This window comes from Mesoplodon bidens (genome assembly GCF_964165515.1).
Source record: "Mesoplodon bidens genome assembly, chromosome: 6".
Taxonomy (NCBI): domain Eukaryota; kingdom Metazoa; phylum Chordata; class Mammalia; order Artiodactyla; family Ziphiidae; genus Mesoplodon; species Mesoplodon bidens.
The window spans coordinates 37,454,345-37,729,445 of NC_138162.1; the positions used below are offsets into that span (position 1 = coordinate 37,454,345).

Consider the following 275,101-nt stretch of genomic DNA (forward strand, 5'->3'; position numbering starts at 1 on the left):
GGGATTTTTGTGAGACTTCATCATGTAGGCAGGATGGATCATGAGCTCCATTTCCAGCCCCTTTCCCCTCTCTGGAGACTGGGGAATGGGGCTGAAAATTCTAAGCTTTTCATCATGACTTGGTCTCACTGGTGGTGATTAGCTGCCACCCAGGAGCCCACCCAGAATCACCTCATTAGAACAAAAACTACTCCTGCTACCCAGGAAGTTCCAGTGGATTTAGGAACCCTGTTTCAGAAGCCAGGGTCAAAGGCCAACTATTAGAACAGAAGAGGTTCCTAATGTTCTTTTTTCTTTCTTTTAAATATTTACTTATTTGGTTGCACTGGGTCTTAGTTGCAGCAGGCGGGCTCCTTAGTTGTGGCATGTGAACTTAGTTGCGGCATGCGTGTGGGATCTAGTTCCCTGACCAGGAATCGAAGCCGGGCCCCCTGTGTTGGGAGCATGGAGTCTTAGCCACTGCACCACCAGGGAAGTCCCCTAATGTTCTTAACACTTAGGAATTCACGACAGTTTCAGGGGCTCTGTGCCAGGAATGAGGTGGGGAATGGAAGGCAGAAACCAACATATATTTTTCCTATTTTCTCACAAGGTCAAAAATGGACACTGCTTTTTAGTGCAAGGAAGAGTTGAGCAGCAGAAGTACTTAGGTAAGAGAAAAAACTAATTATTCTAAATGCTTCCTCTCAGATCAGATGAATTCAATAAATTCTTGGAACAACCAACAATTTTTCGCTTTAGTGCTGAAACTCCATTTTCTTGCTTTTCTTCTTCTTATCATTTGTGATTCTGGAATTGCTCATGAATTAGTACATTTGGACTGGTGACTGAGGAACATTTCTGCAATATTAAATAATTGATTTTCCTTTCGTTTGTATATATGTCTGTTTATATGTACCATGAGTGAAGCATAATACTGATTCTTTACTGTATGACTCTAGATATTGCTTTAAGAAATGGTAAAAATTGCAATATAAGTGATAATTTATGATGAAATTAAAATATATTCTAATATTCTATGATAATAATTTATCATATGTATCCCTATTTCAGTGTTTTAATATGATATATAAAATTTGTGATTTATTTCTGAATCTAAATATTACTTTAAGAATTTAATTGGCAATTTCAGTTGTTGTTTACTTACCAAAGAACAAATTTTCTCTAAATTAAAAGTAATAAAAAACTACCTAAGAAGTACAGTCACTTAAGAAACTTTGTCCAATTTGACATTACTGTTGTTTAATTAATCAAGGAAGCTATTAGACTGAGGTGGCTCTAATGCTGTGACAAACCCAAATCTAAGCCTGTAAATAACTCAAGGTTATGAAATTGAATAACCAGTCACTAACAGCCAAGTAGGCTTTATGCTATAGACAATCCATCATTTCTTTACTTTACTTCCACCCTTTCTCTACAAAAGTCTCTCCCCAGCTCCTGTCCGTGGAGCGCGCCTAACCACTTCTGGTTTGTCACTGCCTGCTTCAAATTGATTTTTCCTCAGATAAGCTCTTACAATTTTTAATATGCCTTAGTTTATCTTTGAACACACCATTTATGTGAAAAATCTTATAATCTTATTATGTAAATAATTATTTTGCTGCTATCAAGGCAAGAAAAATAAATTTTATGAACTGTTTATGTGTCAATATTTTTTTATCACTCATACCAAATGTCAACAGACCACCCAGACATGAAAAATAAAGTTAGTTGCCTTTGATATTTAGCCAGCTTTCAGTCATTTCAAAGCCATAGCTTTACACATATTTGTTAGCTGGATGTATAACTTTTAAATATTTAGACATATGGAATGTAAGCCCGCGTCTGTACTCTGGTTCAGGCCCTACAGATGCTCAGATGGGCCTGAATGGGCACAAGTTTCCATGTATTAAGACTGTTGCTATTCATTTGTCATTAATGTAAGGAAATTGATGTTGAAATATTTGATAGTTTCTTGATCTTAAACAAATGTAAATATAGGGAACTGATATCTATTTCATTAGTCAATTAAATGGTGGTCATCCAGACAACTCAGAATATGCTATGTTTTATATTCAGAATGTATTCAGAATATTAAAAAAACTTAAGATCATCATCAAAATGAAGATGCTGGGAACATATAAGTTCCAGTAAAAATACACATTATATATACAGTTATTAGCAAAGGACACATAATTCTGAAGTGTAAAAAAAAAAATTCTAATAAGAAGTAATATTGAAAGTTTTTCTAAAATTGTAAATGCTTCTGTAGTGTGCCTCAAAATATATGACATGAATTCAACTTTGCTTGTTAACACGTGTCTCAAGACACATCTGACAAAAGTGAAGCTAGGACAAAAAGGAGTGGGGGGAGCATGACGTCTAGGATTGTGCCTGAAAAATGTCTTTGTTGCTGTTGTGTAGCAGATAAATATAATTTGAAATAGAAAGTGATACGTGATAAAGTCTTTTTTTTTTAAGTGCTAAGGCCTGTTAATTGGGGTATAATGGAGGTTTTTTTTTTAATGTTTATTTATTTATTTGGTTGCACCAGGTCTTAGTTGCAGCACGTGGGCTCCTTAGTTTCGGCTCACAGGCTCTAGTTTCCTGACCAGATATTGAACCCGGGCCCCCTGCACTGGGAGTGCAGAGTCTTAACCACTGCGCCACCAGGGAAGTCCCATAATGGAGATTTCTTAAAATTCTTCTTGTAATTGTATCACTTTAGGAGTGGAGAAAGATAAGCAAAACATTGGCTTATAACAGAATGTTGCTTAGTCTTGGAAAAGAAGTAGGAAACATTGTAAATATATTTAACTCAGATGTTTCATGTGTTTTGATTTAAAATTTTTCCTTGTTAGAATTTTTAAATTACAAAAGAAATAAATGCTCACTGTAATGTGTGAAAGGAAACAAATGAAGTTGTAGGAAGATGATGTTAATCTGGCCTGCCCTTGCCCTGCTGTCCCATCACCCCAAGATATAAACCTGAATAGTCTGGTTCATATACTATCATGCATTTTCCTCCTCTCATAGAAACATATACACATATACATTTACACATATATATGTTCATATGTAGTGATCCCACTATACAGATTACTTTACCACTTGCCTTTTTTATTTTTAAAATTTATTTTATTGAAGTATAGTTGATTTACAATGTTATGTTAATTTCTGATGTATACAACTTGCCTTTTTAAATTTAATGTACCATAGACCTCCCAACATATAGAGCTCTAATTCATTTGTTATTGCTGGATAATATAGTGTGGATGTACTATAATTTGTTCAACCTTTTCCTTTGTGATGTACACGTATGTTTCCACTTTCCTTTTTTTATACAAACAAGGTTGCAATGAACATCTTTGCACATATATCCTTAGATAGGAGCGCTTTTATTTTGACAGCACCGTATGTTTCTGCCCACACTCTTTGAGAGCGTCCTCTCCTTAAGTCCTCAGTATCAGTGGATACAGAGGCCAATTTCCTGCGAAGGGATGAAGTTTCAGTTTCAGAGTCCTTTACTTGAACATATATCTCTTTCCCCCAAAACCCTTACCTCCCAAGGCCCAGGGAGAAGCCTTAGCAATTTGCTCACAGGGTCATGTATAATATTCTTGTAATATTTTAAAAAGTAAGTCATTTTATTGGCAAAAAGTTAAGACAATTGTGCCTTTCTGCTCCACTCACACTTCCCCTTGGGTTGGATGACCTTAGAGTGTCTGCAGGCATTTTTGAAAGTTGAGTTGGGGGTGCATCTGTTTGAGTTTAGTGGGATGTATTTATGAGGTTCACTGTCACTACTGTAAGCCACATATTTTATGCCTGCTAATGTATCAGATTGGATCTTAGCACATTACCAACAACAAATATAAAGCTGAAAGAAACACTTTAAACTATCAATAATAAAAAAGCAAATTTCGGGGGGGGTTTCATAAATTAGGAGTTTGGGATTAAAATATACATATTACTATATATAAAATAGATAAACAACAAAGACCTACTATATAGCACAGGGAACTATATTCAATATCTTATAATAACCTATAATGGAAAAGAATCTGAAAAAGAATATATATATATATATATATATATATATATATACATAACTGAATCATTTTGCTGTATACCTGAAACTAACACAACATTGTAAATCAACTATACTTCAATTAAAAAAAATTTTTAAAGCAAATTTCAATCAACCATTCTAGAAGACTTCATTATCTTTCTACTCTCTCTATAGAAAATATTATAAAATATTATAGAAGAAGGTATTAAAGAACTTGCATCCAAAGACTATGGAAAATAATATTGTAGAGGTTTGTCAGGCAGAAAATAAATAATTAAAAAAATTTTTGTGAGGCTTGGGATATTTATCAGTTTTATAAAACTTATAATTGTGGTGTTTTACATTATCATCCTAAATAAATATTCACCTTTGTACAAGATTTTGTATTTGAAATTTTGAATTCTTTTTCTTGAAAAGGGTCCCCTAAATTGTTTAAATTTCAGGCCCTGTAACACATGATCTTCACCTGATTATAATTTATTGATCTTGAAATGTTTGCCAGTAGGTTGAGCAAAGATTGCATCTTTTTGTTTTTGTTCACATTTCATATATCTCTAGTGAGACTGGACTTTTTTTTTTTTTTTTTTTTTTTTGCGGTACGCGGGCCTCTCACTGTCGTTGCGGAGCGCAGGCTCCGAACGCGCAGGCTCAGCGGCCATGGTTCACGGGCCTAGCCGCATGTGGGATCTTCCCGGACCGGGGCACGAACCCGTGTCCCCTGCATCGGCAGGCGGACTCTCAACCACTGCGCCACCAGGGAAGCCTGGGATGTGTATTTTTTATTTAAGAAATCTGGAGTCAGGTGTAGTGGCTCAATGACGCCATCAGTGACATGGTCACATTCCATTTATGCGCTCAGCTATACTCAGGGAGTTGGGAATGTCTCGCTTGTGGCCACAAGATGGCTGTAGCAGCCCCAGGCATCAGGGCCTCGCAAAGCTGCATTTGAAGGGTGAGGGAGGAAGAGAGACGGGACAACTAGCAGTCATGAGGGGCAAAGGACTGGTGGCAGCTAACAGTTGCTCACACATCTTTCTCTCTCTCTTGATTATTTAATCACTTCTTTACCTTTTGGCTTCCCCCAGACCAGCGTTCCCCAAACCCACATTGCATCAGTACGCATCCAAGTGGGAGGGAGCACAAGCATTAGAACTGACTGGCCGACCTCGAGCAAGTTACTTAACACAGCTGGGCCTCAGCTTCCTCACTTATGAAGTGAGGGTTGCAGACTAGATGCCTTATGTACGTAAACTTCTTATTGAAGTATCACATAAAGGCTCACAGATCAGAAATGTACTGCTTGCTGAATTTTTACAAAGAACCAGCCCCACATTAAGAAACAGAATATTATCAGTACCCTAGAAACGCCCACAAAGGTGACATTAGTCGACTTTTAGCTCAATATATTAGTTTTGCCTGTTTTTGAATTTTATACAAATGGAATCAGCGGGAGACATTCTTTTGTCGTATCTAGGTTTTTTCACTCAACACTATTTGTGTAATTCATTCACCACGTTTTGGTTTTATTTTGTTTTGTTTTGGCGGCAACACGCAGCTTGTGGGATCTCAGTTCCCCAACTAGGGAATGAACCGGGGTCACAGCCGTGAAAACCCGGAATCCTAACCACTGGACCACCAGGGAACTCCCCAGCACGTTGTTTCTTCATTCGTCTTGTGGTATAATGTTCTATTGTGTGACTACACCACTGTTGACAGTCGTGTGAGTTTTTTCTAGTTTTGGTTACTACAAATCTCTGCTGCTGTGGAGATTTTTTTTTAAATTTATTTCATTTATTTTTGGCTGTGTTGGGTCTTCGTTGCTGCATGCAGGCTTTCTCTAGTCATGGCGAGCAGGGGCTACTCTTCGTTGTGGTGCGCGGGCTTCTCATCACAGTGGCTTCTCTTGTTGCAGAGCATGGGCTCTAGGCACACAGGCTTCAGTAGCTGTGGCACGTGGGCCCAGTAGTTGTGGCTCATGGGCTCTAGAGCACAGGCTCAGTAGTTGTGGCTCCTGGGCTTAGTTGCTGTGCGGCATATGGGATCTTCCTGGACCAGGGCTCCAACCCGGTGCCCCCTGCATTGGCAGGCAGATTCTTAACCACTGCGCCACCAGGGAAGCCCACTGTGGAGATTCTTGAATCCATCTTTTGATGAATATACATATGCATTTCTGTTGTGTTCTGGGAGTGGGAACTGTTGGGTCATATGATGTCTGAATGTTCATCTTCTAGATGCCTTTAAAGATCATTCCTAGTGATGGAACCAAACACGCTCATGGGGCACATAGCCAATAAACAGGCTTTCCATCCTATCCAAAGGTTCACTAATAAGACTCAGTGCCAAGGCTTCCAGTACTTGTCAGCTCAGTACTTTCTCCAGCCCAACCTCTGTAATGGATAGTGACCACAAAGGAGTATACACACAGCCACACACTCCAGAGCTGGCTTGTGAAGAAAGCCAGGTTAACAGGTAGCCCTCTGTGCTGGCAGTAAATTATATTTCTGTGGCCAGGTGAGGCCCAGCTCCTAGGAGCCTGCAGGGCCAGCCAAAGAAGTTTGGGGGACTTTGGAAAATATCTACTCCACTGTGAGGCTCTTTACAGCCAGACCTATGACATGAATCTGTCAACAGATAGTTTAGGTCATCTGAGATCTTCTCCCAAATTTTAAGCACCTGGTAACTGTTCAATAAAAATAACACTAAAAGTTTCGAGCAAAAGGACCCAGTAATAGAATTTTGTAAGAGAAATCTGCCTATCTAAGCAACTTTTCAGCAAACAGGAAAATTTTCCAAAGTAAGAACTTAAAAGTGCTATTGACAATAAGGGGCATGTCAATTTATGATTTAGAGAAATGGGTGGAGGTATGAGTACAGTATTTCTTTTTTTTTTAAGGTTTGTTTAGTCCTTTTTTAAACATTTTTATTGCAGTATAATTGCTTTACAATGGTGTGTTAGTTTCTGCTTTATAACAAAGTGCATCAGTTATACATATACATATGTTCCCATATCGCTTCCCCCTTTAGTCTCCCTCCCACCCTCCCTATCCCACCCTTCTAGCTGGTCACAAAGCACCGAGCTGATCTCCCTGTGCTATACGACTGCTTCCCACTAGCTATCTATTTTACATTTGGTAGTGTATATGTGTTCATATATACACCACCACTCTCTCACTTTGTCCCAGCTTACCCTTCCCCCTCCCCATGTCCTCAAGTCCATTCTCTAGTAGGTCTGCATCTTTATTCCTGTCTTGCCCCTAGGTTCTTCATTTTTTTTTTTTTTAGATTGCATATATGTATTAGCATACGGCATTTGTTTTTCTCTTTCTGACTTCATTTTGTATGACAGACTCTAGGTCTATCCACCTCACTACAAATAACTCAATTTCGTTTCTTCTTATGGCCGAGTAATATTCCATTGTATATATGTGCCACATCTTCGTTATCCATTCATCGGTCGATGGACACTTAGGTTGCTTCCATGTCCTGGCTATTGTAAATAGAGCTGCAATGAACATTGTGGTACATGACTCTTTTTGAATTACGGTTTTCTCAGGGTATATGCCCAGTAGTGGGATTGCTGGGTTGTGTGGTAGTTGTTTTTAGTTTTTTAAGGAACCTCCATACTGTTCTCCATAGTGGCTGTATCAGTTTACATTCCCACCAGCAGTGCAGGAGGGTTCCCTCTTCTCCCCACCCTCTCCAGCATTTATTGTTTGTAGATTTTTTGATGCTGGCCATTCTGACCGGTGTGAGATGATATCGCATTGTAGTTTTGATTTGCATTTCTCTAATGATTAGTGATGCTGAGCATCCTTTCATGTGTTTGTTGGCAATCTGTATATCTTCTTTGGAGAAATGTCTATTTAGGTCTTCTGCCCATTTTTGAATTGGGTTGTTTGTTTTTTTGATATTGAGCTGCATGAGCTGCTTGTAAATTTTGGAGATTAATCCTTTGTCAGTTGCTTCATTTGCAAATATTTTCTCCCATTCTGAGGGTTGTCTTTTGGTCTTGTTTATGGTTTCCTTTGCTGTGCAAAAGCTTTGAAGTTTCATTAGGTCCCATTTGTTTATTTTTGTTTTTATTTCCATTTCTCTAGGAGCTGGGTCAAAAAGGATCTTGCTGTCATTTATGTCGTACGTAGAGTGGAGAACAGTATTTCTTATAGTCTGTAGACCAGAATCATCATGAGCATCAGCTAGGACATTGTTTAAGAAGAGGCAGATTCCAGATTCCCATCCCTGAATCAGAATCTCTTAGGTGGGCCTAGAAATTTGCATTTTAACAAGCACACAGGTGGTTCTTAGGCACCGACTCTATGATCTGTATTGCATTCCCCGCCTTAGAGGGTCTCTATGCTTTCAGGGGAGGAGCTTCTACATGGAAAGGTAAAACGATCCTATCGCTTACCCACAAGCTGCTCTGCCGGTTCTGGGGCAAATTCTAATTTCTTGCTTGCAAAACTCCTCAGATCCTGGCCTCAAGTGGAACTGCTGGCTTTTGCTTTTTCCTGGAATATCACTGGCTGAATTAAACTGTGCATACAATTTTGCCTCTGTTGGCGATAGTGCCATCTCAGTTGCCCCTCCTGTTTGAGGCAGCCCTCTGTGGCCTTCTACACGTCACTCTGAATGCTCTTTGAAAACCTCCTTTGTCCTCATCAGCCGTCCACTTCAGAAGTGGTGGTGTTATTTTGAGGCAGGGGTTGGGATGCCACATAAAATAAAGCTATGATTGTATTAAAAACCAGAAGAGGATAAGCAGCTAACACAAACATGAATAAGGCCTAGACACATGCTGTACCAGGAGAGAGAAAGAAAGAATGCTTCGTTGTGACTGTGCTTTGTTTTTAAGGTCTGGGTCTCATGTAAAGCCCTGATAGACTCGCTGTGAGGCTTTGGGATTCTGGCTTGGCATACTTACTGAATTCTGGGGCCCAAGGCCCTGTCTTCTGAAAGGTTCCAGCCTAAGTGCCTAAGGTTCCTTGTGGACAGCAATGGGGGGTTGGGAGGTGGGGGAAGGGCCCATGCTGTGTTCCTGGGTTCTGGTGGCATCTCCCCGTACCCCATGCACACACATCCAGCGCGTTTTCCTCAGAGCTGAGCCCTAGAAACCCAAGCTTCCCTCCATACATTCCAATAAACACTACAACCTTTTGCTCTGATACAGAAACTTCACGTTTCCTCCTCACCACCGTGTTGCTTTGAAAACTTTTAGTAAAAGCACAGTCACATAGTCTGGGACACTTGCTCTGTTTCAGTGACAATTTCCCACCACAAGGAACACTGAAATACAACAGGAAATAGTGAATATGAATAGTCAGTCCTGGGCTAAATTTGACTGGTGGAAACTTTATCCCAAAAATGTTTTCCATAGAAATTCACTTTCTTTAGTTTTGATGACTACCCACTGGATCGTTGTGGCTACATGCCATTGACCAACGAGGAAACTGGAAAATAAACTGTTTCATATGGCCTTTCAGGAACTCTGTTTTGTTTTTGTTTTTTAAACGGTGGGAGCATAGAAAAATGATACTCTGACCCAAAATGAGCAAATAGAGGAGTTTGGAGACAGCATGTTTATTTATGAAAACTTTATGATTATCATTTCATAAGAATAGTAGAGAAAGCATGAGAGAGAGGGAAAGGAAGGGAATTAACATTCAGGGAGCATCTATTCCATGGCAGCATTTGGCTGGGAATATTACATACCGAAGGCTGTTTCGTGCTCACAACCACCAAGTAAGGTAAATATTATTACCCGCTCTCTGTCCTTCTTTTTGGGTCAGGAAGCAGGTTCGTTTAGGTAACTTGCTCATGATCACCCACTTATAGTTAACAATCAGGAATTCAAATGTGGCTCTTTTCACTCTTCCCTGGCATCTTGAGGAGAAAGCTGTGTGGAGTCTTAATAAAATGAGATCTCAATTGTGGGAAGGTGGCCTGGCTGTTAAACAACATCATTCAATAAAAAAAATACCTGTTATACATCTATAGAACACTCATTTCTAGTTATATTCATGCTATTTGTTTTAATCAGAAGAACAGATAATAGGGTCTGTTGTAGTTGTAAGCAGCCCTTGAATTTAAAAGTATTAATTTTACTCAACTCCAAGAGGACCGGACACTGGCATTCCTGTGAGGTAGATGCAGCATTTAAAAAATTGTTCCCAGTGTCCTCTGAGTTCTATTTTCCCCAACCAGGGCAGACCCACATGGGGGAGAGAAAAGATAACTTGAGGACTGAGGCCGGATGACTTAGACCAGGGGAAATAAGGGAAGGTCTCTGAAGCTCAGTGAATCCCTGGATGATATTTTGGGTCAGCTTCAACTCTCGGCATTCTCCTCCTGCTGAAGTATCACTTGTTTCTTTAGAAGAAAAAGGTGGTGGAGACCACAGTGAATCCCGACTTCAAGATTAGTCAGGTAAAACTGGACGAACCTAAAGAGTTTGGGAATGGATCGGGAAAATGTGCTCCCTTACAGCGGGCCTCCTCCCCATTACTCTTCTAGTATCAACTTGTTCTTACATGGGCTGATGGCCTCTACTGACTTGGCCCTGAGCACAGAAGCCGTGAAGCCAGGTAAGGTGGAAAAGAGAGGTGAACTTCCACCGTCAAATAGCCAAGTAACGCCTTGACTATCTCCATTCTGCTAGCAAATAAAGCTCAGAATCCAGCCCAGCCAAAGACCTGGAAAGGAAGCACAGAAGCATGAAAAATAAAAACGGGAACCTCACGATTCTTCCAAACGGCAGTTTGGTCAAGGTGTGAGTTAAAGAGTCTTAGATCATGTGTAGCACTCCCTCTTTATTTACTGATGCTCACTCTTCTGAGGTTTAACCTTACATAAACCCGGTGAACTGCAGAAGCAAGATGGCATGGGATCTCAGCGGGCATTTGAAGAAACTCCACACTGCGTCTTTGAATTTCCTTCTAGGTTCCCCGCCTGATGTCTCTATCTCCTGGGAGCCTCATAACCTTTTACGCCAGTCTTATAAAATGTGTCATAATTCCTCCTATCCTGGGTTATTTCAGAGGCCAGAAGATCCCGACTCACGTGCGTGTACTAAAGCCCCCAGCCCCAAGCGTGGCTGCCCCTGGGCGCAGCAGTAAACGCGGGTGGAATGGAACAGGATCCTCCAACATCTTTTTCCACCTCTGATTTCCATTAAACATTAGCTCCGGGGTCTGCGCGCACCCCCCCAACGGGCCAGGAGGTGAGCTTAGACTCTCGGTGGGTAGCGGCGGAGGGCCCAGGGCGCACTTCCTGAGGGACGGCGGGAGAGGGCGGAGCTGCCCGCCTCGCCCTCCCCCTCCCCCGCTCTCCCCGCCCCCTCCCCCTCCGTGGGCTGGCGGGGGCCGCGGGGGCGGGGCGGCGAACGGGCTGGGCGGCGTGGCGGGGCGGGGCGGGGCGGGGCGGGCTGGGCGCCCTGGCTAAGGTGCGAGCGGGTCCGCCACGGGCTCCGGCGCGGAGTGGAGTGGAGCGGAGCGGAGCGGAGCAGTCCGGCCCAGCCCAGCGCAGCGCGGCGCGGGCAGACGCGAGCCGGCGGGTGGCGGTGGCGGTGGCGGTGGCGGTGGCGGTGGCTCCCAGCCCGGCTGGTGCTGGGCCTCCGACCGAGCCGCGGCCGAGCGGGGCCTCGGCCCGGGCTCTGGGGAAGCCCGCGGCGGCGGGCTGCAGGAGGAAGCGGCGGCGGCGCGTCCCGAGCCGTGCGCGCCATGTCGGCCGGGCCCCCCAAGGCCCTGCCGTCCACTGGGCCCCACTCCCTGCGCGACATGCCGCACCCGCTGGCCGGCTCCAGCAGCGAGGAGGCCGTGGGCGGCGACAGCACGCCCAGCCCGGACCTGCTGACGGCCCGCAGCTTCGGCGACAAGGTGGGTGCGCGGGGCTGGGGACTGGGAGGCTCGTTTCGCTCCCGAGCGGGATGAGGGATCTGGAGCCCCGCTGGGCACCGGGCCGCGCCCACCCTGGCGCCCCTTTCCGGGGGACAGGCGTGCCCTCGCCCCAGAGCCTTGGAAAAAAGCGTCTCCTCCCTGCCTCCCCCGCGGGGTCCCAGCCTCTGGCGGAGCGGCCAGAGGGGACGGGCTTGCCCGACTATGACTGGTCGCGAGGCCAGTGACAGCTGGTGGGGAGGGGTCCCGCCTGCCCGTTGTGGCTGGAGGCGTGCGTGCAGTGCTCAGAGCCTGTGTTCTGGGATGGGGTCCCGGTTCCTCCAGATGCATCTCTGAAGGCTGAGCTGCCGAGTCACTTGTAGCTCCTCTAGTTTGCTGCGACTGCAAAGAAGCAAGAGTTAATGGTTTTCCGTGGTCTTACTGCCAGAGGCTTCTTACCCCTGTCTGTCATGGGGGCAGTGATCTTTGTTTAGGTTTGCTTTGTGCCCTGAGGAGTCACCTGACTCCGACCCCAGCCGGCAGCGGGAGGAGAGTGGCCCTGGGGTTTTCTGTCTGGGGCTCTATTTACCTCTCACTGTCTCCCACGCTGTTTAGGTTTGGCAGAGGCTGGTTTTGTGGCTGAAGGGAAGAAAGGTCGCCCTTTGACCTTTTTTGCGTAGAGGGGGGCTCCTCATTTTCTTAGAGCAGCATATGACCCTCCTGCTGCTTTGAGAGACAGTGAGGGGTTAGGGGCGGCACCTCCCTTCCCCCCGTTGCCACTTCAGCTGTGATCAGGACTTGAGCTGTGATTGTATCAACGCTGCTGTTGCCACTTAGTCACTAATTGCAGAAATTAGTATTTACACCTGATCACAGGTGTGAAGAACAATTCTAAGTGAATGCCTCTTAGTAAAATACTAAGTGAAGGCCTCCTTGTCCCAATACTGAATGGAATCAGGGGATCCAAATTTCTTTCCCCTTAGATGGGAGGGCATGTGGTACAGTAAAAATGAGTGTGAGTGCACTGAGCAGTCAAGTTAGCCAGGAAGTGGGACTTGATGTACCTTGCCAAGAGGGTTTTTGAAAGCAAAGAGTGGGGCAAGTTGGGGGGTGAGGAGGCAAAGCATTAGTAGCAAGTAAACTTTAAAAAGCTAATAAAACCAATGGATTGAGCAGCTGGATGTGTGTATGTGTGTGTGTGTGTGTCTTTGTAAGTATTTCTCTTTATTTTATAGAAGATTATGGACTATATGAAGGCTTGAGTCGCTTGGAAATACCTTGCCCATATTTGCCACTCAATAAGTAATTGTTGAACGAATAATTTGCTTTCTTATGTACAGAGAACTTGGTCCTATGTGCATGTAGGATAGGAATTGAGGTTAAACTTACGATTTTTTCCTCAGGTCTGTGTAGGATAGTGAATTAATTATATATGGCTGTGTAACCAATTACTGCAACATTTAGCATCTGAAAATCGTGCCTGTGGGCCAGAAATCTGCAAGCAGCTTAAATCTGGGTGGTTCTGACTCAGGTGTTTCATGAGTTTGCATTCAAACTTTGACTAGGGCTGCAGTCACTGAAGACTGGATTGGGGGTAGGTCCTCTTCCAAGCTCACTCTCTTGGCTGTTGGCAGGCCTTAGTTCCTCTCCATAGGGCTTCTTGAGGTGGCACCTGCTTTCCCCCAGAGCAAGTGATCCAAGAGATTGAGAGATCCCAAGACTCAAACCACAGTCCTGTGTAATCTGGTCTCGGAAGCGACATATCTCTGCCTTCTTCTATTGGTCACACTGGCCATCACTGGTACAACCTGGGAAGAAGGTATGAATACCAGGAAGTGGGAATCATTAGGGTATCTTGGAAGCTGCCTGCTCCAGGTGGCTCTTTTAAATATCTGCTTAATGATCCATTCTTGGAGGACACCTGATGCAGAAGTGTGGGCATTTTGCTACTAAGTACTGGGAAGACAAATGCCCTGTATCCCTGAGATCTAGTTGGTGGACAGGAAGTCAAGCCTAAGTCTAATTACTTCTGGCTTCCTTTACAGGGACAGTTCCATGAGAGAGATGGTCTTGAAGGCATTATTATTAATTATTGAATATTTAATAAGTCTCCTTAGAGCTGCGAGGAGCATCAAAATGACATCACTCCCAAAGGCCTGATTTATAGTTAGCCACTTTTCCTTAGCAGTATAATTTCTTCCTCTGACTGGGAGTAACATTTTCCTTGAATCTTGGCATACACATATGTTCTCATAACTCTGGAGAAATTTCTGCAGAGAGAAGCTACCAAGCAACAGAGGTGAGTCAGGACCAGTGGAAGGAAGCCTTCCCTTTGCTCTGCTTTCTCTTGCCTAGGAAGTGCGGGGTTCACCAGAGGGGAGGTAGGTCTGAGTTGAGTGCTATGGTCTGTCTTTGAAAAGAAGCCTGTGTCTTCTTGCCTTTTATAATGGACCTTGGGGTTGTGATCCTGGATGCCTGATTCAGAGTCAGTTCTGGAGAATGAGGGTTTGACAGGCTGCTCATAGTGCAGGGTTATTCTATTATGCAGAGGGGAATTGCTGAGGTGCCACGAACAGGAAAACCTTTCTTCTCGGCCAGCGGACACTTCTCAGTGGCCTCTGGGGTTCTGGGAAGGAGGAAAAGACCAAATGTGATGGCCTCTTCATCCACAAAATTGAAAATCATTCAAACCATGGTGCGAAGGGAAGAATCTTTTCCATCTACCAGGGGTTGCTAGGAATTCTTTTGATGCTGGCTAAACTCCCCAGACCTTCTAGCCCTGTATCTTTCATCTCCACCTGAAATGTAAATAAACCACTTGGCCCTTTCTGTCTCTTTTACTTTCATCTGCAAACCACTTTGGGCTTGCTTCTCCCCTGACTCAACCTCTAACACCTGTGTACCTCCCAAAACTTAACACCAAGCCCTCTCAAGCCCCACCTGTGGTTAACACCTCTACCCACATCCTCAGTCTCTTCACTGAACTCTTCCACCTACTTCCAGCCCCCGTAAGTCACTGCTTCCCCTGAAGTCTTCAAAATGGAGGTGTCTTTTCCTCCTACACTCCACTTATTTCAGGTTCAGGAGATGCGGGTCAGTAGTGTCCTTTCCACTGCCTTTATTTTTGGCCGTGTTAGGTCTGTTGCTGTGCGCGGGCTTTCTCTGTTTGCATTTGCGGCAAGTGGGGGCTACTCTTCGTTGTGGTGCACGTGCTTCTCATTCCGGTGGTTTCTCTTGTTGCAGAGCATGGGCTCTAGGCGCACAGGCTTCAGTAGTTGTGGCACGTGGGCTCTAGAGCACAGGCTCAGTAGTTGTGGCGCATGGGCTTAGTTGCTTTGTGGCATGTGGGATCTTCCCGGACCAGGGCTCGAACCCGTGTCCCCTGCATTGGCAGGCGGATTCTGAACCACTGCACCACCAGGGAAGTCCTCTCCACTGCCTTTTAACAATCAAGTACTGCCCCTTTGATGCTCATGTCATTGTATTTGCTCACTCAGCAAATATTTGAGGGCGTCCTACGAGCCAGGCACTGTTTTAGGAACTCAAATCCACCAGTTGAAAACCCCTGCCCTCATTGGGTATAATTTAGTGAGTACGTACTATTTTATGAATAAATGCTGCGAAAGGAAGAAAAAGTTGGGGGTGGGGAGGGAGTGTTCAGGATCACTGGCTGAAGGGAGGCGGCTTCAGTTAGACCCTACTGAGAACTTGAGATTTGAGCAAAGACTTGAAGGAGGTGAGGCAGTTGGTGAGTGGATGTCTGGAGGAGTGTCCTGGTGGAAGAAATGGCCAAAGCAGAGGCCTGGCAGCTCCTGCCCGCTGTGATGGGGACTACCCTAGAAGCCAGTGTGGTTGGAGCAGAGTGAGCAATGGGGAGTCCTTGGCCAGGGGCAGGGAGGAAGGGGGCCAGATGGTCTAGGGCCCAGTAGGCCACTCTGGGAACTTTGGCCTTGACTTTGAGTGCCATTGCAGGGACTTGAGCAGAAGGAGGGTGTGATTTGATTTATGTGTTGAAAGGATCACACAGGCTGTTGAATTGAGAATCCTTTATTTGACTATTCCACTGAATTAGGTTTCTTTTCCGTCAAAAGGACATAAACCAAATACAACCTGGCTGAAGAAAAGAAAAAAATCTATTGGCTCATGTTGAAAAGCCCCAGGTATTTTGGTTTCCGGAATGGCTGGAACTAGGTGTTCAAATGATGTTGGGAGGCCGTCACTTTTCACCTCTTGGCTCTGCCTTCTCCTTTCTGTGTTAGCTCTGTTCTCAAGCCGGTGAAGGGATATAGCTTTGCAACTGCAGCAGAAAGAGAGCACCTCTTTCTTGATAATTCCAGCAAAAGCTCTGGGCTAGTGTCTCCTGGGCCTAAATTGGGTCAGGTGCTGAAGCCAGTCTTTGTAACTCTGACCCAAGGCCTGGACCAGGTCCTTGTCTTTGGAGGGTGGAGAAGGGAAGTTTTTGTGTGTATGTTTTAACTGTGAAATATAAATATGTGAAGTATAGAAATGCATCTGTATTAATAAAATGTATCTATACAGTTTAAAGAATAATAAAATGAACACAGACATAAAGTTAAGGCATAGACTCTTACCAGTACTTTGGAAGCCCTCTCTGTGCCTGGGGAGGAAGGAGGTGGTTTCCAAAGCAAAGTCAGGCTGCTCCTCCTAGGAGGAGGAGGAACGAATGAATGTTGGACCAGCGTCTGTTGTTTCACAGATGTCCACTGCAGACCTTCCACTGCCTTCTTTGCTGTCACTTTGTAACTTCCCTGTTTCTCTTGTTCATTAATATCTTGAAACCCCCCAACTAACTGTCTTCTCAAATCATGCCTTTACTTCAGGGGGCTCTGTCCAGATATCTAAAACTATCAGTTTCTTGACCTTTTATCTAGTCACCTTCCCCTTTTTTCCAGTTCATTTGCCTTCTCCCCCGGCCACATCCCTGCATTATAATACCTACAACTGTTCCTGCCCTGAAATAATGCCGTTACAAAGCTCTTATCTTGCCGTGCCCTCCTCCCAGTCAGTGAGAACTGCCTACACCTGTTGCCCGACCCCTTGATTTCACCTGCCTCCTTTAGATTCCACGGCTTAACTTGTCAGTTGCTCCTGCCACTGTCCTTAACGCAGTTCCTTTGCTCTCCTTTTACATCCAACTTGGGTCATTCCATTTGTTCCTGTCTTTTGCCTGCACCTCAGGTGCGGAGGTACCTTGAGAGTTGCTGCCAGTGTAACCTCACAGCTTCCAAGCACAGTTGGGGCCTCGGTGGTGCTGAGCCATCCTTTCTTTCTTTCTTTTCTTTTTTTTTTTTTTAATGTGGGATTCTAGTTCCCCGACCAGTTGCCCGCGCCCCCTGCATTGGAAGTGCAGAGTCTTAACCACTGGACTGCCAGGGAGGTCCCATGGGCCATCCTTCCTTTCCACAGAGGCTCCCACTCTGTACTGTGGCTGATCTGAAGCTTTTCTCTGCTCCTTACACCTTCCACGCCCCTACCCCACCCTCCTGTTCTGCTGATAGCCTCACTTTCTACCTTAGAGAAGACAGAAGCCACTGTAAAAGAACTTCCTTTCACCAAACTCAAAATGATCAGAATCTGTGGCCGCCCTTTCTTTGCCCCCAGTTGCTAAGGCTGATGCTGGAGTGTATGGCCGCCCCCTCTGGCCTCTTAGAGACCCTGCTGTTACTCCTGTGTCTTCAGACTATCAACTGGCTCATTCCCATCAAAAAAATTTTTTTTTAATTTTTAAATTGAAGTATAGTTGATTAACAATGTGTTAGTTTCAGGTGTACAGCAAAGTGATTCAGTTATATATATGTATCAGTATAAAACTGAATCACTTTGCTGTACACCTGATATATATATATATATGATATATATAAATATTTCAGATTCTTTTCCCTTGTAAGTTATTACAAAATACTCAGTATAGTCACCTGTGCTATACAGTAGGTCCTTGTTGGTTATCTACTTTATATATATACTAGTGTGTATTTCGATCCCAACCTCATTTATCCCTCCCCCTGCCCCTTTCCCCTTTGGTAACCATAAGTTTGTTTTCTATGTCTGTGGGTCTGTTTCTGCGTTCCCATTAATGTTTCAACATGCTCAAGTTGCTCTCATTTCTAAAACAAACCAAGTAAAGAAAACTGTTGTGATGCTTCCTTCTCCTCCATCTCATGTCCTAGAGATTTGCTCCTCTTGTCTCTAGGTTTGCTCCTCTTGTCTCTACTTCCTAACCTCTGGCTTACTTCTCAGCCGACTGCTGTCTGGTTTCTGGCTTTACTACTCAAGGTCCCTCGTGACTTCCTTATTGCTAAATCCAGTAGACGCTTCACATCCTTGTCTTCCCTGACCTCTTGGTAGGTAGCACTTGATCCTGTTGAGTAACCCGCTGCTTGAAACTCTCCTCACTGGGATTTGTGTTTTAGAGCGTGTGCACTCTGGAGCCAGGTTGTCTGGATTTTAATCCCAGCTCCACTACTTACAGTCTTTGTGACAGTAAATTATTTAACCTCTCTGAGCCTCAGTTTCCTCCTCTGAAAGGGGATAACAAGTACCTGCATCACAGGGTTGATATGAAGATCCATTGCGTTCATACTTAGAGGAGTGCCTGATGCATAGTGAGCCTTTAGTAACTGTGAGACGGTGGTGGTGGTGGTGATTCCCCGATACTGACCTCTCCACATTTTCTTTGTACATTTTTGCCTATTCTTTGTCAGTTTCAGTATCGGTTGTGGTCTGGTCAGGAAATAAAAACCACTGTAGGTTTTTCAAACTGAGAGACTTAATACAGGGAATTAGCTACATAGGTGTTGGGAAACATGTGAAGTCAAGCAGAGGACAGGGAGGTAACCCAGAGAGTAGCGATAGCAGGAAACAGCAGTCACCCTCAGGGCTGGGGGGGAGTCAATGGGAGGAGGTGACATTAGAAGAATCCTGGAGCTTCTGTGGGAACTAGACCATGGCAGGGCTGCTCAACAAGAGCAGGGACCGCAGGCGGAGGGAGCCCTGGAGAGGAAGCAGCTAAGGCCAGGGATGCTGTCTGAACCAGAGAGGAGGGGTTGGCGTAGGGGAGAAGCTCCCTGGCTTCTCTCCTCCTCCTGCTTTTGGTCTTTCACCTATATCATCCATGGCCCAGATAGCTTCCTTGGTGGACATGTGACCCTAGCAGAGTCAAATAGCCAAACAGAGATTTGCTCAGATGGCTGCTGGGGGAAAGAATCTCTCTTTTTGTTGGATTGTGAGCCTTTGTTTCTTGTGATGTGGAGAGTGCCTGCTTAAGAATGAAGCCAGAGAGGAATGTGGAGCTGGAGAAAAACAGGGCAACAGGCCCTGAAGCTCCCTTGAATCCCGGATCCACCTGTGCCAGCTGTGCCTGAAGCTGGCACTGCTCCGCAGGCATCCTGGTTACAGGAGGTCATGAATGCCCTTTTGTTTATACTATTCAATTTGATTTGATTTGTCACTTGAAACTTAAAAAAAAAAAAGACCAAATACGTCGACCTTAAAATGTTAAGTGAAAATTAAGTTTTACTTTGGGATCGTTAAGAGGAGGTTGCTTAGTTCCTATTGGTCAGCCCCACTCTCAGAGTGTATTATCTGCAGATCAGCTTTGGTGGCAGAGGTGTGTTTTCACCAGGTCCTTGAAGTTTGAGGAGGCTTTTGGGTGCAGAAGGCGTCATGGGCCAGGGGAGCAGCTTGAGCAAAGCTCCTGAGATGGAAAAGACTTGTGCCTGCTGGGGTTGCACTGTGTCGGGTCATGTGTTGGGAGTGGGTTTGGAGAGTCTAGAGGTGGGGATTAGTGAGAGGAGGAGGTGGGAAGACACAGCAGGAGGAGGCTGTGACTGCTCCAAATGCTCTGATGTGGAGGTTAGCTTTTACTCTTTAGGCAGGAGCCAGCCGTAGAGGGTTTTTGAGCAGGGGAATGTGTGATCAGTGCTTGGGATGGGGAGAGACTGGCAGTGAAAGAGGTAAGTTAGAAATGTGTCCGTTTGGTTTAGGTTGGAGTTGTCGCCTGGAAGAACAAAGAACAGAAAATGTAAAGATGACTAGTTACGGTACAGTGGGGATGACTGGTTGTTTTCTAGTCTAGGAGACTGGTGCTGACTGGTGCCCCCACTGAGAGGGGGAACACAGATTGCGAAGCAAGTGTGAGCAAGTGTAAAGATGACTAGAATGCAGTGTGAAGTCAGGAGCTGGGTCAGAGTTTGTCTGAACAGTGCCTTTGAAAGCCCACTCAGACTTCAAGGCTTAGCGCACATGGTGCCTCCGGGCAGCTCTTCTGTATTATATAAATGTGTAACCCCAGCAGATCCAAAGAGAGATGGGAGTGGAAGATGTAGAGGTTGAGGTCAGAATTTAAACAAAGTGAATATTAGCAATCAAATGTGAGGCGGGAGGTCGTAGCAGTTTGTAGTAAGAAGGGTGGTAGCTTGGGGAAAAAGCAGGGTTGAGGGAAGGTCTTTAGGACAGGGGAGAGTTGGGGGTTAGTGGAGGTTACGGGGAAGAAGGCAGATAAGAGTCTCTCAAAATAAATACATAAATAACAGCTTGGCGAAGGTGCAGTAGTTCATGTATGAGCAATTGGGTTTGTTTACTAGATTCTAGAGGGGGTCATATGCTCCCTCCTGTTTGCCTTGCCCAGCAGAATTCCTCATTTTGGCTGCCACAGAGCAGGGATCAGGAATTATTGTCGTGTGTGAGTGTGTGTGTGTGTGTGTGTGTTGGGGGTAGGAGGAGACAAGGGCAAGAGGCACATGCAGAAAAGATGTCTCAGGGGTCCTGTTTGAGAAAAAGCACAGAGGCGAGAAAAGCACACGGCATGTTTGGGCGGCAGAGTGCAGGCACTTTCCAAAACTTGAATCTCTTGAGTGTCTGCTGCATGCCTGGCTCTGTGCTGGATGTTGGGGACGTTGAGAAAGATAAAAAAAAGTACTCTCTCTTGAGCGGGTCATCGTCCAGTGCAGAAGAGAGACATATATCCAGATGGTTGCAATAGAATATGAAAAATGCTAGATATATTTACTAGTTCTGAGGCCTTGGGCAAGTTTCTTGACCTGGTAACGCCTCAGTGTCTCCCTAGTTAAATTTTGGATTATTTTGTGGTGGTGTTCTGAAGATTAAATGAGTGGGGTTTTTTTTGTGGTTTTTTTTTTAATGTTTATTTATTTGGCTGCGCCGGATCTTAGTTGTGGCACATGGGATCTTCATTGCCATGTGTGGGATCTTTCAGTTGTGGCATGCGGGATCTAGTTCCTTGACCAGGGATTGAACCTGGGCCCCCTGCATTGGGAGCATGGAGTCTTAGCCCCTGGACCACCAGGGAAGTCCCTTAAATGAGTGTTGAGAATAGTGTCTGACACACAGTAAGTACTATGAAAACGCTAGGTGTTGTTACTGCCTTAGAAGCAATAACTGGGACCTCTGGGAGCCTGTACAGAACACGTACCTCGGTCATCCCCACCCCAGTGAGGGACCTGGGGTCTTCAAACAGCAGCCCTTGTCAGTCATTGGTTGAGCGCCCCATGGATGGGGTGTTTGGGCATTAATGCCCAAGCACTTTCCAGCCTGCCCCATGGGTGGGCGAAGCAGGTTGGGCAGCCGGGGGAGCAGTCGGGCCAAGAAGTGTGGGCGCTGGCGTGGAAGTCAGGCCAGTGGGCACTGAACTGGCCAGTGAGAGGGGATAGGTGGACACCCATGACATGTGCACGGTTATTATGGAAATAACATGTAGGGAGTGGGGCAAGGAGTGACTGTGCTCAGGAGGGTGGTGGCTTTTCCAAAGGAGATGGTATTTGAGCTGGAGAGTGAAGAAGTAGATATTTCCCAAATGGACAGAGGCAGGAGGAGTAACTGGAGCAGAAGACCCAGCCTGGGCCAGAGCTCGGCATGTCAGTCTGCAGGTGTGGAGGGCGAGGGAGGCAGTTTCACAGGGGCTGCGACCTCCTGGATTCAGGGGTGTACTGGTCAGGAGTCTTGTTTGCAAACAATAGGAATCTTACTCACGCTATTTTAAGCAATACTATACGCACATACCATAAAATCCACCTTTTAAAAATATACAATGTAGTGATTTTTAGTATATTCACAAGATTTTACAACTGCCACCATTATCTAATTCCAGAGGGTTTTTGTCAGCCCAAAAAGACACTTCATACTCAGTAGCAGACGCTCCATTTTCCCCACTCTCAACCCCTGGCAGTCACTAATCTGCTTTTGCTCTCTATGAATTTGCCTATTCTGGATATTTCATAAAAATGGGATCATAGAATATGTGGCCTTTTGTGTCTGGCTCCTTGCACTTAGCCTAATTTTTTAAATTAATTAATTTATTTTTGGCTGTGTTGGGTTTTCGTTGCTGCACATGGGCTTTCTCTAGTTGTGGCGAGCGGGGGCTACTCTTCATTGTGGTGCTCTGGCTTCTCATTGCGGTGGCTTCTCTTGTTGCAGAGCACGGGCTCTAGGCACGCAGGCTTCAATAGTTGTGGCTCGTGCGCTCTCAAGTGTAGGCTCAGTAGTTGTGGCGCACGGGCTTAGTTGCTCTGCAGCACGTGGGATCTTCCTGGACCTGGGACTGAACCCGTGTCCCCTGCCTTGGCAGGCTGATTCTTAACCACTGTGCCACCAGGGAAGTCCCAGGATATTCTTTTTTTTTTTAATTTTATTGATTTATTTATGGCTGTGTTGGGTCTTCGTTCCTGTGCGAGGGCTTTCTCTAGTTGCGGCGAGCGGGGGCCTCTCTTCATCGTGGTGTGTGGGCCTCTCACTATCGCAGCCTCTCTTGTTGCAGAGCACAGGCTCCAGACGTGCAGGCTCAGTAGTTGTGGCTCACGGGCCCAGTTGCTCCGTGGCATGTGGGATCTTCCCAGACCAGGGCTCGAACCTGCGTCCCCTGCATTGGCAGGCAGATTCTCAACCACTGCGCCACCAGGGAAGCCCCCCAGGATATTCTTTTTTTTTTTTTTTTGTGGTACGCAGGCCTCTCACTGTTGTGGCCTCTCCCACTGCGGAGCACAGGCTCCGGACGCGCAGGCTCAGCGGCCATGGCTCACGGGCCCAGCCGCTCCGCGGCATGTGGGATCTTCCCGGACAGGGGCACGAACCAGTGTCCCCTGCATCGGCAGGCGGACTCTCAACCACTGCGCCACCAGGGAAGCCCATGGATAATTCTTTTTTAAAACTGAAAAATATTCCGTTTTATGTATATACCATTTTTTTTTTAATCAGTTATCTATTGATGGACATTTAGGTTGCTTCTACCTCTTGGCTCTTGTGACTAATGCTGCAGTGGACATGGATGTGCAAATATCTCTCTGAGATCCTGTTTTCAATTCTTTTGGACATATAAACTCAAATGTTTATATATAAAAACTGGACCATATGGTAATTCTATTTTTAAATTTTGAGGAACTTCCATACTGTTTTCTATAGTGACTGCACCATTTTACAGTTGCACTAACAGCGCACAAGGATTCCAGTTTCTCTGCCTCCTCACCAACGCTTGTTATTTTCTATTCTTTTGATAGTGGCCATCCTAATGGGTAGGAGGTTATATCTCACTGTGGTTTTGATTTGTGTTTCTCTGATGATTAGGGATGCTGAGCATCTTTTCATATGCTTGTTGGCTATTTGTATATCGTCTTTGGAGAAATGTCTATTCAAGTCCTTTGCTCATTTTAAAATCAGATTATTTGATTTTTTTATTGTTGAGTTGTAGGAGTTCTTTTTATATTCTGGATATTAAACCCTTATCAGATATATGATTTGCAAATGTTTTGTCCTATTCCATAGTTTACCTTTTAACTCTCTCTTTTTTTTTTATTAGTTTCTGCTTTTTATTTTTATTTTTATTTTTTTTTGCGGTATGCGGGCCTCTCACTGTTGTGGCCTCTCCCGTTGCGGAGCACAGGCTGCGGATGCGCAGGCTCAGCGGCCATGGCTCACGGGCCCAGCCGCTCCGCGGCATATGGGATCCTCCCGGACCGGGGCACGAACCCGTATCCCCTGCATCGGCAGGCGGACTCTCAACCACTGCGCCACCAGGGAGGCCCCTCTGCTTTATAACAAAGTGAATCAGTCATACGTATACATCTGTTCCCACATCCCTTCCCTCATGCATCTCCCTCCCTCCCACCCTCCCCATCCCACCCCTCCAGGCAGTCACAAAGCACCGAGCTGATCTCCCTGTGCTCTGCGGCTGCTTCCCACTATCTATCTACCTTACGTTTGGTAGTGTATATATATGTCCATGCCTCTCTTTCGCTTTGTCACAGCTTACCCTTCCCCCTCCCCATATCCTCAAGTCCATTCTCAAGTAGGTCTGTGTCTTTATTCCCATTTTACCCCTAGGTTCTTCATGACATAACTCTCTTGATTGTGTCCTTTGCACAAAAGTTTTTAAGTTTGATATAGTCCCATTTGTCTATTTTTGCTTTCGTTGCCTGTTTCTAGTGTCATATCCAAGAAATCACTGCCAAGTCCAGTGTCATGAAGCTTTTCGCCCTATGTTTTCTTCTAGAAGTTTTATAGTTTTGGGTCTTAGGTTTAGGTCTTTAATCCATTTTGAGTTAATTTTTGTATATGGTGTAAGATGAGGGTCCAGTTTCATTCTTTTGTGTGTGGATATCCAATTTTCCCAGTATTACTTGCTGAAAAGACTGTTCTTTACCCTTTGAGGGTGTATATACTTTTAAATCTAATTTCTAACTAGAATCGATAAACCATATTAATACTTGAAGTGCTAACATGAATTTTGTACATGTGTTTGAGTGACTTCTCTGTACTATGTGCTGTGTGAGGCATTATGTTCCTTGGGAGTTAAGATATCTACATTTTGGAAATAACATTAGCCTGGGACAGGTCAGGTCTCAGACATTCCAGGTGAAAGATGTCCTACTGTAATTAGAATAAAAATGGTTGTGGAATAGTTGTTTTATTGCAAAAATGGAAACCTAGACCTTCTTTTTTTTTTTTTTTTTTTTTTTGCGGTACGCGGGCCTCTCACTGTTGTGGCCTCTCCCGTTGCGGAGCACAGGCTCCGGACGCGCAGGCCCAGCCGCCATGGCTCACGGGCCCAGCCGCTCCACGGCATGTGGGATCTTCCCGGACCGGGGCACGAACCCGTGTCCCCTGCATCGGCAGGCGGACTCTTAACCACTGTGCCACCAGGGAAGCCCCTAGACCTTCTTTTGGGCTATTTAATTCGAGCAGAGGTATGTTCTAAGGAACTGGGCTTATTATCATCTTGCTGTATCAGCATCTGTGCTGCAAAAATGTAATATAGCAGGCTTTTTCTGCACTGTCCGGTCCAGTAAATCTTGTTTATTTCATGACTTGCATCAGCAATTGTGAAGGACACTTGGACTTTTTTTTTTCGTTTCTCAAAGATTTATATAAGCCTCTCTGTGCCATGCTCAGGAGATACACAGATGAACAGATGGCCTTACCTTTTAGCTACCCAAGGTCCAGGAAGGGAGACAAAGAAATATAAGTGAGTCATTGCTGTTTAACATGATGACAGGGGTATGTGCAGAATGCCATGGTGGTAATCTGAGTGATTTATTAGTGTTAAAGACATTTTTGAGTGAAGCACGTTGGAAGGAGGTCTTGGGTTACCTGTTACAGGTAACAGTGGTCAATGTTGGGATATGAGTGAGACTTTGAATTTGAATCCAAGATTGGCCATGTAATTTGTGGGACCCAGTGCAAAATTAAAATTCTTATCCCCCTGTTAAAAAACATGATTAAGAATTTCATGATAGTGACAGCAGAGCATTAAACCCAGTATGGAACCCTTCTGAGTATAGGATCCTCGTGAAGCTGTCCCTGAGTATATCCTTTGGAGGTACTGGTTTCCAGGTCCTGTTAAAATCACCTCTTACCCATCTTGGTGTTCTGGGTCAGGACTGCTACCATCCTGAGGGTGTGTTGCAGTGAGTTGGGGTCCCCAGGGCTTGCTTCTCCAGTCTGGGTTGACTGTGGAGCTTGCCTGGAACACTCCATCCCCTGTCAGCATTCTAGCATCTTAACACGGTCTCCTGCATGCCCAGCCTTTCATGTTTAACATACACTTGGGGCTGTTGTCATTTCCCTAACTGTTGCTTCTCTTCTCTTTTCCTTTTGTTCTGATTTCTTCCCCATCGAGGGGGTCCAGCATATGCCCCCTCAGTTATCCTCACCTTTACCCAGAGATAATAGTAACGTGTGTTCACAAGGTCCTTGTGAACCTTTGGGGAGCACTTCCTTTGGTTGGGAGCTGTACTGCATCATCTTGAAGCACTCCCCAAGTTACTGTCTCCTTCCCCTTTGACAGCTGGGGAAATGTAGGCTTTGAAAGGTGAAGTAACTTGTTCAAAGTCACAGAGCTAGATGAGCGTGGGGCTTGGATTTGAACTTGGGTTTGTTCAACTTTAGAGCCCACTCTCTTCACCACCACCACTGCTACAAATTGGCATCCTTTTCCAAACCTGCTTCCCACTCTTTCGAGTGCTTACATGCATTAGACACTGTAGGTTGCATTTCTTATGCAAAGCACAGTTTCAGGCCAAGGGAAATGAAACCAGCCCCTTCTGTATCTTAGGCTGTGTTTCTTCCCTCCTCTCAGTTTCTGGTTTTTTCAGCCTCTTACTCCTCACTGTAAGCAGTCTCCCTTGTGAGAGAAGTTTCCCAAGGCTTGCTGCCTTCTGCCTGCTCACTCTCCCGTCACTGCCAGGCTCCTTGGATGAGCGGTCTTTGTGCACCGCTTCCATCTGCCTCGCCATCTGCCTCCTCTTGCCTCAGCCTCGAGCCCCGTGGGCCAGGTCCTGCCTCTACCACTCACAGCTCACGGAGAACTGCAGTGGCTGTTTTTATGCTGTAGCATCCCAGGCCTTTAGAGCTGCAGAGGGCTTGGTGGTCACTCCCTCCAATACCCTCTTTTTACAACAGAGGAAACTGTGGCCCAGGGAGAGAAGTGATTTATCAGATCAGGGTAACCAAGCTAGTTTGTGGCAGAGCTGAGGTTAGGACCCAGGTTTCCAGACCTTTGGTTCAGTGCTCATTTTCCTTGACTGACATCATTAGCCAATTTCCCCTCAATGCTTTTTTCCCCATCTTTTTTCTCAGGGTCTTACTCTGTTCACTGCTATATTCCCCAGCCCAGTGCCTGGCACATAGCAGATGCTTCATTCACTGAATGAATTGATTCTCTCCTCTCTTGGCCCTCCCCTGGTCTGCCCCTGCTTCTCTGGACCCTCCTCTTTTTTTTTTTTTTTTTCCTGATCTCTAACTGTGAGCCCACCCAGCCATGGTTCCTGGCCTCTGCTAGTTTCTTATGTACCATCTCTAGATGGACTTACTGCTGCAGCAGGGCTTAGGATTCCCACATCTTCATTTCTAGCTTTAAACCCATCTTTCCAAGTATTTCTGTGATTCTTGTTTTTAGCACCTTATAATCACTCCATGGTGAGAGTATTTAAAAACCATGCCTTTCTTCACCTCCCCTTTTAAATATCCCACTTTTGTATATAACATCACTGTTCTTTAATGTCTGTCTTCATTTCCATTGTCATTGTGAATATCCTAATCAAGATGTATGATTATCTAACTGGTTTTCCTGCTTTGAGTCAGTCAGGTCCCTCCTCCCCAATCTATTTTATTCTGAACACTGTAGCCAGAATTCACCTTCCTAAAATATTGTATGTGTCATTCCCCTCTTTGGAGACCTTTCCACTGCTTACACAGTAATGGTCTGAGTCCTTAGTCTGGCCTTCTGTGATCAGGTACCTATTTACCTCTCTGATCCTCTCCTAGGAAGTTATGTCCCTGCCAAAGGATTTTACTCATGAGCTGCCTGGCATGTCATGTGAATTCTTGCTTGCCCACCTTTGCTGAGCTTTTGTCCTCTGTGTGCCTTTCCAGCTGCCCCCTGCTATTGCCATAGACCTTTGCTATTCAAGGTGTGGTCCATGGACCAGTGGCATTAGCATCACCTGGGAGCTTGTTGGAAATACAGAATCTCAGGCCTAATTCCAGACCTACTGAATCAGAATATGCATTTTGACGTGATCCCTAAGTCATTGTATGCACATTAAAAATAGAGAAGCACTGTTTTAGAACAAGGTTATTGAGCTTAGCTAGGCACTCACATCATCTGAGGACCTATTAGAGGATGCTGATGCCTGGGCCCACCTCAAGAAGTTTGGATATAATGAATCTAGGATGGCCCAGGGAGCAGTATTTTGTAAAAAGTCTTTTCCAGGTAATTCTAATGTGCAGCCAAGGTTGAGATCAATTGCCTTAGAAATATGTTCTGATTCACTCAGGGGGAATGTGCCATCAGACATGTATATCTCCTACACTGTGCTATAAACTCCTTGTGGGCAGGGGCTCTATCTGATTGCTTATTGCTGTAACGTCAGTGTACGAACAAAGCCTAGGATGGGGTGAGTACCCAAATATTTGCTGAGTCAGTAAATGGACATGAGCTAAATGACATGTACAAGAGTATTTGTTGCAATATTAGTTTTAATGGCAAAAGATAAGAAGGAGCCTAAATATCTACCAGTGGGGAGCTAGTTTTATAACTAGGGTCATTTAAAAAATGTAGCATTAAAAAGAATATGGCGGGGCTTCCCTGGTGGCGCAGTGGTTGAGAGTCCGCCTGCCGATGCAGGGGACATGGGTTCGTGCCCCGGTCCGGGAAGATCCCACATGCCGCGGAGCAGCTGGGCCCGTGAGCCATGGCCGCTGGGCCTGCGCGTCTGGAGCCTGTGCTCTGCAACAGGAGAGGCCACATCAGTGAGAGGCCCGCGTACCACAAAAAAAAAAAAAAAAAAAAAAAAAGAATATGGCAGGGGCTTCCCTGGTGGCGTAGTGTTTGAGAGTCCGCCTGCCGATGCAGGGGACACGGGTTCGAGCGCTGGTCTGGGAGGATCCCACATGCCGCGGAGCAACTAGGCCCGTGAGCCACAACTACTGAGCCTGCGCGTCTGGAGCCTGTTCCACAACAAGAGAGGCCGCGAAAGTGAGAGGCCCGCACACTGCGATGAAGAGTGGCCCCCGCTTGTCACAATTAGAGAAAGCCCTCGCACAGAAACGAAGACCCAACACAGCAAAAATAAATATAAATAAATTAATAAACTCCTACCCCCAACATCTTCTTAAAAAAAAAAAAGAATATGGAGCCCCTATATATACTGATACGAAATAATGGAGAGATATAGTAAGTAAAAAAAGAAAAAGTACAAGCCATGTGTAGTCTGCTATCATTTGTAAGTGTATGTGTGTAAGAGTACAGGTGTGAATGTGTACACTAGCCTTGGAAGGATGAACCATTTCCTCTCAAAAGGGTAATTTTCTGACCCTTTGAGAATGTAGTCTTCCTTCCTTGGAGACTCTGACCAAATTAGAGAGAAAGAGCCCTCCTCCTCTCTCCCTAATTTGGTTAGTAATAGTTGATATTGATTAAAAAGGAAAAAGTTGACTAACTAACCCCTAACTCCAGTTAACTTTCAAATAGGCAAACAAGAAAAATGGGGCTGTCACTTGTAGTCCTGTGGGGTGGGATGTGTATGTTGTCCCTGCCTAGAAACTGAGTCATAACCACTCAAAACCGAAAGAGGACAGAGCTAAACTGTTACTGAGGGGCTAGAAGAGAGAATGCTCTTCTGTAGTCTTTAATCTACTCTGATCAAATACAGGTGAATACTGGCTCAGAGGGAGCTTTTACCCTTTTCTCCTGATGGTCAGTCAATATTTTGAACTATCTGTTTTTCCCCTGAGTTAAGGATTAAGAAATTCGTTTCTTTCCTGGTTCGAGTCACTGAGGAGGGGCAAGACCTTCCCTTGTTTGACCAGTTGGCCAGACTTCGTCCAACCCTCATTTCATGCTCTTGCCTCTGCCCTCCCTGACCAAAGGGCTGCCGTGGACCTTGCCTGTCTCCATGAAAGAGAATGAGGTGTTTTCAGCCTAGTGACATCAGCTCTTCTTCCTCCCAGTCTTCTTCATGGCAATCCTTATCCTGGTGAGGGGTTCTGGGCTTCATTGCAGCTTCTTAGAGAGGTGGCCAACTTTCAAACACGTGGACATGGAAGACGTGGTGTTAGGAGGTGGTTTTGTTAGGGATAGACTGACACCTCTTTCTAAGACGGTGCAGTTGACTTGAGTCTTTCGATGTAAACAACTTCTCCTCCCCTGGTCTACTGGGAGGCTTGGCACATTATTGTAGGTATCTGTGGAGCTTTTTGAGTAACCTAGGTAGTCTTTTATATAGTATTTTAGACCAGACTGTTCAGACTTTTAGATTGAATGAGATCCAAATTTGGGGCTAACATGTGCATCTATAGATTTCTAAGCAAATCTCAAGTGCCAAGGTTTGAGCAAAATGGTCACCTCTCCACTTTCAACTTGACTCTGAAGAAGAAGGTAGCCACTGTTTTTTGTTTTTCCTCAAATCATTCTTCTCTTGGACATGTGAGTGGAAAAGGGTAACATTTATTAAAGACACTTCGCAGTGTTCCAAGATTATAAGTTGTAGAAGCAGTGGTTGCATTTTACACAAAGCAGTTTTGGTATCACACAGGTGAGTATGTTTTCAAGTGTTGACCTTGGCAGGTTGGCTACTTATTTAAAGCAAACAAAATTATGACACTGTCCATTTTAACTTTCTTTGTGGTTAAATTATGATGAAACTTATAGAAAAGTCTTGCTGTTGACTTATTCATGAATCAAGGAAACTTCATGTATTATATAGGTTTATGATATTGCAGGAAATGGGTAGAGGATCTGTCCATCATGAGAAACAATGTTGCCAGCAGCAGAAGGAATAAAGTTTATTTGCTCCCTCTGGTTCCAAATCAAGGAAGTATACTATGTAAAGTAATTTAGAACTGCTACCTTAGAGAGGTTAATGTTGTAGGTTTGAAGCAGACACAGCTGAGTAGGAAAAAATGGAGCTCTCAGACTCAGCCAAGGGAGTCCTAATACAGTCACTTACTGGCTGGGCAGTCACTTACCTGCCCTGAACCTCTGTTATCCTGTCAATAAAATGGGAATTCTAGTAGTACCTACCTAATAAGGTTGTTCTGATAACTTAATGAGATTATGCATAGTAGGCCCCAAAAGCTGTTCTCATAACTGATTCTCATAACTGATCTGAACAGCATATTTTAGATGACTACGAAGGTTCCTTGCCTGTTTTTGATAGGTACCCATGGTAGGCATAGCTGCATCATGTGGTGTGTTAACATTCAGAACATAGTAGATGAAAGAAAGGAAAAAATGCTTCCTAGAATATAGCAAGGTTGTATAGTTAAGGATTTTTATAAGACTGAACAGAAAAAGGAAGAGGAAACAGACTCAGTTCTGCAGAAAGAATCCATAAATTGTGGGAAAGAAAATCTTGAGTCAGCTCTAGGCTTATTTTCTACAGTTCAAGGCCAGATTATGGATAGCTTTAACAAAAATAAACAGGCCACAATAAACATTCACAATCATGTTAAATTTACGTTACCGTTGATCTGATTATTACTATGATTTGATTATGGTAGATATTTTCACTTCCTCTCCTTTATTGGATTTTCATTTTATTTGAGTAAGAGTAAATTACCCTTGGCTCATTCAACATGATGCTAAAAAAGGAAAAGAGGAATCTTTCTGATATGTGAGCTATATACCTTGAAAACAAAGGTCTGTTTCAACTGGCAAGAAAATAGAATTCCCTCCCAAAGGAAGTAGATAAGAGGAACCAGACCTAATCAGGAAGCTCATATTCCACTCATTTATTCATCAAATATTTATCAAGTGCCCGGCACTGTTCTAGGTGCTTCTAGCTAAATCCCCTTTGGACAGACCATTGCATTTCGGGACTTTTCAGGTTCCAGTTTCTCTTCCTCTGCCCCAAGATTAAAAGATAAAGTTCTAAAATAAAAACTACTGTTGTTTGCAGTTTCTTACTGCCAGTATATAGGGAAGCTATTTATTTTTGTAATGTTATCATGCATTAGCCACCTTACTGAATTCCTAACACGTTTTGAATAATTTTTCAGTTATTTTCTACTTAGAAATCCAGAGAGTCATATATTTTGCAACTCACTGCTTCTTTTCAAAAATGTATGTTTTTCTTCATTTTATTGCATCGGCCAAGACCTATGGAAATTCTTAAAATACTGAGAGCATTCTTGTTCCTTGTAGAAGGGAATATATTGAATATTTCCTTATTAGATATGTTTGCTGTTGTTTTCTTGTCAAGAAAGTTTTTTTTTTATTTATAGCTTACTAATTTAAAAAATTTAGGAATGGAGTTCAGGTTTAATAAAATGCCTTCTCAGCATCTATGGAAATTATCATTTAATTAAATTAATTTCTTAATATTGAAATTACTTACATTTATACTTAGGATAAGTCCTACTTAGTCTTGGGTTCAGTTTGCTGATGTTTTTTGTGGAATTTTAGTTTTAGTGTTTATTTTCTGTTTATTATGCTTTTTTTTTTTTTTTTCCTCATTTTCTCCATTTCCTGACTGGTTACGTTGATCAGGTGTGCTTTGTTCAATTTTATTTTCCTCCAATTTCTATTTCTTGTTTCTATTTGACTAATGTTTATAATTATATTTTTCTACCATAGTCAAGATTTAATTAGTATCTGTAACTTTCTCCAGAACCAGGAGAGACCTTGGGCTTGCTTTTACTTCCCCTTCTAGGTTTTAGTGAAATTATTGAGTTTTGAGTTCTTGATTTTGATCAGTCTTTTTTTTTTTTAAATTAATGCCCCTTCTATTTTATGAATTCTTTTTTTTAAACAGTTGAGTCAAATTTCACAGTAACATCAACTGTCCCTTAAACTAATGTTTTCTTTCTTGAACAAATCTTTATTCTGATTTATTTTTCAGCGTGCTGCATTATGTCTGAGAGTAACTTAAGGAAAAAAAACACAACCACCCTGGCTGATACACATTATATAACAACACCTGAGTGTATATATTATTGTGTGAGTGTATAAAGTATATATTATTCTTTTCTTGTCTGGTAATTTGGCTGAGGTATTTCCCCTTGAGACATATATGGAGATTGCCCCATTGCCTTCTTTTCCACTTTAAAAACATTTAAGAAGTTTAAAGCATTGTTGAAAATTAACTTATTGGGGTGTAATTTATATAAAATAACAGTGTCATTTAAGTGTGTGATTCAGTGAATTTCGGCAACAAGAGAGAGGTTGTATACACCTGTGAAACCACTCTCACAATCCAGATACAGAGCATCACCTGCAAAAGTCTTCATGCACTTTTGTAGTCCATACTTTCCTCCACCGTTGGCCTAGGCAATCACTAATCTACTTTCTGTCACTATGTTAGTTTGCATTTTCTAGAATTTTGTAGAATCGGAATCATAAAATATATATTCTTTGTGTCTAGTTTCTTTCACTCAACATTTTTATTGTTGTTATATCCATAGTTTGTTCTTTTTAAAAAAATATTGAATATATTCATTCATTCATTGAATGAATATATCACTATTTGTTTGTCTGTTCACTCATTAATGAGCATGTAGGTTGTTCCCAGCTTTGAGCTATTACAAATTAAGCTACTACACTGAACAAAGGAGAGTACACTAAACTTAAAGTGAGCAGAAGGAAGGAACTAAAGATTAGAGTGGAAATTAATGGAATAGAGGATAGAAAAACAATAGAGAAAATTAATAGGACCAAAATATCGTTCTTTGGAAAAAATCAAAATTGACAGACCTTTAGCTGAATCGACCAAGAAAAGAGAAGATTGGAATTACTAAAATCAGAAATGAAAGAGTAGACATTACTGACCTTACAGAAATAATGAAGGGTTATAAAGGAATACTGCAAACAATTCTGTCAGTAAATTGTATGACTTAGATGGAATGGACAAATTCTTAGACACGAATAAAGCTGCTGTGAGCATTCATGTACATGTCTTTAGTTGACATGTTTTCATTTCTCTTGGGTAAATACCTAATAGTGGAGTTGCAGTATACGAGCGTTCTAGTAGCTCCATATCTTTGCCAAGACTTGGTATTGTTTGATCAATTCTAGTGGATGTGTAGTAGTATCTCATTGTGGTTTTAATTTTCTTTTACATGGTTACTAATGATGTTGAACCTATATTCACATGCTAATTGCCCATTTCTGTATCTTTTGTGAAGTATCTTCAAATCGTTTGCCTATTTTTATTGGGTTGTTTTTCTTACTGAGATATATACATATCTATCTATATATTGAATGTAATATCTATACTGAATTACTTAAATATTCTTCATTAAGGTGAAAAAAATCACTTTAGGTATGATTGACATACAAAAAGCTGTATATGTTTAATGTATACAATTTGATGAGTTTGGAGATAAGTATACATCTGTTGAAACCATCACCACAGTCTGTGCCATAAACATATCCATCACGTCCCAAAGTTTCCCCCTACCTTCTTTATATTATTATTACTAATATCGTTACAATTTGTGATAAGATGTACCCTCTTAGCAAAACTTAAAGTACTGTATACGATACAGTATTGTTAACTATGGACCCCGTGCTAAATACATTAGATCTCTAGGACCTACTCATTTTGCACAGTTGAAACTTTGTACCCTTTGACTAATACCCCTGCCCCCAAACCATCTTCCCCTTCCCCATCCCCTGGCAATCACCTTTGTATGCTTTGCTTCTATGAAATGGACTATTTTAGATTCTTCAGATAAGTGGAATCATGCAGTATTTGTCCTTTTGTGACTGGCTTATTTCACTTCGCATAATGTCCTCCACGTTCATCCATGTTGTTGCAAACGGCATAATTTTCTATTTTAAGGCCGAATAACATTCCACTGTATGTATATACCACATATATCCTTATTAAGAGTTTTTGATATATTCTGGATACAAGTGCTCATCAGATATATGTATTGTATTTTCTCCCATTCTGTGGCTTGTCTTTTTTACTTAAATTTGTGTGTGTGTGTGTGTGTGCGCGCACGAGAGAGAGAGAGAGAGAGAGAGAGAGATTGAAAATTTTTTGGTGTTTGGTGTGGCCAGTGCATTCACATGGCACAAAATTCAGAAGATACAAAATTTTATCTGGTGAAAAGTCTCCCATTTGCCCAGACCCCATCATTTCCCTTCCTCTGGCAGCAGGTTTCCCTCCCCAGAAGCAACCAGTGTTACCAGTTTCTGGAGAAACTTTCTAGAGGTAGATGTTATGCATAAATATGAAAGTGCATACATGTAATTCTTTTAAAAGTCAAATGTCAGCATACCGTACACAGAGTCTTGTACCTTGCTGTACACTTAGTCATAGATCTTGGAGATCATTCCATATGGTACATAAAGCTCTTCCTCCCTCTCCCCTCCCTTTCCCTCCACTCCCTTCCTTTTTTTTAATGACCCTCTAGTATTCCTTTGTTTCTGTTAGTTCAGTGCCTACAGTCCCAGATAAGTCTGTGCCAGTGATTCTTTTTCTTTTATACCCAATCTTCCACATATCCCTAGAGTTTTCTTTTTAAATTGAGAAATTTACCAGCCTGCTTGTATTTAGGTATATATTTTTCTTAGGTATTTCTGCTTTAAACCCTTTCAATTTTACCGCTTTGTCTACATCCTTTTTTATTCTTTATTCTCTTTTTTAGGAGAAGGACTTGTGGATATTTGGATTTTAATCTCCCCTTTTTGGGTCTTCACTTTTTCTGGGCTCATTTTATCAGGTTATATTTTCATTCTTTATGTTGAGGGAATTCCTTGATTTGATCTTCTGAATGATGGATTTATTTTAAATTTCATTCCATTCCACTATTTCTACTTTTCTATTCAATTTAAATTTAATCTCACTTACGTTTGTTTTAGCAATCATGTTTTTGGACCTGCTTTCAGATTGTGATGTCCAAGATGGTGATCCTGGCTTAGGGCAGGAGCTGACCACCTTCAGATGGGAGTGCACTGACCTTCTGGTCTGCACAAGTGGGCTGCTGCTTCTGCCCTCTTGGGGAGGCACATGCTGTTGCCCACCCCCAAGTAATGAGACTTGCTCTTTGGCTTCCTCTGGGACATGTATTTGCCTGGCCATGCGTACCTGTGTTTGCGTATAAACATGTACATATGTGCACATAAGCAGCGCACAGACTCTGCAGTCAGCCTTTGCCTGGCTGAGTGGTTAGGGTTGGAATGGGATGCAGTAAGAAGAGAATGGAGAGTAGATCCTTGGAATTGCTCTTGGGCAGGCTTCCTGTGTGTGTGCTTGGCTGATAACAGGACAATAGGCTGGGTGGACCCTTCTTAATTGAGGAAGTGGGGAAAGAGTTGCCCTGCAGTTGGAGAACTTCACAGCTGATCCCAAAATACCCTTCCTCTTTTCTTTCTTCAAGCTGCACTAGAAACTCAGCATTCCACAACCCTTTCCTCACCTGACCCGCCAGCTCAGTCAGTGCCTGCTTCTGTTTTCAGTCACTCACTTCTGAATTGGGGGTTTTGCCAGACCCTTCCCGTGTCCAGCATTTCCCACTTGGTTTGTCAACTCTGGCTAAGTTTGATTTTTCTGTAAATTTGATCCTGTCACATCTCTTCCAGAAATTCTGCAAAAAAAAAAAAAATTTTTTTTGACTGATGACATCCATCCCCATTTTCCAGATTTTAAAAATAGATTATCATTTAAAAAAATATATATATATATTTGGCTGCGCTGGGTCTTACTTGTGGCACTCAGGATCTTCATTGTCACCTGCGGGATCTTTAGTGGCGACACGCAGGATCTTTAATGTGGCATGTAGAGTCTAGTTTCCTGACCAGGGATCGAACCCGGGCCCCCTGCATTGGGAACACGGAGTCTTAGCCACTGGACCACCAGGGAGGTCCCTAAAAATAGATTTATTCTTAATTTTATGTTTCCTTTGTCATTTCTGTGGAATTTGGAGGGACATGAGAGTCAAGCCCAGGGCTCAGCCCATGCCCACTGTGGACGTAGTGGATTTCATTATTTTTCACTGGCAAGGATGTAACGGCCTCTTCCACCAGTTTCTTTGTTCCCCTTCCATATAATTTCAATAAGAGCAGCAGCTATTAAATTGAGTGCTATGTGCCGATCTCATGTCAGAGCTGATTTAATTGTTCTTTCTCTTTGTACCTGCTGTGTACCAGGTGGACATTGTTTTGGTTATGCACTGCTGCTTAACAAACCACCCCAAAGTGAAGTAGGTTAAAATACACATTTATTCTTATCCCTCGTGGCTCTATGAGTTGCCTGGCCTCAGCTATATGGTTCTTGCTTGGAGTCTCTCATGTGGTCATCTAAAGGCTCAACTGCACTGAGTGCCTAAGTTGACTTGTGGCTGGCAGTTGACTCGAGTGACATCTCCATGTGGCTTGGGCTGCTCAAGGCAAGCTGGATGGGCTCCTGGAGGACGCATCCCAATAATGCGTATCCCAAGAGACAGGAAGTGGAAGCTACTGGGCCATGTGAGGGCTGAGCTCAGAAAAGGCACAGCATCAGTTCTGCCATATTCTTTTTTTTTTTTTTTTGCGGTACGCGGGCCTCTCACTGTTGTGGCCTCTCCTGTTGCAGAGCACAGGCTCCGGACACGCAGGCCCAGCAGCCATGGCTCACGGGCCGAGCTGCTCCGCGGCATGTGGGATCTTCCCAGACTAGGGCACGAATCCGTGTCCCCTGCATCGGCAGGTGGACTCTCAACCACTGCGCCACCAGGGAAGCCCTGCCATATTCTTTTGTTCAAAGCATTCATAGGGCCTGCCCAGATTCAAAAGGGGGGACTGATAGACTCCATCTCCTGATGGCGGAAGCAGCCAGGGCACATTTCAGATAAACATGTGGGATGGGAGTTGCCGTTATGGCCATCCTTTAAAATATATGAACTGACACAGATGCCATGCTGCAGATACAACGATAACCAATCCCAGAACCACAGATCCTCAGATCTTACGGGGCAGAGGCAGGTACATAAACAGACAGTAACAGCGCAGATGATGAGTGTTTTGAGAGGACCAGGCACGGGGGCATGATAAGAACAGGGTGGGGGATATCTAACCCAGACTGGGCAAGTGCTGGCATGGATGGGAAGTCAGTGGAGAAAGAAGGCATCTTAGCGGGGATATCTTTGGAGCTGAGTCTTGGAGCACAAGGGGACATTAGCTAGGTGAACAAGGAGGCATCCCGGGGAGAGGAAGCATCCCTCTTTGAGATGTGGTAGGGTGTGTGAGAGCTCATGGCACTCTGGGGGAATTGCTGGTAGACTGAGGATTGACTAGTAATTGGGTGCTGCTGGCACATGTGATGGGAGGTGAAACTGTAGCAAAAGTAGGTATGTTCTACCTTCAGATTCTGTGCATCCTCGGCCTGGCCTATGAGCCCTCGGTTGGTTCTGTATCCAAAGTATATTAGGGGTGATGGATGGGCTGCTGAGGATGGTGGAAGAGCAAGCCTCATCAGCTCCACTTTGGGGATCCTCCCTTGGATCCTCTCCATTCTTCATCATTCAGTTCCCCTTGTTCCTTACACTGTGCTTCCCTTCTCAATCTGTAGCTTAAGTGAGCATGTAGATAAGGACTATGTTTGCTGTTGAAGGCTAAGGGCAGACATGGGAAGAGGAGGATGGGAGCTGGAGCTGGAGCACCTAGGTGCTTGGCTGAGCATTTTATTTTATTTTATTTTTTTGGCCGTGAGGCAAGTGGGATCTTAGTTCCCCGACCAGGGATTGAACCCACACCCCCTGCATTGGAAGCACAGAGTCTTATGCTTCCAATAAGTGGACTGCCGGGTAAGTCCCTTGGCTGAGTATTTTAGATTCTCTCTCATTTGATGCTCTCCAAGACAGGCAAATAATAAAAATATTATCTCTGTTTTAAGGCTGGACTCTCAGCTTGTGAGGAGTGGACATGGGACAGGGTTACTTGTCACTGTACCCCCAGTGCCTTCAGACGTGCTTATCTCCAGCCTGGGTGTCCAAGATGGTGATCCTGGCTTAGGGCAGGAGCTGGCCACCTTTAGACGGGAGTGCACTGACCTTCTGGTCTGCACCTGTGGGCTGCTGCTTCTCCCTTCTTGGGGAGGCACATGCTGTTGCCCCCAGGCAGTGAGACTTGTTCTTGTGCCACCTGGGGGGGTGTATAAACATGTGCACGTGTGCACAAGCAGGCAGACTTGGGCGAGGGGGCACGTCCAATCATAACCCCAAACTCCTTTGGTTAGAAAGAGAAGGTTCTGAAAAGAGTTCTGGAGAGCAATTGGACAGCCGTATGAATGGACTTATTTGAACTGTATACTTAAAGATCACTAAGACAGTAAGTTTTATGTTATGTGTATTTTACCACAGTCAAAAAAAAAAAAAGAGCAAATGTGGTAATACCCGTTTGGCACAGCCTAAGGAAATCATTCTAGAGTCCTGAAAACACTTGACGTGTGGGCTTGCTGATGGCAGCTGGAAGGAGGTGAGATCTCTAAGCCTTTCACGTGTACTTTTGGAAACTTGTCTTTGCACCAGAACCCAAAAAGAATGGGTTTCCTGCCTTCTTTACGTGGACTCCTCCCTTGGTGAGTAACACCGTCGTGCATAGAATCAAACATGTTCCTTACATTGAGTTTTAGCACAGTATTTGGCTGGCTGCTGTTTGTGTCCTTTGCTTCTTTGGGTGATTTTGAGGACTGTCTGCTTTCCTGGGGCTTGAATTTCATAGGAAGATGAAATTCACTGGATATAAATATTACCATCTGCCATTAGTCCCAACTGACAGAGGACAAGCACTTGATCACTGAAGACAAATACTTGGCGGGTCATGTCTCCTGCATTTTTGTTCTTGCCAGAGGCATTGATGGCACCTAGGCGTGGCTGAAGATGGAGGAGGGGACACCACTTCTATCACCAACATTTTCTCGAAGCTGATAAAGGTAGTTCAGCCAGTCACAGAGTCCCTGAACCATAGTATTGTCCCACAGTCTCTCTTCTTGTTTACAGAGTCCTTCCTTGCTGTTCTGGCTCTGAACAGAGCTTTGAAAAAGCCATTTTATTTTGTTGTTGTCCTAAAATTTTTTTAGTGTGATGTAGTAGAAACTGTGTGGCTTTAGAACCAGAGGTAATGTTTTTAATCTTTACCAGTTTGATAGGAGAAATATCTTGTTTTCATTTTCATTTTGTTGTTTGCTATTGAAGTTGAACAATTATTATTTTTTATTGAAATAGTTGATTTACAGTGTTGTCTTAGTTTCAGGTTTACAGCAAAGTGATTCAGTCATAAATATATATATATATTATATACATAATATATATATCCTTTTTCAGATTCTATTCCCTTATAGGTTATTACAAAATATTGAGTGTAGTTCCATGTGCTATACAATAGGTCTTTGTTATTCATTTTTTTAAATTAAAAAAAATTTTTTTTGCTGTGCCATGTGGCTTGTGGTATCCTAGTTCCCCAACCAGGGATCAAACCTGGGCCCACAGCAGTGAAAGTGCCAAATCCTAACCACTGGATCTCCAGGGAATTCCCCTGTTATCTATTTTAGATAAAGTAGTGTGTATATGTTTTTAGTTAATTAATTAATTTATTTATTTATTTATGGCCGTGTTGGGTCTTCGTTGCCGTGTGTGGGCTTTCTCTAGTTGCGGCAAGCGGGGCTACTCTTCGTTGCAGTGTGTGGGCTTCTCATTGTGGTGGCTTCTCTTGCTGCAGAGCATGGGCTCAAGAGTGCAGGCTCAGTAGTTGTGGTGCATGGGCTTAGTTGCTCCGCGGCATGTGGGATCTTCCCAGACCAGGGCTCGAACCTGTGTCCCCTGTATTGGCAGGCTGATTCTTAAACACTGCACCACCAGGGAAGTCCAGTAATATGTACAGTTAATCCCAAACTCCTAATTTATCCCTCCCCCCAGTTTCCCCTTTGGTAACCATAAGTGTGTTTTCTATGTCTGTGAGTCTATTTTTGTTTTGTATATAAGTTCATCTGTATCATTTTTTTTTTAGATTCTACATATAAGTGATATCATATGATATTTGTTTTTGTCTGGCTTACTTCACATCGTATGATAATCTCTAGGTAGATCCATGTTGCTGCAAATGACATTATTTCATTCTTTATTTATGGCTGAGTAATATTCCAGAACAATTAATATTTATTGGCCATATTTACTATATTTGTCCATTTTTATATCCAGCTCTGTTTGTCTTTAATGTTTTTTTAATTAATTTTTATTGGAGTACAGTTGCTTTACAGTGTTGTGTTAGCCTCCACTGCACAACAAAATGAATCAGCCATACACATACAGACGTCCCCTGCCTTTTTTTTTTTAATTTATTTATTTTTGGCTGCATTGGGTCTTCATTGCTGAGCGTGGGCTTTCTCTAGTTGCGGCGAGCAGAGGCTGCTCTTTGTTGCGGTGTGCGGGCTTCTCATTGCAGTGGCTTCTTCTGTTGCTGAGCATGGGCTCTAGGCGTGTGGACTTCAGTAGTTGTGGCACTTGGGCTCAGTAGTTGTGGTGGACAGGCTTATTTGCTCTGAAGAATATGGGATCTTCCTGGACCAGGGCTCGAACCCGTGTCCCCTGCATTGGCAGGCAGATTCTTAACCACTGTGCCACCAGGGAAGTCCCTCCCCCCACTTTTGGACTTCCCTCCCATTTAGGTTACCTCAATGCATAAGGTAGGGTTCCCTGTGCTATACAATATGTTCCCATTAGTTGTCTATTTTTTACATAGTATGTCTTTTTTTTTTTTTTTTTTTGTGGTACACGGGCCTCTCACTGTTCTGGTCTCTCCCGTTGCGGAGCACAGGCTCCGGAAGCGCAGGCTCAGCGGCCATGGCTCACAGGCCTAACCACTCCGTGGCATGTGGGATCTTCCCGGAGCGGGGCACAAACCCGTGTCCCCTGCATCGGCAGGTGGACTCTCAACCACTGCGCCACCAGGGAAACCCACATAGTATGTCTTTAATGCTGATTTTCAAAATCCTTAATACGTTGAAGCAAACAACCTATGGTCATAGATGTTCAAATCCTTTTCCCAGTTTGCTGTTTATCTTTTCCCATTTATTGTTTCCTTGACATAGAGGAAAATTTGTTAAATCTGTTACTCTTCCTTTATGGATTCTGCTTTTGGTTTTTAAAATTTATTTTATTTATTTTACATTTGGCTGCGTTGGGTCTTCGTTGCTGTGTGTGGCTTTCTCTAGTTGCAGCGAGTGGGGGCTACTCTTGGTTGCGGTGCACGGGCTTCTCATTGCGGTGGCTTCTCTTGTTGCTGAGCACGGGCTCTAGGTGCGTGGGTTTCAGTAGCTGTGGCATGTGGGCTCAGTAGTTGTGGCACGCAGGCTCAGTAGTTGTGGCTTGCAGGCTGCAGAGCTCAGGCTCAGTAGTTGTGCCACGCGGGCTTAGTTGCTCCGCGGCATGTGGGATCTTCCCGGACCAGGGCTCAAACCCTTGTCCCCTGAATTGGCAGGTAGATTCTTAACCACTGTACCACCAGGGAAGCCCCCAATAATTATAGATTAACAGGGAGTTACCAAAGATGTGTATAGCAAGGTCCCAGGCGCTCTTTATCCAGTTTCCTCCAATGATAACATCTTGCATAACAATACCAGCAAATTGACATTGGTAAAATCTACAGAACTCATGCAGATTTCACCCATTTTACAAGCACGCATTTGTGAGTGCGTGCATGTGTGTAGTTTGTTCTGTGCAGTTCTATCAGGTGTATAAATTTCTGTAACCAGCACCACCACAGTCAACATACAGACAGTTCCACCACAGCAAGGCTCCTTCCTGCTGCCCTTTTATAGCTATGCCAATCCCGTCCTCCATCCCCAACCCGTGGACACCTTCAGTCCTAAGAGGTTTTTTTTTTTTTTTTTTTTTTGCGGTACGCGGGCCTCTCACTGTTGTGGCCTCTCCCGTTTCGGAGCATAGGCTCCGGACGCGCAGGCTCAGCGGCCATGGCTCATGGGCCCAGCCGCTCCGCAGCATGTGGGATCTTCCCGGACCAGGCCACGAACCCGTGTCTCCTGCATCGGCAGGCAGACTGTCAACCACTGCGCCACCAGGGAAGCCCCTAAGAGTTTTTTAATGGCATTTTTAAATGACTGGAAAAAAGAAAGATGTTTATTTCATGCCATGTGAAAATTAGCGAAATTCAGACTTCTGTGTCCATAACAGTTATGTCCATAATTCAGACATAACTGTGTCCATTCCATAATTTTATTGGAATGTAACCACACCCATTTGTCCACCTACTGTATGAGGCTGCTTCTGCACCACAACAGCAGACTGGAGTTGTTGCAACAGAGACTGTGACCTGAAAAGCCAGAAATATTTACTATATGGTCCTTTACCAGAAAAGCTTGCCGACCCCTGATATAAATCATCATCTAGTTTTCTTTTTTAATCTTGCATTTCATTCTTTTTTTTTAAATCGAGGTATAGTTGATGTATTGCATTTATTTCTTTACATGACCTGATATTTATTTTTGCATTTGGCATTAGAAAAGGATATAACTTAACTGTTCCCTAACTGGTTAACCAAGTTCTCCATCAGCATTTATTGACTAATCTCCTCTCCTCACTATTTGAAGTTCCACAGTTATCGTATACTAAATCTGTCCTATCAGTTTAGGGAATAACAGGGTGAATCATCAAGCTATGTGAGAGGATATATATTACCCAAGAGTTCTCTGGGGATGAGAAGCCCTCACCCCCTGCATTAACACTGAGTGTTCAAGCCAGATGTGCCCGTGCACCATGGTGTCTAACCACTCACGTGTATTTCCTTGTGCAGACACTGTGGTGGGGTCTAGCTTTATTTTTCTGGAGTCCATGGGGGATTGCTGATGGGCAAATGGAGCTGTTTGTTAATGGTTTCTGCTCCTTTATGTTGGATCTTCTCTGGAGCTGGCTGGCTCTTAAAAATCCTTTGAGAGGCCAGGTCACTTGGTTTATTTCTCTGGCACTGGTGGATCAGGAATTTAATTGTTTGAAGGGACACATGTGAAGGATTGCTCACCACCAGGCCCTACTGCAGATGCAAAGGTGAATGTGGTGGCAGTGAGTACGGGGTCTCTTGTCAGGTAGGTGCTTGTTCCACGAAGTCTCTTGCGACCAGGGGGCAGGCGGTGGCCAGCCACCAGCCTCTGCTCTGGCCTCTCAGGGCTGGGCTCCAGTTGTGCCTCTGCTTGTTACTGACTGAGTGACCTTGGGCCCGTCCTCTAACCTCCCTGGACCTGCTCTCCTAGTAGGAACACGGATAATAAAGCCCACCCTCCACCCCCACCCCCATCCCCACCCTTGTGTTATTTGAAGGGTTGAGAATACTGTGTAAAGCTTGCACCGTGCTCAGAAGATAGTATGAACTTACAATATTTAATTTCTTTATTTTCCCTTGACTTAGAGGTGTGGTGTGTAGGTCACTGTGAAAAAGTATGGATTTTTGTCTGCAAGTCCTGTCATCTTTCTGAGCCCCAAGAGTTTGCTTTCTGTTTTGGAATTTTGTTGTGTCGTGTGTCACTTCAGAGCCCAGGCTCCCAGAGTGCTCAGCTGGCCACCTTCTGCTCTCTGCCAAAGCTGGGTTCAGGTGACAGAGAGAACCCTCTGGCCAGGTGTTGGAGCCAGGCGGCGCTAACAGCCTGTGAGCTGTTTGTTCATCTGGCCTTAAGTGGATGGCGGTGAGAGATTCCCCGCGTGAGTTCCTGCCGTGGGCGTGCTGGCTGTGACAGTGGAAAAGTGGCTTGAGTCAGGTATCCCTGAAGCAGGTGATGGAAGGTGAGTGGGAGGAGTCTCCTCTGGGAGGCAGCTCCCACCTAGGTAAGAATGTCAAGTGCCTGGTGACCTTGGTGGACCTTGGTGTAAGCCTTTGCTGAGCACGGTCATTTTGGCAGGACTTGCCCTCTTGTCCTAAGGATGGGCTTTGTGGATTTAACCACAGCACAAAGGGTAGTTGAACTTGGTTTACTCGATTTTGCTAGAACTGCAGGAATTTCTAATCCTCTGTAATTTACCTGTGTTTGAAACATGATCCCCCTGGTGTGGCCAGACTCTGTTTTTTTCTGCTGAGGAGACATTCATCAGAGTCTCCCCCAGCGCACCCGACCTTATTGTTGAGGACACTTCTCACCTGTCCTTTCCTCTCCATGGCATCTACCACCTGGCTCAGGTACCATTTGGGGCGGGGGGAGGTGTGCCTGGACAATTACAAGAGCTCCCTAAGTGAGCCCTCTCTTGTCTCCTATTTCTTCCCCTTTCTATCTGATCTGTGTGTTTTTTCTGAAGTCTTTTTGAAAAAGTTACGTACGAGTGCCACTTTCCTGCTTAAAAGCTTAGCCACTGCCTGTGGGGTGCGCCTCAAATTCTTAAGCCTGTTATTTAAGATCCCTCAGAGTCTGGAGCTCATTGGACCTCCAGGCCTTGCTTCCAGCCACCGCCCATGGGCGGCTCATGTTCTGTCCACAGTGATGGTCCCCAGCTGTGCCCTCTGCACCTCACCCTGTGGCAGTTCTGCTGAGGCCGCACTCCACGTCAGGAACACCTTATCCCTGCCGAGTGGCTAGTCGCTGTGTACAGGGGCTTTCACAGACATTCTCCATACTCTCCGTGCGGCCTGGCCCCCTGGGTGGGGTGACCTTGCCATTTTCCAGCGAGCGTTGGTGAATTTAAGTGGTTTTCTTACTGCCGCATAGCTGGTAGGAGAGCTGGAATGTGAGGTCAGGCTGCCTCTCTGGAGCCCTTCTCGGAGGGCAGAGTTACTCTTGGCTGCTCTGGACTCCAGCACAGCAGTTTTTCCTTATTCACGTATTTATCTCGTCACATCACGTTGCTGTTTGTCCTGGGTCTGTGCCACACCCCATACTCCACCCCAAAACTTGATTCCTCAAATAAATCCCTTATCAGCTTGCTTTCCCGTGCATCTGGAATAGTACCTGGTACTCAGTGGGAACTCGATAAATGTTTTTTTTGGATGAATACATGGATGAGTAGCTTTTTCTTTCCATATCCTCTAATTTGTGGTTTGAGGGAGGATAGTACCCTGGTAATTAGGCTACTTAAAACTCCCGTGTGTTGGAAAACATCTCTCTTTTGGTCTATAGAAGAAATAGAAAGTGATCATTATTTTGTCCCATTCCCTCTGCCATCTCACACAGATTCCTTGGAGAAAGATGCTGAAAACATATTTAATTATATATATTGTAGGAATGTAATCTTTTAGCGAAATTTTGTCAAACAATCTATACCTAGGAGTGGCTTTGAGGAAAGCTGACTCTCCTTTAATCTATCAGCCTCCACCCACCCCACGGCAACAACCTTAACTGAAAAATAATAGTCATCTTCACTTTGGACAGTTGACGTTTCTCCCTGTCGTATGTAAAGTGTAAATGAAAGCATCTTGAGAAATCCTTGCTGTTTATTGATCTCTCGTGTATTGGCTTCAAGACAAGCCTCCCTGCCTCCCCATGTGGGAGCTGCCTCCTTTCTGACTTTGTTTTATCCTCATGGTTTATAGGAAAATAAGGTTGTAGTTTTTTCCCTCCTTCATTCCTTGACTTCCTTTATCTGTTTCTGCCCCCTTGCCATTTGTACCCTGCTTCAACTGACCCTTATTCACAGGGCTCGTTTCTGCCTCTGAGCTCAGAATGCCCATATGAGAGGGCCACACTGACCAGTATGAAGTGTAGGGCCCTTTTCTTGCATGTCCTTCCTTCCTGCCTTTTCCCCACTTTTCTTGTCTGGTTACTTAGTTGTGAAACTCTTTTGAGCTGTTTTGGTTTAGAATGTCCTATTCCCGCTTTTTCTTTCACTCCTTATTGTTTAGACTATGATCAGACTCTTGGTTGTTGAGTTCCTTCTTCTTTCCCAATAAATCTATTCACCGTGGAAATAAAAAGAAATCCCCTATGTCCAGTCTGAGTCATGTCAGTAGGAATGTGGGAATTAGAGCTGGAGCAGCCAGGTAGCCAGGTGAATCTCAAGCCTGGAAATCCATCTGCACTTTTTGGGGGAGGCGGGCATGCTTCAGCCTTCTAAAAAGGATGCTATGGGGGGACCCGTGTCTCAGGCTTTGAAGAGTTTCACAGAAAAACATCTCTTTTAGCTCCTGAATCAACACAACAGTGTTTAATGCCACAAGACCAGTATTGAGAGAATCCTTTTAGGTGAAAACTTGTTTCAAGCTAGTGTGACCTATTTGAGTATAGTCACATATTTCCTTCTAATTTAACAAGTTCTCATCTCAGGTTAGTTTCAGGTTTGGGTTGAGGGTTTAAGGACTTCCCTACCCCTAATGGTAGGGTCTGAGCGTCACAAATCATTAAACGTGAGAGTACTCTGCTGAGGGGCAGTTTGAACTTGGAGAGCTCGTGGAAGTTCAAATATACTTCTACTTCCTTTTTTGAGAGAGACAGTTTAGAATCAGGAGTGCTTAACTTTTTTCCCCCATAGGTATTTTTGGGACTCTAAAAATGATAGGTTCTCCCCAAAGGAAAATTCAAATTCACAAGTGCACGTGCAAAATCTTGCACATAATTTTTGGCATGAGGTGTCTTTAGATTCTAGAGAAAGAGTCCCTATTATAGAGAAATGGTGAGCTTCAGGTAGTTTTTGAGTCAAGGACACTTTTAGTCTTGCTCAGTGCTCAAGGCTTTTTAAACCACAGCTGAGTGGTGTGGCTGTAAGTGTGGACTTAACAGTAACCACTTCACGTGAATTGGTAGTGGAGTCCTGCCCCGGTCTGTTCCTCACTTGAATGGTTTTTGCCCTTGAAAAGGTTTGGTCTGAGGTGATGATTAATCAACAAGTATTTGATCACCTAGTAGATGTTCAGCTCTGTACAGTATATTGTTTCATCCTGGTCCCTGTTTTGAAAATGCTCTTTCCTTTAACTTCCCATAGGCATCGGACTTGTTTCATCAGACACTGAGGGCATTCCACGTATGCAGGGCTGTGTCAGATGGGAGCACAAAAACATGTCAATTAGGACCAGCTTTGAAAGATGAACAGATGGTTCAGTTAAGGAGTGTTGTATGAAGGGTGGGAAAGAACTAACATATATTAAGGGATTAAGTAGCACAGTATTTGTGTTTTCTTTAATCCTTACACCCTCCATATCATAGATGGAGAAACTGGGTCTCAGAGAGATTGAGTACCTTACTCCAGGCCTCTGAGGAGCAAAGCCAGAATTCAAGCCCAGTCATGTGGACTCTAAGCCCAGATCTATCTATCTATCTTCTTTCCTCCCTCCCTCCCTCCCTTCCTTCCATGCCTCTTCTGTTAAAGACCAGAGGTGGATGGAGTGGGTTAGTGTTGGGAGAGCGTAGAAATGAGACCCTTAGACTGAGTATCCCCAGTAGGTTAACTTCATGGCCTTTATGAAACATTATTTCTCCTCTGTTAATTACCACCCATCATGTAACTGTTTCTCACTTGGTCTTTAGAGCTGTTTATCTGCTTGTGTGCATCACTCTCCTTCTTCTGTGGAGCATCCAGTTTGTGTGGTACCACAGCCCTAGGTGAGTGACCAAAGACCTGGTGGTCACGTTACCACCTGAGTGGCCTCATGCATGCTACTTCCAAGTCTTTTCTTATAAGTGACATAGACAACTTGGATGATCTGAGGGGTTCTCCGCCCCAGGCCCTTGCGTGATTTTGGTGCAGAAATGTCAGAGGGGAGTGCCTTTATCACTTAGCTTTCAGTTGGCAGAATTCATCAAGGTGGGAAGGAAAGAGAGCAGGTGTTTAGTTAGAGTCACGTTCTCTTTGTTGTGTACTTTCGGGGGAGGTTTAATTCATGTCTTTAGGAAGCTGTCTGCTTGGGCGTTTGAGTCCTCCGGATCATGCACGTGCTTGACCGGCAACAGAGGCAGAACCTTTGTGTGGTGGGTCCTAGTTATCATTCAGTTAGGGACAAGCTTTTGGAAATACCTCTCCTCCTTCAGAGGTCGTGATTTCTCAGCACGGAATGTCCATGCCAAACTCTCCCACCATCTTGTTTTTCCATTTGGCGAATTTTCTTGTTCTTCTCCAGTTGCCCCAGTATCCTTTGTGCCCCTCCTTCCTTTTGCATGAACCTCCGTTATAACCCATATTGCGTTGCATCATAAGTAGAGGTTTTTGTGTACACATGCCCAGCCAGACTGAGTCATTGAAACACAGCCTGGCAGCTCTGTGTCAGCACTTTGTCCAGTGTGTGTTAGGTGTTTCACTCTGTGGTTGAAACAGTGTATCCTCTTTAGAAGGAATGAAAAGAGATCATGTTTAAATTCATCTGAGAGTGGGATAAAAATCTTTGCTCCCAACCATCACAAGAATATCTGGAGAGCTGATTGCTAGTCTGGAGATCCTTAGAAAAAGCTAGTAATAGACATTGGAAACTGAGCCAAGGAATGTGGACCTGGGCTTTTGCATTTTGACTTCGTTCGTGATCTTGTTGGAGGTCGTCTTTTGCATCAGGCCAATGGGTGGATTTTACTTGAAGGGAGAGTTTCTAATAGAAAAGCTGGGGAAACATTTTCAGTTTTGAAATGACTTTATTAACCTACAAATAATTAAAGGTGATCTCTTAACCTATGTCTAAAGAAGAAGAGTCTTTCCCTCGTATGTGATGATCCAGAATCCAAAGTGGGAAAATGTAAGACTGTTCAGAGAAGATGCTAACCTAGAAACCACAGACTGCTGGGCCTTGGGAACTTGGAGAAACTTGTGCAAGCAACCTTGGAGGTTTTGGAGAATATTGGAGATGGGATTCTGGGGCAGGGGTGGGAAAGAAGGAAGACTGAACTTCTACTGATAATCAAGTAGGGTCCTAGGACTTAAGTCATATGGTTAAGATGCATTTTGAATAATTCCACAGTTACTAAAAAAAAAAAAAGATAAATCCCTACATCTTAAAATTCCATATTGTTTACACACTATCTCTTACCTAGATTTTTTAAATTACATAGACATTTTAATAATTATATGTATTAGTCTTGCTGTGGTTAATAAACCACAAATTCCAAAAATACAGAGGTTTGCAGCAAACATTAATTTCTAGATCGAGTTATGTGTCGGTGGCTGGGAGTCCATTGCTATGGCTCTTTTCCACAAGTCTTCCCTTCTGAAGGCACAGCCCCTGTTTGGGGCGTGCTAGTTTCAGGGCAGAGGAGAGAGCACATGAGAGCTGATGGAAACATGCAGTGGCTCTTAAAGTGTCTGCTCCAATCTGGTGTAGGTCACATTTGCTCATGTGCCATTGGCCAGAGCCCGTTACGTAGCCAAGCCAACAGTCACTGGACTCGAGTGGAGATGTGCCCTTCGGTCGGCAGTCACTTGGCAATAGTGAGTGTGTATAATCCTCTTAAAGGTACAGAGTTAATAATTGCAAACGATACTACAATCTACCTTGTGGTTTGTGTCTTCTCCTTTTGTCACTGAATGTTATTTAGTAAATACCTGACATCAGTTTAGATTTATCACTTTAAAAAGTTTTAAATACATTTTCTCCCTATTATGTGTATTATAGTTTTAGATTAATTTTCGAAGAAACCAACCTTTTGCAAAAGGAAGTGATGTGGTAGATCACTGCGTGTTTCTTCTTGAATGATTGCAGTGCGTGGAGCTCTGTTGTACACCGTTGTGCTAACTCAAGGCTCCAGAACAATTTGAATAATGGGGTGATTAGGTATCAGAGTCTTGTTTCTGAATTTTGTAGACATGCCTCCAGTGTTTTATATTGTTTCCTGCTTAAGAAATATATTATTGAGATCTAATTCACATACCCTAAAAGTCACCATTTCAAACTAACTACAGTTGAGTGGTTTTTAGTATACTCACAACATTGTGCAAACATCATTACTATCTAATTCCAGAATATTTTGTTACCCAAAAAAGAAACCTCGTATTTATTAAGTGTTCACTCCTATTTTCCCCTTCCCTTCAGCCCCTGGCAACCAAAAGTCTTCTTTCTATCTTTGTGGATTTGCCTGTCTGGACTCTTCATATAAATGGAATTATATATGTGGCCTTTCATGTCTGGCTTCTTTCACTTAGAGCAGTGTTTTCAAGGTTCATTGCTGATGTTTTCCGATATATACTCTTTAACATATTTGGGAACTTTCCTTTTATTTCTTAATTTTACTTAGAGATTTTAATAGAATGGCTGATATTTACCAGTGTATGATACCAATAAGCATTTTGGTAGTTGTGGGCATGATTATATTGGACAGTGATCTTATTATCAGTTAATGTAATAAATAGCATTAATAAATTTCTTAATGTTAAATCACTTTTGATTTCTTGGATTATGTTTGACTCAATCCTGGTATATTATTTTTCTTTCTTTCTTTTTAAAAAAATTCTTCTAATATACCATTTGCTGTTACTTTACTGATGAAGTTTACACTTACATCTAATTTCCTTTTTTGTCATACTATTTTGATACCAGATATAGGTAACCCTTATAAACTGATTTGAAAGTTTTTTCATTTTTAAACGTGTTATAGAGTGTTTGAATAAAACAGGACTTGCTCCTTGAGGTTCATTAGAGCTCAGCTGTAAAACCATTGGGGCTTAGCTCCCCTTTCAGTAAAAGTTCTCTGACATCAGTTCTGAGGTTATTTATTTGTTTAGGTTTTCTACATCAATTTAATTTCTCTTTGGCTGTACATTTTCCTGCAATGTATGGCCAAAGAGACTTCCAGGTTTATTAGCATAGCTATTCATAGCACATCCTTGTAATTTATAATCATACACAGAGGTAAGATTTAAATCATTATTGCCTGCTCATTTTTCCCCTCCTTCTTTCTATATTTAATTCTGTATTTATATTAATATAATTCTATATTTAATTCTTTTAGAAGAATTAAATTTTGGTTTTATTTATAACTTTTACACTTTCTTTTCTGTTTTCGATTTATGCTTTAATTTTTTAATTCCCTCTTCCACTTTCTTTTTGTTTTAGATATTTATTTATTTATTTGGCTGCACCGAGTCTTAGTTGCGGCAGCCAGGCTCCTTTAGTTTCAGATCAAGCGCCCCTTAGCAGTGGCACGTGAACTCTTAGTTGTGGCATGCACGTGGGATCTAGTTCCTTGACCAGGGATCGAACCCGGGCCCCCTGCATTGGGAGCGCGGAGTCTTAACCACTGCGCCATCAGAGAAGTCCTCCTCTTCCACTTTCTTTCTTTCTTTCTTTCTTTCTTTTTTTTATTGGGGTATAGTTGTTTTACAATGTTGTGTTAGTTTCTACTGTACAGTGAAGTAAAAGTACAGTTCTCTTCCACTTTGACTTTATTTTTTTAAATGGGAGCACAAGGTATATGTGGACTAAAGTGTAGTGTTTTATGGGATAAATCTTTTCAAATGTATATATTTATCTGCTCTTAAGGACCGTGCTGCTTTTCCTCATGTATTGGTTTTCTTGGGTCTGAATGAAGAGTTAATATAGGCTGGTATATTTTTCGGTTTTCTTGTGTCTGATGAGGTAATACAGGCCTGCTATTTGCCTCTCACCAGAAGAAGTGAATTATTGGATCCCCTGTTTCTTTTTTCTTTTTCTCTCTTTCTTTTTCTTTTTCTTTTTTTTTTTTTGCCTCACTGCACGGCTTGTGGGATCTTAGTTCCCCGACCAGGGATTGAGCCTAGGGCCCTGGCAGTGAGAGCACCTAGTTCTAACCACTGTACTGCCAGGGAATTCCCTGGATCCCCCTGTTTCTACTTGATGTTAGAATTGTCTTCTTGGATCTTAGGTTGAGTGGAATAATAGTTGACAAATCAGTTGACTGGTCTCTCCTTGGGAAAAGGAATCAGAAGGAAGAAAACCAGGGTCAGGGACAGTCGGTCAGGAAGACTTGGCCTAGTTCCTCTCTGTGTCTGGATCCAGTATAGCCTGGCTTCCGTCTTGTTTTAGGTGCTCTCCCCATCTCGGTAGAGGCCAGCCTTTTCAGAATTTGCGGTTTTGCCTGCTTTGTGCTTGGTGGACCTACCCAGGGCAGCTTACTTCATGAAGGTGCAAGCAGGCGCCTTCACGTTCCCCTGACCTTTCTCTTGCATCTCTACCCCTCCTGGCTAGACGAAGCCCTGGGGGCAAGGCACCCTCTGCTGGTGGGCCTCACGTGGTATATCTGCCTGTGCTGGCACCCCCTTGCTCACAGCAGCCAGACACTCTGGGGGGCCTCCTTTGCCCCACTGTGGGCCCTTCCATACCCTCATCCCTCCAGACAATTGCAAATTCGAATTAGAGTGTGTGTGAGGGTTCAGGACATTTTCTACTTCTTAGGTAACCTTGATAACCCTAAGTAACCTCAGTGACATGGGTTAAAGATACCTCTTAGTTCTTTTCTCAGTTGAGTCCCAATTATCTCCAGTAGGAAATCTTCAAAACTTTTGGCATTTGGATGATGCCCTTTCCTAGTTTCTAATCTGGTACTCATTCCAGTCACTGTCTGCCCCCCCACCCCACCCCCGCACTGCTCTTTCTCTCCCATTCTTCAGGTGGTTGTTATCTGGAAGGGGGAAAGAGGGAGAAAGCAAAGACCTGAGCTTATTAATTCGCTGCATTTATCTAGAAGTCTAGATTTATAATTTTTCAATGAGTGTGTAACATTGTTATTAATGTAAACACGATCATTTCCTGGTTAGTGAGCCTTTAGAGCTTTTCCAGGGTTCACTCTGTGTTCTTTGATCTGTTATGAACATCTTTGAACAGAACAATTTTGAGGTTTTCCCTTTGAAGTTATTGCCCATAGTTGGCCTAAATTTAACTTTACAGCAAAGTCAGCAGGCAGGAGTGTTCTGTTCAGTTTGTGCAGGGCACGTTCATTCTTCAGGCATCTCCTGTGTGCCTGGCAGGAGGGAGGTCAATTAAGACAAGTCAGGTACAGTCTGTGCGTTCAGAGAGCTCTCATTCTCCTGTGGCGGTCAGGATGCCCTGAGAGGCTTTGGCAAGCTCTTCTGAAACGAGATCATCATGTCGCCCACACTCCTCTGATAGTATCAAAAAGAGAAATTAGAGTGTTTTAGCGTGACTTGTTTTTATTAAGTCCATATTGGCCCTTAAGGTAAGGTATACCACTTTCTTTCATAAACCCTATGTTTAATGTAATATAGAATTTTGCTGGTGACTAACGTTATTTTAATAATCTCTCTTGCGGCTGGCTGACCACAATGGTGGATCTTATAACTGAAATTCTTTGAACGAGGGCAGTTTCCAAAGTGGCCTGGTTATGTATTCCTCTTCCTAAGTAAAAAGGGGTGGTGGGGAGAAGAAATTCTCTTATAACTGAAACCGTGTAGCAAGAATTGATATTTTGGAGCATTGAGGAGTTTTCATGTATTTATCAACTATGTAGTTGTAACTCTCACAAAGGCAACTGTAGATATATATCTATTGCTACAGGGAAGTCATTAAGGAAGATGTGGTTAAGGCACCAACTGTGACTCTAGGTGCAATTTTAATTTTCAGCAGCACTTATGGTCTACTGTGAACCCAGCCCCATAGTCTAAAGGGGATGCAGGAATACTTGCAGACAAGTTGACTTTTTTTTTTTTTTTGAGTGTTTTAATAGTGATATAGCGCCTACCGTGTTCCAGGCACTGTTCCAATTGCTCCATATGCTAACTAGCTCAATCCCATTATACCCATTTTATAAATGACGAAGCTGGCGCAATAGAGGGATTAAGGAATTTACTGAAGTCATGCTGCTAGTAAAGAGTAGAACCGGGATTCAAAACTCGGCAGTCCGTCCAGGTTAGCCTCAGTTTTGTTGTCATTCAACAGACGTTTATTGAATACCTTATATTGGCAAGAGATTGAGTTGGGTCACTTCTAAAATTCATTCATTCATCAAATACTTACTGAGTACCTACTATGTTCCAGAAGACACAGTCTCTGCTTCTGTGGAATTTACAGACTGGTGGGAAGTCAGACAGACAGATAATCAATTAATATATAACACATTTTTAGACAGTGGTAAGTCCTATGATGAAAATAAAGCCAGGGAAGGGACTGGAAAATGATGGAGGGTGCAGGGATATTTTTAAATTTTTGTGGGCTGAGAATGCCTCTCTGAGTAGGTGTCATTTGAGCAGAAACCTGTTTGAGGAGAAGAGCCAGGCCAGTGGCAATCGGAGGGGAGAGCAGTGTTCCAGGCAGAGTGAGCAGCAAGTATGAAGGCCCTGAGGTCCAGATAAGCCAAGGCCAGGTGTATAGAGCAGGATGAGCTGGAGGGCAGAGGGGAGAATGTCTGGGATGAGGTCAGAGACTGTGGTAAGATCATGTTGGCCCTTGTGGGTTATGGGAGGGAGTCTGGATTTTATTTTGAATGTGTTTGGATGGATGTCTTTCAGAGTTCTGAGCAGGGGGGGAACATGTTTTGATTGACCTTTTCCAGGGAGCATTCTGGCTGCAGTAAGGAGGACTGACTGTAGGGCAGCAACAATGAAACAGGAGGCTTTTGTGTTGAGCCAAGGGATTCCCTCACTTCTCGCATTCTGTAATTCGAGTTAGTTGTAAAGGTGCTGCCCTCCCACAATACGTGCTCTAGAACTCAGGTCTCAGTGAAGCAAACCCGCTACCGGAGGACTCTGAGGGTAGAGGAGCCTGGGTCACTGAGTCCACCTAAGCCCCTGCCCTTTCCTCCTAAGATTTTTGTCTTTTCCCTCCACATTTGTTTCTCATGGGGACCATATCTTGAGGGGAGTTATCTGGGGGATAACTTGTATTAAGACCCTAAGGGAAAATGTAAGCATTCCTCAACTGGCTTTAAAAACAGAAGCTTCATGTTTACCCAGAAGGATTTATGGCCAGAGAGTGGAGATAAGGGACTGTGTTGGGTTGGGGAAAGCCGCACAAAGGGGATCCAGCTTGATAACACCCTTGAACTAGGAACCAGATACCTGAGCTCAACTCAGTAGAGTGATAACTGGCTTCCATACATTTGGATGCAGAAGTTCTTCACCTTTTTTAGTCGGCTTCCTCATCAGTAGAGATAGTATCTGTCTGCTAACCTCACGAGGTTGAGGTTGACGTAGAGGGCAGCGAAATAAGAATGTGGAAGCCCTGCGCACAGACGTGCCATGGAAGTCAGAGATGGTAGCATCCCTTTATAGGAAAGTCCAGGCATCCGTAGCTCATTTGCTATTCATATATGCTCAAATAATGTTACAGGAAGCACCCTGTAGTAAGGGTGTGGGTATCTTCCCTGGTTGTGTAGTCCTAAAGGAAAGAATCTGCTGTGTGACAAGGTCTGAGTGACTCTCTCCTCCCCAACCACTGTTAACTGATTTGAGAATTAGTTCAGTTCCCACTGTCTGGCCAAGATCTTTTAGACCTTTATGTGGGCCGTTCCTGGAGGGTTATTGGCTGAGGTCCCCAGAGCAAAGGTTAGGGGAGTTGAGGTTAGGGGAGTTGGCCTGGAGTCACTGGGAGACGGGCAAACAGATGGATGGATAATTACACACACACACACACACACACACAAAGGTGAACAAGGCACAGTTACAGTTGTTGGATGCACAGTGCTTATGGATAAGTTATATATGTAAATAAATGATTAAAGCTGTGAAAATTGCTTCAGTGGAAGTATCTTCAAGGTATTGAGAAAGGAGTGACTAATTTTGTCAGGGGCTGGATCCAGGAAGGATTCTAAGAGGAGGGGGCATTTGAGAAGATTTCTGTGAGATCCTTGGAGCCCTCTACATAAAATAGAGGGGTGTGTGTGTGTGTGTGTCTGTGTGTGCTATGTAAGCAACGATGAGAAATATGAAACAGCATAGTGGGTTCCAGGATCAGTTCAGGCTAGATTGTGGAAAATTGCTGTCTGAGCTGATGTTGGCTTATCTGACTAAAGGTTCTGAATTCATTCTTTCTTTTGTGCAATGTTTAGCCATAGGTGATGGAGCCTTTCTGAGGCCCAGTGAGCTAGTGTCGTTAAAATGTAAGGGTGGGCCCCTCAATGCCTAGCATGGTGCCTTGCCTGAGGTCAGTGTTTAAATATTTACTGAAACGATGAAGACGTGATGGTTGTCTCAGAGCTCCAGAGGAGATGTCCCCCTGCTGATCCTTAGACCCTGGGATTTGGACACTGCATGCCCTCAGTGACATCAGTGTGCTGAAGAAGCAGGTTGTGGGATACTGCTGTAGCTAGGTTCTGTGGTCCACACGGAGAGCAGCTGCTGAGGGGCTTGCCTTCCCAGCTGACAAGACCCTGGGCTGAGAAGTGGAGGGGTGGGGTCCATTCCCATGAGTACCTTCTGTGAAATGGTACCCTTTCAGTAATTACAAAAGTATTTTTGACATTGCATAAATAAGGATGTGATTAAATTATCTGTGGTCAGGGAGACAAAGGAGGGTACCTTTTTTGTTTAGTTTCCATCACCCACTGAGTTGGGTGACATTGCCCTTGACCCCAGACCATGCTTCCCTCTGCCTTGTTCCATACTCTCTTTCCAGCTGTGCCATCTTCATCTGGAGCTTATGGACATGACTGCTAGATTGACTTCTCATTTCCTGTATGTTCTCTTCTCTGGGGGCTAAGTCATATCCAGCCTGCACACAAGAAGAGATCATTCTGGGGAAAGACCCACGCCCAGCCTGTGATCTGATTACCCACAGGTCAGGAATGCAGAAAACATTCCTGACCAAGGCTGTTTGCTTAGTATCATGTCACTTTCTTGCCATATTCCTTAGTCTTTGCCTTCTAATGGTTCCAAGGTGACACTCAGAGGCTTTCACATCTACTGCTAGACAGGGGTTCTCTTATCAAAGCTTAAAGCCAGAAAAGGTAACTGGAAGACTGCATCTTTTTTGGATATTGTAGGGACATAATTGATTCAAGTGGTTTCCTACTGAGGCTTAAGAAGAAAGAAGTCCGTAAATTTTTAATCTTTCCTTCCCTTTCTTTTCTGGTACTTGCTCCCCCCGCCCCTTTTAAACTTTTTTATTGCGGAAAATTTTAAACACGTACAGAAGAGGTGAGAATTTATAGTGAACCTGCAAGTACCAGCTTCAACAGTGATCAACTTTGGGGCATCTTGTGTCATCTATATCCCAACTACCCGACCTTAGTTATTTTGAAGCAAATACCACACATCCTATCATTTCATCTATGAATACTTTAGTTATGTGTTACTAAAAGATGAAGACTTTGTAAAATCATAATACTTCCATTATCACACCTAATAATTCCTTCATGTCATCAAATAATTGATCAATATTCAAAATTTCCTGAATGTCTCAAAATCTTTTAACCCTGTGTTTTAATCAGGACCCACTGCAGTTGTTGATAGGTCTCTTAAGTTTCATTACATCTATAGGTGCTCTTTCCAACTCTGTCTTTCTTTTTTCCTTACTATTTATTTATTTATTGAAGAAACTGGGTCTTCGGTTCTCTTTAGCTTCACATTGTGTAGATGCCGCTGATTGCGTCCTCGCAGTATTTGTTTAACATGTTCCTCACTCTTCTGTATCGCCTATAAATTGGTGTTGTGTCTAGAACTTTGTTCAGGACTCATATCCAGTTTTTTGGCAAGCATACTTCCTAGGTGGTGGTGTGAACTTATTCCAGGAGGCACGTAATGTTTAGCTGTCTCTTTGTGATGGTTGATTAGGTTTTTAAATGTGTTGGATATTTAAGAGGGTTCTGGCCCCTTAATGTTTACCTGGGCCCAAGTGGCGGTCTTGAGAAAGTGGGAAAAAGAGACAATGTGGTGTGCTCAGGAGTTCTTTCTCTGTCGAAGTCTGATGATGGTGGTGGCTGTCATGTTCTCTGTCCCTGAACTGTTGGTTCCTGCAGCGCTTGCTGACACATGAATCAACAGGATTTGGTGCAGAGCATTGCCCGTCGTGTTTCTCTTGGTTGTAAAAGACTCGTTTACTTAAGAAATGGTGGGTAAGGAGAGGATCAGATTCTTTGAAAGTTATTTTTGTATTTAGAGGTGTTTCTTGGTTTGGCTAAACCAGCCGCTGTTGCTGGTGTTCTCCAGGTGTGTGTTTTTAGCTACTTTGTAAGATGATTCTTTTCTTCTTTCAGGATCTCATTTTGCCCAACGGCGGTACTCCAGCAGGCCCTGCAAGTCCAGCTTCTTCATCTTCCCTTCTCAACAGACTACAACTTGATGATGACATTGATGGTGAGACCAGAGACCTCTTTGTCACGGTTGATGATCCCAAGAAGCATGTCTGTACGATGGAGACCTACATCACTTACAGGATCACCACCAAAGTAGGTCTTTTTATTATCTTCCACCTGTCTGGAGTGTCTTGGAGAATTGAAGTCCTACCGCCATGATTCCTGCCTTTCCTTTTTCCCTTCCTTTGTGCAACTCTGTTCACCTTTATGACAATTGTGAGTATAGCTTTTTGGGAGAGTGGATATATTCAGATTTAAAAGGATTATGCATAAGTTTTTTTTCTTTTAACCTTAAAATTAAGGAGAAATTGTGACTACAGTCTTTCAAATGAAACTTTTAAACCCCGTACTTTCACTTATTTTCTATCATGATATTGTTTAACATGTTAATATCTCATTACTCCTGAAATTTATTAATCATTGTATCATCCATTGTATCAACCTGAAGCTCTGTGATGAGAACATGATTATAATCTGGTGTAATTAGTCCTTTTTTAACATCTTTATTGGAGTATAATTGCTTTACAGTGGTGTGTTAGTTTTTTATAACAAAGTGAATCAGATATCCATATACATATATCCCCATATCTCCTCGCTCTTGCATCTCCCTCCCACCCTCCCCTCCCACTCCTCTAGGTGGTCCCAAAGCACCGAGCTGACCTCCCTGTGCTATACGACTGCTTCCAACTATCTATTTTACATTTGATAGTGTGTATATATGTCCATGCCACTCTCTCACTTCGTCCCAGCTTATGCATCCCCCTCCCCATGTCCTCAAGTCCATTCTCTACGTCTGCGTCTTTATTCCAGTCCTGCCCCTAGGTTCTGCAGAACCTTTTTTTTTTTTCAGATTCCATATATATGTGTTAGCATACAGTATTTTTTTCTTTCTGACTTACTTCACTCTGTATGATACACTCTAGGTTCATTCACCTCACTACAGATAACTCAATTTCCTTTCTTTTTATGGCCGAGTAATATTCCATTGTATATATGTGCCACATCATTTTTATCCATTCATCTGGCCATGGACACTTAGGTTGCTTCCCTGTCCTGGCTATTGTAAGTAGAGCTGTAGTGAACTTTGTGGTACATGACTCTTTTTGAATTATGGTTTTCTCAGGGTATATGCCCAGTAGTGGGATTGCTGGGTTGTATGGTGGTTCTATTTTTAGTTTTTTAAGGAACCTCCGTGCTGTTCTCCATAGTGGCTGTATCAATTTACATTCCCACCAACAGTGCAAGAGGGTTCACTTTTCTACACACCCCCTCCAGCATTTACTGTTTGTAGATTTTTCCATGATGTCCATTCTGACTGGTGTGAGGTGATACCTCATTGTAGTTTTGATTTGCGTTTCTCTAATGATTAGTGATGTTGAGCATCCTTTCGTGTGTTTGTTGGCAATCTGTATATCTTCTTTGGAGAAATGTCTGTTTAGGTCTTCTGCCCATTTTTGGACTGAGTTGTTTGTTTTTTTGCTATTGAGCTGCTTGTAAATTTTGGAGATTAATCCTTTGTCAGTTGCTTCATTTGCAAATATTTTCTCCCATTCTGAGGGTTGTCTTTTCATCTTGTTTATGGTTTCCTTTGCTGTGCAAAAGCTTTGAAGTTTCATTAGGTCCCATTTGTTTATTTTTGTTTTTATTTCCATTTCTCTAGGAGGTGGGTCAAAAAGGATCTTGCTGTGATTTATGTCATGGAGTGTTCTGCCTACGTTTTCCTCTAAGAGTTTGATATTGTCTAGCCTTACATTTAGGTCTTTAATCCATTTTGAGCTTATTTTTGTGTATGGTGTTAGGGAGTGTTCTAATTTCATTCTTTTGCATGTAGCTGTCCAGTTTTCCCAGCACCACTTACTGAAGAGGCTGTATTTTCTCCATTGTATATTCTTGCCTCCTTTATCAGAAATAAGGTGACCATATGTGTTTGGGTTTATCTCTGGGCTTTCTATCCTGTTCTGTTGATCTATATATTTCTGTTTTTGTGCCAGTACCATAGTGTCTTGATTACTGTAGCTTTGTAGTATGGTCTGAAGTCTGGGAGCCTGATTCCTCCAGCTCCATTTTTCTTTCTCAAGGTTGCTTTGGCTATTCAGGTCTTTTGTGTTTCCATACAAATTGTGAAATTTTTTGCTCTAGTTCTGTGAAAAATGCCATTGGTAGCTTGATAGGGGTTGCATTGAATCTGTAGATTGCTTTGGGTCATATAGTCATTTTCACAATGTTGATTCTTCCAATCCAAGAACATGGTATCTCTCTCCATCTGTTTGTATCATCTTTAATTTCTTTCATCAGTGTCTTATAGTTTTCTGCATACAGGTAGTTAGTCTTAATGTCAGGGAGAGGAGGAGTAAGAGAAGAGTGGGAACTAATATTTATTAGTTTTCTGCCGTGTACCACTATATTACTGCCTTGTCTTTTCCACACCTGGTTCACATTTGAAAATTTGTATGTGTGCACAGGCATATGTGCTCACACAGTCTGCCCCTGTCTCTTTTGCCACTGGGTAGTATTTCTCAACATTGCTAGGTGCTTAGATGTGTATTATATCCTCAGAGGTCCTAGGATGATATACATACTCCCATGAATCATTTCCAGTTACTTATTTTTTTCTCCCTAGGGTCAACTTATTTTGTACCCTGTAGTCAGTGAAATGCAAAACACGTTTTTCTTGAATTTGTGCTCTAAACAGCTGAATGTCAAGGTGACCGCCTGGCACAGCAGTGCTCACCTGTCTTGATGCTTCCCCAGCCCTGCTTGTCCTCCACCCTGCAGTTTCTCTCGCTGTCAGCGGATTCTCAGGCTGATGCCGGTGCTGCAGCTCGCCACTCTCTCCTCTGCTGTCTCTCTGTCCTTCCTTCCCCTTTCTCCATTGTGCTCTTATTTCTATCTCTTTTCCTCTAAGTCAGATAATGTCTTAGGATAATTTTTCCAAGTTCCAATCCCACATTTTCACTTGGCTCCGAGGACAACGCCTTAAGGGTGAACTTGTTGCAGGATTCAGTTTTACTTCTTACTGTGAATTCCACTTCTGATCTCAAACCAGAGTCCTTTTCTTTTCCTGTTTCAAATAGTGACACCAGGTTTAATACGTTGGTGATGCATCTGGAACCTTTTTTCTGAGTGTTGTACTAAAGGCCGAGTAGGGATGCATGGGGATGAGAGAGAGGACAGATGGGAACACAGGGTCCCAAACTCCTGATCTTGTCCCAGCACCCCACTCCTGCTGAGCTTCTCAAGCAAAGTTAATGGTCAGAGGGTGAGGTTGTACAAATACTTACTTTATGACTTTGAGCTTTGACTCCCAGGCCTGATTCAGATTCCTGATGACAAAAGCTGGACAAAGTACAGAGCTGATTTTGCCTGAGCTAAAATGAGCCTAGGGCTGAGAGCCAACGCGGGGAACGTGTTCCCCACCGAGGTCTAAGTCGCGGCTGTCTTCTCTCTCCAGTGGTGGAGAGAGGCCTTCTCAGGGCTGGCAGATCCTGGCAGTTTTCTCTGTAGGCGTCTAGAAAGTAACATCATCATAATAGCTAATTATTGAGCCTTTACCATATGCTGTACTTTTTTTTTTTTTGCAGTAGAAACCCTTTAAATTTTATTTTATGTAAGTAAATATGTGCTCATTGTAGAGAAATTAGAAAACTCAAGTAAGCTAAAACAATAAAATAAAAGAACACTTACAAGCTCACCAGCCAGAAATAATCATTTATAATTCTCTGAACTATTTGTCTCTCTCCATTCACAAAAGTGAGTATTTTACTTGCGGCCAATTCACTTAATACAAAGCAAATGTCTTTCTCTGCTAGTAAATGCCAGTGAGCACACTGTTACGCCATCGTTTCCAGGACTGCAGCAGTGCTCCGCCATGTGGATGAGCTGTCGTTTATTTTGCGCTGAGTGCGTTAAATATATCCTCAGTTAATCCTCACACTCAGTGAAGTAGGTACTGGTAGGATTCTTACTTTAGCAACTGAGGAAACTAAGACACAGCGATATTAAGAAAATTGCTCAAAGACATGCAACTAATACATGTTAAAACTTGAACCCAAAGACTATACTTTCAGGGATCATTTCTATAGTTCGTTACTAGAGAGGTTTCTCTGAACGTGTAGAGCACCCGAACCCACGAGGAGGAGATGCAGTGTTCTCTTCTGAGCGTGAAGTTGGCTCTTGGTGCTGTGTTTGCAGCTGCCTTTAGCCGTTGATGATCGTTCTTCTCTTCATCTTGAAGAGTAAGAGGGAGATGAATGCAGTCTGAGTGGTAAAAAAAAAAAAAAAAAAAAAAAAACTTGAACCCAGATCTGTCTTGAACCCAGATCTGTCTTGTGCTGTGCTTTCAGAAGACATGGTTTTCAAGAAAGTAACCCGCTGGGCTTCCCTGGTGGCGCAGTGGTTGAGAATCCGCCTGCCGATGCAGGGGACATGGGTTCGTGCCCCGGTCTGGGAAGATCCTACATGCTGCAGAGCGGCTAGGCCCGTGAGCCATGGCTGCTGAGCCTGCGCATCTGGAGCCTGTGCTCTGCAACGGGAGAGGCCATAACAGAGAGAGGCCCGCGTTAAAAAAAAAAAAAGAAAAGAAAAGAAAAAAAAGAAAGTAACCCGCACCGCCCCTCCCATCCCCCCCACCAGCACTGTCATCTACTACCATGGCCTGACTGTTGAAATTGATGATGATGTGCAGATAGACTGGAGGTTGGGGAAGCAGAGAGCAGCCTTCAGCTCCCTTTGGAAGCCATCCTGGTCTTTTATCCCATCGCCAGATAGTCATCTCCAAGGCTTATGCCCTAATTAATTCCTCTTTTCAGAGGTCTCAGTGGTCAACGCAGGCTAAATGCTGCTGAGGTCAAGTTATATGTAAGAATTACAAAGTGAACGTCAGATTTAATGATGAGAAGATTATCGATGACTACGGTGAGAGCAGCGTCATGGGCGGGGTGCAGCAGTGTGCAGTGGGTTAGGATGAGTGGGAAGTAAGAAGGAAAAGACGTGGTGAGTGTTGGTATTTTGGCGATGAAAGTGAGTGAGAGAACAGTAGCTGGAGGGGGGGATGTGGCTTTGAGGGGGAGAGGCATTTTGTTTGTTTTTTAAGGGTGAAAGAGACTTGTTTAAGTGCCACGTGGCTATTGTTGGTGGAGAAGGAGACTGTGGGTTGAAGGTTGGAGAGCAGGATGGAAGCCTCTGAGGAGGTGGGCGAAGAGTGTCCCCGGCAGAAGTGGAGGGAGAGAGTGGCCTCTGATGGGGGAAGCATACTTTTTCCATTCTTTCTGGAAGAAGAAGGGAAGTGGTTTGTTTTTGTTTTTGTTTTGTGGCAGGACGTTGAGGGGTTCTTTGCTTATATCTGCAGTTTTCTCTATGAATAGATGATGAGGTCTTCGTGAAGAGTGAAGGGGGAGGTTTTGAAGTGGGGCGTAGAAGCTTTCAAAACTTCTACAGGCTTTGTGTTAACTCACGGAGAGTCGACTAACGAAGTATGGGGAAAATGGGGAAGAGAGTTGACTGAGGAAGTATCAAGAGATTGCTTGACAGTGTTGAGGGTCCAGTTGTAGAATTTATTGCTTCAGTCAGTGTGTTTCCCTGATTTTGTTTTTCTTCCAGACTGTGCCTAAGTCTAGAAAAGCAGGCAGTAGGTGATTGCATTTTTGCCAGAGTTGTATGAATGACAGTGTGGAAGGGGCATTTAGGATGTGGGCAAGTAAGATGCTGAAGTGATGGTTGGTGGAATTGATACTGAGTAAGGAAGAAAGTAAAGACAGGAGTGGATGGATTGTCAAGAACTGTAGGTCCCGAGGCTGAAAAACAAGGGGTACTGGGAGATGGAAGAGTCTGAAATATAGGAAGTGCCAGTTAGAGAGGGAGACGTCTGAATTTCTGTGTGATGACAAAGTCTGTGGAGAGGCCGTGGCAATGGAGTGAGGTGTAGTTGGCTTAAAGGTGGGTGTTGTGTGTGGGAGCCACCTGCGTCTTGAGGGCACCCAGATTATGAAGCCCGAGAACAAAGTGCTCTCAGGGGAATCAGGAGAAAGGCCAGAGGTGTCAGCAGATGACAGGTGTGAGGAGAGGTAGAGGTGTCTATAACCTGATGGCATGAGCCTTGAAAGGATTTTCCGGGGTGGGAGGAGTGGTGTGGAGGGAGCAGGATGTCAACAGCAACTTTTTTTTTTTTTCTTCAACAGCATCTCTTGGTCTTGGTCTTAGAGGTTTGTGAAATGTAAGGACACCAGCAGCTTTCCACTTGATGGGACAGCAAGGGGGCTGTATTCTCAGGGGAGAGCCAGCTTTCAGAATTTGAGCAGGTTGAGGAACTACAGGACTTTATTACTTACAGGACGGGTTTTCCAGAGAGCTGGGTGGGAAGATCTGAGGAGGAGGAAATAAATGGAAGCTCGTTTGAGAAGGAGGCCAGAAACCTCTTCAGCATCATTCTCAGGTGCTCTTAGAGCTACAGGGCTTTGAAACAGAATGGGATTAGCTGGCTAATATTTGATAAGGGAAGAGGTTCTTTTCTGGGGGGAGGGGGTAACTCAGACTTGTTAGGATCCAGCTGTGGCCTGGACGGATGGCATTTCTGACAGAGACAAAGCCTCTCTAGAGTGAGTTGACTGTAAAATCAACTTTTCAGCTGACTGAAAATTCTTGGGAAAGGCTCCAGGCCATAGTCACTGGGCCCATCAGCTCCTAGGGAATAAAGAGGAGTTTTTTTGTGGGACGGTGAGTCCCAGGGGACTGGATGTGCTCCTGGGGGACTGATTTTATTGTGGCTCTGTGCTGGGTCTTCCAAAGTATTAAACTTAACAAAATTTGGCAGCGATGCCTAGAGATGACCAAGGAGATATTCACAGGGTGCAATGGTGAGAATGAATATTCTTCATTACAACTCTTGTGCTCAGTTACCTGTTTGTAGATCTGACTTTAGGTGCGTACGAATGACCCTATGATCTTTGTGGGGCATTCTAGAGTATGGGACACAGTAAGGAAGGACACAGAACAAAACTGTAAAGTGGTCGCCTCTGATTATGGACTTGTGGGTGTGCACTTTCTTTTTTATTGTTTTGTTTACCACAGATACTAGAAAACAGAGATAAACACTTATTAGTACTTTATTTTTCTTCCTAAGTCAGACCCTGAATTTCACAGAGGAAAATTTTTACTACAGATTCATAATTGGGGTTTTATTGGCCTGCATATTTTATGAGCACTGTATGTCCTATAACGGACTAGATTTCTTTCCAGAAATTCACAGTAATGTCTGTGGCCCAATTTTAACAAGTGTGCAGAATTCCAAGGTGAGTGTGTTTTGCTAGCCTCGTTCCCAGCTCTACTTTTTCTCTCTGTCCTTGTTTTTCTTTATCTTGCTCACCTACTTCTAATTTATGTCATTTGATCATATTCCACATATCACTCTATCTTTTCTAGAATAAGTGGTGGTAAAAATAAGTAAAATAATTATCAGGTCAGAGAGTGTGAGCATCCTTCTCTTTCATGATGGTTCTTTTTTTATGTTATTGCTTTCCAAAGCATCAAACAAATTTTACTGATTTATTAAATCCCCTGTCCTTAAAGGAGCTGTTTTTTTTTTTCCCCCACTTTGCGGTACGCAGGCCTCTCCTGCCCCGGAGCACAGTCTCCAGACATGCAGGCTCAGCGGCTGTGGCTCACGGCCCAGCCGCTCCGCGGCATGTGAGATCCTCCCAGACCGGGGCACGAACCCGTGTCCCCTGCATCGGCAGGCGGACTCTCAACCACTGCGCCACCAGGGAAGCCCAAAGGAGCTGTTTTAAAAAATGAGTTTTTTGTGTGTGTGACTATATGTATTGTATAAGAATGTTAGAAAGTTTGGAAATAAAGTTGAATGTAAAGTTGTCATCATAAGTGCTAGATTTTTCTTCTAACTTTTTATGTTGAAAATTTCAATACCAATGAATTCATAAAATATGTATAATTAATTTTGTATCCTACTGTTTTTTCTTAAAATTAATACTGAAGCATTTTTGTCATTAAAAATGTTTTACAGACATGATTACTGATAAACATAGAATAAATATACCATGATTTCCCTGTTTTTTATCTTTGGACATTTAGGTTGCTTTGAATTTTTTTTTTTTTTTTTTTTTTTTTTTTGCGGTACGCGGGCCTCTCACTGTTGTGGTCTCTCCCGTTGCGGAGCACAGGCTCCGGACGCACAGGCTCAGCGGCCATGGCTCACGGGCCCAGCCGCTCCACGGCATGTGTGATCTTCCCGGACCGGGGCACGAACCTGTGTCCCCTGCATCGGCAGGCAGACTCTCAACCACTGTGCCACCAGGGAAGCCCTGAATTTGTTATTTTAAATAATATTGCAGTGAACATCATTATACAGGTATCTTTGCCACAGTTTAAAAATTATTTTCTAATGATAGATTCCTAGAAGTAGCATGGCAGCAATTTTATATATATGTATACATGTGTGCCATAAATAAAGGAGATAATTCAGGTGAATATTTTCAAAAGCTTGCAATGAAGACAGACTTCTTATCAATGACACTAAAAGTAGCAACCATAAAGGGAAAAAATGGATGAATTTGACTATATAACAATTTTTAAATTCTGTATAATAAAAGCCATTTGGCAGTTATGATAGGTAGATCACTATAAAGAGGTTTCACAAATGGAAAAGACTAGACTCACAAATATAAAAAAAGACTTCTCACAAAAGAAGAAAAATATACAGCCAACAAACACTTGAAAGGATGTTCAACCACGACAGTCATTAAAGAAACAAAAGTAAAACAAAGATGACATGTTATTTTTCAGTTATACTTCCATCAAAGATAACCAGTATTGAGACTGTATGCTAAGAATATAAATCAGTCTATAACTGGAAACAATTTGTCGATTAAAGATACGTATACTCTTTCATCTTTCATGTATATTCTTTGGTAATTTCAAGAGAATTATCAGTGATGTTTACCGTAGTATGGTTTATTGATTGAAAAATTGGTAACAACCTAAATGGGGATTTGGTTTAATTATGGTATCTCCATGTGTGTTAAAGATGATTATGTAGATCTGAACTTACTGACACAGAAAGATGTCCAAGATGTATTAAAGAGACATAGGAAAATATGAGGGACTGTGCATAGAAAAAAACATGGAAAGATATAAACCATAATATTAATTGCATTTATCTCCATTTAGAGGGATTATGGCTGATCTTTTATTTTTTATTTCTTTAATTTTCCTGAAGTTTTAAAATAAGTGTGTCGAACCTAAATAAATAGAAGGAAAAAAAAAAAGCAGTTGCTCCAAAGTAAAATTGGTTACAGCAGAAACAAAACTTGTGTTTCATCATACATACTGCTTTTTGTAGTTACCACAGATTGATTTCAAAGTTAGAGTAGAAATGTTACATAGACTATAATTTAATGAAGTGGTTTTGCAAGCCATAACAAAGAGGAGCAACCAGTGGATATCATGTGACAGAAGAGGACAGAAAGTAGAGCCCTCTCTTAGTTCTGTTTACAATGAAAATGAGTTGCATTCGTTTGTCACCCTTCAAAATCGACCTTTCCTGAGCCCATAATCATCGACAAGTCCCCAGACAGAATCTGCTTGGGGACTCCGTGCGGTCTGGAAGAATGTCCCTTCCAAACTGCCTCCTTACTGTTGAGGAAACTGAGGCTCCGGGAGGCTTGGTGGCATCTCAGGGATGCTAGGACTGCTCATGCCCCTGCCTCAGGAGGAGTGCCAGGCTACTGCTGCCAATATTTCTGTCACCCTTATGCCTAAAGATTCATCAGTAGTGATTTGGATTTAACTATTCTATTTATTTTTTCCCTCTCTCTGCCTCTCTCTCTCTTTCTCTCTCTCTCTCTGTCTCTCTCTCTCTCTAGTTCTAAAATGCTAATTCCTTTGGGGAGTCTTCTCATTAAATCACAAATGCCTAAATTAAACAAATTTCCCCATGTCTTCCCACCCCTACCCCTGCATCATACCGGAAGGTTGTGTTTCATGGGCGTATGCCGGTGTGTGAAACTTTGAAAAGGGGAGAAGAGGCAGAAAGAGTTAGTTGGGGTTTAGTCCAAGACTGAGTCCTTTAACTTCACAGTTTTGCTCAGACCGTGAGCCTGGCTTCTGGGAAGGATGAAATAATTTTTGATACCAAAGCTGTTCACTGGCTGCTGCTTTGATGGATGACTCTTGTTCATGTGTTTTGTTTGTTTGTTTGTTTTTAAAAGACGCCAATTGTACTTGAACATTTGTTACTTTTTGTTTTAAATTTTATTTATTTACTTTTGGCTGTGTTGGGTCTTTGTTTCTGTGCGAGGGCTTTCTCTAGTTGTGGCAAGCAGGGGCCACTCTTCATCGCGGTGCGCGGGCCTCTCACTATCGTGGCCTCTCTTGTTGCGGAGCACAGGCTCCAGACGCTCAGGCTCAGTAGTTGTGGCTCATGGGCCTAGTTGCTCTGCGGCATGTGGGATCTTCCCAGACCAGGGCTCGAACCCCTGTCCCCTGCATTAGCAGGCAGATTCTCAACCACTGTGCCACCAGGGAAGCCCCAGTTTTTTTGTTTTTTAAGTTACTGTCCTTTAAAAAAATTTTTTTTTGGCTGCGTTGGGTCTCTGTTGCTGTGCCCGGGCTTTCTCTAGTTGTGGCGAGTGGGGGCCACTCTTCATGTGGTGCACGGGCTTCTCGTTGCCGTAGCTTCTTTTGTTGTGGAGCACAGGCTCTAGGCACGCGGGCTTCAGTCGTTGTGGCATGTGGGCTTCAGTAGTTGTGTCACGTGGGCTCTAGAGTGCAGGCTCAGCAGTTGTGGCACACGGGCTTAGTTGCTCCGCAGCATGTGGGATCTTCCTGGACTAGGGATTGAACTCATGTCCCCTGCATTGGCAGGCAGATTCTTAACCACTGCACCACCAGGGAAGTCCCTTGTTCATGTGTTTTTAAGATTTTCTTGGTTCCGTGGATTTAAACAGACTTTTGGCTTGAAAGATTTCAATAAATTTATAAAATGTAGTTTGAACCATTTTTATCTTGTGCTTTAACCTCTGAGAACTGTGACCGTCATATAGTTGGTACCCTCACAGGGAAAAATGGCTTATCTGAGGCATAATTTTGGTTTGGGAAAATTAATGTATAAAAATCCTGCTTTGGTATAAATTAATTTTATTTAATATTGGTTTTTGTTATCAAAGTGTTGCAATCACATTTCAGAAAACTTAAATTCAGGGATTTTTTTTTTTTGCAATACAATGATATTTTACAATTATTTCCTTCTAGATTTAAAAAATCATCTAAAATACAATATAGTTTCAAGCTTATGGTCCTGGCAGAATATGGAAGATTGGGCAAAACCTTTTCTGTTTTCATCTAGTCTGGTTCCTAAATGAGCAGGTGATCTGTTATCTCTACTTTTTGTTTGTTTCCCCTCTGCCTTTGGCAAAACTTGTCAGCATATTTAGCAGAAAGTGGAAACTTTTTTTTTTTTTTAACAGATTCACAGATTTGGATTCAGTAGCAATATCCTCAGTGGAATTATTCTGCTAAAAGAAATTCTCAGAGTTAAACTTGGAGGAAATGAATCAAATGTTTCCAAGCATAATTCTGAGGGATGGTTCCATTTCCTGAGATAGGGGGAAATGAAACCTCAGCATTTTCATTCTAGATCCTTGAAATTTTTAACTGGACCCTGTGGCCCGGACTTGTCATTCCGTGTTGGTAAGCCCTGCCATTTGGCTGGTGCGTTTGGTGGAAGAAAAGTGTGTTCTTGCCCAGGTTATTCAAAGAGAGCTTTTTTCCTTCCATTCTGCCAAGGTATGCTACTCTTCCCTTACCCTGATTTTGTTCCACTGTCCTCATTTGCAGAGTACTCGGGTGGAGTTTGACCTGCCAGAATATTCTGTTCGTCGAAGATACCAGGATTTTGACTGGTTGAGGAACAAACTGGAAGAATCCCAGCCCACTCATCTCATTCCCGTAGGTACTAAGTCAGTACAGCTTGTTACTCACTTTTCCTGCATTCTCTTTCCTGACGGTGTTCACTCAGCTCTCACCCTTTAAACTATGGATGAACTCTACCTTACATTTCATACCAGATTCACCCATCAAATGTACATTTTATGGATGCTGTATAATACAGTTCACCTTTTGGGTTTTGATTTCTGATGCGCTTTACAGTATGCTGGTTTCTTGGGTGGGTTGGGTTAGATTTTCACTTTTATTATAACAATTTTTTGAGGTATGGAGAATCCTAATTCTCATTTGCTGCCTCCTTAAAGACTGTCTGTTTCACCCTTCCTAGACTCCATTCTTGCGGTTTGGATAGCTGCCCCCAGGTGGAGAAAGATGTCTCAGATTACAGCTGGTTGGGCTTTCTTTAGACATGGGTAATTCTGAGAGCAGGAATCTAGCACACAATCCACTCAACCACAGTTTTTCCTTTAAGAAAACAAACCAAAAGCCAGTTAACTATTTATTGAAGAAACATACTATTTATTTGTTATTATAGCTGCACTTTTTTTGTGTGTGTGTGTGGTACGCGGGCCTCTCACTGTTGTGGCCTCTCCCGTTGCAGAGCACAGGCTCTGGATGCGCAGGCTCAGCGGCCATGGCTCACGGGCCCAGCCGCTCCGCGGCATGTGGGATGTTCCCGGACTGGGGCACGAACCCATGTCCCTTGCATCGGCAGGCGGACTCTGAACCACTGCGCCACCAGGGAAGCCCTTAGCTGCACATTTTAAAAAACAAAACTAGAGCAAATAAATTTTAAAAGACTACTTAAAAGCAACATATGTATTGAGTACTTCTCTACTTTTTTTTTTTTTTAGTATAAATAACTGTTTAGACCTCAGATATTTCTTGGGCTTTGGGGCTTTAGGGCAATTTGGGTCATAAAACTCTTCAGCAGGGCTTTATCTTTCAGTAAAAACCTTGGCTGGATAACTTCTTAGCACTGCCAGTTTTCCTGCTACCACTGCATCTTCCAGGCTTCCCCTCCTGGTTGGAAAAGGCTGAATATGCTGTGAACGCACTAGCAGTTTTCTTAGTTTTCAAGGCAGAAGTGGCCACGTTGCTAGTGCTGTGATGGGGATGGTGGGTTTTGCCTGGGGCTCCATTCTTTCTCAGGAAACCGCCCCCCCCATCTATTCCCTTTGCTCTCCAGGCCTGAAGTTTTGCTTTTCTGTCTTCTAATCACTTAAAAACATGCCGAAAAAGAAACTATAGTTTTAAACAGTTGGAACTATTCCTTAAAATCTTAATTTGGCAAAATTGGCAGCTAGTGAAGTTTTTAAAAACAGACTTTTATTTTAGAACAGTATTAGATTTACAGAATTATTGCAAAGATAGTACAGCAAATTCTCATAGACCCCACACCCAGTTTTGCTTATTAGTATGGCGCATTTGTCACAAATAATGAACCAGTAATGATACATTATTATTGACTAAAAGTCCTTTATTCAGATTTCCTCGTTTTTTTGCCTAATGCCCTTTTCCTGTTCCAGGATCCCATCCAGGGTAACACATTACATTTACTTGTCGTGCCTCCTTGGTCCCAGGCTCCTCTTGATTGTGACAGTTTCTGAGGCTTTCTTTGTTTTTGATGACCTTGACAGTTTTGAGGAGTACCAGGCAGGCATTTTGTAGAATGTCCCTTCGTTGAGATTTGTCTGATGTTTTTCTCATAGTTAGCCTGGGGTGATGTGTTTTGAGGAGGAAAAGCACAGGGGTAAAGTACCTTTCTCATTACATCATATAAGGGGTGTATACTATCATTGACAGTATTTATCACTGTTGATGTTAACCTTGATCACCTGACTTGAGATAGTGCTTATCAGGTTATTCCACTGTACAGTTACTCTTTTTTCTCTCCCTCTCCGTACTGTATTGGAAGGAAGTTGCTCTCTATGTGTAGACCACACTATGCATAAGGGGAATTATGCAGCACTTCCCGGCAACTAGGAGTGTATGAAGTTCGGTACTTAAAGAGCAGAGGTTAGACAGCGACACCTGCTGGTGAAACATAGTAGACTCATGCATAGACACTGAAGCCAGAACTGAGAGAATGGAAGTCTCCAGAATGCCCAAGGTGGATCCAGAGTATCTTTAAGTCTGGTTTCCTATGGTCTGGGTAAAAGCAGTGAGTAGAAGCATCTAGAGAATTAAATTTCTTCATAAATTTGTAGTGCATATCTGCGGTGGAGAGAGATTTAATGTAGGAGAGCATCTCTGACTTAAACATGAAAGTCAGACTGCAAACAAACTCTTTTTTTCCCCCCAAAGAAATTCGTCTTACAGCAGCTTTGCTGGGAGGTGTCTGTTATTAATAATCGACTTTGGTCCTTTTACTAGGCCTTTTTACTGCCCTTGGGAAGGTGAAGGGTAATAAGATAGATAAGGGACTCCTGCCCAGGGGAGTTAACTGTCAGATGGAGACCCAGTAAACATGTAACATAATTATTGTTTAAATTTTCGTTTCTTTTTTTTTTTTTTTCTTTTTTTTCTTTTTGTGGTATGCGGGCCTCTCACTGTTGTGGCCTCTCCCATTGCGGAGCACAGGCTCCGGACGCGCAGGCCCAGAGGCCATGGCTCACGGGCCCAGCCGCTCCGCGGCATATGGGATCCTCCCAGACTGGGGCACGAACCCGTATCCCCTGCATCGGCAGGCGGACTCTCAACCACTGCGCCACCAGGGAGGCCCTCATTTCTTTTTTTTAAAAAAGTTTTATTGAGGTATAATTCAGTATACCATACAATTCACCCATGTGAAATGTACAAGTCAAGGGCTTTTGGTTTATTCATAGAGCTGTGTAACCATCAGCACAATCAGTTTTAGAACCTTTCATCACCCCCAAAAGAAACCTCTTACTTCTTGCCTGTTGCTTCCAAATCCTCTATCTTCCCCATTGCCTGGCAACCACTACCCTACGTGTCTTTATAGATGTGCCTATTCTGGACATTTCATGTAAGTAGAATCATACACAATGGCCTTCTGTGACTGGGTTTTTTTTTTTTGTAGCATAATGTTTTCAAGATTCATTCATGTCGTAGCACGTGTCAGTGCTTTGTTTTTATTGTCAAGTAACATTCCATTCTATGGATATATCATATTTTGTCCATTCACCTTTGATGGACATTTGGGTTGTTTCCACTTTTTGGCTGTTATGAGTAATGCTGCTATGAACATCCATGTGCAAGTTTTTGTGTGGACATACGTTTTCATTTTTCTTGGGTGTATACCTAGGAGTATAATTGCTGAATCATGTATAACTCTATATTTAACCTTTTGAGGAACTGCCGGACTGTTTTCCAAAGTGGCTGCATCATTTTACGTACGCACCAGCTGTGTATGAGGGTTCCATTTTCTCCACGTCTGCATCAACACCCATTATTATCTTTCTTTTTGATATTATCTTTCTTTTGATAATATTATCTTTCTTTTTGATAATCACCCTAGTGGGTATGAAATGGTATCTCTTTGTGGTTTTGATTTGCATTTCCCTGACAGCTAATGATGTTGAATTTTTTTTTAAATGTACCTTTATTATCTTCCTTGGAGAAATATCTGTTCAGATCCTTTGCCCATTTTAAAATTGGGCTGTGTCTTTTTATTGTTGAGTTAAAATGGTTCTTTATATAATCTAGATACTAATCTCTTCTCAGATATCTGATTTGCAAAAACTTTCTCCCATTTAATGGGTTGTCTGTTTTCTTGATGGTGTCCTGTGGAGTACAAAGTTTTAAAATCTTGATGAAGTCCACTTTACCTATGTTTTCTTTGTTTGCTTGTGCTTTTGGTGTTTTAGCTAAGAAACCATTGCTTAATCCTAGGTCATAAAGATTTACACCTATGTTGTCTTCTAAAAATCTTTTTTAAAATAATTTATTTTTGTCTGCGATGGGTCTTCGTTGCTGAACGCGGGTTTTTCTCTAGTTGTGGCGAGCGGGGGCTACTCTTCGTTGTGGTGCGCGGGCTTCTCATTGCGGTGACTTCTCTTTGTTGTGGAGCATGGGCCCTAAGCACGCGGGTCCAGTAGTTGTGGCTCATGGGCTCAGTAGTTGTGGCACACAGGCTTAGTTGCTCTGTGGCATGTGGGATCTTCCTGGACCAGGGCTCGAACCCGTGTCCCCTGCATTGGCAGGCAGATTCTTAACCACTGCACCACCAGGGAAGTCCCTTCTAAAATTTTTTTTTTTTTTTTTTTTTTTTTTTTTTTTTGCGGTACGCGGGCCTCTCACTGTTGTGGCCTCTCCCGTTGCGGAGCACAGGCTCCGGATGCGCAGGCTCAGTGGCCATGGCTCACGGGCCCAGAGCGGCATGTGGGATCTTCCCGGACCAGGGCACGAACTCGTGTCCCCTGCATCGGCAGGCGGACTCTCAACCACTGCGCCACCAGGAAAGCCCCCTTCTAAAATTTTTATGATTTTAGCTTTTAGAAAATGTAGGTCTTTAATCCGTTTTGAGTTTGTTTTTATACAGTTAGTTTTCATTTCTTTAACCAGTGAAGCTACATATCTTCTTATGACTTTATTGAATGTTGGCATTTCTTTAATGAATTGCCTCTTTATTTTTGCATTTTTTTTCTTAGTGGTTTGTAAACACTCCATATCTGTGAAGGAAATTAACCCAGTTGAGAATATCTATTTTTTTCTCTAGTTGTCTTTTGTCTTCAACTTGACTCCATAAAAGATAACATCCCTTCCCTCCCAACCAAGTTAATTTTTCCCTTACAGTTTCTGGCTTTGAAGCTTGTTTCTAACCTAGGATGTTAAAAAAAAATGTTCTGTATTTTCTTCTATTACTTTTATGTCCTCGTGTTTTATATTTAAATCTAGAATTTTTTCTGATGTGAGATGGGAGGATCTTATTTTTTTCAGATGGCGGGTTTTCCCAGAACCATTTAGGAGTACTCAATCACCAGTGTAATAATTTGTGTATTAGACTATGTCATGCATTAGATTTGTACGTTTTTGGGCTATTTCTGAACATTTTGGTTCATCGATCTCTTTTCTCTTTCGTGTGGTGTCCCTGCTACATTACTGAATTATTATAACTTTACAGAATGTTTCATCATCTGGTTGGATAGGTCCCCATCTATGCCCACAGTAGTCTTTGTTTTCTGAGTTTTTCTGGCTATTTGCACGTTTTGTTTTTCTGGTGAATTTTAGAATCTTTTGAATCAGTTGGAAAATGGCGGGTGGTGGTGGGTTCTTGGGGGTTTTTTGTGGGTTTTTCTTTTTGCCAGTTTTAGTTAGCTATGGTTAAAAATATGTGAGAATTCCTAAGCTTTCAGAGTCTATTGCTTACGTTATGAGCATGGAGATAAAGTTCCCACTTTTTTTGAGCTTCACTGGAGCCATGTGAAATTGTAGGTGAACAGCCAGCCAGCCTGTGGTTCTGGGGGAGGCCCCAAGTTCTTTCATTTGCCTCTCCCCATTGGCTGTCCTGAGACCTGCCCTGTTTCCAGCCCCTATGGCTCTGAACTTGGCAGCTTCTGGGGCTGTACTGGGGAAATCCAACCCCTTATTTCCTAAGCCGACTGTTCCTTTGCCTGAGTAGTGTCACAAGACAGTTGATACTGATTGATTTTTCTCTTAATCCAATCTTTTCTGCTTTGTGTCTTTAACAAATTCTGTCCTGTTAACAGTACCTTTACATTTTTTGGTGCTGCAACAGATGTTTCTCTCTTTTTTTTTTTCGGTACGCGGGCCTCTCACTGTTGTGGTCTCTCCCGTTGCGGAGCACAGGCTCCGGACGCGCGGGCTCAGCGGCCATGGCGCATGGGCCCCGCCGCTCCGCGGCACGTGGGATCCTTCCGGACCGGGGCACGAACCCGCCTCCCCTGCGTCGGCAGGTGGACTCTCAACCACTGTGCCACCAGGGAAGCCCAGGTTTTTCTCTTTTTATATTGCTTTGTTTTTCTGGAATTTTAAAAGCAGAAAGAAATAATCGTATGTTTTTCAAATGCCAACCTAAAACTAGAACTGTGCTGGATGTGTTATGTTTGTCATCTCATAATGGCAATTCACTTTGTTTTTCTTTGTAATCTAATAGTTGGAGCCACCAGAGAGTCTTCATTGTGACGTGGTTTTTGCTTTTTAATTTATTTTTCGTCTCAGAAGTTGGTTTTAACACCGCTTCATTTACTGGGGCACAAATAATTACACAGCAGAGAGATTTCATGACTCGATGGATACACATTTTGAAGATGAAGCAAATACATTTACTAAAGTCTTTCTTTTCTTTTTTTTTTTTTTTTTTTTGCGGTACGCGGGCCTCTCACTGTTGTGGCCTCTCCCGTTGCCGAGCACAGGCTCCGGATGCGCAAGCTCAGTGGCCATGGCTCACGGGCCTAGCTACTCTGCGGCATGTGGGATCTTCCTGGACTGGGGCACGAACCCGTGTCCCCTGCATCGGCAGGCGGACTCTCAACCACTGCGCCACCAGGGAAGCCCAAGTCTTTAGTTTTTAATTTCACTTAGAAATTTAATGTTTGCTTCAATTTTCATGAAGGGAGCTTTGCTGGAAGGATGCATTTGTATTTATTATGGACCCAGTTTTGTTTTGAGTAGTGGTAAACTCATGGGAATTAATAGGAAGAAATTTGTAATGCAGCATTTGTTTTTCTTAATATGAAATAATCAGTAAGAAGTCTAACTTCACTTTCTAGTTGGCTCCTTTTTCTTGTACTGTTAAATATATATGTTTTTAGCTTCCCAAGTAGATAAGTTAATAAATAGTGAATCATTAGTTCAACTTTCCAGTACCTGAATTAAATCAGGCTTTGTGACTGTTCTTTAAAAAAAAAAAATTTGTCCCTATAATTTTATTGAAGTATAGTTAATGTATAATATTATGTAAATTACAGGTGTACAATCTAGTGATCACAATTTTTAAAGGTTACACTCCATTATAGTTATTATAGAATATTGGCTATGTTCCCTGTATTGTGCAATATATCCCTGTAGCTTATCTTATACATAATAGTTTGTACCTCTTAATCCCCTACCCCTACATTACCTCTCCCCTCTTTCCTCTCCCCCCGGTAACTACTAGTTTGTTCTCTATATCTATGAGTCTGTTTCTTTTTTTGTTACAGTCACTAGTTTGTTGTATTTTTTAGATTCCACATATAAGTGATATCATAACAGTATTTGTCTTTCTCTGTATGACTTATTTACCTTAGCATAACACCCTCCAAGTCCATCATGTCGTTGCAGATGGCAAGATTTCCTTTTAACCTTGATGCTCTTTAATTTATTTGTTACTTATTTTTGGTTAGGAGCAATATTTTCTGTTAGTTTGATATAAATAGGAAAAATAGTTTTCTGTCATGTAGTGGGTATGCAGTAAATATTTGTTGAATTGCATAGAAGAAGCAATTTAAAAGCTGACAAGAGGAAACGGGACATATCAAGACTGAGCAAATGAAATCTTTGTCCAGATTTCCCACCCAGAAATAGTAGCTTTTCTGGGACAATCTACTATACTTTTGTTTCATAGATTGTAAAATACTTCCTTACAAACTAATATAAAATATGATACATGTGAAAGTGCTTTACCAAAGTATCAAGTGCTATAAAATGTAAATATTTTAAGATTAAACCTTGAAATATTTAATGGGTTATTGTAATGCTTTGCAGATAGGATTTTTTGAAGGTTCCAACATATATATGCATATATAGTTTCAAAAAAACTTTTCATTATGGAAAATATCAAGCATACCAAAGCAGAGAGATTCAGTGCAGTGAACCCTCATGTTCTCATCACCTAGTTTCAGCACTTATGTTTCATCTCTGTCCGTACCCACTCCCTCATCCTCACACCAGGTTATTATTTTTTTTTAATTTTTTTTAAACATTCAGCTTATTTATTTTTTTTAGATGTTGGGGGTAGGAGTTTATTAATTAATTAATTAATTTTTGCTGTGTTGGATCTTCGTTTCTATGCGAGGGCTTTCTCTGGTTGTGGCAAGCGGGGGCCACTCTTCATCGCGGTGCACGGGCCTCTCACTGTCGCAGCCTCTCCCGTTGCGGAGCACAGGCTCCAAACGTGCAGGCTCAGTAGTTGTGGCTCACGGGCCTAGTTGCTCCGTGGCATGTGGGATCCTCCCAGACCAGGGCTTGAACCTGTGTCCCCTGCATTAGCAGGCAGATTCTCAACCACTGCGCCACCAGGGAAACCCAGGTTATTTTTTTTTTTAAGTGACATAAACAGCAAAAATTTTTTAGCTTGTAGTTCTGGAAGTCAGAGGTCCAAAATCAGTCTCATTGGATTAATATCAAGGTGTCAATGGAACAGGATAGAAAACCCAGAGATAAACCCATGCACATATGGTCACCTTATCTTTGATAAAGGAGGCAAGAATATACAATGGAGAAAAGACAGCCTCTTCAATAAGTGGTGCTGGGAAAACTGGACAGCTACATGCAAAAGAATGAAATTAGAACACTCCCTAACACCATACACAAAAATAAACTCAAAATGGATTAAAGACCTACATGTAAGGCCAGACACTATAAAACTCTTAGAGGAAAACATAGGCAGAACACTCTCTGACATAAATCACAGCAAGATCCTTTTTGACCCACCTCCTAGAGAAATGGAAATAAAAACAAAAATAAACACATGGGATCTAATGAAACTTAAAAGCTTTTGCACAGCAAAGGAAACCATATACAGGATGAAAAGACAACCCTCAGAATGGGAGAAAATATTTGCAAATGAAGCAACTGATAAAGGATTAATCTCCGAAATTTACAAGAAACTCATGCAGCTTAATATGAGCTGTAGTGAGGTAGAGGGGTAGTGAGGTAAGTGTCCATCGACAGATGAATGGATAAAGAAGATGTGGCACATATATACAATGGAATATTACTCAGCCATAAAAAGAAATGAAATTGAGTTATTTGTAGTGAGGTGGATGGACCTAGAGTCTGTCATACAGAGTGAAGTAAGTCAGAAAGAGAAAAACAAATACCGTATGCTAACACATATATATGGAATCTAAGAAAAGAAAAAAAAAGGTCATGAAGAACCTAGGGGCAAGATGGGAATAAAGGCACAGACCTACTAGAGAATGGACTTGAGGATATGGGGAGGGGGAAGGGTAAGCTGTGACAAAGTGAGAGAGTGGCATGGACATATATACACTACCAAACGTAAAATAGATAGCTAGTGGGAAGCAGCCGCATAGCACAGGGAGATCAGCTGGGTGCTTTGTGACCACCTAGAGGGGTGGGATAGGGAGGGTGGGAGGGAGGGAGATGCAAGAGGGAGGAGATATGGGGATATATGTATATGTATGGCTGATTCACTTTGTTATAAAGCAGAAACTAACACACCATTGTAAAGCAATTGTACTCCAATAAAGATGTTAAAAAAAGGTGGGGGGGCAGGTAGGCAAAGGCTGTGTCCTTTCTGAAGGCTCTAGGGGAGAATTTGTTCCTTCCCTTTCCAGTCTCTAGAGGCCGCCTGCATTCCTTGGCTCAGGCCCCTTCCTCTTTCTTCAAAACCAGCAGCATTGCATCTCCTCTCCTCTCTGATATCCGCTTCCATCCTTGTATTTTTTTTTTAATTGGGATAAAATTCACATAACATAAAATTCACCGAAGTGTATAAGTCAGTGGCTTTTATTATATTCACAATGTTTTACAGTCACCACCATCTAATTTCAGGACATTTTCATCACCCCAAAAAGAAACCCCATACCCATCACTTCCCACCCCCTCTTTTCCCCAGCCCAAATATTATGAATAATGTCGTTTGAACATTTGTTGTACAAGTTTTTGTGTGAACACTTGCTTTCAATTGTTTTGGCTATATACCAGGGAATGGAATTAAATGGTAATTCTATGTTTAAGTTTTCGAGGAACTGCCAAACTGTTTTCCCCAGTGACTGTGCCATTTTACATCCCCGCCAGCAAGGTATGAGGGTTCCAATTTCTCTATATACTTGCCAACACTTGTGATTTTCCTTTTTTTTCTTTTTTTCTTTTATAGCCATCCTGGTGGGTTCAAAATGGTATCCCAAGTGATTAAAAAAATTTTTTTTTGGCTTAAAACATATATGGAAGTTTTATGTTTAGTCCACTTCCCTTTTTTGCTTTCTGTTCTCAGTATTACCAATTAATACAGATAGTTGGCATTCATTTGATATCTACCATGTGCTGGGAGCTGTGTTGAACTCTTTCTTCACTTGTGTTATTTCATTTACAGAGTGTAGATGCCCTTGATTTTACCAGCAATCCAGATTCCTATGCATAAACAACCCAGAAGGTAATTATAAGGGTGAGGCAGAGAGTAGGTATATCGCTTTAAGGAAGCTTGAAATAAGAAGAAACAAATTTATGAAGCCATGTACATTGGCAATAATGATGCTTATTACAGAAGGAAATTCTGTTTGCAGAAGGATTCACCCCAGGGTTCCTTTAAATAGCAAGCTTCCCTGATTCATTAAACAAAGTTCAATGTAGTAAATCTGAAGAATGGATAACTCTTTTCAGAAGGTTATCTGTTACGTGAAATGAGGCATACCTAACTACTTATTTGCTCATTAGGCCTTTTTCCTAAGTTCTATTCAGCATAGGCAAATGAGAGTATGCTCAACAGGACTCATGAGATAAAAATATCCACTGGGTTTGGTAATTACAAAGTCACTGATCATCTTTAAAAGAGTGGTTTCTGCATGAAGCAGGGATAGGACAGAGAAATACAGCATTGAAGGCAGTACCAACGATGGCTTCGTTTTGGGGTGAAGAAAGGTTGGGGGTTGAGAAATCAAGGGGAAGAGTGGAAGTAAAGGTAAATGATTCTTTTCAAAAAGGTTGAATGAGACAGGAAGGAGAGTGGAGACGATGTAAGGTCAAGAGATAGATTTTTTTTTCTTCAGGTAGAAAGAGAACCGACCATGTTTTTGTAGACTCAGAATAGAGCCGGATGAGGAGATGTTGAAGATAAACAGTAGAGAAGGTATAATTAATTGATGGTGACAGGTGCATGATAGTGAACTAATGGGTCAAGGACACAGATGGAATATTTAGCTTTGGGGAGGGGGCTGTTCTCTACAGCCACTTGAGGCACGGAGGCAAAGGTGGCACCCAGAAGAGTCTTTACTCTTGAGATCTAAAACATACGGGCTTTCCAAAGCTCTTCAAGTCGAGGCTGTTGAATTCTCTCATACCCAAGTGCTTCCTTTCCAGCAGTGCTGGTGTTGCCAATTCCTAAATATTTGAAAACTTTTGTGTTATAAATTGGGTTGCTTCTTGGCTTTCTCACTCTAAGTGCTTAGGATACCACATTGCCTAAGTCCTTGTTCCTGTATCTTATTTCAGCGTGTGTGTGTGTGTGTGTGTGTGTGTGTGTGTGTGTGTGTGTGTGTGTGTGTGTGTGTGTGTGTGAGTGCTTGGGGGTCTATAACTTAAAAGAAAAAAAATCTGTTTCGACATATTACAGAAGTTTAAGGAGGTTGCAGACTTAAATGCTTGTTCCAGTTTTTCCATCTCCTCATCAACACTTGTTCTTTCCTTTCCTGTCTTTCTCTGTCTCTGTCTATTATGGTCATCCTAGTGGGTGTGAAGTGGTATCTCACTGGTTTTTTTTTTTAACATCTTTGTTGGAGTATAATTGCTTTACAGTGGTGTGTTGGTTTCTGCTTTATAACAAAGTAAATCAGCTATACATATACATATATCCCCATATCTCCTCCCTCTTGCGTCTCCCTCCCACCCTCCCTATCCCACCCCTCTAAGTGGTCACAAAGCACTGAGCTGATCTCCCTGTGCTATGTGGCTGCTTCCAACTATCTATTTTACATTTGGTAGTGTGTATATATGTCCATGCCTCTCTCTCACTTCGTCCCAGCTTACCCTTTCCCACCCATGTCCTCAAGTCCATTCTCTACGTCTTTATTCCTATCCTGCCCCTAGGTTCTTCAGAACCCTTTTTTTTAGATTCCATATATATGTGTTAGCATACGGTATTTGTTTTTCTCTTTCTGACTTACTTCACTCTGTATGACAGACTCTAGGTCCATCCACCTCACTACAAATAATTTCATTTCTTTTTATGGCTAATATTCCATTGTATATATGTACCACATCTTCTTTATCCATCATCGGTTGATGGACACTTAGGTTGCTTCCATGTCCTGGCTACTGTAAATAGAGCTGCAGTGAACATTGTGGTACATGTCTCTTTTAATTATGGTTTTCTCAGGATATATGCCCAATAGTGGGATTGCTGGGTCGTATGGTAGTTCTATTTTTACTTTTTTAAGAAACCTCCATACTGTTCTCCATAGTGGCTGTATCAATTTACATTCCCACCAACAGTGCAAGAGGGTTCCCTTTTCTCTACATCCTCTCCAGCATTTATTGTTTGTAGATTTTTTGATGATGGCCATTCTGACTGGTGTGAGGTGATACCTCATTGTAGTTTTGATTTGCATTTCTCTAATGATTATCTCACTGTGGTTTTGGTTTGTATTTCCCTAATGACGTCGAGCATCTTTTCGTGTGCGTTTTGGCCATTTGTACATCTTCTTTGGAGAAATGTCTACTGGGTCATTTTTAAATATAAATGTTCTTTTAATATTTCATAACCAAAACATTTTCAAATTGTGCATTAGCAGATACTCTGTTTTCCTGTGGTGGCAGTAATGAGGAAGGCCTTTTAATCAAGCTGCTATGGAAATAGGTTAAAGCTCAAAGATCCCTTGGAAGCCAGGTCGTTTTAAATTGCCGACAATATTGGCTCAGAGTAAATACGATGGAGAGATTTATTTGAGTGAGGAGTAAAGGAAGTTATATTATTAAGAACCTTTAAGCATAAACCTAAACAAAAAAATTGCCTTAGAAAAGGTATTTTTTTAGATACATGGGTTTCCCTAATGTACTTATTTTTTCATTCACCAAACTCTTTTACCCTTGAACTGGGAGTAGGATCTTAAGATATTTAAACAAATTTTTGTGTGGCTGATGTTGTCTGACTCCTTTCCTTTCTTTCTTATCTTGCCTTAACTTTCCCATTATATCACCTGTGCATCAAGCAACGTAAAGATAACTATATTATCGGATTTACCGGTAGATGTTAACTGACTGTTTTCTGTTTTCCAGGGACCATGCTCTACTGTTTCATTTCTTGTATTATAAAATTGACTGGGTAGTTGTGATTTACTCCATTGGTATTTTTTCAGAAATATTTATACTGATGACTACATAAAGATCTGACCTATGAAGAAAGACTGTTCTTGACAGATGGGTCCTAGGACTTATTTGCTAGCCTGGTTTTTCTTTGCACTTTCTTATCAGTTACTCTGAATATTTTTGTTCATGTCATCGTAGCCGCTTCCTGAGAAGTTTGTGGTGAAAGGTGTTGTGGATCGTTTTTCAGAAGAGTTTGTGGAGACCAGAAGAAAAGCTTTGGATAAATTCCTGAAAAGAATTACGGATCATCCTGTGCTTTCTTTCAATGAACACTTTAATGTTTTCCTTACTGCTAAGGTAAGGCAGAATTTTTCATGTTCCTCTCCCAGATTAGCATTCTTTGGACTCTTTCTTAAAAGCTGTTTTGATCTCTCACAAGCCACCCCTGTAGTGGGTGTCATAGAATTGCTCTGGGTTTGTTTTTTCTGTATTTGTTTCTGGTGCTCATCTGCCCTGGCACCGTTTCCATGTTAGAATTTAGGAGAAGTATCCCCCTGCAGCAGTCAAGGAAGTTAGAATAGTTTCACTTACCAAAAGCAGGGATAAGTGTTTACCTACACACTTACCGGCGATATTACTGGGTGAGGCCATTCTGACCAACAGTGGGCACGAAAGGGAAAGAATGTTTATTGAGTGTTTGGTAAGGACATTTTCACAGGAACCCTGTGAGTATGCTCATAGCCCCATTTCACAGGCAAGGAAACTAAAGTTCAGGGCATGTGTACTAGTTCAGCTGGTGTCACTAGGATGTGAAATAGGGTCATTGTGGCTCCTGAGGCCACAGTTTGCACAGACTGCCTGACCAAGAGTAGTTCAGCATTACTTGCCCACAGCCAAGTTCCTAGCCGGTGGGCATTTTCCAAGCACTTGCCAGGGAAATAGTTGGGGCCTACATGGCTGCCAGATTCTATGTATTCAAACTCACGCTGGCGCCCCCGACTTTCCTCTGAACTTCCCTGTTGGCAGAACTGACTGGCAGCCTGAGGTGCTCGACTCTGATTGTCTGCAGATATGGGAGCTCGTGTTCAGACTCTTGTGCCAGCTTCCCTCCAGCCCCATCTGTTTATTTTCATGTATCCTATTCTCACATTCAGGCCATAGGTAATTCATTCCATGTTGGCAAGGGTATCAAGGCCCAGGTACTTTTCAGTTTTCTTTTTCAAACTGGCAAAATGGAGAAATATTTACAGACAACATCAGTTGCCGTAAAGACGTTGGAGGGGATGCCATTCTCTGGACGTAAGAGCCACCTGGCAAAGTCCTCCAGTGTTGTGGGTTTTCTTTTTTACTTTTTCCTAGACCTCAGTTGGCACTTAGCCTCCTTGATGACATTCCTGTTTCTCTTCTTTTTTTCCTGGAAACCTTTCCCACACAGGTCAAACTTGTGTTCTTTTTAAAAATAAGTATTTCGTGGTGAACTGCTCCTCGGACGTAGTTCTTCCAGTGACTACACAAAGTAAAATCCACTCTGTTCTCCAAAAGTGCAGCTCAGTGTTTCACCCAGATTAGTGGTTTGTTGTCCAGGCAGGCCCTCAAGTTTCGTCATTTTTATTGAATAAAGAGACAGAGGAGGAGAAAGCTTGGACCCCCGGTCATTAGGAATTTGTGTAAAGAATAAGTAGGAAAGGTGGGTTTTTTTTTGGGGGGGCGGTATATGTGGTGTTCATCTGTGGACCAAGCAATATGAACTGATTTTATTTTTAATTTGCTCAATTTTGTTACTGAAGTATAACATACATAGAGAAAAATATACAAATCACAGCTCAATAAATGATCACAAAATGAACATACCTTTATAATCACTACCCAATCAAGACAGAAAATCCCCAGCACACTGGAAGCCTCTCTCATCTCTGCTCCCAATCACTACCACTCCCCTCCTCCCCAGGGTAAACAGTATCCTGATTTCTATCATCAGAGATTCCCAGGGTAAACAGTATCCTGATTTCTATCATCAGAGATAACTGATTTTTTTTAAAAGCCCTTCAAAGTCTTAATCAAAATCTAACTTCATGTGAGTGAGTACGGGGGAGTTGGCTTGTTTAGAAAGAACAGCCTCCTGCCTTAGTTCAGTTTTATTTGCTGAAGCAAATGCACTAAATAACCTCATCTTTTCTTTTATTTCTTTTTAATTGTGCGAAAATACACATGACATAAAATTTACCATCTTAACCATTTTACAGTGTACAGTTGGGAAATGTTAAGTATATTCACCCTGTCGTACATCTAATCTCCAGAACTTTTTCATCCTGCAAAGCTGAAACTTTGTACCCACTAAACAATAACTCCCCCCCATCTCACCCACCCCGTACCCCCATCTTTTCTCTTAAAACGCTTTGAATAACTTGGTCCTGTCCTTAGATAGGCCACTGACATGCTCTGCCATAGTGAATGCAGAAGCTTTCCTCTTCCTTGTGATGACATGATCTTACCAAAAATTAGAAGTGTCCTTAAGAAGAAACCACTGATGCTGGAGGAGGTGGAGGATGCTTAGTATCAGCTGTGCTCAAGTCAATGTTTTCATCGTTGGCAGAATGGGTGCAGCAGTCAGATAGGTACGACTAAATAACTGTACTCAACACGTTAATGAACTTGGTTAACTGGGGATTCTTTGTAAAGTGCTACTTGAAGTAGAGTTTATGCAGTCCAGTGAGTCCATTTGGATTGAACCCTGAGCCAAAAAAACATTGTCTATGGAGCAATTCCTAGAACTCCAGGGCTTCAGTTATTGTCTTGTGAAAGCCTGGTGCCTACAGGGATGCTTTTTTCTAGAGTGTATGAGGTTAGAAGGGGAGATAAGATCATTATTTTATTAAAAAATTTTTTCTTTGGCTGTGGCATGCAGGATCTTAGCTCCCCAACCAGGGATCGAACCCTCGCCCCCTGCAGTGGAATTGCAGCGTCCTAACCACTGGACCGCCAGGGAATTCCCCGAGATGGCATCTTTAGAACATTGTCTCAGGCAGGTGGCATAGAAAGGAAGGACAGAGATGGAGGAGGGAGCTTAGAGGAGGTTGCTGCCTTTTTTAAGATTGGTGAGCTTCGCATATATTTCATATGCTGAAGGATTAGAAGTTGAAATTATAGACAGGAGAGAAGGGATGGTTGAGAGGGCAAGGGCCTTGGCTGGTGGGGGAAGTGTGGGCAGGAGAGGGCAGAATCAAGAGCAGAAGTGAAGGCCTTGGCTGCATGGAGGAGGAGGACGTGAAATCAGGAGGGATCTACATTTCAGGCACTTTTGGAGACCTGAGCCTGGGATGGTATGTCACGTGGGAGGGGGCTGTCAGACAGCTGTGTTAACCTCTGCTCTATCCCTCCATGAGGCGAGGTCATCAGAAAGCAGTGGCCTTGTGCCGTGTTCCCTTCTCTCCCTGTAGACCTGTCCCTCTAGGACTGGGATTATCATTCTGTTAGTATCGAGGGTAGACATAAGGAACAGACACCTGCATCTTCTGTAAAACCACTTTTGAAGGCACCATTAAAGTAAGTGACATAGAACAACGGGAAGATACTGAAGATTCCCCTTAGAGTTTAATGATAGGAAGAAATTTATTTTACCTGGCAGACTAATATGCTTTTTAGGTTTCAGTTCAGTGGATTATGCAGCTGAACGCATTTCCCATTTATGCCTCAACCAAGAAATCCAGGGTAAAATGTTTTGTCATTTGCAGCATCTATCCTTAGCCTGGGTTTTGTAGCACCGCCTTTCCTGTCACTGTCTCCTGCTTTCCACCCTCCACTTCCCTTATATGGCTTTGGTTAGGATATAAATAAATGAATGGGATGAATCTCAGCTCTTGAATTTTGCTCCTAAAGACAATTTAGGATATTTTGTGTAGGAGAAAGGGATACTTTTAAAAAAACTTGTATTTAAACAGTTGTGTTTAAAGGAAGGTGTGCTGGGTGAGTGAACCTGATTGGAAAGGTAGGAGTCCAGCTCTGTATAAAGGGACCTGGGTGCGGGAGTATGAGCGTGGTGGCTGTGATGGCAAGGAGGTGTGGAGGTGTGGAGGTGTGTGTGTGTGCGTGCGTGCGTGCGTGCGTGTGTGTGTGTGTGTGTACTCCGCCTTAACCTAACTTACCTCCCTATTTTCTGAGTCTTCCATTTCCAAAAGGAAACTGCCTAAAGGAATTGGCTTCCTGAGTCCTGACCATGTGAGCAGTCGAGCCCTTTGAGTTTGTTTGTTCACATGTCATCCTTAGGACCTGAATGCCCATAAGAAGCAAGGGATGGCGTTGCTGACTCGAGTGGGTGAGTCGGTCAAGCATGTCACTGGCGGCTACAAGCTGAGGAGTCGGCCTCTCGAGTTTGCAGCCATAGGCGAGTACTTAGACACATTTGCGCTCAAGCTGGGAACCATTGATCGAATAGCCCAGCGGATCATCAAGGAAGAAATAGGTGAGCTCTCTGTTGAGTTCTTGATCAGGCCCAGGGACCATGTTTGCAGAAATGGCATTCATTGCGCCAAGCAGAATCAAAATGCAGAAATGCTGGAGCAGCAGAACCAGGCCACATTTTGCTTATAAAACTAATAAATAAATACAAGACGTGGGGGAGGTAGTTGTGACCAGAGTATAATTTTGCACCCCATCCCTTGCCCTGCATTTCATCCTTGTGTTTGCTTTCCCATAGCAAACAACCACTCTGAGCCTCTAGGCTTTTCCACTTTTCTCTCGCTCAACTTCCCTTCATCCATAGCAATGATCATTTAAAAAATAAACTTGGGCCTCCCTGGTGGCACAGTGGTTGAGAGTCCGCCTGCCGATGCAGGGGATACGGGTTCGTGCCCCGGTCTGGGAGGATCCCATATGCCGCGGAGCGGCTGGGCCCGTGAGCCGTGGCCGCTGGGCCTGCGCGTCCGGAGCCTGTGCTCCGCAACGGGAGAGGCCACAACAGTGAGAGGCCCGCATACCACAAAAAAAAAAAAAGAAAAAAAAAATAAAAAAATAAAAAAATAAACTTAAGTATCTTTTCTGGCAGAAAGATGGTTCAAGATGAGAGCAGTGTTTGCCAAAGTTACGATCCTCATGAGCCTTCAGGCTTGAAATTGACTCACCTGCCTACCCTTGCTTCATTTCAAACCCACTCTTCCTGACCCAGGGACTTATAAGGGCTTTCTTTAACCTTCCTGGTTGTTTCCACCACTTCCTCCCCACCCCTCTCATGGCCACTTGCTTTTTTGTGTCCCAGAATGTTGGGGCCCTTTGTTTTCTTACATGTATGTAGGCCAAATAGACCTGAACAGTGTTAATGATCATGCTGGCATGTGATGTAAAACACATAGAGAAGGATTCTCTGGTAGTTGCCATCCATTGGTTACTAAAAATGGCAACAACATTTTGTTGTAATGGCAAGAATCCTGGTGGCAAATGATAGGCCAGGTTTTTTTGTGGGGGAAATCAAACAACATTTTTCCTTGTTCCCTGTGCTTTAATTCTCCTTTACCTGCTGCTGGTATCCTGTGGGGCCTGCAGGTTTTGGAAATGGCTTTAGGTACCATCTACACCTAAAGATCATGTGGGGTAAATTCTGATGGGACCAAGGTGTTGGGGTGACCCCTGAGTGAGAGGTTGAGTCTGCTTAGGTAAGACCGCATTTCTTGTATCAACTGTTTCCTAAAATTCCATTATTTTTCCATTGTGACTGATTTTTTTTTAATTTTTAAAAACACCCCCTAAACCTATATGAAACTCTGCCTCCATTGCCTATTAAAATATGGCTTCACTGTAGGGGTAGGTGAGTAGGTTTCTAGGAAAATACTTGGTGGATGTAGCTCCCACCACTTTTCCCCAAAGGCACTGTGGTCCCCGTTATCCAGAGGCATGACATTCCTGTTATGGAGTGGAGTTGATTGATGTTATAGTGTCAGCTGTAATATCAGCTTTCGGAGATTAAAAAAGTTGGTTATAAACAGTGTTGTATTTAAAGGAAAGCATACTCAGAGAGCTCTTGGCTGCATTGGTTATTGAGTCAGTAATACCAGTGATTGCTACCCAGCCGATCTTAATTGGTTTCTCTCCCCCGTTTAGAGTACCTTGTAGAGCTGAGAGAATATGGGCCTGTGTACTCCACGTGGAGTGCGTTAGAGGGGGAGCTGGCCGAGCCCCTGGAGGGTGTGTCAGCCTGCATCGGCAACTGCTCTACAGCCTTGGAAGAGCTGACAGAGGACATGACAGAAGACTTTCTACCTGTGCTCAGGGAATATATTTTATACTCCGACGCCATGAAGGTAAGCTGACTCACTTCTTGTGCACTTAGGTACTTTCTTTGTTGTAGTCGTTAATCAAAAAGTAATTGAGGGCTTCCCTGGTGGCGCAGTCGTTGGGAGTCCGCCTGCCGATGCAGGGGATGCGGGTTCGTGCCCCGGTCCGGGAAGATCCCACACGCCGCGGAGCGGCTGGGCCCGTGAGCCATGGCCACTGAGCCTGTGCGTCCAGAGCCTGTGCTCCGCAACGGGAGAGGCCACAACAGTGAGAGGCCCGCGCAAAAAACAAACAAACAAACAAACAAAAGTAATTGATCATTGCCTATTTGCATGTGGTACAGATTTTCTTCTTCCTGGGTGGGCAGGATCAGACATGTGGACTGACCTCATGGACATGTAAAAAGAACACATGGTGAACCAAGTGTGTGAATTAAATGAAAGAAAAAAAGTTTGGAAGAGATTCTTATTAGTGTTCTCTGAGAGTTTGAGAATAGCATCTGCTGATTAAGAACAGTATGTTGTGGAAAAAGAACAATTGGATAATTAGAGCTCTTGGAGGTTAAAATATGATTGCTGAAATAAAATTGAAAACTTAAGTTGGAACATGAGGTTGAGGAAATCTTGGAAAGTAAAACAAATTTTAAAAGTAGTTGGAGAGGACTTCCCTGGCAGCGCAGTGGTTGAGAGTCCGCCTGCTGATGCAGGGGAAACGGGTTCGTGCCCCGGTCCGGGAAGATCCCACATGCCGCGGAGCGGCTGGGCCTGTGAGCCATGGCCGCTGAGCCTGCGCGTCCAGAGCCTGTGCTCCACAGCGGGAGAGGCCACAACAGTGAGAGGCCCACGTACCGCAAAAAAACAAAAAACAAACAACAACAACTAAAAATAGAATTACCATATGACCCAGCAATCCCGCTACTGGGCATATACCCAGAAAAAAACCATAATTCAAAAAGACACATGCATCCCAGTGTTCACTGCAGCACTGTTTACAATAGCCAGGTCATGGAATCAACCTTAATGCCCATCGACAGACAAATGGATAAAAAAGATGTGGTACATATATACAATGGAACATTACTCAGCCATTGGGTCATTTGTAGATATGTGGATGGACCTAGAGACTGTCATACAGAGTGAAGTAAGTCAGAAAGAGAAAAACAAATACTGTATATTAATGCATGTATGTGGAATCTAGAAAACTAGTACAGATGAACCGGTTTGCAAAGCAGAGATAGAGACACAGATGTAGAGAACAAACATATGGACAACCAGGCTTCCCTGGTGGTGCACTGGTTAAGAATCTGCCTGCCAATGCAGGGGACACGGGTTCGAGCCCTGGTCTGGGAAGATTCCACATGCTGTGGAGCAGCTAAGCCTGTGCACCACAACTACTGAACCTGTGCTCTAGAGCCCGCGAGCCACAACTACTGAGCCCGTGTGCCACAGCTACTGAAGCCCACGCGCCTAGAGCCTGTGCTCCACAACAAGAGAAGCCACCACAATGAGAAGCCCGCACACTGCAACAAAGAGTAGCCCCTGCTCGCTGCAACTAGAGAAAGCACATGCGTAGCAACGAAGACCCAAAGCAGCCAAAAGTAAATAAATTAAATAAATTTATATTAAAAAATTGTATGGACACCATGGGGGGAAAGTGGGGGTGGGTGGTGGTGGTGGTGTGATGAACTGGGAGATCGGGATTGACATATATACACTACTATGTATAAAATAGATAACTAATAAGAACCTACTGTATAAAAAATAAAAAATAATAGTAGTTGGAAAGTAGAACAAAAATGCAAAAATACTGAAAATGTGAAAGAATGATAAGAGACATGGAGGGTTAATCTCAGAAGTTCAGCATCCAACTGATATAGGAGTTCCTGATTGAGAGAACAGAGAAAACTGAGGGAAGGAAATTATGAAAGAAATAATACAAGAAAATCTCCCTAAGCTGAAGGCTGTGACAGGTTAATTACCCAGCAAAAGGAATGGACAGAGAGAACCAATGCAAAGCATATCATTGTAAAATTTTAGAACAGAAGTGGTAAGGATCGAATGCTTTAATGTCTGCATTAGGAACTGCCCCAGCCTGCACTTAGACTGGTTGGAGAGCATAGCTTCTGGGGACTACTACGAATGTAGACAAGGTTCATCTTGTCTAACTTGCTCATTTTATCGATGAAGAAGCAGAGCCCCATGGGTAAATCTTTTCTCTGTTCCATGGCCCCAGTTCTAATGAGCATCTACCTTATATTTGTGTCTTTACTGTTGGTGAGAGAAACTGGATCAGTTCCTGCTTTTCAAAGCTGAGGCTCAAATTATCTCTCTCTAAGTATAATTGTGGCTGGGTACATTTTGTTCCCTTTGGAGGCAGAGAGAAAGCACAGAAAAAGGAGGGTCATTATCAGGCCATGTGGAACAGATGAATAATGTTCAGCGAACAATGAGGACAGCTTGTACTGGAAAGATGGTTGAAGATGTGTATTCTAAGGTTGCTACGGAGTGAACAGTGCTTGAGAGAGGGGGGTACCAAAGTTACCCTCAGGCTCAGGCCTCAAGTTAAGCACATTGTAGACATCTGCAGGTGAGCCCTTCCATGGGCTCACATCCTATACACAATGTGTGTGTAAAATGTAATTATGATAGTAATGGGCTGCGAGAGAGCACGTTAGGGTCTCTAGCAAAGTTCTGGCAGTGCCTTTTGAGTACTGGTATCACTATGGCCAGGCCAAGAGTTGGAGAATTTTTATTTGAGAAGGTTAGGGCAGGGCCCTATACTTCATATCCCACACTGCCTCATTCATAGAAGGTAGTTGGCAGATATTGAAGTTGGCAGTGTGGTGCATTTAGAACATTTACAGATATATAACTATTGTATGTCATGTATCTTTTTTTTAAACTTTTTATTTTATACTGGAGCATAGTTGACTAACAGTGTTGTGTTAGTTTCAGGTGTACAGCAGAGTGATTCAGTTATACGTACACGTGTATCTATTCTTTTTCAAAGCATAGGGAACTCTGCTCATTGTTATGTATCTTGTTATTTGTAAGAGAGTTTCATCTGCAAGTCAAAGAGCGTGCTTATCTCAGAGGGCTTGGTGATGACTAGTGAGCTGAGAGTCAGAAGAGTGGGTGATAAGGTAAAGGCCAGTGTGAGTGGGGCCAGTTGAGCAAGGGAGCAGGTGGCAGGTGGGGAGGTCAAAGAGATAAGTAAAGGCCAGGACATACGGTAATATCTTAAAGGCCATGGTTGGTAAGAGTCTGGATTTTGTTCTTAGGAATAAAAGAGAAGCCAGTTAGTTTCCTGCAGGGAAATGACAGGATACAGTTTTTACTTTAAGAAGACAGCTAGTGCTGCAGTATGGAAATGGTTTATTGGGTGGGGGACAGGGAGAGGAGGTCGGGAGACCATTAGGAGACTGTAGCAGGGAGCCAGGTGGCAGATAACTGAGGTGGTGGAGCTTGGAGAAGTGGGTGGATTTGGGGTATATTTTGTATGAAGGGCCAACTAGACTTGCTGCTGTATTAATGTGCCGTGAGAAATGGAGGAATTGAGGATGACTCCTGGGTTTTTGGCTTCAGCAGCTGTGTTGATAGTGGTCCTGTTTAGTGAGATGGGGAAGTTTGGGGTGGAACAGATTGGGCAGTTGGGAATCAGGTTGTTTTGGCCATATTCAGCTAAGAAAATGCCTGTTAGTCATTAAAGTAGTGATGTCATGGCAGCTGGTTATGAATTTAGAGTGGGAATAAAAATTTGGGAGTCATTTCTGTATAGATGGCATTTAAATCTACGAGAGTCGGGGAGATTATCTGGTGAGATAAGATCGAGGTAAATAGTCCAGTCCTGCTTCCTGAGGCATTGGCAATATTTAGTGGGCTAGCACCTAATTAGGGGGTGGAACAAGTAGGAAAGTAGCCTGAGAAGGAATGGTCAGTGTAGTAGGAGAAAAAGAGTAGAGGATGACCTTAGGGAAACCAAGAGAAATGTTTTTAGAAAGAGCATGATAAACAGTGGCCATCGGATTTAATAATATGGAAGTCATTGCTGATCGTGATTAGAGGTGTAAGATGTGGATGCAGAAGTTTGGGTTTGAGGACAGTTTGAGTTGGAGATAAATACTTAGAGCAATGTTCCAGGATTGCTGTTTTCAAATTCTGATTATTTAATTACCGGATGGTTTCTTTAGCCTGCCCACCTTTTCTCCTCAGAGGCCACAAGGCGGAGCTAATGAGTCAAGTGACTAGTCAGTGGTTTAGGTTGCCCACTTTTGGTGCCTTTCAAAAACCAAAAAGATTTTCTGGAAGATTCATTTCGGGGAGAAAAGTCCTCCTTCCTAAACAAAAGTGATTATGGACTGAGGGCCTCATTTCTTGAAAATGTGAAGAATCAGGATGTAGAAATGTACATGATGATCTCAAATGTTTTTTAAAATTAGAAAAGTATAAAAATTAAAACTCTGAGATTCTGAGTTAGGGCAGACTGGATACTTATTGAAACCTCCTCTTTTTCATGAAACCAAAATGACACTAGAGCGATTTTTTTTAAAGGTATGCTTCCGCAAAGACAAAGAGCAGCAGGAAGGGAAACAACAGCAGTACAGTTAGGAACTAAAAGCAAATTGAGAGGTGACAGGGACTCAGGTGACTCCAAGCCGCCTAAGCTGACGGTGGGGAAAGACTAAGAAGCCACCTGGTTTACACCTGGGACTCCTTCAAAATGGTCAGGAATTGGCAGCACCAAGTACCTCGGGACTGAGGGAAAGATGGAGCGAAAGAGAAGGATTAGTCAGGGGTCTGTTTCAGAAGCAGTTAGAGCTTCCGATTCTGCCCTCCCTCCTCACACAGGGGCCATTGTCACTTCGCCACTCGGGCAGAGCTGGAGGGTGGTAAAAAAAATAGAGGGTCTCTGGACCGAGAGACTCCAGGCACAGTTAAAGGTGGGGGCTAAGATCCTAAAATCTGAGGCAAAAGGTTACTGAAATTTGAGATTCTTAGTCGTCTTCCTCTGCTTGGTTCTCAGCCTTATACCTTCCCTGCAAGCATTAAAAGAGCCTTTTAGAAAAATCTAAACAGGTTTTGGGAGAAGAGACTAGAATATACTGATATTGAGAGGGATGGGGGAATCTTCAGTGAAATGGCCCAGCAGAGTCCCTGTAGAGAACTGTCAGCCAGAGCTCGAAGTCACAGAGCTTTCAACCAGTTTTTTAGTGTTTCCCTCTTAGGTGAGTGTGCAGATAAGGGTCGCCAAATATTTAAGGGAAGATTCTAATATAAGTATCAAGTAAATACAAAGAAGGAAAAACATAAAGCATCATTGAGGGAGAAGAAAATTTCCAGGAAAAAAAAAATCAATATCTTCAGAAAGAGAAGAGATGTCACAGCCATAAAACAAGCATTTTTTAAAATCCAGAGAATAAACAAAGAGCTCATGGAAATGAAGATCATGATAGAAATGGGAAAAAAATCAATAGAAGAGTTAGCAGAAAAAGTTAAGGAAATCACTTTAAAGTGAAACAAAAAGACAGATGGAGGATTGGAGAGAAAAAGAATATAAAAATGAGAGGGCCAGACCAAAATATTTCAGATATCCAACATCTGAAAAACAGAAGTGCCAGGAAGAGACACACAGAAATGGGGAGCATCAAAGGAGTCATTCAAGAGAAAAGACTAAAGACAAAACGTGTTACTGGTTGTGCCTGAAAGATGAGATTGTGGGTGCTTTTTCCCCCCTCCTCTGCCTTTTTCTGTATTTTCCAAATTTTCTGTAACAAGTATTTTTTAAAACTAAGGCAAAAGGTGTGGTTTTAGTATTAGCAACATTGCCCTAGAAAATTTAACTCACAGGTTGTCTGTCATCAAAGAATGAAAATGTAAAAAGAGCATGTTGAATGGGGCAACCTAAGTTCAGTCATTTAATCAGAAATTATGTCATCAGGACCAAGTTCAGACTAATTTTCCTCCCCATAGGAAAATGCTCTCCTAGAGGGGCACCCAAAGACAGGCCATAGGGCTCTGTCGGGTGTCAGATTTCTTTTTAAATTATTATAAATTTAAAAAATTGAAGTATATTTGACATATAATATTAGTTTCATGTGTACAACATAATGATTCCACATTTGTATACATTGCAAAACAATCACCAAAATAACTTTATTTACCCTGTCACCTTACAAAGTTAGTACAGTGTTATTGACTATATTCTCCATGCTGTACAGTACATCCCCATGACTTACTTATTTTATTTATTTTTTAAATTTTATTTATTTTTGGCTGCATTGGGTCTTTGTTGCTGTGCATGGGCTTTCTCTAGTTGTGAGCAGGGGCTACTCTTTGTTGCGGTGTGCGGGCTTCTCATTGTGGTGGCTTCTCTTGTTGCGGAACATGGGCTCTAGTGGTGTGGGCTTTAGTAGTTGCAGCATGCGGGCTCAGTAGTTGTGGCACACAGGCCTTAGAGCGCGCAGGCTTCAGTAGTTGTGGCTTGTGGTCTCTAGAGCACAGGCTCAGTAGTTGTGGCGCACGGGCTTAGTGGCTCCACAGCATGTGGGATCTTCCCAGACCAGGTAGGTATTGAACCTGTGTCCCCTGCATTGGCAGGTGGATTCTTAACTGCTGTGCCACCAGGGAAGTCCCTTTACTTATTTTATACCTGGAAGTTTGTACCTCTTGATACCCTTCACCCATTTTGTAACCCTCCTAACCCTTCTTCCCTCTGGTAACCACCGATCTTTTCTCTGTATCTGTGAGTCTGGGTTTTGTTTGGTTTTGGGTGTTTGATTTTTATTCTCATTTGAGCTTCTTTATTACGGAACACTCATTATTCTATACAAATTCCTCCTAGGTCTTTTGGGCTGTCAGCCCTTGGCGCACCAGAATATAAGCCATTCTGTACTGTCAACCCTGCATCCTAATGTCCCTCTTACAAAATGATTTGAAGCTTAAAAATCTTCCGGACCTGTGGAGGCTTTTTGGTAGCTGCTGACCATTTGCATTGGGGCTGTTTTCGGCTGCTCTCTCCTCTTCCTCCATGTTTGTGAGCTGACATCCTCCACAGGGGGAGACATGAGCATGAGCTCTGGGGGTGGAGACTTTCCCGTTTCCTGGATGTTGGGCTTTCCTATTGATACTGACCACCGTGGCACGTTCTTGGAGAAAACCCAGTGCAGATGTTGAGAGCCAAAACATAGAATGTGTCTATGATTGAACTTCCAAACACTTTTGTTTAATGGCTGTTATTAGTTTGTAAAGCAAACATTTTGGATGAGAGGTGTTATGTTTCCATTGCTTAACTTTTTTATTATGGAAAAATTCAAACATATCCAAAAGTAGAGTGGAAGTATAACCGTCCCCCACGTACCCATCAGCCGGCTGCAACAGTTGCCCACTCACACTCCATCTTGTTCTAGCTCTCCTCCCCCTGCTCCCAGCCCCCGGCCCCTGGGTTATTTTAAAGCAAATCCCAGGCATCACATCACTTCATACAAAAATACATATCTCTGAAATGCAAACATTCGTTTAAAAAAGAAAAAGGGCCACATTATTATCACACCTAAACAGATTTTTTTCCCTTAATATTTTCTCAAATATCCAGTTAGTGTTCAATTTCCCCAGTTGTCTCAGACACTGTTTTTATAGTTTTTTTCCCAAGTTGGGATATAAATAAAATCCAGACATTGCTTGATATGTTTTTAAAATATTTTAAGAATCCCTCCCCCTCTGTTTTTCCTTGCAATTTATTTATTAAAGAAACAAGTCATTTTTTTCCCTCTGCATTTGAAAAGAAGGGTAGTGAAGTTCCAGATTACTAGGATCATTTTGAAATTGTGATGAAATGCTCTACATTAAAAAAATATATATAGCGTTTGAGAGAAATGTATTCCGTATCTCTACTTAAAAGTCACCTCTCGGGCTTCCCTGGTGGCGCAGTGGTTGAGAATCCACCTGCCAATGCAGGGGACTGGGTTCGAGCCCTGGTCCAGGAAGATCCCACATGCCGCGGAGCAGCTAAGCCCGTGTGCCACAACTGCTGAGCCTGAGCTCTAGAGCCCGTGTGCCACAACTAATGAAGCCCTCGGGCATAGAGCCCATGCTCTGCAGCGGGAGAGGCCACCGCAGTGAGAAGCTGGCGCACCACAACGAGGAGTAGCCCCCGCTCGCTGCAGCTGGGGAAAGCCCGCGTGCAGTAACGAAGACCCGACTCAGCCAAAAATAAATAAAAGAAAATAAATTTATTTTAAAAAAAGGCACCTCTCATTGCGGTCCCCCCTGGCCACCCAGTGTACAATTAATTCGCCGTCTCCCAAACCCTCAGTGCTTTACATCCTCCTTTCCTAGTTCATTTTTCCTCCTGGACACCTAGCACTACCTTACACGCGCTATGTTGTTATGTTTTACTTGTGTGTTATTTGCCTCCCCTCTAGAATGTAAGCTCCAGGTAGGCAGGGGTTTTGTGTGTTTTGCTAAGGCAAGGCAGAAACAGGGTGAGGATGGCCGTGTAGAGCAGGGGCGGAGGCATGCAGAGTGGAACCAAGTATTTCCATGCCCTTCACCTTGTTGATTTCTGGTATCCACTAGCATCAGAGATCCCTGTAGATCTCTGTGAGAAGCTCAGATGGTAAATGTCTTTTGCTTGTCACTCAGTGATAGAGGAACCTCTCTGCAGATGCTGACACAGTATCTTGACCCTCTCACTCCATTGTAGGCTCAGGCCCCCTCAACCAGAGGCTAGTGTGGCCAGGTTTATCTGCAGAATCTGTGCTGTTTCAGCTGGGAGGCCAGTCCCTACAGACCATCCACCATGGTGTTCAAAGGTGCTCCCAGCAAGGATGGTAGTCTTCAACAGTTTATCTTGATTCAAAACAGGTTTCTCAGCCTTTAGCCTGGTTGGATTGTAGTCAGGCTGGGAAACCACGCTCTGCCCTGGAACGCAGCAGGGGAAGCCTGCGTGAGTCACCACTGTGCTCTTAGCCAGCATTGTGGCCCACAACCAGGTCCCTCCATGGTGCCTTAGTGTTCTTGCCTGTAGAATGGGGGTGGCATCCTTTCACTTCCGCAGGGTCGTTGTGAGCTTTTGTTGTTGTTGTGAGTTTTTTCCGCTGTCCACTGAGGCAGGAATGTTAGCCCAAATCCTCCAGTCAGGCTTCATGAGAAGGCAGTGTCTGGTTACTCCAGGTGAGGCTGGGATTGCAGTGGCTGAGGAGACAGAGCCCTTACCTCTCCTCTGGGCCAAGGAAGGCACGGTCCCAGTAGTGGGGGCGGGGGGGAGTGTGGCCGACTCTTGGGGCTCCCTCGCCTGCTTTGGGGGTAGAGAGAGGAGATGCATTTAGCTGAGTGGAGCTGACAGGGCTCCTCTCACCATCCCTCCCTGCCTGGGGGCCTGGGCAACCTCTACAGAGAGACTTGGAGCAGAACTGGGGACAGGAGGCCCCAGGAACTTCTCTGCAGATGCTGACAAGTATCTTGCCCTTTCACTCCATTGTACGCTCAGGCCCCCTCAACCACAGGCTAGTGTGGCCAGGTTTATCGGCAAAATCTGTGCTGTTTTGGGTGGGAGGCCAGTCCCTACAGACATTTACCATCTGAGCTTCTCACAGAGATCTATAGGGATCTCTGATTCTAGTGGATACCAGAAATCAACAAGGTGAAGGGCATGGAGATACTTGCAGTTCCACTCTGCATGCCTCTGCCCCGCCCTACACAGCCATCCTCACCCTGTTTCTGCCTTGCCTTAACATTCCTTCATTCACTTACCCAAGTGCCGGGGATACAGCAGAGAGCAATACACACACAGCTGTGCTGTGTTCCAAGGTATTGTTTTAAGAGCATTTCTAGCTTTGGTTGTGAGGTTCTTGCCACACTGACAGGGGTGTGTCACTGGAACAACTCATCCTTGTTCCTGGAACCCTGTTCCTAGCCAGGATGTGCGCTTTTGTGTGTGTGTGTGTGTGTGTGTGTGTGCAGTACGCGGGCCCCTCACCGTTGTGGCCTCTCCCGTTGTGGAGCACAGGCTCCGGACGCGCAGGCCCAGCGGCCATGGCTCACGGGCCCAGCCGCTCCGCGGCATGTGGGATCTTCCCGTACCGGGGCACGAACCCGTGTCCCCTGCATCGGCAGGCAGACTCTCAACCACTGCGCTACCAGGGAAGCCCTGGATGTGCGCTTTTCCCAGTAAGATGTGAGGCGTCCTGTGAAGGGAGTCCATGGCACGGATTCTAGGTGCCCCCGCCCCTGGCCCCGAGGGAACCATATTTGTGTCTCCATGGAGAGCAGCTAGTGCTGATACCAGACCAGTAGATTTAGAATGCTTTCGGCTCTATGAAATCCAGGAAGGACCCCTGTTTTTTTGTTCTATTTTTTTTACTTTATTGATTTGTTCTGTCCAGTATGGCAGCCCCTTGCCATAGGTGGCTATTTCAGTTTAACTATTTATTTATTTATGTAATTTTATTTTTGGCTGCGTCGGGTCTTAGTTGTGGTGTGCGGGCTTCTCTCTAGTTGTGGCATGCAGGCTCCAGAGCGTGCGGGCTCCATAGTTGTGGCGCACAGGTTTGAGAGCGCACGGGCTCGGTAGTTGCAGCATGCAGCCTCACTCATTGTGGCTCATGGGCTCAGTAGCTGTGGCGTGTGGGCTTAGTTGCCCCACGGCCTGTGGGATCTTAGTCCCCCGACCAGGGATCGAACCCACGTCCCCTGCATTGGAAGGCGGATTCTTAACCACTGGACCATCAGGGAAGTCCTGTTATTTCAGTTTAATCAAATTAGGTAAAATTAATAAAAATTTAAATCCAGTTCCTCAGTCACACCAGCCACATTTCAAGAGCTCAGTCGGCACGTGGGACTAGCAGCCACTGTACTGGATAGTGCAGATCATGGAACGTTTCCATCACAACACAAAGTTCTGCGAACAGCACCATCAGTGTTCCTGCTCAGAGGCTGATGAGTGTGGGGAGGTAACTTCAGAGCACCGAAGAGAATGCTGAGTGACAAACAATGAAAAGTGAAGCTATTGCAAGTTTTAGTTCACGTTCTTGTGGTGAAACACTTCTCCAAGTAAATACTTACTTAGGGGAGACTTGAGGTTCCCCATGCTGATGCCTTCCATTAGAAGGTTGCCTCCAGAGCGTTCTCAGTGATTCAGTCACTCATCACCTTTTAGCACGTGCTAGGGACACGAGGTGTCCACTTCTTTAGCCAAGGAATGGCTCCTTCCTGCCCGGACTCCATGCTCTGCCAGAGAACGTGAGATTCGAAGCTCTCATAGCAGTTTGTGTCTTCTGAGTTAGTGGCAAAGAAAGTTCTTATTACTCTTGGTTTGTCACTTGTGGTTCTATTAAAAGAAGAAAAAAGAAACCCTGGGATGAAACTGATACTTTTCTAGAAGGTCGACCGAAAGCTTTTCCGTTCCACCTGGTGAGGTCTTAGCGGCAGAGCCAGGAGCAGCTGAGGCGAGGGAGGCGTCCAGGGCACAGATTTAGGGAAACACACTCAGGTGCCAACCTTGAACTTGCACAGAGCCCAAGACTGAGTGTCTCCTTAAATTTTGCATCCTGGGTGCCTGGCCTGCCTCTGCCTTGTTCCACCCAGGCTGGCTCCTGAGCCCCGTCACCGCTCACTCTGGCAGGCTCGCCGCATGGTTGCAGGGCTTCTGGCCTCGTCCGGGGCTCTTTGAGCTCAAGCAGCCTCCTGCCGTGTCTGAACCTCTCCCTTAGCTGGAACCCCTCAGTTATCTCTTTGCTCTTTGCATACCCGGCCCAGAGTGGAGGACAGGTAAGTAGCTAATAATGATCAATGAGCAAATCAGTCCACCAGGGGTCAGCTCAGTGAATTAAAGAGACAAGAACTCTCGTGACTTAGACTTTCTCATTAACGGTTCTGAGAACGTCCCGCCTTGTCACCTGCCAGGCTCCACGTCTTGGCACAGCTGAGTTCTCCCTGTGCACAGGGAGGCCGAGAGTCCTCTCGTGCATATGCCTGCTGGTGGGCACCGCTGCCCCTACCTCGCCCTTTCCCGGGCCTCTGTTGCTTTTAGCGTCAGGCTGAGTTACCGTGCTAGAAAGCTCCGTCTCTGAGCACGGTTCTCCCTGTCTCCCTCCTCCACCCCTGCTGCCTCCAGAGACTGTGTCATGCTGCAGCCAGACCATCCTAGGAGAACTTGGCTGGCTGGGGCCATGATTCAAGGAGGAACGGGGTACAGAAGCAACAGCTGTGTTCACGCTGCCCTTTCTCCCTCCCACAGAGCGTGCTGAAGAAAAGGGACCAAGTGCAAGCCGAGTACGAAGCCAAACTGGAAGCTGTGGCTCTGAGGAAGGAAGAGCGGCCCAAGGTCAGGGGAACCCCCCACCCCCCGGGGCGGGCAGGCTGCTCCGGGCTTTGGGCAGTGATGCCCCCCGGATGACGAGTGAATTTGTGTCCCTAGATCCATATGACCAAGATGGTCAGTGCTAGCTGGGCGGGGTTGATGCTGTTCTTTTCCTCTTTTTGCCCCCTTTTATGTCTAATGTACATTGGCAGTTGACTCTCCTGCTGTTTCCTGGGTTGTTTTTTTTTTAAGGTTTCCAGCTCTGCCATTCATAGGCAGTTCCTGTCTATGAAATGGGGCTGAGGAGACTGGGGAAGAACAGTCTAGATCAGTGTTCTCAGAAGTGTGATTTGCGGACTGGTCCACAAACTGTAACCAACCCAGGAGGAGAAAAGCCCAGAAGCCGAGAGTGAGCACTTTTCCAGCACTGTGTGCACAGCTGCCCTCCGTCTTCAGCAGCCCGTCCCGCCGACTAATTCCTAGCTGTCCCTCTGATATTGTGGAACACGGCCTGCTGAGCCCACGTCTCAGTCTCATTTAAAGGGATGACGTGGAATACTGTATTTAAAAAGTTCACTCTTAACAATTTAGCTTCTAAATATAAGTATAGAAGTCACTCTTCCTGGCTAGGGAGGGAAGGAGAGACAGCAAGTTCTGACACTACCCTAGTTTGGAAGCTGAAGATCCTGTATTTAAAAGTTGTCACTTAAATAGTTCTGTCAGCATTCGTACCTGCTCAGCACCGAAGGCAAACTTTCTCAGAGGCTGGTTTTGGCATTTAGTATATGTTCAGCCCTATTGGGGACAGTTCCTTTCCAAAGACAGGAGCTAAAGGTTATGAGTAATAGGCCGAATTATGTGTTGACTGTGCCCTGGATTGCCGGCTGCCTGCAGGTCACACCCACTCTGGAGCAGACCGAGCAGAGGAAACAGCTGTTTCTGGCTCACGCGTTTCACCTGGGAGAGCTCCCACCTCGTGCTCTACCCTTCTTGCTGGCCTGGGTGACTTCCCTTCTCCTCCCAGGGAGTGTTGAAATCTTCCTGCTGCTGCTGTGCTCACCCCCCTGGAGCATCACTTACCCATACGACTCATTCTCTTGGCCACAGGAGTCCTTATGAGATGGGGAAAGGTTTCTTTCCAGCCAAGGAGACCAACCAGTAGGTCCAAACACGCCTATACCCTCAGCACACCGTGGGGAGGTGGAATTTGTCTTCCTTCTCTCTCGTGGGATGCTGAGTCACACCAGAGTGAACTTGGCTACTTATTTAGCAATGGTGATACTTAACAAAACAGGGGCTGTCCCGACCGTGTACCAGTGAGTGGGATCCAACAGTGGGGGCAGCAGAAATGGTGTCTCCAGTTTGGGGTCTGGGGCAGCCACTACTTTGGTGGGCAAAGGAGGGCTCAGTTGGCAGCCTGTCCAAGTCAACCATGGTTTGGTACACAGAGCACAGGATTTAGAATCACATGTCCCTGGCTTTGAATCCCAGCTCTGTCCCCCAGCTTGGACTGCTTTGCTCATCAGCCTTTGTGGGATTCGTACATGTGATTGCTGTGAAGATGGAAGGATCAGCCGAGTGTCTGATGTAGCAACAGGTGCTGCATTGGTAGATCCTCTGTTTTCCAAACTAGCTCCTGTTGCCTCTAGTAGGACTGCTGAATGAGAGCTTCGTTTTCTGGGTTTGTTGCCACTTTTTTTTTTTTTTAATTATTAAAAATGTTTTTTCTCACTGCACTGTTGGGGGCATTGTTTCCTTGTGTCCCAAAGTGTCCCCTGCTTCTCCACGCCTCCTGAGCGTCTTTCCTCCCTGACCACCCATCAGCAGGGCGAGACCTGTTGTAGGAAATGAGTAGCTTAAGATTTTTCTGTGCTTTGTTTATTGTTTTATGTTTTCAGCTTCACTTTCCAGAGCTGCTGTTGGTGAGAGAAAAGCCAGGGTATCAGGAAGCGGGTCAGGGCTGGTTCTCCCCCCAGGACTCAATGAGTTGTACTGTTGGTAACTGTCATGGGAGCAAGATTGCCCACAGGTCCATCTCAGGGCTGCAGGAAGGAGAGGATTCCCACCGAAAGATGGAGAGTTTTCACAGGGAGGCCCCGGGTCTGGGCATGTTAACAGAAGATCTGAGGGAATCTCGGGGCTGATTCTGTTTTGAGGTGAAATCTTGAAAAGTTGCTCTGAGGAGTGAGGGAAAGTTGATTTTATATGAAGCCATGGAGAGGTCACTTCTCCGTAACCCAGAAGAAGGAAATGGCCTCTTGGGTCTCCGTGTCCCTCACTGGGATTTCACACTGGAGTGGACATCTGAGGACAGAGGACTGAGCCCCATGGCTCCAGCTGCCGGACGGAGAGCCCCGTGGCTGCAGCTTCTCGGCGTGTGCTGAGGGCAGGCAGCGGTGAGGCCTCTAGAGCTGAGGGAAAATGTATCGCAGAATTTGAAGTTTTGCTTTGTTTTTAGGTTGACGAAACTCAGCAGACCCCGAGGTGGCTTATTCTCAGGAAGATGTAGCTTTGATTTTGCAGCTTGGCTTTCCTCACTTTAATTTTGAGGTTGGAGAAATTACAGGCACTCAGCAGGGCAGGGCTGGCTGCCTTCTGCTGCATCTGTCAGGACTTGGGGAAATCTGAGAATTTGCCCCTCCTTAGAAGCTTGAAACAAAGCTATTACTAGAAACACAGGGGGGGCTGAGGAATGGCCTTTAAAACTGGACGGGAAGCATGCACAGTCGATTGTGGACTCATATGAGGGTAAACCATGGGGGGAACCTGCACATTTTATTCTGCATTTGACTCTTTTCAAATGCTAATATATTCACATGTTGCTGGTTCAAAAAATAAAAGAAGGGATGCCAGGAGAGAATGCTTTATACAAGGTTAAAAAAGAAAGAAAGAGAGGGAGTATTTCAGGCCCTGACCCACTGGTAGCTTGTACTGGCTACGGGCCAGGTGAAGAGGCTGCTGGGAGTGGGCAGTGTCATTGTGGAGCTGAGGTGTGTGGTGCGGCGCCGGGCGGAACGGAAAGTGAGAGGTGCTGACGTGCCGCTCCTCGGGGTGAGAGTAGGTGAGGAGGGGAAGGAGCACCTGCGGTCAGTGGGACAGGCCTCTTGAAGGCTGTGGACCTTCAAAGTCTCTTAGAATCACCAGAGTGGTGCACATTCTGGAATGGGGAGGATGTGGCAGAGAGCAAGAACTCCAGCTGTGACGTAGCAGATAGGAGCAGGGAGACTCGTTAATATGGAGCTTCGACAGACCCGCGGGTTTTGCAGGGGTATCTGTTGTTCCCAGATACTTTTGACAGGTGAGGAGGCACACACCTGAGAATCCCCAGTCCTGTCCACGGCGGCTGTGATCTCAGCCTGGCTTAGAAAACCAGACTCGTCCGCCACAGAAGGGCAGGGCTCTGTCACCTCCCTCACTAGATCCCTACAACAGCCTTCTGTCAATGCGGTTCCCGTCTTACAGATGAGGAACCAGCGCTCAGGGGAGTTGCATGACTTACACGCCAGTGCTCACACACGGTGGAGCTGGAATTGGGCCACGGGTGTGTCTGGTTGCAAAGTGGGAGCCCTTTATCCCCTTTACAAGGGCTCCCAGCAATCTTTGCTTCACTGAGGGGTGAGGCTTCCGGCTTTTGTAAGATGCGTGGCTGATGCTAGAGGGACCGGGCAGAGAACCTGGGCCTGCCGCTGGCTCTTCAGTCTGTGTCTGCTAGTCCATTCCGCGGGTGCAGGGGAGCTCGTGGCTCCTGTTCTCAGTGCATCTGCTCTCCACTTGGGCACTTGCTTTTCCCTCCTCAGCTGCCATTCTCTGAAGCTTGTTTCTTTTTATGTATTTTTTTTTAAAGCGTTCTTTCAGGGCACCAATGACTTCCTATTTGCCAAATTCAGTAGCCTCTTCTCAATCTTTACCCTGCCGCAGTGTTTCCTCAACTTCTCTTCATATCACAGCTCCCACAGAAAATGAAAATATTTGTATGGCACACTGGGGTCAAAGGCCAGGTTGCTTGAAACTGGAGGTGAGCAGCCTGGAACTCTGGCTTCCCAGAGGGCCGGGGGGATAATATTGCTGTCGTTCACACAGCACCAGTTAGGAAGCTGGGCCCTGCTTTTCACCTAGTGGCATATAGCCGAGAAGACAACCGTCTTGAATTGGTTCTGTCATTGGTCCTGGCACCTGTCCCCCGATGCTGGGATCATGTCTGCCTTATCTAATCTTTGGGGGCTTTATTAACCTACTGTCCTCATGGGAGCAGATAACGTGATGCCTCCAGCCTAGCTCCAAGAAGGATACTTAGGTAGAGATTCATATCGTAGGGCTGAGAGACGCCTGGCACGTGGAAAGGGTTCATTAATACATTTTTCGGTGAATGTTGAGTGAATTCACATTACCACCCTGCTCTCCAGCACACACACGCTTAATCTCATCCCGTGTTACCCTTCTCCCATCGCTCCACAACCAATATTCTGTAATGGAACTTCTCACGAGAGGTAGGGGAACCAATGTGAAGAATGCAGTCTTGTCCTCTGTTTAGAAATTGTTGTCTTTTGAGGTCTTGTCTGGAGATTCTTTTCCCTTCTTGGTATCTTGTGATCAGCAACACCTGACCGTTAGCATTGGATATTCCCATCTCTACCCGCTCCAAATACAAGGTAGCATAACTCGAACGGTACCTCAGTCAAAAAATCAGAGCATTGAGTTAGGAAGGAATGCAGGGTGTTACTAGTCAGCGAATTGATTGTCACAAAGACACCATCCAGAAAGAAACAAAAGTGAGAGAGGAATGCAAGCCCAAGCGTCTGCTGCCAGCAGCCCTACTCTCCGTAGAGTTGGGCAACTTCAGCAGCTGCTCACTTCAGACAGCTCACACATTCCTTCTTATTCTCTTCTTTGTAAGCCCTCCCATCTCCTCCCTCTTCTAACCCCCTCCACCCTTGTGCTTCTGTGGCTCTGCTGTCTCTGACTCACTTCCTGCTTCTGTGCCCATATTTCTTAGTAACTTTTGCTGACTCCTTTATTAAGCCTATACATGTAGGCTTTTCCATGAGTTCTACCCTTTGGCTCTCCCCTCCTTAGCCCCCTCTTTTATTCCCCCATATATTAAAACATTTTTTTAATCATGGCAAAATACACAAAACGTAAAACTTACCGTCTTAACCATTGTTAACTGTGCAGTTCAGTAGTGTTATAGTAAATTCACATTATTGTTGCAACCAATCTCTAGAATTCCTTTCATCTTATGGAACTGAAACTCCATATTCATTAAACAACAAAGCCCTGTCTCCCCTCCCTCTGGTCCCTGGCAACCACCATTCTCCTACCTTCTGCTTCTATGAATTTGACTACTCTAGGTATCTCTTATAGGTAGTTATAATGAAGTAGTATTTGTTTTTTTGTGACTGGATTATTTCACTTAGCATGATGCCCTCAAGGTTCATCCATGTTGTAGCATGTGTCAGAAGTTTCTTCCTCTTTAAGGCTGAATGATATTACGTTGTAGGTGTATATCACATTTTATTTATCCATTCATCTGCGGATGAACACTTTAGTAGCTTCCATCTTTCGTCTTTTGCGAGTAATGCTGCAGTGAACGTGGGTGTACAGATGTCTCTTTGAGGCCCTGCTTTCAGTCTTTTGGGTACATACCTAGACGTGGAATTGCTGGATCATATGGTAATTCTACTTTTAACTTTTTGGTGAACTGCCATACTTCCTTCCACATGTGCAAACGTTCCAATTTTCTACATCCTTGCCATGACTTGTGTTTTCTGGTTTGTTTGTTTCTTAACAGTAGCCGTCCTAATGGATGTGAGGTGGTAGCCTATTGTGGTTTTGATTTGCATTCCCCTAAGGATTTGTGATAGGGAGCATCTTTCCACGTGCTTGTTGGCGCTTTATATAACTTCTTTGGAGAGCTGTCGTTTGAGGCCTTTACTCATCTTACGAATGGGTTATGCGTTTTGTTGTTGTTGTTGTCTCAGCCCCCCTTGTGGAGGGGGGTCTCACCCTCCCATGGCTGCAGCTGCCTCCGTTCTCTGGTCTGTGGGCCCGTCCTTCACCGTGAGCCGCACGGTGGACTACTGCCGCCCAAACTGGAGGCTCCTCTCTGACTTGCTGTGTTTCATTTCTTGTGTGCGGTTGGTTGCCAGACCTGTCAGTTCCGTCTCCACCAGGTTGGTCTGATCTGTCCCTTCTGGTAGTTCAGCCATCACCCTGGCTCCAGGGTACTGAGGGTGATCACAGGCCAGTATAGTTTGGTGTTGACTCATCTCTCATCTCTGGTGAAATCTTGGGGTGACGTAGCACGGGTGAAGGGTGGCATGAAGTTTGAAAGAGCATGTTTAATAGTATTATAATATTTTATATTTGGAAAATGAAAAAGAAACCTTTTGATGTGACATGGACTAAAGTTCAGTAAAATATTCTTGACTTGAGGGGTTATGCAAATGATAGATTATCTTTTGTGAACAGCGCCTTACAATATTGATACTGATCAGAACTAACAAATAATTGGTTCGGTGCTTAACACATGCCAGGTACCAGGAGTTTTATGCATATACTGCCTCATCTAACCTCATTCCAACCTTATAAGGTGGAGGGTGTTATCCAGAAAAAGAAACTGAGGCGTGGAGAGGCCTAACGTCACCCATCTAGGAAGTGGTAGATGCTGTATTCACACCCTGGAAGTCTGGCTCTAGAACTGTCTCTATAGTAAGAGGAAGCACAAGGCTTTTCTATTTTCCAAAAAGGACGCCTGAGTTAAATGGGTCTCAGAACCCCTGGCCTTCAGGAAGAGCCCCAGGTTTCTCTCTCTGCTCCCTGCCAGCTGGGGCTCTCTCTCTCTCTCTCTCTGCCTTTGAGGGCTCTGTGGCCTGTGAGCTAGCTGTTCCTGAGGTGGGTCCAGGTGTTGTCTCATCTCTGTCACTTGTATGTACCGTCCCTCTGGAGTCACAGGCCCCACTTCCATCATCTTTGAAGAGTCGCCCCTTTGATATTTCTTCAAGGAAGCCGGCTCCCCCGCCCAAGTTGTCCTCAGCCTCCAGCTCCTCCTCCTTGTGCGTATCACAGGCTCCAAGTGAAGAGAAAGCGCCCTAAACATCTCCCCGCAGTGTCCAGCCATGTTCATTTTCTTCCCAACTAGCCTGGGTGACTTGAGATAAGATTTGCCTGCTGAGACCTAAGCACTTCCCGTCTGTGCCCAGAGTAGAGTGTGTTGGGAAAACAATAAGCTAAAAAAGTACTTCCCACGTCGAGGCTCAGGCAGTCATGCAGTCCAGAGTTTCCATCCCCAGACCAGACCCAGGAATCTTTGCCAGGTGAGCACTCCTTGGAATAAGAGAGCCTAGCTCCTTTCTTCTCACCGTGTCCCAGGAGGTTTTCCTTTCAGAGCTTTGCTTTCCTCCTTGCTGCAGTAGTTAACAGGAAGTTGATCGGGGGCACTTTTCCCCAGATGCTAAAATGAGCAGTGGCCAGGAAGAGGAATAAGGGAACTGGACTGTGCCTGCAGGGAGGGAAGGGAGGTCAGCCCAGAGATTGGTTCACTGGGTGCCTGTTGAGGCTGGTTCCTGGGATGTTTGTCAGGGAATGGCTCTGGAGAGGCAAAGCCAGGGCACTCTTGTTTACACTTTGGTTTCCCCCAAGGTGGCCAACAGTAACAGGTCAATCAGCAGGGAAAGGCAAAGTGACTTCAGTCCTAGATCAGGAGGGAAAATCGAGTCCTTTTTAAAATTTCTTCCAGAAGTTTAAGTGCTTTGGAGAACGCTCCCCCGCCACCAAAAAAGGTTCCTTGTTATTGGCTTTTGGTTTTGTTTTGTTTTTTTCTGGCCATACTGAGCGGCTTGTGGGATCTTAGTTCCCCAACCAGGGATAGAATCTGGGCTCATGGCAGTGAAAGCACCGAGTCCTAACCACTGGACGCCAGGGAATTCCCCAAAGTTCCTTGCTTTCAAGTCGCCCAGGATGCCTGACTGTATATCTTCCTCTCTGACTCATCCTTGTCTCTCCCAAGTTTAGTGCCCATGCCAGGCACATTTGAATTCCCTCACCTAGGCGGCTCCACTTTCCCTGCTCCTGTGTACTGCAGCCATGGCCAAATGGTCTGGGTGGCAGACGGCTAAGCGCCCTCAGCTCTTTGGAAGCCCTGAATGGGTTGGCTCCCTCAGGCTTGGCCTTGCCTGAGGTGTTTCTGGGTCAGCTCCTGCCCATAAGTTCTGGGTATAAAACTTCCCTGGTTGGTAGAGATTGACCTTGATGGTTACATTTGGGATCAGAGGCCCCAGCACACAAAATGTCCAAGGCCTCACTTGTTTTGGGAAAGCATTTGGCAGGTGGGTGTGTGACCCAGCTTTGGGCATGTTGACCGCCCCCCCTCCTCCCGGACACCATCAAAGCCCAGTGGAGCTCCTGTGTTAGGAGAGAAGCCAGCTTTGTGCTTTGGGTACCAGGGTGATCATTTCCCATTACCTTCTTATAATATTGGGTATTTTCTTTCTAGCTGTGTAGGACGGATGAAACTCACCAAAGCAAAGTGAAAGTTGTGAAATTCAGGGGACCTGGTTCCATTTTGAGAAAGCCTTCTAAACTTCCTTAAGAAAAACTAGAAATAGCCTGCTGTATACTTCTTCTTTGTATTTCACGGTTTTTGACATGCATAAACAACTTTCTTTCCATTTCCCCAGAACTACCCAATTATAATTCTTTATTTTTGGTTATCTGCTATCTGGGGGTTGCGTGGACAAGTCTCCAGTTGATTTATAAAGTGGGCCAGTAGTCTTATTGCAGTGAATTCTCTGGTTAATGGAGATAGGCAACATCAAAACGTCATGGTTAATGGAACCGTTCATGTGATATGGAAAACCCTCTTTTCTAGTTTCAATATGGGACATAGGAGAATAGCAGCGCAATACCAAATACTGCTGTACACTTGCAAAATCTGCACACATTTTCACTTTTGGATGGGTAACTCCTAAAAGGAGCCAGACATATGACTCTGAATCACAGCGTTTCTTCTTCCTGTTTGTAAACAGGCAAGTGTTTCCCCCACAAGTCACTGTTTGGCTTGGATGGGTTTAAAAATTGGGGTCAGGATAGCACTTGTCAGAATTCTTTCTTACATCTGGAAACCCAAGGCTGTGCCTACAAATAAATGCCTCCAGAGGAGGGAGTGTGCTCATGGCATTTTAAGGCAGAAATCTGGCCTCTCACAAATGTGTGAGCATAGGGGCACGAGGTACCCGTTACACATACAAAGCTCCCGCGTATGCATCCCCCTTCCAGGTACCAGCAGAGGTGGAGAAATGTCAGGATCGGATGGAGTGTTTCAATGCTGATCTGAAAGCCGACATGGAGAGGTGGCAGAACAGCAAGAGGCAGGACTTCCGGCAGCTGCTCATGGGAATGGCCGACAAGAACATCCAGTATTACGAGAAGGTGACGAGCAGGCTGACAAGATGACAGTCCTCTCCTTAAGGAAGTGTTTCTAATAGCCAGAGCCTCTGGTCAGGGCCTGCCAGAAGTCCAGAAGGGTCCTGCTGGGCCCATCTCCTTCCCTTAATTTATGTGTTTAGTCTTAGCAGCCCCTGTGCGTCCTCACCCTGCTGTGCTAGATGTGGTGCTGGGTTTGGAAGCCGGGGGGTGGGGCGGGGGGGCCCTGGGTGCCCACAGGGGTTTCACTTGCACACCCTGCTGATGGAAGCAGCAGTTTTATCCTCCAAGCCCTTTAGTTCTCCCAGCGGCTGCTTCCCAGTCAGTCAGGCCTGCAGCACAGGGATGTCCCCAGTTGATAGAGGCTTCGGGGTTCCTTTAAGCTGTTCTGTGGATCTTCACACAGGGGTTCTTACCTCCATTGTGCCGTGGATCCCTTTGGTCATCTGGTGAAGCCTAGAGACCCCTTATCAAAATCCTGTTTGTTCTTTTAAAATAGACTTTGAAATACTGTTTTTAAGTACCTAAAACAAAGGGATGTAGGATTACAAAAGAAAACCATTAAAAACAATTTTTTTGCTGAGTCCCCTGAATCAGTGGACTTCAAGGTAAGCGTCCCGCCCGCCACCCTCACACACATACAGCTGTCATCAAGCTGCAGCTGAGTATCCTCAATCAAAGTTTGCTCCTAGCATATCTAACCCTAGATCATTTCTGCTAACTAATTCTAATATTCCTTAAAGCTTAAAGTTATCGAAAAAGAATGGCCCAGTGGTAATTCAACAAGTAACCTGTAGACTTAAAATCAGGCTGAACACACATTACCTCAAGTACTCCCATCACAGTTCTAGAACCATGTCCTCATCTCAAACTAGAAGAATCCATCTTTTTCAAAAGCTTTGCTGGTTCTGGCTGCTGTGCAGAGGCAGTGTGTCTGCATCTTGATTGGGAGGAGGGTTAAGGAAGAAAGTCATGGAATATGGCCCTTACTTGCCAGGTCTTAGTAAGGGCTGTTTCATAGGGAAGGGGGAAGGGGGCATACGCCTTTCCTCAGTACCTTTCTCATGGGACCCCCACTGTGTGTCTGCATTGGCACTGGGCTGAGTGCTTTGCATATATGATCTCATTAAGTTTAAATTTAACCCTCACCGTGACACTGTGAAGTGGGTTTTAGGGGCTTTCAATTGAAAGCTGAAGAAATGGAAGCTCAGCAAGGTTTTAAAACTCTGCCCAAGGTCACTCACCTTGTGAATGACTGAACTAGGATCGGACTTGGCTCTCCGGGTCCACAGGTCTGAGAATTCCCACACACTGTCAGTGAGGGAGACAGAGACCACAGATCTTTGGGGACAGTCCTGACTGCCCAGAGGTGGAAACATCATTCCATGTGCAGCCAAGGCCTCATTCCTCTACTGACTGTGCTCTTAGACAGGGTGCCTCTCTGTGCCTTTGTTTCTTCATCTGCAAAATGGGAGTGATCCTTATCCATTGAATGATGGTGAAGAGATAATGAAATGATACCTGAGAACCTCTAATGTGCCTGGCAAATGGTGGATACTCAGTGAATGGTGCTTCCTTCCCTCATGCCCTCATTCTAGCCCCACTTCCCACTGCACCAGTGCTGACTCAGTTGGATGTTCATTCCTCCTCTTGGTGATTAATTCCAGTGTTCCCAAGGCCCGGGTCCCAGGACTCAAACTCAGGGCCTTTATCCACGTCTTGCCACTATACTGCAAACAGGGCCACTGTCTTGGGGCCTCGTCTTGGCTCCTACTTATATTTAACAGATGCTTTTTGTGTACTGTCTGTGTACAAGGGACCAGGTACACATGGGTAAACAGAGAGGCAGGACTCCTGCCATTAAGGAGCCATCTGTCTAGTGGAGGATAGACGTTAATCCAAGAATCCCACCTCTTCAGAGAAATACGTGCCCTACAAGAAAAGAACAGGAAGCTGGGAGGAAAGACTAGGGGGCATCATTCAGATCAGGATGGAAGGGGGCAAGTAGAGTGGGCAGGAAAGGCCAATCTGAGGAAGTAACATTTAACCTGAGTCTCGGAGACAAAGAACAAGTATTCCAGGCAAAGGGAGCAACATATTTAAGGGTCCTGGGGTGGGAAAAAGCTTGAGTGTTTGTCCAATAGTTAATTTTGTGAAGAAAGCTAGTATTTAGTTGGGTCTGTGGTCAAGGGGACCTTTTGCTTCCTTTGTAGTTTTTGAAGTTTTTTACAATGAAAATGTTTCCATGTCATAGTTGTATAATAAAATACATTTTAAAAACGCTAAAAAGAAAAGAAAGAAAAAGCAAGCTGGTGTGGCCTTGGTTCCCATCAATGACATAGGAGAACCTTCCAGATCAGAGATGATGGCCGAGGGAGAGAACAAGACCCAGGATGCCACGGACCCCACACTGGGTCTCTTGCTGACAGCAAGCTCCTTGAGGCTCCCTGGGCTTCCTTCTTTTTTTTTTTTTTCCTGGGCTTCCTTCTGTAGGGCAGGGTCTGAGTCCAGCTTCTTCTCCAACCTCAGAGTCACCAAGGAAGGAAGCAAGGAGCTATTTCACCACTCCCTTCACCCGCCTTGACCTAGGGATGAGTCTCTCCTCCCCTGTCCTCAGGTCTCCTCCCCAAATGACTTAACACAAAGCCTTGCTTCACCCTTGGGCTGCTCCTAAGAAAGCCCTTATGTAGTTCTTCTCTCCTCTTTATGCAAGAGACTGCTCAAAGGGAGGGTCCTTTCTGCTGAGCAGCATGCTCTCAGAGAAGAGGGCCAGCGTCTTCCAAGTTCTTGGCTCTTCTGAAGGGTCTGGAATGAAAGGCATGTGTGTAGTGGAAAGAACATCCACTTTGGAATCACGAGCTCTGCCACTTACGAGTTGTGTGTCTTGGGAAAGGTTTTTTTTTTAACCTCTCTGGGTCTCATTTTCCCCACCTGTGAAATGTGTGTTTGTGTAATAATAATAATTCTACTTCCTAGAGTTGTTCCGAGGACTAGTGACAATGAATGTAAAATATATAACAGTGTCTGGACATGATAAAACTCAATAAATAGAGTTCCCTCTCCCCATTTTCCTTTATGGGAGATCCAGGAGTGGCCCATACAAGCAGATGTGAGGTGGCTGAAGAAGAGCGGGTTTTCTGCCCCCTCTGAGTCAGGTGGCTGGCCCGTTCCAAGATAATTTATATACTCCTGCAGGCACCACCCACACCTGGAGCAGTGTCTCCATCCTGGCTGAGAACCTAGGGCCTCACCAAGGGTTTGCAGCCGGCCCTCTCTTCTGCTTTTGGAATGGAGGGAATTTCTTTCAGTGAATACATTTCCGCTCACTGATATGAGTTTTATGGACAGTGCATTTAGGCCTCATAGAGATGCTGCAGTCTTTCGTAGAGATGGGGGCAGGGGGAGATGTAGTCAAATACCTGTTGCCTCCCTTCCCTCTGCTAGCTCTGGATAATACATGTAGGTGTCATTAGACAAAGGTGACCCAGCAGGATTGACAGTGTGAGGGTATAGATCAAAGCAGAATGAAATCTGAAACTCCACGCTGATGCTGTGTGTGTGTGTGTTGTCGTTCCAGTGCCTCATGGCTTGGGAGTCGATTATCCCACTACTGCAGGAGAAGCAAGAGGCCAAGTAAGCTCCTTCTTGGGACAGAGACTCTCCTACCTATGCCGGGCATGGCACCCACACCGGAATGTCCCTGCAGTGCTAGAGAGGTAGCACCAAGAAAAGAACCGCAGAAACATCTCTCTTCTGTGTATTTCTTTCCCTTCCCCCCACCTTTGTCCGACAGTTGTTTTCAATGAGTATTTATTCCTTGGTGGCGTCTGTAAGGCTGTCATCATCTCTCAACAGAAGAAGCATACCTCCGTGGTGTGAAGGAACCTGTTCGGTGGGATGCTACGAGGATTTGAAACCGAGGGACAAGACAGCCCTGAGCTGACATTCTGACATCTCGTTACAGTCCCCTCTTTGGGGACAGCAGAGTTGCCTGCCATGGAAGAGAACCCGGGTCCTGCCTTGCAAGGCCGTGAGGAAGGCATGAACAGAAGGCAGCTCCTGCTTTCCGTGGATGCACAGTGGCTCTGGAATTGACCTCCATGGGCCTTGACTTGGCCTAGAAGGAGGTGTCGGCGCCTCTGTGGAAAGCCCTTAATGTACAGTGTAGCTCTGACTGTGGCCTGCTGCCTGCCTGTCATGAGTGACACCTGTGTTATGGTTTCCGGTTCTCTTAGGACCGTTTAATCAGTGTCTAGGTGCATCCGTGCTAGAGCAAGCAAGCTAGCATCCTTGTCCTTTATGCGATGCCTTGGGAAGCTGAGGGGGCAGTGCTCCCCGAACTTGTTTCTGACACTAAAATGTAGTAGATTGGAAACTGTTTTGTGTAAAATGAAAAAAGGTGCATTTTCTCTATGACGTTCTTCGATGTTCTTTTGCTTGTTAAATGTCATCAGGGTAGAGAGTTAGGCCTGTTAGGGGTCATCTGTTGTCTTGAAGTCGGAGTAGCTCCGAGGTGTTGAGGTCAGCGGGCATATACCAAGCCCCACCTCCCATGTCTGCTTTGTGCAATTTGCCTTTACCTCACCAAAAACTCCTAGTTTAATGTGTCCTGCTGTGTCCGCTGAATGATTGGGCAACCTTTTGGGGAGAGGCTGGCATATTCTTATGATGCAGTCAAGATTTGTAAACTCAGTCTGAATGCTCTGTGTGAAGTGCTTTAACCTTACTCTTTCCTAGTCAGGAAGACGAGTCTGTATCCAGGTGGGCCTCGAAGATGCCAAGTGTGACAGCGAACTCTTTGCTACTGGTAAAGCTGAAACCTCCTCAGTTTGCAGCCACATTTCTGGGGACGGCTGCATCTAAAGTCTTCATTTCAAACTATTATTAGCAGGTTTCCTTTTCAAGTGTGTCAACACAAAACAGAAAAAGGGGATCTCTCTTCCAGCTCGTTTTTTTCCCCTCATGAAGTAAAACTACCTATGTCATGTTTGTGTTCTCTCGTCTGTGGCTCATCTCTATAAAATTACAAATCTGAGCCTCAAATAAGCAGTAGTAGTATTTTTTTAATGAAACAGCTGTGCTGAGACACTGCTGCATTTGCAAGTGAACCTGCAAATACTGGTCAACGTGCAGACTGCTGAGGTCACTGCATTCCGCTTCTAGCTGCAGATCTTGGGGCAGCCATGGCTGTGATGCTGGTGGGGCAGCCGTTGGACAGCCCAGGACAGTTTGGTTCTGCTTCATCATGTTTGAAAAAGTCGTGGTTTAAGTGATAATTTGTATATCAGTTGGTACTTGTGCACACTATTAGACCCCATTTGTGCCATTCTAAAATCCTTTGATGTGAATTTTCTGTTTGGTACAATTAGAGATGATTCATTGAAGCAGAAGGGTAAGAACAGTCCATAGACCCCGAGTGGTGAGTCAGTGTTTCATTCTACCTCTAAACCATCCTGTTGGTGTGGGTGTCGATGTCCTGGTCCAGCCTGAAAGCTTGCTGGTAGAATCGGGGCATGTATGTGTTAGTGGGTTGATGGCCTTCTATGGATATTTGGCAGAAAACACTAGACTGACCCAGAGGCGAATGCTCATCTTTGGGAACATGTGAAGTCTTGCCTGGTGGAACGTATGCTTTAAAAATGTTGTCCAGTGTGACAAATGCTTGGAAAGAACTGTGGAAGGAGTTACAGGAAGACTAGACTCTAGTCTGCTGCTAGTTGCCAAAGCCCAGGCACATTCCTGTGGAAGGGTTAGATGGGCAAGAAGGCAGCCCTACCAAAAAAAAAAAAAAACCATCAGGTTCCTTGCTAGGACATACGGGGAAGGGATTGGGGTACACAGTCATCCCCTTACGTTATTGGAGGCAGAAGACTGGTTCTGAAGGGATGCAGGCATCTTGGGCTTTTATCTTTCTCTGTTTGCTTGGTCCCCCTATGATGTGCCTGTGCTTTAAGACTCCAGAGAGAGCTGGAACCGGCAAACCGACCTCCAGCGTGCCGCACGTTGATAGCAGAGCTTGGAGGACCAGGGTGTCTTGCCGCCTTCCTTGGAGAAATGGTCTTTACAGAAAAGGGACCTTTGTCCCTTACTTCTGGCCGGCATCTGATGAGGTGAGGAGGCTGGCCCAGAAGGCAAGGGACAGTAGGCGGCTGCGGAGGCCCTCCAGCCCTTCCCACCGCTACGGCTCCCTCGGGCCCCCGAGGGTCAGCAGCCCCCAGCATTCACCTCTCCATCTCCATCAGCACGAAGGTGAGTCCCTGTGAGAAGTGTAACCCAGAGACTTCTGTGCCAAAGACTGCCTCATAGAGGCTTCATCACCCCATCCTTCTTGGCTTCACAAAAGTCGGGGTGCTGAGATCACTGACTCCTCTCTTGTATTTATTTTCCAAGAGGTTTTGGCTTGAGGATGTGTCTTACTTCAGGCAGACACACGTGGACAGGTTGAGACTTGAGCACGTGGCAGTGGAGTGGAAAGTCATCCCTGTCAGCTGTCCCTGGGCCGGGGAAGTGAAAGGTTCAGTTCACCTGGGTTAGAAATCCAGGCTAGGGCAGAAGAGAGAATTCCTAGAAACTGAGCAGATCTTAAAGACGCAGATGAGGTTGAAGAGAGCAGTTGCGATTTGCAGCAGATATAGACACTGCTTGTCCTCACCGCATGCTGGATCTCCAAGAAGGCTCTAGGCTGCTCTGCTCTAAGCAAGGAACCACTGCTCCTGCTCGAGCCAGGTTTGGGGTTGGATTTTATCATTTTTTAAGACTTAACGATGATTCCTGGTGACCTCAGAAAAGTGCGATTATGGACGTGATGGGCTCGTATTTCACCGTGCTGCTCATTGAACCCACCACACACCTTTCTTTAGCTGAAATAACAAAACCCAGCACGACTCTGGGGATGGTGGTGAATGTAACCTAAGTTTGTCTTCATGCCAAATTTCAGCCACACCCAGAGTGTGTCCTTCACGTTAGTGACTTGGAATGTGTTTTCTCAGTGGCTGTCCACACGAGGGAATTAAATGTACCCCTGCTGCTCGTTTCCTGTGAGGCTGCTATTTGTGTTGGGACGATGGGCTGTTCTGTTTAGAGAAGGGCACGATGCCGTGTGGCAGTGTGCACAGGGACTTTCTCTTCGGACGGTATCAGCCCAAGAGGCACCCAGAGGTTGTGTGACTTGGCCCTGCTGTTGATAGCATTGAAATCACGGGCACCTGGCTCTGTTTTGATGCCATTCGTTGGGCCACACAAGCGTCATTCTCTGCCCTGTGTCCTGAGCTGGTGAGAGAGGAGGGAGAGCCAGGGCCAGAGCAGCCTGTCTTCTGAGCAGAAATGGCCCTTTAGAGCAGCCAGAGTAGAGCTCAGTTTTAACCCATCCCAAGACCCAACACAGGTCTGCCTGTTGTCAGGGTACGCCACACCAGTCCTGGTCCCCACCTTCCCAGACACCTACTTTCAAGGTCTGTGGAAACTGGGTAATCTCATCCTAAGGCTGGGGTAGCACTGCTTTGGCCATCCCTGTCTGCAGAATTGTTTTGGGAATTTGGGTGTACCTTCTCACTTCCAAAAATCCTCCATGTGCCACCAGATTGAACACGCCCCCTCACTTACTGTGTTTTCTCTATTCAGATGACATTTCCCTCCAATTTACCTGCCATCCCCCGGGCCAGACCTACAGATTGAGCTGGGTGTGTTGGGAGTTGTTCGCCTCTTTGTGGTTTGTTAATTCAGTGAATAAACCAGGAACCTGATTTTTCATCAACCCACCCGATAGGTGGTTTTGCTTTCTGTATTAAGGATATCTGGTCTCTCCATAGTTGCACAGATCAGAGCATGTGTAGGGCTGTCTACGTTAGAAAAGGTTTGGGGTGGGGGGCAGTTACAGGGAGTGTGACTGTTTTTTCTTAATCAGATGTCTTTGAAATGCTCTCTGAGTGTGACTGTCTGACCCCTTCTGTGTGGCAAAAGAAATATGTTATCAAGGTAGTTTTTACTACTGTAGATAGTCTGTAAATAAGTGCTTTGAAAAAATAACGTTAACAAACCAGTAAGATATTTGTCTCATTCATAAACATTTTGTGTATTTAGCACTTGAAAGTCAACAAATCCAGACTTCTGGAAATGCCACAGACTGTTAAAAGCCTAACTCTACTTTTTGAGAAGTTGTCAACACCTGCTAATATGCCTTATTCTTCAACTACTGTTTTTTAGATTCTGGATAGAGAGAGTTTTTAGAGATGTAATCAGTTGTTCAGTTTAAATACTTGAGGCCTAACATAGCCAGTCTTTGTTCCTCTTAAAGAAACAAGCAAGAAAGTGAGGTTCATAATTAGGGCTGCCTTTTGGGAGGAGAAAGCTAAGTATTGCTATTGCCAAATGATATTTTTGATAATGTAAGGAAACACAGGGACCACAAAACCTTTTTGTTGTTGTTGTCGTTGTTGTTTTAAAGTGTGAAAGATTAATTTAGTGCCTTTTGGCACATTTTTGATATTACGGTGTCAGCATTGACAAATCACTTAGATACAGAGAACTCTATCGATTATGACAATATTAAACGTTTACCCTGATTCTGTAGAACAGCTTCTTAAAAGATACCGTGGGGGCCTCAGAGCAGCATATTTTACATAGAAATTCTCCGCAGGTTGAAATGCCAAAAACACGAAACGTGCTGTTGACTCACGTAATTTAGTCCTTTGTCATAGAGCTTTTACTATTAAAACCAGTGACTGGGTACAGCACATGCGCCTCTCTGGGCGGCGCTGCCCTCTCACCAGGTGATTCTGGGTGGCCTGTAGGCCGGGTGTGAGCAGGTAACACCTGCCAGCTCCCCTGTGTGACAGGCTGGCTCACAGTCTCAGACCATCCCTCCAGTCACAAATGATACTCGAAGGAGGGATGGGGGATTGCTTTTTCCCCAGTGGGGAAGTGGCGGGGGGAAAGTACATTGCAAACAAAAATGTGACTCAGCGGGATAAAACAAGGCCCGTGTCAGCTGGGCCCCCATCGAATAACAAACCAGCAGTTCTTAGCAGTCAGCACCGTTCTCCTGGGCACTCCTGAGGTTTTGGTCCTGTCCTGTAGCACCCTGTCTGTTGTACTCTTGTACCTGTTCCCTTGATGTCTGTGTGTCGGGGATGCATTCAGACATGATGTACATCTGATATATTCCCGTGAAATAAACTGCCAGCAAACTTTCTAACTTGTATTTTAACTGTTGGAAAAACAGACAAGCAAAAAAAACCTTTTGCTTAGGTCATGTCCAAATTATGGACTGTTTATTATTTTAGAAATCATTCTTTACACTTAAAATTTTAAAAGAAAAACCCTGAGGTATTGATCAAGTCCTCCTTGTAAATGTGTGCTCTTCTCTCCATGTTGCTGTTAAGCCAAATCAAAAGCTGTGGGGGGGAAAAAAAAAACGTGCTTGAGAATGTGTGTCGTAGATGAGAAGGCAACTTATTTACAGATCAAAGTCTTTGTTTCATGAAGCTACCAAACTTTAAAAAGAACGTCACCTTTTTTGTTTCCTTTGTTATGGAACCCAGAGATTATAAAGAGAAAAAAGTTCTTGTTGCATTTTTGATGCTGGCATGAGGTTTTTGTCCACTTTTTTTCATATATCTGCGTATAAAAAATTCTGTCCATTGTGTACTATGGGATTAGTATTACATTTCAAGGTAAACAAAAGACTTTGTATTGCTTGATAAACTATTAGCTTGTAAATTTAAAACAGGTTTCTTTACCTCATTTAACTTAAAGTAATGGACCAATAAACCTATAAAAGACGCTTTCTTTACCTTGAGTCATGTTCCGTTTGTACGGCTTTATAGGACAGGAAAACATGCGTGCCTCTTGTTCTGTTTTCTTATTTTCTCTGAAGGGGTATCCATTTGCCTGCAAGAATCAGGATATGCATAACGACAGGAGAAAAACCTATAATTTACTGTTTTTTGTTTGTTTGTTTGTTTGTTTTGCAGTACACGGGCCTCTCACTGTTGTGGCCTCTCCCGTTGCGGAGCACAGGCTCCGGACGCACAGGCTCAGCGGCCATGGCTCATGGGCCCAGCCGCTCCACGGCACGTGGTACCCTCCTGGACTGGGGCACGAACCTGCGCCCCCTGCGTCGGCAGGCGGACTCCCAACCACTGCGCCACCAGGGAAGCCCCATTTAACTGTTTTTATTCTTCGTTTCTTTTTGGACTTATCCTCAGTTTGCCCTCTCCTACATCTTACAAGGTGACACCAATCTGAGGACATGAAGAAACCGCCCAGTGTCCATCTGTAACTGTGATTGGCAGGAAGGCTGGCAGCCAGCCCAGGTAATTACATGAAGGATTTCTTCCTATTCTATCCCGTAACAAAGCACAATGTCATATGCTGAGTCAGAGCCAGTCATTTCCTGATTTTTTTCTTTGATTCCTATGTTTTTAAAAAATCTGTAAAGAAAGAAGAAATGCCTGTAGCTCATTAGAGCGTTCAAGTGTGTTATAAATTAGAGATCAGAATGCTCAGTTAAGCTTACCTAATGATGGCAATGCACTGGAAATGGACTTAAACTGGTGCTAAACTTGGCTTACTGATAGTAGACACCATTAATATAAGACTTCAGTTATACAAAATGAGGCAGCAAGGTGTGGGATGAGAGATTTGGGACCAAATGTCAGCTTTTCTACTTTCTAGGTATGTGGCTTTGGGCAAGTCACATCTCTCTGAAATTCAGTATTATGATCTTTGAAATGAAGACATGCCTTTCCTGAAGGGTTGCCAATAGGACTAGCAATAATGTATACAAAGCACCTAAGCGTCTGCTGGGCCCTCATTATGTGATAACCCTTATGGAAAGACTTGTCCTATTGTTCAAATATGGCCAACTTAAATATCAAGGATGTTCCCGTAACAGTCCTTCCTGTGTGCTTTGCCAGTTGAAAATTTAAAAGGGAGATATATCATTTTTTAAACTGTTTTCCTTTTAAGAAGATTATGAAAATAGTATGCTGGAGGATTGTAGTCAGACTGAAGGTCTGGGGGAATAGATGGGACTAGATCATAAAAAAGAAGTGATAGAAAGGGAGATGGATTTCTGTGGTGAGGGGAAGGAGTCAGAGATTACTTGGAGGTTTCCAGCCTGGGAGTTGGGAGGTGATGCCATTTACTGAAATACGAAATCAATCGAGAAAAACAGAAGGTGAAGTATAGGCTTAGATGGTGGGGTAGGAGAAGAATTTGGTTTGGACTTCCGTTTGAGGAAACCCAGGGGGAGGTGTTGACTAGATTGTTGGAAAGAGAGTTCTGGTAGACTAGATTACCTGGGAAGGGAACCAAGGCAGGGCTTTGGGGGCCTCAAGAATTAAGGATGCAGGGAGAGGAGGAGGGGGACTCAGCAAAAGTTCGTAAGGAGAAAAAGTCCCATAGATTAGAACAGTGGTTCCTAGGCCTGAGAGCTTGTGAAAACACCAGTCTGGGGGCCCCACCCCTAGAGTTTGATTTGGGTAGGGCCTGAGAATTTACATTTCTAACAGGTTCCCATGGGATGCTGATGATGCTGATCCAGGAACCACACTTTGAGAACTAATGGGTTAGAACATCTGCTAGAAGACCTGGAGAAAGCTGAAAAGGTTTGACACTACTACCCTGGTGACAGGTGGGGTTGAAAAAGAGTCAATACTAGGGTGTTGAGAGCCCAGCTTAGGTGAAAACCCACACGTTTATGGCAGGGTCAATGTGGACAAATAAGGAAATTTTTCTGGATGTTGAGAGCAAGTTTTTTAGGATAGGAATGGAGAAGCCAATGAGTAGATTCATTTAGGTTGGGGAACCGGTTCAGGGGCTAGGGTTGGGGAGGCCAGGAGTCCAGAGGAATGAGCATATTGGTGAGAGTTTGTTTAGAGAGGTAGAGCATGGCCTTGAACTCATCTTTCCCATCCCACCTTCTCTGCTGATGTTGCCTGTCTCAGCGAGGATCTCTGCCTCCTTAGGAAGGAGATTTGGGGCTGCCTGAACCCCAGACCTGAGTCATTCTTGCCTCCGTCTACCTCACGCTTTGCAGTTCATCCATCACCAACTTCTGTTGACCTCTAGCTTGCAAATATTTCTCCAAGTCCATCTAACCTTTCTCCATCCTCATAGCTTCTTACCCAGTCAGTCCACCACCATCCTTCACCTGGATTCATGCAGAGGTCTCTCTGCTTGTCTTCCTTCTGCAAGCCTTGCTCACTCCTTCCTCCACCAGTTCATTCTCAGTGCTGCCGGAGTCCTCTTACCAAGATAAAGAGGTAAGCATTCCATGTTCCTGCTTAAAACCTTTCAACACCTATGCCATTACTCTAAAGAGAAACTATCTTTTCCTTTTAAAAAAACTTTTTATTGAAGTAGAGTCGATTTACCATGTTGTTAATTTCTTCTGTTATATATATTCTTTTTCATGTTCTTTTCCATTATGGTTTGTCACAGGATGTTGAATATAGTTCGCTGTACTATGCTGTAGGACCTTGTTGTTTATCCATCCTATATAATAGTTTGCATCTGCTAATCCCAAACTACCATTCCTTACCTCCCCTGCCTTTCCCTTGGCAACCTCAAGTCTGTTCTCTATATCCGTGAGCCTGTTTTTGTTTCATAGATATGTTGATTTGTTTTGCATTTTAGATTCCACATATAAGTGATATCATGTGGTATTTGTCTTTCTCTGTCTGAGTTACAGTGTCTAGGTCCATCCATGTTGCTGCAAATGGCATTATTTCATGCTTTTCAATGGCTGAGTAGTATTCCATTGTATATATGTATCACATCTTCTTTATCCATTCATCTGTCAGTGGACATTTAGGTTGTTTCCATGTATGGCTATTGTAGGTAGTGCTGCAGTGAACATTAGGGTGCATGTATCTTTTCGAATTACGGTTTTCTCCACATACATGCCCAGGAGTGGGATTGCAGGATCATATGGTGACTCTGTTTTTAGTTTTTGAGGAACCTCCATACTGTTCTCCATAGCGGCTACACCAATTTACATTCCCACCAACAGTGTAAGAGGGTTTCCCCACCCTCTCCAGCATGTGTTATTTGTAGACTTTTAAATGATGGCCATTCTGACTGGCATGAGGTGGTACCTCATTGTAGTTTTGATTTACACTTCTAAAGAGAAACTTAAAAAAAAATTTTTTTATTGTGGTAAAAGTCACATAATATAAAACATACTATTTTACCCATATCTAACTGTACAGGTCAGTGGCACTAAGTACATTCACATTGTTGTGCAACTCTCACCATCATCCACCTCCCGAAAATTTCACCTTCCTAAACTGAAACTCTGTCCCCTTACACTGACTCCCCATTCCGCCTTCCCACCTGCTGGCCTATCAGTGTACTTTCTGACTCTATGAATTTGACTATTCTAGGTATAAAGAGACTTTTTAAAGGCTCTGTCTTGATGTTGTTCTTCCTCACTGTTCCAATCTCACCTCTTGATTCCATTGCCCTGGATACCTCTCCCTCCATCCCTCTTTTCTCCCCTCACATTGATTTTGTATATTTTGGGGTATTTTCACCTTCAGGCCTTCCAGCGTGTTCTTTCTGCCTGGAATGTCCCTCAACGTCCCACCTTGGTAACTCCTTATCTTTCCAGTCTTATGCCACTTCTTCTGAGAAGCCCTCCCTGCGCTCTTGTATCTGCATTATATGCTCCCTTACGTTAGCGTTTATTATAGGATACAACACTGTTGCCTCCTGTTCTGTCTGCTCCACCCATTCGATAATACACGGGTAGGGCAGGAGCTGTTGTGTTCTTGCTGTATCTCAGCACCTAGCATGGTGCCGGGGCCTTAGTAGATGTGCCATAAAGTGTTGTTTGTTTGTTTGTTTGTTTTTGCGGTACGCGGGCCTCTCACTGTTGTGGCCTCTCCCGTTGCGGAGCGCAGGCTCAGCAACGGTAGGCGGACTCTCAACCACTGCGCCACCAGGGAAGCCCCGTGCCATAAAGTTATGACCAGTCCCTGCAAGGGATCAGTGATACAACTCTGAGCTCAACTGCTCTGAGATTTAAATGCTAGCTTTTAATCATTTGCAAGCTTTAAGTTTAACCCTAGTCTAAGAATGCTATGTCTGAGTTCTAGTGGGAACCTGACCAAAGAAAGAATGATTCACACGCTCATGCTGTGAATGTTGATTTTATTAGGAGGTAAGTCTTTTATACACATAATTAAAATAGGCTATAAAAATAAGTACATCAAAATAAAATGGCTCTTAGTCTATCACCCCTCTCCCTTTACACCTCTCCCTTTGGGAAATACTGTTGACTGACAGTATCCCATTATATTCCTCTGAAGAAAGCCTTTTGATATTTGTTTCTTAAAAACAACAGTAACAGCAAAACTACCCTGAAGTCAAATGCCTGAGCTCCAGATTTCTCTGGAGTTGTTCACAAATAACAAGGCTTCCGGGAAGAAAGCTAACTTTTTTTCAAGTTTCTATTTTAATTTAAAAAATATTGACTGACGTTCACTGTTAGCAGTTCTTACAAAACATCCCTTCCCTGTTCCCCTTTGAGTTCTCACACAGGACTCCTGGGTGACTAGTTACCATATGTTGGAGCCCTCATACCAGACACTGAAGCCCTTCCATTCCTGGAAGAAAAGGGGCTTCAGTGTCTGGTATGGCTGTGTGTGTGGCCTTCATATCACCCTTGAAAGTTCACACTCTACTGTCTGCAGAACCTAACCTCTGACTGATTGCGATGGCTGAAAGCTGAGAAAGTTTCTCCATCACCAGGAAAAGGCTTTTCCCTACCCACCAGGGACCCTTGAGCCAGAGCAAGTCGCTCTGAGGCTGACTCTGGCTGGAACTCGGGTTTCTTGAGCAATGGGTTACTTTGGTTACCAGTTCCTGTTCCCTTCCTTGGTCTTCAGAGGGCCCCAGCCATTGCTGGTGGTTCCAGCTTCTGCAGTTCAGCACCTTCCTTTCTCTGCAATGTCTCCGTGCTGCAACCACGAGGCTTGCTTATAGGCCACCATGCTGTAAGAATTTACAATAGAGAATTATGAGAGAACTGGAATGGGGCAGGGAGGTCTCTGGCCACCTCTTTAGCACTGGTAGACTAGGAGGTTCTATCCATTATGGCAGCAGAATGCTGTACTGCATGAAGGGAGAGGGCCCGAGGGAACTTCTCTCACTCCAGCCTCCTTCCTGTCCCATAACATCAAGAGCCCTTTGCATCTACATTTTCCTTTTCTTGGAGTCTCTTTCCATCTCACTTCTGCCCGATGATGAATTCCCACGTGGACCAAGTTTTGCTCATCCCAAGCAGAATTAGCTGCATCCTCTTTTGCCTTTCCATAGCCCTTTTCTCTCTTCCATAAATCATTACATTGTTTAGAAATATTTGGAGATAAGTGAATGCACAGGAATGAGGAGCTCTAGTTGGAGTCTTGGATCTTTGGCATGTCCTTCAACCTCTGGTGTCCTCTGTTTTCTCAACTGTTTGAGCTCTAGGAACCTCAGGTTCTAAGCTGGCACACCACAGTTCTTCCTGATGGGTGGACCACATCTGGAGCTGCTGGATGGGGTGTGAGCATAAATCCAAACCCTTCTAAGGAAGAGCTTTGTGGAAACTTCCAAACACTGATTCCTCACCTTCCATGAGCCCCAGGGCTCTCCAGGGGAGAGCACTTACTGTACTTAGAGCTCATGGTATGACAGCTGGTAAGAGGCAAGCCAAGACTTAGAGACTGCTAGCCCAGGACCACATGAACTCCGGTTGCAGGCCCGACTCCACAGCTCACCCCTCCGTACTGTGGACCACGACAGCACAGCCACGTGGTTGATAAATTAAGGCGGGACAAGAAAACTTGTAAACATAAGATTCTCTGCCCATTTGAGCAACTACCTCCTCCGCTTTAGTGTGCATTGTGTGCCTGCATTATATGCTAACTAGATCCCCTTAGAAGACACAGGAATTCCTACTCACCAAAAAAAAAAAAAAAAAAACAATTTCCTCCTGGCGCCAGCAAGGTAACTCCCTAGGAGTTAACATTCCTTTCTCAAGCCTGTAAGGGGTCACAACAACCGACTGCTCACCTTGTTGGACTATGTAAACTGTCAATATGTTACTTTGGTTTTCTTTTCTGGTCCATATTGGGAAATGTTTTTAAATTGAGCATAGTTAATTTACAATGTCGTGTTATTTTCAAGTGTACAGCAAAGTGATTCATGTATATATTCTTTTCCATTATAGTTTATTATAAGATACTGAGTATAGTTCCCTGTGCTATAAAGTACGTCCTTGTTTACCTACTTTATATATGGTAGTGTGTATATGTTAATCCCAAACTCTTAATTTATCCCTCGCCCCCCCCCACAATATGTTACTTTGATGTATAACCCATTGTCTGAAAAACTTATGTAGGGCTTCCCTGGTGGCACAGTGGTTAAGAATCCACCTGCCATTGCAGGGGACACGGGTTCAAGCCCTGGTCCAGGAAGATCCCACATGCCACGGAGCAACTAAGCCCGTGAGCCACAACTACTGAGACTGTGTGCCACAACTACTGAAGCCCATGCACCTAGAGCCCGTGCTCCACAACAAGAATAGCCACTGCAATGAGAAGCCTGTGCACCGCAACCTAGAGTAGCCTCCACGAGCCACAACTAGAGAAAGCCCACGCGCAACAACAAAGACCCAATGCAGCCAAAAATAAATAAAATTAATTTTTTAAAAACCCAAAAAACAACTTATGTAACTGTGCCTTGACCTCTAACAGGTGGAACAGTCCTCAGAGTTTTCTGAAATACTGTCTCCTGGGTTATAATCCTTGGGATAGCATGACTAAAATTTTCTATTTCTTTTTTAGACTGACTATTGATCAATTTTCATTGATATGGTGATGGCCAACCCCTGACTTCATGGCCAGTCAACAGACAGCTCTGGGATATGGATGGTCAGCAGTGCTGGCTCGTAGGTGTAACACCCTTCTGACAGATCGTTCATTTATTAAATACTTCGAGTACACGCTAAGCTCTCTGCTGGACACAGGATACGAGGTGAGTCAAACAGGTGTGGTTCCTGCCCTCAGGGAGCCTACAGTCTAGTAAGCAAGCTTGTAAAACATGATAATCACTAAATAATCATCAACTATCATGCTATGAAGGAAAAGTATGGGAAGCTTGGGGAGCATATAATAGCAGGATCGAAGTTAGATTGAGAAGGGGATTTTCTCAAATCCTCTTTGAGAAAACGGTGTTCAAGTTAAGACCACAACTAAGTTGTGTTAAGAAGGATGTGTGGGTAAGGAAGGGGGAAGAGCATGAGGGTAGGCTCCTGGGGCTGAAGCATAGAATGGGGAGGCTGGATTAGGAAGGACCTGTGGTCCACGGTTAGAAATTTGGGTCTTAAGAGCAGTGAAAGTCAAGCGCAGAGCTTTGGGCAGGAGATGATGTGAACTGGTGTACACTCTAAGGAAATTGCTCTGGCCAGCTGGTGGAGAGAGGGTGAGAGGGGAACATGGGTGGATGTGGGGAGAATGGCTCCGAGGCGAATTTGGTCCCCCAAGTGCTTGGGTGGCAGCAGTAGGGATGAAGAGAAAAGGATGAGTTGGAGGGAGAATCAATGAGGCTTAATGGACGGGAGGTGTGGGGAGATGAAGGAGAGAGAGGACATTGGTGACTCTCCGGTTTCCACCCTGGGTGAGTGCTGATGCCATTTAATGAGATGGGAAAGACTGGAGGGGAGCAGACTTTAGGAGGGCATCAAGGACCCAATTTTGGAAGCTATTTAAAGTTTTGAACATACTTTAGATTGTTTAGAGAGGACATGACGTGAGATGACAACCCAGAGCAGAGCCCCAAAGAATTCTTCCACGTGGAGGTTTATAGAGAAGTCAGAGAAGTAGGAGAAACCCGGGAGGGAAGGTGTTAAGAAAGTCAAGTGACAGGGACAAGTGCCTTCCAAGGAAAGAGTGACCAACAGTGCTGGGGGCCTCTGAGAATCCATGCAATATGAGGATGGTAGGGAGTCCACTGCATTCAGCTGTGAGGAAGTCAGATCTTAGCGTAGCCCTGGTGGCACTGAAGGGGGAAATCAGCCTGTAGAGTGGGTTGAAAAGTCAACGGGAGGTGAGGACGAGACGGCAGGTGCACACCAGCACTGGAGAACATGGCCATAAAAAGGAGGAGGAGAGAGGGTGGTAGATCACGTGTCACTTCTGATAGGAAGAATTCAGGAGAAGGAGCAGCTAAGTAGTGCAAGTAAGCTCTCTAAGGAGAAGGGGAGAGGTGGCACCCAGGGACTCTTCTAAGAAGCAAGTCAAGGAGTGGCTGAGAACCAACTGCCTGGGTTCAGATTCTGTCTCTGCCACTTATTAGCTCTGTAATCTTTGGCAAGTTACATGACATCTTAGAGTCTGTTTCTTCATCTGCAAAATGGGGATAAAATAGTAATTGTCTCAGGGGACTGTTTGAGAAGGTTAAAATATATGAAATATTTAAAGTAGTGCCTGGCACATAATAAGGGCTGTTTAAGTGTTTGCTATTATTATCTTTCAGAGAGAGGTTGGGGGGAGAAGAAGAACAGAATGGGTGCAAAAGAATGTAGGCTTGTAGATTTACTTTGGAGAAAATGAGCCCACTCTCCTCTAATGGCGTCTGTTTTCTCTGTGAAGCACCAGGCAGCAGCCGAGTGCATGTGTGTTGGGTGGCCAGTGGGTTGCGGATGGGCAGAGCCAGACAGTTATTCCCTCAGCGTCTCCCTGTCGCATGTACAGAAGAACAAGCAGGAGAGAGCAGGTTCTCACAGTGACATGAAATTGACTCACTGTGGGACCAGGAGGAGCTGGGGCCGCACTCCCTTCCTGCAGAGGGGCTGTTGGCAGCTCAGCCCAGGAACCTCTCCTCCCAGCCTTCTGCCCTCCTCCACTCCCTGCTGTGACTTGTCTTCCTGAGCTTTTATGTCATTGGAATGTAGCTTTTCTTTCTGTGGTTAGAGAGTTCTGGTCTTTCCTGCTAATAGCACTTAATGATTGACAGTGCAGCCTTGGCCTCTTGTAATAATTTTTCAGGATCTTATTTACTTGTGACTTCGTGGAAGGAAAAGGTAATAGAAAAACTCCCTTTATACCAGAGGTTCTCAACCTTGGTTGTATATCCGAATAAACTGGAGAGCTTTAAAAAATTCCTGTGCCCAGGCTACATCCCAGATCAACTGAGTCAGAATCTCTGGGGGTAGGAGCCAGACATCAGTAGTTTTTAAATCTCTCCAGGTGATTCCAATGTACAGCAAGCAAAGGAGGCTTCAGTCGCACATGGGTCCCTCTACAGCTAAATGTCTACAACAGAGGGAAACAATTAGCAACTACTTAAGTGCCTCAATTCACATAAGAATTCAGTTACTTATGATTGGTTCAAGATTCTGTCCCTGCTTCTGTGATATAAGATCATGAAGATCATGCATATCTTAATCAAGATTCCATGCACACAGTGTAGGGCTGGGTCCAGGTGCATATTACATAGTACATTGTGGGGTAGGTGTCAAGGGCAGCACACCTGTTTCATGCACCCCAAAGTCTCTTAAAAAAGGGAAAGCATCTCCTTAGCACACATATGAAGCAATGAAACTGCAGAAAGGAACCAATTATTGCATATTCTCAATGCTTTCATTTGTTTATATCTCTAGCTATGACACATTAACTAGTCAGACTTGTTTTCTTTTTTGTTGATTTGTTTAGGTCAAAGAGACTATATTTCAACCAACTGCCAATCAAACAGGACTGGATAACTTCCAAGCAGCACAGCTACTAACCCATTACTCACATGGACAAAGAGCTGGGACTCCTGAGAAGTTTGCATTGTGGGTCAGCTCTAGCTAAACCCAACCTATTCAGCTGAGACTCTCATAAAAACAAAGGTACATGAAAAGGCCTAAGGGCTGGGCAGCTTGAGGACAGGTCTGGCTCAGTCCTACACCTGGAGAAAATGAGAACTGGCCCAAGAAGGCACTAGTAATCAAGTCTGCTGTTTTGTACAAATTCTCTCAGCTGTTTGATCCTCATATCTTATTATTTTCTCAACTATGAAATAAAGCAAAGAGCCTTCATGATTGATGGCTCCTGTCTCAGGAGGCTCAGCCTTCTGTGCAGGCAGGGACCTATGCAATGCGATGTGAGGATTCAAAGAAGATGGTGAGAATGCCACCATCCACTTCCCACCTGCCTTCAATTCTGGTCTACTCTGCTGCCTATAACACCACCATTACTGATAATGTAGGGCTCTGGTGTGCTACTGGTCCCTTTAAAATGCAAATCTATGTCAAGTCCCTTGTGTTTTACTGTGGATATCAATAATCCTCTGGTGGGAATGATACAAGTGTGAAATAACCACACCTTAGGAAAGGATAAAAGGGCCTAAACCAAAACAGAGCTAATGTGTAGCCACTAGTTACATTGGCTACTGAACACTTGAAAGGTGTTCAAATTGAGGTGTGCTGTCAGGATAAAATACCAGATTTTGAAGATTTAGTTTAAAAGACTCATTGATTTTATAAATTGATTACAAAGATATTTTGGATCTATTGGGCCAAATCAAATGTTATTAAAATCATTTCACCTGTTACTTTTATTGTTTTTAAACGTGGCTACTAGAAAATTTTGAATCACATAATATGGCTTGTACTTGTGGCTCGTACCATATTTCCCTTGGATGGGGCTGGTCAAAGACTAGACTGTTCCATGTGGTCCATTTTGGTGATGATCTAGGCTGGCACTCTCCCCATGGGCCTGGAGGACCACTCCTTTGCTTCTCTAGCCTTCCTCCTGCCTGTTACCTTCCAGACTTTAGCGCTCTTGTTTTGCAAACAAGACAATTCCCCCAGAGAGGTCAAAGGAATTGCCCACGTCCTACAGGGGAGCTCACACGGTCTGGTGGCCATGAGATTTAAAGGGCACTGAGCACAGAAGTTGCCAAGCCCTTGGAAGGTACAGACAAGAAAGAGCACCTGGAAATGAGGCCGGCTGACTCTCACCTAAAGGAGACTAAACAAAAGAGGTCTGAGTGGTACAAGAAGGTTACTAATCCCAGCCCCTGATGACAAGGAAGTATAGGAGGTGCCTATAAATAAATTGTATTACAAAACCGCCAGGAAGTGAGCTAGCTAGCTTGTTAGGGCCCTCTGTTTATTACTTATAAACTTTAGGGAATTTCCAAATCACCAGATTATTAGTCTGGGGAAACAGGAGAACTTTTTCTCTGTGAGAGAGCCTACTCAGAGCCCATTGTGTAATTGTTGAAAATAAATAATACTTCATGATAATGGGCTGGAAATGCTCCAACAGTCCTTGACCTAAGCCCCAGGCCCCAGCCCAAAGAGCAGACGTTGGTTCTGTCTTACCCAATCGGGATGATGGCCAGGAAGGAGAGAAAGGAGGAGAGTGCAAAGCAGGTGCCAACGAACTTCTCCATGGTGAGCTGATAGATCTTGTTGTACACCGTGGATGTCACCACCCCGGTCAGAGCCAGGGACAGCTGCAGGATGACAAACACCTTTCCTGTGGAAGGGACCGAGGTTACCAAGGTTACTAAGCTGTCCCTCCATGTTCCCTGAGAGCTGAGTCTCGGGGGGGTTCTCAGGAGACCCCTTCACCCTCCCCGGACTCCCTCTGTCTTCCTGGCTCATTTTACAGGATTCTTGCCTCCACCCAGCTGGCTCTTCCCATGGCCAGTGGATGGTAGTATCTCCCTTTGACTGTGGCTTCTCAGCGGCTGACTTTCCGAGTCTTTCCCACCCTCCTGATCTCACTCTGGGTGGACAGCAGTGTATTTCTAGTGTCTTCAAGGCTGCTGCTGGAACTCTCTCCTGTGCCTTCTGCCAGTCCAAACCCTGTGCCTCAAGCCAACTGGCTCTGAAACCGTCCAGAGAGAACCTCTGAGAAATTCCTTTCACTCACCATAAGAGGAGCCCTTGATGAGCTTGGACATTGCCGATCGGATGGTTGTGATGGGGATGAGAGCGAACAGCATGATGGCCCGAGCTGGAAAGGAATCACAGGAGAACACTCCTCACTGTAGCCCAGCCTTGGCCAAAGAGTAAATTAGAATAGAGCAAAGGCCTCCCCTACCCGCTCTCCCACAATCCTATGTGGCCTTGAAGAAATGGTTTCTCTCCTGGCAGACTAGGACCCCCCCCCACCTCCTCCCCCAGCCCCAGGCAGGCTGATTCTCTGCACATTGCTGCAGACCCATCTGCAAGGTGCCAAGCACAGTGGTGACAGAGGATGAAGGATGTCTTTATTGGTAGAGTTAAGTTGTTTCTAGGGAAGTGGAGCTGATGTCACTCAGAACTCCTTGCCTCCCGGGAGAGAGATGTCTGTGCTCGCCGTTCATCGTCACCTCTGGGAGATGGTCGCAGGAGCTTTGGCAGAGTGTGTGCCACTAACACACCAGCCACACACCCCTCCTTCCCTCAAGCCCTGTTCATTATCCCTTGGCGGGTGTGTGTGGGGTGGGGGGAGGGAAGGGGAGGGGGGACTCTGGCTCTTGCACACGGCCTGTTGAACTGGGAGCTGGCTAAAGGTCATCTTGCCATTTTGTGAGGGGTTTTTCTGAGTTGTGTGACCTCTGCCAAAGGATGGTCTCTGGGAACCATCTTCAGTTGTTCGAATATGTTAGCCACTAACCAGCCACGTGACTATTTAAATTAATTTAAATGAAAATAGTATGAAAAATTCTGTTCTTTAAGTTGCACTGGCCACATTTCAAGGGCTTCATAGCCACACGTGGCTAATGGCTAGTGTATTAGGCAGAACAGATACAGAACATTTCTATCATTGTAGAGAGGTCTGTTGGAGCATGGCCAGAGCACTCGGCTAGCAGTTGCCTTTGTCCTCAGATAGGAACTTCATTCTGCTTCCTTGAGTGAATGAATGTATTACATTGGTTGTGGAAGGCATTTATGGAGAATTTTTCTCTCTTTATAAAAAGCTTGTGCTTGACCCAAAATGATTGAAATGATTTTAATTAAAGGACTTTTTCAGCTGGATTACTTAATGTTTTATCCCTTTAAAACTGGGGAGAAGAAACTCAACCCTATCTCCTCCACTTGAGGGCATCCCGAAGGCTCTCCTGCTGACTCCAGGCACCACTGACCAGCCCTCCCTTGACTTCCTAGAGCTATGGGCACCACTCTGGTAACATTTCAGGGGCCACACAAGTAACAATACCGACAAACTCAAGTGCACATAATCCTGTCTCCCTTGTGTCTCCTAGATAGCAGGTATAATCTCCGGTGCTGAGCTGGGACACCTAGACCACAGCATCCCTGGGGTCAGCCCCATGACTTGGGGGATGTGCAGTGTCCTTGTCCTGCCTCCCCAAGAATGCCAGACTCACCAAGGTAGAACATGTATGTCTCTTTCACAAAAGCCAAGAGGAGGGCTCCAGACGCAAAGGAGACCATTCCAATCATGATCATGGTGGTGTCCTGGAAGTAACGGGAGAAGACCAGGACGCCCAGGAAGCTGGTGATGAAGATGCTGTACCCTGAAGCCATACCGTAGCCCAGCTGCACTTGGTTCCAACTCAGAGGCTCCCTCAGCACAAAAAGGGGCAGCATGTCCACTGTGCCCACCACTGCCAGGTCATATATGATGGCACCCACAAAGAGCAGGGCAATAATGGTTTTCTTTGGCTTTGCTTTTGCAGGAGATGAAGGGTGCCTCACCACACGCTGCTTGTCTGTCGGATCAGGGTCCAGGGTGTTATAGGTGCTGACTGTGGCAGACACCATATCCACAGCCTTGCTGGGCTTGGCCTTGGACTCAGGGACCTTCAGCACCAAGAGGCTGTAGAAAAGGGCACAGATAGCACAGCTCACGCTGAAGGCGGTCAGCACCAGGCCCTGGCTGGAGTGCCCGACTATCTGCTTGAAGAGGTGCCCAGAGATCATGCTCCCGCAGAAGCCCGCCAAGCCCAGGATCAAGTCGATCACGATGAGGCGCAGGGAGCGGCGGCCCTCCGAGGAGCCGAGGGATCCCAGGGCCATGACCCCCGACCAGAACGCCGAGAAGCCACCGCACAACCCGTTCAGCGCCGCCGCCCCGTAGAGCATCTCCACGGGCCAGTCCAGCAGCACCTTGAGCAGCAGCGCGAGGCGGCAGAGCATGAAGCCCAGCAGAGGCATGCAGATGGAGATCTTGCGGTGGTAGTGGTCACTGAGCCAGCCCAGCCCATAGGCCGACAGCAGGGGTGTCAGGCCTATCACAAGGTTGTAGATGATGTAGAAGTTGGAGATGGCTCTCTGCTGTTGGTTCTCTAGAGACCCCCGGGGCAATGGGCTGGCGCTGTCATTGGAAAAAAACCCGATTCCGAAGGACGCCTTCACCACGAGGAGCAGCCCCGCGTCATAGAGGGAGGCGGCCATTTGGGTGGAGACCACCACGGGCTCGATCCAGGTCCACACCTGGGGGTGAGACAGGGCGCCCCTGCACGGGCAGATAGTCCCCGGGCCCATGTGGTCTCTCTGATGGGGGATGGAGGGAGGGGCTTGCCCGCTGCTGCTGCTGCCGCAGCTGCTCCGGAGGGCGGGTGCGCGGGCCGGGTGCGCGCGGGGAAACCTGCGAGCCGAGCTGAGCCAGGCGCAGAGCGCAAGTGACAGCAGCCAGCCGGGAGGCAGAGTGACCTCCGGGACCGAGGCCACGCCTGCCCGGGCCAAAAAGAGCCACGCTCCGCCCCCGGCGGCGGAGCAGGACTGGCGGCGGCCCAGGGAAGCGAGGCGCGGGGGAGCGCGCGGCGAGTCTGGAGTCTGGCTGCGCCCCCGCGTCACGCTGCTCCGGGCAGCGCGGCCGCCTGAAGGGCCGATTTCCGCACGGCCAGGCGTGCCTGGACCTCCCGCAGGTCGCTGGGCACCTTCCCCTGGGACTTGGCCTGGCCTGAGACAGTCCCGCCCCGCCAAGGCAGGGGGCAAAATTCTGTACCTGGAAGGCAGTTTGGGGCAAGTAATGAGGTGCCTGGGATCGGCGGGGGTGGGGGGTGGGGGCTGAGGTTTTATTTTGGGGTTTAAAAGTGACGGGGACCTATGTGCTGTGAGGAGCTGGGTAGCAGAGACTTTGAGAGAAATTTTAAAAACTCAGGAGTCCTAGTATCTCTTTGAGGTGCTGATTTCAATTCTTTTGGATAAAGACCCCCGCAGTGGGATTGCTAGATCATAGTGCTGCTTTTATTTTTTTGAGGAAACTTCGTTGTTTTCCATAGAAGCTGCCCCATTTTCCTTTCACAGCACCAGTGTGCAAGGGTTCCAATGTCTCACATCCTTACCAACACTTATCTATTCTGATAAATAGCCATCTTGACAGGTGTGGGGTGATACCTCACTGTGGTTTTGAATTGCATTTCCCTGATGATTACCTTATTTTTTCATATGCTTCTTGGCCATTTGTATATCTTCTTTGGAGAAATGTCTGTCCAAGTCCTTAGCGCATGTTTGTTTTACAACTGAATTGTAGGAATTCTTATATATGTTGGAGATTAACTCCCTTTCAGAGATATGATATGCAATATTTTCTCCCACTCTGTAGGTTGCCTTTTCACTGTTGATTTTTTTTTCTTTTGCAGTGCAGAAGCTTTTTAGTTTGATGTAGTCCCACTTGTTTATTTTTAGGTTCTTTTTTTTAAATATATAAATTTATTTATTTTTGGCTGCATTGGGTCTTTGTTGCTGCACATGGGCTTTCTCTAGTGGCGAGCGGGGGCTACTCTTCATTGCAGTTCACGGCCTTCTCATTGCGGTGGCTTCTCTTGTTGCAGAGCATGGGCTCTAGGCATGCGGGCTTCAGTAGTTGTGGCACACGGGCTTCAGTAGTTGTGGCACACGGGCTCAGTAGTTGTGGCTTGCGGGCTCTAGAGCACAGGCTCAGTAGTTGTGGCACAGGGGCTTAGCATGTGGCCATGCTCCACGGCATGTGGAATCTTCCCGGACCAGGGCTCAAACCCATGTCCCCTGCATTGGCAGGTGGATTCTTAACCACTGCACCACCAGGGAAGTCCTATTTTTAGGTTCTTGAAGAGAGATTAGTACTCCTGTGTTCGTTGCAGCACTATTCACAGTAGTCAAGATGTGGAAGCAACCTAAATGTCCACTGATGGATGAATGGAAAAAGAACATGTGGTATATAAATACAACTGAACGTTATTCAGCCTTTAAAAAGAAGGAAATCCTGAGATTTGTGTCAACATGGATCAACCTTGAGGACATTATGCTAAGTGAAATAAACCTGTTGTAGAAAGACAAATGCTACATGATTTCCCATATGAGGTATCTAAAATTGTCAGATTCATAGAGTGGAATGGTGGTTGCCAGGGATTGGGGGCGGAGGGAGGGAGAAATGGGGAATTACTAGTCAAGTAGCATAAAGTTTCAGTCAAGCTAAATGAAGAAGCTCCAGAGATCTGTACAACATTGAATTTACAGTCAGTAACACTATATACACTTAAAAATTTGTTAAGAGGGAAGCTCTCATGTTAAGTGTTCTTACCACAATTAAACAACAGCAGCAACAAAAAAACAAAAACCCCAAACAAAACTCTCAGGAGCAGCTAGGCTCAGCCCTTCCTCCAAGACAAAGGCCTCTTGCAGAAGAGTCCTTCTTTGAGCACCTAAATTAAAGGGCCAGGAGCCAGCACAGGACCCAAGCCAGCGTGGGTCCCAGCCTGGAGGCTTTGTCCTTAAACCAAAGCGCCAAGGGAGAGGGGGAGGTCCTGCCAGCCCTGTGTGTCCCTGCAGATGCTAAAATTGGACTCTTGCAGGGAGTAGATCCCACAAGAACAGTCACCAGGATCATTTGCTGCTGAATAAAGTCCCCAGGACCCTTTCTATTTCTTGGCAGTTATTCTTCTGTCTCACGGGCTCACTGCCTTGGACTAGGTGGAGACCGGTTTCCCTGGCTGGCTTGCTTCCTCCTTAAGTTCACACTCCTGCAGAGAGGACCTTCTTCTGACTTGAGTCTCCCTTGTATGACTTTAGGTTCCTGCTCGCCAGGGCTGCCGTGCCTGTGTCAGGGTCCAGCAGACAGGGAGAGAGGTGGAGCATTTGTTTTGACTTTCCATTGGGGTGGGGAGCAGGGGAGAGAGAAAAGAGGCATGGGGAAGTGAGACTCGGGTCTGCTGGTGAGAACAGGAACCCCCGTGTCAGTGTGGTCAGAGGAACTTTAGAAGAATAGGAAGGTCTAATAGGGCTCTAAACAGCTTGCTGTCTCATGTGTGTATATGAATCCTTCCTGAGACCTCACCCTACCTCCTTGGTTCTTTAGAAAAGTCTACTCATGAATGTTTTGTGTAAGTGGGATTTTTTATTTTCGTGGAAGCCGGTGAAGAATCTGATTCATGTCTGGACTGATGTAACTCTGGGCCGAGATCATGAGCAAGCAGGAGAGGAGACCACAAGAACACCAGTCTCCCAGGGACTTGCTGAAATCTGACGGGCTTGGGAATGTCCCAGGCTGTGGACTTGGGTGGTTAAGCCATCTGACCCATATCCTGAGGGCCAGGGAGAACCTCGCTGCTGATGCAGGCTGCACTGATGGGAAAGGTGTTCTTCTCTATTGTTGATATTTTAGGGGCTGAGGTGAGCCTTTTCCCAAGACATTACAAGTGAAGGAAAGAAGATGCCCTCCAAGACATAAATATATAATGAACAAAGCAAAGATGTACAAACTCATCCTAGGAGACAGAGATAAACCTTGTCAGTGACCATCCAAGAACTTTCTTTCTAGGGTTTCCCAATGGCTGGTCCATCGCTACATGCAGGGGCCACCCCAAGTTCCCTTGCCTGAGCACAAGCAATCTCCTAGTTGTGATTTTACTTCCCAATAGAGCTGAGCACAGGAAGAAAATGTGCTAGTTATGTGAATACTCCAAATAATTTCTCATGGTAAGTTAATACATTGGCATTCTGATTTCTCTGCCTTTCTAATTTGGTTAATGTGGGCCTCTGTCTGGGAAATGACTTCCCTCTCCGATTGCTGATGAAGTTTTTTATTCTGTCAGGCTGAGAGCTAGGCCTCATTTATAATAAGTTATCAAAATAATGAATGCCACCCATGGATCTTCTTGGGAAATTGTTTCATTGGCTACTCCCCCTCAGGGTGGCGCCCTAACATTGCCCAATTTTATAGGTGAGGAAACAGACTTAGGGTGGCTAAATCATTTGCATGAGGTCACACAGAGCCAGAATTCAAATCTTGGTTTGTGTGACTTCAGAGTGCATGCTATTTTCACAATGCTCCATTTCTGACATAATTGAAGAGATACATTTTCAAAATGCATTTGTGTGTTCAAAACTTTCTCAAATACTGTGAGCCTATTCCTAAGGTGTTTTCAAACTGAGTGATTCATTTGTTCGTTCATCATCCATTCATCTACCATCCATCCATCCATCATTTACAAGCATTTTTTGAGTATCAGGCTCACTACTTGGTACCAGGGACACAAAATCCTTTGCCCTCAAGGATCTTTCAAGTCTGAAGACTTATCAAGAGGCACTGTACAAACACTCCAAGTTCTGTTTTACACCTGTAGTCACTGACACCAGGCCATGCCTCCTCTTTCAAAGATTCTGGCTTAATGGGATTCCTGTCTACCCCAAGCTCTCTCCCAATATGAATGGCCTCATAAACAACCTGCGCAACACTGTAGAAGAAGTAAGACATCTGTTTTTACTAGCCAGGATACATTGATTCTTTTTCTGGTAAGAACACCCCATTTTTGCTCTGATGAACCATCTTCCAAGTGGAAATGAGACTCAGGTCTGGCCAATCACAGCACTGAGTGCCTGTGATGACAGTGATTGGTTTGGAGATGGAAATGTGACCCAAATTTGAACCAGTAAGAATGAGGCCCAGGACTCTGACTTAAATAGTTAGGGAGGAGACACTTATTCTTCTCTGCTTATCATAGGCGGACTCTCAACCACTGCGCCACCAGGGAAGCCCTGTTTTTAGTTTTTTAAGGAACCTCCATACTGTTCTCCATAGAGGCTGTATCAGCTTACATTCCCACCAACAGTGCAAGAGGGTTCCCTTTTCTCCACACCCTCTCCAGCATTTATTGTTTGTAGATTTTTGATGATGGCCATTCTGACTAGTGTGAGGCAATACCTCATTGTAGTTTTGATTTGCATTTCTCTAATGATTAGTGATGTTGAGCATCCTTTCACATGTTTGTTGGCAATCTGTATATCTTCTTTGGAGAAATGTCTATTTAGGTCTTCTGCCAATTTTTGGATTGGGTTGTTTGTGTTTTTCATATTGAGCTGCATGAGCTGCTTGTATATTTTAGAGATTAATCCTTTGTCAGTTGCTTCATTTGCAAATATTTTCTCCCATTCTGAGGGTTGTCTTTTCATCTTGTTTATGGTTTCCTTTGCTGTTCAAAAGCTTTGAAGTTTCATTAGGTCCCATTTGTTTATTTTTGTTTTTATTTCCATTTCTCTAGGAGGTGGGTCAAATAGGATCTTGCTGTGATTTATGTCATAGAGTGTTCTGCCTGTGTTTTTCTCTAAGAGTTTGATAGTGTCTGGCCTTACATTTAGGTCTTTAATCCATTTTGAGTCTAATTTTGTGTACAGTGTTAGGAAGTGTTCTAATTTCATTCTTTAACTTGTAGCTGTCCAGTTTTCCCAGCACTACTTACTGAAGAGGCCTTCTTTTCTCCATTGTATTTTCTTGCCTCCTTTATCAAAAATAAGGTGACCTTATGTTTGTGGGTTTATCTCTGGGCTTTCTATTCTGTTCCATTGATCTATATTTCTGTTTTTGTGCCAGTACCATACTGTCTTGATTACTGTAGCTCTGTAGTATAGTCTGAAGTCAGGGAGCCTGATTCCTCTGCTCTGTTTTTCCTTCTCAAGATTGCTTTGCTATTTGGGGTCTTTTGTGTTTCCATACAAATTGTGAAATTTTTGTTCTAGTTCTGTAGTAGTTCAAACTACCAAAAATGCCATTGGTAGTTTGATAGGGATTGTATTGAATCTGTAGATTTCTTTGGGTAGTATACTCATTTTCACAATGCTGCTTCTTAACAAAAACTTCTGTATTCCTCTTTCCCAATCCCAGTTTGATTTAGGTTTTCCATCAATTGCAAGTGAAGGAGATTTGATGGAGTCAAACCCAAGGCCTCTAATCTCTAGTGACCTCCACCCTTCTTCAGCCACAAACTACCTTGGATCCTGGATCTGATCATCAACTGTAGCTGTGCCACCTCCAGAGTCACTAATTCAAATACCCAACTCTGACTACAGCTTCCTCTCCTGTGTTGCTTGTTCAGCTACTTCTACTTCAATGTTTCTTTGATCTTATCAGGATGCACACACCCCTACACTAATGTATGATTTTTCCAAATCATTCCAAATCGATGTATGATTTTTCCTTTCTTCTCTTCCTCTGCTATCTACCTCTATCTATCTAACTTAGATAGCAGAGGTACATCATTTTGGAAACACTCTTTTCAATAGATCAAACTCTCTGGTTCTTTTATCTTTGCATGCCAACCTTGGATAAACCCAGTTATCTGCTGGCATTCAAGTAGCTGAGGACTAGATGGGGGGAAGTCTCACAGTAAGTCAGATTTTAACTATAAATTTACAGACTCCAATCTCAAATGAGCTCTCTAAACTACCCAGCAGTCTTATGCTGTTTCTCCAGTCAAGTCTCACTCTTTCATGCTCCAAAATTACAAGTTCAGAATTTTGCATTCCTTTCAACCTTTCAGACTCTTCTACTGTTTTCTATTTTACTTCCAGCCAGTCCCTTCAAACTTTTAAACTCTACTATTTTCTATTTTATTTTCAGCCCTATCATGTCACTAAAATGGATTTTCTGAGGTCAGTGATTCCATGTCATTAAATCTAATGGACATTTTCAGTCCTTATCCTACTTGACTCTGAGCAACCTTTGAGAGTTTTAGCCTCTTTCTTAAATCTTTGAGAGTTTATTCTCTTGCTTCAGTAATACCACACCTTCCTGGTATATCTCCTTTCTCTTTGACCACTCTTCCCTTTCACGTTTGGAGACTCAAACTCTAACCAGTCTTTTTTAAAAAAAAATTATTTATTTTTGGCTGCGTTGGGTCTTTGTTGCTGCACACGGGTTTTCTCTAGTTGAGGTGAGCAGGGACTACTCTTCGTTGCGGTGCGTGGGCCTCTCACTGCAGTGACTTGTTGCAGAGCATGGGCTCTAGGTGCATGGGCTTCAGTAGTTGTGGCATGCGGGCTCAGTAGTTGTGGTGCACAGGCTTAGTTGCTCCACAGCATGTGGGATCTTCCCAGACCAGGGCTCAAACCCATGTCCCCTGCATTGGCAGGTGGATTCTTAACCATTGCACCATGAGGGAAACCCTAACCAGTCTTTAAAGTTAAAATTGCTTGTAAATTGGTGCAGCCAATGTGGAAAACAGTATGGAGGTTCCTCAGAAAACTAAAAATAGAATTACCATATAACCCAGCAATCCCACTTCTGGGCATATATCCAGGCAAAACTATAATTCAAAAAGATATATGCACGCCTATGTTCATAGCAGCACTATTCACAATACCCAAGACACGAAAACAACCTAAATGTCCTTTGACAGATGAATGGATAAAGAAGACATATATACAATGGAGTACTACCCAGCCATAAAAAAGAATGAAATAATGACATTTGCAGCAACATTTGCAGCACCTAGAGATTATCATACTAAGTGAAGTAAGTCAGAAAGAGAAAGAAAAATACCGTATATATCACTTATATGTGGAATCTAAAATATAACACAAATGAACCTATCTATGAAACAAACAGAATCACAGACATAGAGAACAGACTGGTGGTTGCCAAGGGGGAGGGAGGTGGGGGAGGGAAGAACTGGGAGTTTGGGATTAGCAAATGTAAACTATTACATATAGAATGGATAAACTACAAGGTCCAACTGTATAGCACAGAGAACTATATTCAATATCCTATGATAAACCATAATGGAAAAGAATATAAGAATGTAACATTAAAATTCCTTGCTGGCTCAGTCATAGGCTTTCTTCTCAGTCTCTTCTCTAAACGATCTCACCTACACATATAGTTTTAAGTACCATTTATATATAGATGACTCATTGTTATGTCTCCAATCCAGACCCTTTTGAGCTCCAGACCCACATATCAACTACCTACTTGATATCTTTCCAACATGTGCAAGTCCATACTCATAGTCTCCTTTCCCCACCCCCATTATAGTGGGGGTGGGGAAAGGAGACTACCATCCATTCATCCAGATATATAAACTAGAAAGGTATCCTTGATATCTTTCTCTCTTGCCTTATTTATACAATTCTTTACCAAATCATCTTTACTTAACCTCTTAAATATCTCTGGAATCCATCTAGTTTTTTCCATTTTCATATTAGCACCCTAGTTCAAAGTATCATCTCTTGCTTGACCTACACCATCAACTACTAATTGGTTCATCTTTATCTATTTTCATTCTTCTCCAGGAATGAAATCAGATTTCTCTCTTCAAGATACACATCCTATTCTAAAGCGAAATCCTCTTACCATGGTCCTCCAGCCTTGCATAGTCTGGTGATTACCTTCCTTTACACGTTCATCTCGTACCATGCTCCTTGTTGTCTCTACTCCAGCCATACTGGCTTTCTATTTCTCAAATGTTCTTTGTGCTCTTCCTACGACAGGCCTTTGCACATACTATTCTTTCTCTCTAGAACCTGTTAAAATCCTATTTTTGCCCAGTTAACATTGAATTATTCTTTGGGTCTCAGCTCAAGTGCCATTTCCTCAGGAAAGTATTCCCTGACTTTCCTGGCTGCCACTCCACCCTACCCCCATTAAAGTGTCCCTCAGCACCATGTAACTCCTCTTCTTGTCACAGTTGCAATTTTCACATTTGTTTTGGTGATAAATTTGTTTCATGTCTCTTGATGCCATGGGACTGCAAAAATCAATGACGGCTGAGACCGTATTTTCGTTGCCAAAGCCCCAGAGCCTGATACATTGTCTGGCACCTAGCAGGCATGCAATCAGTATTTGTTAAATAAGTGAATAAAGATATTACATTCCCATTGTCTGGGAAACCCATGGGTTTAGATTTGAGAGACAGAGAATTTAAATAGTCATTATTAGACCAGTCTTATAAAGAACTTGAGGCCCCAAACCCACAGTTAGTAAGTCCTAATCTTCTAATTCTGTGACTCACACCTTCCATTGTGTCACTCTCCCTCCTATCCAGCAGTGGTGATGGGTTACACTAAACCAAACCCTCTGACATCTTAGCATATATTTGTAGCAGAGTAGCATGTGACCATGGGGCTAAGTTTGACTCACTGGTACCTTTGGGATGAGACTCTTAGCCTCATCAGCACTATACTTTGGACAGGCTGTAGATTTTATTTAGTGGTGACAAAGGTGAACTCAGAATCCCGCTATTCCTGCAAGCCCTGCTTTACTTAAAGTGCAGTCAGTGGAGCTGGATGTAGAAGCAGGAGCTACAGCCTATATTTCCAGTCTCATCACCTTCTGGCAGCCCCTAACATACCAAGAAACTTTTTTGGCAAAGGGGCCTTTGGGATCATATTAATGTCAGCTAAGAACCTTGTTGCTTCTCCTTGGTCAGGATATAGCAACCCTTAAAACACACACACACACACACACACACACACACACACACACCTGTGCTTCTCTGTCTCAGTCAAAAGTTAATGTCACCATTCCCTCCACTCAGGTGCTTCACCATAGGGATTCTCTAGGGGGAAAGATCCCTATCTTTCAGGAGCTGACAGAGACCTGAAGCTCCCTAATTTAGGGAGTGGAGTTCTAAGCTACAGTCCTTACCCAACACACACTTAGCCACCTCAAAGTGAAAAATCTCCACAATGTTAGCAAAAAATTAAGAAATTAAAATAAAGTTCCTGTTCCTGATTAAAGAAGCTTTGTCTCAAAATACCATCCTGCATAATTCAGGAAGGAGAGGAGACAAGGAAAAATAAACAAGTAGGCAGCTTTCCTGCTATTTTAAAACTGAAATATATGTATATATGAGTCACCCTGACTCATTATTTTCTTGTCTGCACTATCATTTTTAGGAGTCAGATTTTTCTTTGTGAAACAGAAAAAGCAGATCTTGGAGAGACATGAGTGGCATAGGCCTGGAAACACCTCTGTAACGAGTTAAATCAAGTTAGGACATGATCACTTTTTGATTTCAGAGAGTGAAAGTGTCAGAGAAACACAAACGCTATGAAAAAGGCTGAAACTAGTCCAGAGGAAGAAAAGAAACAATCAAGGGCATTTCCCACATGTAGATATTGCCAAACTTTTAGAATCACAGTAGGGCTGAGGAGAAAATAAAACCCATCTGCATCCCCTTTCAGAAATCGAGTTAGGGCTTCCCTGTTGGCGCAGTGGTTGAGAATCTGCCTGCCAATGCAGGAGACACAGGTTCGAGCCCTGGTCTGGGAAGATCCCATATGCCGCAGAGCAACTAGGCCCATGAGCCACAACTACTGAGCCTGCACGTCTGGAGCTTGTGCTCCACAACAAGAGAGGCCGTGACAGTGAGAGGCCCGTGCACCGCGATGAAGAGTGGCCCCCGCTCGCTGCAACTAGAGAAAGCACACGCACAGAAACGGAGACCCAACACAGCCAAAAATAAATAAATAAATAAAATTTTTTAAAAAATTGGATCATAATCACCTTTCTCTTTATTAAAAAAAGAGAAAGAAATCGAGTTAACGTTTTGAAGATTTAGGTTGTGTCATCATAGATCTGGATTAGAATTTATTCTACATCACTACCCTTTAATAACAGTGCCATCTCCTTTTTCGACTAGCTTGTTTTGGGACTCCTCTGTTCATGGATTTCACCTTCAATCTGACTATCTGCTCAACATTTTCCAAAAGTTCCTTGATGGTTCTGGTTCACTCATGGCACCTATTCTGATTGCTTTTGACTCAATGGAGTTATACTTATATTCCCTCTGCATTCAATAATATTTTGAGAGGAAGGAGAGGTAATGCATATATCCACCCCCCATCTTGAGATAAAAGCCATAGACTATCTTCAAGTGTCAAGGCTCTTGTATAAGAGATAGCTTGTGGCTCCTTTGATATAAACTCATATTTGTGATTATAAGACCTAACTCCTGAATCCAGAAATTAAATGAATATAGGATTAGTGAGATCTACTGCAGTGATACTTAGTGCATGTAAAATTGTGTCCTTTTGGCTAATCACTTAAAATATTATACAAAATATATTCTGTTGATTATGGTAAAAATTTTTGTCATGATTTTTTTAAAATTTGTGAGATGGTGAGATAAAAGTATAAAAAATGTGTTTTGATTGAAGCATTTAGTCCATTTACATTTAGAGTAATTATTGATATGTATGTTCTTATTGCCGTTTTGTTAATTGTTTGGGGTTTGTTTTTGCAGGTTTTTTTGTTCCTTTCTTTTCTCCTGTGATTTGATGATTATCTTTTAATTTTTTTTTAATTTTTATTTTTAGGCTGTGTTGGGTCTTTGCTGCTGCATGCAGGCTTTCTTTAGTTGCGGCGAGCAGGGGCTACTCTTCGTTGAGGTGTGTGGGCTTCTCATTGCAGTAGCTTCTTTTGTTGCGGAACACGGGCTCTAGGTGCACAGTCTTCAGTAGTGGCAGCTTGTGGGCTCAGTAGTTGCAGCACACAGGCTCTAGGACACACAGGCTTCGGTAGTTGTGGCGTACAGGCTCAGAAGTTACGGCTCACAGGCTTAGTTGCTCCATGGCATGTGGGATGTTCCTGGACCAGGGATTGAACCAGCATCCCCTGCATTGGCAGGCAGATTCTTAACCACTGCACCACCAGGGAAGCCCCTTGATGATTATCTTTAGTGCTATATTTGGATTCCTTTCTCTTTTTTGTGTGTATCTACTATAGATTTTTGGTTTGAGGTTACTATGAGGTTTTAATATAGCAGTCTATATATTGTTTTAAGTTGCTGATCTCTTTATTTTTTTGCCTGATTACTTCATTATTCTTTTAACATCTTTATTAGAGTATAATTGCTTGACAATGGTGTGTTAGTTTCTGCTTTGTAACAAAGTGAATCAGCTATATGTATACATATATCCCCATATCCCCTCCCTCTTGTGTCTCTCTCCCACCCTCCCTATCCCACCCCTCTAGGTGGTCACAAAGCACTGAGCTAATCTCCCTGTGTTATGCGACTGCTTCCCACTAGCTGTCTATTTTACATTTGGTAGTGTATATATGTCCATGCCTCTCTCTCACTTCATCCCAGCTTATCCTTCCCCCCGTCTGTGTCCTCAAGTCCATTCTCTATGTCTGCGTCTTTATTCCTGTTCTGCCCCTAGGTTCTTCAGAAACTTTTTTTTTTGATTCCATATATATATGTGTTAGCATACGGTATTTGTTTTTCTCTTTCTGACTTACTTCAACTCTGTATGACAGACTCTAGGTCCATCCACCTCACTACAAGTAACTCAATTTTGTTTATTTTTATGGCTGAGTAATATTCCATTGAATATATGTGCCACATCTTCTTTATCCATTCATCTGTCAGTAGACACGTAGGTTGCTTCCATGACCTGGCTATTGTAAATAGAGCTTCAATAAACATTGTGGTACATGACTTTTTTTTTTTTTTTGCGGTACACAGGCCTCTCACCACCATGGCCTCTCCCACTGCGGAGCATAGGCTCCAGACATGCAGGCTCAGTGGCCATGGCCCACGGGCCCAGCTGCTCTGCGGCATGTGGGATCCTCCTGGACTGGGGCACGAACACGTGTTCCCCACATCAGCAGGCGGACCCCCAACCACTGCGCCACCAGGGAAGCCCCATGACTCTTTTTGAATTATTGTTTTCTCAGGGTATATGCCCAGTAGTGGGATTGCTGGGTCGTATGGTAGTTCTGTTTTTAGTTTTTTAAGGAACCTCCATACTGTTCTCCATAGTGGCTGTATCAATTTACATTCCCACCAGCAGTGCAAGAGGGTTCCCTTTTCTCCACACCCTCTCCAACATTTATTGTTTGTAGATTTTTTGATGATGGCCATTCTGACCCGTGTGAGGTGATACCTCATTGTAGTTTTGATTTGCATTTCTCTAATGATTAGTGATGTTGAGCATTCTTTCACGTATTTGTCGGCAATCTGTATATCTTCTTTGGAGAAATGTCTATTTAGGTCTTCTGCCCATTTTTGGATTGGGTTGTTTGTTTGTTTGTTTTGATATTGAGCTGCATGAGCTGCTTGTAAATTTTGGAGATTAATCCTTTGTCAGTTGCTTCGTTTGCAAATATTTTCTCCCATTCTGAGGGTTGTCTTTCTGTCTTTTTTATGGTTTCCTTTGCTGTGCAAAAGCTTTTCAGTTTCCTTAGGTCCCATTTGTTTATTTTTGTTTTTATTTCCATTTCTCTAGGAGGTGGGTATTTGCTGATCTCTTAATTTTAAATACATTTTCAAAACCCTGCATTTGTACTCTCCTCCCCTCACGATTACTATTTCTGATATCATTGTACATCTAATTGTTTTGTGTATCCCTTAACTGCTTATTGTGGATATAGACGATTTTAGTACTTTCATCTTTTAACCTCCCTACTAGCTTTGTGTGTGGATGATTTTCTACCTTTACTGTATGTTTGCCTTTACTGGTAAGCTATTTCATAATTTTCTCGTTTCTAGTTGCAGCCTTTTCTTTTTTTTTTTTTCTTCCCGGTATGCAGGCCTCTCACCACTGTGCCCTCTCCCGTTGCAGAGCACAGGCTCCGGACGCACAGGCTCAGCAGCCAAGGCTCACGGGCCCAGCCGCTCTGCAGCATGTGGGATCTTCCCGGACCAGGGCACAAACCCGTGTCCCCTGCATTGGCAGGCGGACTCTCAACCACTGCGCCACCAGGGAAGCCCAAAACTGTAAGAACATTTTTTGACATTTTTCCTTCTTTTTTTGCCTTTTCTTTTTTGCTTAGAGAAGTTCCTGTATCTTTTGTTGTAAAGATGGTTTGGTGGTGCCAAACTCTTTTAGCTTTTGCTTGTCTGTAAAGCTTTTGATCTCTCCATCAAATCTGAATAAGAGCCTTACTTGGTAGAGTATTCTTGGTTGTAGGTTTTTTCCTTTCATCACTTTGAATATATCATGCCACTCCCCTTTGGCCTGCAGAGTTTCTGCTGAAAAGTCAGCTGATAGCCTTAGGGGAGTTCCTTTGTATGTTATTTGTTGGTTTTCCCTGCTGCTTTTAATATTCTCTTTAATTTTTTGCAATTTTAGTTGCAACATGTCTTGGTGTGTTCCTCTTTGAGTTAATCCTGTATGGGACTCTGCACTTCCTGGACTTGGATGTCTGTCTCCTTTTCCAGGTTAGGGAAGTTTTCAGCTACTATGTCTTCAAATATGTTCTCAGCTCCTTTGTCTCTTCTCCTCCTTGGAACCCCTATAATGTGAGTATTACTGCACTTGATGTTGTCCCAGAGTTCTCTCAAACTGTCATTTCTTTTTATTCTTTTTTCTATTCAGCAGCAATGATTTCCACTACTCTGTCTTCCAGCTTGCTGTTCCATTCCTCTATCATTTAGTCTGCTGTTGATGCCTTCTAATGTATTTTTCACTTCAGTTACTGTATTCTTCATATGTTTGTTTTTTCTTTATATTTTTTCACTTCAGTTACTGTATTCTTCATATGTTTGGTTTTTCTTTATATTTTCAAACTCTTTGTTAAAAACTAATCTCTCTCTCTGTGTATCCATTTTTCTGAATACTTTGGTCTTCTTTACAATCACCACCCTGAACTCTTTCTCAGGTAGGTTGCCTATCTCCACTTAGCTGTTCTTCTGGGGTTTTATCTGGCTCCTTTGTCTGTACTATGTTCCTCTGTTGCCTCACTTTGTCTAAGTTGCTGTTTGTATTTTTATGTATCTGGTAGGTTGGTTATGTTTCCCAACCTTGGAGAAGTGGCCTTTTGTAGGAAACGTCCCATGCGTCCCAGCAGTGCACTCACCTCTCATCACCCAAGCTATATGCGTTAGGAGTTCTCCCTATGAGGGCTGTGTGGATCCTTCTGTTGTGGTGGGCTACATGGGCATTCCTGGTTGGCCCCTGGTCTGATTGGTTGCCAGGCCCTGCCTTGCACAGAGGCTGCTGGCCACTGGTTGGCAGGACCAGGTCACAAGGTGGCTGACTATGGAATCTCAGGGGGCTCCAGGGCTAGTGCTGGCTCACTGGAGAGCAGAGCCAGGGTCCAGAAGACTCCAGAGCTGTTGCCTGCCCACTGGTAGGCGAAACCAGGTCTTGAGGTTAGCACCAGCCTACTGGTGGGCAGAGCCATGCCCTGGAGTCTGGTTGTAGGGTCCAGGGGTCTCAGAACTGGTGTCAGATCACTGGTGGGGGAGGGAGACTGGTTTCTGACACAGCTGGGTACAGGGTCTGTGGTGTCCTGAAGCTTGTGTTGTCCTACTAGTGGGCAGAGCTGGGGCCAGCTGTTCTCAGGACAGGGGATGTCATGCTGATGGTCAGGCTGGGTCTGCAGGCTATGAAGTTGTGGTTTCCTTGCATCTGGTGTCTGCCCCCTTGTGGGTGAACTGGTCCAGAGGCTAGCGTAGGCTTCCTGGAGGACAAGGCTGGGATTCAGGGGATTCTGGGGCTGGTGCCTGCCCACTGGTGGGCAGAGCTGAGTCCTGGGCCCTCTGGTGGGCAGGGTCTTGTCCAGAGGCTGCTGTGGGCACAGGGGGTCTTAAGACAGCCTGTCTGTTGACAGGTGGGACTGTGTCCACGCCTAGTTAGTTGCTTGGCCTGAGGCATCCCAGCACTGGTGCCTACAGGCTACTGGGCCAGCACAGGGATGGGTCCAGGGACTAATAAGCTAGAGGGAGGACTCCATAAAGTGGCTGAATGTATATAAAAACATATATGCTGCCAACATTACTCAATTCAAATCTACAGGTACACACAGACTGAAAGTGAAGGGATGGAAAAAGATTCCATGCAAATAGAAAAAGAAAGCTGGGGTAGCAATACTTATATCACACAAAATAGACTAAAATGAAGACTGTTACAAGCAACAAAGAGGGATACTACATAATGATGAAGAGATTAATCCAAGAAGACATAATAATTGTAAACATATGAACCCAATGTAGGAGCACCTAAATACATAAAGCAAACATTAATGGACATAAAGGGAGAAATCAACAGTAACACAATGTAATAGGGGACTTTAACACGCCAGTTACATCAATGTACAGATCATCCAGGCAGAAAATCAATAAGGAAACATTGGCCTTAAATGACACATCTGGACAGATGGACCTGATTATATATAGAACATTCCATCCAAAAGCAATAGAATATACATTCTTTAAGTGCACATGGAAGATTCTCCAGGATAGATCCACATCTAGGCCACAAAACAAGCCTCAGTAAAATTGAAACCAAGCATCTTTTCTAACCACAATGCTATAAGACTAGAAATCAACTACAAAACTGCAAAAAACAAACAAAAAACCACACACACAAAAACAAGAAAACAAACAAAACACAAAGGAGACTAAAATATGCTATTAAACATCCAAAGGGTCACTGAAGAAATCAAAGAAGTTTAAAAAAATACCAGAAGACAAATAAAAATTTTAAAAGATCCAACAATTTATGGAACGCAGCAAAAAGGAGTTCTAGAGGAAAATTTATACTGATACAAGCTTACCTCAGGAAACAAGAAAAATCTATATCTATGTCGATATATATATAGAGAATGCTATATCAAAACCTCACAGGGTCTGCAAACCAAAAAACTACAATAGATATACACACACACAAAAGAAAAAGCAACCCAAATGCAATACTGAAGAGAGTCATCAAATCACAAGAGAGGAGATAAAAAGGGGGAAGGGAAGAAAAAGACCTACAAAAACAAATTCAAAACAATTAAGAAAATGTCAATAGGAACATACATATTGATAATTACCTTAAATGTAAATGTATAAAATGCTCCAACCAAAAGACATAGACTGGCTGAATGGATACAAAAACAAGACCCATATATATGCTGTCTACAAGAGACCCACTTCAGATCTAGGGACACATACAGACTGAAAGTGAGGGGATGGAAAAAGCTATTCCATGCAAATGGAAAGCAAAAGAAAGTTGGAGTAGCAAAACTCGTATCAGACAAAATAGACGTTAAAATAAAGGCTGTTACAAGAGACAAGGAAGGGCACTACATAATGATCAAGGGATCAAGCCAAGAAAAAGATATAACAATTATAAATATATATGCACCCAACATAGGGGCACCTCAATATATAAGGCAGATGCTAACAGCCATAAAAGGGGAAATCAACAGTAACACAATAATAGTGGGGGACTTTAACACCCCACTCACACCAATGGACAGATCACCCAAACAGAAAATCATAAGGAAAATGGGCCTTAAATGACACATTAGACCAATGGACTTAACTGATATTTATAGAACATTCCATCCAAAAGCAGAATACACTGTCTTCTCAAATGGAACATTTCCCAGGATAGATCACATCTTGGGCCACAAATGAAGTCTCAATAAATTTAAGAAAATAAAAATCATATCAAGCATCTTTTCTGACCACAACGCTATGAGATTAGGAATCAATCACAGGAAAAAAAAGCCTGTAAATAAAACACAAATATGTGGAGACTAAACAATATGTTACTAAACAACCAATGGATCACTGAAGAAACCAAAGAGGGGAAAAAATACCTAGAGACAAATGACAATGAAAACACAATGATCCAAAAAACCTATGGGACACAGCAAAAGCAGTTCTAAGAGGGAAGCTTACAGCAATACAATCTTACTTCAGGAAACAAGAAAAATCTCAAATAAACAACTTAACCTTACATGTAAAGCAGCTAGAGAAAAAAGAACAAATAAAATCCAAAGTTAGTAGAAGAAAAGAAATCATAAAAATCAGAGCAGAAATAAATGAAATAGAGATGAAGAAAACAATAGAAAAGATCAATGAAAGTAAAAGCTGGTTCTTTGAAAAGATAAACAAAACTGATAAACCTTTAGCCAGACTCATCAAGAAAAAAAGGGAGAGGACTCAAATCAATAAAGTTAGACATGAGAAAGGAGAAGTTATGATGGACACCACAGAAATACTAAGGATCATAAGAGACTACTGCAAGCAACTATATGCCAATAAAATAGACAACCTAGAAGTAATGGAAAAATTCTTAGAAAGGTACAACCTTCCAAGACTGAACTAGGAAGAAATAGAAAATATGAACAAACCAATCACAAGTACTGAAATTCAAACTGTGATTTAAAAACTTCCAACAAACAGAAGCTCAGGACCAAATGGCTTCACAGGTAAATACTATCAAACATTTAGAGGAGAGTTAACACCTATCCTTCTGAAACTCTTCCCAAAAATTGCAGAGGAAGGAACACTCCCAAGCTCTTTCTGTGAGGCCACCATCACCCTGATACCAAAACCAGACAAAGGTACAACAACAACAACAAAAATTAAAGGTAAATATCACTGATGAACATAGAGGCAAAAATCCTCACTAAAATACTAGCAAACAGAATCCACCAATAAATTAAAAAGATCATACACCATGATCATATGGGATTTATCCCAGGGATACAAGGATTCTTCAATATATGGAAAATCTATGTGATACGCCACATTAACAAACTGAAGAATAAAAACCATATGATCATCTCAATAGATGCAGGAAAAGCTTTTTATAAAATTCAACATGCATTTATGATAAAAACTCTCCAGAAACTGGGCAGAGAGGGAAACTACCTCAACATAATAAAGGCTATATATGATAATCTCACAGCTAACATCATTCTCACTGGTGAAAACTGAAAGCATTTCCTCTAAGATCAGGAAAAGGACAGTGATGTCCACCCTTCTCCACTTTTATTCAACATAGTTTTGGAAGTCTTAGCCATGGCAATCAGAGAAGAAAAAGAAGTAAAAGGAATCCAAATTGGAAAAAAAGAAGTAAAACTGTCACTGTTTGCAGATGACATGATACGATACATAGAGAATCCTAAAGATGCTACCAGAAAACTACTAGAGCTCAATGAATTTGGTAAAGTTGCAGGATACAAAGTTAATACACAGAAATCTCTTGCATTCCTATACACTAATAACAAAAGATCAGAAAGAGAAATTAGGAAACAATCCAATTTACCATCTCATCAAAAAGAATAAAGTACCTGGAATAAACCTACCTAAGGAGGCAAAAGACCTGTACTTAGAAAACTGTAAGATGCTGATGAAAGAAATCAAAGATGACACAAACAGCTGGAGAGAGATACCATGTTCTTGGATTGGAAGAATCAATACCATCAAAATGACCATACTACCCAAAGGAATCTACAGATTCAATGCAATCACTATCAAATTACCAATGGCATTTTTCACAGAACTAGAACAAAATATTTTACAATTTGTATGGAAACACAAAGACCCCAAATAGCCAAAGCAATCTTGAGAAATGGAGCTGGAGGAATCAGGCTCCCTAACTTCAGACTATACTACAAAGCTATAGTAATCAAAACAGTATGGTACTGGCACAAAAACAGAAATATAGATCAGTGGAACAGGATAGAATGTCCAGAGATAAACCCATGCACCTGTGGTCACCTAATCTATGACAAAAGAGGCAAGAATATACAATGGAGAAAAGACAGCCTCTTAAATAAGTGGTGCTGCAAAAACTGGACAGCTACATGTAAAAGAATGAAATTAGAACACTCCCTAACACCATACACAAAAATCAACTCAAAATGGATTAAAGACCTAATGTAAGGCTGGATACTATAAAACTCCTAGAGGAAAACATAGGCAGAACACTCTCTGACATTAATCGCAGCAATATGTTTTTTGATCTACCTCCTAGAGTAATGAAAATAAAAACAAAAATAAATGGGACCTAATTAAACTTAAAAACTGTTCCATAGCAAAGGAAACCATAAATGAAATGAAATGACAACCCTCAGAATGGGAGAAAATATTTGCAAATGAAGCAACCGACAAGGGATTAATCTCCAAAATACACAAACATCACAGGCAGGTCAAATTTAAAAAAACAACCAATCCAATCAAAAATAGGCAGAATATTTAAATAGACTTTTCTCCAAAGAAGATATACAGATGGCCAAAAATCACATGGAAAGATGCTCAACATCACTAATTATTAGAGAAATGCAGATCAAAACTACAATGAGGTATCACCTCACACCAATCAGAATGGACATCATCAAAAAAATCTACAAACAGTAAATGCTGGAGATGGTGTGAAGAAAAGTGAACCCTCCTGCACTGCTTGTGGGAATGTAAATTGGTACAATCGTGGTGGAGAACAGTATGGAGCTTCCTTAAAAAAACACATATAGAACTACCATATGTTGCAGCAATCCCACTCTTGGGCATATATCTGGAGAAAACCATAATTCAAAGAGATACATGCACCCCAATGTTCACTGCAGCACTATTTACAATAGCCAAAACATGGAAGCAATCTAAATGTCTAGCAACAGAGGAATGGATAAAGAAGATGTGGTACATATATACAAGGTAATGTTACTCAGCCATAAAAAAGAATGAAATAATGCCATTTGCATCAACATGGATGGACCTAGAGATTACCATACTAAGTGAAGTAAGTCAGATGAAGACAAATATCATATGATATGAATTATATGTGGAATCTAATAAAAATGGTACAAATTAACTTATTTACAAAACAGACTCACAGATCTCAAAATCAAGCTTATGGTTACCAAAGGGGAAATGTGGGGGAAGTGATAAATTAAGAGATTGGGGGCTTCTCTGGTGGCACAGTGGTTGAGAGTCCTCCTGCCGATGCAGGGGACGTGGGTTCGTGCCCCGGTCCGAGAAGATCCCACATGTCGCAGAGCGGCTGGGCCCGTGAGCCATGGCCGCTGAGCCTGCGCGTCCGGAGCCTGTGCTCCGCAACGGGAGAGACCACAACAGTGGGAGGCCCGTGTACCGCAAAAAAAAAAAAAAAAAAAAAAGAGATTGGGATTGACATACACATACTACTATATATAAAATAGGTAACTAATAAGGACTTACTGTGTATCAGAGTACTCTACTCAATATTCTGTAATAATCTAAATAGGAAAAGAATCTGAAAAAGAATGGAGATTGTATGTATATGATTCACTCTGCTGTACACCTGATTGTAAATCAACTATACTCCAATAAAAATTTAAAAAAAGAAATAAAAAGTTACAACTGACACCACAGAAACACAAAAGATCAGAAAAGACTACTATGAGCAACTATACACTGATAAAATGCACAGCCTAGAAGATATGGACACATTCTTTAAAATGTACAATCTCCCAAGACTGAACCAGGAAGAAGTAGAAAATATGAACAGACCAATTACCAGTAATGAAACTGAATCAGTAATTAAACCTCCCAACAAACAGAAGTCTAGGACCAGATGGCTTCACAGGTGAATTCTACCAAACGTTTAGAGAAGAGTTAACACCTATCCTTCTCAAACTATTCTAAAAATTGCAGAGGAAGGAACAGTTCCAGAGTCATTCTACAGGGTGAGCACCACCCAGATACCCAAACCAAAACAAAATGTTACAGAAGAATTAGGCCAATATCACTGATTAACAGATGCAAAAATCCTCAAAATATTAGGAGACTGAATCCAACAGTACCTTAAAAGGATCATACACCACAATCAAGAGTTATTTATCCCAGGGATGCAGGGATTTTTCAATATCCACAAAAATCAACGTGATACACCCCATTTTAAAAATTGAATAAAAACCGTATGATCATCCCCCAATAGATGCAGAAAAAGCTTTTGACCAAATTCAACATCCACTTATGATAAAATCTCTCCAGAAAGTGGGCAGAGAGGGAATATATCTCAACATATATGACAAACCCACAGCTAATGTCATACTCAAGGTGAAAAGCTGAAAGCATTTCCTGTAATATCAGGAACAAGGAAAAATACCCATTCTCATCACTTTTATTCAACATAGTTTTGGAAGTCCTAGCAATCATAGAAGAGAAAGAAACAAGAAAAAAAATTGGAAAGGAAGTAAAACTGTCACTGTTTGTAGATGACATGATACCATACACAGAAAATCCTAAAGACACCACTAAAAACTACTAGAGCTCAATGAATTCGGTAAAGTTGCAGGATACAATATTAATATACAGAAACCTGTTGCATCTGTTTACACTAACAATGAATTATGGGAAAGAAATTAAGAAAACAATCTCATTTACCAATGCATCAAAAATAATAAAGTACCTAGGAATAAACCTACCGAAGGAGGTAAAAGGTCTGTACTCAGAAAACTATAAGCCACTGATGAAAGTGACTGAAGACGAGACAAACAGATGGAAAGATAAACCATATTCATGCATTGGTAGAATATTGTTAAAATGACCATACTACCCAACGCGATCTATAGATTCAATGCAATCCCTATCAAAATACCAAGGGGATTTTTTCACAGAACTATAATAATTTTAAAATTTGTATGGAAACACAAAAGACCCCAAATAGCCAAAACAATCTTGAGAAAGAACACAGCTGGAGGAATTGTGCTCCCTGACTTCAGACTATACTAGAAAGCTACAGTAATCAAATCAGTATGGTACTGGCACAAAAACAGACAGAGACCAATGGAACAGAATAGAGAGCCCAGAAATAAATCCACACACCTACAGTCAATTAGCCTATGACAAAGGAGACAGGAATATGCAAAGGAGAAAAGACAGTCTCTTCAATAAGTGGTGCTGGGAAAACTGGACAGCTACATGTAAAAGAATAAAACTAGAACATTCTCTAACACCATATACAAAAATAAACTCAAGAAACCATAAAACTCCAAGAAGAAAACATATGCAGAACACTGAAATAAATTGCAGCAGTATTTTTTTTAGATCTGTCTCCTAAAGAAAAGGAAATAAAAAAACAAATGGGACCTAACTTAAAAGCTTTTGCACATCAAAGGAAACCACTGACAAAACAAAAAGACAACCTTCTGAATAGGAGAGTATATTTGCAAATGATATGACCAATAAAGGTTAATACCCAGAATATATCAACTGCTCATACAACATCAAACAACTGGATTAAAAAATGAGAAGACCTCAATATGCATTTTTTTTCAAAGAGGATACGCAGATGGCCAACACATGAAAAGATGCTTAACATCATTTATCAGAAATGCAAATTAAAACCACAATGAGGTATCAGCTCACACCTGTCAGAATGGCTATCAAACAGAGTAACAGATGTTGGCAAGGATGTAGAGACAAGGGAACAGTTGTACACTGTTGGTGGGAATGTAAATTGGTGCAGCCACTGTGGAAAACAGTATGGAGGTTTCCCCCAAAAAACTAAAAACAGAACTACCATATGAGCCAGTAATTCCACTCTCGGGAATATATCAAAAAAAACAAAAAAAAAACAAAACACTAACTTGAAAAGATACATTCACCCTAATGTTCACAGCACCATTATTTACAACTGCAAGGATTTAGAAGCAACCTAAGTGTCCATGAACAGAGGAATGGATAAAGAAGATGCAATTTATATATACACAAAAGAATGCTACTCAGCCATAAAAAAGAATGAAATTTTGCCATCTGCAGCAACATGGATGGACTTGGAGGGTATTATGCTAAGTGAAATAAGTCAGAGAAAGACAAGTACTGTATGCTACCACTTATATGTGGAATCTAAAAAATAAAACAAACTAGTGAATATAACAAAAATCAGGCTCACAAATATAGAGAACTAGTGGTTACAAGTGGGGAGAGGGAAGGGGGGAGGGGCACGAAAGGGGTAGGAGATTAAGAAGTACAAACTACTATGTATAGAATAAGCTACAAGGATGTATTATACAACACAGGGAATATAGCCAGTATTCTGTAGTAACTATAAATGGAATATAACCTTAAAAAGTGTGAATGACTATGTTGTACACCAGTGACTTATGTAATACTGTACGTCAATTGTACTCCAATAAATGAAAAGACTGTATAGAATGGCAGACATCTTTCATGCTAGATTTTTCTAATAAATATTTGTAAATGCCATTTAAAAGGTGGAAATATGTTTTAAATAGACTATTTTTTCTGAGTATAAAATTATAAAAATAAATGTAAACATACAGACAAGCTCTGAAGAAAAAATAAAAATCCAACCCAACAGGGAGACATAACCACTGCTAAAATTTTAGCACTTTGTCTTTAAAACTTATTTTTCCTCACTTAATAGCTCAAGGACATTTTCCCACATCATGAAATGACTATTCGAAATTCTTGACTGAATAGGAGAAGCAATATAAAGTGCTTGATAGTTCACAGAGCTAAGATTTTAAACTCATTTAACTTTTTAAAAGCATTTTAGTTCTTATTTGAAAATATCCTGATAACTAATGAAGTTACAGAAGACATGTGCATTAGTCATGATAGGCTTGGTTATGCTATAGTAACAATTCCCATATCTCAGTGGCTTAAAACGACCAAGATGTATTTCAGGCTACATTTGTGTCATGGGTTGTCAGGGGAGCTCTGCTCACTGTAGTCATCCAGGAACCCAAGCTGATAGAACCACCACCAACTCAAACATTTCTGGTCACCATTTCAAGAAAACTCTAGGGATTCTCACACTGGCAATTAAATACTTGGCCTAGGAAATAACATCCACCACTTCTGCTCAAAACTCACTGACCAGTAGACTTCATCCAAATTAGAAATGTTTGTGTTTTTAAGGACATCATAATGAAAGTGAAAGGACAACCCACAGAAAGAGAGAAAATATTTGCAAATCATGTTTAATAAGAGATTTGTATCTAGAATATTTAAAGAGCCCTTACACCTCGATAATAAAAGAATAGATGACCCAGCTTTAAAAAGGGCAAAGGATATGAACAGACATTTCTCCAGAGAACATACACAAATGACTGATCAGCACATGAAAAGAAATTCAGTATCATTAGCCATCAGGGAAATGCAAGTCAAAACCACAATGAGATACTACCTCACACCCATTAGGATGGCTTTAATTAAAAGGACAATGACAAATATTGCCATTTACAATGCTGGTGGAATGTAAAGTGGTACAGCCACTTTGGAAAACATTCTGGCAATTCCTCAAAAGGTTAAACACAGAGTTGCTATATGATCTAGCAATTCTACTCCTAGATGTTTACTGAAGAAAATTAACATATGTCCTTATATACACTAGCAAATGTAAAACAGATAGCTATTGGGAAGCAGCTGCATAGCACAGGGAGATCAGCTCGGTGCTTTGCGACCACCTAGAGGGGTGGGATAAGGAAGGTGGGAGGGAGACGCAAGAGGGAGGGGATATGGGGACATATGTATGCATATAGCTGATTCACTTTGTTATACAGCAGAAACTAACACAACATTGTAAAGCAATTATACTCCAATAAAGATATTAAAAAATATATGTCCTTACAAAAACTTGAATATAAATATTGATAGCAGTGTCATTCATAAGAGCCAAAAAGTGGAAACAACCCAAATGTCCGTCAACTAATGAACAGGTATGCAAAACGTGGTCTATCCATACAATGGAATATTCTTCCACCATAAAAAGGAATGAAGTGCTGATACACACTACAACATGGATAAACCTTGAAACTATTAAGTGAAAGTCAGTCACAAGAAGCCCCGTATTCTATTATTCAATTTATATGCAGATTAGGCAAATCCATAGAGACAGAAAATAGACTTGTGCCTGCCAGGGACTGCAGGGAGGGGGAAAATGGGAAGCCTGCTAATGGTAAGGGGTTTCTCTTGGGGGTGATAAGTGTTCCGGAATTATACAATGGTGATGGTTGTACAACATTGCTAATATATAAGATGCACTGCATTGTATACTTTTATTGAAGTACTGTTGATTCACAACATTGTGTTAGTTTCAGGTGTATGGCGAAGTGATTCAGTTATACATATCTATTTTTTTCTTCTTTTCCCTTATAGGTTATTACAAAATATTGAGTATATTTCCCTGTGCTATACAGTAGGTCCTTGTTGGTTATGTATTTTATATACAGTGGTGTGTATTTCTTAATCCCAAATGCCTAATTTATCTGCCCTCCCCTTTCCCATTTGGTAACCATAGGTTTGTTTTCTAGGTCTGTGGGTCTATTTCTGTTTTTTATATAAGTTCATTTGTATCTTTTTTAGATTCCACGTGAGATATGACATTTGTCTCCACCTGGCTTACGTCACTTAGTATGAAGCTCTAGCTCCATCCATGCTCCTGCAGATGGCATTATTTCATTTTTATGGCTGTATAATATTCCATTGGAGAAATGTACCACATCTGCATTGGCTACATTAAGGATGAATTTTATGGTATATAAATTATATCTCAAATTCTAAAAATGGACTCAAAGCAGATTGTTGTTTTTTTAAATCAATGTTTTTAATGGTGTTTCAATGACTTATGTAATTTTATAATTTATTCTAATTTTAGACATAATCTTACTCTGAGTATGACCAAGCTTTTAAATCATTGAAAGATTTTAAATCTTTTTCCACTGTATAAATTTCATTAAAAATATGTAGTACATTCTTGCTTGTCATTTAAAATTAGAAATTGCTCTGGAAGCAGTTTTAAATTGTACCACATGATTTTGTTTGTAATTATGCCCATGTTCCTGTCATTGTTTTATCAGTAATATTCCTCACAAGAAATTTCCATGAGCATAGAACCCTGTCTGTTTCGACTCTCCAGCACCTAGCAATCTGATATTCACCAGATATTCAATAAGTATTTGTGAATAAATCAGTGGATGATTAGTTAAGAGCTAGAAATACAAAGTCTTTTCTAAAGCCATTTAGCACTTCCTGGTCAATAAGAAAAGATACTAATACAGATGAGAGGAAAGCTGAAACCTGAAGATAAAGTCACTTTTCTCAGATTGATTCTTAGTTTTGAAAAGGTGTTCTTTTTAATTTGTTGGGTGTTGGTCTGCACCCTGCAAGCCTTGTAGTTGCCCCGCCTCGAGACCAGAGAAAGAGCCCACAGACAGCGACAGAGACATTCATGGTTTATTAAATAGGGGATCTTATATGTCTGAAGCAAAACATCCTGGAGCAACACCCCATGTTGATGGCAGACAGGGCATGGCAGCACTACTCGGGGTGAAAGAGGCTACCATTTATAGGGGGAACTCACGTCAGATTACCTTATCACTTACCAGGGAAACCAGCAACTGGGGCACATCCCTCACAGCCCCTCAGGTTAACAACCACCACATGGGCTGATGTTTCCCTTCAATAAGCTAGCAGGTGAAGCCGCTCTGGCCTAAGGATTTGAAGAATCACTAGCTGGGGCAGGGGGCGAAGCACCTTCTGTGAGTAGGGAGCAGGAAAGCAGGGACTGGAGGAGCAGGGCATGTACAAGGAGCGAGAGAACAGCCATCTTGAGTGGCCTGACAACACACTCCACCCCCTACATACTCTGCACGACCCTAACCATCTTGGTCCACCCCTCTTCCGCTATATCCTTGGGGTTGGAATGTAGAGATGCACTGCAACCAAATACCGCAAATGCGAGACAGATTAACACCTGCTAACAAACGAGTAAGCCAGGCACTTATCAGGTCAATTTTTCTTGTCCGGAGGAGGACAACGGTATCGCATAGACCCAGCAATCAGACTCATTTCACAGTGAGGCCACCACTGTCCCCCAGTCCACAGTCAGATTCCCTCCGCTCAGGCTAAGGAGAACATGTCAGATGTTTCACAAGCATAATACAGGGAAGATGAGGACCAGTAAGCCAAATACCACAGTAACAGCATTCTGAGATACCACCACCCCTGCCTGTGGTTTTTGTCCTGGCCTGCAGGACCACACCGCCTGTCCACCCTCAGTCCCCACATCTGGAGCCGAATACTGGAGAGGCCGTGTAACAACAGACAACAGGGTTAACATGATGGTGGCTTTCTCCAGGAGGGGTGCCGTATAAATTACCTTAGTAATCTCAGGCAGGGCCAGGTAGAAGACAGGTGAAATCTATCAGTCCCTTTCCAGTCATATTCCCCACGGGGCGGCAAACCCAGACCACCTGCAACTTATCTGCCAGTCCCAGGGCCATTTTATATCGTGTTCCCCAGTGGGGAGATCCCGTGGCAAAGGCAAAAGTAAGTTAAGGTCCTGACAGTTGGCCGGTAAAGTGGCTTGCTGTCAATGTTCATGGGGGTCCCGTATTGTTACACAGCTGTTCTAGACCCCAAAGAATGGTTTCTCGCATAGCTCGACAACTCGGGTAGGCCTTTTGTAACGTTTTCCACCTGCTGTAACACAATGTAGGCGGCATATAGGTGTTTACCATCGCATATATCATTGCTCGGCCCCTCCCATAGCTGAGACCAGAAGCCCAAGGGTACTTTTATTATTTTGCTGTTGCCACAGACCTCATCCAAACCCTGTTGGTTGATTGGCCATGTCCCATTCACAAGCCTGTCCCTGAGTTAATATCCATAACAACTATGTCTGTAACTGTTTAGGGGTGGTGGGTCAGGGGTATGCTTGTATTTTATACATAACCCAGGTCCTGACGTTTTGTCCGTCCTCACCAGCCATACCCGTGCAGTCAGATGAGCCATGAGCACAGGGCTGCGACTTTTAAACTTGAAAGGGACTCTGAGGTCAACAGTATATCATCAATGTAATGGAAGAGGAAGACACCTCTTATGGTGGTCAGCTGCCACAGAGCCCCACTTGCCAGCAGTCGGCCACCTCGGGATACTCCCGCCTCTTTCCATTTCCCATCCTTACATCCCAACATCTCGGCGCTCACAGGAGTTTCCTCGGCCTCCCGGTTGCTATGCCAGTTGTTAGGCTGCACCTCGCAGGCCAGAAGCCTTGTAGCCGCACAGCCTCAAGACCAAAGAAAGAACCTGGAGACAGCGACAGAGACATAAATAGTTTGTTGGACAGGGGGAACTTACACGTCTGAAGTGAAAGGTCCTGGAGCAACACCCCAACGAGGGGGCGGGGAGCAAACAGGCAGGCAGGTGGGCAGGCCGGCCGGTAGGCAACGGCAGCAACCTTTGCTACCATTTATGGGGGAATTGACGTCAGATTAGCTCATTAGTTACCAGGGAAACCAGCAGCAGGGGCATGTCCCTCACAGGCCCTCAGATTAACAACCACCACATGGGCTGATGTTTCCCTTCAATAAGCTAGCAGGTGGAGCCGGTCTGGCCTAAGGGTTTGAAGAATCACTAGCTGGGGCAGGGGGCTAAGCACCTTCTGTGAGTAGGGAGCAGGAAAGCAGGGACTGGTAGAGCAGGGCATGTACAAAGAGCGAGAGGACAGCCATCTTGAGCGGCCTGACCATATACTGGGCATCTCTAATCATCTTCCATATTTCTTAAAGATGACCAATTATTATTTTGGGTTTAGATCTGACTGTTCTTTCAGTATCTTAAAATATTTTTCATCTGGGCTTTAGATTAGGATTAAATCAAGTCATTATAAATTCTTGGGCTATCTTCTTCTCTAACTTTGGGCTTTAATTCCTTTTCATCATGTTTATTTTCCCCTTCTAAAAGTTCGAAGATAGTTTTCCTTGGCCTGGAAGGCAGTGTAGTGTTGTGGCTAAGAGCACAGTCCCTGAAGTCACATTAGTGCTTGAGTCCAGGCTCTGATGCTTACTGATTGTATAACCTTAGTCTCTCATACCTCAGTTTTCTCATCTCTAAAATGGCAATAATCTTAGGCCCTAACTCAAGGGTTGTTGTGAGGACTAAATGAGTTAATGCACGTAATATATTTTTAAAGGCTCAAGAAATGTTGATTTCTATTATCAACAGCCTGATGGAGAAGTCAGAAGTTAATATATGATTTTTCTAGCGACAGTTGTAGGTTTAACTCTTCCTTGTTTATTTTCATACTGTCATCAGTGTTTAACATCTCAATCTTATCTTTTAGTATTCATCTTAATCTCCAAAAGCTTTGGCTCATTGAGGGATTTAGTCTTTATTGACCACCTGAGACTGTTCTGGGAGGGGCAGTGAGGAGGGCAAAGGGAATTCATATTCAGGTCATCTGAGGATCTGTTAAAAGAATCATGCTTTTTAAACAACAAGAAAGGAGATTAAGTGATGAGGGTAAAATGGGGCAGAGTCAAAGGGGTGGTGGCACAAAGCATTCCTTCATCTCCTTAAAGGTTTACCATGTTGATGTGGAGTTGACTTGTTCTTTGTGGTCCCAGAGAAAGAGCTGGGGCCACTGGACATGTCTGACTTTGATATAAGGAATTTCTAATAAAGTTTTTTAAACCCACCTCTGTGCAAGCCACCGGCTTCTCTCCCCTGATCTATTTCAGTAATCTCCCAACTTGTTTCCCACATCTCAAAGGCCCCTCCAACACATTAGCCACATTGCAGCCAAACTGATTCCTTTAAAGCACAGATGCCATCCTGTCATTAGCCTGCTTGCAACCCTTCAATGACTTCCAGTTATTCTTAGAATAAAGACCAAAATCCATATTATGGCCTGAAGGCTTACCAGGTCTGGCCCTCACTACCCCTCCAGTCTCATCTCACTTGACCCTCCTCCTTGCTCACAGTGGTCCAGCCACATTGGTTTACATCATTCACTTCCTTGAACTCCCCACAGGGCCCCTAGAACATGCTTTTTTCTCTGCTTAGGACATTTCCCTTCCATTCTATCTAATCAACATCTACTCTCCCTTCAAATATTGACTCAACCATCCCGTTCTCAGGGAAGTCTTCCTTGAACTTCTAGTTTAGGTCTATTAGATGTTCTCATAACACTATGTACACTTCTAATCGGTAGTTCTTTCCACTGTTATAATTTAATGGTGTTTGTGTGAATTTTTGATTAATGCATGAAAGTTCCATGCTTTTTTCTTTTTATCCTCACCTGAATCTTCAGCATGGAGCACAGTGCCTGATACATAGGAGGTGCTCAATCAGTGCTTCTTGATTGACTGTACAAAGAAATGAGTGAACGGCTGACTGAGTTGTTTTAACAGGGAATTATACTCCTTACACAGGAAGATTTTTTAAGGGGAGGCTATACAAACTCAAAATTTCTTTGAGAATCTGACTCTATAATCCCAGGACCCTTGTCATAAAATGGTTTACTTTGCTAAGAAAATGGCAGTGAGCTCACTGAATGGAACCTCTGAACCACTGCCAGAGCAGGTAGTTGAAAATTGCTAGAGCGCTGCCTAGTGAGCAGAGGAAATGCTCCTTGTCCCATTCATCAGTGTTCATTTTATTGAGATTACGTGCTCTGCTCAACTCCAACAGGGAGGGGCGGAGGAGGAGGGGCACCATTTACATAGACAATGATGTCAATGGTGCCTTGTAGAGTTGTGCAACATGGCATCCCTGGCCTTCATGTGTGGTTACTGGGAAGGATTTTAGGCTAACGGGAAAGAGCCAGTGGAAAGGAACTGGTTGAAGAATTATCATGGAGAGGGTACAAGTAATGGAGCAAGATCTTATGGTAAAAAGGAAGGGATGGAGGGGCTGGCCTCCCTGTGAACTAGAGAAGGTCACGGAAGGAAGTAGGATGGGCCAGATGTAGATGAGATATTATGTGGGAAGAAGGCACCTTATGGGAGAATATCTTGTTTTCTGGACATTTTTGAGCATTTAAACTACTGAAAGATAAATACTGCATTTGGGAGATAACTGCATTCACTCCAAAAGGCAGGGCAAAGCTGACGCATTCTCAGAAAGGGTTGCAGAAAATGTTGGCCAAGATTAACAAGAATCCTGCCTAAGAGGATGGCCTTGCAAGGGAGATGCTGGGATGCACCACAGGAAGATGTTAAGTGGGGGTGTGGCTACAGATAGGAAGAAGCCAGTCAAAGGAGCACTGCCTCCAGCATGGGGTGGTAGTCAGTGGACCCTCTCAGGGGAACCACCATTTGAAAGGCTCAGCTTTACAGCCGTCAAGTCCAGAGAGCACAAAGTCACCTTAGGTTAGTATCAGCCAAGTGTGAATTTTTCACTCCTGCCTATTCTTTCCCCCTTCCTGTGCTCCCATCTCAGAGAGGCCAGAAACTGCCCTGAGGAATCTGAGAAGAGAAGGGGGGAAAAGCAAAAAACTCTGCCTTGAAGCCTACAGTGGCCTTGGCCCTGGGAGAAGGAAGAAGACCTATCTTTGAACTAAACATGGAAATGTTGAACATATTGAAGTGAACATTCTAATTGCAGAATTAAGACTATGTGACTGAAAGTAACTCCTGGCATATAAAGGTGCGTTTGATTAAACAATCCTCTATTGATGAGGACACTCTGCACAGACAGGAGAGGGAGAGAGATTTTGTTCTCACGTTCCTCCTCCTCCTTGTGGAAATGGTTTGATCTCATCCTCTTTAGCCTGAAGCCACCCCCTGCCCGCCCATGTTTCTGAGATCTTAGACCAGAGGGCTCATCCTGATCAGCCATGAGTACCCCACAAACTTTGCCTGTTTTCAGCTTGGACAATGTCCCCCGAGAATCTGCTTTGTTTCGGAAAATATGTACTTAAAGTACAAAATATGTGTTTATTAACATTCAAGCTCCCCCAGTACAAGGCCATAGAAAAATTTCTCAGCATTTTGATGAGTCTAAATGCTGTCTACATAGTTAAAATAGCATATAACATAGTGTCTCATGATGTATTACTATCCATCACAAATTCTGTTAAATATAGGTGATATTTTCCAATCAAATATTTGAAAACAACATTTCTATTCATACTTTGACAGTTTAATTAGTATAAAAGATTTTTTGTTTAACAACATGATCTGAGACTCAACAGAAAGTTGCTCAAGTTCAGCATTTCTACGCATGAGTTTCTTATCTTTCTCATTTACTCACGCTTAATCAAAATCTTAAAGGACGGGCTTCCCTGGTGGCGCAGTGGTTGAGAGTCCGACTGTCGATGCAGGGGACATGGGTTCATGCCCCACTCCGGGAGGATCCCACATGCCACGGAGCAGCTGGGCCCGTGAGCCATGGCCACTGAGCATGCGCGTCTGGAGCCTGTGCTCCGCAACGGGAGAGGCCACAACAGTGAGAGGCCCGCGTACCGCAAAAAAAAAAAAAAAAAAAAAAAATCTTAAAGGATTCTGGCTCTTGGCAAATAAGGCCAGAGACATGTTAGTTTAGCTGTTGAATCAAATTAATGTATACCACTTCTGTGTAATGAATAATCCTCTTAAGGCCATTGTTTTATAATCTGCATTACACCCTAGACTGTTTCTGCCAGTGCAAATCTATTTGGTATTTGGAAAGATGGCTACTGAAGGTATCTCTTTCTCTTTGAGAAAAATGCTAAATGACTTATGTTTCTCTCGCAACTGGTGGCCATTTGGGGAAGTCTCCAAACAGAGAGGCATTCCAACTCAACACAGCTAGATAATTTTTTGTTTTATAAAAGAGAAAGTTGGCCCAGGTTGACTGATGTAGTAGCAACACCCGTCCATTGTGTGAAACACCCTTGCATATTGGGATCTAATTTGATTTACACAAGTGATACTGTTAATTTTGTTGTTGTTGTATGCTATATGTTAGGTCGAAGGGTGTTCAGATGTTTAACCTACAGCACCTTTGTAATATTGCTTATAAGTGAAATGAAGTAAACTCCCATGTGTTTACACTTGATTGAAAAACATGTTAGCAATCTGATTCAGCTGTGGAATCATGTAATAAATTATTTCTACAGAGATATCTAAAGGGGGCAGAAAATGCAAGTAGATACTTAAACAAACATTTTAAAGCAATAACCTGAAGCAACTCTTCTCACCACAGTCCCTCCCGAAGTTTGGGTAAGTTCATAGCTGGATTCTCACCTGCTGAAAGGCATAAGCTGATGCTTATGCTTTCTCACCTAGACTCTGGCATTGGGTTGCTGAGGGTCTCCCTGACTCCAGAGCCTCTCCCACAGCGTTCACAGAAGTTCTGATCACAGTAATCCCTGCCTAAAACTCTTCCTCAGCTCCTACTTTCCACAGAAGAGAAGCCCTCAACTCCCTTAGCATCAAGATCCTCTGTGGTTCAGCCTCTATTCCCTTTGCCAAGGTCACCGTTACCTCTTCCCCACAAACCCTCTTTAATTTCTCGGCTCAGAGAGAAAGCAACTTATTGGACATCACATTGAAATCAGTTTTTTTTGGCTGCACTACCTGCCTTGTGGGATCTTACTTTCCTGATCAGGGATCAAACCCAGGCCCTGGCAGTGAAAGTGCCAGAGTCCTAACCACTGGACCGCCAGGGAATTCCCTGAAATCAAAGTTTTGTGGGGCCTGAAGCTCATGTAATTTGGGGGACCTTCTTAACCAAGTTCCAAATTACCCAAATAAAAGTAAACTCTGAAGTACTTATTAAGAATGAGAAAATAAATCACAGCAAAGTAGAAATTCCACAAAGCTGTTGATAAACTATACCTCAATATCACCTCACACTGGTCAGAATGGCCATCATCAAAAAATCTACAAACAATAAATGCTGGAAAAAAGAAAATGCTGGAGAGTGTGTGTAGAAAAGGGAACCCTCTTGCACTGTTGGTGGGAATGTAATTTGATACAGCCATTACGGAGAAGAGTATGGAGTTTCCTTAAAAAACTACAAATAGGGCTTCCCTGGTGGCGCAGTGGTTGAGAATCTGCCTGCCGATGCAGGGGACACAGGTTCGTGCCCCGGTCCGGGAAGATCCCACATGCCGCGGAGCGGCTAGGCCCGTGAGCCATGGCCGCTGAGCCTGTGTGTCCGAAACATGTGCTCTGCAACGGGAGAGGCCACAACAGTGAGAGGCCCAAGTACCAGGAAAAAAAAAAAAAAAACTACAAATAGAACTACCATATGACCCAGCAATCCCACTACTGGGCATATAGCCTGAGAAAACCATAATTCAAAAAGAGTCATGTACCACTATGTTCATTGCAGCTCTATTTACAATAGCCAGGACATGGAAGCAACCTAAGTGTCCATCGACAGATGAATGGATAAAGAAGATGTGGCACATATATTCAATGAAATATTACTCAGCCATAAAAGGAAATGAAACTGAGTTCTTGGTAGTGAGGTTGATGGACCAAGAGTCTGTCATACAGAGTGAAGTAAGCTAGAAAGAGAAAAATACCATATGCTAACACATATATATGGAATCCCCCCCCCAAAAAAAAAGATCTGAAGCACCTAGGGGCAGGACAGGAATAAAGATGCAGGCGTAGAGAATGGACTTGAGGACACAGGGAGGGGGAAGGGTAAGTTGAGACGAAGTGAGAGACTGACATGGACATATATACACTCCAAATGTAAAATAGATAGCTAGTGGGAAGCAGCCGCATAGCCCAGGGAGATCAGCTTGGTGCTTTGTGACCACGTAGAGGGGTGAGATAGAGAGGGGGGAGAGAGACACAAGATTGAGGGGATATGGGGATATATGTATACGTATAGCTGATTCACTTTGTTATACAACATCAGCTAACATAACAATGTAAAGCAATTATACTCCAATAAAGATGTTAAAATAAATAAATAAGTCTTCTTGCAAGTGAAAAAAGAATATTCCTTAAACATCACAAAGTTCAGAATTATTTTTCTGAATTTTACTTAATACTAATTAAGTGCCTGACACATCTCTGTAACACTTTTCCCCCCTCAGATGTGTTTCATACTCTTTTATCACCTTTTGAAATGACAATAATATATATATATATATATATTTTTTTTTTTTTGCAGTACGTGGGCCTCTCACTGTTGTGGCCTCTCCCGTTGCGGAGCACAGGCTCCGGCCGCGCAGGCTCAGCAGCCATGGCTCACGTGCCTAGCTGCTCCGCAGCATGTGGGATCTTCCCAGACCGGGGCACGAACCCGTGTCCCCTGCATCGGCAGTCGGACTCTCAACCACTGCGCCACCAGGGAAGCCCGACAATAATTTTTTAATCGATAGTTTAGGAGAGTTTTCAACTTCACACTTCATTGGTAATGTCTTGTGACTTTCTGGGATTTTGTCACATATGGAGACTTTAACAAGTTCTTTCAAATATGAGCTGTAAGATTTCAGGGCAATTCATTTTTTCTTGGGCAGTGACGTTTATTACATAATCTTTGAATTAGTGACACATGATCCCGTTTATGGATGATGTTCTTTTTGTGTTATATTAAGTGTCTTATATTATCTTTGTTGATGTCACTATTTCATGTCAAATCATCAATATATTAAAATCTGTTTTTTTCTATATGTTCCTATAATTCACTCTTTCTTATTAACTGGTTTATTAAGTAACATAATAACCTATTCATGGTATATTTTAAATTGTTGGTCTGCATTATCAATAGATTTTCTCTTTTGAGGTGCTATTGAGAACTGAATCTCTTGCTTTCAATTTTGCCATCAAACCACTCAGCCTCTATCCACAGTGATTCTTAGGGAAGAGGAGGCCTAGAAGCCCTATTCAGATGGTTTCATTGTGCCTTGGGTACTCCATTTACCTACAACAGCAAGAAACTGAGGAAAGCAGGGCCTTAGGACAATTGAGTAGGTGTATCAGTATTTTTTGAAAGGTAAAACTGACTTGGCAGTCCAAGTCTACGGACTCTATGACTAAGGAGCTACCCCCTAGTGATGGTTTCTTGAACATTGCAGAGAAGAGGGACCCAGGGAAGGAGAGACCATAATCCTTGATAATCTGCAGGTAGAAGGCTTGAATGTTGGGCCCTGAGTCACCTTTGTGGGAAGTTGCTTCTTATACCCTAACCTGATATAAAGGGACTTTTCATATATATATCTTTTGTGTACTTTTCAAAAGAAGACTCTATTGAACCAAGGAGTTATTGTTATCTTGGTGTGTGTGTGTTTATAGTTCTCTTTGGATAATAGATGTCTGGCATGGGTTCTTAAATTTTCAGATCTTCTCAAGCAATCCCACTCCTGGGCATATATCCAGACAAAATTATAATTCAAAAAGATGCAAGCATACCTATGTTCACAGCAGCAGCACTATTTACAATAGCCAAGGCACAAAAACAACTTAAATGTCCATTGACAGATAAATGGATATAGAAGATGTGGTACATATATATACAATGGAATACTAGTCAGCCATAAAAAAGAAGAAAATAATGCTATTTGCAGCAACATGGATGCAACTAGAGACTATCATACTAAGTGAAGTGAGTCAGAAAGAGAAAGACAAATACCATATGATATCACTGATATGTGGAATCTAAAATATGACACAAAGGTGGAAATATGTTTTAAATACACTAGTATTTTCTTCTGAGTATAAAATTATAAAAATAAATGTAAAGATACAGACAAGCTCTGAAGAAAAAATAAAAATCCAACCCAACAGGGAAACATAACCACTGCTAAAACTTTAGCACTTTAAGTTTAAAACTTATTTTTCCTCACTTAATAGCTCAAGGACATTTTCCCGCATCAAGAAATGACTATTTGAAATTCTTGACTGAATAGGAGAAGCAATATAGAGTGCTTGATCATTCATAGAGCTAAGATTTTAAACTCATTTAACTTTTTTAAAGTGTTTTAGTTCTTATTTGAAAATATTCTGATAACTAATGAAGTTACAGAAGACATGTGCATTAGTCATGATAGGCTTGGTTATGCTGGAATAAAAAATCCCAAAACGCAGTGGCTTAAAATGACCAAGATTTATTTCAAGCTACATTTCTGTCATGGGTTGTCAGGGGAGTTCTGCTCACTGTAGTCATCCAGGGACCCAAGCTGATAAAACCACCACCAACTCAAACATTTCTGGTCACCATTTCAAGAAAGCTCTAGAGATTCTCACACTGGCAATTAAATACTTGGCCTAGGAAATGACATCCACCACTTCTGCTCAAAACTCACTGACCAGTAGACTTCATCCAAATTAGAAATGTTTGTGCTTTTAAGGACATCATGAAAGTGAAAAAACAACCCACAGAAAGAGAGAAAATATTTGCAAATCATGTTTAATAAGAGATTTGTATCTAGAATATATAAAGAGCCCTTACACCTCGATAATAAAAGAATAGATGACCCAGCTTTAAAAAGGGCAAAGGATATGAACAGACATTTCTCTAGAGAACATACACAAATGACTGATCAGCACATGAAAAGAAATTCAATATCATTAGCCATCAGGGAAATGCAAGTCAAAACCACAATGAGGGGCTTCCCTGGTGGCGCAGTGGTTGAGAGTCCGCCTGCCGATGCAGGGGACACGGGTTCGTGCCCCGGTCCGGGAAGATCCCACATGCCGCGGAGCAGCTGGGCCCGTGAGCCATGGCCGCTGAGCCTGCGCGTCCAGAGCCTGTGCTCCGCAACGGGAGAGGCCACAGCAATGAGAGGCCCGCGTACCTCAAAAAAAAAAAAAAAAAAAAAAAAAAAAAAAACCACAATGAGATACTACCTCACACCCATTAGGATGGCTTTAATCAAAAGAACAATGACAAATATTGCCATCTACATTACTGGTGGAATGTAAAGTGGTACAGCCACTTTGGAAAACATTCTGGCAATTCCTCAAAAGGTTAAACACAGAGTTGCTATATGATCTAGCAATTCTACTTCTAGATTTTTACTGAAGAAAATGGACATATGTCCTTATATACACTACCAAATGTAAAATAGAATGCTATTGGGAAGCAGCTGCATAGTACAGGGAGATCAGCTCAGTGCTCTGCGACCACCTAGAGGGCTAGGATAAGGAAGGTGGGAGGGAGACGCAAGAGGGAGGGGATACGGGGACATATGTATGCATATAGCTGATTCACTTTGTTATACAGCAGAAACTAACACAATATTGTAAAGCAATTATACTCCAATAAAGATATTAAAAAAAACATATGTCCTTTCAAAAACTTGAACATAAATGTTCATAGCAGTGTCATTCATAAGAGCCAAAAAGTGGAAACAACCCAAATGTCCGTCAACTAATGAACAGGTACGCAAAATGTGGTCTATCCATACAATGGAATATTCTTCCACCATAAAAAGGAATGAAGTGCTGATACACACTACAAAATGGATAAACTTTGAAACCATTAAGTGAAAGTGAGACACAAGAGGCCCCGTATTCTATTATTCAGTTTATATGCAGATTAGGCAAATCCATAGAGACAGAAAATAGACTTGTGCCTGCCAGGGACTGCAGGGAGGGGGAAAATAGGAAGCCTGCTAATGGTAAGGGGTTTCTTTTGAGGGTGATAAGTGTTTCGGAATTATACAATGGTGATGGTTGTACAACCTGGTTAATATATAAGATCCACTGCATTGTATACTTTTATTGAAGTATTGCTGATTTACAATGTTGTGTTAGTTTCAGGTGTATGGCGAAGTGATTCAGTTATACATATCTATTTTTTTCTTCTTTTCCCTTATAGGTTATTACAAAATATTGAGTATATTTCCCTGTGGTATACAATAGATCCTTGTTGGTTATATATTTTATATACAGGGTGTGTATTTGTTAATCCCAAATGCCTAATTTATCTGCCCTCCCCTTTCCCATTTGGTAACCATAGGTTTGTTTTCTAGGTCTGTGGGTCTATTTCTGTTTTTTATATAAGTTCATTTGTATCTTTTAGATTCCACATGTGATATGACATTTGTCTCCATCTGGCTTACTTCACTGAGTATGAATCTCTAGGTCCATCCATGCTCCAGCAGATGGCATTATTTCATTTTTTATGGCTGTGTAATATTCCATTGTATAAATATACCACATCTGCATTGGCTACATTAAGGATGAATTTTATGGTATATAAATTATATCTCCAATTCTAAAAATGGACTCAGAGCAGACTGTTTTTTTAAAAAATTTAATTAATTTATTTATGGCTGTGTTGGGTCTTTATTTCTGTGCGAGGGCTTTCTCTAGTTGTGGCAAGCGGGGGCCACTCTTCATTGCAGTGCGCCGGCCTCTCACTATTTTGGCCCCTCTTGTTGCGGAGCACAGGCTCCAGACGCGCAGGCTCAGTAATTGTGGCTCACGGGCCCAGTTGCTCCGCGGCATGTGGGATCTTCCCAGACCAGGGCTTGAACCCGTCTCCCCTGCATGGGCAGGCAGATTCTCAACCACTGCGCCACCAGGGAAGCCCCCAGACTGTTGTTTTTTAAAATCAGTGTGCTTAATGGTGTTTCAATGACTTATCTAATTTTATAATTTATTCTAATTTTAGAGATAATCTTATTCTGAGTATGACCAAGCTTTTAAATCACTGTAATGTTTCAAATATTTTTACACTGTAAAAATTTCATTAAAAATATATAGTACATTCTTGTCATTTCAAATTAGAAATGGCTCTGGAAGCAGTTTTCTTTAAATTGTAACACATGAATGAGTTTGTTAATTAGGCCCATGTTCATGTCATTGTTTTATAAGTAGTATTCCTCACTAGAAATTTTCATGAGGATAGAACCCTGTCTGTTTTGACTCTCCAGCACCTAGCAATCTGATATTCAGCAGATATTCAATAAGTATTTGTGAATAAATCAGTGGATGATTAGTTAAGAGCTAGAAATACAAAGTCTTTCAAAAGCCATTTAGTGCTTCCTGGTCCATAATAAAAGATACTAATACAGATGGGAGGAAAGATGAAAGCTGAAGATAAAGTCAGTTTTCTCTAATTGATTCTTTGTTTTGAAAAGGTGTTCTTTTTAATTTGTTGGGTGTTGGTCTGTACCCTGCAGCCTGCAAGTCTTGTAGTTGCCCCACCACCAGGCCAGAAAAAGAGCCCACAGACAGCAACAGAGACCTCAATGGTTTATTAAATAGGGGATCTTATACGTCTGAAGCAAAAGGTCCTGGAGCAACACCCCATGTCGATGGCAGACAGGGCATGGCAGCACTACTCGGGGTGAAAGAGGCTACCATTTATAGGGGGAACTCACATAAGATTAGCTTATCAGTTACCAGGGAAACCAGGAACTGGGGCACATCCCTCACAGCCCCTCAGGTTAACAACCATCACATGGGCAGGTATTTCCCTTCAATAAGGTAGCAGGTGAAGCTGCTCTGGCCTAAGGATTTGAAGAATCACTAGCTGGGGCAGGGGGCAAAGCACCTTTTTGTGAGTAGGGAGCAGGAAAGCAGGGACTGGAGGAGCAGGGCATGTACAAGGAGCAAGCGGACAGCCATCTTGCGTGGCCTGACAACACACTCCACCCCTACATACTCTGCACGACCCTTACCATCTTGGTCCACCCCCTCTTCCGCTATATCCTTGGGGTTGAAATGTAGAGATGCACTGCAACCAAATACCGCAAATGCGAGACAGATTAACAGCCGCTAACAAATGAGTAAGCCAGGCGCATATCAGGTCAATTTTTCTTGTCCGGAGGAGGACAACGGCATCTCGCATAGACCCAGCAATCAGACTCATTTCACAGTGAGGCCACCATGGTCCCCCAGTCCACAGACAGATTCCCTCCACTCAGACTAGGGAGGACATGTCAGATGTTTCACAATCATAATACAGGGAAGATGAGGACCAGTAAGCAAATACCACAGTAACAGTATTCTGAGATACCACCACCCCTGCCTGTGGTTTTTGTCCTGGCCTGCAGGACCACACCGCCTGTCCACCCTCAGTCCCCACAGCTGGAGCCGAATACTGGAGCAGCCGTGTAACAACAAATCACAAGGTTAACGTGATGGTGGCTTTCTCCAGGAGGGTCCCTTATAAATTACCTTAGTAATCTCAGGCGGGGCCAGGTAGGAGAGAGATGAGATCTGTCAGTCCCTTTCCGGTCCTGTTCCCCACGGGGCAGCAAACCCACACCACCTGGAACTTATCTGCCAGTCCCAGGGCCATTTTATAACATGTTCCCCTGAGGGTAGATCCTGTGGCAAAGGCAAAAGTAAGTTATGGTCCTGACAGTTGGCCGGTAAAGTGGCTTGCTGTCAATGTTCATGGGGGTCCCGTATTGTTACACAGCTGCTCTAGGCCCCAAAGAATGGTTTCTCGCATAGCTCGACAACTCGGGTAGGCCTTTTGTAATGTCTTCCACCTGCGGTAACACATTGTAGGCGGCATATAGCTCTTTTCCATCACATATATCATTGCTCGGCCCCTCCCATAGCTGAGACCAGAAGCCCAAGGGTACTTTGATTATTTTGCTGTTGCCACAGACTTCATCCAAACCCTTTTGGGCGACTGGCTGTGTCCCATTCACAAGCCTGTCCCTGAGTTAATATCCCTGATGCCTATGTCTATAATTGTTTAGGGGTGGTGGGTCAGGGGTATGCTTGTATTTTACAGATAACCCAGGTCCTGACGTTTTGTCTGTCCTCACCAGCCAACCCCGTGCAGTCAGATGAGCCATGAGCACAGGGCTGCGACTTTTAAACTTGCAAGGGACTCTGAGGTCAACAGTATATCATCAATGTAATGGAAGAGGAAGACACATTTTATGGTGGTCAGCTGCCACAGAGCCCCACTTGCCAGCAGTCGGCCACCTCAGGGCACCCCCGCCTCTTTCCATTTCCCATCCTTATTTCCCAACATCTCGGCGCTCACAGGAGTTTCCTCGGCCTCCCGGCTGCTATGGCAGTTGTTAGGCTGCACCTCGCAGGCCAACAAGCCTTGTAGCTGCCCAGCCTCGAGACCAAAGAAAGAACCTGGAGACAGCGACAGAGACATCAATAAGTTGTTGGACAGGGGGAACTTACACGTCTGAAGCTAAAGGTGCTGGAGCAACACCCCACAGGGGTGGGGGCAGGCAGGCAGGCAATGGCAACAAACTTTGCTACTTAGGGGAGAGGCTACCATTTATACGGGGAATTGATGTCAGATTAGCTCATTAGTTACCAGGGTAACCAGCAGCAGGGGCATGTCCCTCACAGCCCCTCAGATTAACAACCACCACATGGGCAGATGTTTCCCTTCAATAAGCTAGCAGGTGGAGCCGGTCTGGCCTAAGGATTTGAACAATCACTAGCTGGGGCAGGGGGCTAAGCACCTTCTGTGAGTAGGGAACAGGAAAGCAGGGATTGGTGGAGCAGGGCATGTACTAAGACTAAACAGCCATCTTGAGTGGCCTGACCATATACTGGACATCTCTAATCATCTTCCATATTTCTTAAAGATGACCAATTATTATTTTGGGTTTAGATCTGACTGTTCTTTCAGTGTCTTAAAATATTTTTCATCTGGCCTTTAGATTAGGATTAAATCAAGTCATTATAAACTCTTGAGCTATCTTCTTCTCTAACTTTGGGCTTTAATTCCTTTTCATCATGTTTATTTTCCCTTCTAAAAGTTCAAAGATAGTTTTCCTTGGCCTGGAAGGCAGTGTAGTGTTGTGGCTAAGAGCATAGTCCCTGAAGTCACATTAGTGCTTGAGTCCAGGCTCTGATGCTTCCTGATGGTATAACCTTGGTCTCTCATACCTTAGTTTTCTCATCTCTAAAATGGTAATAATCTTAGGACCTACCTCAAGGGTTGTTGTGAGGACTAAATGAGTTAAGGCACGTAATATGTTTTTTAAAGTCTCAAGAAATGTTGATTTCTATTATCAACAGCCTGATGGAGAAGTCAGAAGTTAATATATGATTTTTCTAGCTGACAGTTGTAGGTTTAACTCTTCCTTGTTTATTTTCATACTGTCATCAGCATTTAACATCTCAATCCTAACTTTTGTATTCATCTTAATCTCCAGAAGCTTTGGCTCATTGAGGGATTTAGTCTTTATTGACCACCTGAGACTGTTCTGGGAGGGGCAGTGAGGAGGGCAAAGGGAATTCATATTCAGGTCATCTGAGGATCTGTTAAAGGAATCATGCTTTTTAAACAAGAAAGGAGATTAAGTGATGAGGGTAAGATGGGGCAGAGTCAAAGGGGTGGTGGCACAAAGCATTCCTTCATCTCCTTAAAGGTTTACCATGTTGATGTGAAGTTGGCTTGTTCTTTGTGGCCCCAGAGAAAGAGCTGGGGCCACTGGACATGTCTGACTTTGATATAAGGAAGGAATTTCTAAGAAAGCTTTTTAAACCCACCTCTGTACAAGCCACTGGCTTCTCTCCCCTGATCTATTTCAGTAATCTCCCAACTTGTTTTCCACATCTCAAAGGCCCTTCCAACACATTAGCTACATTACAGCCAAAGTGATTCCTTTAAAGCACAGATACCATCCTGTCATTTGCCTGCTTACAACACTTCAATGACTTCCAGTTATTCTTAGAATAAAGACCAAATCCATATTATGGCCTGAAGGCTTACCAGGTAGGGCCTTACTACCCCTCCAGTCTCATCTCACTTGACCCTCCTCCTTGCTCACAGTGGTCCAGCCACATTGGTTTTCATCATTCACTTCCTTGAACTCCCCACAGGGCCCTACAACATGCTTTTTTCTCTGCTTCAGACATTTCTCTTCCATTTTATGTAAGCAACGTCTACTCTCCCTTCAAATACTAACTCAACCATCCCATTCTCAAGGAAGTCTTCCTTGAACTTCTTGTTTAGGTCTATTAGATGTTCTCATAACACTATGTACTTCTAATCGGTAGTTCTTTCCACTGTTATAATTTAATGGTGTTTGTGTGAATTTTTGATGCCTGAAAGTTCCATGTTTTCTTTTTATCCTCACCTGAATCTTCAGCATGGAGCACAGTGCTTGATACATAGGAGGTGCTCAATCAGTGCTTCTTGATTGACTGTACAAAGAAACGACTGAACCGCTGACTGAGTTGTTTAAAGTGGGAATTATACTCTTTCCACTGTAAGATTTTCTAAGGGAGGACTATGCAAACTCAAAACTTCTTTGAGAATCTGACTCTATAATCCAAGGACCCTTGTCATTAAAAGGTTTACTTTGCTAAGAAAATGGCAGTGAGCTCACTGAATGGAACCTCTGAGTCACTGCTAGAGCAGGTAGTTGAAAATTGCTAGAGCGCTGCCTAGTGAGCAGAGGAAATGCTCCTTTTCCCATTCATCATTGTTCAATTTATTGAGATTATGTGCTCTGCTCAACTCCAGTGGGTGGGGGGAGGGGGCGCCATTTACATAGACGATGATGTCAATGGTGCCTTGTAGAGTTGTGCAACGTGGCATCCCTGGCCTTCAAGTGTGGTTATTGGGAAGGATTTTAGGCTAATGGGAAAGAGCCAGTGGAAAGGAACTGGTTGAAGAATTATTACGGAGAGACAACAAATAATGGATCAAGATCTTATGGTAAAAAGAAGAGATGCAGGGGCTGGCCTCACTCTGAACTAGAGAAGGTCAGGGAAGAAAGTAGGATGGGCCAGATGTAGATGAGGAATTATGTGGGAAGAAGGCACCCTATGGGAGAATATCTTGTTTTCTAGACATTTTTGAGCTTTTAAATTACTCAAACAGAAATACTTTTCCACTGCACGTCTTAGGAAAACATCATGTAAGTTTTCCCAAACTTACCACTTTTCACCAAGAAAATGACACCCACTCGGATTGTTTCCTGAAATCAGAGATTCTTGACTCCTGTCCGTCTGTCATGTAGGAGACCAGCAAGCCCAAGTCTAGACTTTTTATGGGGTTGGGTCCAGAGGACAAACAATTACTCATTCTCTCCCAGTGTGGGAGAAATTTCTTTCTACTGGTTCACCCCCCTCAATATGGGAATTCTCTTCAATCCCCTATTAGCTCACAGTCCCTCTTTACCCTGAACCCAAGCTCACACAACCCTATTTTGGTATCCTCGGACCTCAATCCTTCTTAGCTGAGGGCTAAGTTGTTTTTGTTTGTTTGTTTGTTTTTTAGAGATAAGAGAGTAGGGCTCAATCTCTCACCATCTTACCACCTTTGAGGACCAAGACACTGGAGCACCTATTGTGTTCTGAGAGAAGGGCTCGGACATGGGAGCCTCCAGTTCAGGAGTTTGCAAGTGACCTGGATTGGGACCGACAATCTCCTCCATATCAGATATGAAGTCTTGGCTCAGAAGAGAGAGATGGGGAAGGGGGGTTAGGAGAGTCCAGTTATACAGGATACGAGAGGAGCAATCATTTCTGTGAGGACCAGAAACAGCTGGCCAAGTGGGGCACTGTCAAGGCCAGGGAAAGAATAGGTGTGTGTGTGTGTGTGTGTGTAGTGGTGACAGAGATGTTGAATCTGGGATGAGAAGGGGAGTACAAGGGTGTCTCGGGGGGTTCGGTGTCTTGCAGTCTAAGGAGCTGGGGACCCTATATGTTGGGGACTGAGAGTTGAAGCTGAAAGTAGGTTCAGGGTGCAGGTCAACAGTCTAAAATCTGCATAGTCACATTGGAGGGGGCTCATTTGTACCACACCCTCCATAGGAGTTGCCGAGAATGAGATATGTGTAAAGTTCAGAGAAAGCACAAGCCACTTGAACTGAGGCTAACTTTTTCATTCTCTTCTCGCACTGTGTTTGTTGCACGTGCATGGTGGGGCTTTCCCATTGGCACCTTCTCTATAGGCCATTCAGTCAGTGTTCAGTAGTCTCAAATCATCTGGTTGGAACTGACTACATTTCAAGGTCTTTTACATAAATCTCACAGCTCATAAGAGCAAAGCTGATAGCTAGACTAACATTAGCAAGTCTGCCTAAGCCAACGTATGTGCACTTGGCTGCACCTACCCCCTCACCTCTTCAGACCTCACAGTGGTGTATCTTCTTTGTTCTTCTATCTCACTTAGGTATCAACAGAGCTTCCTTACCTTGTTTTGCAAAAGATAAGAATGAACTGAGAAATAATTTAACCTATATGACATTTAGGGTTAATAAAAATTTTAAGTTTTTTTTAATCATTAAAAATAAGACAAACATTCTCAACTTCTAAAGATAGTCCACGGATTTCCCTGGTGGTGTGGTGGTTAAGAATACACCTGCCAGTGCAGGGGATGTGGGTTCAAGCCCTGGTCTGGGAAGATCCCACATGCGGTGGAGTAACTAAACCCGTGTGCCACAAATCCTGAAGCCTGCATGCCTAGAGCCCATGAGCCACAACTTCTGAGCCCACGCACCACAACTACTGAAGCCCGTGCGCCTAGAGCCCGTGCTCTGCAAGAAGAGAAGCTACCGCAATGAGCAGCTGGCGCACTGCAACAAAGAGCAGACCTTGCTCGCCACAGCTAGAGAAAGCCCACGGACAACAATGAAGACCCAACACACCCAAAAATGAATAAATAATTAACTTAAAAATAAGAAAAATAAAAATAGCCTAGGTTGTGTTCCTAAGAAGCAGATTCTGAGACAGGAATTGTGTGCATGAGGTTTACTGTGGGGTGCTCTAGGGATGAACGCCCGTTGGGGAATAAGAGAAGGGGCTCAGAGGACGGAGTTGAATTTCCATGTGGTTGCAATAAAGGCTCAGCTGATTTTATGGGCAGCTTGGATGATCCTTCAGGGCTGTCCCACCTTGAGGCAAGGGGACCAAGCCTTTATGCTCCCCTCCCCACAAGATTGACCAGCCATTCGATTCAGGCTGCCCTGGGGAGAAGGGGGCGAGACTTTGGGCTAGGCAGCTCTTCAGCTGAAGCCAGCTCCCACAGGGGACTCAGCTGAGAGCTGTCAGCCATCAACACTAGCATTTGAGGTGAATAAGCACAACATACAGGATGCCATGGAGGAAGGTAAAGCCAGGAAGGGGAGCAAGCCAGGAGGGCAGAAGGGCCACTCCCCTGACTGGGCTGGGTCTTGGGGGGTGGCTGCCATAATTAGACTTTGCCTCTGGGAGGGGCAAAGCCCTGAAATCTGAAGGTTTGTGCCCCACCAAATTCACACACATATGTGCTTCCCAACCCTGTAATTTAGCTTTGCATGTCTAGAAGGGGCCACTGCCATCCTTATCAGGGTACCTCCAAGAACACTCCTCGATAAACCTTCTACAAGCAGTTCTCTGTATCAGAGTCTGTCTCCAGAGAACCCACTATAAAACAGTGTCCATCTCCATGAATGAGCAATGATCAGGAGTGATCACTGGTTGACTGAACCCAATAGTGCCAAAATACAGTTGACCCTTAAACAAAGTGGGTTCGAACTGCATGGGTTCATTTGTACCAGGATTTTTTCCAATAGTAAATACTACGTTGCTACATGATCCATGTTGGTTGAATACATGGATGTGGGACCACGTATACAGAGGAACAAAGTATATGGGGGAAATGTGAAGACAGAGGGCCAACTATAAGTTTTATGTGGGTTTTCTACTGTGCAAGATGGTGGGCGTACCTAACCCCCGCGTTGTTCAAGGGTAAACTGTAGTTCTTTATGAAATGAAGAAAACACTTTAATTGATTACACAAGGATTCTTATCAGGCAGAGAACTGTCTTTTGTTTAGGAAAACATCTTGATAAACTGATTGGTAGGAAATGGGACTCAATAGCAAGAACCACGGCAACCAAGTGGAATGATTGCTCTGCTGCAATAAAGAATGAACTTTGTTTGGAGAGGTTGGAAAAGAAAGGATGGAGCGAGGTGGTATGATCACACGGGGTGTTCTATGTAGTTGATAGTTAAAGGATATTTTAAAGAATGGAGATATGTCAAGTTCAATGGAGATATCAAGTGAGGTTGCTTCCATTAGTAACTTGCTCCGAATTTTAAAGAAAATACAAAACACTTAAGTTGTTTGTGTAATTGGGAATGCTGTGAAAAGCATAGAAGGAGCAGCCCACGAGGAGGCTGGAGCATGGAAGCTGAGTGAGCATGAGAATGTACTCTCTGGGTATTTGCAGGAAATGTTGAAGAAGCCTTGGACTCCCATAGACTCTAGAAGGGGGGTTCAAGCCAGTGTTCTCTAGAACTTAAAGGGCTAGAAGCACCACGTAATAATATCTGGATTACATTCATGCAGAATTGACCCACTAGGGAAGTTTAAACATGAAGTTGGGTCTACAGCTCCGGAAATGAAGTAGGAATTCTTGGAAAGAGACTATGGGTATATGTGGCAAAATTTTGCATCACCTGAGTGTATCTGATCAAACCGGGGGATCGAAAGGTTGAAAGGCCGGTGATCCCAGGTCTGGATAAGGGAGCCAATACTTCTTCAGGGATTTCTTTTTTTTACATTAGTTATCTATTTTATACATATTAGTGTATATATGTCAATCCCAATCTCCCAATTCATCCCACCACCAACCACCAACCCCCACATGCTTTTCCCCTTCTTCAATGATTTCTGGGGCCAGAAGTGCATTCTGGGAGAAAACTCATATACCAGACCATTAAAAAGCTGATAGGAATCAGGAATATGAAGTGCTTTTCTCCCATGGCTGTGCCTCATTATCATACTAACACTCCGTTCTCTGCTAATGATTTGATAGCAGCTGCCTCACAGCTATTCAGTGTTGAAAACATTGTGAGAAGAAACTGCAGCCCTGAAATGCCTATGGAGAGTAACCAGTTAATGGTGATGTATCTGTCCCTGAACTCAAAGCTGCCAAAGGAGACAAAGAAGACCTTTCCTGGGTCTCCAAAGAAGGGAGAGTAGGGAGAAGCCCTCAAAGTTTCATCTTTAGCCTTTATCCTTTTCTGGGGTCATAAATAACATGATCTCATACTGAGGAGAGACCTCATCTTGTCCATGGGCAGCGGTTTAGAGAATGCACTGTGCACCCGAGGGGCTCTTGCCAACCATGCATAGAGGGTGCGTCGCTCCTGTGGCCAGCTGCTCTCTAGGTGTCCACGCTGGAGTAGCGCCAGAGGAAGACCTACAGTGGCACCTTCCTTCTGGGCCAGCCTCAACCCTGCCAACGCTCTGTAAAGAGGATTATAACAGTGCTGTTTTTCCCACTCTTCAGGCAGAAATCTGCTTGGTGTTTGGTTTTTTGAAGTAATGTGGGAATTGAAATATGTTTAAGATGTGGCCAGCAAAATCCAAGTATACTTGGGAAGAACACACACAGGATTATAAAGTCTAATTTTGTTGTGCAAATCATGTAAACACGAAACTTTATTATGCTATATTTGAGAAGACACTATCTTTAGGTAACTGGCATGGCTTCCTTAGTTGGTATGTAGAAATGCCTCCATCCTTTCCTTCATTTAGTGAACACTGTTTGAACATCTGCTGGTGCAAAGCACTTGCAATGTTAGAGAAACTGCCTGCAAGATCACCCTCACTTTTGACAACAAGGAAAAGTTCGGGGGGTTCCCAAGTCCACCCTCGGGTTTGCTAATTCACTCAAAACACTTGCAGAATTCCCTGAAAGCTGTAATACTCACAATTATGCTTTATTACAGAAAAAGTACACAGATTAAAATCAGCCAGAAGAAGAGATGCATAGGGCAGAGTCCAGGGAGGTTCCAAAAGCAGAGCCTGCAGTAGTCCTCTCCCAGGGGAGTCATGGAGAGCACTCTCCTGGCTAAAATGAATGACAATATGCATGGAGTATGGCCAACCAGAGAGGCTCTTCTGGGACTTGGTGTCCAGACTTTTTATTGGAGCTCCATTACGCAGACATGGTTCACAGCCCATGTGGCTGACCTGTAGTTTTGAGTCCCTCTGAAGTCCAAGGTAATACTGCATGGCCCCAAACCCCCATCATACATCACACTGTTAGACTGTCTTGAGTGGCCCAAGGCTCCTAGGTAAACAAAGACACTCTTCTCTGGTAGGATATTCTAAAAGCCTAGAGATCACCTCCTAGTAACTGAGGGCAAAGGCCAGAATTCTCTTTGGGCAGGGTTAATTCTTCACTACACAAAAATATTCTAGGCTCTGGGGATACAGCAGCAATCAAAACAGGTAAAAATCTCTACCCTCCTGGAGTCCACTCTCAGATATAGAATATTGCTCCAAGGTTGCATGCTCTAGGCCCCTGGTGGTTTATTAGCCTGAAGCACATTATTTTCCTAGGAACAGCTCCCCAAATAATCCTAGCCATTTCCAGGGATCCTTGCAAATATAACCCAAGTGTTACTTATATTAGGATCACTTATCCTCTTGGAATCCTGGGATAAAAATAAGTAGAGGAGAGATGTGTTTCTTACAGAACACCTGTCAGTTGGGTCTCTAGTGAAAGAATTCTTTGTTTTGTACTCGAGCTCTCTCCTTTTCCTGATCAAATCCTGGAAATCATACCCTGTGCTTAGAATGACTGCTCATTCCAAACTCTAGGCTTGGTGATTTCACCTGGTCTGTTCTGCCAGGTTTTTTTGTTTCTTTTTTTTGGGGGGGGGGGTAGGCGGGCCTCTCACTGTTGTGGCCTCTCCCGTTGCGGAGCACAGGCTCCGCACGCACAGGCTCAACGGCCATGGCTCACGGGCCCAGCCGCTCCATGGCATGTGGGATCCTCCCGGACCAGGGCACGAACCCGTGTCCCCTGCATCGGCAGGCGGACTGTCAACCACTGCACCACCAGGGAAGCCCTCTGCCAGGTTTTTTTGTCTGTCGTTGCTCTATCATCCCAGGTTGGCCTCCTTCAGAGATGCAGTCTATCTGATGGGTCTGAACACCTATTCTCTGCTGTTGGGGATCCAGAGGGATCCAGATGCCAGTTTGGGCTAAGAAATCCAAAGTGGCCACGGAATAGAGTTGAGTCTGCATTTGGAAGATAACTACATTTATTCCAAAAGGCAGGGCAAAGCCGACGCATTCTCAGAAAGGGTTGCAGAAAATGTTGGCCAAGATTAAAAAGAATCCTGCCCAAGAGGATGGCCTTGCAAGGGAGATGCTGGGATGCACCACAGGAAGATGCTAAGTGGGGGTGTGGCTACAGATACGAAGAAGCCACTCAAAGGAGTACCGCCTCCAGCATGGGGTGGTAGTCAGTGGACCCTCTCAGGGGAACCACCATGAGAAAGGATCAGCTTTAAACAGCCGTCGAGTCCGGAGAGCGCAAAGTCACCTTAGGATAGTATCAGCCAAGTGTGAACTTTTCACTCCTGCCTATTCTTTCCCCCTTCCTGTGCTCCCATCTCAGAGAGGCCAGAAACTGCCCTGAGGAATCTGAGAGAGGAGAAGTGGGGAAAAGCAAAACACTCTCCCTTGAAGCCTACAGAGGCTTTGGCCCTGGGAGAAGGAAGAAGACCTACCTTTGAACTAAACATGGAAATGTTGAATATATTGAAGTGGACATTCTAATTGCAGAATTAAGACTATGTGACTGAAAGTAACTCCTGGCATATAAAGGTGCGTTTGATTAAACAATCCTCTATTGATGAGGACACTCTGCACAGACAGGAGAGGGAGAGAGATTTTGTTCTCACGGTCCTCCTCCTCCTTGTGGAAATGGTTTGATCTCATCCTCTTTAGCCTGCAGCCACCCCCTGCCCCGCCATGTTTCTGAGATCTTAGACCAGAGGGCTCATCCTGATCAGCCATGAGTACCCCACAAACTTTGCCTGTTTTCAGCTTGGACAATATCCCCCAAGAATCTGCTTTATTTGGGGAAATTAAAGTAGAAAATATGTGTTTATTCACATTCAAGCTCCCCAGTACAAGGCCATAGAAAAATTTCTCAGCATTCTGATGAGTCTAAATGCTGTCTACATAGTTAAAATAGCATATAATTTAGTGTCCCACGATGTATTACTATCCATCACAAATTCTGTTAAATATAGGTCATCGTTTTCCAATCAAATATTTGAAAAGAACAATTTCTCTATTCATACTTTGACAGTTTAATTAGTATAAAAGATTATTTGTTTAAAAACATGATCTGTAACAAAAATAAACAAATGGGACCTAGTGAAACTTCAAAGCTTTTGCACAGCAAAGGAAACCATAAACAAGACCAAAAGACAACCCTCAGAATGGGAGAAAATATTTGCAAGTGAAGCAACTGACAAAGGATTAATCTCCAAAATTTATAAGCAGCTCATGCAGCTCAGTAGCAAAAAAACAAACAACCCAATCCAGAAATGGGCAGAAGACCTAAATAGACATTTCTCCAAAGAAGATATACAGATTGCCAACAAACACATGAAAGAATGCTCAACATCATTACTCATTAGAGAAATGCAAATGAAAAGTACAATGAGACATCATCTCACACCAGTCAGAATGGCCATCATCAAAAAATCTAGAAACAATAAATGCTGGAGAGGGTGTGGAGAAAAGGGAACACTCTTGCACTGCTGGTGGGAATGTGAATTGGTACAGCCACTATGGAGAACAGTATGGAGGTTCCTTAAAAAACTAAAAATAGAACTACCATATGACCCAGCAATCCCACTACTGGGCATATACCCTGAGAAAACCATAATTCAAAAAGAGTCATGTACCAAAATGTTCATTGCAGCTCTATTTACAATAGTCCGGAGATGGAAACAACCTAAGTGTCCATTATCAGATGAATGGATAAAGAAGATGTGGCACATATATACCATGGAATATTATTCAGCCATAAAAAGAAATGAAATTGAGCTATTTGTAATGAGGTGGATGGACCTAGAGTCTGTCATACAGAGTGAAGTAAGTCAGAAAGAGAAAGACAACTACCGCATGCTAACACATATATATGGAATTTAAGAAAAAAAATGTCATGAAGAGCCTAGGGGTAAGACAGGAATAAAGACAAAGACCTACTTGAGAATGGACTTGAGGATATGGGGGGTGGGGAGTGTAACCTGTCACAAAGCGAGAGAGAGGCATGGACATATATACAGTACCAAACATAAGGTAGATAGCCAGTGGGAAGTAGCCGCATACCACAGGGAGATCAGCTCAGTGCTTTGTGACTGCCTGGAGGGATGGGATACAGAGGGTGGGAGGGAGGGAGATGCAACAGGGAAGAGATATGGGAACATATGTATAACTGATTCACTTTGTTATAAAGCAGAAACTAACACACCATTGTAAAGCTATTATACTCCAATAAAGATTCTAAAAAAATAAAACAAAATAAAAAAATAAAAACATGATCTGTGACTCAACAGAAAGTCGCTCAAGTTCAGCATTTCTACGCATGAGTTTATCTTTCTCATTTGCTCACGCTTCATGAAAATCTTAAAGGATTCGGCAATTGTCAAATAAAGGCCAGAGACACGTTCGTTTAGCTGTTGAATCAAATTAATGTATACCCCTTCTGTGTAATAAATAATCCTTTTAAGGGCATTATTTTATAATCTGCATTACCCTACAATGTTTCTGCCAGTGCAAATCTATTTGGTATTTGGAAAGATGGCTACTGAAGGTATCTGTTTCTCTTTGAGAAAAATTCTAAATGATTTATGTTCCTTTCGCTAATGGTGGCCATTTGGGGATGTCTCCAAACAGAGGGGCATTCCAGATCAACACGGCTAGATAATTTTGTTTTATAAAAGAGGAAGTTGGCCCAGGTTGACTGTGGTAGTAGCAACACCTGTCCATTGTGTGAGACATACTTGCATATTGGGATCTAATTTGATTTACACAAGTGATACTGTGAATTTTTTTTTTTTTTTTACAATTTTATGCTATGTGTTAGGCCGAAGGGTGGTCTGATGCTTGAGCTACAACAGCTTTATAATATTGCTTACAATTGAAATGAAGTAAACTCGCCTGTGTTTACACTTGATTGATAAACTATGTTAGCAATCTGATTCAGCTGTGGAATCATGTAATAAATTATTTCTACAGAGATATCTAAAGGGGGCAGAAAATGCAAGTAGATACTTAAACATTTTAAAGGGAATAACCTGAAGCAACCCTTCTCGCCACAGTCCCTCCTGAAGTTTGGGTAAGTTCATGGCTGGGTCCTCAGCTGCTGAAAGGCATAAGCTGATCCTTATGCTTTCTCACCTAGACTCTGGCATTGGGTTGCTGAGGGTCTCCCCGACTCCAGAGCCTCTCCCACAGTGTTCACAGAAGTTCTGATCACAGTAATCCCTTGCCTAAAACTCTTCCTCAGCTCCTGCTTTCTGCAGAAGAGAAGCCCTCAACTCCCTTAGCATCAAGATCCTCTGTGGTTCAGCCTCTATTCCCTTTGCCAAGGTCACCGTTGCCTCTTCCCCACAGACCTTCTTTAATTTCTCGGCTCAGAGAGAAAGCAACTTATTAGACATCACATTGAAATCATTTTATTTTTGACTGCACTACCTGGCTTGTGGGATCTTACTTTCCTGATCAGGGATGAAACCCAGGCCCTGGCAGTGAAAGTGCCCAAGTCCTAACCACTGGACTGCCAGGGAATTCCCTGAAATCAATGTTTTGTGGGGCCTGAAACTCATGTAATTTGGGGGACCTTAACTAAATTCCAAATTACCCAAATAAAAGTAAACACTGAAGTAAGTACTTATTAAGAATGAGAAAATAAATCACAGCAAAGAACAAATTCCACAAAGCTATTGGTAAAATATACCTCAATATCACCTCACACTGGTCAGAATGGCCATCATCAAAAAAATCTACAAACAATAAATGCTGGAAAAAAGAAAATGCTGGAGAGGGTATGGAGAAAAGGGAACCCTGTTACACTGTTGGTGGGACTGTAAATTGATACACTGTTTTCCACTATGGAGAACAGTATGGATATTCCTTAAAAAACTAAAAACAGAACTACCATATGACCCAGCAATCCCAGTACTGGGCATATTCCCTGAGAAAACGATAATTCAAAAAGAGTCATGTACCACAATGTTCATTGCAGCTCTATTTACAATAGCCAGGACATGGAAGCAATCTAAGTGTCCATCGACAGATGAATGGATAAAGAAGATGTGGCACATATATACAATGGAATATTACTCAGCCATAAAAAGAAACGAAATTGAGTTATTTGTAGTGAGGTGGATGGACCTAGAGTCTGTCATACAGAGTGAAGTAAGTCAGAAAGAGAAAAACAAATATCGTATGCTAACACATATATATGGAATCCAAAAAAAAAAGAAAAAAAGGTTCTGAAGCACCTAGGGGCAGGACAGGAATAAAGATGCAGATGTAGAAAATGGACTTGAGGACACAGGGAGGGGGAAGGGTAAGCTGAGACGAAGTGAGAGAGTGGCATTGACATATATACACTCCAAATGTAAAATAGCTAGCTAGTGGGAAGCAACCACATAGCACAGGGAGATCAGCTTGGTGCTTTGTGACCGCCTAGAGGGGTGAGATAGGGAGGGGGCGAGAGAGATGCAAGAGGGAGGGGATATGGGGATATATGTATAAGTATAGCTGATTCACTTTGTTATACAGCAGCAGCTAACACAACAATGTAAAGCAATTATACTCCAATAAAGATGTTAAAATAAATAAATGCTCTCGCAAGTGAAAAAAGAATATTCCTTAAACATCACAAAGTTCAGAATTATTTTTCTGAATTTTACTTAATACTTTTATTAATTAAATGCCTGACACATCTCTGTAATACTTTTCCCCCCTCAGATTTGTTTCATACTCTTTGATCACCTTTTGACATGACAATAATTTTTTTTTCTTCTTCTTTTTTTTTTTTTTTTTTTTGCTGCAGGCAGGCCTCTCACTGTTTTGGCCTCTCCCGTTGCGGAGCACAGGCTCTGGCCGCGCAGGCTCAGCGGCCATGGCTCACAGGCCTAGCCGCTCCGCGGCATGTGGGATCTTCCCGGACCAGGGCGTGAACCCTTGTCCCCTGCATCGGCAGGCAGACTCTCAACCACTGCGCCACCAAGGAAACCCCACAATAACTTTTTAATCGATAGTTTAGAAAAGTTTCTTTCAACTTCGCACCTCATTGGTAATGTCTTGTGACTTTCTGGGATTTTGTCACATATGGAGACTTTAACAAGTTCTTTCAAATATGAGCTGTAAGATTTCAGGGCAATTCATTTATTCTTGGGCAGTGACGTTTATTACATAATCTTTGAATTAGTGACACATGAACCTGTTTGTGGATGCTGTTCTTTTTGTGTTATATTAAGTGTTTTATATTATCTTTGTTGATGTCACTATTTCATGTCAAATCATCAGTATATTAAAATCTTTTTTCTATATGTTCCTATAATTCACTCTTTCTTATTAAATGGTTTATTAAGTAATATAATAACCTATTCATGGTACATTTAAAATTGTTTGGTCTGCATTATCAATAGATTTTCTCTTTAGATAGGTGTCATTGAGAACTGAATCTCTTGCTTTCAATTTTGCCATCAAACCACTCAGCCTCTATCCACAGTGATTTTTAGGGAAAAGAGGCCTAGAAGCCCTATTCAGATGGTTTCATTGTGCCTTGGGTACTCCATTTACCTACAACAGCAAGAAACTGGGGAAAGCAGGGCCTTAGGACAATTGAGTAGGTGTATCAGCATTTTTTGAAAGGTAAAACTGACTTGGCAGTCCAAGTCTATGGACTCTATGACTAAGGAACTACCCTAGTGATGGTTTCTTGAACATTGCAGAGAAGAGGGACCCAGGGAAGGAAAGACCATAATCCTCAACAATCTGCAGGTAGAAGGCTTGAATGTTGGGCCCTGAGTCACCTTTGTGGGAAGTCGCTTCTTATACCCTAACCTGATATAAAGGGACTTTTCATATATATATCTTTTGTGTACTTTTCAAAGGAAGACTGTATTGAACAAAGGAGTTATTGTTATCTTGGTGTGTGTGTGTTTGTACTTCTTTTTGGATAATAGATGTCTGGCATGGGTTCTTAAATTTTCAGATCTTCTCAAGCAATCCCACTCCTCGGCATATATCCAGACAAAACTATAATTCAAAAAGATACATGCATCCCTATGTTCACAGCAGCAGCACTATTTACAATAGCCAAGACATGAAAATTTAAATGTCCATCAGCAGATGAATGGATATAGAAGATGTGCTACATATATATACAATGGAATACTAGTCAGCCATAATAAAAAAGAAAATAATGCCGTTTGCAGCAACATGGATGCAACTAGAGATTATCATACTAAGTGAAGTGAGTCAGAAAGAGAAAGACAAATACCATATGATATCACTGATATGTGGAATCTAAAATATGACACAAATGAACCTATCTACGAAACAGAAACAGACTTACAGACACAGAGAACAGACTGGTGGTTGTCAAAGGGGATTGGGCTGGGGTAGGGATGGAGTGGGAGGATGGGGTTAGCAGATGTAAGCTTTTATATATAAAATGGATAAACAACAAGGTCCTACTGTATAGCACAGAGAATATATTGAATATCCTAAGATAAACTATAATGGAAAAGAATATATATATAAAAAGAAGAATGTATATATATGTAAATGAATCACTTTGCTGTAGAGCATAAATTAACACAACATTGTAAATCAACTATACCTCAATAAAAAAATTTTCAGATCTTCCTTCCTTATTCCAGTAACACTTGGAAATATCTACCCATCAATTGTTGACTTATTATTTGGAGATATAAAAGAGAAACTGGAACCTAATCTCTGAAAACATAACTCAAAGGAGCTATTGGAACATAACCAGATATGCATACTTAAAACCAGTTACATTGGGCTTCCCTGTTGGTGCAGTGGTTAAGAATCCGCCTGCCAATTCAGGGGACATGGGTTTGAGCCCTGGTCCCGGAAGATCCCACATGCTGCAGAGCAACTAAGCTCGTGTGCCACAACTACTAAGCCTGCGCTCTAGAGTCTGTGAGCCACAACTACTGAGCCCATGTGTTGCAACTACTGAAGACCACGTGCCTAGAGCCCGTGCTCCACAAGAGAAGCCACTGCAATGAGAAGGCCACGCACTGCAACAAAGAGTAGCCCCTGCTCGCCACAACGAGAGGAAGCCCGTGCGCAGCAATGAAGACCCAATGCAGCCAAAAATAAGTAAATAAATTAAATAAAGTTATCAGAAAAAAACCCAGTTACATTGGATTTAGGTCAATTGAATCCCTGAAATTTCTGAGGCTGTCTCCATGTCTTCAACACTTGTGTTTTGTTTTAAAAAAATTATTATTATAGCCATCCTAGTGGGTGTGATATCCATATTATTCTTTAGGTTAAAAAAAACATGTTTCAAAATATGATGTAGTGGTGTATAGTGCCAGAGGTGATGTGTTTCCAGAGATTAAATCTGTGGGTTCTCTGCCCCAACCAAACTTTGGTTATAAAAAGGGACTAACAATTCCACTCCTTGGATTTATTAAAGGTAACTCCTGCAGATCTTAGAAGCAGGTTCCTTAGAAGAATTCCTTAGGTTAGAGAGGGCTTCCACTGGAATCCCTAAGTGTAGCCTCCCTTTGGGGGAGGCAGGTGAGTAGCCTCATTTCCTGAAAAAGGGAAAACGGTCTGATTCTGTGTTTTGAGGGCTTAAAAGGAAAAGTGGAGTGGGTCTCAGAGAGGGAGGGGAGAAATTTGTTTTGAGTTTGTGAGGTGATGAGCACTGGAACCAGATCTGATTCCATGCTTCTGGGGTTCACTGGGTACTTGGAGGGTGGCTGGGGTGAGGGGAGGTTAAAGTGACCACTCAGTGCTCTACTACTGCATGCCCTATGCTACTATTACACTTGGCTCTTTGCACTCTTTTCCAAATCATGGGACTAACGTAGTTACCTTGTTGATGAAGATATTAAGTCAAATAGAAGTTGACTTTCTTAAACCTTGGACAGGCTTCTTTCTAGCTGATGTTGCTAGGGGAAACAATGAAAGGAAAGGCAAGATGTAGTTCTTTACCTCATCTATCAAAACCCTATTGGCCATAGTAAACCTTTATTAGAAACTTCAAATAACAGATCAATGATCAGTAGGCCCCTGCGCAAATTCTCCCACTTTTCTCTACATCACTGCTTCACCCCACCCTTGCAATTGTATGGACTCTTTGAAAATAGACCAGTTTTTTTTTTTTATAATGGCCCACCTTCTGGATTTGTCTGTTTTTTTCATAGTGCTATTTAATCTGTTCCTGTATCCCTTGAATTTCCTGTAAAGTGGAGCTAAAGGCTTGATTAACTTCAAGTTAAACATTTTTGACTAGAACTGGTCATGGGTGTTGCAGGGTACTTCATGTTGCAACTCATAAAGAGCCATATAATCTCATATTGTCCCACTATTGGGGATTCTTTAGTCATTTGGTTAAGATGGTGACCGCTAGATGTTAGCATTGTAAAGTAAGATTTTTGTTCTGCAGTTGTAAAGTGGAGTTGCTTGAAAGATATTCTCATTGACAAATATTCTTATTTAGGGTTTTAAAGCACCCCCCGCCCCATACTTTAATGGATTTGGGGCTAACTTTGCCATCTTGATGCAGTGCATCAAGACATCTTGATGTAAGTCATCTTTAAGGGGAAAACACATGTAGACATCAAAATGTACAGCATTATGTTAGACACCTCATTTGTGGATTTCATGTTTATATGTTCAATCCATCATAGTCATCTTTCCTTTTGGTGCTCCTAAGTGACTTAAAAGAAAAAAAAAGATCATTGGAGCTTTGTTATTATAAATAAAAGTTGGTAGTATGTGTGCATGTTATTTTCTTAACAGAATGAGGTATATCACAGTGGAAAATATCAGAGATTAAGCAATTGTTTCAGTTAGAGGAACGTAATGGAAATTTTAGAAAATTAAAATTCAGGAAAAACAATTGAAGGGACTTAAAGACGTGTTATGTCCAGTGATTTAAAGGAGATGAGAAAGTTCTCAAATCCTTTCCACCAGTTCTCAGAGCCTTGTAAAGCATTTCAACTTTAAAGATAAAGAACATCCTCTTGTTTATTCATGTTTTACAATAGGTGGTGCTATAGGAAGCCCCTCACGGATCACCAGAAGATTTTGAGGGTTGATGTTGTAGTTCTTATTTGTTCATTTCTTCTTCAGTTGGTTTTTCCTTTTGTGATTTGATGGTTTTCTTTTGTATTATGCTTGAGTTCCTTTCTCTTTGGCTTTTGAATCTACTGCATGCTTTTGATTTGTGGCTACCCTGGTTTTCAAGCATGCTAACCCATAACTATATCTACTTGCTTTCAAGTGATAGTCATATAACTTCAAACACATTCCAAAAGATCTACATTTTTTTTACTCCCCTCCCCAACATTTTATGATTTTGATGTCCTATTTTACATCTTCAGGTTTATCCTTTTGTTGTTAATTGTAGTTATAATCACTTTTACAAAATTTTTTTTATTGTTTTTTAACCTATGTACTGGCTTAAGTAATCTTCAATTCTTTTATATATTTGCCTTTCCTATGGTGATTTTCCCATTCCTACAGATCCTTTTCAAGCATGCAAGGAACTCTCCCTAGAATAGACCACATACAGGGTCACAAAACATGCCTCAACAATTTTAGAGGATAGAAATTACTTTAAACATCTTTTCTGTCCACAATGGTATGAAACTAGAAATCAACCGCAGAGAGAAAAAATGAGGAAAAAATAAACACATGGAGACTAAACAACATGCTACTAAAAAACCAATGGGTCAATGATCAAATCAAAGAGGAAATCAGAAAATACCTCAGAGACAAATGACAATGAAAACACAACCTCACAAAATCTATGGGATGCTGCAAAACTGTTCTAAGAGGGAATTTCATAGCAACACAGGCCTTTCTCAAGAAAGAAGAAACAAGAAAAACCTCAAACAACCTAACCTACCACCGAAAAGAGTTAGAAAAAGAACAAGCAAAACCCAAACTCAGCAGAAGGAAGGAAATAACAAAGATCAGAAAGGAAACAAACAAAACAGAAATTTAAAGAATAGAAAAGATCGAGAAAACCAAAAGCTGTTTTTTAAAAAAAGATAAACAAAATTGACAAACCTCTAGCCAGGATCACCAAGAAGGAAAGAAGAGCATCCAAAAAAACAAAATAAGAAATGAAATGGGAAATAACAGCAGAAGTACAAAAAATCATAAGAGAATACTATGAGCAGTTATATGCCAAAAAATTGGACAACCTAGAAGAAATGTCTAAGAGAAACACAGCCTGCCAAAATTGAGTCAAGAAGAGATGGGTAATTTGAACAGACCAATTGCTAGAAGTGAAATAGAATCTCTAAGAAAAAAACTCCTTACAAACAAAAATCCAGGACCAGATGACTTCACTGAGGAATTCTACAAAACATACAAAGAAGAACTTATACCTATCCTTCTCAAACTATTCCAAAAGACTGAAGAGGAGGGAACACTCCACAGTTCATTCTATGAAGCCACCATCACCCTGATACCAAAAGCAGACAAAGACACTACCAAAAAAAAGAAAGAAAATTACAGGCCAATATCTTTGATGAATAAAGAGGCAAAAATCCTCAAAGTATTAGGAAACCAAATTCAACAATACATAAAAAGGATCATACACCACGATCAAGTTGGATTCATTCCAGGGTTGCAAACGTGGTTCAATATACACAAATCAGTCAATGTGATACACCACATCAACAAAAGACAAATACCACATGATTTTCTCAATAGATGCAGAAAAAGTATTTGATGAAATTCAATATCGATTCATGATAAAAAAAAAACCTTTCACCAAAGTGGGTATAGAGGGAACACATGTCAACATAATAAGTCATTTACAAGAAACCCACAGCCAACATAATACTCAATGGTGAAAAGCTGGAAGCTTTCCCACTAAATTCAGGAACAAGACAAGGAATCCCACTTTCAACACTTCTATTCAACATAGTATTGGAAGTCCTAGTCACAGCAATCAGACAAGAGAAAGAAGTAAAAGTTATCCAAATTGGAAAGGAAGAGGTAAAACGGTCACTATGTGCAGTGAAATGATACTTTATATAGAGAACCTCAAAGACACCACACAAAAGCTATGAGAAAAAGCTTTTTATTTTTTAACGCTAGTCTTAGTTTCTCTCCCTCCTTTCCCCTCCCTTCTCTCTCTCTCCACCCCTCCATCCCTCCTTGTCCTGGTATTTTTTTTTTACTTCTGTAATGTTATTCTAAGTGAAGAAACATTAAAGCTGTAATTAATCAGTCTGAAACAAACAAAACCCACAATGAGGTATCACCTCACACCTGTCAGAATGGCTATCAAACAGAGTAACAGATGTTGGCAAGGATGTAGAGACAAGGGAACAGTTGTACACTGTTGGTGGGAATGTAAATTGGTGCAGCCACTGTGGAAAACAATATGGAGGTTTCCCCAAAAAACTAAAAATAGAACTACCATATGACCCAGTAATTCCACTCCTGGGAAAATATAAAAAAAAACAAACAAACCCAAAACACTAATTTGAAAAGATACATGCACCCTAATGTTCACAACACCATTATTTACAACTGCAAGGATTTGGAAGCAACCTAAGTGTCCATGAACAGAGGAATGGATAAAGAAGATGAAATTTATATATACACAAAAGAATGCTACTCAGCCATAAAAAAGAATGAAATTCTGTCATCTGCAGCAACATGGATGGACTTGGAGAGTATTATGCTAAGTGAAATAAGTGAGAGAAAGACAAGTACTGAATGCTACCCCTTATATGTGGAATCTAAAAAATAAAACAAACTAGTGAATATAACAAAAAACAGACTCACAGAGAACTAGTGGTTACAAGTGGGGAGAGGGAAGGGGGGAAGGGCACGACAGGAGCAAGAGATGAAGAAGTACAAACTATTATGTATACAATAAGCTACAAGGATGTATTATACAACACAGGGAATATAGCCAGTATTTTGTAGTAACTATAAATGGAATATAACCTTAAAAAGTGTGAATGACTATGTTGTACACCTGTGACTTATGTAATATTGTACATCAATTGTACTGCAATAAGTGAAGACTGTATAGAATGGCAGACATCTTTCATGCTAAATTTTTCTAATAAATATATGTAAATGCCATTTCTAAGGTAGAAATTCTTTAAATAGACTAGTATTTTTTTCTGAGTATAAAATTATAAAAATAAATGTAAAGATACAGACAAGCTCTGAAGAAAAAATAAAAATTCAACCCAACAGGGAGACATAACCACTGCTGAAATTTTAGCACTTTGTCTAAGTTTAAAACTTATTTTTCCTCACTTAATAGCTCAAGGACATTTTCCCACATCATGAAATGACTATTCGAAATTCTTGACCGAATAGGAAAAGCAATATAAAGTGCTTGATAGTTCAGAGCTACGATTTTAAACTCATTTAACTTTTTTAAAGTGTTTTAGTTCTTATTTGAAAATATTCTGATAACTAATGAAGTTACAGAAGACATGTGCATTAGTCATGATAGGCTTGGTTATGCAGTAATAACGATTCCCAAATCTCAGTGGCTTAAAACCACCAAGATTTGTTTCAGGCTACATTTCTGTCATGGGTTGTCAGGGGAGCTCTGCTCACTGTAGTCATCCAGGGACCCAAGCTGATAGAACCACCACCAACTCAAACATTTCTGGTCACCATTTCAAGAGAGCTCTACGGATTCTCACACTGGCAATTAAATACTTGGCCTAGGAAATGACATCCACCACTTCTGCTCAAAACTCACTGGCCAATAGACTTCATCCAAATTAGAAATTTTTGTGCTTTTAAGGACATCATCAAGAAAGTGAAAAGACAACCCACAGAATGAGAGAAAATATTTGCAAATCATGTTTAATATGTTTAATAAGAGATTTGTACGTACAATATATAAAGAGCCTTTACACCTCAATAATAAAAGAATAGATGACCCAGCTTTAAAAAGGGCAAAGGATATGAACAGACATTTCTCCAGAGAGCATACACATGGGCCTTTTTGGTTATGTATTTTATATACAGTGGGGTGTATTTGTTAATCCCAAATGCCTAATTTACCTGCCCTCCCTTTTCCCATTTGGTAACCATAGGTTTGTTTTTTATGTCTGTGGGTCTAGTTCTGTTTTGTATATAAGTTCATTTGTATCTTTTTTAGATTCCACATGGGATATGACATTTGTCTCCATCTGGCTTACTTCACTGAGTATGAATCTCTAGGTCCATCCATGCTCCTGCAGGTGGCATTATTTCATTTTTTATGGCTGTGTAATATTCCACTGTATAAATATACCACATCTGCATTGGATGCATTAAGGATGAATTTTATGGTATATAAATTATATCTCAAATTCTAAAAATGGACTCAAAGCAGATTGTTGTTTTTTTAAATCAATGTTTTTAACGGTGTTTCAATGACTTATGTAATTTTATAATTTATTCTAATTTTAGACATAATCTTACTCTGAGTATGACCAAGCTTTTAAATCATTGAAAGATTTTAAATCTTTTTCCACTGTATAAATTTCATTAAAAATATGTAGTACATTCTTGCTTGTCATTTAAAATTAGAAATTGCTCTGGAAGCAGTTTTAAATTGTACCACATGATTTTGTTTGTAATTATGCCCATGTTCCTGTCATTGTTTTATCAGTAATATTCCTCACTAGAAATTTCCATGAGCATAGAACCCTGTCTGTTTCGACTCTCCAGCACCTAGCAATCTGATATTCACCAGATATTCAATAAGTATTGGTGAATAAATCAGTGGATGATTAGTTAAGAGCTCGAATTTCAAAGTGTTTTCTAAAGCCACTTAGCACTTCCTGGTCCATAATAAAAGATACTAATACAGATGGGAGGACAGATGAAAGCTGAAGATAAAGTCAGTTTTCTCAAATTGATTCTTAGTTTTGAAAAGGTGTTCTTTTTAATTTGTTGGGTGTTGGTCTGCACCCTGCAAGCCTTGTAGTTGCCCCGCCTCGAGACCAGAGAAAGAGCCCACAGTCAGTGACAGAGACATCAATCATTTATTAAATAGGGGACCTTACACGTCTGAAGCAAAAGGTCCTGGAGCAACACCCCACTGTCGATGGCAGACAGGGCATGGCAGCACTACTCGGGGTGAAAGAGGCTACCATTTATAGGGGGAACTCACATAAGATGAGCTTATCACTTACCAGGGAAACCAGCAACTGGGGCACATCCCTCACAGCCCCTCAGGTTAACAACCATCACATGGGCAGGTATTTCCCTTCAATAAGCTAGCAGGTGAAGCCGTTCTGGCCTAAGGATTTGAAGAATCACTAGCTGGGGCAGGGGGCGAAGCACCTTCTGTGAGTAGGGAGCAGGAAAGCAGGGACTGGTGGAGCAGGGGATGTACAAAGAGCAAGAGGACAGCCATCTTGAGTAGCCTGACAACACACTCCACCCCTACATACTCTGCACGACCCATACCATCTTGGTCCACCCCTCTTCCGCTATATCCTTGGGGTTGGAATGTAGAGATGCACTGCAACCAAATACCACAAATGCGAGACAGATTAACAGCCGCTAACAAACGAGTAAGCCAGGCGCTTATCAGGTCAATTTTTCTTGTCCAAAGGAGGACAACAGCATCTCGCATACACCCAGCAATCAGACTCATTTCACAGTGAGGCCACCACTGTCCCCCAGTCCACAGACAGATTCCCTCCACTCAGGCTAGGGAGGACATGTCAGATGTTTAACAGGCATAATACAGGGAAGATGAGGACCAGTAAACCAAATACCACAGTAACAACATTCTGAGGTACCACAACCCCTGCCTGTGGTTCTTGTCCTGGCGTGCAGGACCACACCGCCTGTCCACCCTCAGTCCCCACAGCTGGGGCCGAATACTGGGGAGGCCGTGTAACAACACACCACAGGCTTAACATGGTGGTGGCTTTCTCCAGGAGGGGTCCCGTATAAATTACCTTAGTAATCTCAGGCAGGGCCAGGTAGAAGACAGGTGAGATCTGTCAGTCCTTTTCCAGTTCTATTCCCCACGGGGCAGCAAACCCAGACCACCTGGAACTTATCTGCCAGTCCCAGGGCCATTTTATAACGTGTTTCCCTGGTGGTAGATGCCATGGTAAAGGCAAAAGTAAGTTATGGTCCTGACAGTTGGCCTGTAAAGTGGGTTGCTGTCAATGTTCATGGGGGTCCCGTATTGTTACACAGCTGCTCTAGGCCCCAAAGAATGGTTTCTCGCATTGCTCGACAACTCGGGTAGGCCTTTTGTAATGTCTTCCACCTGCTGTAACACAATGTAGGCGGCATATAGGTGTTTACCATCACATATATCATTGCTAGGCCCCTCCAATAGCTGAGACCAGAAGCCCAAGGGTACTGTGATTATTTTGTTGTTCCACATACCTCATCCAAACCCTGTTGGTCGACTGGCCATGTCCCATTCACAAGCCTGTCCCTGAGTTAATATCCCTAACGCCTAGGTCTGTAAATGTTTAGGGGTGGTGGGTCAGGAGTATGCTTGTATTTTATACATAACCCAGGTCCTGACGTTTTGTCTGTCCTCACCAGCCAACCCCGTGCAGTCAGGTGAGCCTTGAGCACAGGGCTGCTACTTTTAAACTTGCAAGGGACTCTGAGGTCAGCAGCATATCATCAATGTAATGGAAGAGGAAAACACCTCTTATGGTGGTCAGCTGCCACAGAGCCCCACTTGCCAGCAGTCGGCCACCTCGGGTCACCCCCGCCTCTTTCCATTTCCCATCCTTATTTCCCAACATCTCGGCGCTCACAGGAGTTTCTTCGGCCTCCCGGCTGGTATGCCAGTTGTTAGGCTGCACCTCGCAGGCCAGCAAGCCTTGTAGCTACCCAGCCTTCAGACCAAAGGAAGAACCTGGAGACAGCGACAGAGACATCAAGAGCTTGTTGGACAGGGGGAACTTACACGTCTGAAGCGCAAGGTCCTGGAGCAACACCCCAACGGGCGGGGGGCGGCGGGCGGGCAGGCAGGCGAGGAGGCAAGCAACAGCAACAACCTTTGCTACGTAGGGGAGAGGCTTCCATTTATAGGGGGAATTGACGTCAGATTAGCTCATTAGTTACCAGGGAAACCAGCAGCAGGGGCATGTCCCTCACAGCCCTCAGATTAACAACCACCACATGGGCTGATGTTTCTCTTCAATAAGCTAGCAGGTGGAGCCGGTCTGGCCTAAGGGTTTGAAGAATCACTAGCTGGGGCAGGGGGCGAAGCACCTTCTGTGAGTAGGGAGCAGGAAAGCAGGGACTGGTGGAGCAGGGCATGTACAAAGAGCGAGAGGACAGCCATCTTGAGTGGCCTGACCATATACTGGGCATCTCTAATCATCTTCCATATTTCTTAAAGATGACCAATTATTATTAGTGGTTTAGATCTGACTGTTCTTTCAGTGTCTTAAAATATTTTTCATTTGGGCTTTAGATTAGGATTAAATCAAGTCATTATAAATTCTTGGGCTATCTTCTTCCCTAACTTTGGGCTTTAATTCCTTTTCATCATGTTTATTTTTCCCTTCTAAAAGTTCGAAGTGAGTTTTCCTTGCCCTGGAAGGCAGTGTAGTGTCGTGGCTAAGAGCACAGTCCCTGAAGTCACATTAGTGCTTGAGTCCAGGCTTTTATGCTTCCTGATAGCATAACCTTGGTCTCTCAATACCTTAATTTTCTCACCTGTAAAATGGCAATAATCTTGGGACCTACCTCAAGGGTTGTTGTGAGGACTAAATGAGTTAAGGCACGTAATATGTTTCTTAAAGTCTCAAGAAATGTTGATTTCTATTATCAACAGCCTGATGGAGAAGACAGAAGTTAATTTATGATTTTTCTAGCTGACAGTTGTAGGTTTAACTCTTCCTTGTTTATTTTCATACTGTCATCAGTGTTTAACATCTCAATCCTATCTTTTAGTATTCATCTTAATCTCCAAAAGCTTTGGCTCATTGAGGGATTTAGTCTTTATTGACCACCTGAGACTGTTCTGGGAGGGGCAGTGAGGAGGGCAAAGGGAATTCATATTCAGGTCATCTGAGGACCTGTTAAAAGAATCATGCTTTTTAGACAAGAAGAAAGGAGATTAAGTGATGAGGGTAAGATGGGGCAGAGTCAAAGGGGTGGTGGCACAAAGCATTCCTTCATCTCCTTAAAGGTTTACCATGTTGATGTGGAGTTGACTTGTTCTTTCTGGCCCCAGAGAAAGAGCTGGGGCCACTGGACATGTCTGACTTTGATATAAGGAAGGAATTTCTAAGAAAGCTTTTTAAACCCACCTCTGTACAAGCCACCAGCTTCTCTCCCCTGATCTATTTCAGTAATCTCCCAACTTGTTTCCCACATCTCAAAGGCCCCTCCAACATATTAGCCACATTGCAGCCAAACTGATTCCTTTAAAGCACAGATACCATCCTGTCATTTGCCTGCTTGCAACCCTTCAATGACTTCCAGTTATTCTTAGAATAACGACCAAAATCCATATTATGGCCTGAAGGCTTACCAGGTCTGGCCCTCACTATCCCTCCAGTCTCATCTCACTTGACCCTCCTCCTCCTTGCTCACAGTGGTCCAGCCACATTGGTTTTCATCATTCACTTCCTTGAACTCCCCACAGGGCCCCTAGAACATGCTTTTTTCTCTGCTTAGGACATTTCACTTCCATTCTATCTAATCAACATCTACTCTCCCTTCAAATATTAACTCAACAACCCGTTGTCAAGGAAGTCTTCCCTGAACTCCTTGTTTAGGTCTATGAGATGTTCTCATAACAGTATGCACTTCTCATCGGTAGTTCTTTCCACTGTTATAATTTAATGGTGTTTGTGTGAATTCTTGATTAATGCCTGAAAGTTCCATGCTTTTTTCTTTTTAGCCTCACCTGAACCTTCAGCATGTAGCACAATGCCTGATACACAGGAGGCGCTCAATCAGTGCTTCTTGATTGACTGTACAAAGAAACGGCTGAATTGTTTTAAGTGGGAATTATACCCCTTCCACTGGAAGATTTTTTAAGGGGAGGCTATGCAAACTCAAAATTTCTTTGAGAATCTGACTCTATAATCCCAGGACCCTTGTCCTAAAAAGGTTTACTTTGCTAAGAAAATGGCAGTGAGCTCACTGAATGGAACCTCTGAACCACTGCTAGAGCATGTAGTTGAAAATTGCTAGAGCGCTGCCTAGTGAGCAGAGGAAATGCTCCTTGTCCCATTCATCATTGTTCATTTTATTGAGATTATGTGCTCTGCTCAACTCCAGCGGGGAGGGGCGGAGGTGGAGGGGCGCCATTTACATAGACGATGATGTCAATGGTGCCTTGTAGAGTTGTGCAACATGGCATCCCTGGCCTTCAAGTGTGGTTACTGGGAAGGATTTTAGGCTAACGGGAAAGAGCCAGTGGAAAGGAACTGGTTGAAGAATTATCATGGAGAGGGAACAAGTAATGGATCAAGGTATTATGGTAAAAAGGAAGTGATGGAGGGCTGGCCTCCCTCTGAACGAGAGAAGGTCAGGGAAGAAAGTAGGATGGGCCAGATGTACATGAGATATTATGTGGAAAGAAGGCACTTTATGGGAGAAGATCTTGTTTTCTGGACATTTTTGAGCTTTTAAACCACTGAAAGATAAATGCTGCATTTGGAAGATAACTGCATTCACTCCAAAAGGCAGGGCAAAGCCAACTCATTCTCAGAAAGGGTTGCAGAAAATGTTGGCCAAGATTAACAAGAATCCTGCCCAAGAGGATGGCCTTGCAAGGGAGATGCTGGGATGCACCACAGGAAGATGCTAAGTAGGGGTGTGGCTACAGATACGAAGAAGCCAGTCAAAGGAGCACCGCCTCCAGCATGGGGTGGTAGTCAGTGGACCCTCTCAGGGGAACCACCATGAGAAAGGATCAGCTTTAAACAGCCGTCGAGTCCGGAGAGCACAAAGTCACCTTAGGATAGTATCAGCCAAGTGTGAAGTTTTCACTCCTGCCTATTCTTTCCCCCTTCCTGTGCTCCCATCTCAGAGAAGCCAGACACTGCCCTAAGGAATCTGAGAGAGGAGAAGGCAGGAAAAGCAGAACACTCTGCCTTGAAGCCTACAGTGGCCTTGGCCCTGGGAGAAGGAAGAAGACCTATCTTTGAACTAAACATGGAAATGTTGAATATATTGAAGTGGACATTCTAATTGCAGAATTAAGACTATGTGACTGAAAGTAACTCCTGGCATATAAAGGTGCGTTTGATTAAACAATCCTCTGTTGATGAGGACACTCTGCACAGACAGGAGAGGGAGAGAGATTTTGTTCTCACGTTCCTCCTCCTCCTTGTGGAAATGGTTTGATCTCATCCTCTTTAGCCTGCAGCCACCCCCTGCCCCCCCATGTTTCTGAGATCTTAGACCAGAGGGCTCATCCTGATCAGCCATGAGTACCCCACAAACTTTGCCTATTTTCAGCTTGGACAATCTCCACCGAGAATCTGCTTTATTTGGGGAAATATGTACTTAAAGGAGAAAATACGTGTTTATTCACATTCAAGCTCCCCCAGTACAAGGCCATAGAAAAATTTCTCAGCATTTTGATGAGTCTAAATGCTGTCTACATAGTTAAAATAGCATATAATTTAGTGTCTCATGATGTATTACTATCCATCACAAATTCTGTTAAATATAGGTCATCATTTTCCAATCAAGTATTTGAAAAGCACAATTTCTCTATTCATATGTTGACAGTTTAATTAGCATAAAAGATTTTTTGTTTAACAACATGATCTGAGACTCAACAGAAAGTTGCTCAAGTTCAACATTTCTACGCATGTGTTTGTTATCTTTCTCATTTGCTCACGCTTAATCAAAGTCTTAAAGGATTCTGGCTCTTGGCAAATAAAGGCCAGAGACATGTTAGTTTAGCTGTTGAATCAAATTAATGTATAGCACTTCTGTGTAATGAATAATCCTCTTAAGGCCATTATTTTATAATCTGTGTTACCCTAGACTGTTTCTGCCAGTGCAAATCTATTTGGCATTTGGGAAGATGCCTACTGAAGGTATGGTTCTCTTTGAAAAAAATGCTAAATGACTAATGTTTCTCTCGCAAATGGTGGCCATTTGGGGAAGTCTCCAAACAGAGAGGCAATCCACAGCAACACTGCTAGATAATTTTTTGTTTTATAAAAGAGAAAGTTGGCCCAGGTTGACTGTGGTAGTACCAACACCTGGCCATTTTGTGAAACACGCTTTCATATTGGGATCTAATTTGATTTACACAAGTGATACTCTCAATTTTTTTTTTTTTTACAGTTTTATGCTATATGTTAGGCCAAAGGGTGGTGTGATGTTTGAGCTACAGCGCCTTTGTAATATTGCTTATAAGTGAAATGAAGTAAACTCCCATGTGTTTACACTTGATTGATAAACTATGTTAGCAATCTGATTCAGCTGTGGAATCATGTAATAAATTATTTCTACAGAGATATCTAAAGGGGGCAGAAAATGCAAGTAGATACTTAAACATTTTAAAGGGAATAACCTGAAGCAACCCTTCTCGCCACAGTCCCTCCTGAAGTTTGGGTAAGTTCATGGCTGGATCCTCAGCTGCTGAAAGGCATAAGCTGATCCTTATGATTTCTCACCTAGACTCTGGCACTGGGTTGCTGGGGGTCTCCCCGACTCCAGAGCCTCTCCCCGACTCCAGAGCCTCTCCCACAGCGTTCACAGAAGTTCTGATCACAGTAATCCCGTGCCTAAAACTCTTCCTCAGCTCCTGCTTTCTGCAGAATAGAAGCCTTCAACTCACTTAACATCAAGATCCTTTGTGGTTCATCATCTATTCCCTTTGCCAAGGTCATCACTGCCTCTTCCTCACAGACCCTCCTTAATTTCTCGGCTCAGAGAAAAAGCAACTTATTGGACAACACATTGAAATCAGTTTTTTTTTTTTTTTTGGCTGCACTACCTGGCTTGTGGGATCTTAGTTTCCTGATCAGGAATCAAACCCAGGCCCTGGAAGTGAAAGTGCCAGAGTTCTAACCAGTGGACCACCAGAGAATTCATTGAAATCAAAGTTTTGTGGAGCCTGAAGCTCATGTACTTTGGAGGACCTTTTTAACAAAATTCCAAATTACCCAAATAAAAGTAAACACTGAAGTAAGTACTTATTAAGAATGAGAAAATAAATCACAGCAAAGTACAAATTCCACAAAGCTATTAATAAAATATACCTCAATATCACCTCACACTGGTCAGAATGGCCATCCGTCCATCAACTAATGAACGGATACGCAAACTGTGGTATATCCAAACAATAGAACATTCTTCCACCATAAAAAGGAATGAAGTGCTGATACACACTACAACATGGATAAACCTTGAAACCATTAAGTGAAAGTCAGACACAAAAGGCCCCGTATTCTATTATTCAATTTATATGCAGATTAGGCAAATCTATAGAGACAGAAAATAGACTTGTGTCTGCCAGGGACTGCAGGGAGGAGGAAAATGGGAAGCGGGTTTCTAATGGTAACGGGTTTCTTTTGGGGATGATAAGTGTTCCGGAATTATACAATGGTGATGTTTGTACAACCTTGTTAATATATAAGATCCACTGCATTGTATACTTTTATTGAAGTATTGTTGATTTACAATGTTGTGTTAGTTTCAGGTGTATGGCAAACTGATTCAGTTATACATATCTATTTTTTCCTTTCCTTATAGGTTATTACAAAATATTGAGTATATTTCCCTGTGCTATGCAGTAGGTCCTTGTTGGTTATGTATTTTATATACAGTGGTGTGCATTTGTTAATACCAAATACCTAATTTATCTGCCCTCCCCCTTCCCATTTGGTAACCATAGGTTTGTTTTCAGGTCTGTGGATCTACTTCTGTTTTGTATAAGTTCATTTGTATCTCTTTTAGATTCAACATGTGATATGACATTTGTCTCCATCTGGCTTACTTCTCTTAGTATGAATCTCTAGGTCCATCCATGCTCCTGCAAATGGCATTATTTCATTTTTTTATGGCTATGCAGTATTCCATTGTATAAATATACCACATCTGCATTGGCTACATTAAGGATGAATTTTATGGTATATAAATTATATCTCAAATTCTATAAATGGACTCAAAGCAGATTGTTGTTTTTTTAAATCAATGTTTTTAATGGTGTTTCAATGACTTATGTAATTTTATAATTTATTCTAATTTTAGACATAATCTTACTCTGAGTATGACCAAGCTTTTAAATCATTGAAAGATTTTAAATCTTTTTCCACTGTATAAATTTCATTAAAAATATGTATTACATTCTTGCTTGTCACTTAAAATTAGAAATTGCTCTGGAAGCAGTTTTAAATTGTACCACATGATTTAGTTTATAATTTTCCCCATGTTCGTGTCATTGTTTTATCAGTAATATTCCTCACTAGAAATTTCCATGAGCATAGAACTCTGTCTGTTTCGACTCTCCAGCACCTAGCAATCTGATATTCACCAGATATTCAATAAGTATTTGTGAATAAATCAGTGGATGATTAGTTAAGAGCTAAAATGCAAAGTCTTTTCTAAAGCCGTTTAACACTTCCTGGTCAATAAGAAAAGATACTAATACAGACGGGAAGAAAGCTGAAAGCTGAAGATAAAGTTAGTTTTCTCAGATTGATTCTTAGTTTTGAAAAGGTGTTCTTTTTAATTTGTTGGGTGTTGGTCTGCACCCTGCAGCCTGCAAGCCTTGTAGTTGCCCCGCCTCGAGACCAGAGAAAGAGCCCACAGACAGGGACAGAGACATCCATGGTTTATTAAATAGGGGATCTTACACGTCTGAAGCAAAAGGTCCTGGAGCAACACCCCACTGTCGATGGCAGACAGGGCATGGCAGCACTACTCGGGGTGAAAGAGGCTACCATTTATAGGGGGAACTCACATAAGATTAGCTTATCACTTACCAGGGAAACCAGCAACCGGGACACATCCCTCACAGCACCTCAGGTTAACAACCACCACATGGGCTGATGTTTCCCTTCAATAAGCTAGCAGGTGGAGCCGCTCTGGCCTAAGGATTTGAAGAATCACTAGCTGGGGCAGGGGGCGAAGCACCTTCTGTGAGTAGGGAGCAGGAAAGCAGGGACTGGTGGAGCAGGGGATGTACAAGGAGCAAGAGGACAGCCATCTTGCGTGGCCTGACAACACACTCCACCCCTACATACTCTGCACGACCCTTACCATCTTGGTCCACCCCTCTTCCGCTATATCCTTGGGGTTGGAATGTAGAGATGCACTGCAACCACATACCGCAAATGCGAGACAGATTAACAGCCGCTAACGAGTAAGCCAGGCGCCTATCGGGTCAAATTTTCTTGGCCAGAGGAGGACAACAGCATCTCGCGTAGACCCAGCAATCAGACTCTTTTCACAGTGAGGCCACCATTGTCCCCCAGTCCACAAACAGACTCCCTCCACTCGGACTAGGGAAGACATGTGAGATGTTTAACAAGCACAATACAGGGACGATCAGGACCAGTAAGCCAAATACCACAGTAACAGCATTCTGAGATACCACCACCCCTGCCTGTGGTTTTTGTCCTGGCCTGCAGGACCACACCTCCTGTCCACCCTCAGTCCCCACAGCTGGAGCCGAATACTGGAGCGGCCGTGTAACAACAAATCACAAGGTTAACGTGATGGTGGCTTTCTCCAGGAGGGGTCCCGTATAAATTACCTTAGTAATCTCAGGCGGGGCCAGGTAGAAGACAGGTGAGATCTGTCGGTCCTTTTCCAGTTCTATTCCCCACGGGGCAGCAAACCCAGAACACCTGCAACTTATCTGCTAGTCCCAGGGCCATTTTATAACGTGTTCCCCTGGCGGTAGATGCCATGGTAAAGGCAAAAGTAAGTTATGGTCCTGACAGTTGGCCGGTAAAGTGGCTTGCTGTCAATGTTCATGGGGGTCCCGTATTGTTACACAGCTGCTCTAGGCCCCAAAGAATGGTTTCTCGCATTGCTCGACAACTCGGGTAGGCCTTCTGTAATGTCTTCCACCTGCTGTAACACATTGTAAGCGGCATATAGATGTTTACCATCACATATATCATTGCTCGGCCCCTCCCATAGATGAGACCAGAAGCCCAAGGGTACTTTTATTATTTTGCTGTTGCCACAGACCTCATCCAAACCCTGTTGGTCGATTGGCCATGTCCCATTCACAAGCCTGTCCCTGAGTTAATATCCCTAACGTCTAGGTCTGTAATTGTTTAGGGGTGGTGGGTCAGGGGTATGCTTGTATTTTATACATAACCCAGGTTCTTACGTTTTGTCCGTCCCCACCAGCCATCCTCGTGCAGTCAGGTGAGCCATGAGCACAGGGCTGCTACTTTTAAACTTGAAAGGGACTCTGAGGTCAGCAGCATATCATCAATGTAATGGAAGAGGAAGACACCTCTTATGGTGGTCAGCTGCCACAGAGCCCCACTTGCCAGCAATCGGCCACCTCTGGTCACCCCCGCCTCTTTCCATTTCCCATCCTTATTTCCCAAAATCTCGGCGCTCACAGGAGTTTCCTCAGCCGCCCAGCTGCTATGGCAGTTGTTAGGCTGCACCTCGCAGGCCAGCAAGCCTTGTAGCTGCCCAGCCTCGAGACCAAAGAAAGAACCTGGAGACAGCGACAGAGACATCAACAGTTTGTTGGACAGGGGGAACTTACACGTCTGAAGCGAAAGGTCCTGGAGCAACACCCCAACCGGGTGGCAGCCGGCGGGCGGGCAGGCAGGCAAGCAGGCGGGCGGGCAAGCAATGGCAACAACCTTTGCTACGTAGGGGAGAGGCTTCCATTTATAGGGGGAATTGACGTCAGATTAGCTCATTAGTTACCAGGGAAACCAGCAGCAGGGGCATGTCCCTCACAGCCCCTCAGATTAACAACCACCACATGGGCTGATATTTCTCTTCAATAAGCTAGCAGGTGGAGCCGGTCTGGCCTAAGGGTTTGAAGAATCACTAGCTGGGGCAGGGGGCGAAGCACCTTCTGTGAGTAGGGAGCAGGAAAGCAGGGACTGGTGGAGCAGGGCATGTACAAAGAGCGAGAGGACAGCCATCTTAAGCGGCCTGACCATATACTGGGCATCTCTAATCATCTTCCATATTTCTTAAAGATGACCAATCATTATTATGTGTTTAGATCTGACTGTTCTTTCAGTGTCTTGAAATATTTTTCCTCTGGGTTTTAGATTAGGATTAAATCAAGTCATTATAAATTCTTGGGCTATCTTCTTCTCTAACTTTGGGCTTTAATTCCTTTTCATCATGTTTATTTTTCTCTTCTAAAAGTTCGAAGATAAGTTTTCCTTCCCCTGGAAGGCAGTGTAGTGTCGTGGCTAAGAGCAGTCCCTGAAGTCACATTAGTGCTTGAGTCCAGGCTCTGATGCTTCCTGATTGTATAACCTTAGTCTCTCATACCTTAGTTTTCTCATCTGTAAAATGGGAGTAATCTTAGGACCTACCTCAAGTGTTGTTGTCAGGACTAAATGAGTTAAGGCACATAATATGTTTCTTAAAGTCTCAAGAATGTTGATTTCTATTATCAACAGCCTAATGGAGAAGTCAGAAGTTAATTTATGATTTTTCTAGCTGACAGTTGTAGGTTTAACTCTTCCTTGTTTATTTTCATACTGTCATCAGTGTTTAACATCTCAATTGTTTCTTTTGTATTCATCTTAATCTCCAAAAGCTTTGGCCCATTGAGGGATTTAGTCTTTATTGACCACCTGAGACTGTTCTGAGAGAAGTGTAGATGGCAAAGGGAATTCATATTCAGGTCATCTGAGGTTCTGTTAAAGAATCCTGCTTTTTAGACAAGAAGGAGATTAAGTGATGAGGGTAAGATGGGGCAGAGTCAAAGGGGTGGTGGCACAAAGCATTCCTTCATCTCCTTAAAGGTTTACCATGTTGATGTGGAGTTGACTTGTTCTTTGTGGTCCCAGAGAAAGAGCTGGTGCCACTGGGCCTGCCTGACTTTGATATAAGGAAGGAATTTCTAAGAAAGCTTTTTAAACCCACCTCTGTACAAGCCACCGGCGTCTCTCCCCTGATCTATTTCAGTAATCTACCAACTTGTTTCCCACATCTCAAAGGCCCCTCCAACACATTAGCCACATTGCAGCCAAACTGATTCCTTTAAAGCACAGATACCATCCTGTCATTTGCCTGCTTGCAACCCTTCAATGACTTCCAGTTATTCTTAGAATAAAAACCAAAATCCATATTATGGTCTGAAGGCTTACCAGGTCTGGCCCTCACTATCCCTCCAGTCTCATCTCACTTGACCCTCCTCCTTGCTCACAGTGGTCCAGCCACATTGGTTTTCATCATTCACTTCCTTGAATTCCCCACAGGGCTCTTAGAACACGCTTTTTTCTCTGCTTAGGACATTTCACTTCAATTTTATCTAATCAACACCTACTCTCCCTTCAAATACTAACTCAACCATCCGGTTCTCAAGGAAGTCCTCCTTGAACTCTTTATTTAGGTCTATTAGATGTTCTCATAACACTATGTACTTCTAATCCGTAACTCTTTCCACTGTCATAATTTAATGGTGTTTGTGAATTTTTGATTAATGCCTGAAAGTTCCATGCTTTTTTCTATTTATCCTCACCTGAATCTTCAGCATGGAGCACAGTGCCTGATACATAGGAGGTGCTCAATCAGTGCTTGACTGACTGTACAAAGAAACGACTGAACGGCTGACTGAGTTGTTTTAAGTGGAAATTATACCCCTTCCACTGGAAGATTTTTTAAGGGGAGGCTATGCAAACTCAAAATTTCCTTGAGAATCTGACTCTATAATCCCAGGACCCTTGTCCTAAAAAGGTTTACTTTGCTAAGACAATGGCAGTGAGCTCACTGAATGGAACCTCTGAACCACTGCTAGAGCAGGTAGTTGAAAATTGCTAGAGCGCTGCCTAGTGAGCAGAGGAAATGCTCCTTGTCCCATTCATCATTGTTCATTTTATTGAGATTATGTGCTCTGCTCAACTCCAACAGGGAGGGGCGGGGGAGGGGGCACCATTTACATAGACAATGATGTCAATGGTGCCTTGTAGAGTTGTGCAACATGGCATCCCTGGCCTTCAAGTGTGGTTATTGGGAAGTTTAGGCTAACGGGAAAGAGCCAGTGGAAAGGAACTGGTTGAAGAATTATCATGGAGAGGGAACAAGTAATGGATCAAGATCTTATGGTAAAAAGGAAGAGATGGAGGGGCTGGCCTCCCTGTGAACTAGAGAAGGTCAGGGAAGAAAGTAGGATGGGCCAGATGAAGATGAGATATTATGTGGGAAGAAGGCAGCTTATGGGAGAATATCTTGTTTTCCGGACATTTTTGAGCTTTTAAACTACTCAAAGATAAATACTGTATTTGGAAGGTAACTGCATTCACTCCAAAAGGCAGGGCAAAGCCGACTCATTCTCACAAAGTGTTGCAGAAAATGTTGGCCAAGATTAAAAAGAATCCTGCCCAAGAGGATGGCCTTGCAAGGGAGATGCTGGGATGCACCACAGGAAGATGTTAAGTGGGGGTGTGGCTACAGATAGGAAGAAGCCAGTCAAAGGAGCACTGCCTCCAGCATGGGGTGGTAGTCAGTGGACCCTCTCAGGGGAACCACCATGAGAAAGGATCAGCTTTAAACAGCCGTCGAGTCCGGAGAGCACAAAGTCACCTTAGGATAGTATCAGCCAAGTGTGAAGTTTTCACTCCTGCCTATTCTTTCCCCCTTCCTGTGCTCCCATCTCAGAGGCCAGACACTGCCCTGAGGAATCAGAGAGGAGAAGTGGGGAAAAGCAAAAAAGTCTGCCTTGAAGCCTACAGTGGCCTTGGCCCTGGGAGAAGGAAGAAGACCTATCTTTGAACTAAACATGGAAATGTTGAACATATTGAAGTGGACATTCTAATTGCAGAATTAAGACTATGTGACTGAAAGTAACTCCTGGCATATAAAGGTGCGTTTGATTAAACAATCCTCTGTTGATGAGGACACTCTGCACAGACAGGAGAAGGAGAGAGATTTTGTTCTCACGTTCCTCCTCCTCCTTGTGGAAATGGTTTGATCTCATCCTCTTTAGCCTGCAGCCACCCCCTGCCCCCCATGTTTCTGAGATCTTAGACCAGAGGGCTCATCCTGATCAGCCATGAGTACCCCACAAACTTTGCCTGTTTTCAGCTTGGACAATATCCCCCGAGAATCTGCTTTATTTGGGGAAATATGTACTTAAAGTACAAAATATCTGTTTATTAACATTCAAGCTCCCCCAGTACAAGGCCATAGAAAAGTTTCTCAGCATTTTGATGAGTCTAAATGCTGTCTACGTAGTTAAAATAGCATATAATTTAGTGTCTCATGATGTATTACTATCCATCACAAATTCTGTTAAATATAGGTCATCATTTTCCAATCAAGTATTTGAAAAGCACAATTTCTCTATTCATATGTTGACAGTTTAATTAGCATAAAAGATTTTTTGTTTAACAACATGATCTGAGACTCAACAGAAAGTTGCTCAAGTTCAGCATTTCTACGCATGTGTTTGTTATCTTTCTCATTTGCTCACACTTAATCAAAATTTTAAAGGATTCTGCCTATTGGCAAATAAAGGCCAGAGACATGTTAGTTTAGCTGTTGAATCAAATTAATGTACACCACTACTGTGTAATGAAAAATCCTCTTAAGGCCATTATTTTATAATCTGTGTTACCCTAGACTGTTTCTGCCAGTGCAAATCTATTTGGTATTTGGAAAGATGGCTACTGAAGGTATCTGTTTCTCTTTGAGAAAAATGCTAAATGACTTATGTTTCTCTCGCAAATGGTGGCCATTTGGGGAAGTCTCCAAACAGAGAGGCAATCCACATCAACACTGCTAGATAATTTTTTGTTTTATAAAAGAGAAAGTTGGCCCAGGTTGACTGTGGTAGTGGCAACACCCGTCCATTGTGTGAAGCACATTTGCATACTGGGATCTAATTTGATTTACACAAGTGATACTGTGAATTTTATTTTATTTTTTTTTTACAGTTTTATGCTATGTGTTAGCCTGAAGGGTGGTCTGATACTTGAACTACAGCACCTTTGTAATATTGCTTATTACTGAAATGAAGTAAACTCCCATGTGTTTACACTTGATTGATAAACTATGTTAGCAATCTGATTCAGCTGTGGAATCATGTAATAAATTATTTCTACAGAGATATCTAAAGGGGGCAGAAAATGCAAGTAGATACTTAAACAAACATTTTAAAGGGAATAACCTGAAGCAACCCTTCTCGCCACAGTCCCTCCTGAAGTTTGGGTAAGTTCATGGCTGGGTCCTCAGCTGCTGAAAGGTATAAGCTGATTCTTATGTTTTCTCACCTAGACTCTGGCACTGGGTTGCTGAGGGTCTCCCCGACTCCAGAGCCTCTCCCACAGTGTTCACAGAAGTTCTGATCACAATAATCCCATGCCTAAAACTCTTCCTCAGCTCCTGCTTTCTGCAGAATAGAAGCCTTCAACTCACTTAACATCAAGATCCTTTGTGGTTCATCCTCTATTCCCTTTGCCAAGGTCATCATTGCCTCTTCCTCACCGACCCTCCTTAATTTCTCGGCTCAGAGAAAAAGCAACTTATTGGACAACACATTGAAATCAGTTTTTTTTTTTTTGGCTGCACTACCTGGCTTGTGGGATCTTAGTTTCCTGATCAGGGATCAAACCCAGGCCCTGGCAGTGAAAGTGCCAGAGTCCTAACCAGTGGACCGCCAGGGAATTCATTGAAATCAAAGTTTTGTGGGGCCTGAAGCTCATGTACTTTGGAGGACCTTCTTAACAAAATTCCAAATTACCCAAATAAAAGTAAGCACTGAAGTAAGTACTTATTAAGAATGAGAAAATAAATCACAGCAAAGTACAAATTCCACAAAGCTATTAATGAAATATACCTCAATATCACCTCACACTGGTCAGAATGGCCATCCGTCCATCAACTAATGAACGGATACGCAAACTGTGGTATATCCAAACAATAGAACATTCTTCCACCATAAAAAGGAATGAAGTGCTGATACACACTACAACATGGATAAACCTTGAAACCATTAAGTGAAAGTCAGACACAAAAGGCCCCGTATTCTATTATTCAATTTATATGCAGATTAGGCAAATCCATAGAGACAGAAAATAGACTTGTGTCTGCCAGGGACTGCAGGGACGAGGAAAATGGGAAACCTGCTAATGGTAACGGGACTCTTTTGGGGATGATAAGTGTTCCGGAATTATACAATGGTGATGGTTGTACAACCTTAATATATAAGATCCACTGCATTGTATACTTTTATTGAAGTATTGTTGATTTACACTGTTGTGTTAGTTTCAGGTGTATGGCAAAGTGATTCAGTTATACGTATCTATTTTTTCCTTCTTTTCCCTTATAGGTTATTACAAAATATTGAGTATATTTCCCTGTGCTATACAGTAGGTCCTTGTTGGTTATGTATTTTATATACAGTGGTGTGCATTTGTTAATCCCAAATACCTAATTTATCTGCCCTCCCCTTTCCCATTTGGTAACCATAGGTTTGTTTTCTAGGTCTGTGGATCTATTTCTGTTTTGTATAAGTTCATTTGTATCTTTTTTAGATTCAACATGGGAAATGACATTTGTCTCCATCTGGCTTACTTCACTGAGTATGAATCTCTAGGTCCATCCATGCTCCTGCAAATGGCATTATTTCATTTTTTTATGGCTGTGCAATATTCCATTGTATAAATATACCACATCTGCATTGGCTACATTAAGGATGAATTTTATGGTATATAAATTATATCTCAAATTCTAAAAATGGACTCAAAGCAGATTGTTGTTTTTTTAAATCAATGTTTTTATGGTGTTTCAATGACTTATGTAATTTTATAATTTATTCTAATTTTAGACATAATCTTATTCTGAGTATGACCAAGCTTTTAAATCATTGAAAGATTTTAAATCTTTTTCCACTGTATAAATTTCATTAAAAATATGTATTACATTCTTGTTTGTCACTTAAAATTAGAAATTGCTCTGGAAGCAGTTTTAAACTGTACCACATGATTAGTTTATAATTATCCCCATGTTCGTGTCATTGTTTTATCAGTAATATTCCTCACTAGAAATTTCCATGAGGATAGAAGCCTGCCTGTTTCGACTCTCCAGCACATAGCAATCTGATATTCACCAGATATTCAATAAGTATTTGTGAATAAATCAGTGGATGATTAGTTAAGAGCTAAAATGCAAAGTCTTTTCTAAAGCCGTTTAGCACTTCCTGGTCAATAAGAAAAGATACTAATACAGATGGGAAGAAAGCTGAAAGCTGAAGATAAAGTCAGTTTTCTCAGATTGATTCTTAGTTTTGAAAAGGTGTTCTTTTTAATTTGTTGCGTGTTGTTCTGCACCCTGCAGCCTGCAAGCCTTGTAGTTGCCCCACCTCGAGACCAGAGAAAGAGCCCACAGACAGGGACAGAGACATCCATGGTTTATTAAAAGGGGACCTTACACGTCTGAAGCAAAAGGTCCTGGAGCAACACCCCACTGTCGATGGCAGACAGGGCATGGCAGCACTACTCGGGGTGAAAGAGGCTACCATTTATAGGGGGAACTCACATAAGATGAGCTTATCACTTACCAGGGAAACCAGCAACTGGGGCACATCCCTCACAGCCCCTCAGGTTAACAACCACCACATGGGCTGATGTTTCCCTTCAATAAGCTAGCAGGTGAAGCCGCTCTGGCCTAAGGATTTGAAGAATCACTAGCTGGGGCAGGGGGCGAAGCACCTTCTGTGAGTAGGGAGCAGGAAAGCAGGGACTGGTGGAGCAGGGGATGTACAAGGAGCAAGAGGACAGTCATCTTGAATGGCCTGACAACACACTCCACCCCTACATACTCTGCACGACCCTTACCATCTTGGTCCACCCCCTCTTCCGCTATATCCTTGGGGTTGGAATGTAGAGATGCACTGCAACCACATACCGCAAATGCGAGACAGATTAACAGCCGCTAACGAGTAAGCCAGGCGCCTATCGGGTCAAATTTTCTTGGCCAGAGGAGGACAACAGCATCTCGCATAGACCCAGCAATCAGACTCTTTTCACAGTGAGGCCACCATTGTCCCCCAGTCCACAAACAGACTCCCTCCGCTCAGACTAGGGAGGACATGTGAGATGTTTAACAAGCACAATACAGGGACGATCAGGACCAGTAAGCCAAATACCACAGTAACAGCATTCTGAGATACCACCACCCCTGCCTGTGGTTTTTGTCCTGTCCTGCAGGACCACACCGCCTGTCCACCCTCGGTCCCCACAGCTGGAGCTGAATACTGGAGAGACCGTGTAACAACAAACCACAGGGTTAACGTGATGGTGGCTTTCTCCAGGAGGTGTCCCGTATAAATTACCTTAGTAATCTCTGGCAGGGCCAGGTAGAAGACAGGTGAGATTTGTCAGTCCTTTTCCAGTGCTATTCCCCACAGGGTGGCAAACCCAGAACACCTGCAACTTATCTGCTAGTCCCAGGGCCATTTTATAACGTGTTCCCCTGGCGGTAGATGCCATGGTAAAGGCAAAAGTAAGTTATGGTCCTGACAGTTGGCCGGTAAAGTGGCTTGCTGTCAATGTTCATGGGGGTCCCGTATTGTTACACAGCTGCTCTAGGCCCCAAAGAATGGTTTCTCGCATAGCTCGACAACTCGGGTAGGCCTTTTGTAACGTCTTCCACCTGCTGTAACACATTGTAGGCGGCATATAGATGTTTTCCATCCCATATATCATTACTCGGCCCCTCCCACAGCTGAGACCAGAAGCCCAAGGGTACTTTTGTTATTTTGCTGTTGCCACAGACCTCATCCAAACCCTGTTGGTCGACTGGCCATGTCCCATTCACAAGCCTGTCCCTGAGTTAATATCCCTAACGTCTAGGTCTGTAATTGTTTAGGGGTGGTGGGTCAGGGGTATGCTTGTATTTTATACATAACCCAGGTTCTTACGTTTTGTCCGTCCCCACCAGCCATCCTCGTGCAGTCAGATGAGCCATGAGCACAGGGCTGCTACTTTTAAACTTGAAAGGGACTCTGAGGTCAGCAGCATATCATCAATGTAATGGAAGAGGAAGACACCTCTTATGGTGGTCAGCTGCCACAGAGCCCCACTTGCCAGCAGTCGGCCACCTCTGGTCACCCCCGCCTCTTTCCATTTCCCATCCTTATTTCCCAATATCTCGGTGCTCACAGGAGTTTCCTCGGCCTCCCGGCTGCTATGGCAGTTGTTAGGCTGCACCTCGCAGGCCAGCAAGCCTTGTAGCTGCCCAGCCTCGAGACCAAAGAAAGAACCTGGAGACAGCGACAGAGAAATGAAGAGTTTGTTGGACAGGGGGAACTTACACGTCTGAAGCGAAAGGTCCTGGAGCAACACCCCAACCGGGGGGCGGCCGGCGGGCAGGCAGGCAGGCGAGGAGGTAAGCGGGCGGGCGGGCGGGCGAAGGGGCAAGCAATGGCAACAACCTGTGCTACGAAGGGGAGAGGCTTCCATTTATAGAGGGAATTGATGTCAGATTAGCTCATTAGTTACCAGGGAAACCAGCAGCAGGGGCATGTCCCTCACAGCCCCTCAGATTAACAACCACCACATGGGCTGATGTTTCCCTTCAATAAGCTAGCAGGTGGAGCCGGTCTGGCCTAAGGGTTTGAAGAATCACTAGCTGGGGCAGGGGGCGAAGCACCTTCTGTGAGTAGGGAGCAGGAAAGCAGGGACTGGTGGAGCAGGGCATGTACAAAGAGCGAGAGGACAGCCATCTTGAGTGGCCTGACCATATACTGGGCATCTCTAATCATCTTCCATATTTCTTAAAGATGACCAATCATTATTATGTGTTTAGATCTGACTGTTCTTTCAGTGTCTTAAAATGTTTTTCATCTGGATTTTAGATTAGGATTAAATCAAGTCATTATAAATTCTTGGGCTATCTTCTTCTCTAACTTTGGGCTTTAATTCCTTTTCATCGTGTTTATTTTTCTCTTCTAAAAGTTCGAAGATAAGTTTTCCTTGCCCTGGAAGGCAGTGTAGTGTCGTGGCTAAGAGCACAGTCCCTGAAGTCACATTAGTGTTGAGTCCAGGCTCTGATGCTTCCTGATTGTATAACCTTAGTCTCTCATACCTTAGTTTTCTCATCTGTAAAATGGGAGTAATCTTAGGACCTACCTCAAGTGTTGTTGTCAGGACTAAATGAGTTAAGGCACGTAATATGTTTCTTAAAGTCTCAAGAATGTTGATTTCTATTATCAACAGCCTAATGGAGAAGTCAGAAGTTAATTTATGATTTTTCTAGCTGACAGTTGTAGGTTTAACTCTTCCTTGTTTATTTTCATACTGTCATCAGCGTTTAACATCTCAATTGTTTCTTTTGTATTCATCGTAATCTCCAAAAGCTTTGGCCCATTGAGGGATTTAGTCTTTATTGACCACCTGAGACTGTTCTGAGAGGAGAAGTGTAGATGGCAAAGGGAATTCATATTCAGGTCATCTGAGGTTCTGTTAAAGAATCCTGCTTTTTAGACAAGAAGAAAGGAGATTAAGTGATGGGGGTAAAATGGGGCAGAGTCAAAGGGGTGGTGGCACAAAGCATTCCTTCATCTCCTTAAAGGTTTACCATGTTGATGTGGAGTTGACTTGTTCGTTGTGGTCCCAGAGAAAGAGCTGGGGCCACTGGACATGTCTGACTTTGATATAAGGAAGGAATTTCTAAGAAAGCTTTTTAAACCCACCTCTGTACAAGCCACTGGCTTCTCTCCCCTGATCTATTTCAGTAACCTCCCAACTTGTTTCCCACATCTCAAAGGCCCCTCCAACACATTAGCCACATTGCAGCCAAACTGATTCCTTTAAAGCACAGATACTATGCTGCCATTTGCCTGCTTGCAACCCTTCAATGACTTCCAGTTATTCTTAGAATAAAAACCAAAATCCATATTATGGTCTGAAGGCTTACCAGGTCTGGCCCTCACTACCCCTCCAGTCTCATCTCACTTGACCCTCCTCCTTGCTCACAGTGGTCCAGCCACATCATCATTCACTTCCTTGAACTCCCCACAGGGCCCCTAGAACATGCTTTTTTCTCTGCTTAGGACATTTCACTTCCATTTTATCTAATCAACGCCTACTCTCCCTTCAAATACTAACTCAACCATCCGGTTCTCAAGGAAGTCTTCCTTGAACTTCTTGTTTAGGTCTATGAGATGTTCTCATAACACTGTGTATACTTCTAATCGGTAGTTCCTTCCACTGTTATAATTTAATGGTGTTTGTGTGAATTTTTGATTAATGCATGAAAGTTCCATGCTTTTTTGTTTTTATCCTCACCCGAATCTTCAGCATGGAGCACAGTGCTTGATACATAGGAGGTGCTCAATCAGTGCTTGATTGACTGTACAAAGAAACGACTGAATGGCTGACTGAGTTGTTTTAAGTGGGAATTATACTCCTTCCACTGGAAGATTTTTTAATGGGAGGCTATACAAACTCAAAATTTCTTTGAGAATCTGACTCTATAATCCCAGGACCCTTGTCATAAAATGGTTTACTTTGCTAAGACAAAGGCAGTGAGCTCACTGAATGGAACCTCTGAACCACTGCCAGAGTAGGTAGTTGAAAATTGCTAGAGCGCTGCCTAGTGAGCAGAGGAAATGTTCCTTTTCCCATTCATCATTGTTCATTTTATTGAGATTATGTGCTCTGCTCAACTCCAACAGGGAGGGGCGGGGGAGGGGGCACCATTTACATAGACAATGATGTCAATGGTGCCTTGTAGAGTTGTGCAACATGGCATCCCTGGCCTTCAAGTGTGGTTATTGGGAAGGAGTTTAGGCTAATGGGAAAGAGCCAGTGGAAAGGAACTGGTTGAAGAACTATCATGGAGAGGGTACAAGTAATGGATCAAGATCTTATGGTATAAAGGAAGAGATGCAGGGGCTGGCTTCCCTCTGAACTAGAGAAGGTCAGGGAAGAAAGTAGGATGGGCCAGATGTAGATGAGATATTATGTGGGAAGAAGGCAGCTTATGGGAGAATATCTTGTTTTCCGGACATTTTTGAGCATTTAAACTACTGAAAGATAAATGCTGCATTTGGAAGATAACTGCATTCTGTCCAAAAGGTGGGTCAAAGCCGATGCATTCCCAGAAAGTGTTGCAGAAAATGTTGTCCAGGATTAACAGTGATCCTGCCCAAGAGGATGGCCTTGCAAGGGAGATGCTGAGATGCACCACAGGAAGATGCTAAGTGAGGGTGTGGCTACAGATAGGAAAAAGCCAGTCAAAGGAGCACTGCCTCCAGCATGGGGTGGTAGTCAGTGGACCCTCTCAGGGGAACCACCATGAGAAAGGATCAGCTTTAAACAGCCGTCGAGTCCGGAGAGCACAAAGTCACCTTAGGATATTATCAGCCAAGTGTGAACTTTTCACTTCTGCCTATTCTTTCCCCGTTCCTGTGCTCCCATCTCATAGAGGCCAGAAACTGCCCTGAGGAATCTGAGAGAGGAGGAGTGGGGAAAAGCAAAACACTCTCCATTGAAGCCTACAGTGGCCTTGGCCCTGGGAGAAGGAAGAAGACCTATCTTTGAACTAAACATGGAAATGTTGAATATATTGAAGTGGACATTCTAATTGCAGAATTAAGAGTATGTGACTGAAAGTAACTCATGGCACATAAAGGTGTGTTTGATTAAACAATCCTCTGTTGAGGAGGACAGTCTGCACAGACAGGAGAGGGAGAGAGATTTTGTTCTCACGTTCCTCCTCCTCCTTGTGGAAATGGTTTGATTTCATCCTCTTTGGCCTGAAGCCACCCCCTGCCCCGCCATGTTTCTGAGATCTTAGACCAGAGGGCTCATCCTGATCAGCCATGAGTACCCCACAAACTTTGCCTGTTTTCAGCTTCGACAATGTCCCCCGAGAATCTGCTTTATTTGGGGAAATATGTACTTGAAGGAGAAAATATGTGTTTATTCACATTCAAGCTCCCCCAATACAAGGCCACAGAAAAGTTTCTCAGCATTTTGATGAGTCTAAATGCTGTCTACATAGTTAAAATAGCATATAATTTAGTGTCTCATGATGTATTACTATCCATCACAAATTCTGTTAAATATAGGTGATATTTTCCAATCAAATATTTGAAAAGAACAATTTCTGTATTCATACTTCGACAGTTTAATTAGTATAAAAGATTTTTGGTTTAAAAACATGATCTGAGACTCAACAGAAAGTTGATCAAGTTCAGCATTTCTACGCATGAGTTTCTTATCTTTCTCATTTGCTCACGCTTAATCAAAGTCTTAAAGGATTCTGGCTCTTGGCAAATAAAGGCCAGAGACATGTTAGTTTAGCTGTTGAATCAAATTAATGTATAGCACTTCTGTGTAATGAATAATCCTCTTAAGGCCATTATTTTATAATCTGTGTTACCCTAGACTGTTTCTGCCAGTGCAAATCTATTTGGTATTTGGGAAGATGGCTACTGAAGGCACCTGTTTCTCTTTGAGAAAAATGCTAAATGACTTATGTTTCTCTCGCAAATGATGGCCATTTGGGGAAGTCTCCAAAGAGAGAGGCATTCCAAATCAACACTGCTAGATAATTTTTTGTTTTATAAAAGAGAAAGTTGGCCCAGGTTGACTGTGGTAGTAGCCACACCTGTCTATTTTGTGAAACACCTTTGCATATTGGGATCTAATTTGATTTACACAAGTGATACTGTGAATTTTTTTTTTACAGTTTTATGCTATGTGTTAGGCCAAAGGGTTGTCTGATGCTTGAGTTACAGCACCTTTGTAATATTGCTTATTAGTGAAATGAAGTAAACTCCCATGTGTTTACACTTGATTGATAAACTATGTTAGCAATCTGATTCAGCTGTGGAATCACATAATAAATTATTTCTACAGAGATATCTAAAGGGGGCAGAAAATGCAAGTAGATACTTAAACAAACATTTTAAAGGGAATAACCTGAAGCAACCTTTCTCGCCACAGTCTCTCCTGAAGTTTGGGTAAGTTCATGGCTGGATCCTCAGCTGCTGAAAGGCATAAGCTGATCCTTATGCTTTCTCACCTAGACTCTGGCATTGGGTTGCTGAGGGTCTCCCCGACTCCAGAGCCTCTCCCACAGCGTTCACAGAACTTCTGATCACAGTAATCCCTTGCCTAAAACTCTTCCTCAGCTCCTGCTTTCTGCAGAAGAGAAGCCCTCAACTCCCTTACCATCAAGATCCTTTGTGGTTCAGCCTCTATTCCCTTTGCCAAGGTCATCATTGCCTCTTCCCCATAGACCCTCTTTAATTTCTCGGCTCAGAAAGAAAGCAATTTATTGGACATCACATTGAAATCAGTTTTTTTTTGGCTGCAGTACCTGGCTTGTGGGATCTTAGTTTCCTGATCAGGGATCAAACCCAGGCCCTGGCAGTGAAAGTGCCAGAGTCCTAACCACTGGACCGCCAGGGAATTCCCTGAAATCAAAGTTTTGTGGGACCTGAAGCTCATGTAATTTGGGGGACCTTCTTAACCAAATTTCAAATTACCCAAATAAAAGTAAACACTGAAGTAAGTACTTATTAAGAATGAGAAAATAAATCACAGCAAAGTACAAATTCCACAAAGCTATTGATAAAATATACCTCAATATCACCTCACACTGGTCAGAATGGCCATCATCAAAAAATCTACAAACAATAAATGCTGGAAAAAAGAAAATGCTAGAGAGGGTATGCAGAAAAGGGAACCCTCTTACACTGTTGGTGAGAATGTAAATTGATACAGCCACTATGGAGAACAGTATGGATATTCCTTAAAAAACTAAAAATAGAACTACCATATGACTCAGAAATCCCAGTACTGGGCATATACCCTGAGAAAATGATAATTCAAAAAGAGTCATGTACCACAATGTTCACTGCAGCTCTATTTACAATAGCCAGGACATGGAAGCAACCTAAGTGTCAACTGACAGATGAATGGATAAAGAAGATGTGGCACATATATACAATGGAATATTACTCAGCCATAAAAAGAAATGAAACTGAGTTATTTGTAGTGAGGTGGATGGACCTAGAGTCTGTCATACAGAGTGAAGTATGTCAGAACAGAAAGAGAAAAACAAATACTGCATGCTAACACATATATATGGAATCTTAAAAAAAAAAAGTTCTGAAGCACCTAGGGGCAGGACAGGAATAAAGACACAGACTTAGAGAATGGACTTGAGGGCACAAGGAGGGGAAGAGTAAGCTGGACGAAGTGAGAGAGTGACATGGACATATATACACTACAAAATGTAAAATAGATAGCTAGCTGGAAGCAGCTGCATAGCACAGGGAGATCAGCTTGGTGCTTTGTGACCACCTAGAGGGGTGGGATACGGAGGGTGGGAGGGAGACGGAAGAGGGAGGAGGTATGGGGAATATGTACACGTATAGCTGATTCACTTTGTTATGCAGAGAAACTAACACACCATTGTAAAGCAATTATACTCCAATAAAGATGTTAAAAAAAAAAGTTTCATGGCTGTGCAGAATCTTCAGAGGGGGTTTTGTGGGTACGCTGAGTCCACCATCTCCCCAGATTTCTGGCATTCTGATTAAAGGCACCTTTTTCTTCTACCATTCGTAAATATGTAATTTATTTTGTAAGTGGCGAGTGGTGGGACCCAATCCACCTGATTTATTCAGTAACAAAAGAAACACCTGGGAGGTGAACCTGCCCAGAGCCTTCCTATAGGAGGAAAACCCATGATATATCTCTCCCAAACTGTCGCAAGAAATTCAACGGGCTGACTCTGCCATCCTCAGCCAGATGGTTCTGACCACTCTGAGGTGGATAGATACAAGCCAGCTGGTGTCGGGGAACAAACTAGACTGACTGTCCTTAGGCAGACCCCCCGAATGGACATAATTGGGAACTTGAAGGCTTAGCAGTTGACTGGTAACTACTGTCAACCTTTCCGAGTGATGTATTGATAGATCCTACTTCAGAGGCCCTCTCCCCTACCCAAACTGTAAACTTTCCAAGGACACTATCTGTGTAATTGCTAATACATCCTGCCCCACTTGGATTAATGTTTTGGGTAATACAGAACCTTAAGGAGAAAGCCACTTGGCTTTCTAAGGTAGGCACTGATAGTTGAACTTTGTTCAGCTGGAACCTTGGGGGACATAGCTGAGGTCAATATTTCAGGGTGACCAGCAGGTCTAATTCTGCATAGAATACAAATTAAATGGATCTGGTGTAAGCTCCTGTTGGCTTAACTAATCATAATGGCTGACTCAATGGTATATTCATAGGAAGCCAGACAATATAGAAACCAGGGGTGGATATCATTGGGAAGGTAATCCTTAATAGCATTTCTTCATATCTTGTGACGTTTGTGTGGCAAACAGCCTGGGAAGACAGATAATGTCCCTCTCTAGGGTAGAGGACATGTCTGTTTCTTGACCAGCATTGCAAAGATAGTGGATCACCATTGGCACTTGGATGTCCAATAGGCATCTCAAACTTATCTAAATCTGAACTGATCTTCTCTCCTAAGCCTGTAACTCCTGTGGTTTTCAACTAGTGTCAACTCAACTTTTCCTGTCACTTGGGTTGAAAAATCTAACATTCTTATTAGAATATCATTCTTTCTCCTCTTTCCCTCACACTATATGTCCCATCCATCATGAAATCCTGTTGGCTCTCTTTCAAAATAATTGTCCCTCATTTTTCACAGAACTAGAATAAAGAATCCTAAAATTTGTATGGAACCATAAAAGACCAAAAATTGCCAAACAACTTGGAAAAAGAACAAAGCTGGAGGCAGAGCCCTCACAGACTTCAGACAATACTACAAAGCTACAGTAATCAAAACAGCATGGTATTGGCACAAAAACAGACACAAGAATCGATGGAACAGAATAGGGAGCCCAGAAATAAACCTACACACCTATGGTCAATTAATCTTCAACAAAGGAGGCAAGGTATACAATGGAGAAAAGAGAGTCTCCTCAGCAAGTGGTGTTGGGAAAGCTGGACAGCTGCATGTAAATCAATGAAGTTAGAACACTCCCTCACACCATACACAAAAATAAACTCAAGATGGCTTAAAGACTTAACTGTAAGACACAACACCATAAAACTTTTAGAACATAGGCAAAACGTTCTCTGACCTAAATTGTACCAATGTTTTCTTAGGTCAGTCTCCCAAGGCAGTAGAAATAAAAGCAAAAATAAACAAATGGGTCCTAATCAAACTTATAAGCTTTTGTGCAGCAAACAAAACAGTAAACGAAACAAAAAACTTATGAACGGCTAGAAAATATTTGCAAATGATGCGACTGACAAGAGCTTAATTTCCAAAATATACAAACAGCTCATACAACTCAATAAGAAACAAACAACCCAATCGAAAAATGGGCAGGGGACCTAAATTTCTCCAAAGAAGACATACAGATGGCCAACAGGCACATGAAAAGATGCTCAACATCACTAATTAGAGAAATGCAAATCAAAACTACAGTGAGGTACCACTTCACACTGGTCAGAATGGCCATCATTAAAAAGTCCACAAATAACAAATGCTGAAGAGGGTATGGAGAAAAGGGTACACTCCTACACTGTTGGTGGGAATGTAAATTGGTGCAGCCACTATGGAAAACAGTATTGAGGTTCCCCAAAAAACTAAAAATAGAGTTGCCATATGATCTTGCAATCCCACTCTTGGGCATATATCCAGAGAAAACTATAATTTGAAAAGATACACACACTCCAATGTTCATAGCAGCACTATTTACAATAGCCAAGACATGGAAGCAACCTAAATGTCCATCAACAGATGAATGGATAAAGAAGATGTAGTACATATATATCAATACAATGGAATACTACTCAGCCGTAGAAAAGAATGAAATAATGTCATTTGTAGCAATATGAATGGACCTAGAGATGATCATACTAATGAACTAAGTCAGACAGAGAAAGGCAAATATCATATGATATCACTTATATGTGGACCCTAAAATATGACACAAATGAACTTATCTACAAAACAGAAACAAATTCAGAGACATAGAGGAGACTTGTGGTCACCAAGGGGGAGGGGGTGGAGGAGGGCTGGAGTAGAAGCTTGGGATTATCAGATGCAAACTATCATACATAGAATGGATAAACAACAAGATCCTACTGTATAGCACAGGGAACTATATTCAATATCCTGTGATAAACCATAATGGAAAAGAGTATGAAAAAGAATGTATATATATAACTGAATCACTTTGCTATACAGTAGAAATTAATACAACATTGTAAATCAACTATACTTCAATAAAATAAATTTAAAAAACAAAAAACAAAAATAGTTATCTCTCAGTATCTGCAGGGGGAATTCGTTCCGTTCCAGGATCCCCTGCATTTGCTCAAGTCCCTTATATAAAATGACATAGCACAGTTGGCCCTCCGAAACTGTGAACGGACATCCAGACACTTGCCACTTCTCACTGCCTCCCCTACCCTTACCCTGGTACCAGTCTGGATGGCTGGCGGCAGAGGTGGTGCCAAAGGGCATCTCTGATCCATCTTTCCAAGATGAACAAGAGAACAAAACAAAGAGAAACAGTAATACCATTGAACATATACAAGTGCTAGGCACTGTTTTACATGTGTTAATCCTTACAAAAACCAAATGAGGTAAGTACTTTCATAATCCTATTTTACAGATGAGAAAACAAGCACAGGGAATAGGAAGCTTGCTCAAGATCACATATCTAGACTCTGACAAAGCTGTGATTCAGTCCTGGAGAGTCAGGATTTGAGTTCATGATATTAACTACCATGAGAGACTCTTCCCTTTATATAAAAGTTGAAATTGATGGATTAGAAAAAACAAAGTTGAACAAATAGAACCCAAAACTGGCTCTCTGAAAAGAGCAGTAAAGTATAAAAATCCCTGGCAAGATTGATGCAGATATTCAGTAAAAATATGATTGAGAATGAGAAAGGCAACATACCTCACAACATAATTAGAAGAGATGAGATGTATACATGAGAATATTAGGTATAACTCTGTGGCAATAAACTTGAAAACCTAGAGGAATTTTGCTTAGTGTCCAAAATTGACTCCATGTATTTGACAGGATAGTCATGTTATATTGTGGTAACAACCTTCAAATTTCAGTGGCTTACCACCATAAAGGTTTATCTTTCAAACCAAACCACCCATCACAAGATGGCTGAGGACTCCAGACTTTGGACCATCATTCTCTGGGACCAGGTAGATGGAGTAGCCATGGGGTGCTGGCAATGTGACAAAGGGAGAGATGGATAAATTGCACACTGGCTCTCAAAACTCCTGCCAAGGAATGACACACATCACTTCTACTAACATGTTACTGGCCAAACAAGTCACATGTTCACACTCAACTCCCAGGGCGGGGTGTGGGTGGAGAGAGCAAACCTACCGTGTGCCCCAGGGGAAAAGCAGAAATAAAGACATATGCTACAGAATGTTCTCCCAGTCTTCTGGTTTTTAATACCCAAATCCTTATGGAATATTTGTCTCTCTCAATATAATGGCTTTTTTGGCAGTTCTTTGGGGGAAAACTTATGTTTACATTAAAAAAATATAGTGCAACATTTTTAACAATCCGGAAAAAGCTTGAATTGTATTCCACATACAACTGGTAGAACTTCAGGATCATCAACAAAAGTGATATGCATCTCATATTCTAAGAAAAGCAGGCTTAGTTGAACACAAGGCAACCCTGTTAGTTTTTGGTGATGAAATAGCAATGTTTTAAGCTTTTTATTCCCAACATTACAGTTTACTGTTTATTTCATATAAGCACTTAATGTGTCTTACCTGGATTTTAGGAAACTGTTGGGAAGTTTTGGGCTCTGTGTAACACACTACAATTTTTTTCTACTTAAAATTCCAACTGTTGGTGAGGATATGGAGGAACTGGAACTCTCATATCCTGCTGATGAAAATGTAAAATGGTATGACCACTCTAGAAAAATCTGTCAGCTTCTTACAAAAATTAAACATACACCTACTCTATGACCCAGCCATTCCACTCCTAGGTATAACCCAAGAGAAATGTAAACATATGTCCATAAAGGGATTTGTAAATGAATGTTCATAGTAGTTACTTGTAATAGCCAAGAACTAGGAAACAACCCAAATCTCCATCAACTGATGAATGGGTAAACAAATTGTGGTATATCCATCCAACAGAACGTTATTCAGCAATAAAAAAAGAACAGACTATTAATAAACACAATGTAAATGAACCTCAAAATAATTATGCCAAGTGAAAGTAGAACAACAAAAAAGTACATACTGATGACTGCATTTATATAAATCTCTAGAAGACACAAACTCTAGAGACAGAAAGGGGACCGGTGGTTGCCGGGGGGCTTGGGTGGCACAGTGGGAGGAAAGGATTACAATGGGACAGAGAAAACTTTTGAGGACGATGGAGATATTCACTATCCTGACTGTGGTGATGGTTTCATGGGAACGTCTGTGTAAAAGCATCAAAATTTGTACTTTAAATATGTGCAGTTGGCTGTCAACTATACCTCAAGAAAGCTATTATTAAAAATAGGAAATAACTTTCCAGTTAGCATTTTCACACAGAACCTCTGACTTCATGAACCTGATTTTCATTTCTGATGTTAAGTGGGAAATGCCTATATTTGGAGGACAAAACTAATGACTTCCCCACACTGTCCTGACTCGCAAGCCTCAGAGAGGAGGCTGGAAGGCTATTGTGGGTGGGTGCTTCCTTAGATCCTAAAGGCATTGGGGTCGCTGGGTAAATGAAGACTCCAAATTCACTCGCTTCCAGTGCGATGCTAGTTCCCCACCGGGCCCTGGTTCTGAGGCGGGGCCTCAGAACATACCTAGGGGGGCCCTGGGCTCTGATAGGCAAAATTTCTGGTTCCCAAACACTTCCGGGGGTTACCGCTAACCCGCAGGCAGCAGAGAACAACCAACCACCCACTCGCTGTAGGTTCTGCCAACACAGGGCCCCTGCAGGCCCTAATTCTAAGCTCTGCAACTGCTGCGTTGAGAGGTCTAGGGGATTCTAGACACCCAGGTTCTAAAAGGATTCTGTACCAGCCTCATACTTCCCCGTCAACCCACGGCCCTCTTGGGTGGCCTTCCCCTCCATGCTCCGCATCGACTTAGTTTCTCCGGCTCTCAGAGAGTCCGAGGGACCTCAGCATGAGCCCCTGGCCCCAGGCTTTCCGGTAGAGGCCTCCCGAAGTGGCGCGTGGCCTCTTCGCGCCGGACCCTGCCCGGGCCCTAGGACACCGGGCTCTTTCAGAGCAGCGCACAGGCGGCGGCGGCTGAGATGCGCGCAATCGGCCACCAGGCGGCGCCAGGCCTCCCGCAAATGTCCTCGGCGCGCCGCGCCAGGCTCCTCGCCTCTGCCCACCCCAGGGGCCCGCCGCTGGCTGCATCTCTCTAAGCTGCGTGGAGACAAGCCTGAACCACCGGCTTTCGGGAGGCCACCTGTGAGGGGACCTAAGCCATTCTCTGGGGCTGCTCTGGGCACCGGGAGAATCCGAAGGGGACAATCTGCAATTTCCTTTCCTATTGTTTACCTCCCGGGCCGGCAGGCCTGCATCTGCAGAGCATTGAGGTCTCCGCGGCTCCTGTTCTAGAATTCTAGTTTAGAGATACGTGGCGGAACCAACTCATTCCATCCTTACATAAGCACCTTTTCAGCTTTGGCTGCACCTTTGAATCACCTGGGGAGCTTTAAAAAAATCTTGATGCCGGGGACATATGGAACTTCCGCTCACTTTCACTGATTAAAGCAAGGCACAAGGCTAGATCTAATTTCCGTGTGCCTAGAAGAAACACAAATCTTTGGTGGACGACACAAATATCACAGCCCTAGAGGAATAGAAAACTAGAAGAAACCAGTTACCAAAGATGATGGCCCAATGGTTTTACAGATACATTTTTTGTAATTTAATGATAGTCTCTAAAGAACAAATCCTCCCAAAGCTATTTGAATCATTTGCAGGTGGAAAACTCCCTTATATATTTTATGAAGTTAGCATTATCGTAAAACCAAAATCTGATAAGAATCAATAAAAATACACTATGGATGAATCTCAATTATGGAGATAGATACAAAAATTACAATTATTAGCAAACTGAATCAAGAAATGTATTAAAAGAATAATAACAGCCAACACATTAGATAGTACCTACTGTGTGTCCAGCCCTATTCCAAATGCTTTGCAATATTAACTAATTTAATCTTCACAATAATCTATTATTTAGGTATTATGATGATTATTATTCCCCTTTTACAGATAGGGAAGACATAAGTGGATTTGTATTATGTTCCTTGCTTTAGAGCTGAGATGAAAAAGTACAGTGAAGGAGTATTGCAAGCAGCAGCTCAGTGGTGGGGGGAAGCTTTCTACATATTTTTTCCTGGCCTTAAAGGAATGTGGAGATGTGGACATAGCTGTCAGTTTGCGGAAGAGGTATAGCAATATATGTATAATACAAGATGACCACTAATGTGGTAATTTCTTTGTTTTTGTTGAGCTGAGACTCATTTATCTACAAGAGTCTGAGTCAAATTAGTGAAACTGATTTGAGGGAATGTAAAACAGTAAAGCACAGGCAAAGGTTGTCTCCTGAGCTTCCCACACACAGTCCCTCCTTTTCTTCTGAACCCTGCAAATCTGCTCTTCCATTTTTATCTGTATATACAGAGACCTCTAGTGCCTTCAGCCCACCCAGGCTCAACTCAGAAGACTGGGTCACATTCCAGAAACATCCATCTCCCTCCATCTGGACAAGTCCTGTACCTACCATGTCAGTAACTTCTTGAATCTCAGCTTTTTTCAAGACCCCCAGGAGGCTGGACAGAAATGGAATGGGAGTAGCACGATGGCCGGGTTGTAGGAGGCGGGGAAGAAGGGTCATGGATTCCCTGGTCTTCTCTCAGAGGTTGACTGCTAAACCTGCTGTGTGTGTGTGTGTGTGTGTGTGTGTGTGTGTGTGTGAGACAACTAGGCCCCGTTCCCAGAGCCCAGTGTTTTATGAAGAGGTTTTCTGAAGCAATCTCCTTAGAGTTCCCATGTCTCCAATTTCACCAATGGGAAAAATGCTACAGGCCCCACATTCTTTGGTGTGAGCTGAGACACACTTGGGAAAATATTAGGACAAGGGAGAAAGAGGATGGGTTCTCTAATCCTTCCCGTGTAGGTCAGGAAGGCCACTCACTGAGGAACAAACATGGCGTGCCTGTGTCATGCTAAGTGCTGTTTCAGCTGTTGGATACTGCAGTGAATAAAAGAAACTCCCTGACTTCGTTGCATTTACATTCTAGAGGGAGTGGGTACAGGCAATAACAAATAAATATGAGAGGCCAGTCAGGAAAGGTGGGGAAAGAGTGCTACTTATACTTGGGGTTTGGAGGAGTCCTCTGTGTGAGGTGACCCAGTGAGGCCAGAAGGCCGTGAGGCAGCAGGCAGAACCCTGGCAGCTGGATAATCCACGTCAGCACTGCTGACCAGACCTTGCTTCCGGGGCCAGGCTCTCCTGAACAACCCGGCACTCCATTCTCTGTCTTTCTTTACCAAGTGGTTAGCCAGTGATTGTCTACTATTACCAAAATAGATCCATCATACATATTTGAAACCAACAAAACAATGTTTCTGAAATGCCAGATTTTAAGAACAACAGCTAGCATCCTGATGGGGCTGCCCCCAGGAGCAGACAATTTCAACTAAAGGTCTGTCCTAGGACACGAGAATCAAGTGACAAAGTCCCCTAAGCCAAGAATAGAGATTTGGAGTCTTCATCATTGTCTCTGAAACCCCCAAATAACCTCAGGGTGTCCTAGTTTGATATTTACTCTGGAAGTTTATTTGACATTTATCTAAATTCCCTCCATTCAGGTTTAAGTTATTCATAATATTTAAAGGGGAGCGGTAACAGAACAATTTAAAAATTTCTCCTTAATCCACAATCCTATAATTTCATGCCCATTTAATTGAAGGCATTCTGAGGGGTTCAATTTGATGAACTTGTTTATTTGGGAGAAAATGCAGTACAAATAACTATTATAAATAACAGTCGGGGAAAGAGCAGGATGTAGAAAAGGGAATCAGCAAACTTTTTCTCTAAGGGCCAGATAGTAAATATTTTACACTTTGCATGCCAAGAGGCAGAATTGAAGATATTATGTAGATACTAATATAGTAATAGAGAAAACACATTTCCAAATTTTCTGATAAAATTCAAAATATAATATTGAGGACAATTAAAAAAAACACAGGCCTATTAATGAGAAGAATACAATTCTGTTTTAGAATAACATTTTGCTTAATTGGGGTTAAAAATTAGTGTTTTTAACATTAATTGCAAATGTTCTTGGCTCAGGGTCTATACACAAATAGGCAGGGAGCTGAATTTGGCCTGTGGGCCATAGTTTGCCAACCCCTGGTATAGAAAATATGGTTTCAATAGTTAAAAGTATTCCTGGAGGTTCTGGCTGAAGTTATAAGAAGAGAGGGAAAAAAAGAGAAGTGTAAGGATTGGAAGAGATACACTGACATTACTTGCAGATAATATGGTCATATATAGGCACCTATAAAGCCAACAGAATCCACAAAGTATTAGGACTAATTTTATTATAACTAATGAAAAATTTCATCAAGGTTGCTAGAGAGATCAACTTACAAAACTCAATAACATTTCTCTATACCAGCAAAAACTCATGATAATAACTAATAGTCAAAAAAACAAAAAAATTGGGCTTCCCTGGTGGCGCAGTGGTTGAGAGTCCACCTGCCGATGCAGGGGACACGGGTTCGTGCCCCGGTCCAGGAAGATCCCACATGCCGCGGAGCGGCTGGGCCCGTGAGCCATGGCCGCTGAGCCTGCACGTCTGGAGCCTGTGCTCCGCAATGGGAGAGGCCACAACAGTGAGAGGCCCGCGTACCGCAAAAACAAAACAAAACAAAAAAACACAAAAAATAAACAACAAAAAACCTGTGAAAGTATATAGGAATTAACAACTGAGAATACACCAGAAGATCACCAAGGAGAGAACTTTAAAACTCTAAGAAAAGGCACAGAAGATGATCTGAATACATTTATAGACACTGGGCTCACTTGGTTTTGGTCCAGGGAGCCCCGTGTCAGATTTCTGACCTCCAAAACTGTAATATAATAAACTTGTGCTGTTTGAAGCCATCAAATTTGTGGTTATTTGTTGCAGCAGAAACTAATATAGGACCCATTTCTCCTGTCCAGCTGGATGCCAAGAATAGAGCTTCCTAACTGTATCTTTGATACAGCAGCTGTTTCCTAACATAAATTTTTAACTCTTGGAAGGGAGTGTAGCACATACGATCTGCTGTGCAATCCTACCTCACCCTTGCCTGCATTTGGAATATTACTTTGTGGTGCTCTTTGCAGTAGACTTATTTCCCTTCCTTTAATCGACTCAATTTGTTTTCAGGCCCTAAGAATGTGTTCATGGGCAGTGAGGTGGTAGTAGGGTGATAAGGAACTAATAAAAACACAATTTAGGATTTCAATATCATGACTGAAAAATCCCCTATGGCTGCGGTCCCCAACCTTTTTGGTAACAGGGACTGGTTTCGTGGAAGGCAATTTTTCCACGGACGGGGCAGGGGGGATGGAAGTTCAGGCGGTAATGGGAGCGATGCGGAGCGGCAGATGAAGCTTCGCTCACTCACCTGCCGCTCACCTCCTGCTGTGCAGCCTGGCTCCTAACAGGCCGAGGACTGGTACCGGTCTACCGCCCGGCCAGGGGGTTGAGGACCCCTGCCCTACGGGACTTGGCTGTGAGCTTGGCCCTCCATCCCTGAGCAAAGTGTACCAGGAAGCCGTAGAGCTCCCAATGATGGCTGATTCCAAGAGGGGCTGGGACCTGGCACCCTTCGCTGCAGTGCTTGCACCTGGACAAACGTCTCCTCCCACAACAGAATACAAAGCAACGATAAGGGGCTGAAAATAGCTGCACACATGCACAGCCAGGGTAATTATGAACAATAAGATACAAAAAAACCACAAACTGCCATTTCTGAAGTGCTAAGAGCAAAAGCAGGGTACCGCACGTAATCCCCGCACACAGCACCACCACGGGGGTGGGCGGACCACCCAAGCCGCCCCTCCTGCTCAACCTGCAGACCTGCCCCTGTTGTTATCCTATTTAAGGAATAAGCTCGTCCCCTCTCCGGGAGAAAACAGGATCACCTGTTTCTTGTTTTCACTCCCTCATGCTGCAGAAAGCACGAGACCCAGTAAAGCCTTGCTTGAATTCCTCGTCTGGCTTCTTACCAATTTCTATGGATTAAAGAGTCCGAGGACCCAAATCAGTAACAATTCCACCGTAATTTTCATTTGATCCCTGATTTCTGTAGATATTCTAGAAAAATAAAAATGTTTTGAAAACTCAATGTCTTTCTGTCTTTTGGGTAAAATGATAACTGATTTGGGTTGACATTAGCAAGATGGTGGAATAGGAGATGCCAGCCCTCATAACCCCACAGACACACCTATTTTAACAACCACTCATGGACATGAATACCTTTATGAGTGTCCGGAAGTACAACAGAGAGGTTCTAGCACCCAGATAGAGCAAAATAATTGAAGAAAGAAAGAACAGTTTCACTTTACCTGCGTCTCCCCTCTCCTGAGGCGGCGTAGCACTGGCATCTCTGGGAGCTTGTTAGAAGGTGGAATCTCAGGCCCCACCCCAGACCTGCTAAATCAGAGCCTGCTGTTTAACAAGTTCCTCTGGTGATTCGTATGCACATTTTAGGAAGCGCTGTGTTATCTTACATATAATAGAAATCCATAAATAATGTATTGCATTGTTCTGTGTGTTATTTTAAAGTTATATATGGGACTTCCCTGGTGGCGCAGTGGTTAAAAATCCGCCTGCCAGTGCAGGGAACACCAGTTTGAGCCCTGGTCCGGGAAGATCCCACATGCCGCGGAGCAACTAAGCCCGTGCGGCACAACTACTGAGCCTGCGCTCTAGAGCCCGTGAGCCACAACTACTGAGCCCACGTGCCGCAACTACTGAAGGCCGGGTGCCTAGAGCCTGTGCTCCGCAACAAGAGAAGACACCGCAATGAGAAGCCCACGTACCGCAACAAAGAGTAGCCCCCTCTCGCCGCAACTAGAGAAAGCCCACATACAGCAACAAAGAGCCAATGCAGCCAAAAATAAAATAAATTTTTTTAGTTATATAAATGGTGTCATACTGCACATATCATTCAACAACTGGCTTTTTTCATCTTACAATTTGTTTTTGAGATCTAACAATGTTAATATAGATCTAGTACATTTCCTTTTAACTTGCTGAAGAAAATTCATTTATGTTACTGATAATGAAATCTATTATTAAGTAATGAAATTAATTCTATCTTCACTAACCCATACTAAATTATGGTTGGGTCTCTTTTTTTTTTTTTTTTTTTTGCGGTACGTGGGCCTCTCACTGCTGTGGCCTCTCCCGTTGTGGAGCACAGGCTCCGGACGCGCAGGCTCAGCGGCCATGGCTCACAGGCCTAGCCGCTCCACGGCATGTGGGATCTTCCCGGACCGGGGCACAAACCCGTGTCCCCTGCATCGGCAAGCAGACTCTCAACCACTGCGCCACCAGGGAAGCCTGGGTCTCTCTTTTTTAATAGTAGCCTAGCTAGCTTAACAAATTAAATGTCTGAAACAGAGATTTTTTTATCCTTCCCCACTAAACTGGCTCCTCTAGGTAACTGGAGTAAATGGCAATTCCATCCTTCCAATTGCTCAGGCCAAAAGCCTTGGGGGCATCCTGTGTGCTACTTAAGTGCACAGCATTAAACCAGGCCTTGCATTTGTGATTTAGCTTGGTGCTTCCCAGAATTCTGGGCGGCACATGCATGAAGTGGGCCTGGGTTCAAGTCCTAAAAATGTTAATACTCTTCAGCCAAAGACCACCAGGAACATACATGTAATTGAAAAATTGGGTTTATTACTGCAGCTAGGAAGAACGCTCACCATGGGGAACCATGGGTGTCTCAGTAGGAGCATGTTAGGAAGGACCTACTGCAGGTTTGGGGGAGGATCTAAGGAAGCTCTAGATTGGGTGCTGTCAGAAAGCAGGGGCAAGTCTATGAATGCATATCTCAGTAAATCTTATCTATAGGAAGAGAAGACCAGCATGAGGATAAAGCTGTAATTAGTAGAAAAGTAGTAGTGACTCATTTTAGCCAAGAGGGGGGCATGTTTCTGGATTGCACAATGATCTTTTTTTAATGATCTCTGAGTGACCTTGTCTGTGTTGATGTTTCAGGAGATTGTTTATGTCCAACAGAATAACCTGGCCTAGCTGTGAGCATCAGGCCAGCTGGTGATAACCTTGAAGCCTCATGATGGGAGTCCGGCCGATTCCAGGAGAGCAGGGACTGCTCTTTTCTTTTTCAAATGAAAGAAAGAGGTGGTGGTGCCTCCTTTGCAGTCAGCTTCTCTCTGTGACTCCAGGTGAGGGAGAGGAACTGTCCTAAATTCATTCAGGCTCAGCCCCTGCTTCTCAGAGGTCCGCATCTTCAGTCTGCAGCCCCATGTGATTGGCCCCAACCCTGCATGGGTGATCCAGATCTGTCCCCGGACCCCAAACCCAGAGGACGATGCTGCTCTGGCCTGTTTACCCACATCGTTCCTGTCTGTTTTTTCTTTTTGTTCCTCTTGAAAAGGACTGCTCTGTTTCTGATCCACAGAGATCTTCACTCCTTGCTTTTGAGTGTCCTTAACATTTCATGCCTCATTTGCATAAAATGTTTGGGGTTGAGGTATAGGTTTCAGTGTGAGCTCATCTGCCAACTTGATCTGGGAACTCCTGAGGGTCTTTTTGTGCCTCCCGATTGGCTGTAGTTTCCTGACACGTGGCACTCTCCAGCCATTTCCCATCATCAACGTGGCCCTCTTGTGCATTGATTACTATTGTTGTTAATGTTCTAAGCGTTCTCAAGGATATGCTAGGCCATGCCCTCTGGGTATCAGCTGCTCTGTCCCTTAAATGCAAACTTTTAAAAAATGGGTGATCCTAGCATGACTGGTTGACTTTCTACATAGCCTTTTGTCATATTTCAGCAAACCAGACTGAGCACTTAAGTCAGGAGCAATAAGTCTGAACTCACCTTACTCTTCTGATCTGTAGGCAGAGTAAGATGTGGGGAGAGTCAGATGCCTAGAAAGCCTTCTCTTGTTAACATAAGCCTCATGTCCATAAAGAATGAGTCATTCTTCCTGCATGACAACCCCTACCCACGTCTTGCTCTGCCCCAACAAACATGTGTAACTCTTACACTGTTTTTATTATCAGCTGATGTTGGGAAAGGATTATAACTGGAAGAGGACCTTTAACTTCACTTTCTCCAAAGCCTGTAAGCTCCCCAAAGAAGAGGTTAATAACACTTAGCCTCCTTGATGCCTCCTGAATGTACCACATATAGATTGCTGCAGATAAGTATTGCTCACATTTCATGGAATCTCATTTAACACGTTCACAGTAGATAAAAGCAGTGGTTGAAGGAAGTTTTCCAAGAGTATGAAAAAACACTGACCAAGAGAAAGATAAATACCATTATGATATCACTTATATGTGCAATCCAAAATATGACACAGGGACTTCTCTGGTGGTCCAGGGGTAAGACTCCACGCTCCCAATGCAGGGGGCCGGGGGTTCGATCCCTGATTGGGGAACTAGATCCCACATGCATGCCGCAACTAAGAGTCTGCATGCCACAACTAAGAAGTCCACATGCCGCAACTAAAGATCCCGCATGCTGCAACGAAGATCCCACGTGCCGCAATGAAGACCTGGAGCAGACAAAATAAATATTAAATAAATAAATAAATAAATATGACACAAATGAACCTATCTATGAAACAGAAACAGAATCACAGACATAGAGAACAGACCTGTGGTTGCCAAGGGGTTTGGGGGCTGGGGGAGGGATGGAATGGGAGTTTGGGATTAGTAGATGTAAGCTGTTATATATAGAATGGATAAACAACAAGGTCCTGCTGTATAGCACAGGGAACTATATTCTATATCCTGTAATAAACCATAATGGAAAAGAATATGAAAAAGAATGTATATATGTAAAACTGAATCACTTTGCTGTACAGCAGAAATCAAAACTGTAAATCAACTATACTTCAATAAAATTTTAAAAAATGAAGACTTTCAGAAACTAACAACATCTTATAATGGTAATTTTCAACTTAGATATCATAGATGTGCTTCTACAAAATAAAAACATTTGCCATACCAAAAAAAAAAAGAAGAAAAGAAAAGAAAGAAAGAAAGAAGGGACACTGACCATCTCATAGGACGGATGAGTTAGAGAAGCTGGGGTATAAGGGCATATTCTGAAACATATCGAGCTGGTATCAGCCCCAGCAGCATCCTTCTCTCAGTACCACCACTGAAAAAGAGAATTCTAGGATGGAGCAATTTATAGCGCAAGTCTTATAGTTTGTCTTACCAGGTCACTAAGAAATGGACAAATCAAAAGGCAAGTAGCACTCATGGGGACAGAGAATTACTGCAGACGAGGGAGAATCCTGAAACTCAGGGAAGATTCTGAGAAGCTAGAGGAAGATTATGGACACTGGGCCAAGGAAGTGCCCTCATTTGCTTCCTGTCAACCCCACATCTCTTAACATAAACAAAGACAAATCACATGACTGAAAGGTGAATCATTTATTGACCAGGTAGAGGAAGGTCTTATTCATGGTACTGTTGTCCTGAATATGGCAAAGAGAGTTAGAAATTTGCAGGTAACTTTGATTTGTGGTGAGCTGATGAGTCTTCCTAGATAATTAGGGAAGATCCTGAAGATGCAGAGTTGAAGCCTTCCCATGCGATAGTAATGGAAATCAGGTCACAGAACTTGTTGCAAGATGATGTGGGGACCATGGAAGAGAAGATCCTGGAGCCCAAGTGAGGTGGCACTCACCCAGTGCTAAATAAGCAGATGAGAATGAGAACACCGAAACTTATTAAGTGCTTCTCAGATTGAACTGAGGACAAAGAGAATTTCTATTACAAAAAAAAAAAATGTTGAAGAAATAGTTGTCAACCTGCATTCTAACCCATGCTATTTGCCAGAATAGGGGTAGGGAGGGTGTTAAGTAAATGACTTTTTTTTTTTCTATTGCTGATCCCATCTTAACCTTCCCCCAGTTGAGTCTATGAAAAGAAGAAAAGAAGCAATGAAGGATCTTAGGCTTGTTTCTGCCATCCTCAGCATTGGAAGTTTTAAAGAATTTTTGACAAATTGAGGAATAATGGCAAAAGCCATAGCAATCTTTTATTAAATGCTTCCTTTATGTAAGCCATAATTGCTAATGAAGCCCCACAATAAACCTGAGGTAGGAGACAGATGAGGAAACTCAAGAGTCTATTTTCCAGGTTGGAAGACAACTGGAAGGTCAGACAACTCTATTCCCAGATTAGAAGTTAAGAATGTGCAGGAAGAAAGGAAGAGATTGAAGGAAGAAAATTTTTCCATAAATTGGAGGGTGAGATGGTCCTCTGGGCTTGGAAGATGGACCACGAACACAGGAATGTATTTGAGTTTCACACTCACACCCTTTTCCCATTTAAAACTTTAAGTCATGATTTTTACAACATTATCAATTACTGAGCCCTTTTCTCCAGCATTATATCCACACAGTAACTCTGTAAGGTAGACATCATTGTTTCCCTTTTAATTGCTACATCATTTGCTCAAAAAGCTCATAGCAGGTGTGGATCCTGAATGCAGGTCCTCCAACTCCAAATTTCAAGCTCTCCCAAAAAGCTTCCTTACCAAATTATTTTTATTGTAATCTTTGGACATAAAACCCTAATGCTTTTGGGAGGCACTGATCCCTGAGCCAGCCCCTCTCCAGCAGAGCTCACCAACCTGGAGGCCTGGGCCACTCCACTCCCTCGGGCCTGGAGACAGTGATCTACAGAGGCAGAGAAGAGCACATTCAAATACCAACCCTGGTTTATTTCCCAGAATGAAACCAGATGCTTCTCCAGGTTAGGACAAAGGGGACTGACTGGGGTATTAACCTCTCTTGGATTTTTCCCTTCAGGAACATTCCAATTCAGTAAAATGGGAATTTAGGCAGAGAAAGCCAGAGAGAGCTCAACTTACCGACTTTGGTAATATGGAAACATGTGGAAATATGTTTTCCTTAACAATCCCATATTTTTGGTAAATTTTCACAAACTTTTTCTTGATTTGGGGCTCATGTCTGGTTCTCGGGCTGTGGGAAGAGTGACAGTAACTGCTTTGTCTTTTTTTTTTTTTTTTTTTTTTTTTTTTTTTTTCTTTTTGCGGTATGCGGGCCTCTCACTGCTGCGGCCTCTCCCGCTGCGGAGCACAGGCTCCGGACGCGCAGGCCCAGCGGCCACGGCCCACGGGCCCAGCCGCTCCGCGGCACATGGGATCCTCCCAGACCGGGGCACGAACCCGCATCCCCTGCATCGGCAGGCGGACCCTCAACCACTGCGCCACCAGGGAGGCCCGCTTTGTCTTTTTTATTGGTCACTGAGGCTCATCAGAGGGGCGGGGCTCCAGCCAGATGGGAAAATAAATGGTACTGATTGGGTGCTTAGGCAGAAGTCTTGGGGATGAAAAAATAACCTGTCTTGAATTTGGCATCTTTAGGATATCTTTCTGGCATGACGAGAGATTCATCATGTTCCCAACACTGAGCCTGAGAAATTTTCCCAAAGGTGAGCATCTATCTTCAGAGGAGGAGAGATGTCCCAGGATAAGATTGGGAAGACCACTCTGTCTCCAGGCTTCCTTCCTTCCCCAGTCTCCCCACCCCACGGTGAGCGTCAGCATGAAAATACTCTACCGTAGAGCTCCAGCAAATGATTCATTGTTGTTGACATTCATGAGATAAAAAGTAATATATTCAGTACAGTTCGTTTGAAGTATGTGAAATTTATTGTCTTCACCATCTGTGGAGGAAACAGAACACAGCTCAGAACTCCTTTGGTCCATGGGAAGGAAGTGAAACCCTTTCACTTCCTATTCTCTCCCACAAAACAAATTCAAGTGCATATCCTGGAAGAAATAGAGAGTGATATCTACTGCCTTCCATTTGCATCTCTCTGGGATTCATGAGGCAACTTCTAAGGAACGCTGGTAGACTGACCACTAGGGGTAGAAAAATTCAGCCACAGCAGCAGTTTTCCCTCTATCATCCTCCCTGAAACTCACCTACCCTCTCTCAGCTGTCTCTGCCAACTGTGTGTCTCTGTCTTCTCTATAAGCCCCGTTGCATTATATACCCAGGGCTGTAACTTGAATAATGTGCTGTGGCAATAGCCATCAGACATCATCAGAAAGTGGGCAAGGAATGAGAAGCTGTCCTGCCAATTTACTTTTTTTTTTTTTTTGCCGATTTTCTTTTGTTGCAGGAGGTACATGTGACCAAACTGCCTTCTATACCTGATGGTTCTGTGTGCCAGGCACTGGCTTTTACACACACATTTCTCCCAAATTCAGGATATTGGCTATTAGATGGCCCCATTGTATTACCTAAACAAGCATATCAGAAACTGATCAAGATCCTGAAGATACTGGGGTTTAGCAAATTCCTTGCAGTTGGAAGTAGAATTTAGAAAGACCCTTTTTTTTTTTTTTGCATACTTACAGGTAACACTATATACACCATCCTCTCCTGCTTTGTCAGAAAGCAAAGACATGTCAGTACATGCTCCACTTACCCTGTAAAACAGAATGAGCTGATGCCCAAGAGATACTGATGGGGCTGGCTCCTTCACACTCTACCTGTAACTTGAGTTTACGATTCCACTGATTAACTGTTGAACATTTTTGGGTATAGTTTCCAAAGAAATTTTATTTACATTATTCACTTTATTTGGTGCTTTGAGAATGAGTCAACTACTTCTATCACTATTACTCTACCACTACTTCCCACTATTACTATTACGATAGCTACTCGTCTAGAGAATTAGCTGGGTTCTTACCATGTGCCAGCCTCTTAGATATGTGCCTTACGAACATAACCTCACTTGGTCCTCACAAAAAACCATGGGAGACAATTATTATCATCTTCTTTTACTCTAGGGAAAATTGGGGAAGAAACAGATGAATTTTCTTGGTCACATGTATAGATTCAAGAACGAGATAGTCTGTTGAATCTGAATCCTATGCTCTTAACCTATGCTGTCTTGCCACACTACTTATGATTCTGATACCCCTCTACCCCTTACCTTCTCTACTCCCATTTAAATTCATGCCTCTCACCAATTCTTATCTCTGAATCTAGAAAAGCCACAGGTTCACCAAACCCCAAATCAGTGCCAGATGATGGACCCTGATTTTAGGTACAGGTCCAGAATGTATGTATATGGGTGTGTGTGTGTGTGTGTGTGTGTGTGTGTGTGTGTGTGTAGAGGTCCAAGACCATATTCAGGCTTCTGTTTTTTCTTTCCCAAGCAAAAAACCCACTTACTTTGTATGAAATTTAAAGAACAAAGAAAAATTTTCCACGGCATGGATGTGCTCCACAGAAACTCTCATGCTACCATTTTCTTCTATATTTTCTTCGGAGTCTGAGGCCAAGAGAATGGAATATCACTCCCCTGAAATCTGCAAGAAATCAATAAAATGATTGGGTGAGAAAAGAGGAAAGAGATACAACATGAACACTTGTCTCCTTGAACTCTGGCCTGTGGGCCAAGACTCATCACGGTGATGTGAAGATGAAATTAGAACTCAGGTCAATTGGCACCACACACCTAGGACTCTTTCAACTGTCCCTCTAGTGAGAATGGAGGTCCCCAAGTGTTGTCGTCTTTTAACATGGCACAACTGCCCTTAGTCTAAGGTCTGAAATCACCCCTTTTGCCTAATATGTCAAGGAACTGCTGTCCTCCAGGAGGGTCACCTTGTTTCAGAATCCTCCAAACCACCCCCCAAAATCCAAAGTCACTATTCTCCACTGCCCCTACCTTTGAAATATCGAAGTTGCTTCTTACAACATCAGGGTCTCCTTCCTTGTGGGCACAGACTAGAGTCAGCCCCGGACACAGCAACAGCAGCTTCATCTTGGCAGGGGACAGTGCTGTCTTCTCTGTAGTCACTGGGAGTGAGTCTTTCCCTGACGGTGGCTCCTCTCCCCAGGGCCTCTGTTCTTATATCTGTTCTGGGTCCAGTTTTTTGTCCACAAGACACCACCTTTACTCCAGGAAGTGAGAGAACCCATATTTGAACCCAAGACTATCTGATCCCAGAGCCCCTACAATTATTGACTCCATGACACAGGTTGAGGCTTGATGTCTTTGGCATGAAGGACAAATGGAAGAGGAATAAGTAATGCTTTAGACCCTCAGGTGTGTCTGGCTGGTAGTTACTACTGAAGAAGCTGCATGTAGATTTCCCTAAAATGGGACGCTAGGGATGTAGCTGTGAGTCTGATCAAGGGAAGGGCAAGTAGAAACTCTCTCTTGGTCAAAAAATATTTGATGGATGAATGGATAATTTGAGGAGTATTGCTCTTCTAATAAGGAATTAGGAGATGTTTCCATACCAAAAAAGCAAAAACTATGCCCTCCCATTTGTGGCCGCAAGTTAAGTAGCTGGTCACCAACCACATTAAGACTTCCTTGCCCAAGACCAAAATACTGCACAGAGCATTTTATAAGTGACCCACGGGAAGGGTGACAGTCTTCCAGGAGGCTGAGAAACAACTAGCCTAAGTCATGACTCAGCATGGGTAAAGGGCTTATGGAGTCCATATATGACCAGATAACAATCCATTTATAACAGGTAACTTGATTGAAACTAACGGCTGACTGGAAACGGACTTAGTGACCTTGTCTATAGTCACACTCTTAATTAATTGAACAAATCACTCATTGAGAAAGCCAGTAGGAACATTCAAGCCATCTTATATAATAGCGAGACATAGTCAGTGCCAAGAAGCATACCAAGAAATAAAGCTTATTTGATTCATGCACCACAGTGGAAGTACTCCTTGGTCCCTAGCACCCGGGGTGATTATATTCTGCTGGTATTGGCTCAAATCCAGTTCTAAAATATCCATTCTCTTCACTGATGAAAGGTTGCTTGGAGCTAACAGCATCCCATCTGTGTCATCTGGGTCCTTCGGAAAACAGATCCTGAGACAGATTTAGGAGTATAAACGGCTTCCTGGGAGTAACACTCGTGAAAGGAAAAAGGAGGAAATGGAATTAGGGAAGGGGAGGTGCCAGACCATGACACAGATCTGACAAAGTCTTTGTCAGCCCAGCAGGGATCTCTGAGCATGTGACAAGAGTCCTGTGTTAGGCAGAAATGGATGGGACCTTGTACCACAGCCTTGCACAGTCATTGGATGGGGCCACCCCAAGAAGACCACTACCTCAGCTCAGGAGTTGAGGCCAATCTGAACCAGTTAACAGTGGTGGCTGTGAGCCAACCACACTCCTCAAGGCCGCACAATGAGTCCTTTCATGAAGAGGGAATCTGAGCAATACATGTCTATGTCTATGTCTGGCACACCATCCTAATATCCAGAAAGAGGCAGTCCCGTCAAAAGGGATCCAGAGTTCTCTTCCCACATGGGGTAGGGGTGGAAGCAGAAACCCTTTCCTTCTTTTCTAGTGTGAAATTTCTACCACAACATGAGGGTTCCCTGTAGGTAAGAAACCCAAGGATAACAGTGATTGTCACCTCCAGATTCACTCATCAAAATTGAGCAAGTACTTACATACACATGGGCCCAGGTTACCCAGAGGTCCATCTGGGACTCTCCTTGTAGCACATCAGTTGCTGGTCAGTACTAGGACCAGTTTATTCCAATGGTACTGACACCACCGGGCTTGGGGAGGCAGGAAGAGAGTTTGGGCAGTGGGAAGAATAATCATAAGTCTTGGATTCTGTGCCATTTGGGAAAGGGTTAAGGAGCCCCAAAGATAAAAATCATTCATGTAACCATTTTGCCATAGGCTGGACCTAATTTGAAAAATAAGAAAATCTCCTTCATATCATCAATGTAAGGGTCTCATGGAATTATTTATGTAAAGAGCTTGGCATATGGACGGCTACATGTAAAAGAATGAAATTAGAACATTCTCTAACACCATACACAAAACTAAACTCAAAATGGATTAAAGACCTAAATTTAAGACCGGACACTGTAAAACTCTTAGAGGAAGACATAGGCAAAATACTCTCTGACATAAACCGCAGCAGTATCTTTTTGGATCCACCTCCTAGAGTAATGAAAATAAAAACAAAAATAAACAAATGGGACCAAATTAAACTTAAAAGCTTTTGCACAGCAAAGGAAACCATAAACAAAATGAAAAGACAACTTACAGAAGGGGAGAAAATATTTGCAAACTATGTGACCAACAAGGGATTAATCTCCAAAATATACAAACAGCTCATGCAGCTCAATATCAAAAAAAACAAACAACCCAATCAAAAAATGGGCAGAAGATCTAAATAGACATTTCTCCAAAGAAGACATACAGATGGCCCAAAAGCACATGAAAAGATGTTCAACATCACTAATTATTAGAGAAATGCAAAGCAAAACAGCAATAAGGTATCACCTCACACCGGTCAGAATGGCCATCATCAAAAAGTCTACAAATAACAAATGATGGAGAGGGTGTGGAGGAAATGGAACCCTCCTACACTGTTGGTGGGAATGTAAATTGGTACAGTCACTATGGAGAACAGTATGGAGGTTCTTTAAAAAACTACATATAGAACTACCATATGATGCAGCAATCCCACTCCTGGGCATATATCTGAAGAAAACCATAATTCAAAAAGATACACACACCCCAATGTTCACTGCAGCACTATTTACAATAGCCAGGACATGGAAGCAACCTAAATGTCCAACAACAGATAAATGGATAAAGAAGATGTGTTATATTTATACAATGGAATATTACTCAGCCATAAAAAAGAATGAAATAATGCCATTTGCAGCATCATGGATGGACCTAGAGATTATCATACTGTGAAGTAGGTCAGACGGAGAAAGACAAATACCATGATATCACTTATATATGGAATCTAAAAAAATGATACAAATGAACTTATTTACAAAACAGAAGCAGACTCACAGACATTGAAAACAAATTTATGGTTACCAGAGGGGAAAGGTGGGGCAGGGGAGGGATAAATTAGGAGGTTGGGATTAACATAGACACACTACTATATATAAAATAGATAATCAACAAGGACCTACTCTATAGCACAGGGAACTCTACTTAATATTCTGTAATAACCTATATGGGAAAAGAATCTGAAAAAGAATAGATACATGTGTACGTATAACTGAATCACTTTGCTGTACACCTGAAACACAAAATTGTAAATCGACTATCCTCCAATATAAAATAAAAAGTTTCTCAAGAGCTTAGCATAGTGTCTGGCACATAGTAAGTGGTCAGTTAATGGAAGCTAATCATATTCTTTTCTTTTGATCACCTTAGTCATTCAACAGGCAGTCATCGTTGGCTTATTATGTCCAAGCTCTGAGAGTACACTGTTGACAAAAATAGCTCAAATTCCTGCCCTTACTGAGCTTCTACAATGGTCCATTTTCTTTTTACTCTTCACATGCTGGATCCTATAAGGTCAGGAGCATGACCTGAGGAAAAAGACCAAACTAGGTGCCTCTCCTTTAATTCTAGCGTCTACAAAAACCCCTGACTTCTTTCTTCTTTTCCTCATGCTGCAACCCCTTCTGGAAAGCCCTCCCTTCTCTGCCTGTTCAAATTTTACCCTTCCTCCAAGGCCCCGCTCAAGAATTCCTTTGATTCCCCAGGGCTCACTCTTCTCATCCTTTGTATGTCCCCATAGCACCTAGAGTTTCACGCTTACTTTATAGCAGTCTGTCACTTATTGGATTGGGCTACTGTCAAAACATAATTCTCAAAGAGTTAAAGAACATAACTCTCATACAACTATATAGCGAGCCTGGGTCAAAGATTTAATGTTAAATCATTTTTGAAGGACCCAAAAGAATGACAGCTGATTCAAAGGAGGATATGAGAAGCTGATGTATGTATAAGTCAGTGAAAGAAAAAACTGCTGGGATAAAACTGCTAAGTTAGACACATGTGGTTAACGTCCTACAGGGCAAGAAATCCACAACCTTTGTAGTTGTTGTCTCCACTGGACAGAAAGCATGTACATATTTACCAGACAAAAATACTTTGCACCTTCTCAGTTTTTTATCAATTAATCTCTAACTTCACAGAGCCTGGTCCCTAAACAACAGTAAACAGTAAGTTAAACACAGTCACATTTGCCAAGAGCGTGGTGTGCTCCACGGACAAAGAACAAGATAAACTCAAAGGGCCAACGTCACCAGAACAAAGGGTTACCAGACCCTTATCACTCTGTCACGCAGCAACCACTCAACATCTCTGAGCTTTCCCAAGCAGCACGCCTTGCCCCTTTCCCATCCCATATACAGAAAGGTATTCATCCCATTGGAAACATGCAGACCCTACCCAATCAGCAGGCAACTCAGAAGTCCCTTTGTTCCCTGGCTCTAAAAACCGACAAGCAACCCGTGTTCATGGTCGACTTTCCCTGGCTACCAGGAAGTCGGCCCGTTGTCCTTGCAGTGAAAACTCTGTCTTCCTTACATTCTGCCTTGTGTCCGGAAATTCTTTTCCAACCCGCGCTCGGACCACAACAAACAGAACCAGGTAGGACGGCCTATTAGGTAGCGCTCTTGTATGACTCTCAGTTATCTTTTACCTTTTCTCCATTTTGGGATAACTTTTTTTTTTTTTTTTTTTTTTGCGGTACGCGGGCCTCTCACTGTTGTGGCCTCTCCCGTTGCAGAGCACAGCCTCCGGACGCGCAGGCTCAGCGGCCATGGCTCACGGGCCCAGCCGCTCCATGGCATGTGGGATCTTCCTGGACCAGGGCACGAACCCGTGTCCCCCGCATCGGCAGGCAGACTCTCAACCACTGCGCCACCAGGGAAGCCCTGGGATAACTTTTTAAAACACTGGTTTCTGTGTTTATACACACACTGGAAAGGTAATTGTGAAAAGACAGGCTCTGGAGTCAGGAAAGCCTGAGTTCAAATTCTGTTTCCACACTTAATCTCTGTGCGACTCAAGTTTCCTCAGCGCCATTGCAAAGATAATGTGAAAAGGTTTAGAAAGGGCTAGAATGCAATAGGTCCCCAATCAATATGTGTTCTTTCACTCTCTTCCCCTCCTATTTGAGAACACAGGTCACGTTTTGTATTTACTGTGCTCCCTCCGCCTGTAAGTCTCCCTGCATAATAGACTTTCAATAAATCTTCTCTGGCTGTTTGCTTTGTGTCTTGTCTGTGACTTAGGCAAGTTCCTTCCCTTCTATGTGCCTCAACTGATAAAATGAGAAGATTCAGTGGTTCTTAACTACGGCTAACACTAGTCAAGGGAGAGATTTTGGAAATGGGGGTAGTGGATGTGGCATTTTTGGTTTTTACAGTAACTGGAGAGTATTACCAACATTTGGGGCCCAGGATCCAGGGATGAGAGCCTGCGGCAGTGCTTAGGCCAGCCCCCTACGAAGTGGAACTGTTTCATCCAACACACCAGTAGCATCCCCACTGGGAAATACTGAACCATATCTACAGGGCTTTGCAAATGTACACCTTCTGACAACAAATTAATGCTTCTCTGGTGTGTGTGTGTGTGTGTGTGTGTGTGTGTGTGTGTGTGTGTGTTTTCAAAGGATGGAGGATGTGTACACTACACAGTCCTGTTTTGCCAAACAAAAAAAGTATGTTTTATTTCCAAACATTTTAGCAATTCCCCAGATTATTCCATGCCTGCAACACAGCCTCATTTTGTTGACTGGATCTTGTCTGAAGAATAGGTCTTTGCTTTTTGTGGCTGCCAGCCACAGTGAGCTCATCTATTTTCTGAAGAAAGAGATTGTCCCAGGGCACCCTTATTGGGAACAACTAGTCTTTGCTGAGTGTCCAGGCCCAGTGCAAATAATAGTAGGGAAGTTGAAGACAAGGAGCTTTCCTACCACCAGGAGGGAGAAAAACAAGCTTGTAACATAGGCAACCCCAGCGTTCCAGGAGAAAGCTTGGGGCATGCTAGCTGCATTCTGAGTGAATCCCTTTCAAAAACACTGCTCTTCTTTTCATTCTTTTGCTTATGGCCTTGCATCAGGCAACTGTCTTGATCTCTTCCCCACCAGATACTGACTTGAGCTCCAAAGGGAAATAACTGGTCCCCGTTCTTCTGTTTCCTCCTGGGCTTAGTACACAACAGGCATTAAATTTATACTTTTTACACCAAATCTAGTTTGCCTATCAATTTTCCTTTTTGCCTGGCATCTTGAAAAGAAGCAAGTCATTTAAGCCAAGGAACCAAATACTTTTCTTTTGGAAAAACAAAGTCTTCATAAGACCATTGAGAGTCTTTTATTAAAGACTGGCAAAGCAGGAAAATGAAGTGGCCACAAGGTGGCAGAAGAGGAGAGATTTTATTTTCCTCCAGGAGAAAGAATTAATGAGAAAATAAAGTGTCTTAGCTGTTTTCACTTAGAAAGTTGCTTGTTTGTGATGTATTGATAAGAATCATGATAACACAGGTGAACAGTTAAAATCTGCTTATCAGTTTAAACGTCTTTTTTAAAGGAAATAATTTTTCAATTTTAATTAATTCAATGTGAAGTGGGACAATTTTGTTTGTTGTTAGTTTCTCCAGCTTACTCAGAAACCTATACCAATCTCATTGGATCATATTCAGGGGACAACTGCAGAAAACATGACATGTATTGAGTTGAACCATATAAAATTTTCATTTTCTAGGTGAAAAGACAGTTGATAATTGGCAGTCTCTTATGGTTCAACTGAATAGTAGTGATGCTACTGTTGACATTAATGATTTTCTTTTCCTGACATGTAATTATTTTTCTTAAATTATAGGATTTTATCAGAAAGATATATGCACCCCTATGTTCATAGCAGCACTATTTACAATAGCCAAGACATGGAAACAACCTAAATGTTCATCCACAGATGAATGGATAAAGAAGATGTGGTATATATACATAATGGAGTACTATGCAGTCATAAAAATAATGAAATAATGCCATTTGCAGCAACATGGATGGACCTAGAGATCATCATACTTAAGTGAAGTAAGTCAGAAAGAGAAAGACAAATACCATATGATATCACTTATATGTGTAATCTAAAATATGACATAGGGGCTTCCCTGGTGGCACAGTGGTTGAGAGTCCACCTGCCAATGCAGGGGATGTGGGTTCGTGCCCCGGTCCAGGAAGATCCCACATGCCGCGGAGCGGCTGGGCCTGTGAGCCATGGCCGCTGGGCCTGCGCGTCTGGAGCCCGTGCTCCGCAACGGGAGAGGCCACAACAGTGAGAGGCCCGCGTACCGCAAAAATAGATAAATAAATAAATTAAATTAAATAAAATATGACACAAATGAACTTATCTATGAAACGGAAACAGACTCGCAGATATAGGGAACAGACTTGTGGTTGCCAAGGGGGAGGGGGCTGGGGAGGGATGGAGTGGGAGGTTGGTATTAGCAGATGCAAACTATTATATATAGAATGGATAAACAACAAGGTCCTACTGTGTAACACAGGGAACTATATTCAATATCCTGTGATAAAGCATAATGGAAAAGAATATTAAAAAGAATGTATATATGTGTATACCTGAATCACTTTGCTATACAGTAGAAATTAACACAACATTGTAAATCAACTATACTTCAATATAAAACAGAATTTTAAAATATATTTTTGTCATTAATGTGAGAAACTTTTAAAAATGCCCAAAGAAATCCTTAAAACTGGAATATTAAGTGTGCCAAGATGAATTTGGAAATGACTGGTATTTCCTGATTTTTGCCTTACTTAATTCACTTAATAGACATTAATTCAGAACTTGCAGTCTGAGTTTGAGAGTCAATTTTTTGGGATGACCATAGTTTTGATGTTGGCGTTTAGGTTTTATTTAGAATGTAAAACAATGAAAAAGTTTTTGAATAGTATATATGGAACAGTTTTTTTTTGATATATGTTTTAAAAATCTACCAGTTTCTTCAAATACATTATTTACAAGTCTAGTAACATACACTTTGTTTATTATAAAGCAGGTATATAAATAGCTTTGTACAGTGAGAACTGCCAAGTTTAAAAAAAAATTTTATTGGGGTATAATTGATTTACAATGATGTGTTAGCTTCAGGTGTACAGCAAAGTGAATCTGTTAAACAAATGCATATATCCATTCTTTTTTAGATTCTGTAGAAGTGCCGATTTGTGTGATTTTCCATGTTAAACGACTGTAGCGTTCAGTCTAACTGCATGTGATATAGTCCATCCAATCATGTGTTTTGGAGACGGTTCTTTATTCAATAAAGTTTTAATTTAGTATATAGAAAAATGAAGGCGGGAAGGGGCAGGTCAAATGCTGATGAAAAGCCAAGTAAAATGAGGACTGAAAAAAGGTCTGTGTAATTTAGTATTCTGAAGATAACGGGTGGCCTTAGAAAGACCTGTTACTATGAAGCTACAGGGGCAGCAGCCTCTCCAAGATCTCTGTAACTGTCCATGCTTGGATCTGTCCCAGATCATCCAGAGGTGAAAGGGAAAGACTTCATAACCACATTTTCCATCAGCAGCTTGGGACACAGCTGAAGCTGGTTGAAGTCAGAAGAGGAAGACAGCGCAGAGCAGAGCAGAGGCGGAAAGTGCAGCAAGGTGTAGGATTGCCCCCTAGTGGCCAGCCGGAGGGATGACCTGCTCCCCACAGCCACACTGGCTGTTCCTGGGCTGGTAGGCGCAGCCTCTTCCGGCTTCCTCTCCTCCTCTGTGCATTGTGAGAAGGTTTCTGAGGTCAGGAGTACTGAATGCTTATTTTTTGTCATATACACACATGTAAATATAATTTGCAACTATTAGCTGAAGAGTCTCAGCAGAGTACAGAAGTGTTACCCATTATGGCGACCTTTAAAAACTGGAAAGTCTGGGGGATTCCCTGGTAATGCTGTGGTTGAGAGTCCATCTGCCAATGCAGGGGACATGGGTTCGAACCCTGCTCCGGGAAGATCCCACATGCCGCAGAGAAAATAAGCCCGTGCGCCACAACTACTGAGCCTGTGCTCTAGAGCCTGCGAGCCACAGCTACTGAGCCTGCATGCCACAACTACTGAAGCCCATGTGCCTAGAGCCTGTGCTCAACAGGAGAAGCCACCACAGTGAGAAGCCCGTGCACCGCAACAAAGAGTAGCCCCCGCTCGCCACAACTAGAGGTAGCCCGCGCACAGCAACAAAGACCCAACGCAGCCATAAATAAATAAATAAATAAATAAATAAATAAATAAATTTATATTTTAAAAATTGGAATGTCTGTTATTTTAACAAATTTGAGAACTGCAGCAATGGCTATTGGTTCTAATCTTCATCTGGTTGATTTTCATTCACAAGTGTAACCTATTTTCTACACAACTTCCAGAGAAAACTTATAAAAATGGAAATGAGATCACTTTACTGCTGAAAATCTCGATCTTTCCATCACTCCTAGAAAAACCATCCAAACTGCTTCTGGTGTTGACCTCTCCAAGCCCACCCTCATGTCCTGGCTGGCTCCTTCCTTCACTGGGCTTTTTGCTGTTCCCTGAACGTGTCGAGCTTGTTTCCATCCCATGACCTTTGCAATTGCTATTCCCTCTAAAACACATTTCTCCTACCCGGTGGCAAGGCTTGTTCTTCCCAAAGTCACTGCCTAGTCTGCTTAGTACCTCCATAGCACATCGTCCCTGAAATTTTATTATACATGTGTTTCATTTGTTTGCTTATTGTCTGTCTCTCTGAATAGAATATAATCTCCCCAAGTACAGAGATTTTGTTCGCTTGTTCCCTGCTGAGTCCTTAATGCCCCAAACAGCACCTGGCACAGAGCAGGAGCTAAATGAGCACATGGCAAATAAAGAATAAAGGAATAGTAAGACACTGGCTATGTGGCACGTCAAAAATCCTGCTTTGGATGTTTCATGCAAAAGTTGTTTTTTTTGTTTGCTTTTTGTTGCATCCTCTCAACTGAACATTTTTCAACTTTTCTGAAAAGAGAAAAACAGCCAATCAAAGACCTCGGAAAATTGCATATCAGAAACAATCAATAAAAATTATTAATATACTCTCCCTCAGATAGTTCAAATTGGATAATTTGTGGGGATCCAGTCTTTTTTCTCCTCCCAGGTGCAAATCATCACAGCCACTTTGCCCAATGTGTGTCGAGGGCCAAGAAGCATAACAGGCAGGAGGCCTCTGAATTATCTCATTTCCCTGTTTTACTGGCTGCTCTGACCAGCTTTCACGAGCCTCAGCTTCTCGGTGCCCATGTGGGGTGGGATCCCTGAATCACGTCCCTTGTCTTTGCTGCGGGTGGGCCTGAGGCTGTCAGCAGGGCCAGGAGTCGCAAAGAAGAGCCAGACACAGTGGGGCGAGGGTAGGGAGAAAGACTACCGGCTGGAATCTGCTGGGCACCTCTGCATCCATCTGTCCATCACCACATCTGACTACCATGACCTTCAGAGAGCAATGAGCCCTGAGCTGAGACCTGAGGTCAAGAATGTGCCAACCACAGGAAGAATCCAGGCAAGAGCTTTCAGACAGAGGGAACGCTATGTGTAAAGGCTTAGCTTATGTGAAGAACAGAAAACAGACCAGGGCAGCTGGATCATAAGAAGCAGGGGAAGAATGGTATGAAACAGAGTTAAGCTATAACCAGGGAATGATCAGATTATTGTGGGATTTATAAAGTAACGAGTTTGGACTTTATCCAAAGTGCAAGTAGTTGAAGGGTTTTAAGCCGCGAGGGGAATATGATCAGATCTGAGTTTTCCAAAGATCACGCTGGCTGCTGTGAGCTAAGATGCAGGGTTGGTGGGACAAGAGAGGAAGCACTGGTACACATCCTCACACATATATTTGTGTGCATGTACTTCTGTAATCTGGATTCCTCGAAGTGGGAGTTCTTAGTCACGAGGTAAGCACCTTTGACCTTTAGATATGTATCCAAATTTGCTTAAATATCACCTCCCTGAAGAGCTTTCTATGACCCTGCCATCTAGGTATGCCGACCCCTGTGCTTTACTTTGTGGCACCCTATTTGTTTTCTTCTTAGCATTGATAATGATATATAAGATCTTGTATTTATTTACTTTTTTATCATTTGTCTCTCCCATGAAGGCAGGACTTGTCTTATTTCCCATTATACTCATCGCCTAGGACAGTACTTCACGTAGTAGACAGACAGTAAGTGAAGATTTGTTGAATAGATAATTGCCCTCCAAAGAGGCTGCACAAATTTAAACTTTCAGCAATGTGATAAATATCAAAATGTCATTTATGTTTGCTCCCACCGAAGAAAAAAGAGTAGTAATATCGTTTTTGGTTAAGTAATTTGGAGACCAAATTGATATTTTATTGTTTATTTACATTCTTTAATTAAAACTACAATGTGATATTGCTATGTGCTAACCAGAATGGCAAAAAAAAAAAAAAAAAAAAAAAGGCAAAACCGAAAATCTGACAACATCACATACTGGAGGAATGTGGAACAACCAGGATTCTCATACATTGCTGGTGGAAGGTAAAATGATACAACAACCGATTTATATGCCGATGAATGAAAAGAAAAAAAGCAAGGACCATCCCACTTAAATTTGAGAAAAACAAAAGAACCTAAGAGTTACAAAGAAAAAAAATAAGTCACATACAAAATCAGAATGGTGTTCGTCACAGGACCACTGGAAGTAAGAAAATGGTGGAGAAATATCTTCAAAATTCTGAGAGAAAATGATTTTTCAACCTAGAGTTCTACATCCAGCCAAGCTATCCATCAAGGGTAAGCGTAGAATAAAGACAGTTTCACAGATGAAGACTGAACATTTTTACTTCCTTGTATCCTTTATCAGGAGGTTTGTGGAGGAAGATATTCATGAAATGAGGAAGGAAACAAAGAAAAAGAAAGATATGGGAAATGGGATGATACACAAGAGAGAAGCAAGAGGAACTCTTAGGATAATGGGAAAGGATCGTCCCACGACTAAAGCAGCAAAGTTGGCACAAGCGCAAATATCTGACTGGAGAGGGTGAAAAGCTCCAGGAATTTGTCTCCAGGTTTAAAAGAAGAAGGAGGAGGGGCAAAAGAAAAAAAACAAGAAAGAGGAAGAAGAAAAGAAATAATTAAAAGGCAATTTACACTTCCGCCAGCTACCTGAATAAGGGAGATGTACATAAAGAAACTACACCTATAATGAAATAACAACTCCAAGGAAAACGTAAGTTTTTAGAAGAAAACATAATGTAATATTATACTATGACGTTCCAGTGTAAATCGTATTTAAAGGGACCAAATAATGTAAAGTCTGGGTTCAAGCCACCTGTCTTGGCAGCCTGCGTGCCCAGCCTACATTCATGTTCTTCATGCACATGGGTGCACTGGGGGTCGTAGCACTGGGCGAGCTGTTGGTTCCAGGGGCCAGCCTCCTGTGAGTGCCCACTGGTGGTGCACAGCCCAAGGCCCCACACTGCACGTGGGAATTTAATTAATTTCTTTATTTTCTCCCATTCTAATTGACATGCCCTCGAGTCTAAATCCTGACTTCCTCATTCACCACCAGGCCAGAAGAAATCTCCATACTGGTCTCAGGTTCCATACTAAAATGAGGCCAAAACTCCTTTATTCATCGGAAAAATCAGCAGTTGCCGGCAGGTAAGGCCCTGGGAAGTTGTAGTTGAGGCTAGTGGCCGCTAGGCGGCGAAAAAGTTCTCAGAGTGAGGCCACTTCTGGCGCCACTGGATGCCTGGTCTAATGCCCGCTCCGCCAGACTTCCATAGCGAGATCAGCCACCCACTCGCTCTTTTATATCCCTCTCTCCCCACAGGGCCCTCACCAAGCCATGGCAACAGGTCAAGGAGGCCGGTCAAGAAAGCTCTGCAGGAATATTACTCAGCCATAGAAAAGAATGAAATAATGCCATTTGCAGCAACATGGATGGACCTAGAGATTATCATATGAAGTAAGTCAAAGAAAAAAAACAGATATCATATGATATCAATTATATGTGGAATCTAAAAAAATGATACAAATGAACTTCTGTACGAAACAGAAGCAGACCTACAGACACAGAAAACAAACTCATGGTTATCAAAGGGGAAAGGGGGGAAGGAGGGATAAATTAGATACACACTACTGAATATAAAATAGATAAACAACTGTATAGCACAGGGAACTATATCCAATATCTTGTAATAACCTATAATGGAAAAGAACCTGAACATGTATCATATATATATATATATATATATATATATATATATATATATATATAGCTGAATCACTTTGCTATACACCTGAAACATTGTAAATCAACTATACTTAAATTTAAAATGAAAAAAAGAAAGAAACCTCTGCAGGTGATGAGAAGAAAATGGAGACCATGAAAAGAAAGTGAAGGGGCAACTGTGCCCAACCAAAGGGAGAGGAAAGGACAAACCTGACACAAACCTGAGCCGGAGAGCAGAAGGCACTGCAGAGGGCCCAGGCCCCACACTTGGCGTTTGGAGTGTGGTGGTGCAGGGTGTGTGTGTGTGTGCATGCGCGAGTTGCCTCTAAGGCCAAGTGCACAGGGGCAGGACTGCGGGAAGGTGAGATTGGCTTGAATACCTAACGGGCTGAGATGAAGTCATCCAGGGCTTGGCCCAGACGCCCACTGGAGCTGGGAATGGGCAGGTAGGGCCTGGGCCAAAGAAGAGATCACAAGAAAATTAGAAAATACTTGGGTCAGTTAAATGACGATGAAGATGTGATATATCAAAATTTGTTGGCTGCAGCTAGTGCAGTGTTTAGAAGAAAATTTGTACTTTGAAATACTTCCTTTTTATGAAAAAAGAAAAGTCTAAAAATCAATAACCCAATGTTTCACTCCATAAGGCTTGTAGAAGAAAACCAAAGTAAACTGAAAATAGAGGAGGTGGGCACCTCCAGCATGACCTCCACTGCTCCACTCCTTGGGCCCCCTGGTGCCCCTCAGTGCCAGGGTCCCAGACCTGGCAGATCCTCCCTCTAGGCAGAGGGCACGTGGTGGTTTGAGAGCCTCTGTCTGTGTGCAGGCCCGAAGCAGCTAATGGTTAGAGGTGGGAGGTCTGGGTGTGCTGCGGTAGTTCATTTAAAGCCCCAGTCCCACAGGCTGGTGCTTTCTACCAATATGAATCTTCTCATCTGGGACCATTTTCACTCTGAAAAGAGGAGTAAGATCGAGGAAGCCCCCAGAGCAGGCCCTGAACCCTCCTAGCCTGGCCCTTCTGCACCACTTTTTCTTGGTGCTGTCAAACACTTAGGTGATACAGACAAACTTTATTAAACATTTCATGAAGTGGCCAGTCTCTTTTCAGAGAACTGCAAAACGGGGCAGAAAGCATGAAGCTTCTATAGGATAAAGAATAAAGAACAACAGAGAGACAAATAGAAAATATCTAACCGGTTGGGGTCACACAGTTTACCCACCAATATCTCCTTTTTGGACCAGCTGACCTACTGACATGAGGGCCCTAAAGACCAGTGGTAGGTCACAGCTTCACGTTCAGTGGACATCCTGCCCCGGAAAACAGGACCTCCACTCCAGCACAGCCTAAGTTTGTGGGAAAGGAAGGACAAGTGGGACTCTGGGAGTGATGGTGACAGGAGCCAGTCCTACTTTAACCCTTGGTTCCTGGGCCTGTGTCTAACAGCCACTGGGGGCTGTGAGATAACAGAAAATGTGTATTAGTCTCTGCCTCCGGTCCTGGCACAGAGCTCCCCAAACCCTTGTAATTTCCCAAGTGCTAAGAGTGCTAAGAGCATCTCTTGTTTTAATGCTTGTCTTTGACCCCGTCCCTGACACAGGGCTCCTGAAACTCTCGTAAATTCCTAGGTGGTAAGAGCATTAAGCGCATCTGTTGTTCTAATGAGGCGACTCTGATTGGGCTCCTGGAAGGTGGCTGGTCCCCAGAAAGACCAAGCCATGATTAGAAGCTTGGAATTTTCAGCCCCACCCCAGTTTCTCCAGAGAGGGGAGAGGGGCTGGAAATGGAATTAATAATTGATCATGCCTGTGTGAGGAAGCTTCTATAAAGTCCTAATAGTACTGGGTTCAGAGAGCTTCTGGGTCGGTGAACCCATCCACATCGGGAGGTTGACTCACCCCAACTCCACAGGGACAGAAGCCCCTGAGCTCGGGACCCTCCCGGGCCTCACCGTATGTATCTCTTCATCTGGCTGCTCCTCTGTATCCTTTATCATCTCCTGTAATAAACTAGTAGACGTAAGTAAGTGTTTCCCTGAGTTCCGTGAGCCACTCTAGCAAATTAATTGAAACTGAGGAGAGGGGGCCGTGTGAACCTCTGATTTGTAGCCAAACCAGACAGAAGTTGTGGGTAACTCAGGGACCTACTACTTGTGACTGGCGTCCGATTAAGGTGGGAGCAGTCTCATGGGACCAAGCCCTCAGCCTGCGGGATCTGACGCCATTGCCAAGTAGGTAGTGTTAGAGTTGAGTTAAAGTATAGGACACCAACTGGTGCTGTGCAGAACTGCTTGTTGTGAGGCAACAAACCCACACATTTGGTGATCAGAAGTAAAGGGTTCTGTGTGGGTGCGGCAGTGGTGTGAGCATAAAAGAGTCACCCAGGAGGTGAGGGACTGGGTTTTCCCTACTCAGGAGGGAAGGAACGGAGCTTTTCTGGCTCAGGGATGGAGGACAACTTGGGGGGCATAGCTTCAATGTATGTGTCACAACTTGGACAACAGCACCTGAACTCTGAAGAGTGTCACCCTTAAACTGGTGCCTTAGCTGAGTCTTGAAGAGGCCAGCTGAAAATTCTACTAGAATGGCAGCTGGTAGGTCATATGGCATACGGGAGGACCAGTGGATTCCTTGATCATACACCCATTTTCACACATCCTTCACCAAAAATGGGTACACTGATCTGGTTTAAAGACCGAAATGTAAGACAAGATACGATAAAACTCCTAGAGGAAAACATAGGCAGAGCAATTTGACATAAACCGCAGCAATATTTCGGGGGGATCTGTCTCCTGAAGTAAAGGAAAGAAAAGCAAAAATAAACAAATGGGACCTAATCAGACTTAAAAGCTTTTGCACAGCAAAGGAAACTATGGACAAACAAAAAGACAACATACTGAATGGGAGACAGTATTTGCAAATGATATGACCAAAAAGGGATTAATATCCAACATATATAAACAGTTCATACAACTCAACATCAAAAAACCAAACACCTCGATTAAAAAATGGGCAGAAGAACTTGTGAAATAAAATTTATATTCTATGGCAAGACAAGAAACATTTAAACATAAATTTTTTTCTGCCCTTTAACCTCCTCTCTCTCCACACCGTGCATTGTGTATCTGCATTATGCATCAACCACACCTCTCCCGCTGGCAATAATACTTCCTCAACCTAGCATCAACAAGACAACTCCTTAAAAGGTAACATTCCTTCTTGATCCTGTGAGGGTACACATGACCCACCATAATAACGCTTAGATCTGGATTATGTAAACTGTCAATAATATGTCATTTGATGTACAGCCCTCTGTCTCAAGAGACTTATATAACTCTGCCTTGATTTCTAACCAGTGGAATAGTTCTAAGAACTTTCTGAGATGCTCTTCCCCAGTTATAACCCTCAGATTTGGCTCAAATAAAATTTTCCAGTTATTTCTTAGATCGACTGATTAATTTTTCATCGACAAACTAAATAGACATTTTCCAAAGAGGAGATGCAGATGTCTAACAGGCACACAAAAAGATACTCCACATCGCTAATCATCAGGGAAATGCAAATCAAAACCACCATGAGATATCACCTCACACCTGTCAGAATAGCTATGATCAAAAAGAACACAAATAACAATGTTGGTTGGTGAGGATGTAGAGAAAAGTGAACACTTGTACGCTGTTTGTGGGAATGTAAATTGATGCAGCCACTGTGGAAAACAGCATGGAAGTTTCTCAAAAAATTAAAAATAGAATTATCATATGACCCAGCATTTCCACTCCTGGGTATACATCTGAAACAAACAAACAAACAAATACAGTAATTCAAAAAGACACATGCACCCAAATGTTCACAGCAGCATTATTTATAATTGCTAAGATATGGAAGCAATCTAAATGTCCATCAACAGATGAATGGATAAAGAAGATGTGATATATATACATACATACATACATATATATATATACACACACACATATACATACAATGGAATACTACTCAGCCATAAAAAAGAACAAAATTTTGCCATTTGCAGCAACCTGGATGGACTTAGAGGGCATTATGCTAAGTGAAATAAGTCAGACAAAGACAAATACTATTGATATATGGTATCACTTATATGTGGAATCTAAAAAAATACAACAAACTAGTGAATATAACCAAAAAGAAGCAGACTCACAGATAGAGAACAAACTAGTGGTTACCAGTTGAGGCGGGGGGCAACATGGGGAGGTACAAACTACTGGGTGTAAGATGGGTTACAAGGATGTATTGTACAACATGGGGAATATAGCTAATATTTTGTAATTCCTGTAAATGGAGTGTAACCTTTAAAATTGTATAATATTTGGGGGGCACTTCCCTGGTGGTGCAGTGGTTAAGAATCCACCTGCCAATGCAGGGGACATGGGTTCAAGCCCTACTACGGGAAGATTCCACATGCCGTGGAGCAACTAAGCCCATGCACCACAACTACTGAGCCTGTGCTCTGGAGCCCACAAGCCACAACTACTGAAGCCCACGCGCCTAGAGCCCATGCTCTGCAACAAGAGAAGCCACCGCAATGAGAAGCTCACACACTGCAACGAAGAGTAGCCCCCACTCGACGCAACTAGAGAAAGCCCGTGTGCAGCAATGAAGACCCAACGCAGCCAAAAATAAATTTAATTAATTTTTAAAAACTTAAAATAAAATTGTATAAAAATTTTAAAATAAATTTTAAAAATGGGTACATTGGTCTCAGGCAATGATTTGGAGGATCCCACATCCATAACTTAGGCATTCAGTAAGCTCTCAATTACTTATGCAGCCAGAGTCAATGCACACAGCAAAGGCAAACCCACACCCAGGTTAGTTGTCAATTCCATTAAGAACAAATCACCATCTCTTCCTCGACGCAACTAGAGAAAGCCCTCGCACAGAAACAAAGACCCAACACAGCAAAAATAAAATAAATTAATTAATAAACTCCTATCCCCAACATCTTCTTTAAAAAAAAAAAATTTAGGACCAAGTTCAATGCGGTATATCAGCTTCACATATCAGCTTCACCTTCAATCAAGAAAAGTTTTAGGGCTTCCCTGGTGGCGCAGTGGTTGAGAGTCCTCCTGCTGATGCATGGGACACGGGTTCGTGCCCCGGTCTGGGAAGATCCCATGTGCTGCAGAGTGGCTGGGCCCGTGAGCCATGGCCACTGAGCCTGCGCATCCGGAGCCTGTGCTCCGCAATGGGAGAGGCCACAACAGTGAGAAGCCCACGTACCGCAAAAAAAAAAAAAATTTATATGTAACCAGGCAGATTAGAGCACAACTACAGGGAGAGGATTTCAAAGTACATGCATCTTAAAGGGTCAGATGACATTAAAAAGGCACAAGATAAGATAGACTCTATTTAAAGGGGACAGTCCTCAGAAGAATAGCAGTTTCAAAGGGAGACAAAAAGCAAAAAAGAAGGAAGAAGTACCCTGTGGTAACTGGGTGGTGGCAATGGGGAAAAGAAAAAAAAGAGGAAATTTAGGGTCCTGGAAGACAAAAGAGAACCACAAAACCAGAAAACTCAAAACTCCTCCTTAAATCACAGAAAGGAAGGAAGGGAGGGAGGGAGAGAGAGAAGAAGAAAGGACTCTGCTCAAGTCCCTGAACTTTGCTATATTAACAGAAAAGGGATCCATAAAATTAGAAATCTTATAAAAACACTGTGATATGATAAAATGAAAAGAAAAGGTAAAGTCAATAGAAAACTATTACATAAAATCAGAAAATGAATTTGTGCAGAAATAAACAGAGGAAATTGTCCCCTTCAAAAATGTGCCATGAAACAGAAGAAAATTTTGTTGGAACTCCAGGCAGAATTAAATATACTCAAACAAGCATATCAGGACACGGAAAACCACCATGAGTCAGAACTTCAAAAGATAAAAACCAAAATGAACAAAAAACAGGGAGAAATGAAAAAGAACGGATTGAACTCAGGGAAAAAAATGGAAGATTAAATTACAAAGTGTGGTCAGGAAGAAAAGAAGGGAAATAAAAATTTAATAAGTGGCAATGACTAAAGGAAAGAAAACAACCAAGATAATAAAAATGACATAAAGAATCAGATTAGGGGCTTCCCTGGTGGTGCAGTGGTTGAGAATCTGCCTGCTAATGCAGGGGACAAGGGTTCGAGCCCTGGCCTGGGAAGATCCCACATGCCGCAGAGGGGCTGGGCCCGTGAGCCACAACTACTGAGCCTGCGAGTCTGGAGCCTGTGCTCCACAACAAGAGAGGCCGTGATAGTGAGAGGCCCGTGCACCATGATGAAGAGTGGCCCCCGCTTGCCACAACTAGAGAAAGCCCTCGCACAGAAACGAAGACCCACACAGCAAAAATAAATAAATTAATTAATAAACTCCTACCCCCAACATCTTTAAAAAAAAGGACTGGGGTGAAGGAAGCCTTCAGAGGTACGTTTTGAAAAAAAAAAAAAAAAGAATCAGATTAGGGCTTCCCTGGTGGCACAGTGGTTGAGAGTCCACTTGCCGATGCAGGGGACACGGGTTCGTGCCCTGGTCTGGGAGGATCCCACATGCCACGGAGCGGCTGGGCCCGTGAGCTATGGCCACTGGGCCTGTGCATCCGGAGCCTGTGCTCCGCAACGGGAGAGGCCACAACAGTGAGAAGCCCACGTACCGCAAAAAAAAGAAAAAAAAAAAAAAGAATCAGATTAAAATGGTCATAGAGAATGCAGTGGAAAAGGAAGACAGGAAAAGAAGGAATAATATTTCTATTACTGGAGACCTTAAAGAATTTTTTTAAGAAACAAACAAAAGATTATAACCTCAAGACACTTCACACTGAAAGGTGAGAAAAACAGAAGGTAATTAGAAAGAATATGAATATCATTCGGTAAGTTACTTTGAAAGAGAGCATACCTAAGAATGCCTGAGTGCATGAGGAGAGGAGTATAAGCCCACTTTGGGAGAATGGAGTGCTAAAGATATTAGTCAAAGAGATGCTAACTAATTAAGAAGTGTCCTAAATATGTGGGCTAGATAAGATTCAGAGTATAGGTAGGGGGATTACCTATTTCTCTAAAAGTCAACTAAAGGAAAAGGATTATGTGGGTGTTTGATATGTAGCAGTGTCATTTAGCTTTCCACAAACCCACATCAATTATTTTCAACCATTTGTAAACATCTATGGTCTTCAATAATAATTTCCTAAAAAATACTTCAAAGACAAACATCACTAATCAATATGAATCTTCCTTCCTTGCCTCCCATTTGCCAGGTTCTCAACTTACCTGAATAGGCCCAATTTGACATTTCTCCCTCCTCCATCGATGGTTCTCCTTGCTTAAACAAGAAGATTACATCTGAATTCAGAGACTGATACCCTGTTTATGGGAAATAATATAGGACTTGGGTGTTAGTGGATAAACTAACCAACCTAGAACTGGCCTGCTGTCTGTTTTAATAAATAAAATTTTATTGGCCATGCTCACTCATTTACATATTGTCTATGATTGTTTTTGTGTTATAACAGCAGAGTTGAGGAGTCGTGACAGAAACCATATGGCCCCCCAAATCTAAAATATTTATCAATATTATCTATCCCTTTACAGAAGAAATTTGCTGACCTCTGATCTAATTTAATGCTGAGGGGGAAAACCATTATTATCCCTCTTTTACAGAGGAGGAATTTCAGGCACCAAAAGGTCACACAGCTTGTTAGCAGTGCAGCCAAGATATAATGATATATAGGAGCTATATATAGATATATAGATATGTATGGAGAAGTATATCTGAGCAGAGCAAGGGATGGATTATGATAGACATAGAGTTGCATATCCAGATTCTTCTGCAAGGAAGGTCTTACTGCTCAGCTGTGGGGAGTACAATTAGAAGACAATTTCTAGCTGTCAGCTACTTAAAGGTGGGCCTCAGCTACAGAGAGCTGCCTCACCCAAGGTCATGCCCTTTGCAGAGAAGCCTGCATCTGGTGAATGAGCAAGGCTGGGGTCAGGGTATGAAGACCCAATACAGGACACTTGGAAGAGAAAAACACTCACCCCAGAGCTCCTCACCAGGTTGGCTTTTTTGGGCCTATAATGTATGTAAACTTCTTCCTTTGCCTAATCCTGCTTCTCCCCCTTCCTTTCATGGGTATTGATCTTTAAGAAACATCTGAAACTTCAACTCTATCTCGGAATCTGTCTCCAGAGATCCCAACCACAATTTTATTGTGGTCAGAGAACAAACTCTGCATGATTTCAACTGTTTTAAGTGTATCAAGACTGGTGGTGTGGCCCAGCATTTTTCTATCTTGGTGTACGTACCATGTGCACTTGAAAACACTGTATATTCTACAGTTGTAGGGCTAATGTTCTAGAAATATCAAGGTTTTTCATAGTGCTCTTCAGGTAGTCTATATCTTCACTAATTTTTTCTGTCTAGTTTGTTCTATCAATTGCCTAGAGGGGGATGTGAAAATCTTCAATTACGATTGTGGAATATTGATATCTCTGTTTAATTCTTTCAATTTCTGCTACATATACAGGCATACCTCATTTTATTGCGCTCTGCAGAAAAAAATGTCTTTTAAAAATTGAAGGTTTGCGGCAACCTTGCATTGAGCTAGTCTCTCAGTGCCATTTTTCTAACAGCATTTGCTCACTTTGTGTCTCTGTGTCACATTTTGGTAATTCTCACAATATTTCAAACTTTGTCATTATTATTATATTTGTTGTGGTGATCTGTAATCAGTGATCTTTGATGTTATCACTGTAATTGTTTGGGGGTGCCACGAATATTGCTGTCTTATTTTCGGAAACTGCCGCAGCCGTCCCAACCTTCAGCAGCCATCACCCTGATTAGTCAGCAGCCGTCAACATCGAGGCAAGACCCTCCACCAGCAAAAAGATTACAGCTCACTGAAGGACCAGATGATGGTTAGCATTTTTTAGTAATAAAGTATTTTTTAAATTATGGTATGTACATTTTTTAGACATAATGCTATTGCACACCACAGGCTACAGTACGGTGTAAATATAATTTATATATGCACTGGGAAACTACAAAATTCATGTGACTTGTTTTATTGTGATACTCACTTTATTGTGGTGGTCTGGAACTGAATCTGCAATAACTCTGAAGTATGCCTGTATTTTGGAACTCTTTTAGGTGCATAGACATTTATGTATGCTATGTATTCCTGATGAATTGATCCTTTTATCTTTTTTAATTGGCCCTCTTTATGTCTGATAACACTCTATCAAGAAGTCTGTTTTGATTTAAAAATGGGCAGAAGACCTGAAGAGGCAGAAGATATTTTTCCAAAGAAGACATACAGATGGGCAACACACACATGAAAAGATGCTCAACATCGCTAATCAGAGAAATGCAAATCAAAACCACAATGAGATTTCACGTCACACCTGTCAGAACGGCTATCATCAAAAATACCACAAATAACATATATTGGAGAGGATGTGGAGAAAAGGCAACCCTAGTGCACTGTTTGTGGGAATGTAAATTGGTGCAGCCACTGTGGAAAACAGTATGGAAGTTCCTCAAAAAACTAAAAGTAGAACTACCATATAACCCAGCAATTCCACTCCTGGGTATATATCTGAAGAAAACAGAAACACTAATTTGAAAGGATACATGCACCCCAATGTTCACAGCAGCATTATTTACAATAGCCAAGATATGGAAGCAACCTAAGTATCCATCAACAGATAAATGAATAAAGAAGATGTGGTACATATATGTACAATGGAATACTCCTCAGCCATAAAAAAAGAATGAAATTTTGCCACTTGCAACAACATGGATGGACTTGGAAGGTATCATGCTTAGTGAATTAAGACAGAGACAGAAAGACAAATACTGTATGTTATCATTTACATATGGAATCTAAACAATAAACTAAGAAACATAAAAAAAAGAAACAGATTCACAGATACAGAAAACAAACCACTGGTTACCCATGGCGGGGGGAAGGAGGAAGGGGGAAGGGGAAAGATAGGGGTAGGAGATTAAGAGGTACAGACTACTATGTATAGAATAAATAAGCTACAAGGGTATATTGTACAGCACAGGGAATATAGCCAATATTTTATAATAACTATAAATGGAGTATAATCTTTAAAAATTCTGAATCACTATGCTGTACACATGACATTTATATAATATTGTAAATCAAGTATACCTCTACTTTATTATTTTTTTAATTAATTTTATTTATTTATTTTTTTGGCTGTGCCACGCAGCTTATGGGATTTTAGTTCCCTGACCAGGGATCGAACCTGGGCCCTCGGCCATGAGAGCTGGGAGTCCTAACCATTGGACCATCAGGGAATTCCCTATACCTCAATTTTAAAAAGTTAAAAAGCTAAAAGAAAAAAAAAAGAGAGAAGTCTATTTTGTCTGCTATTAATATAGCCATTCCAGCCTTGGTATGCTTACTATTTGTATGATATATCATTTTCAATCCATTTAATTTTAACTTACCTGTGACTTTTCAAAGTTTGGATCTTGTAGAGAACATAAAACTGGGTCTTGATTTTTTTTCTCCATTATATAAAGCTCTGCCTTTTAATTGGAGCTTTTAGTCCATTAACTTTTTTTTTATTGGGGTATAATTGATTTACAATGTTGTGTTAGTTTCAGAGGTACAGCAAAATGAATCTGTTATACATATACACATATCCACTCTTTTTTAGTCTTTTCCCATATAGGCAATTACAGTGTAAGTTCCCTGTGCTATATAGTAGGTTCTTATTAGTTATCTATTTTATATATGGTAGTATGTATGTGTCGATCCCAATCTTCCAATTTATAGTCAATTAACTTTTCTTTTTTTTGCGGTACGCGGGCCTCTCACTGTTGTGGCCTCTCCCATTGTGGAGCACAGGCTCCGGATGCGCAGGCTCAGCAGCCATGGCTCACTGGCCCAGCCACTCCGCGGCATGTGGGATCCTCCCGGACCGGGGCACGAACCCGTGTCCTCTGCATCAGCAGGCGGACTCTCAACCACTGCACCACCAGGGAAGCCCTCCATCAACTTTTAATGTAATTATTGCTATGGTTGGATTTAGATCCACCATATTATTTGTATTGTTTGTCCCCTTTGATTTTTTTCCTCTGTACCTCCTTTCCTGCTTCCATTAGGAATTTTAAATACTTATTAGAGGTTCATTTAAGTTTATATGTTGTGTTTCTGGTTATACTTCTTTGCTTTACTCTTTAATGGTTTCTCTAGATATTGCCTATACATCCTTGACTTTCATTCTACTTTCAATTGCTATTATTTATAGCACATAAAATTTAGAAACTCTCTACAATATAGGTCCACCCCCCTTTCTTTATGCTAGAGTTGTTATATGTACTGCATCTAATACCTTACAATCCACATAAGGCAATGTTATAAGTTTTGTTTTAAACAATCCTAAGTATTTTAAAGAAATTAACAAGTTAGAATAGTCTTTTATATTTACCTATGTATTTACCATTTCTGATACTCTTTAATGCTTCCTGAAGAGCTGAGTTTCTATCTGGTATTATTTCCCTTCAACCCAAAGAACTTTATGGTCATTGGGGATAAATTCTCTTAATTCATTTATCTAAAATGTCGTTATTTCACCTCCATTCTTTTTTCCTTTTTTGTCAAAATTCATTTTTGTTAATAGAAAATAAACATTTATTCCAGTTGTTATACTTGAAGTTGCTAATAAAAAAAAGAATTTAAAATCACCACTTAATAATCCTGTTTTAACTAAGACAATGAAACTGTGGCTTAAAAAAAAAACTATTCAGCACCATTTGCTCCGCCTCCATTCTTAAAGGATATTTTTGCTAGATATAGAATTTGAGGTTGAGGTTGAAGATTTTTTTGGGGTTTTTCTACAACATTTTTAAGGATACCGATCCACTGTCTTCTGGCCTCCACAGTTTTTGATAAGTCACCAATCATTAAGATTGTTTTTATCAAATATGTGTCACTTTTTCCCCTGGATTTCAAGATTTTCTTTCTTTCTTTCTTTTTTTAAAGATATTGATTTGGAACATGCTCTTCTTTTTTAAAAAAATATTTATTTATTTATTTATTTATTTTGGCTGTGCTGGGTCTTAGTTGCAGCACGCAGGCTTCTTAGTTGTGGCATGTGGGCTTCTTAGTTGCGGCATGCAGACTTTTAGTTGCAGCGTGCATGCAGGATCTTGTTCCCCGACCAGGGATCAAATCTGGGCCCCCTGCATTGGGAGCGTGGAGTCTTGGGACCAGGGAAGTCCCAAGATTTTATTTCTATCTTTAAGTTATAGAGCTTGTCTAGGAAGTACCTAATCATGGTTTTCTTAATTTTTCATCCTGCTTGGAGTTTGCTGAGATTCTCAAACCAGTACATTTATGTCATTTACCAAACTTGGGGAAGTATCAGCCATTATATCTTCAAATATTTTGTGTGTCCCATTCTCTCCTCACTCTCCTTTTGGGACTTCATCTAAATATATGCAAGACATGGTTTTTTGTCCCCCAAGTCACAGGTTAATGTCTTTTCATCATTTTCATCTCACTTGTTTGATCATTTCTACTGATCTATTTCAAGTCAGTGACTCTTTCCCCTCTAATTTACATTTGGCAAACTTATCCTGTGAATTTTAAATTTCAGACATTGTATTTTTCAGTTCGAGAATTTTCTTTTGGTTTTTCTTTGTAGTTTCTATTTCTTCTCTGAGTTAAAAATCTTTACATTCATTTTGAGCATATTTTATTTCATTAAGCATAGTTATAATAGTTATTAATATCCTCATCAGCTTATTCCAGTTTCTGGGTTGGTTGTCTGTTCTTGAAATGGGGTCACATTTTCCTAATTCTTTGAATGTCAAGTAAGTTTGTCATGTAACCTGGATATCATGAATGATAAGTTGTGGCAATTCTGGATTCCATTATATTTCTTGGAGGAGTGTTAATGTTTTTGTTCTATCAAGTAATTAACATCGTTGAACTCAGACTTTAAATTCTGTCGCTGAGGGAGCAGCACAAATGAAAGCTCAGTTCAAAAGACAAAGGGTTAGGAGTTGTGCCATACCTGCATGATTCAGGGGTCAGCCAGAGACTTGTGCAGACTTTATTCACATAATTTGGGTTCCCCCACTTTGAGTCTCTTTTCTGGGATTCTCCCCTCATTTTCCAGTAGCTGTGGTTGCTATGAACTCAGTCTTGTGGTTTTTCATGTTAAAAAAAACCTGCATGTTTTCACTCAAATTATCTCCCTCTACCACACCAACTTCTATCTTATGAGGTTGTCATACTTTATTTAATCAATTAATTGGCAACTTATGTTTTATCCAACTTCTCTGTGTTCTGTGATAATTATAGTACACCCTGATTGTGTTTCATAGAATAGATTCCTGGAAGTAGGAGTGCAAAATATTTTCAGGCTTTGATGTATACTGTCAGATTTACATTTAAATAGGTTGTACAAACTTGACTACCAAAAGCAGTGTATTAGCAATCTTGTTTCTACCTCTCCTGCAAACCTGATTATTTTTTAAATCTTAATTTAATAGAAAAATTTCTTACTTTTTCCTCTTCTGTATGTCAGAGGAGTTCAGCGTCTTTCTCTCTCTTCCCACACCCTCAGATTCTAAAAAATGTATGCCTGGAATGCTCTTCCATCATATATACATGACTTGTTTTCATATTCGTCAAGATTGTGTCACCACTAAGTAAGCTTGAGCTTGTATCACCACTACCACCATATTTAAAACTGCATTCTCTTACAATTGCATTTCCCTTCCCTGTTTTGTTTTTTGCCATACCACTTGTCATCCTCTGTCATATGCTGTATTTTAATTACAGTTGACTCTTGAACAACACAGGTTGAGCTGTGTGGGTACAATTATACATGGATTTTTTTCAATAAATATATATAGTACTACATCATCCATGGTTGGTTGAATCCTTGGATATGGATCCACAGATTTGGAGGGCCGACTATGGGACGTAAGCATTTGCAGATCTTGGTATCTGTGGCTGGTCCTGGAACCAGTCCCCTGTGGATACCAAGGGACAACTATATTTAGATTTACTGCCTGCCTCCCACTCTAGAATTAAGCTCTCTGAGGACAAGATTTCTTTTCTTCTTGTTTTGTTGACTGCTATATCTCTAAGACTTAGAACAGTGACCAGCATATAGTAGATGATCAATATTTCTTGAAGAAATGTTTTAAAACTGTTAATAATTAATTTTATGGATATATGCCTCCTCCTCTTCTTTATATTGAAGAAATGTCTCAGGAACATTTTAAAATATTTTAAAATTTTACTTAATTATTCAGATTAGTGATTCTCAAAGTGTTGTCCCCAGACCAGTAGCATTAGCATCTTCTGGGAACTTATTTAAAATGGAAGTTCTCAGGTCCCATCACAGACCTACTGAGTCAGAAATTTTGTGGGTGGGGCCCATTTCTAAAGTCCATGTTTTAACAAGCCCTCCAGGCCACTGTGATGCATGCCCAAGCTTGTGTATCATTGATTTAGACTCACATCTGTATGTCTATTTTCTTTCATTGTTTGCTTCTAATTTTTAAAATAAATTTATTTATTTATTTTTGGCTGTGTTGGGTCTTCGTTGCTGCACGCGGGCTTTCTCTAGTTGCAGCAAACGGGGGCTACTCTTCGTTGCAGTGCGCGGGCTTCTCATTGCAGTGGCTTCTCTTGTTGTGGAGCACAGGCTCTAGGAGCACGGGCCTCAGTAGTTGTGGCATGCGGGCTCAGTAGTTGTGGCTCGTGGGTTCTAGAGCGCAGGCTCAGTAGTTGTGGTGCACAGGCTTAATTGCTCCGTGGCATGTGGGATCTTCCCGGCTCAGGGCTTGAACCTGTGTCCCCTGCATTGGCAGGCAGATTCTTAACCACTGCGCCACCAGGGAAGCCCTGTTTGCTTCTAATTATTTTTAGACATCATTTCCTATTAAGTGATACTAAATTTTAATTCA

General features: G+C 43.0%; 3 protein-coding genes and 1 long non-coding RNA gene across 5 annotated transcripts; 2 read left to right on the top strand and 2 right to left on the bottom strand.

The window, feature by feature from the left end:
- The first annotated feature begins 11,429 nt into the window (after positions 1-11,429).
- SNX30 (sorting nexin family member 30) lies at positions 11,430-121,877 on the top strand. 2 transcript variants are annotated; one of them, XM_081237176.1, is made up of 9 exons: positions 11,430-11,922; positions 58,896-59,087; positions 70,839-70,949; positions 84,315-84,473; positions 88,380-88,575; positions 90,207-90,406; positions 102,615-102,701; positions 111,951-112,103; positions 115,675-121,877. In XM_081237176.1, exons 1-9 carry the CDS (start codon positions 11,767-11,769, stop codon positions 115,732-115,734), a joined length of 1,314 nt encoding a protein of 437 aa, XP_081093302.1. In that variant the 5' UTR covers positions 11,430-11,766; the 3' UTR covers positions 115,735-121,877. The 2 variants fall into 2 exon arrangements, with proteins under 2 accessions (XP_081093302.1, XP_081093303.1); XM_081237177.1 differs by lacking the exon at positions 70,839-70,949.
- A 2,236-nt stretch (positions 121,878-124,113) lies between these two features.
- LOC308618870 lies at positions 124,114-133,422 on the top strand. Its single transcript, XR_014016089.1, has 3 exons — positions 124,114-124,363; positions 128,933-129,122; positions 131,801-133,422. It is a non-coding gene; the product is annotated as an uncharacterized lncRNA (long non-coding RNA).
- On the bottom strand, positions 126,260-137,004 carry SLC46A2 (solute carrier family 46 member 2). Its single transcript, XM_081237175.1, has 4 exons — positions 135,456-137,004; positions 134,015-134,098; positions 133,459-133,615; positions 126,260-127,097 (listed from the first exon to the last, which is right to left on the bottom strand). The coding sequence occupies exons 1-4, from the start codon at positions 136,573-136,575 to the stop codon at positions 127,031-127,033; spliced, it is 1,428 nt and encodes a 475-aa protein (XP_081093301.1). The 5' UTR covers positions 136,576-137,004; the 3' UTR covers positions 126,260-127,030.
- A 104,495-nt stretch (positions 137,005-241,499) lies between these two features.
- Positions 241,500-246,945, bottom strand: LCN9 (lipocalin 9). The gene is given in 8 exon segments (XM_081237898.1): positions 241,500-241,577; positions 243,674-243,719; positions 243,914-244,002; positions 244,005-244,025; positions 245,430-245,503; positions 246,255-246,376; positions 246,380-246,391; positions 246,754-246,945. Coding segments are annotated over 8 exon segments (510 nt in total). The 5' UTR covers positions 246,850-246,945; the 3' UTR covers positions 241,500-241,527.
- Positions 246,946-275,101: the final 28,156 nt, after the last annotated feature.

Bases quoted from the DNA above. Each gene is read 5' to 3' on its own strand.
- SNX30 (XM_081237176.1), top strand. From the start codon at position 11,767: ATGTCGGCCGGGCCCCCCAAGGCCCTGCCGTCCACTGGGCCCCACTCC. The intron at 88,576-90,206 runs GTGAGCTCTCTG...TCCCCCGTTTAG, and splicing joins GATCATCAAGGAAGAAATAG to AGTACCTTGTAGAGCTGAGA. The intron at 112,104-115,674 runs GTGACGAGCAGG...TTGTCGTTCCAG, and splicing joins ACATCCAGTATTACGAGAAG to TGCCTCATGGCTTGGGAGTC.
- SLC46A2 (XM_081237175.1), bottom strand. From the start codon at position 136,575: ATGGGCCCGGGGACTATCTGCCCGTGCAGGGGCGCCCTGTCTCACCCC. The intron at 133,616-134,014 runs GTGAGTGAAAGG...TCCCTTCCACAG, and splicing joins CATCAAGGGCTCCTCTTATG to GAAAGGTGTTTGTCATCCTG. The intron at 127,098-133,458 runs GTAAGACAGAAC...AAATTCTTACAG, and splicing joins CTGGCCATCATCCCGATTGG to CATGGTGGCCTATAAGCAAG.